At 40.2% G+C, this 253,537-nt stretch overlaps 18 protein-coding genes across 20 annotated transcripts in view; 9 read left to right on the top strand and 9 right to left on the bottom strand.

Moving 5' to 3' along the window:
• Positions 1-5,386, bottom strand: part of srebf2 (sterol regulatory element binding transcription factor 2) — a 16,722-nt gene extending 11,336 nt beyond the window's left edge. The window contains 2 exon segments of the mRNA XM_062438495.1: positions 1-242; positions 5,088-5,386. The exon segment at positions 1-242 is cut by the window's left edge and continues 174 nt beyond it. Of these exon segments, the coding sequence (XP_062294479.1) occupies positions 1-242; positions 5,088-5,178 (333 nt within the window). The 5' untranslated portion in view covers positions 5,179-5,386.
• An 8,788-nt stretch (positions 5,387-14,174) lies between these two features.
• Positions 14,175-51,047, bottom strand: LOC133999300 (interferon-induced very large GTPase 1-like). Its single transcript, XM_062438490.1, has 13 exons — positions 50,894-51,047; positions 50,468-50,566; positions 50,313-50,347; positions 49,915-50,029; positions 49,666-49,788; positions 48,974-49,573; positions 48,586-48,723; positions 48,212-48,475; positions 47,877-47,917; positions 46,006-46,120; positions 43,731-43,768; positions 37,867-43,632; positions 14,175-14,218 (listed from the first exon to the last, which is right to left on the bottom strand). The coding sequence occupies exons 2-12, from the start codon at positions 50,547-50,549 to the stop codon at positions 38,785-38,787; spliced, it is 6,399 nt and encodes a 2,132-aa protein (XP_062294474.1). The 5' UTR covers positions 50,550-50,566; positions 50,894-51,047; the 3' UTR covers positions 14,175-14,218; positions 37,867-38,784.
• On the bottom strand, positions 14,738-35,327 carry LOC133999301 (interferon-induced very large GTPase 1-like). The gene is given in 10 exon segments (XM_062438491.1): positions 14,738-20,287; positions 20,378-20,415; positions 27,707-27,821; positions 28,695-28,732; positions 29,205-29,804; positions 29,897-30,025; positions 34,133-34,247; positions 34,735-34,769; positions 34,890-34,991; positions 35,307-35,327. Coding segments are annotated over 9 exon segments (6,000 nt in total). The 5' UTR covers positions 34,975-34,991; positions 35,307-35,327; the 3' UTR covers positions 14,738-15,442.
• Positions 51,048-53,484: 2,437 nt separating the features above from the next.
• cdc42ep1b (CDC42 effector protein (Rho GTPase binding) 1b) lies at positions 53,485-64,771 on the bottom strand. The gene is made up of 4 exons (XM_062439068.1): positions 64,689-64,771; positions 59,594-60,143; positions 57,761-58,311; positions 53,485-54,655 (listed from the first exon to the last, which is right to left on the bottom strand). Exons 3-4 carry the CDS (start codon positions 58,212-58,214, stop codon positions 54,057-54,059), a joined length of 1,053 nt encoding a protein of 350 aa, XP_062295052.1. The 5' UTR covers positions 58,215-58,311; positions 59,594-60,143; positions 64,689-64,771; the 3' UTR covers positions 53,485-54,056.
• Positions 64,772-71,202: 6,431 nt separating this feature from the next.
• zmp:0000000896 (caspase recruitment domain-containing protein 11) lies at positions 71,203-86,378 on the top strand. Its single transcript, XM_062439344.1, has 24 exons — positions 71,203-71,396; positions 76,251-76,540; positions 77,655-77,792; positions 78,429-78,615; positions 78,876-79,014; positions 79,739-79,954; positions 80,114-80,233; positions 80,422-80,547; positions 80,709-80,888; positions 80,994-81,098; positions 82,302-82,338; positions 82,472-82,513; positions 82,608-82,692; positions 82,787-82,833; positions 83,024-83,144; positions 83,689-83,866; positions 84,079-84,202; positions 84,335-84,575; positions 84,737-84,806; positions 84,963-85,065; positions 85,185-85,343; positions 85,478-85,590; positions 85,751-85,866; positions 86,171-86,378. Exons 1-24 carry the CDS (start codon positions 71,203-71,205, stop codon positions 86,376-86,378), a joined length of 3,339 nt encoding a protein of 1,112 aa, XP_062295328.1.
• A 2,265-nt stretch (positions 86,379-88,643) lies between these two features.
• On the top strand, positions 88,644-105,457 carry LOC133999178 (trinucleotide repeat-containing gene 6B protein-like). The gene is made up of 22 exons (XM_062438363.1): positions 88,644-88,936; positions 90,390-90,477; positions 90,703-90,724; positions 91,155-91,592; positions 91,955-94,036; positions 94,100-94,975; positions 95,224-95,373; positions 95,533-95,723; positions 95,989-96,051; positions 96,314-96,472; positions 96,624-96,761; positions 97,413-97,688; positions 97,816-97,932; positions 98,661-98,859; positions 99,333-99,485; positions 99,678-99,845; positions 100,259-100,405; positions 101,277-101,369; positions 101,640-101,855; positions 102,089-102,159; positions 103,133-103,272; positions 103,369-105,457. The coding sequence occupies exons 2-22, from the start codon at positions 90,421-90,423 to the stop codon at positions 103,940-103,942; spliced, it is 6,330 nt and encodes a 2,109-aa protein (XP_062294347.1). The 5' UTR covers positions 88,644-88,936; positions 90,390-90,420; the 3' UTR covers positions 103,943-105,457.
• Positions 105,458-106,244: 787 nt separating this feature from the next.
• On the top strand, positions 106,245-117,717 carry LOC133999369 (casein kinase I). 2 transcript variants are annotated; one of them, XM_062438584.1, is made up of 11 exons: positions 106,245-106,435; positions 109,339-109,429; positions 109,686-109,796; positions 110,128-110,276; positions 110,920-111,148; positions 113,533-113,703; positions 113,921-114,069; positions 114,191-114,383; positions 114,541-114,680; positions 115,649-115,716; positions 115,807-117,717. In XM_062438584.1, the coding sequence occupies exons 2-10, from the start codon at positions 109,354-109,356 to the stop codon at positions 115,679-115,681; spliced, it is 1,251 nt and encodes a 416-aa protein (XP_062294568.1). In that variant the 5' UTR covers positions 106,245-106,435; positions 109,339-109,353; the 3' UTR covers positions 115,682-115,716; positions 115,807-117,717. The 2 variants fall into 2 exon arrangements, with proteins under 2 accessions (XP_062294568.1, XP_062294567.1); XM_062438583.1 differs by having other exon boundaries at positions 113,921-114,075.
• A 185-nt stretch (positions 117,718-117,902) lies between these two features.
• LOC133999659 (transmembrane protein 184B-like) lies at positions 117,903-132,941 on the top strand. The gene is made up of 9 exons (XM_062438916.1): positions 117,903-118,389; positions 121,135-121,368; positions 124,872-125,037; positions 127,699-127,789; positions 127,909-127,984; positions 128,367-128,458; positions 128,611-128,780; positions 128,892-129,086; positions 130,365-132,941. Exons 2-9 carry the CDS (start codon positions 121,135-121,137, stop codon positions 130,592-130,594), a joined length of 1,254 nt encoding a protein of 417 aa, XP_062294900.1. The 5' UTR covers positions 117,903-118,389; the 3' UTR covers positions 130,595-132,941.
• Positions 132,942-134,042: 1,101 nt separating this feature from the next.
• Positions 134,043-142,971, top strand: LOC134000252 (probable ATP-dependent RNA helicase DDX17). Of its 2 annotated transcripts, none has more exons than XM_062439603.1 (13): positions 134,043-134,433; positions 134,595-134,751; positions 134,876-134,972; positions 135,086-135,219; positions 135,751-135,816; positions 135,978-136,119; positions 136,297-136,457; positions 136,645-136,817; positions 136,949-137,059; positions 137,216-137,277; positions 137,389-137,448; positions 140,499-140,726; positions 141,604-142,971. In XM_062439603.1, exons 1-13 carry the CDS (start codon positions 134,378-134,380, stop codon positions 142,080-142,082), a joined length of 1,926 nt encoding a protein of 641 aa, XP_062295587.1. In that variant the 5' UTR covers positions 134,043-134,377; the 3' UTR covers positions 142,083-142,971. The 2 variants fall into 2 exon arrangements, with proteins under 2 accessions (XP_062295587.1, XP_062295586.1); XM_062439602.1 differs by having other exon boundaries at positions 134,592-134,751; positions 141,604-142,970.
• Positions 142,972-143,152: 181 nt separating this feature from the next.
• Positions 143,153-151,689, bottom strand: LOC134000251 (ADP-ribosylation factor-binding protein GGA1-like). Its single transcript, XM_062439601.1, has 17 exons — positions 151,647-151,689; positions 150,112-150,196; positions 149,567-149,642; positions 149,372-149,470; positions 149,159-149,282; positions 148,914-149,014; positions 148,675-148,755; positions 147,974-148,111; positions 147,747-147,828; positions 147,004-147,117; positions 146,707-146,856; positions 146,368-146,441; positions 146,032-146,219; positions 145,335-145,585; positions 145,051-145,220; positions 144,851-144,961; positions 143,153-144,505 (listed from the first exon to the last, which is right to left on the bottom strand). The coding sequence occupies exons 1-17, from the start codon at positions 151,687-151,689 to the stop codon at positions 144,395-144,397; spliced, it is 1,998 nt and encodes a 665-aa protein (XP_062295585.1). The 3' UTR covers positions 143,153-144,394.
• Positions 151,690-153,241: 1,552 nt separating this feature from the next.
• LOC134000035 (MICAL-like protein 1) lies at positions 153,242-160,295 on the top strand. Its single transcript, XM_062439343.1, has 15 exons — positions 153,242-153,407; positions 154,122-154,170; positions 154,345-154,486; positions 154,876-154,964; positions 155,058-155,197; positions 156,073-156,683; positions 156,818-156,863; positions 157,289-157,904; positions 158,141-158,260; positions 158,472-158,598; positions 158,707-158,797; positions 158,908-158,981; positions 159,532-159,646; positions 159,758-159,804; positions 159,935-160,295. Exons 1-15 carry the CDS (start codon positions 153,265-153,267, stop codon positions 160,057-160,059), a joined length of 2,535 nt encoding a protein of 844 aa, XP_062295327.1. The 5' UTR covers positions 153,242-153,264; the 3' UTR covers positions 160,060-160,295.
• A 929-nt stretch (positions 160,296-161,224) lies between these two features.
• polr2f (RNA polymerase II, I and III subunit F) lies at positions 161,225-164,495 on the top strand. The gene is made up of 5 exons (XM_062438602.1): positions 161,225-161,361; positions 161,537-161,606; positions 162,552-162,682; positions 163,755-163,826; positions 163,956-164,495. Exons 1-5 carry the CDS (start codon positions 161,342-161,344, stop codon positions 164,044-164,046), a joined length of 384 nt encoding a protein of 127 aa, XP_062294586.1. The 5' UTR covers positions 161,225-161,341; the 3' UTR covers positions 164,047-164,495.
• Positions 164,496-169,517: 5,022 nt separating this feature from the next.
• Positions 169,518-176,053, bottom strand: sox10 (SRY-box transcription factor 10). The gene is made up of 4 exons (XM_062438431.1): positions 175,935-176,053; positions 172,359-173,191; positions 170,548-170,810; positions 169,518-170,409 (listed from the first exon to the last, which is right to left on the bottom strand). Exons 2-4 carry the CDS (start codon positions 172,781-172,783, stop codon positions 169,619-169,621), a joined length of 1,479 nt encoding a protein of 492 aa, XP_062294415.1. The 5' UTR covers positions 172,784-173,191; positions 175,935-176,053; the 3' UTR covers positions 169,518-169,618.
• Positions 176,054-192,770: 16,717 nt separating this feature from the next.
• LOC133999081 (ATP-sensitive inward rectifier potassium channel 12-like) lies at positions 192,771-196,304 on the bottom strand. Its single transcript, XM_062438211.1, has 2 exons — positions 196,282-196,304; positions 192,771-194,397 (listed from the first exon to the last, which is right to left on the bottom strand). Exons 1-2 carry the CDS (start codon positions 196,302-196,304, stop codon positions 192,771-192,773), a joined length of 1,650 nt encoding a protein of 549 aa, XP_062294195.1.
• An 11,608-nt stretch (positions 196,305-207,912) lies between these two features.
• On the top strand, positions 207,913-211,656 carry kdelr3 (KDEL endoplasmic reticulum protein retention receptor 3). Its single transcript, XM_062439513.1, has 5 exons — positions 207,913-208,275; positions 208,750-208,850; positions 209,269-209,427; positions 209,689-209,941; positions 210,513-211,656. The coding sequence occupies exons 1-5, from the start codon at positions 208,185-208,187 to the stop codon at positions 210,554-210,556; spliced, it is 648 nt and encodes a 215-aa protein (XP_062295497.1). The 5' UTR covers positions 207,913-208,184; the 3' UTR covers positions 210,557-211,656.
• Positions 211,657-211,768: 112 nt separating this feature from the next.
• Positions 211,769-214,089, bottom strand: LOC134000188 (GTPase IMAP family member 7-like). The gene is made up of 2 exons (XM_062439524.1): positions 214,056-214,089; positions 211,769-212,817 (listed from the first exon to the last, which is right to left on the bottom strand). The coding sequence occupies exons 1-2, from the start codon at positions 214,087-214,089 to the stop codon at positions 211,769-211,771; spliced, it is 1,083 nt and encodes a 360-aa protein (XP_062295508.1).
• Positions 214,090-217,755: 3,666 nt separating this feature from the next.
• On the bottom strand, positions 217,756-229,391 carry LOC134000034 (ankyrin repeat and fibronectin type-III domain-containing protein 1-like). The gene is made up of 18 exons (XM_062439342.1): positions 229,125-229,391; positions 228,537-228,810; positions 228,093-228,299; positions 226,119-226,232; positions 225,639-225,736; positions 224,732-224,822; positions 223,958-224,065; positions 223,750-223,849; positions 222,789-222,918; positions 222,472-222,591; positions 222,130-222,236; positions 221,656-221,770; positions 221,182-221,348; positions 220,695-220,872; positions 220,359-220,521; positions 219,596-219,762; positions 219,061-219,265; positions 217,756-218,519 (listed from the first exon to the last, which is right to left on the bottom strand). The coding sequence occupies exons 1-18, from the start codon at positions 229,284-229,286 to the stop codon at positions 217,756-217,758; spliced, it is 3,270 nt and encodes a 1,089-aa protein (XP_062295326.1). The 5' UTR covers positions 229,287-229,391.
• Positions 229,392-234,285: 4,894 nt separating this feature from the next.
• Positions 234,286-253,537, top strand: part of LOC134000033 (meiosis inhibitor protein 1) — a 58,614-nt gene continuing 39,362 nt past the window's right edge. The window contains 7 exon segments of the mRNA XM_062439341.1: positions 234,286-234,474; positions 234,731-234,854; positions 237,226-237,276; positions 238,758-238,831; positions 239,519-239,624; positions 245,349-245,558; positions 252,828-252,997. Of these exon segments, the coding sequence (XP_062295325.1) occupies positions 234,286-234,474; positions 234,731-234,854; positions 237,226-237,276; positions 238,758-238,831; positions 239,519-239,624; positions 245,349-245,558; positions 252,828-252,997 (924 nt within the window).

The following is a 253,537-nucleotide window of genomic DNA, read 5'->3' as shown; positions in this document are numbered from 1 at the left end:
GGACACAGCGGTTGGGGAGGGGGTCTGGGCTGGAGTGAGGGGAGGTGTGAGGGGTAAGGACTGGGGTGACAGGGTCTGGAAGGGGGTTGCCGGGGTCGATGTCTGGGGAGTTTGGGGGGTTTGAAGGGTTTGAATGGCAGGCCGCGGGGTGGTGCCGCTCTGTAGGGAGCTCGCTGAGGTCATCTGGTCCTCAAACAAGTCTGGGAAGTCCCCCACCTGGTTGCTGACAAACTGCAGCATCTCTGAGGAGACGAAGAAACAGAACATACATTACAACAAGTCTGGATTTAACTGAGTCATCAAAATAATACATTAATATAATATAATAAGCTCTATCATTGATTACAACAATATGAAACATGAAAATAGACCAATCTTTTTAGTATATCTTAACTAGAAATGCAGCAGTTAGTGGATTCATTGATTGGTCAATCAAGAGAAAATGAATTGGCAACTATAATTTGCTCATGAAATCAATACTCAAAGTCATTTTTCAAGCATAATGACAAAGATTTGATAGTTCAGGTTCTTAAATGTGAGAATTTGCTGCTTTTCTTGGTCTTATATTCTGGTTTGGGCTTTGAACTGTTTGTTGAACAAAATAACACATTCAATGACATCACTTTCTGAAAAATTGGTATTTAAAATGATTGTTAATTGAAATCCTTATCTTAACGTTTTTATAATACTACACTCAAGGTCATTTTACTCATAAAAGATGATTGTTATCTATTTTGTATTTTGGGTTCACAGCAGCACTCTGTAGCACAGCTGCGTCACTAACTGTGAGAGAATCACGTGATGACACCTGTAGATCAGCACATTGTGACATACTCTGAATGCCATGACGATGACAATTACTTTATGCCTTTAAAACCCCGCCTTTGCTAACACCCAGCATTACTGTAACACAGTAAGTCTAGCTATTGCTTCCCCATATATCATTGAGTGAGAAGTGTCCAACTGAAACTAAACAAAAGGTGGTAAAGTGTACCTTCTGTGGATGTGTCTATAGTGTGTGAATTCTTTATGGTTTGCTGAGAGCAGATAAGACGAGACAAGTGCAGAGACCTTCACGGGCTGGCCTTGAATCAGCACATGAAAACAGCTACTGTTCAGATCATAAACCCAGAGAACAGGCTGTGCACGAAGCAGAAAGCCTTCAAACAGTCAGCCTTGAAGAAGTATGATGTAATCTTACTGATGGCACAGGGAGATGGGAGCAGCAGAGGTAAAAGAGCACTTAACTTAGAAAACCTGTTATTTTAGACACTGTAGTTATGTTTTAAATGGAGAGGTGCATCTAATATTTAGTCTATACTGACTGATGTAACTAAAGGTGGATTTTGCATTCATATCATTAAATTCAAACTTCATTTTATGACTAAATCACCGTATTTGTCATCAGCACTTCTTATTGGCTTCACTTTTTGACAGTTATGGGAAGATACCAGTTTGTCAAAGAACACAAGCCTGTGGTTCACTACTGTCGCAAACACCATTCATGCCTTTCGTGATCCTGCGGGACTTCGGAACGACAAGACTTTCGACGACTGCCGTGATTGATCTTTATCGCCGACTGAGTTCAGCTATTTAGGTCAGTGAAGTGTCAGCGAGCAGAGTCTGCAGCCTTGAACTTAGTCTTACTGAACGACAGAGCGAGACCGGACGATCCGACGGATCACGCTCATTCACTATTTCAGAGTGATATGAAGTCACTAAGCACTTCCTGACTGATGATGATATCATTCATTATATTCTGAATGGGTGAACTGATCGCAGATTAACATCAGTGCTGAGAGCCGGAGTCGCCAGATAATACTCAGAATAAACAGCCCGGTATTATTATAATCAAGCTACAGTGCAGACAATGAGTTTGCTGTGCGTTACATGCAATTCATCTTATCAATCAATCGTAATGACCGACTGCATTCATCGTTTCATTTACTTTGAAAGGCTTCAGCTGTAAGGAGTGCCACTCTGTAATACAGTCTCATAATAACAGCTCTATACAATATTATGCTATTACAGTATGAAATGTAGAGATGCACCAATCGACCGGCCACTGCTCCAAACTGGCTAGTTTTCAGCTGATCGGCCATTCACGGACAATCAGTCTCATATAAGCCGATTTTTTTTTTTGTTGCCAAAATCAAATTAACACCCATGCCACATGATAGTTTACAAACAGTAATGTCACAGTCACACACACACACAACATGTCAGGGGTTCTTTAGCGTGAGTGAAGAAGACACAAAGCTCACAATTTGTAATATCTGTAAGTCCACAAAAAAGCTGTGGAGGAACAAATAACTTAATCAGACACTTAAAAAAACATCACCCTGTTGAACATGATTTATAGGAACATACAGTTGAATTTCAACTTTCCAAAATCTTTTTGTATAGTTTTCAATTATAGCTCTAGAAAATCGGAATTGCCCAAAAAAAAATCTAAATCAGCAGGTCTCTTGCTTGTTTAATGAATTGGTTCTTACAGTTCAGCTAGGTAGCTTTATATTGTATGTTAGAGCTGTAGGATGTATTGTACTTTTATTGTCACAGTGACATAACACATACACACAACACAAATGGGAAAGAGTACCAGAATAGATGTATGACGCTGGAGAGTTGAGACGAAAGAGAAATAAAAAAAACTCCTCTGTCACTAACATTATAAACACCACAGGTTCTCAGAAAAAGCAGCCGAACTTCCTGTCACCTCTGACTGTCATCACTCACACTGCATTACAAGATGATGCATTCAATAATAGCTTAGAAATAACTTTAAAAAGTGATTGATCAACTGCCACAAAACGTGACCTGACTAACCAAAGATGGTGGTTGCGACATCTGTTAACCCTGTAGGGTCTAGAGAGTTCAAGGACACTGGAGTAACCATAACAGTTATGTTTTGTTTTTTCTATATTCTGACCTTAACCTGTATCCATAACAATAAAAACTAAAGACAATCAGGTTAAAAATATACAGCCCTGAAACCATATGAAGTGAAGGACAGTTTCATGGGAACATAAACTGGCCTTTCTGCTCAGGCGCATTTTACCAGCCTGTCGTATCACATATACATGCACACATTATGTAGGCAGACACTCTAAACCATGCACTTGTGCACCTCTGTGTGTGTGGGGGGGGGGCAGACTGTTCATGACAGACGGGACAAAGCAGCTCTGAGCCCCCGGAGCTTCAGACAATCTGACACAAAGGGTAAATCCATCAAAGGAGGGGGGGGGGACAGTTTCCTAGGCTGCTTAGAGCAAAGAAAATAGGTTATATAACCAGAGCTGCGGTTGCTACGGGAATAATTGGGAGAGGGGGAATGTTCTAGATGAATATAGGGTCAAGTGCATGAGCCCTTACAGGGGCCCCTGATAACTTACACTCCATGAAATGCACGTGGCTCACCTGCACAACAAAGGTTAATTATCTCTCAGGATCTACAGTGCTGCACGACAATCGTCACCTATCAATATCTTAAAATTTAGTGCAGCCTGCTTTGTTTGAAATAAACTGAAATTCTACATCATATTATTCAGGAGCTGGTGATCAGGGTAATTTTTCCTCCAGTTGGCTGCTCTGCCTGAAAAGGAAATTGGTACACTATTAGCTGCAGGCCAAATGGAGATTGGGTGAAGCCAAACTCAGGTGTAGACAGTCTTTGCAGCAGCTTGCCTGAAAATTCATTTAGTCAACTGTCAGTTGTAATTTTTTCTCTCTCTCACTCACAATCTGTACATTCCTCTCTTTTGACACAATGATTAAGTGGGATTACATGGCTGTGACCCGGGCTGGGCTGTCTGCTCATTCTGTCCAAGAGACCCCCTTTGAAAGGAGAATTAACAAATGACACCAAATGCAGGTAGACTTTCACTAATGTTGCATAAGCCTGTGTGCGCTGTTGTCAATGGTGACCATGTATCTTTGTTCCATCAGCTTAAAAACAAATATCCACTATCCAACACAGGCAGGAGATAGATAGTAGATAGAGATCTATCCCAAAACCCAATTTTTATCCTATACTGTCAGACACCAAACACACACACGCACACACTGACACACACAGTTGCCCATCAGTCCGGTCTGGTGACTTAGCATTCAGTAAAATTCCACCCTAATGGAAATCTGGTGACTCTGCGCAGGCCAGCGTTATACCAGAAGCCCAGTCCTTTCACTGTGTGCCAAAGGGTGAAACCTGTTTTGATAGGAGGCAGATGGGATGAGGAATGCTGTATGTTCACTGAGTGCCTTGCTGCACAGTACAGAACTGATCTGTACTGAGATGTTGTACCACTATGTTTGCTCAACAGTCCACAAAAAGCAGCTTGGGAAGATGCTGAAGAGAGTAGGTTTTTATCATTATTCTATAAAATAAAACTAGACATGAACGTTTTAATTATGTGGTTTAACTGGTCTAAATATCTGCTTCTATGGAAGGCTCACTTTATGACGCAGATTAATTACACAGACAAGCTTGAGCAAGTTGCACTTTTGTTTTTCCCCTTCGCTGACCACATACACAGCTTCCTGATGCATGACACCTGCATCATGGAAAATAACACTGCCTCCAGAGTGGCTCTTTATAGAAACAAACAACATTGAAGGGGACTTAAAGGGTGTAAAAAAAAAACTTGAATCCTAAACTTGCATCCCAAATGTACAGATAATTGATGGAGAGCGCTGTGTGACATGGCAGCTGTAAAAAGTCAGCATTTACAAAGGAGGTGATGTGCATGTTTGCAAGGTGCACATTTTGTCTGTGTAGACTAAATTTAACTGACTGATGATACAACATATAGCTAAAATAAATATATATATATATATATATATATATATATATATATATATATATATATATATATATATATATATACAAGCACTGTGACATGTGATCCCCCTTTTCTCCCATCAGCTGTTTGGTGAAAAGTAAACTTAATGTCTTGTGTACAGTCGCATAAATGATAGAGAGACCTGCTGAGCCGGATGAGCATCTGGCAGAGCAGTCAGACTGAGCGGAAACACTGACTCGAGTAACAACAACATTTCACACTTTTGGCAGTGACACTACTACTCACCGTCGATGTCTCCCAAGGTGAATTCGTCTCCTAATTCCGCTAAAGTCGGGTCCATGTTCTCCATGGTGGAGATGTACTCTCCGCCGTCCATCCTGTCTGTCAGCGGCTCGCCTCCCCGGCTGTCACCGGAGGCTCGCAGGGAGAAAGGGGAGTTCAGCAACACCTACAGCACTCTTACCTAACGGGGAAGATTATTATTCTCCGGAACAACCGTAAAATTACACCAGAGCCTCTAGAGAGGCGGACTTCTACACCGAAAAACTCATTCCTACCGATTTATGCTTAAGTCGACGCCATCTTGTTTTACGCTCATTACGTCATTCACAAACAGACACTGTGGGACAAAGCGCTCCCTGATTGGTCCAAACCTAGGTGTTGTTGTCATGAGACCAGTCATCACCGTCCAATCAGCAGGTCGTATTTGCCGTGGTCTGATAGTACGTCAACCATCAGAAGCTTCTGTGTCATTTGAATAAACCGCGCCCCCTACCTTCTTCTAAAGAGTGGACCCCATGAGACAAAAACAGCATCTCAGAAATACTGACAGTAAATAAACAAATACTGTTCACAACATGTAAAGGAGATTTATCTACTTCTTCCTGCTGTCACCACACATTTGTTTGTGTCCACAAGTGCGTTACATGCATTACATTAATTACTTATTAAAAGTAATAGTAGTTTTTAAGTTACTTACTTAAAAACTATTTTTGATGATCAATTAAGCGTTTTGCCAAACATTTGCTTTGCAGTTCCTGCTTTTTTTCTGTTGCAAATGAAATATTTTTAGGTGTCTATTCTTGGACTTTTGCTCAGACAAAACAACAGATTTGATGACGTCACTACGACCACCCCCTCACTACTTCATCGTTTGTGTTTGGACCAACAGTTTTAGGACTCTAAACCCGTTAGGCTACATGAATATGTTTCTTTTCCGCTCTGGGAAACTGTGATGAGTATTTCTTCCAATTTTCTTCCATTTTATAGACAATGTATCTATAACAAGGCACTAAAACTGAAACATTGATTACATTCATTTAGATTCTGGCAAATTTTCAATAACACTTAACAATAGCCTATGTGTATATTCTGGTTGGTAAAAAATTGGTGATAGTGGAAAGTCAATGAATCCGTTTGTTTGTGTATTCATGAGTGTGAAGGAGTCATAATTGTAATAATGTAAAAACAAACAAATCTAAATCAAATTATCCATATTAAAAATGTATTTTTGAATCCTTTGCATAAGCTGTGGTAGTGTGCTCTGACGTCTGGCAAACAGCTGGACTAGTGACAAACCAAAGAGCAGAGAACAAAGGAGCCTGGTGCTTCATCTTCTCCTCATGACCATAACCTCCCCTGGCCTCGTGCTTTTCACAAAATCTGTTTTTTCCGAAGCAGTGGGCACTGAACTCTGACACAATCATTTGCACAGTGAAACACAAGCACTCCAAATGTAAAGATCTCTTAAACCACTCCTCCCTTACCCCCCACCTTTCAGCCTGTTGCTATGGCTCCAACTTGATTTTAAACCTAATTCAGTGTCAGCTCAGTAACAGACATCAACCCCGTCTTACACACTAAGCCATAAGCACTGATTTACATGACACTAAATAGTGACTGGTATATCAACTCCAAGGGGCAGAAGTTTCTGATTTTTGTCAGTGACATGATTTTCTTTTATTTAATTGCCGATTTGACCCCTATGCACAAAAAAACATATGCAGAAAAACATGCACTAGCGAGACCTTGCAGGATTGTTGAGTGAGAATCAGTTGATTTGCTGCTATCAGTTCCTGGGAGTTGATTTTTAAGTATTCTAGATACTCTTATGTAGCGGAAAATCTTGTAAATCCCCAGTAATCACTACACAGATCAAAGTTAATGTATTAAAGAAAAGACAAACATTGACTCACTCATTCACAATTTGTTGTAAGTTGTATATCATGAACACCATTGAAAGACTTACTTTATTCAGTGTCTTCTGGATGCAGGAGAGTTGTTGTGCTTTACAGAGATGAATAAAGTTAAAACACCAACCAACTTTAAGTAAGTAATACTTTTTTTTAATGACATAACATTTTCAAGATCTTTCAAGCTGTTTGAGACAGTTTGAATGTGGAATTCAAATTACATGCAGTTTATATTTTTTGTAATCTGATGATGCCTGAAATGAACAGCTCATATGTTGCAGTTTCTAAAGATGTGAGATGGAAAAGGGTAACAAACTGTGCTTTGTAAAAACAGAGTCATACACACATAGCTTCCTGGTCAGACTTTAATGAAAACTCAGGTTACTGTGTGATGATTAAATTCAGTAAAAAAACCTCGGAAAATAAATTACGGGGAATGTAATGCCACAAAAGAAATTAAATAAAAAAGTTCACGATTTATTATATCAAAGCTGCAGTCTAAGTTGAAGAAACACAAAGAAGACAGGCAGCGGAGGAGAATGCCATGGAAACCAGGTCCTTACAGATGAACCACTCACTTGAGTTGTTGGCTCCAACACGCTTCACAATGAGGGAAGAGATTGGGGCTGCTATCAACCACAGACTTCAATCGCATCTCAACGCTTTAAAGGTAGAACTTGACGCCTGTTGTCAGGAGCTCAGGGAGATGGAGGAAGGTCTAGTAAGCATGAACTGTTACTACACTTAAAGCAACAAACGGAAATACAATAAAGGAAAACAAAGATAAAGACAAAATAGGGTAGAAATACACAGCAGAAAGGTCAATCTACATATATTTGGACTGAAAATCGAAATTTAGAGTGATCACATTTCCTTTATGACAAACTTTTTTAAGGTGGTGTTTCAAGGGGAGCTCACATGAGAAGCAGTTTAAGTTGCACACAGGATTGGTCCAGTGCTCAGGTTGAGACCAGGACTATGATTATAAGAATGCAGAAATATCAGGTGAAAGAAACGACAGGGACTTGAACTAAGACTGTCAGATATACACTCACTGGCCCTCTGTGCACTCCTGCCCTCTAGTGGCTTAAATCTGCAGATGCTGAGATAATTTTCACTCTCATCCATCAATACACTGACATTAAAACAATATGGTCAAACTTTAGATGTAAAGCCTTCTAAAGCTCGTTCCATGGTTATGAAGTGATTAAAGCTCCAGCTCCCTGTTGAAGAAATGAAATATCACTAATATCACTGCTACTACTGTAATGACTGCTAATGTTTCTTCCAGTGCTACAATGGTTGGCAATTGAACTTCATGTTTATTAGAGAGAAGAAAGAAGCGATGAAGAGAGAGAGTCTGGCTCAGTCAGTTAAACCTCTGATCAGTCTCCCCTTGCTCTCTCTGATCACCTACAGTATACTGTGGTGTTCCTGTTATTATAGTTTAAAATGGTGATGTGATCCCACCTCATGTTCTACCTGCTAACCAGCAGTCACCCTCAATCTGCTTGTCTGTTTCAGTCTTGCTGTTGCTACTATGCTATTACCTTATTATTAGAGCTGCTACAAATAACACAATTACTGCTGCTCACTGTGAATGAAATGTTCCGTTTAAACTTGTTGTTATAGCGAGTTCACCTGTGTTGAACTCTTTGTTACAGAAGAAAGGCTTTGTAGGAGGTGTGTCCCACCCTGATCCTTTGACAATGTTACATCCAAATATGTTTCTACCTGTTATGTTGTAATGTCATGAAGACACTTGTTTAATAAGCTATCGGACATAGACCTTTTCTGGCAAAGCTCATCATTCAATATATTGACACATAAACAAAAAGTATTTATTATATATACAAAGTCATTATGTTAGTTCACCACAAGACAGAACATAGACAAAACACTGTAAGTGCTACTGCTGTACTAGTCCATTTATTAATTGTTAGTAATGTTATCACTACTGATTGAGAGGAGACATCCATCACAGCTACTAATACTGTTTACAGTCGGTCACTACTACAGAGAGGACAGCTGAAATGTCTTAATAATACTACTGATACAACTGCTGCTACTGACTCTATCACCACTCTCATACATGGATCTTTTGTTTAATTGGAGTACTGCTACTCATTGGTCAAATATATGTTTCTATTTTTAAGCTGTATCAACTTACATTCACTTGAGGGAATTAGTTAGACTTTGCACAGATCCCTCTGGAGCCACAAAAGGCTTTATACAACTTTTTAAAACAAATGCAGTAGAACAATTTAATTGATTTAAATGATTAGTTTTTTAATGTAATTTCAGCATAATTGAAAATGAGGGTCAACGTTCAATGTATCCTTGACAAAATATATAAAGATTGATGATTAATGATGATTAATGATGATTTGTCTTCTTCATTAACTACTGACATGTGCGACAGTAAAAGGGATGTGAATCAAACATTGTCTTAAGACCCTCTTGAAACCCTTTCCTTCTTTTACAAAGTCATTATAAGATATGTTCAACTTAACTGATCCCATCCACACATATTTCTTCTGTCCAGAAAGAATTTCAAATGAAATTTAAATAATACAATAATACAATTATAATAGTTAGAATTAGTTAGATGAAACATCTGTCATACTAATCACTGCTAATATGACTACATATGGCAGAAACAGAAGGAAAGATCTTTAGGAGGGTCTAACCCTCCCTAACCCAAACCCTTAGAAAATGTTAGATCCAAATCTATGTTTCTTTTCTTCATGTAGTGATGTTATAGTTGTCACAGCCCCAGCTGTGACCTGAGTTTCCTTGTCTGTCTTGTCCCCTCTCCTTTGTGTTTTGTCTCTCTGTGTGTGTGTGTGTGTGGCCTCCTGGTTCCTCCCCTGCCTGTGCTTCTCCACACCTGGCCTAAATCTCATCATCATTGATCTCCACACCTGACCTCAATCACCTCAACAAGCTGCTGCAGTATTTAGGACCGGTTCTTCTTCCCATTCATTGCCAGATAGTTCCGCTACGCATGTGGTAACGCTGGGCCGTACTTCTTGTGTTTTCTTGTGGTTTTTTGCCTAGTGAAGAGTATTTGTTGTAACCCCTCTCTCCTGTCCCCTCCACAATGTTGGCCTTCCCCACCTGCTGGTACCCTGCCTCTGTCCCCTGGATCCCTCTCCTCGTGTACTGCCTTCCTCTCCAACCTTCCCTGGAACCCTACCTCAGACCTAGCCACTGCTCCCTCACTACCCCCACTCTGCCTATTATTAAAACCCCTTTTTTGTTACCTACAGTTCGTTTCTCTTGTCTCTGGTCTGCTCTGGGGTCCTGTTGTTTCTGGACGTGACAATAGTGATGATATAACAAGACACCAGATTAACCATTTTTTTTCAAAAATACAAATTATCTATTCTTACCTTCAGCTTAAAAGAAAGTGAAAGAGTTCAAACGTACCTATATCCTAAAAAGTGAAAAAGTTTAAATTGACCTATATCCTATAAGGAAATAAAAAAGTTCAAACTTACCTGTATACTAAAAGGAAGTGAAAATGTCAAACTTGCCTGTATACTAAAAGGAAGTGAAAAAGGTGAAATGTACTTATATTCTATAAGGAAGTGAAAAAGGTAAAATGTACCATATCCTAAAAGGAAGTGAAAAGGTTGAAATTTACTAAGGAAGTGAAAAAGTTCAAACTTATATCCTAGAACTAGCTACTTGGTTTGCACATTTGGATGCTAAAACGTTATATTAGCTTCAGATAAACATTTAAATATATTTTTGCACAGAAAGAGGACTGTGGATTTTGTCCCCCATCACTTACATTTTAAGTGCATTATAAAGAGATCTTCTAATGGTCGGTATGAACAGGAGGAAAGATTAGAACAAGAAACACCTGTTTCAATGTTAATTTGGGCTCCTAACTGTTGTTTTAAAACAGACTTCAAAATCATTTAAACAAGCTATTTTCTACTCAGCATATAAATATGTATAAGCTTTGTGTTTCCTGCAATATCACATTTAAGTTGACATTACTACAAGAAAATATTGATCATTTATGAATTGTTTAATAAAGTGATTAAGTGTAGCTTATATAATATTAGGCTGAAAGTAGAAGCTTTGGCATCTTTAAACCAACAATTTCATATTTTTAGGGACAGTTAGGCTAACCTGCTACAAACGGTGTCCATTTGCTGTTAAATAAGCAGTCAGCTTGGGATTTTGCAGTTAGGCTACTTCTGTCTTTACCATAGACTGTATATAAAATGGACGTAACATCCGTGACGTCACCCATTGGTTTGTGGACTGCTGCTTGGAAGCGAATAGTTTCGGATCTGGACAGCGCCATCTTGAAAATTTCCGGTGCATGCCGGGTAAAAGAAAAACACGGATTCTACTTATATGGGCATCAGGAGGAGCAAGAGGCGCCCTCCTGAACCTGTGAACCAATCAACCTGTCAATCACGACGTAGCCACGCCCTAATGCATACCCTGCTTTATCGTCAAATATAAAATCAGGGAGGCCAAAATTTCACAAATGAACATCATACTGCATTGAAGAAGGCTTTAAACTAGCGATTGAGACCATAAACACATTTTGAAAACGTTTACTGAGGTTATAAATCAAGTGAGAAGTTGGTGAATTCTCCATTGACTTGTATAGAGACGGAAGTCCTTTTGACACCAAAACAGTCGCCCCCTAGTGGCCTTTTGATAGAATGCAGTTTTAAGTTACTTCCGCGTTGGCATCATTTCAGAGGTCCGGAACTCCCCGCCTGGTCTTTACATGCCAGCGATGTACACACTTAAGATTTTACTTAAGCATATTTCATTTCAGTAATAGTCACTTGTATCAAAGTCATTTGCTACTGCCTCCAGACTGAAATGAAGCTGAGGCGTCGAATAAAACGACTTGAAAACAGTTTTTCAATTATTTCAGACTAGAATTCTTACATTTTCCATGATGTATCAGTCAGTGAGGTCACTTGTGGTCGGTGTAGGTCCATATGTCGCTGCTCACTTGCTCAGTTTTTCTGAAATAGTCGAGCAAACTTTTCCCTCCAGTGTCTCAAAGTGGAATGACGAATTTAGAACGGTTTTCTTAAATAAAGACGCTCCACTACGTCATAGAACATACACCACTGTTCAGATAGCATTCGTTTCATTAGCTATAGCCTACACAGCAACATTTTGGCTATTTCGGTTTATTATATGTTCATTTAAGCTCCAGGTGAATTATAGAAGAGTCAATAAACGTGGTTAATAATGTTATTGAAAGTCCAGCAACAAAAAAGTCTCTGTCACTGGTTGAATGATTAAAAGGCATCTGAAAATCAAATTAAATCCTTAAACTTTAAATAGCCTTAAAGGTTAGCTGTAGTGTTGTGTGTTATTGCTGTGTTTATTAACCATATTTAAATATTTGCCAGTCAGTATTTATCCTGGTGAGACTGGGAATATGTTGTAGTCACCTGCTTAGCTAATTAAATGAAAGGAAACAGTGTCCAACCTACTTCACAAACGTCATGCAGCCTTCTCTGTAATTTAAACACCCAATTCGTCTCTTTAAAGGAGATGAAACTTCACAAGGTTTAAAAATCATTTATGAACTATGGTTACAACATCACGTGGTCGACCCTTGTGTGCAGCATATCTTCATCCATTTTGCTGTTGTAACTTGTAGCTCTTGAAGCAGAAAAAGCTGTTACTCCATACATCTGGATAAAGCTGGATGCGCATCACTTGACAGGGTCAGCATTGCTGAGTCGGCCTCAGCAGTTGTCAACCTGAATTTTAATAAAGCTACTTCATGAGAACCAATTTACTCAGTGTTTATACAATTACTAATGCCAATACATCAACTGGTGCAAGTAATATTGAATAGTTATCAATAATCATCATATCAACAGGCCTAATATCATTGATCAACTTCCGATTTGTTGATGAAAGTTTATAGTTTACAGGGAGTTTCCTAATAGAGTAAGGACAGAGCAACAGAAAATGAAGACAATCAATTTTACTGAAAAAGTAAACTATTTGGATTCTTCAGATATCTTTTAATCCAAATGATTTTTACAATTTGGTTCAGCTAAATACTTAAAAAGGATCCTATTCAGTTTAGACCTTATATATTTGGAGATATCTAATGACAAGAACATACAGTATAAGATGCTCTTGACATCCCTTTTGCTTTGCTTAACAAAACACTGAACACTGGTTTGGTGAGTTCAGAATAACACATGAACTATGGTTACAACATCACGTGGTCGACCCTTGAGTGCAGCACATCTTCGTCCCCGCACATCTGTAAACAGTTTGCTGTTGAAACAAGTTGCATGAAGTTTGTGAGGTAGGTTGGACACCGTTTCCTTTCATTTAATTAGCTAAGCAGGTGACTACAACATATTATCAGTCTAACCAGGAGAAATACTAACTGGAAACTATTTAAATACGGTTAACAAACACAACAATAACACTACACAACACTCTAGCTAACCTTTAATGCTAATTATAGTTTAAGGATTTAACAAAACTCACTGAATACCAGTTCACATGGGGAAGAACCTAAAAACTAACCTGGCTGAGACCAGGATGAAAGCAAAGGAAGTCATTCTGTTTGATGCAGGAAGCTTTCAGTGTTATACAAAACCCTCAAATGTATCCACTTTATAAATAATTACTAAATATATATTTTTGTCAATGTCAAATTACAGTACCTATATTTTAGAATTTAGTGCTTACTGGTTAAAACAATATTCATAGGTAGGTAATACACAGTAAAGCACCATATTAGCTGAGGTTTAACAGGTTTTTAGAAAACACATCATCTAATGATACTATACAATACCTGAATGTGAAAAGATACACTCATGTTTTTACTGAGTCTTTGTCATTTCAGAAACACTAAACAATAAGAAACTCAGTATTTCAGTAAAGTATTAATTTTTATCATGACTAATTATGCACATAAAAACACAAGTTAAATTCAACAGATGTTCATGTGTTGTCAATGAAAGGCCATTTAAAAAGATTTTCCTTACAAACACAACATTAATTCTTTATGTGATCATATTTAGGACAGAGGTCTAATAATAAAAAACAGCATAACTCATTCATACATGGATACAATAACAAATTGGATAAAATAAGATTAACATAAAAAAAATTCAAATGAACAATTCAAATGTTTTTGAAATATAAAGCATCCTTCATCATTTACATTTGATATGTTCTTTAACATACCTTCAACTTAAAAGAAAGTTACAAGATAAGCAGTTAAAAACAACATTTGTTTTACATTATTTTCAGATGTAATATTTAGAAATGTGTATAAGAAAACATCTGGTTTCCATACCTTGTTGTATAAAAAGTCCATCATTTCAGAAATGTCTCTAACAACTCTGTCCATATTGATTGAAGCTCAGAACTTCAAATGTTTCATCAATTATCTCACAATGCTGCAATAACTTTCTGATTTCTGAGTTCAAATAATAAAAATGGTCAAATGTATCCACATATCACCATTCAGGATGTTTCAGCTCAGACATCTTGCACATTTCTTTGCATTTTATGCATATTGTTAAAACAACAACAACAACAGCAGCAAAAAACAAGCAAAAAAACAAAACAAGACAAAAACAAACAACTAATGATTAAACTGAAAACCAAAATATCTCTTCTAGGATTGAGGCCAGGTGGGGAGTTCCGGTCCTCTGAAATGAGGCCAACGCGGAAGTAACTTAAAACTGCATTCTATCAAAAGGCCACCAGGGGGCGACCGTTTTGGCGTCAAAAGGACTTCCGTCTCTATACAAGTAAATGGAGAATTCACCAACTTCTCACTTGATTTCTAACCTCAGTAAACGTCTTATATACAGTCTATGATTGAGGCCCATATCAGCATAAAACCAATAAACAATTGAAATATTTAAAAAAAGAAGTTGAAATATATAAATGGAAAATGGTTGTGGTAATGTCAATCATGACTCCTTGATCAGATTTTTATATTGCAAACATTTTTAAAAAGTAATATTACATAATTACTGACAATGTTGTGTTGATAACATTTAAACACATTTGTGCATCCTGTAAATCAATAATGCAACAATACTGTCTTATTTCCCCTTTAACCCGTTATTGCTCCGAAACACATCTTCTAAATGCCCTTTCTTTGCATGGAAACAACTGTCATTTCCACATTTCTCACTAAAGATGTAACCAACCTTGTAGATGTGAATTATGACTATTGTGTTTTTGTACCCTTTTTGTTTATGTGTTTACTTCAAGCCTGTATCAATGTCTGTATAAAAGTCAAGTCAACATCTTCTTTGTCACTGTCAGTTTCACCTTTCAGTTACAAAAATCTGCATAAATCTGAAAACACTGTTTTGTATTACGTTGGTTGATGAAAAAAAAACATTATCATAATTTTCAGCAGGGTTGTAGTTGTGTTGTGTTGGCTCACTGGCACAATTAATCCAGACTTTTAATAGCTTCTTCTTTGGAGTACATTTTCCACTCACTGGGAATTTCACCTCTGCCCTCAAATTTTAAGTTATAGTGGTCTTCCAGCTGCTTTTGAAATTGACACACAAACCATTTCCAGTACGACAGCTTAGACTCATCAGGGGTAATACTCCAGTTAGCATAATTTGGGCCACCAGTTCGGTACTTTTTAAAGGGAATGGTCTCATCTGGATCAAGGCGAATGTAAAAAAACATATCACTTGCAACCTGGGTTGTGCAGAAATCAATGCCCATCTCATCTGTGTGTCTGTAGTGCATACCATTGACTGCACCTGATCGGTGAAAAGGCACACTGTGATCTTCAGGACTGTGATTTTCCAGGGTGTTTGTACAAACAGCTGCACAAAATGGACATGTTACCCAGCAGCAGTTACACAGCTGATCAATGAGGATTTGATCTGGCTTCAGCCTGAATTCCTTCATCTTATCCAATGAGAGGCTGTTCAACTCTTTAATGATGGATGGAAGTCCTTTCTCAATCTCTTCCTTAAGAAAGTCAAATTCACTTATGTCACTGAAATTTTCAGAACAAATGGTGTCAAATGTTAGCGTATCATTTTCTTTTAGTAAATTGGAAAATTCCTTCAGCCACATGTCTGTGTTTCCTCTCCAAGTTTTGACTTTCTCTGTTGCAGTGAACAAAGCTTTATTCACAAGGTTATTGACGTCTTCAACATTTTTCTTGAGTATTTTCTTTGCTTTAGCTTTGTTGTCAGTGAAGATGTATTTCTCTACTTCCTCTTTTATGAAACACTCTACTTGGTCCCTTGGGCAATGGATGTAGTTGATGAAACCATCAAAATCTTCTTTCTCTGCCAGTGACTTCAACACATGTTTCTCCAAGAGCGACCTGTTCCCATTGAATACTGGGAAACTGCACTTCATTTCTCCAGCGAGATCAATGGCAGTTCTGTTACAGACAGCTTCAACAGTGGAAACCTTCAGTTTTTCACAGATCAGTTCTCCAAGCACAGCAGCAGATGAGTTTCCTTTGCAGAAACTTCTGAAAATGTTGTAATATTGTGTTTTTTTGCTTTTTACAAAAGTTACAGCATCATTGTTCACTTTAAATTTATTGTGGGACTTTGAAATCCAACTTCCTGCCTTGTCAAACACATACAGTAACAGATCAACTGTAAACTCCTTCTTCAGAGCATATTTCCTCTCTAATTCAAACTCTGTCACTTTTTCTTTAACATTTTTTGCAACTTCTTGCAAGTAAGTTGGACTGTAGCCTCTTGTAACTACAGGTTTGCTCTTAATGTTAAGAAGAGACTGTTTTTCAACATCATCAATGAGGGATCTGATTAGTTTTTGTTCTTCAACTGGAAAATTTTCTCTTGATTTCAGTGTTTCTTTTTGTTGTGTTGACCCAAATACCCAAAAGTTCTTAAAAGACACCCATGCAGTTGTCAGGCTTCCTTGACCTTTTGTGTTCCTGTTTTGCCTCTTATTGTCTTGGGGTTGTTGGCTTTTGTTGCAGAGCTCTTGGTGCTTGTTCAGGGTTACATACTCATAATAATCCCCAATCTTTGATATGTCTTTGTAGTTTTCACAGCTCTTTGAATCATCAATAAGAGACCAATCAATACCAAGCTCCTGAAGGATGGACATTTGTTCCTCTTCCAACTTGATATCCTCAATAGGTTTTGTGTCTCCAGTTAATTCAGTAACCCAGACACTCCAAACACTGTTGAACTGCTTTTGGAGTTCCTCTTCATCTTTGGCCTTGTCTTTTAACTGATGAGCGAGCTCTTTGCTCTTTTGTAGCAGCTTGTTTTCAAACTCTGTCTTCTTGTCATCCATCTTTTTACGAGCATTCTTCTGCTGGATGACCTCATCCAGTTTTATTTTAACTCCTCTCACCTGTTCATCATGAAACTCTTTGATTTTGCTTTCAAATCGGCCTCGCCACTGAACCAACATTTCTTTGTGTTTTTCATCATCGAAGTACTCCGTCATATCTTTTTGTAATTCTCCATATGTTTTGCTCATTTCTTTAAAAAGATAATTAAGCTTAACATTGTCAAGTTTTCTATTTTCAATTTTGGTATGAAGCTGGTTCTCAATGGTCAACATGTGGCTCCTCAGGGCCCAGGTCCAGTTCCCATATTGGACCTCAAGTTTTCTGTACACTGCAATTTCAAGTGTGTTTTTGAAACTGAAAACAAAGTTTTCATTCAGTAGAGCATTCCACAGGTCCTTTATTTTGCTTTTGAACTGTGAGAGAGTCGTCCCAGTAGACTGTGAAGCTTTAGAGAGGATGATGTTCTTTAAATCCTGGACACTCTCACTATAACCTGGATTTGGAGGAGCCATGGGTGGACTTCCCTCCCACAGTTGGGCAAAGTATTTTACATCTTTCTGCACATCAAATGAAATGACATCATTGAAGCATTAAGCATCATAAACCTCCTCTTTGGCAGCCAGTTTGGCCATCTTGTCCAGTTTTTCTTGCAGTCGTCTCTTTCCATCCATGTTTTTCTCTGCAGCTCCAATATCTGAAACATTCTGGTGAACAAACACACAACTTGGAGAAAGTTTAACTTTCTTCATCCTCATGAAAGCCTGAACAACAATCTGCAGTACATCTTGCATGTCAGCTGGATTCTCTCCAAAGATGTTGATCAATGTCATGTTTCCCAGACCAACGACAAATGTTGCCAGTTCATTGTCGTGGTGAAGAGTGGCGTTACCTGCCAGCTCAAGAGCACGCAGTCCTTCAGTGTCCACCACTAGAACATAGTCAAACTCAAAGTCTTTCTTTTTCTCCTCTGACACTTTGACCAGCTGCATGAAGGCACCCTTGGTGCACCTGCCAGCACTTACTGCAAACTGTAATCCAAACATGGCATTCAGCATGGTGGATTTTCCACTGCTTTGTACGCCCAAAACTGACAGAACAAAAACTCTCTTGTTGCCCAGTTTCTTGATGACTTCATCTAAAAGACTAGAGATCCACGTTAAAGGCACATGACCTGCATCACCATCCATCAGCTCCATTGGGTGTCCTGATATCATCAGCTCTGCAGCCAGCTCAGGGTATTTAGACCAGTCAGTCTCTTCCATCTCTGTTTGTTCCTGCAGAGATTTATGGGCTTCATAGATCTGTCCAATTTCTCTAAAGATGTGCTCTAAGCCAAAAGTAGCTGACTGCAGTTTTTCTGATATTTCCTCAAGCTCAGTTTGCTTACTTATTAGCTGATCAGATTTATCATGCTTCTTCTTCAAAGTCAAGACTTCAGACCACTTCTCATCATAGTTTTGGAGAATTGAGGACAGATCATCTGTGGAGAGTGCATCCAGTAAGATCTGAATCCATTTCAGACAATATTCTTTTTGTTTTGATGGCAGAGATGAGAGGCTTTCAATGAACAACTTCATTAGTTCACTACAGGAAGCAGAACATTGTTCTTGACGTATTTTCTCCAATTTCTGTTGTTTTTTACATTTCTCCTTCTCAATGTTCCCTTTGAGGTGATACTGTTCCTTGTTTATTTTGCACCAGTCATGCCACAGTTGGCCTTGACAAGGGAGATATTTATCTTTGATCTTTGAAACATCCATTCCTTTAAGTAAATCCACTATTTTCATAGCAGCATTTTTTCCGTTTCGGCAGACTGTGTCATCTTCATCCACTCTGATTCCAGAAACCTCAGCCATGGTTTCTAGCTGGAAGGATGTATGTGGTCCAGACAAGATTTTTCCAATGATTCCTTTCAGTTCTTCACAAACATCTGACTGGCTTTTGTCTTTCAGACCCATTTTGTATTTTCCCTCTTTCATCTCAACTGCACCACGATCATTATCAATAATAAGGCAAATGAAAGGTTTCGGAGAGTTAAGAAGGGCTGAGACAACTGTCCAACTTTTGTCACCTCTCTCTAGAGTTGGTAACAGAACAACATTGACTGAAGATTTTTCCATCAGTATTTCACGCTGTTTTTCAATCGTCAGAGCGTCACCATGAAGATTACAGAAGGCAATGCAGTCAGTGAAGGCATCATTGGGTTTTCCAGCAGGGCAGTACCAGGTAATCTCTGCCACACCGTCCATCAAATGGCGAGATTTGGTGCTTCCTGGACAGTTTCTGTGGAAGAAGGTGCTGTGACGGTCGTTGATCAAAGTGTTCATCAGCTGAGATTTAGACAGTGACAGTGAACCAAGACGGAAAAATGACACCATGGGCGTCTCAGCTTTGTAAATGGGCATACTCTTCATGGTGACAATGTTTGAATCCTCTTTGGTTTGTGTTATCTTCCAGCTTTTTCTTATTTGTCTGAATGTCCACAGAGGACACTCAATGTCCATTGTGACTGGGTCAGGAACAAGCAAAGGTAAGGCGTACTGACACTGGGAGAGCTTTGTAATCATGTTCTGCTTCAGAGAGCTGTCTGAGCAGTGAAATACTGCCATTTGAACATCCATTGGATGAACATGAGACCGTTTTGGCTGATCAGACTCTACACTGGTACTAAAAATAACATCAAAGTCATCTTCTTCTGTTATTGTATTCTGTGGCTCTGAGTGTCTCCCCTCAGGACTGTCTTGTTTTACAGGAATATATCTGGCTCTGTAGTCTAACATCATCAACCTCTGAAGAAAAGTGTGAGCTAAATCTTTCTCGGATGTATCATGTTGCTGTTTTACAGATCGATTTATTCTAAGAAAATCAGCTGGTGTAAGCTTTTGTTCATATTTGTCTTGAAGATGAAGTCTGCTGAGCAGTGTTTCACTTTCTCTTTGATATTGCTCCTTCATGTTGATCTCTTCAAAAGTCTTCTCTGACATCTGTAAATAATAAGTAAACAATTATATACGGTATGATAAGATTAAAGACTAAGTTATGATGTAAATAGGCTTTTATTTTGAATTACTTACCTCATCCTTGTTTCCATCCACATCTGTATGTAAGGTACCTACAGTAAAACAATGAAAAGCATTACCAGAGGAATGGAGGATTGCACTACTGAATCAATGTACTATGGTTTTTATAATTAATTCTCAATTATTAATTTTTTTTTTTAGTCAATGTTTTTTTATTGTAATTTCAGACAAATACACAAATACAGTTAACACTTAAGACAAAAAACTCCACAAACAAACAAACAACAACAAAAATAATAATAATAATAAAAATAAAAATAAAATCATACATTACACAGAAAAAGTCCACATAGTAGTAGTCATCTTGTACAACCGCTATTCAGAGCCAAGGTGCATTGTAAGTTGTTCCACATGTGAGATAAAAGGTTGCCATACAACATCAAACTTCCTCATTGATCCATTCAGTGTGTATCTGATTTTTTCTACTTTAAGAAAAAACATGACATCACAGATCCATCTGCCAAAAGAAGGGGGCTTGTCATTCTTCCAATTTAAAAGAATGAGTCGCCGAGCTAAAAGGGAGGAATAGGCTATACAGTTTAGTTGTGACTTTTGCAACAGTAAGTCCTCTGATGGAATGCCAAAAAGTCCAATGAAAGGACAGGGGTCAACAGTTAAACCTGAAATTGCAGAGTATACTTCAAATATTGAGGACCAAAAAGCTGTTAAACTAGAACATGACCAAAATGTATGGTACAAAGTGGCAGGTGCCTGCTTACATCTGTTACAATTAGGGTCAACCCCTGGAAATATTTTAGATAGTTTAACCTTGGACATATGAAGCCTATGTACAATCTTAAACTGAATAAGACTATGCCTTGCACAAATGGAGGAAGAGTGAATTCTTTGAATGATGTCAGACCATTGACTTTCAGTTATGTCGGCATCCATATCCTTTTCCCAGTTTTCTTTTATTATAGATAATGAGCAACCTTCCATTTCAAATATCGCTGCATATAACCTTGACACTGTTCCCTTCGCCTCAGGTGGGATTTCAAGGACAGAATCAAGTGAAGAATTTGGTGGGAGTGAGGGAAATGGAGTGATGTGATTCTGTATAAAATGTCTGACTTGTAGGTATCTGAAAAAGTTACTAGTCGGTAAGGAAAACTCCTGTCTAACCTGATCAAATGACATGAAAACACCATCCTTATATAGCATCTTGATATTTAAGACTCCATTTTTAACCCACCTTGTAAAGGTATTATCTAAAGAGGCTGGGAATAGGTGGTTGGCTGTAATAGGAGAATAAACTGACATAGAAACTAGCCCATAACGTTTTCGGAACCGAGACCAGATTTTTAAGGAGTGAAGAACTACTGGGTTCTGACAAGACCGGGGCGAAGGTAGGGGAAGAGATGAACACAAAAGAGCTGAAAGTGAGATTGGACTGCAAGAACTAGACTCAATTTGTAACCAACCAGGCAGATCCAGGGTTGATATATCCCACCGCCAGCACAATAAGCTTTTGATATTAGCAGCCCAGTAATATATTTGAAAATTTGGTAGAGCCATCCCGCCCTGTATTTTAGGTCTTTGTAAAAACAATTTCCTGATCCTAGGTGTTTTGTTATTCCAAATAAAAGATGAAATAAGACTATCAAGCTTTGTAAAGAAAGTTTTTGTAAGGAAATATGGGATGCACTGAAACAAAAACAAGAATTTGGGAAGGATATTCATTTTAATTATACTGATTCGCCCAGCCAAAGACAAGGGCATTGTGGACCAGCGGGTGAGATCCTGTTTGGTACGCTCTATGAGTGGGGTAAAATTGGCCTTCAGAAGCTGAGAGTGTGACTTTGTTACACACACACCAAGATAATTAAATCTATTATTAGTCACTTTGAAAGGTAATGAATGAAGTGAAGTCTGAGTGGCAACTGTAGTAATTGGTAAGAGCTCACTTTTTCCAAGGTTGAGCTTGTACCCTGAAAAACTGCCAAAGTCTTTAAGGATATTGATAATATGTGGAATAGATACAAGTGGGTCAGATATATAAAGAAGGACATCGTCAGCATACAGTGAAATTTTGTGTTCCTGATTTGCTCTGAAAATCCCTTTGATTTCTGTACACTGCTGATGAAGGTTGCAAGAGGCTCCATTACCAGAGCAAAAAGTAGAGGAGAGAGCGGACAACCCTGTCTAGTCCCGCGCTGAAGAGGAAAGTATGGGGAATAGGTGTCATTAGTTCTGACAGAAGCCAGAGGTGAAGTGTACAACAATCTGACCCAAGAAATAAAAGTTTCTCCAAACCCAAACCGCTTAAGAACATAAAACAAATAATTCCACTCAACGCGGTCAAAAGCTTTCTCGGCGTCCAAAGCTAGAAGTGCTTCTTGGTGCTGAGAGGTGGATGACGTGTAAAGGATATTGAATACACGCCTGACATTAAAAAATAAATGTCTGTTTTTTATAAATCCACTTTGGTCAGATGACACAATGGTGGGCAAAACCGATTCAAGACGGAGAGCCAGCACTTTAGCCAGTATCTTCACATCTACATTGAGAAGGCTTATTGGGCGGTAAGAGGAACAATCGTGGGGGTTCTTGTCTTTCTTAAGAAGAAGGGATATAGATGCCTGGCGTAGAGTTGGTGGAAGACATTGAGAATCTAGACTATCATCAAACACAGCTTTGAGTAAGGGGGCTAACTTTGCTGAGCACTTCTTATAAAATTCTGTAGGAAAGCCATCAGGGCCTGGACATTTCCCACTCTGCATACATGCAATGGCTTTGGTTATCTCTTCTAAAGAAACAGGGCTATCCAAAGATTCCCTTAGCTTTTCATCCACAGTAGGGATAGCCAGGTCTCTGAAAAAAGTATCCATTAGACTCAGATCAGTGGGAGGTTCAGATGTATACAAATTAGAGTAAAAGTTACAAAACTGTTGATTGATGTCTGTTGGGTCCGATAATAATCCTGACTCAGAGTCAATTTGATCAATGACATGACTAGTGGAAGTATGTCGCAGACTATAAGCAAGGCCTCTGCTGGGTTTCTCTCCATATTCATATGACATATGTCTAGATTTTAACATAGCCCGTTCTGCCTGTCCAGTTGAAAGCATGTCAAATTCAGCCTGGTGCAACATTCTTTGTTTATAAAGCTCTGGGGTTGGGGCGGAAGCATACGCTTTGTCCACCTCAGAGATGAGTTCAGAAAGTTCTGTTTGTCTGGCTATTCGTGCTTTGTGGATACTGCCATTGAAGGAGATGATCATCCCCCTCAGGTAGGCCTTAAGGGTCTCCCAGAGCAATGAAGGGGAGGTCTCATCATTTGAGTTGGTTTCTAAGAATATGTCTATGTAAGTATCAACAAAGGCAATAAATGACTCGTCAGACAAAAGGAGTGGGTTGAGCCTCCATCTGAATCTGTTAGGTCTATGGATGGGGAGAGTCAAAACTAATGTAACAGGGGCATGATCAGATATCACTATACTATTATAATCACAGGCATTTACCAGGGGCAGTAGGGTTTTATGTATGAAGAAATAATCTATGCGTGAATAGGTGTGGTGCACAGGTGAGAAAAAAGAAAATTCCTTCTTTGTAGGGTAAAGGTATCTCCATGGGTCAGACATTGCAAAACATTGTAAAAAGTCCTCTATGCATTCTGCCGTTTTTGATCTAGTGACTATGCGAGTGGAAGATCTATCCAATAAGGGATTGATTACACAGTTACAATCACCAGCTAATATGAGTTGATGAGTGTCTAAGTACGGTATACTTGACAGGAAGTTACTCATAAATTTAGAATCATCCCAATTTGGGGCATAAACACAAGCTAATGTCACAGGCAGACTATGGAGTTTACCAACCACAATAACAAAACGGCCATTAGGGTCTGATTTGGTTTCAGACAATACGAATGGTACTGATTTATTAATCAGAATCCCAGCGCCTCTGGCCTTACCCTGAAATGTGGAATGGTATACCTGTCCCACCCAGCCTCTTTTCAGGCCAATATAGCCAGACCCACATAAATGAGTCTCAGTGAGGAAAGCTATGTCAGTTTTCAAGAGTTTAAGGTGAGCAAGGACTTTGGTGCGTTTAATAGGATGGTTAAGTCCTTTCACGTTCCAATTGGTAAACTTTATTGGCTGCCCACTCCCCCTATAGGGTGTATTTGAATTAGCCATATTTGGAAATGTAGATATTGAAGTATGGCAATCTATGTTGTAACAGATGACATCTATGACTCAGGGAACAGTAATAATCAAAGTTAAGTGCAACCACAAGTGGACAAAGTGAAAAGAAAAATAACAGAGAAAAAACAAAAAAGACACTTACCCCCCACCCCCCAGCACTATCCCAAACAAAGTGCATAAGCCCCAAGAGAAACATGCTCAACATCACTAGCTTGGGTCTTAACCTAAACAGACCCAAAGCTCAGCAAGCAATCAAATAAAAATATAGCAGTGCAAAATACCATGCACACAGCATAATCAAATGGGTAAAAAAAAAAAAAAAAAACTCAGGTAGTGTAATAACAGCTAAGCTGTGCAATAGGCTACAGTTACCCCCAAGTCCAATGTTTAGACTACAAAGTGCAGCCTTGCATTTTTATCTTCCTTTTACGCTCAAAACAAATAAAAACATTTTTAGGAAAAAAATAAAATAAAAATGAACCCGAATAACTCAAAGTCGAGTTGACTCACTATTATGTGTTATGTCCACAATGTACCTGATCATGATGATGGGAGGATGTTATCCTTTATATAGGATACTGCCAGTTCGGGATTAGTGAAAGATTTCTCCTCACCTTTGAACGTGACACGAAATATGGCTGGAAAACGAAGACCAAACTTGACATCCTTGTTACCTTTAAGGAGCTGCTTCGCCTCGGCAAACGCAGCTCGCTTCTTGGCTACTTCTGGTGCAAAATCGGGAAAGATGTGCACACGCTTCTCCTTGTAGAACAGCTGCTTCTTTTGACTTGAAATGCGGAGGATGCGATCCTTCACGTCCCCATGGTGTACTCGAATTATGAACGGCCTTGGCCTCTCACCGTCTCGAGGTTTTGGTGCCAGCGAACGATGGCCACGGTCAAGGCGTGGTGTGTCTTCCAGGTCCAATATCTCCTCTATTCCAATTAGGCGTATATTCTGACGACGGCTACGGCTTTCCAAGTCCAAACACTTCTCTGTCAAGCCACACACTTCTGACTGCAATCTTTTCACTGTAGTTTCGAGGGTCATGACAGTTGAGCTCCACTCTGTTGCAGACTGCTCCAGGTCATCAATGCGTTTGGTGTTCTGAGAGTTAGCAGACTGTAGAGAGCTGACGGTGGTATGTAACTCTTGGCGAATGGAAGCTATTTCTTGACTAAGGGCAGCCGTCTGAGTATCCATTTTTGTTCCCAGCAATTCAATCGCCGACATAATTTTCTCGACAGATTCCGAAGAATTTAGTGGTGCTGCATCATCTTCAGTGGGAGGGCTAGCACCCTTCTTGCTAGTCGAGGACTTGTGCGTGCGATTAGCCATTGTTTTTAAACTGAACAAAATGACCTGCAGAAGCGTTATATCTTCGTGTAAGTGACTCGACTAACGTTATAAGAGTTTAGGAAGATGAATTTCTATATTTATTTGTATTCTGCACGCTAAAAAAATGATTAAATTAAAAGTTGCATGCAGAGCTCAGGACCTCGCAGCCTCACATGTCGAACGTCAGCCGGAAGTTCCTCCTCAATTATTAATTTGATTAATTTTCCTTTTTCTTGACAGGGACAAATAAGACTGAGAGCTATGGAAAGTTCCAGTTAAAGGGGACTTATTAGGGCTGGGTATCGGTACTCCATACCTTTATGGTATTGACCGAAATAAATCGATAACATGTAGTCACCCATCAAACCATACCTGCAATCAATCCTTTTTGCACCCAGAACTAGAAAATATGACTATTTGTAGGGACTTGCTCACAGCCAATCAACGCAAGCATTTTTTCGATTTAATGCCACATGATTGGCCCACTGCAACTGCAGCTACAACCTTTCTGTGGTGGCATTTATTTAATTTAATGCTTCTATTCACATGATGGGTATCGGATGAAGTACTCTGTTGGTATCAGTATCACTTTAAGGGTACTTGGATTGGTACTGGTATCACAATTTTTTAAACAATACCCAGCCTTAGGACTTATTATGCTTTTCCTCATTTTCAAAGTGTTGGCTGTTGATGTTAAAAGTGGCCAATGTGTCAAATTACAATGTATGTAGAAGTAATCACTGTGAGTTAAAAGCACCGGCTTGAGACCACTCTGAACAAAGAAGAAGTTTCCAATGTTTTTTTCCCACCAGTTTTTAGCGCTGCTAATTCAGTGAGGAACACATTGTCTTTCCTGTAAATTCATCATAATAAAAGCCTCTCATTGTTTAGCAGTTTAAAAGCTCTTAATTTGGCACAAATAGGAAATGTTTTGTTTGCATCTGTAGTTACTTTACACGATGCTGTTACCTAAAGCTGGACAATCAGAACAGAGTGGGCACGTCAAGAATGGGGCCTTAAAGAGGAAGGAGCTCAAATGGAATGTAAACAGTTGTAAAGAGACATGATGTATGCTGAGGGGCTACATAAGGGCAAGTACAAGATAAACTGATTTGAGCTGTGAATCATGCAAAGCTACTCTAGTGGAGTCCAATAGATCCTCTTTAAAAAAGTGTGCATATCGTGTTATTCTGCTTGGTTCCTCCCTTTAAATTGTCACTCAGTGTGACATTTCAAACTGAGAGCAGATCACAATCTTGCAAAGTCCCTTATCACTCCTTATGATCTTCTTTTAAACTGATTTTTTTTTCCTGATGACATTCGTACAACCCTCTTTGTATATGATATATGCTATATCTTTAATTTGGCTTGGAAGCCACACTCAGTATTGTAGGATCACATGATGCCCACTGGCCCAGAAATATTTTTCCTCATTTAAATCTATACAAAAGGAACAATTTTTAAACAATATATATATATTTTCCTCCATCCATCCATCCATCCATCCATCCATCCATGAATGGATGGATGGATGGATGGATATATTTTCCTGAGTATCACAAACATCCTAAAATTATTTGTTGTACTATCAGAATGTGAAACAATAAAATTGGGAAAGTCTAAAGGAGCTCTACCAGTAAATTATTTTACTCCAGGGCTGGGTTTGTTCAGACAAATGTTAGTACTGCCTTAAAAAAGTACAGCGCCCAGTAAAGTGAATTATCCCTGAATAGTTGTACTCAACTTGCTTAATTGTTGACAAAATTACTGGTATTGTTTTCATCTTTCAGAGTCAAGACATCATTTAAAGTTTGGTACTCAAAAAACCCATGTTTACCTTTATCATCTGCAGATGCTGTTAGAGACTTGATGTGAAGGTATCCACCTGATGTTGTGCTGTCATCCTTCTTCTCTGAGTGTTCAATATCATCTGGTTCATTTAGTGGATCACACTGAGAAAACAGGCAATTTTATTTATTCTTTTTTTTTACCAGGTTACCACAGCAGAGAAGCTTCTGATGTAACAGATTTAAGACTAAACATGTTTCTGGACAATATATGAGAACAGAGCAATCATTCATATCCAACAATAACATTGAGCTGTCATGTCTGTCAAATTATGACCTTAACCTTGTCTTAAACCAGCTTAAAACTCCAGGGTAGACACAGTAAAGTAGAAGGTCTTAAATGCTTACTGTATATGGGTGATCTGCTGTATGTTAATTATTATTTATTGTATTTTTTGATTAAATAGTTCTGTTAAATGCCAGGATGAACGTATTAGATTCATATGGGAATGTCAGCTACAGGAATTGTGGAATAAGGTTTATTGAATCATGTATAAACTCTTTAACTGGTGAAGCATTTTCTCTGCAAGGCAAACTCTGTGTGGTTGGAATTGCCCCAAAGACTTGTCACTTTACAGTAATCATGGCTTATTTACTTTGGACTTCTGTGGGCCAGAAAGATTTCACTGCTCTAGAACACGGACATACCCTCTACAGAAAAATGGACAAAGAAACTTGAAGCCTGTCTTGCATTGGAGTGTTTTACTTACATAAAAGGACAAATAAACTTAACTTGTTTGTAACTTTTTGGAATGTCTATCTTTTGAATAACTTTGCTATTTTCAGCTTCTTTTTTTTCTTTTTGCCTTTGGAGAGTGAATGTGTAGCGAGTGTTTAAATGTACAATTTCTCTATGTTAAAACTCAAATTAAAATATCTTTTTATAAATGGTATTATTGTTAATTACTTAAATTAACTGTGCTGAAGTTACTTTCTATAGTGTCTAATTTGGTTGTAAATTAAAGTGTAAAAGCTCACCTTTATCTTGATTTCAGATTCATTCTTATCCAACTCATCTGCTGGGGGAAATGTGTAAAAAGCAGATTGCACATTGAACATTTTTTGTTGATTTTTTGCTTTTTTTTAGTGCTACAGGATGTTATAATACCTATAATTTGACAATGGCCAAACTTTATCTATCTATCCAATTAATCTGTACAGAGTATCTAGATCCCTTTATCCAGTGAAAGGCAGATTTATGTGTTTACCTTGTGAACACATATGAGTATAAATGTTACATAAAACGTACAATTTTAACCTGCTTTATCAAAACCTGTTGACAAGTTTACAGTAACACATCTTGAAAACAATCACTATAATTGATATAATTGAATACAAAACAATGACTGTAACAAATTTAATCTACAGTATTTGTAGTTGTCTGTTTGTACAATAACAATCTCAGAAATAATTTAGTTGTGAGTTCAGTGTTTTCAAACTTACAAAAATGAAACCCAAGTAATCAAGCAGTTTTCCTTTAAATCTCACCTGTTGGATTTTGCTGAGACTCAGAGGAATCAATGCTTTCTTCTTCCTGGTATTTGTGATCCAGCTGGTCTTTCTGCTCTTTAGTGTCATCACACATCAGTCCACTGTAGCAGTGTGGATCATTTTCAGAGACCATCACATCTATTTTTTCCAACAGAGCTATTATCTCATTTCCATCCATCATGCTGTTTTGACATGTGTGGTATCTTTTTTCAGTGAAACTGCTGTTGGCTTTCAGGTCTGTCACTGCACTTTCACATGTTTCATCTGACTTATGAGTCACAACTGTCATTAAATAAGCAAGTGATTCTTTCCCAAAAGCTTTTTCTAACCACTGCACTCCTGAACTGTACTGGCTGCTATGCAGACCATTTGGTAACAGTAAGAGAAAGGCATGGATTCCTCTGTTTAATGAGAATTTGTCAATGCTTTGAAGACCAAGCATGTTAATGACAGATATGTGCCGACCACACAAATCATACAGTTTGGATGAAAACTGTTCAACATTTGTTTGCTCGTCATGGTCAAATAAGATGTTTTTTGATCCAATCTCAATGGAATTTGTTTCACCAACTAACACAAGTGTGAGCTCGGGCGTCACTGAAACAAAATAAATAAGATCAATATGTTGCAATCACTTTTCACATTTCTCTGAAATACAAAAAAAGGGAATGAATGAAAGTATTTCTTACTTTCACTTTCATCACTCTGACTTGTGCACTCCAGTGTGTTGCTCTCTTCTGCAGTCTGATCACTGTCACTGCTGCTTTCATTGTGGACTTCTTTAACTTCATCAACCTCTCCTGCTGAATGGTCATATCCTCCAAATAAGAGAATAATTCATTGAGTTTTAATAAATATTCACAGTGTTTGAAACTTGATTGAAATATAATCTGACAAACCTTTTACTATACAATCAAATTCATGATGTTCATAAAGTTCAAAAGTCAGTTTCAGAAATTTAATTTCCAGTATGTTATTTTTTCGATATTATTATTATTATGATATTATATTAGTATATAATATTCCACACATTCAATGAACAATATTCAAATTCAGTGAGCTCAATTCAGATCTAAAACTTCAGATCAAGTTACTGAGACAGAAAAAAATCTGTGTTCCACAATATCACTGTATTCTGCCCTTTAGGCAGTTATATTTGTTAACATGGGCTTTTGTTACGTCTTTATCGCCCTCTGCTGGTTGGGAGTGTAACTGCGCCACTATATTGTTGACTCACACACATGCTAAGGATGACAGCAGTGGAAAGACACTCTTGCGCCCTAGGAAGCATTGTCCTTGTAAGTTTATACATGTTTTATGAAGATTTTTTGTAGATAAGAAGGATAATTTGGACAACTGACGTTGCTTTAGTTTAAAGGTTATTGCTTTTTGCTTCATGCTAGTGTTTAATGCATAGACTGTATATAAAATGGACGTAACATCCGTGACGTCACCCATTGGTTTGTGGACTGCTGCTTGGAAGCGAATAGTATCGGATCTGAGTAGCGCCATCTTGAAAATTTCAGGTGCATGCTGGGTAAAAAAAACAACACGGATTCTACTTATATGGGCATCAGGAGGAGCATGAGGCGCCCTCCTGAACCTGTGAACCAATCAACCTGTCAATCACAACGTAGCCACGCCCATACCCTGCTTTATCGTCAAATATAAAATCAGGGAGGCCAAAATTTCCCAAATGAACATCTTACTGCATTGAAGAAGGCTTTAAACTAGCGATTGAGACCATAAACACATTTTGAAAACGTTTACTGAGGTTATAAATCAAGTGAGAAGTTGGTGAAATCTCCATTGACTTGTATAGAGACGGAAGTCCTTTTGACACCAAAACGGTCGCCCCCTGGTGGCCTTTTGATAGAATGCAGTTTTAAGTTACTTCTGCGTTGGCATCATTTCAGAGGACCAGAACTCCCCGCCTGGTTTAATGTAATGCTAAAGTTATTTTCTGTTGATCATGATGACATTTCTCTGAGTAGCAGTGAAGAATATTACGCGTATTTCTGCCTATGTTGTGTGTTTATTGTTGAAATACATTATATATTTTTTTGTGTTCTAGTCATGTTCACATCTGCAATGCATAAAGAAAATAAATGAGTTAAAACGAGCATCCTGACTCTTCAGTGAATAAGGAGTTTGGCTAACTGTCGAATTGGGTTGTTACACCTAAGGAGGACAGTATACACTGCATTCACCTTCACCTTCACCTGAGCATATACATTGAAAAAGGGTCCAACCCAAAATCCACACTTATAGTATTTCAGAGTAGTCAATTATCTACTTGTGTGACATATTTACTGTAACTGTCAACAGTGTCAAAGTGCTCGTTCAGACAACAGGTGTGTGTTGGAGGTTTAACAGAGCTCACTGAGCAGGGCTCTAAACTAACTTTTGTCAGTGGATGCACTGGTGCGCCTAACTTTTTTTCTTAGATGCACCAGCACAAAAGTTAGGTGCACCCAAATTTTCGACCATATCGCATTCAACACCGCAGTTTTGCAGGTTCACGTTTTTTAAATAGCTGTCCATATAGGCAATATTGACTTGTAAATGATTAACTAATAATCTGGTCAACATTAAGTTCTTTATTTGAACAATTCCACAAGGTGTTGCCGTCTGACCGGGGGGGGGGGGGGGGGGGGGGGGGGTCTTGTCAAAAGTAGGCTATAAGACAGCCACGTGTAAACAGTAAACGCAACTAGCCTTGACAATAAAAAATAACGCCTATCATAATAATTTCAGATAGCCTACTACGAGCGAACAGTTGACAGGTTATTGTAGTATTTATAGAATTTAGGCCTGAAATTCATTTTTTAAAATAGGGGGGAAGTCTTTCCTTAAACGTCCTATTCATACCGCAGATTGTATTTTGTCACTTTCCTTCAATTTAAGTTATTCTCTGAACCATATTATATAGTAATTAGTTAATTAGTATACACTTTAGTAGTTTTATTCTCTGAACTACAGTCACCTGCAACTTCATTAGGAACACATGTGCAATATAATTCAATCAAATACAACAGCTCTGCTATAAATTCTGCTTTTTTTGAAGTTAATACATTTTCAGTTTTTGTTGACTTTGTCAAAAAAGTGATAATTCTACTTTGTTTATTACTGAGGTTGTACTAAGTGGTGGTGGTGTACTTGGGTGCATTACATTGAATGGTGTTCTTATATTTTGCCCTACTCATGTATGTTAATGGAGTGGACAAAATATTAGGAACACCTTACAATATAATGCATCCTAGTACACCACAATCACTCAATAATGAACATAAAGCAGAATTTTCACCTTCTTGTCAAACAATGTATAAGCTTCATAAATGTAGAATGCTGCTGTATTGGATTAAATGAGATTGCACAGGTTAAGCCATTGAGTCTATTTTATATAGTTAACTTATTCTATGAACTATATTTTATAGTAATTACAAGTTATATAGTATTATACAGTTATGTAGTGATATTCAGTAGCATCACGTGTTTGTTGAATCTGCCTCACTCTAAGTCAGACAGTCGGACACAGCGGTTCCGACCAGTCGTCCTGCAATAAACACCGCTGCAGACGTTGGTTGAACATTAATATACATCGCTGTAAATATGTGCGGGAAATATAAGTGTTGGATTTGCGGGAATCAATTAAAATGTGCGCGTTTTTTTTTTTTTTTGAAGACGTGGCATGCATGTGTTGCTTAGGCGGCCGCCTACGCTGTAAAGTGTTGTGGGAAACCCTGACTCTATATACACTCTCTCTGTCTGACTGCAGCACACGCATTACACACAGGAATATCTGGACCACGGCCAATCAGAGGGGGGGTCTCGCCCTTCACTATCTCTGATTGGTTTAGACCACGATATGGGCCTAATGTGTGTCTGTTGTTGAAGGTTGAACCACAGGCAGACTTTTTTTTTAACAGCTGGTCGCACCAGTGCGACCTCAGATATTTTTTAGTCGCACGATTGAGAAATTAGGTCGCATGCTCTCGCCCTTCACTATCTCTGATTGGTTTAGACCACGATATGGGCCTAATGTGTGTCTGTTGTTGAAGGTTGAACCACAGGCAGACTTTCGGAGTCACAGAGATTTTTTTTTATTTTTTATTAACAACTGGTCGCACCAGTGCGACCTCAGATTTATTTTAGTTGCACCATTGAGAAATTAGGTCGCATGCTCTCGCCCTTCACTATCTCTGATTGGTTTAGACCACGATATGGGCCTAATGTGTGTCTGTTGTTGAAGGTTGAACCACAGGCAGACTTTCGGAGTCACAGAGTTTGTTTGTTTTTAAACAGCTGGTCGAACCAGTGCGACCTCAGATTTTGCGACCTAATTTCTCAATGGTGCGACTATAAAAAATCTGACAGATCAATAAGGACGTCATTTGACTTTAACTGGCACAGAATACAATACAGCTCAGTTGAGCTGTTGGTTTTTATTTAATTTCACTTAATAAATAAATAAATGAGTAGGATTAACTGTACAGTAGGCCTATTCAATGACAAGGACCTGAAGGAGTCGTACAACTTGAAACACATTGTAGATGTTATCTAGAGGCATGTAGGCCCACTGAATACAAAGATTCTGTCTGATAACTTTTTTAAGGTAGGAACATATTTCTTACAATGACTGATTAAGGGATAGCCTGTGATACTGACAATGTAAGAAATGTGATGGTATTCTTAGCATTGTGTCCATTCTTAATTACAAATCAGTCTGTATTGTTGTGCTTTATTGTTACAGAACCACACAAACATAAGTAGATAAACTGTGATACCTGAATATTTAAATAGTGTCCTGATACCCTGAAGTGATTGCTGCCTAACCTATCTATCACATTCTATCAAACATTCAACATTAAACATTCAGTTGCTTATAAATTACAGTCTGTATTGCTGTTCTCTTAAATATGTACCTTTCTCATCTGATGCAGATGCTTCTTCAGATGTGATTTCAGACTCTTCTATCGTTGTTCTTTCATCTTTTCTCTCTGAGTGTTCAGCTTCACTGAGTTCATTCACTGGACCACACTGCAAAAACAGATGGTTTTATTTTACAATCAATTTCTCAGGTTAGACACAATGAGATAAATAAAGATAATATAAGATAACAAGCTGAAGATTAATAAAAGTAGTGGTGTCACAATTAAGAGAGCAACACATACAATATAAAATGAATGACAGCAAGGTAAAAAATAAAAAAACAGACATTACAAGATGCCAGTAGGATTGTATCAAAGTCAAAATAAAGTGAAGATGTCATGGAATCAAACTTCTTCAGTTCAGGATGAAAACAAAAATAAAATAGCTCAGATGATCTTTCTGGAAAGTTGGACAGATGTTTGTGCAACAGTACCAACATTTTTTATTTGAAATTAAAATTTGGGGAAAATAGAATTTAAGAGTTAAGGAACCAGTTCTGTCTGGAACAGATTAAACTATCAACAGATTAATTTAAGAAAAACAGGATACTGTTAGAAAATAAATGAATCTATGATGATAACAATAATGTCTTTACCTTTGTTTCAGCTGCACTGTCCTCTAACTCCTCAGCTGCAGTGCAGGATAATGTAGGAAAAAAACAGAACACACATGATGAGCGTCAAAAACATAATGTTTGGTTAGCTAGCTGTCCTAGCTTTATTAAGACTTATTTTCAAACCTTTAAATTACCTTTGTCATTTGTTACAGATGGAAATACAGACGCAACTTCAGTCTGTCCTCCAGCTGCTGTGTCGTCATCGTCTTCTGCCTCCATCTTATCTGCTCCTCATGCTTTACAGAGTGACAGGACAAAGTCACATAGACAAATACTAAACTAAAATATTACTGCAAGTGTGAATCGCCTTTCAAGCTGACTGGAATATTAGACAAAGACAAGAACTATATATAACAGATGGCTCATATTGGTGAACATCCTGAACATTTCACTGCAAGGAAAAAGTTGCAAATTTTAAAATGTGGAAAAATGCCAAACAGGTTTTTTTCATTTGATCCTTTTTATAGCCAAATGTGTCTGCTTGCAAATATATATTTCACAGCCACTGCATGTTTTTCAGCTGATAAATAATATAAAGAAAGTAAACTTACCTTTGTTTTGGTGTTTTCATAGCTCTGCCTGTTCTGTCTAGATGTGACTGCTTTGTCAGAAATGCTTCCTGTTACCAGAATCAGAATATATCATTCAGTTGTGGGTGTGTCCCTCATAAACAGCCTATCCCTGCTTTCCTCAGATTTGATGTAATGTGTAGTCTTAAGAAACAGAAAGTAGAGCAGCATAGACTCATGATTTCCCCTGAAACCTTGTGACTTCGGAGGAAAACAAAACCTAAAGCACTAAATTTATCATTAACCAAACACAGTAGCACACGCCTCTTTGAACACTGAACTTGCCATATGCAAAGCTGTAGCCTCTTTAAGGGTTCATGTTTCTTTACAAAGGTGATTTTATGAATAATGTTGACTATAATGTAAAGTGGTTTGCCAGTAGTGATGAACCCACTGAGAATTTTATTTTTGACTTTATATTCTTCATTTTATCACTGTCATCAACCGATCTCCTAACTGAAAAATTAGTTCAAGTCAACATTTCACCTGCACTATACTGCTCTCTCTACTTAAAAAAGCTCGTAAGCTAAACTCTACTACGTAAAAGCTAAACTCACAGGAGTGGGAATTAGTGACCTTTCTATACACAAAGTAGATCAATTACACTGAATTTGTACAATAAAAAAAAAGATAGATCATATTTCATCATTCAAGTTCTTCTGTTGTGTTGTACAATATGTGATGCTGATTCACTTATAATGTATTATATAAATGTTGTGACTCAAGTTCTGCTGCCTGAAAGTGGCAAAATAAAAATCCACTTATGCAGTTTTAAGTAATTCATGTGATAAATCCCAGTTTTAAGCACTGGTTCCTTTACTTGTGATTCATGTGATTCACATACTGTATGTCTGCTGCTGAGCTGACTGTTGTTGTTGTTTTTTTTATAGGTGTAGTATAAGTGATACATTTACATGGTCTTGTCCTACATACTGTCTTCTCTGACATTTATATGGGCACAAAAAGATAAGAAAAGTAAATAATCACAGTTAATGGAGCAACTGTAATAAAGGTTTGGTTTTATGGGGGGTTAATCATTATGAAGCTTAGTGAAAGTTCAGACAGGAAGACAATCTTTTTGTATGCTCCAGTGATAGTTTTATTTCTCATTCTTCAGTCATTTTGATCCTTCTCACAGCTCATACTGATCTCTGTCAAAATTTCCTTGCTGTCATTTTTGGGGCATCAATTGAGATGTCAGCTGTTCACATCACCTGGTCACATCTAACCAATAGGAGGAAAGTCACTCCGCTGCCATTGATTTTATCAACAAGAAAGGCATCTGTAAATCTATGGTTAAAACATCTGTATTGATCTGTTAATGAATGTGGGTGATTCTGTCTGTTATCCACAGCTGTTTATACTGTATGAAAAGTTTCTCCTCCAGTTCATGAAATCTGACGGCAGCATAACTGATATGTTGTTAAACCTTCAGCTTCTGAGATGCAGCACACTGTTTATCAAATCAGCTAATGACACCAGGCTACTGCAGTATAACCACACACACCTGTGCACACATCAGACTGGTCGGCTATAACTCCATATTCTTCCTTTTAATGAATTACATGTCAGATTAGCAAAAAATGTAACTCATGTTTTATACTTGAAACACATTGCTTAGCAAACGTGTCATTATAATGGGAATGGAATGGGAGATGACACCCTAATTGGTTTAACATATGTTATGCCCAAAACACTAAAGTAACCCTTTCTAACCATTTGCCTGGCAGCAAGACATTTTTTCCGACCATTAAAATAGCTAACGTGGATTTGGACACGCCTTAAATGCACTATGGCTATAGATCGTTAAAACAGGGCCCATTGTATTTTCTTAACCAGATAACTGTAATATTGAATAGTCATCAATAATCATCATATCAACAGGCCTAATATCCATCAACTTCTGATTTGTTGATGAAAGTTTATAGTTTACAAAAAAAAAATTAAGACCATGAATTTTACTGAAAAAGTAGTTGGTAAAAACAACTACTATTTGAATTTGTTAGATATCTTTAATCCAACTGATATTCACAATTTGGTTATGCTAAATACTGTTAGAGTCAAAATGTTAAGTCTCCTTCTAAGGAGTTAGAAAGAACTGACGCTTTATGTTCATGGGGCTTATTTTTTCCATAGGCCTATAAATTTAAAAAGGATCTTATTCAGTTTAGACCATATATACGTGGAGATATCTAATGACAATGAACATGCAGTATAAGAGGCTCTTGACATCCCTTCTGCTTTGCTAAACACAACTCACCTGTAACACTGGTTCACAGGGGGAAGAACCTAAAAAATCATCTGACTTTGACCAGGCTGAAACCAAAGGAAGTCATTCTGTTTGATGCAGGAAGCTTTCAGTGTTTTACAAAACCCCCAAATGTATCCACTTTATAAATAGTTACTTCTGCATTTATTATGCAGAGAAGAAAGGCACTGAGTCTTTGTCATTTAAAAACACTAATCAAGAAGAAACTTGGTATATCAGTATAGTATTTATTTTTTATCGTGACTAATTATGCACATAAAAATTACACATTACACATTAAAAGAAAATTACAAGAGAAGCAGTTAAAAACATAACATCTGTTTGACATTATTTTCATATGTAATATTTAGAAATGTGTATAAGAAAAAATATGGTTTCCATGCCTTATTGTATAAAAAAGTCCCTCATTTGATATTGATTGAAGCTCAGAACTTCAAATTTTATGTTTTTTGATGTAATATTTAACAGTTTCATCAATTATCAGGTTGCAATAACTTTCTGATGAGTTCAACATAATAAAAATGTTTCAGCTCAGACATCTTGCAAATTTCTTTGCATTTCATGCATATTGTAAAACAAACAAACAAAAACAACTAATGATTAAACTAAAAAAACTATTTATCCATTTTAGGATTAAGGCCCATAATACACAACAATACAACACAACTGAAATATAAAACAAAAAAAGAGTTGAAATACATAAATCGAAAATGGTTGTGGTCATGTTAATTATGACTCCTTGACAAGATGTTTATACTGCAAACATTTAATAAGGTAATATGTACATGATTTCTGAAAATATTGTGCTGATTACTTTTTTCAGTTTTTGTGCATCCTGTGAATCAATAATGCAATAGGATGCTTTGTTTTATCTTATTTCCCTTACAACCCATTATTGCTCAGAAACACAAATCTAAATTTCCTCTTTTGCATGGAAATAGTTGTCATTTACAGATGTAACCAACCTTGTAGATATGAATAATGACTATTGCTCTTCTGCGTTCTTTTGTTTATGTTCACTTCAAGCAAGAAATCAAGTGTCTGTATAAGTGTCAAATCACCTTCTATATTCTTTGTAACAGACAAATTCCCCTGTCAATTATAAAATCAGCAAAAATCAGAAAATGCTGTCTTGTAGCAAACAAAACAGTGTCATAATTTTCAGAAGGGTTGTAGTTGTGTTGTGTCGGTTCACTGACACATTTCATCTAGACTTTTAATAGCTTCTTTTTTAGAGTACCTTTTCCACTCGGTGGGAATGTCCCCTCTGCCCTGGAATTTATAGTTATAGTGGTTTTCCAGCTGCTTTTGAAATTGACATACAAACCATTTCCAATACGCCAGCTTAGACTCATCAGGAGTAATTCTCCAGTTAGCATATTCTGGGCCACCAGTGCGGTACACTTTATAGGGAATGGACTTGTCTGAATCATGACGAGGGTAAAACCTGCGATCACTTGCAACATTAGTTGTACAAAAATCAATGCACATCTCCACCGTGTTTCTAAAGTGCCATCCATTGATCCCAGAGGGTCGATGAAAAGGCACGCTGTGATCATCAGGACTGTGATCTTTCAGGGTGTTTGTACAAACAGCTGCACAGAATGGACACTTTACCCAGCAGCAGTTACACAGCTGATCAATGAGGATTTGATCTGGTTTCAGCCTGAATTCCTTCATCTTATCCAATGAGAGGCTGCTCAACTCTTTAATGATGGATGTAAGTCCTTTCTCTATCTCTTCTTTAAGAAAGTCAAATTTGTTTATTTCATTGAAATTTTTAGAACTAATGGTGTCAAATGTCAGCACATCTTTTAGCAAACTGGAAAATTCCTTCAGCCACATGTCTGTGTTTCCTCCCTGAGTTTTGACTTTCTCTGTTGTATCAAACAAAGCTTGACTCACAAGTTTATTGATGTCTTCAACATTTTTCTTGAGTATTTTCTTTGCTTTAGCTTTGTGTTTTGGGTAGATGTATCTCTCTACTTCCTCCTTTATGAAACTCTTAACTTGGCTCCTTGGGTGTCGGATGTAGTTGATGAAACCATCAAAGTCTTCTTTTTCTGCCAGTGATATCAACACATGTTTCTCCAAGTTCAACCTGTTCCCATTGAATGCTGGGAAACTGCACCTAATCTCTCCAGCGAGATCTATGGCAGTTCTGTTACAGACAGCTTTAACAGTGGAAACTTTCAGTTTTTCACAGATCAATTCTCCAAGCACAACAGCAGATGAGTTTCCTTTACAGAAACTTCTAAAAATGTTGTAATACTGCATTTTCTTGCTTTCTACAAAAGTTACAGCATCATTGTTCATTTTGAATTTGTTGTGGGACTCTGATATCCAAATTCCTGCCTTGTCAAAAACATACAGTAACAGATCAACTGTAAACTCCTTCTTCAGAGCGTATTTCCTCTCTGATTCAAATTCTGTCACTTTCTCTTTGACATTTTTGGCCACTTCTTGCAAGTAAGTTGGACTGTAGCCTCTTGTTGCTACAGGTTTGCTCTTAATTGTGTCAATAGACTGTTGTTCAACATAATCAATGAGGGATCTGATCAGATCTTGTTCTTCATATGGAAAATCTTCTCTTGATTTCAGTGGTTCTTTTTGTCCTGTTGACCCATATCCCAAAAAATTCTTCAAGGACACCCATGCAGTTGTCAATCTTCCTTGCCCTTTTGTGTTCCTGTTTTGCCTCTTATCATCTTGGTATTGTTGGCTTTTGTTGCAGAGCTCTTGGTTCTTGTTCATGGTTACATACTCATAATAATCCCCAATCGTTGATATGTCTTTGTAGTTTTCACAGCTCTTTAAATCATCAATAAGAGACCACTCAATACCGAACTCCTGAAGAATGGACATTTGTTCTTCTTCCAGGTTGATGTCCTCAATAGGTTTTGTGTCTCCTGTGAATTCGGTAACCCAGCCACTCCAAACACTGTTGAACTGCTTTTGGAGTTCCTCTTCATCTTTGGCCTTGTCTTTTAACTGCTGAGCAAGCTCTTTGCTCTTTTGTAGCAGCTTGTTCTCAAACTCTGTCTTCTTGTCATCCATCTTTTTACGAGCATTCTTCTGTTGGATGACCTCATCCAGTTTTCTTTTAACTCCTCTCACCTGTTCATCATGAAACTCTTTGATTTTGCTTTCAAATCGGCCTCGCCACTGAACCAACATTTCTTTGTCTCTGTCATCATCAAAGTACACCTTCATGCCTTTCTCAATTTCTTCGTATGTTTTGCTCATTTCTTTAAAAAGATAGTTGAGGTCAACATTGCCAAGTTTTCCATTTTCAATCCTGGTATGAAGCTGGTTCTCAATGATCAACATGTTGCTCCTCAGGGCCCAGGTCCAGTTTCCATATTGGACCTCAAGTTTTCTGTACACTGCAATTTCAAGTGTGTTTTTGAAACTGAAAACAAAGTTTTCTTTCAGTAGAGCATCCCACAGGTCCTTTATTTTGCTTTTGAACTGTGAAAGAGTTGTACCAGCAGACTGTGAAGCTTTAGAGAGGATGATGTTCTTTAAATCCTGGATGCTCTCACTATAACCTGGATTTGGAGGAGCCATTGGTGGACTTCCCTCCCACAGTTGAGCAAAGTATTTCACGTCTTTCTGCACATCAAATTTAATGATGTCATTGAAGCATTCAGCATCACAAACCTCCTCTTTGGCAGCTAGTTTTGCCATCTGGTCCAGTTTTTCTTGAAGTCGTCTCTTTCCATCCATGTTTTTCTCTGCAGCTCCAATATCTGAAACATTCTGGTGAACAAACACACAAGTTGGAGAAAGTTTAACTTTCTTCATCCTCATGAAAGCCTGAACAACAATCTGCAGTACATCTTGCATCTCAGCTGGATTCTCTCCAAAGATGTTGATCAACGTCATGTTTCCCAGACCAACGACAAATGTTGCCAGTTCATTGTCGTGGTGAAGAGTGGCGTTACCTGCCAGCTCAAGAGCACGCAGTCCTTCAGTGTCCACCACTAGAACATAGTCAAACTCAAAGTCTTTCTTTTTCTCCTCTGACACTTTGACCAGCTGCATGAAGGCACCCTTGGTGCACCTGCCAGCACTTACTGCAAACTCTAATCCAAACATGGCATTCAGCATGGTGGATTTTCCACTGCTTTGTACACCCAAAACTGACAGAACAAAAAATCTCTTGTTGCCCAGTTTCTTGATGACTTCATCTAAAAGACTAGAGATCCATGTTAAAGGCACATGACCTGCATCACCATCCATCAGCTCCATTGGGTGTCCTGATATCATCAGCTCTGCAGCCAGCTCAGGGTATTTGGACCAGTCAGTCTCTTCCATCTCTGTTTGTTCCTGCAGAGATTTATGGGCTTCATAGATCTGTCCAATTTCTCTAAAGATGTGCTCTAAGCCAAAAGTAGCTGACTGCAGTTTTTCTGATATATCCTCAAGCTCAGTTTGCTTACTTATTAGCTGTTTGGATTTATCATGCTTCTTCTTCAAAGTCAACACCTCAGACCACTTCTCATCATACTTTTGGAGAATTGAGGACAGATCATCTGTGGAGAGTGCATCCAGTAAGATCTGAGTCCATTTCAGGAAATATTCTTTTTCTTTTGATGGCAGAGACGAGAGGCTTTCAATGAACAACTTCATCAGTTCACTACAGGAAGCCGAACATTGTCCTTGACGTATTTTCTCCAATTTCTGCTGCTTTTTACATTTCTCCATCTCAATGTTCCCTTTGAGGTGATACTGTTCCTTGTTTATTTTGCACCAATCATGCCACAGTTGGCCTTGACAAGGGAGATATTTATCTTTGATCTTTGAAACATCCATCCCTCGAAGTAAATCCACTATTTTCATAGCAGCAGTTTTTCCTTTTCGGCAGACTGCGTCATCTTCATCCACTCTGATTCCAGAGACCTCAGCCATGGTTTCTAGCTGGAAGGATGTATGTGGTCCAGACAAGATTTTTCCAATGATTCCTTTTAGTTCTTCAGAAACATCTGACCAGCTTCTGTCTTTCAGACCCATTTTGTATTTTCCCTCTTTCATCTCAACTGCACCACAATCATTATCAACAATGAGACAAATCAGAGGTTCTGGAGACTTGAGAAGGGCTGAGACAACTGTCCAACTTCTGTCACCTCTCTCCAGAGTTGGTAACAAAACAACATTGACTGAAGATTTTTCCATCAGTATTTCACGCTGTTTTTCAATCATCAGAGCATCACCATGAAGATTACAGAAGGCAATGCAGTCAGTGAAGGCATCATTGGGTTTCCCAGCAGGGCAGTACCAGGCAATCTCTGCCACACCGTCCATCAAATGGCGAGATTTGGTACTTCCTGGACAGTTTCTGTGGAAGAAGGTGCTGTGACGGTCGTTGATCAAAGTGTTCATCAGCTGAGATTTAGACAGTGACAGTGAACCAAGACGGAAAAATGACACCATGGGCGTCTCAGCTTTGTAAATGGGCATACTCTTCATGGTGACAATGTTTGAATCATCTTTGGTTTGTGTTATCTTCCAGCTTTTCATTATTTGTCTGAATGTCCACAGAGGACACTCAATGTCCATTGTGACTGGGTCAGGAACAAGCAAAGGTAAGGCGTACTGACACTGGGATAGCTTTGTAATCATGTTCTGCTTCAGAAAGCTGTCTGAGCAGTGAAATACTGCCATTTGAACATCCATTGGATGTACATGAGATTGTTTTGGCTGATCAGACTCTACACTGGTACTAAAAAGAACTTCAAAGTCATCGTCTGTTTTTGTATGCTGTTGCTTTGGGTTGCTCCCCTCAAGACTGTCTTGTTTTACAGGTATATATCTGGCTCTGTAGTCTAACATCATCAACCTCTGAAGAAAAGTGTGAGCTAGATCTTTCTCTGATGTGTCATGTTGCTGTTTTACAAATCTATTTATTCTAAGAAAATCAGCTGGTGTAAGCTTTTGTTCATATTTGTCTTGAAGATGAAGTCTGCTGAGCAGTGTTTCACTTTCTCTTTGATATTGCTCCTTCATGTTGATCTCTTCAAAAGTCTTCTCTGACATCTGTAAATAATAAGTAAACAATTATATACGGTATAATAAGATTAAAGACTAAGTTATAGGTAGGCTAAGTAAATAGGCTTTCATTTTTAATTCCTTACCTCATCCTTGTTTCCATCCACATCTGTATGTAAGGTACCTACAGTATAACAATGAAAAGCATTACCAAGGCGACAGAGCAATGTACTATTGAATCAATGTAATGTGGTTACTGTTATTAATGTTCAAGTATAAGATTCATTGTTTTTTTTCTTTACAGGGTTCAAATAAGACTGAAACGTCCCCTTTAACTGAAAAATTCCAGTTAAAGGGGACCTTGTATGGAGTCATACCAAGAATGGTGATAAATTAAATCTCAATAACTATCGACCAATTTCCAAATCACCCTGTCTTCCAAATGTCAAAGAATCTGGTTAATAACCAGCTCAAATAATTCATCTCACATAATGATGTGTTGAGTCCTCACCAGTCTGGTTTCCAAAACAAACATAGCACTACTACGGCAATTACATCAATAACAAACAACATCATATTGCTATGGACAAGGGTAAATACTGTGCTGCTCTATTCGTTGACCTAACTAAAGCATTTGACACTGTTGACATGCACTGCTCCTACAAAGACTAAAGGATATTGGATTTGACTTCAATTCCCTCAAATGGTTTCATAATTACCATAATTAGCAATGCATAACTCTAGGAAACAATCACTCTGCTTTCTTACCATTAACAAAGGGAGTTCCACAAGGCTCAATACTGGGTCCTGTCCTGTTCACCATTTATATCAATGACATTACATCCTCCATAACAGATTGTAACGCCCATCTCTACGCAGATGACACAGTTCTGTATCGCACTCCCAACACCCCACACTCAGTCATTAAAATCCTCCAGCAAGCCTTTGACATATTACAACTGTCACTTCTCAACCTGAAATCGGTCTTTAATGCAGATAGGTTATATCTCAGAATAGGTATAACGTGCGCACGAAATACTAAATTGTGGCCACACAATAGGTATAAAGTATCAATGATGCCAGCGGACAAAGCTGTGCAGTAACAGTAGCGCTCACTGTATATATCACGTTGCCAAGGGAATCTATAGCCTATCAGTGATCAGAATCTAGTTTGTATTGATTTGCAGGTTGTTGTTGCTCTGACTGAACTACTGAATGTGTCCGTAGTGTTCTCCGGACATTTGTCCTTCAATAAAATCACAGAAGATTAAAAGTTCACTATATTATTGATCAGTCTGATGAAATGTGCTATAATTCCTTTAAACCATTATGTTAACACTTTGATGATGTTTTATGCTTGGTCCTAATTTACTGAAGTCCGTTTTACACTGCTATATTACCGCTAATAGAACCCTGATTAGAAAATTGTGCAATCCTTTATTACCACAGATAATATCTGATCAATAAAAATCATTACACTTCGATTTGCCAAAGACTAAAGGGATTTCATATTTCATTTCATTTTGTGCGCACGTAATATCTATTTAATGGCCACCAATTAGTATTTTGTGCGCACGTTATACTTATTTCGTGGCCACAAATTAGTATTTCATGCGCACGTTATACTTATTTCGTGGCCACGAATTAGTATTTCGTGCGCACGTTATAGCTATATTGTGGCCACAATTTAATTTTTTTTTTGACCATGTCACCAGAGGGGCTCCGTAGCTCTATGCACACTGCGTGAGTTCACTGCTCCACTCTGCTGACATCATGGTGTTTTTTCATTATTTTGGGTAGTCACTCTGTCCCACTACACAGCACAGCAAACTAAAATAAGTTATTTACCTGCCGGAGGTGTGATGGTTGTCTAAAGCTCTTTATCAAACATGATCATCACTGTGTTTCTGTTTGTACTGTTCCTCCCTGCATTATTTCTAACTGATCTACCGAACACATAGCTTTATATATCTCCATAATGTTGTTGTTTTGACTGTTTTTTTTTTAGCATTGCTAAATTAAGCTTTGCTAATATAGTGAGGAACACATTGTACTTCCTGTAAATTCTTCACAATAAAAACCTCCCATTATTTAGTCATTTAAAAGCTTTTAATTAGAGACACAATAAAGCAGGAAATGTTCAGTGAAACAGGAAATGTTTGCAATGGGTTTGCATCTTCTGTAACTTTAAACAACCTCTTAAGATGTTTTTGAATTGCTCATCTTGCCAACTCTTATTTGTCATTGACCCAAATACTTCAGCTTGTATTTCATTTAATTATGAACAAAATAACTAATGTTGTTTTATTGCGGTCAAGACATAACTCAAATAAAGGTGTAGTACTCAAAAGACATTTTAGGGTGACGTTACTCTTTAAAATATGAATAAAACCCATGTTTAAAACTTGATTAAATGTTTACCTTTCTCATCTGCAGATGCTGTTAGAGACTTGATGTGAGGCTCTCCACCTGATGTTGTGCTGTCATCCTTCTTCTTGGAGTGTTCAACATCATCTGGTTCATTCAGCGGATCACACTGAGAAAACAGGTGAATTTATTTACCCTTTATTTCACCAGGCTATTACTACAGAAAAGCTTCTGATACAACAGATTATAGATTATATTGTTTAGAAACATGTTTATAGACAATATTATAGAAGAACAGTGTAATCACTCATATCCAACCATAACATCTGACAACTGTCATATCTGTCAAATTATGACCATAACCTTTTCTGTACCAAGGCAAGTTCTAGTTTAAAATGTTTAAAAACACTATAATTGTCACTCCAGGGTAGATACAGTGAAGCACCTCATCTTTACTGTCTTAAATGATCATTATATAACAATGATCTAATGCAAAAATAGAGCAACTTTTTTTTAAATTATAGTTTTTAAAAGGCGTTGGGCAAATTTCAGATTATACATAGAGGATAATCAGTTGTGTGGTTAATGTCAACTATATTCAAGTAAGGATTCGTCCTTCAGAAAATATGATGCATTTAGAGGCCCAGACAGAGACAATAAATACAAACTTTAAATTATTATTACATTCCAAATGTTTATTTCATACCAGTCAGACAACAGTAAATCACATGTTGCAGGTAACTGTGTTAAATTCCTGGATGAAAATACTAGATTTATTTGAGAATGTCGGCTACAGAAATTCTGGAAGAAGGTTTACTGAATACCATGTAACTGGTAAAGCTTTTATTTTATTAGAGCCACACACTGTGTAGTTGAAATTTGTCTCATTGTCATTTTATAGCAATGGCTTATTGACTTCTGTTGGCCAGAACGATTGTACTCCCCTGGAGAAACATGGACATACCTCCCATAGAAAAGTAGACAAAGTAACTTGAAGCCTGTCTTGCTTGAGAGTGATTCACTTATTGTTAACAGGACAAACAAACTTTACTTGTTTATGTAGCCTGACTTTTTGGAAAATCCAGCTTTTGAATGACCTTGATATGTTTAGCTTCTTTTTTTCCTTTTTGCTTTGGAAGGGTCAATGTTTAAGTGTTAAAGTGAATTCAGACATTTTCTTCTAAACAAATTAAATAGGTCATAAATGTATTACTAAAAAAGGTGTAAAAAGCATTTCAACCATTTAGATTTGAATTGTGGAGCTAGGCTTCACAAACTGTGTTTCAAGATTTCTGTGTCTGGATTTAATGGGCGGGTCTGAAAATCACCACCGCGTTACGTAACCCAGTGGTTTTTAGCATAAACCCACCCCTGCTGCTGTAGAGGTATAAATACATTTAGCGCACACTACTACAGTCTACAGTTAGCCAGTTAGCTGAGTTAGCCGCCGAGTTAGCCACCGAGTTAGCCACCGAGCTAGCGGCTGAGCTAGCAGCAGAAAGCTCTCAGACCTAGCGTCCATGTTTCTGGAAGAGGTGGTGACTTTGATTGACAGGTGACACTTGGTAGGGGGCGGGGTTTCAGCGAACTCGGCGGGCACTCCCATAGCGTTTGGGAGCAGAGAAAAAGGTTGATTTTTACACAAATTTGAAGCCTAATTTCATATATTTGGCGATTTTTTTAATCATTCAAATTTGGCAGGGTGGTTAACAACACACTTTTCAGTGGTATGTCAAACTCAGAACACATATTTATTCTTACTTTACACAGACTTTAAGTATTAAATGTACATGTTCTACATGTTAAATCTAAACAAAAAAACTACTTATAAATGTTATTATTGTATAAATTAACTGTGCTGAAGTTACTTTCCATCTATTTCGGAAATATCTAATTTGGTTTTATATTAAGGTGAAAGAGTTTACCTTTAACTTGACTTCAGATTCATTCTTCTCGAACTCATCTTCTGGAAGAAATGTGGAAAAGATTGAAACGGAAATACAGTTTAAGCAGCTTTATTAAGACCTGTCAATATGCTTACAGTGACAGATAAAAAACATCTTAGAGACAATCTAGAAAATCATGTTTGAGAACAAATAAAACTATAGTGTGTTACTGAAACAATAATTTTTTCACATCAACAACTATAACTCTCAGTCTGTTTGTAAAATCACAATCTCAGCAATAATTTTGTTATGAGTTCAGTGTTTTAAAACTCACAAAAAATCCAAGTTGTGATCAAGCACCTTTTTAATCTCACCTGTGGGATTTTGCTGAGACTCAGAGGAATCGATCCTTTCTTCTTCCTGGTATTTGTGGTCCAGCAGGTCTTTCTGCTCTTTAGTGTCATCACACATCAGTCCACTGTAGCAGTGTGGATCGTTTTCAGAGACCATCACATCTATTTTGTTCAATAACCCTATTACCTCATTTCCATCCATCATACTGTCAAGTAAGATGTTTTTTGATTCAATCTCAGTTGAATTTGTGTCACCAACTAACACAAGTGTGAGCTCAGGCGTCACTGAAACAAAATAAAGACCACCAATATGTTGCAATCAGTAAAACAGCATGCTTTTGGACATTTCTCTGAAATACAATACAAAAAAGGGAATGAATGGAAGTATTTCTTACATTTGTTGATTTCTCTTTCATCACTCTGACTTGTGCACTCCAGTGTGTTGCTCTCCTCTGCAGTCTGATCACTGTCACTGCTGCTTTCATTGTGAACTTCTTTAGCTTCATCAACCTCTGCTGCTGAATTGTTAAAGCCTCCAAATATAATAGAATCATTTATTGAGTTTTAATAATTCTACACACTGTTTGAACTTAACTAAAACATAATTTACAATCTGATTATTGGTTAAAGTTAAAAATAATAATAAAAATCCACGGATACAGATTTGAATTTCATATGAAACTGAATGCCTAATTGTGTAATCATTTTGTTATTTGTTTGGTGTTTTCAAACTTAAAAAATGAAACCCAAGTTGTAATCAAGCAGTTTTCCTTTAAATCTCACCTGTTGGGTGTTGCTGAGACTCAGAGGAATCGATCCTTTCTGCTTTGTTGGATTTGTGGTCCAGCAGGTCTTTCTGCTCTTTAGTGTCATCACACATCAGTCCACGGTAGCAGTGTGGATCATTCTCAGAGACCATCACATCTATTTTTTCCAACAGAGCTATTATCTCATTTTCATCCATCATGCTGTTTTTAAATGTGTGACACCTTTTTTCAGTGAAACTGCTGTTGGCTTTCAGGTCTGCCACTGCACTTTCACATGTTTCATCTGACTTATGAGTCACAACTGTCATTAAATAAGCAAGTGATTCTTTCCCAAAAGCTTTTTCTAACCACTGCACTCCTGAACTGTACTGGCTGCTATGCAGACCATTTGGTAACAGTAAGAGAAAGGCATGGATTCCTCTGTTTAATGAGAATTTGTCAATGCTTTGAAGACCAAGCATGTTAATGACAGATATGTGCCGACCACACAAATCATACAGTTTGGATGAAAACTGTTCAACATTTGTTTGCTCGTCATGGTCAAATAAGATGTTTTTTGATCCAATCTCAATGGAATTTGTTTCACCAACTAACACAAGTGTGAGCTCGGGCGTCACTGAAACAAAATAAATAAGATCAATATGTTGCAATCACTTTTCACATTTCTCTGAAATACAAAAAAAGGGAATGAATGAAAGTATTTCTTACATTTGTTGATTTCTCTTTCATCACTCTGACTTGTGCACTCCAGTCTGTTGCTCTCCTCTGCAGTGTGCTCATTGTCACTGCTGCTTTCATTGTGGACTTCTTTAACTTCATCAAGCTCTCCTGCTGAATGGTGAAACTTGAAACTTTGAAACTTGACTCATATATACTCTGAAAAACCTGTCACTGTACAATCAAACTCCTGATGTTCAAAGTTCAAAAGTCAAATTCAGAAACCTTTCACCTATTTACCTTTCTCATCTGATGCAGCTGCTTCTTCAAATGTGATTTCAGACTCTTCTATCGTTGTTCTTTCATCTTTTCTCTCTGAGTGTTCAGCTTCACTGAGTTCATTCACTGGACCACACTGCAAAAACAGATGGTTTTATTTTAAAAGATGTATAAAGATACTATATATATATATATATATATACTCACACTCATGAATATGTATGTATATATATAGCAAAATGCAAGTATGGTTATATCAAAGTGGAAATAAAATGAAGAGTCATTACAATAGCTCAGATGATCTTTCTGAAAACACAGACACAGATGTTTGTGCAACAGTACCAAAAGTTTCTATTTGAAATTAAAATTCTGGAGAAACGAAACTTACAGTGGTATGATGATAACAATAATGTCTTTACCTTTGTTTCAGCTGCACTCTCCTCTACCTCCTCAGCTGCAGTGCAGGATAATGTAGGAAAAAAACAGAACACACATGATGAGCATCAAAAACATAATGTTTGGTTAGCTAGCTGTCCTAATGTTATTAAACCTTATTTTCAAACCTTTACATTACCTTTGTCATTTGTTACAGCTGGAAATACAGATGTGACAGTCTGTCCTCCAGCTGCTGTGTTGTCATCGTCTTCTGCCTCCATCTTATCTGCTCCTCATGCTTTACAGAGTGACAGGACAAAGTCATATAGACAAATACTAAACTAAAATATTACTGCAAGTGTGAATCGCATTTCAAGCTGACTGGAGTATTAGACAAAGACAAGTACTACGTATAACACATAGCTCATATTGGTGAACATCCTGAACATTTCACTGCATGGAAAAAGTTGCAAAAATGTTTTAAAAGGTGGAAAAATGCCAAACAGGTTTTTTCATTTTATCCTTTTTATAGCTAAATGTGTCTGCTTACTTTGCCAACAAATATATGTTTCACAGCTGCTGCTTGTTTTTCAGCTGATGAATAATATAAAGAAAGTAAACTTACCTTTGTTTTGTGGTTTCATAGCTCTGCCTGTGACTGCTTTATCAGAAATGTTTCCTGTTACCAGGATCAGAATATATCATTCAGTTGTGGGTGTGTCCCTCATAAACAGCCCTTCCCTGCTTTCCTCAGATGTGATGTAATGTGTAGTCTTAAGAAGCAGTGAGGTTTACTATCCTTGTCAGAAATGCTTCCTCTTCCCTCCCTCACAAACAGCTCCTTCCTGATTTTTGCAGATTTGATGTAACATGATAGTTAAAAGGAGCAGAGATGTGTACTATCCACATTGCTTTTAAATCAGTGATGACATTGTCGATTGAAAGATAAACAGTGGTGACTCATGATTTCCCGGAAACCTTGTGACTTCAGAGGAAAACAAAACCTAAAGCACTAAATTTAACATGGACTAAACACCGTGGCACACCACACTTTGAACACTGAACTTGCAGTTTGCAAAGCTGTAACCTCTTTAAGGGTTCATGTTGCATTCATATTTGTATTATTTATATTTGTATTAATAATGTTGACTATAATGTAAAGTGGGTTGACAGTAGTGATGAGAATTATTATCCATCTCTGCAGTAACTCTGTGCTCTTTGTGACTTATTTTGGCTTTAGTCGAAAACTTTTTGTTCATTTTCATCACACTCATCGACCCAACGAACTGAGAAATGAATTTAAACTTCTCTAAACTTTTCATCTGTCCTTTACTGTTCTCTCTACATTTTTCTAACCAATTTAAGAAGAAGGTGGACCTGTGCAAAACTAGGGAAAAAAGATAAAATACACCCATCCGTTTTAGAAATGCTCTGACTCATTCATGTAGTCATCACAATTTTTCCCTTGTCAAAGTCATTCAGATCCTTATGCTTGCCCATTTTCCCTGCTTCCAACACATCAGCTTCAGGAACTGACTGTTCACGTGATGCCTAATATAGCCCACCCCTTGACAGGGGCCATTTTAATGAGATAATCTTCATTATTCACTTCGGCTGTCAGTGATTTTAATGTTTTGGCTGATCGGTGTAGATCAGATTTCATAATTCAGGTTCTTTTGTTGTGTTGTATGATAAATGATGCTAATGGGTTGGGACACATCTGAAGTGATGTACCTGGTGTCATCAGGTGTTTTGAGGGCTGAAATCATACACCCTCTCCCACTGTGTCAGCTGGAGTTGATCAGGCCCCGACTTGAGTCCCAGCAGTGTTCAACCACAGATTGGCCCTCTTCATCCAGAGCCACCTTCAGTTTTGCCCCTGCACCCTACGTCTATGGGCTTACAGGAAGTCGTCCACTCTTGCCTCCAGCACTGCTCCACCAGCTCCTGGTACTTGGCCTGTTTCCGCTCATTCCTAAATTCTCACTTCACATGTCTTTGAACCATATTACAGGGTTAGGGTTAGGGTTAGGGTTAGGGTTAGGGTTAGGGTTACCCAAACACTGTTCTTGTTAATGGTTTACAACTGATCTATAAATCAAGTAAATTATTTATTAACCACTAATAAAGCAACTAATTACAGCTGATAAAGACCTATGAATGGTGTCTTTTCAGAAAGTGTTACTGGACCGGGACTTAATTTCACTTGTTATCAATGTGTTTGTTGTGACAGCTTTGTGAGATGTACAGTATATCAATGTTGTCTCTCAATTTGTTCTGCAGCCTCTAAGTGGCAATATAAAAATCCACTAATGCAGTTTTAAACAATTAATGTAATAAATCCCAGTTTGAAGCGCTGCTTCCTTTACTCAAGGGATTCATATGTTGTTTGTCCACCGCTGAGTCCAGGAAATGGCAGACAGTTTTTTTTCCAGATGTGGTTATAAGTAATTTATTAACAGTGTATTGGCCTTCAAACTGAAATTATATGTGGAGTTTGGGTTTAGCCGAACAGAAAGACAAGAAAAGGCAATAATCACAGTTAATGGAGCTAATAAAGGTCTGGTTTTGTGGGGTTTAATCATTCTTAGACAAGATTGTTAAAACCTTGTAAGTTTCATGTGTATTACCACTGTGATAGCTGTAAAGGTTGTTTGGTTGAATACAAATACAAATACTCAGATATCTCATATACATACTTTATTGTATTGTATATGTTTGTAGGAACAAGGCTTGTTAATGCTTATTTTAAGACAATGCAAAACATAAAAAAGAGGGAGGAATAATTCCAAATTCAGAGTTTGGATTGAAATGTTTAACTCTGGACCATTTCCACTCAAACAAACTCGGTTTTGGGCCAGATTGTTTGTTTATGCTACCTATCAGCTGTGGATATTATAGTGGACTTACTGACCTATTATGACTAACAGCAATTGAATACCAACTTCGGGCATAATATTGTGCTCGTAAGTAAAATCGTACTCATTACTGTCCACCAATGGTTAGATAATGGACTACTGTGGGTTACAGCAAAACATGTAAGAAGAGATTTCTGTCTGTTGTAAATCAGTTTTATTACATAGAAAATATTTAAATGTTAAATAAATCATGCTACATACATGTAACATGTAACAGCTGCAGTCATCACGACTTCAGATGAATATCACAACAGTACGACTGTCTTAGTATTTATTTTATTTCCTAATGACTGTTAATTTATTTACAAAGTACGTAGGGTTTATAACATTTATTTACATGAAAATATAGTCCAAATGTTGTGTTCTTCAAATTTCCAGATCAGCTGACACTTCAGACCTTTGAACCACACATCCTATTGTTCAATATCATGATGATATAGAGTGTTAAGTTTCTATATACTGAAATAAAAGACAATTCAAAATTCTTCTTCAGCGTTCTCCAGTCAGTTCAACAGTTTTTTGGACTAAGTTTCATTCAGTGACTTATACTGTATAAGAGAATAGTTGTGTTATAAATAATCTGTATAAAACCATGGCAACGATGTAGTGCAGAGGGAGAAGCAGGTCTAGGTTCCAGTCCAACATCATACTGTGCATCCATCTTGCAGAAACTAACCACAGAGCAGGTTTTGGTGATTGATCAATGAGGAGTCCATGTAGATGCATGTGAGGAGAAGATAAATGTTTTTATGGAGGAAACATCAAATATCACCCATCAATCATTATCAGCTTTTCTGACTTGTAAAGAGCCCAGAGCTCAGGTCACTGAATGGTTTCTATTAGTTTATTTGACCAATAAAATGTTTATATCTAAACTTTGATCTCTTCATCCTCTTCAGTGAAGGCGCATGATGCTTTGCGGCTGCAGGAAAAATCTGGAGATTGGGTGCTGTTGTTCATCTTTGTGAAGGACCGTCCACCGTAATGACGGGACAACACATCGGCTGCCCTCTGAAACCTTTCTGCCTCCATTACAAGTTCCACTCTAGAACTACTGGTACCATCTGGTGTCCTCAGAGACAACCTCTCCTCCTCTTGGTCTGTCCAGTTAGGGCTACAAGAGTTCCCTCTGTTGTTAATGCTCCCGCAGAATGACCCACTCCCCACAGAAAGGTTGGGTGAAGTCACCCCAGGGCTCTGGACGGGTGTCTCTGTTAGAGAGATGTCATCCTCTTCTTTCTCACCCTCTTCTTCCTGTTCCTCACCCGCTGCCTGGCTGTAAATGGACATCTGAAGGCTGCTGGGGTTGTCAATCAAGCTCAGCACCTCACTCATAAGGGAAGGGCCGAGGTCTACGGTGAACGAGGTGAGGGAGTCTGAGCGTGTCAGCGTGGTGCTGACGCCTCCATCTTGAAACTGTCTATCAAGGCGAGAGTGGCGGGGCAGAGTGACAAATCCAGACTGCAGACCTGCATAGACACAGAGGAAGAAAGTACACTGACGTCACTAAAATGACCTGAACTCATGAAGACAACGTGAAGAAAACCTCCCAGCAACACTTGAAAATTGTAGTTTACACCAAATATTTTATAGGAATTATCTCCATGTCAGTATATTACTACTAATATTTAACTGGCATGTTGATGTAGTTGCATTTTGGGGTTGAATGGTTGGATTTAAAGTTGTTAATATTATATTACAACCTACAGACACAGGAATGCAATCCTCTGCCAACACGTAAAGGTAAATCCACCCAAAAATAGAATGATAATAATTTATATTGTGCTATTTCGCTGATTTGGGAAGTTAACTAACTGTATGAGCTCACAGAAATCCACTTAAAGAAGAGATTAGTTACATCCTAAACAAATTTATTGGAGGGAAAGTCCCCATATCCCTGACATCCTATATATGTGTGTATGTGATTGTTATTGGAACAGCCCACAACAGTCTTTTTTTGTCTTTCTTGGTCAGCATAGATGGAAGTTCAAAAGTCAAAAATTAAACCTGAGCTGGGCAGAGTTATTGACAAATATGTTGTTGGAATTCACATTGATGCTTCTCAAAATGCAACATTCATGTTTCTTGCAGTCCAATCTGCAGCTTTTGCAGATTTTGAAGATTCGACTGTTTGCCAATAGTACACCACCAAAAAAGTGTTACTTAACCATCCTGTTGTCCTCTGGTCGAATTTGACTCATTTAAAATGGCTTTTATATTAGAAATATGGATTTATTAGATCTATAATTGTCTGAAAAATTACATGGATGGTTCCATACTAGTTTTTTTTTCTTGCAAGTAAGACCATATACTTTCAATGCATCATAATTTGTTATTTAATATTATTCTAATTTAATTTGTAATTTAATAAATGTATGCTTTACAAAAAAGTCAAACCAGACCAGATCGATTTTGACCCAGGAGGACAACAGGTGCTAAATTTAGTTAAAATAATTCATAATTCTCAAAAATGAGGTATAATTTCATTTAAATGAGGCATCTTTAACATGACTTCCAAAAATAAGTGTAAAACTTGTGGTAATAAGTTGTAATGAAGTTGGCTAAAGAGGTCTACGATAGTTTATACTTTATGGTTTTATTGACTGTCAAACCTGTCAAAACCGACCCGGGAGGACAAAATGTGCACAGTTGACAGGAAGACCAACAGGAAGGTTAAATAACATAGTCTTAACCAGAGACATAGTACATTTAAATGATGATGGATGAAAATGAATAAAGGGATATGGGGCCTTTGAGTCTACAGTATGATCTGCTAACAGTTTAGCAATTCAACCCCTTCACCACAGGGTGGCAGTATTTAACATCCCAAAAGTCATTTTAGGTTTTTCACAGTGTCATCCCAACCAACACTATAACCACATACTGCAACTACCTCAAAAGGACAGACTGAATTTTCTGTCTCCTGAACACTGTATGCTACAACTGTCAGACAGTAGGAGGAGGAGATGTAAGCGGGCACTGTGCTGCTGAAAGGGATGAGAACGAGAAAGACAGAGACGCAAATGTGAAGCGAGTGTATTGCTGTGGTTTTTTATCATGAGAGTTTGGAGAAGAGTGAGTGACATGAAGTTGTTAAAAGGGTTGAAATTGAGAGAAAAGCTCTTTACTTTACTTAGCTTTACTAAAAAACTCACAGGATTTAGTTAGCCATAGACTTGGCTTACTTGCGTATTTTCCTTTGTAGTATTATATATGTATTTATAATAATTTTTTAATATATTACTTCTCTATTTTTTAGCTGTTCTTTATTTTCCAGACTGAAATCTATAAAGCAGTGGGACTTAGTAGAAGATGTAAAAAAATTAAAAAAATAAAAAAATAAAAAAAACCTCCTGTAAAAAACAACTGGGAGAAGTGAAAAGATGGATTAAAATAAAGTAATGAACTGAAAAACTCACTGACAAGAGAGCTCATATCACTGACACAGTATGCCACCTCCACATCACTCAGTTTCGGAAAAATTCCTCATGAGCTGGGTAAGAAACTTGGAAACGGAAAGGGGCTTTCCAGTCCCGACTGCCTGATAAGCTCTGATTGGTTAGCAGATATAGTGATTGGCGTGTTTATAATGTGTGCATTCAGGCAGAAACACACGTATAGAGATGACAGGTAATGCCTGCTAAGTATCTTTCTTTGTTACAAACCAGCTGTGTGTGTTTGTGTTTATAGACCTAACTGTGTACAGGTGTTACCTAGGTGATTCCACATGACTCAAAAGAAGCCCGGTTGTCTTGGAGGAATGTGGGAAAGGAGGACAACCTCAGTCTCTCTCTGTGTTCACTGACATTTATGGTCCTGTTTGCACCGAGTCAGCTAAGCAGTTCTTTATACTGTTCGGACTGTTGAAGAGTGAATAGTGAAAACAGCAACTGTAATGATATATGACTCTAAAACACCAGATTTTTTTCTACTTCATGGTGACTAATGCAGTGCTGGTCTACCATTAGACTGCAGGCCATAAGTAGGTCACTCTGTTTGGGTTGGACCTTTTTGCCTGCTGTTGTGTACATTGCTTGTGAGTTTACTGTAATCTAAATCTGATAAATTAATATTGTAAAGGTGTTCCTCTTTCAGGATCTTAACATTTCAAATCAGTATGTTTTCAACCACTGAATTATGAATGATTGTTACAAGATTGCATCCGATTTTTTTATTTATGTCAAATATTTGATATAAACACCCAGAAAACAATTGTTTGAATTGTCGTGTTATATATGTTTTCTCAATTTCAGTATATTGTGTGATTCAGTAATTTGGAATTTTACAAATGAAATAGGTAAAATTAAGGCTGTGATAAAATGACTTGAGGACCACTTGAGCAAACTGTAAACTTACACATTCACTTTGCTCTAGCCCTCTCCTGCTCATATTGCCTACTTAATAAACCAATATACTTGAGTAGAATCCTGCTTTGTTTCATTTTCCTCATTAGTTTCACCAGTTTCACTCTCCAGTCAGGTTTTCCTCTGCTCACTTTTAATCATGCTGCTAAGATGCTTTACAAAATCCCCCATTCCATTCTAGGATAATAGTGATTATCTATATTATCTCACCATATGTACAGAGGGAGTCATCTGTTGCGCTGATAGAGCTGGGGAACAACATCCTTCCTAGGCACCCATTGGGAGAGTCAATGTTCAGCTGTGGCAGGGAGATGGCGTTCTTGATGATGGGTGAGACGTCTGGCGGCGGGGATGACAAGTCACGGGAATACGCTTTCTGCCACGCCTCGGAGTTCTTCCGCACGTGCCGAAAGGTGCGCATGAAGAATCCGGTTGACTTGGAGCTGTTTGCTGAGTCGGGGCTTCCCGGCTCCTTGGTACCACCATAGTTGCTAAGGAAGGAAGTGTCACCAAAAACGTCACCGCCACGGCCAACATGCATAGTATGTCGGAAGTCCCCGAGTGGTGGGCTGATCATGTCAACAGAGAGGTCGCTCTTGAAACGGCGTTTCCCTTGAGAGCCAGGCACAAGGCCCTTCACCACTGGCATCTTTCCCAGACTCATGGTGGTCGAAAACTTCAGTAATTTCCGTTTAATTTGAAAGCAAGTGTCTGAGCTCTTATTACAGGTCAGTCAAGATTGAATTCCAGTTCAGGGTCCACTGTAAAACCAGAGAGAGAAAAAAAAAATTAAATGCCAGGACAGTAAAGACAGAAAACACAAATATGTGGTGGTTCAGTCTGCAGAGAATGTGTGTATAATCCATTCTCCACACGGCTAGAGCCAACTATTCATCCACCGTCGGCCCACGGTTTCCCTTTTGGAACTACGCTAAAAGATGACAGTATGGAAGGAGAGTCAAGTCCCTGTCTACATCCCTTGCCTCCTCCTCCTTGTCTCCCTTCTTCATGCCCAGCTATTCCTGCATGTCTGTCTAAAACGACCAAGCACTCAGCCTCTACTGCACTGCAGCAGCTTTCAATCAAGACAAAATAACAAAGACAATGAATTACAAGGTCACAACTCGTTTCCTCTGGTTACTGCCGCTTATGTGGTCAAAGAGTTTTGGAATGAGTGGGTGTTTTCAGATTTGACTCAGTGAATGACAGTGTAGGAATAGAAAATACAGACACAACTGCAAATACATCAAACGCTGGGATTTCACATCAGCTGGTTTGGGTGAAATAAATAAAATTAACCAGCCACACGCAACCTCTAACTGCTTGATTTTTAATATGTTTAACACTCAGTACATCCCTTCTTTAAAAAGGAAAAACTGCCCTACCACCCATCTAAACACTAATCACGGAAGCTTGTAAAACCAAAACCTTTTTAATTTGCCTTTGGCCCAAACCAAGTAACGCCTTCTGACGCCTTCATGTGGTAGGTAGAACAGTAAAGACAATGTGAGACTGGACTGTATATTGTACCAGCAAACTTGTTGAAGTATATAAATAAGTCTGTTACGGAAATGTAATAGGATTGAGTCACTTTATAGGTCAATTTCTCCTAGACTGTGGTTTCCTATCTTTGGCCTACATGTATTAGTGCTTCAGTTTTTTTAACCTGTCTTAATCTTACTTTCGCAAACATGCCCACCCTGCATTCACAGCCCCTTGTGGGTCAGCTGTATTTGTGAGATCACAACATCATAATATCTTGCAAGAATCCATCTCATCAGGCTTCAAATGATGCATCGTGAATCGAGCTGCCTTGCAAGGTAAGACAGTGATAGACAGTGATAGACAGATGGTTCGTCCAATCACCTGCCAAGTTTTTTTTTTGAGAGTGCCTGCCCTTTTCAAAACTGTTTCCAAGGACGACTTCTAAGAAGGGTCCGTGTAACAAACCATCGGGCACATCAGGTTAGCAGTCACTGATGAAACACACGCATGAACAATCATTGATTGGAAAATTTGCAGTATCTCCACTCTGTTGCTTACTGGCAATGGGTCCTTTGTGTGTATGTGTTCAAAAGACTTCAATTTCTGAGAGGATCTTGAGTGTCTCATCCGATAAATTGTCCTGTCTTCTTTAAGTCCAAGAAGAGAGAGCAGGGGGGTCCACCGCCATGCACCGTCTCCCCACTAAAGAGGTTTATCCATGTGTGGCACCACACTGGCCGTGGGACTTCCTGTCATCAGGCCTGCCGCCGCCAAGCTTTGTCCTCTGTTCCCCTTCTTCAACCAAGACGCCGGACCCTTGAGAGGCAATGAAAACAGTCAGAGTGAAGGGAAAAGGGGCCTGACTATGTCTTAAAAAGAGCAATCAAGTAAAGTGTTGTAATCCAGCAACTGTTTTGTCTGCATCCTCCTGGTAAAAAGATAAGACTCCTCTGGGATTGTCCGTGCACTGGATTAGCTCCTAATCCCTTCTGTTTTTCCTCCCTCTCTGACTCCCTCACTTGCTCTCTGCCTTCTTCAATCCACTTAGTTCTTCTGTGGTTTCCAGGCAGGGGGTTTCTCTGTTTTCATTCAGTTCACTTCAGGCCAGCTAAAGAAACAGACAAGAGATAAATGAGAGTTACAAACTGGACCAAAGACTAGAACAGGAGCATTAAGGCACGCATAAATGTGTCAGGCAACTAAAACTCTCGACTGACTGATGCTGGGAAAGTTTTCTCTCCCTTGGTGTTGTCTGAGCAGTCAGCAGGTTCTCAAGAATTTGTTCAGGGACTCAACTTGTCAAATAAACCTGACTTCACAAGAAACTTCGAAGAGTCTTTTGTGTATTGTCAAAGTCTGACTCATGATTAATTTTCATTTTGGTGCAAGCACTAAGTCGAAAGCAGTTTGCTGCAGTTATACACTTTATAATCGTGTGTATTTTGGTGCTGAAAAGATTAGACAGTCGATCTACAGAAAATCACCAACTGCTCTCATAATTTATCTTTCATTTAATAGTTATAGTAGTTTAGTTTTTTTTAGATCAAAGACAGATGCCAAACTTTGCTGGTTGCACCTTTTTTTGATTTTGTTGCTTTACTTGTTTTTACTGCTGGTTGGACAGACAATGATATTAGAGATATTATCTTGAGCTCTGAAAAAATGTGCTTTTTCTCATTTTATAAGCTGTATGTAACAATGTTTGTGAAGTGAAGTGATGTGAGCCCCTGTCTTCATGTGTTCCACCACACAGAGCTGCCAGGTCTACTATATCTTACTAAATTAAAACCTTTTAGGAGGTAGAAATGTTTCCAGCTACCTCCAGAGGCCCTGTTTATCATTGTTTGTTTTTTTTCTTTTCCTCTGGATACGCTATGAGCATGTTCTTCCAGTCTGCTGAAAAAATGACTCCAGGGCAAAGTGAGCACTGTAAGCTCCAAACACGTGATCTCTCCAGGCTGCAGTCAGTGTTGGATTAATGGGGGCAGGCTGCTGAAGTTACTAGTGGAGACGACTGCTGGGTCAATCTGGACGTGTGATATAAGCACTTGATTGAGGCGATGATGCCACTCTTGCTGGGCAGTGGCTACGGCTCAGATTACCTTCCCTAAATCGTCAATCTTCTAATCCCACTTTTTCAACCGCTCCAAGAAAAATACAGCGGTGGCTGTCATTCACAGTTACTAACTTCAAGGGAAGGGTGGGAAACAGGAAGGGGAAGCAGATATGATAAATGCACAGACATTAAGATGTATCAGTTTAGGAGAGTGACCATTCATAAAGAGGATGAGGGGAGGCAGGGTGGATTTTAGCTATTGCCTGACCACTACTGATCCCTCAGTAACGTTTAGCTTAAGGGAGTGATTAGAGCCTGTGGGGCAACAGAAGGTGAGTGGCAGATAAACATTAGCAAGGGAGACAAACAACCACTGTCAGCGAGTTTGAAAAAAACAATATCAGGAACTACTTTGTGTTATCTGAGATTAACATTAGTACTTTACCTTCCTCGTAACATCAAGAGTTTCATCTAAAATGAGATTCCCAGCTGGAAAATGCAACCAAATGGTGCTTTTATATACTTTTTATAGACTTTAAGTTATAGTGAGTATATTTACTGTTGATCTAAGAGCATGAACTTACACAAAGCTTTGATAAATAAACATAACTATTACGCATAAGGTGTTTTTTTCCTAGATGGATGAAAATCATCTAAAATGTCCATTTCAATCTCTACCAGGCATTTCTTTCTCTTTCATCTCGGTGGTGCTTCATTTCAGTCTAATTCTCAGCTTTTCTTAGTGTGGTTAACATGTTTATCCCTGCTTTTATAGCTGCCAATTTCTTTAACCCTGTATCAGTATTTTATTTGGTTTTCCTCTTCCTTCATGGCTTGGTGAGCAGTAAATGCAGTTCAACTCATATACCTTCATGTACAATAAAGTTTAACACCAGCACAGAAATTCACTTTGGGCACTTAAGATGGAAAATTGGCCTCGTTAGGAACTCAGAGAGGAATTTAAATCTGCAAAACATGTTATTTATATGTAAATTGTACCTGCAGACATCCATAAACAAGCCTGTCTGTCCCTGTAAGACTGATTGCAGAGACAGGGACAGACAGGGGGGGTTGGCAAGTGTAATGGGAACAGCATGCAATGGGGAGAGCAGACCGGACGCCATCTATTATGGCCATCAAATAAAGGATCTGAGGATGCTGATGAGAAACACATTTTTACCTCCTTGTTTTTTAACATGTCTTTTCCCAGACTTCTATTTTAGCCTCTTCCTTCAATCAATCTTACTGTCTGTTATCCTGTCATCCTCATGTTTTCTTCCTGATTCCCACTCTGTCACACACACACACACACACACACACACACACACACACACACACACACACACACACACACACACACACACACACACACACACACACACACACACCATCATACATGCTTACCTTCCTCACTCTCCTTCCTGCAAGCAGATTTACTGTGTTAGTCAAACATCTGGTACCACAGAGCCACAAATTGCAGAACCTGGATTTGATTACATTTGAGGGAAATGCTAAATCACAGTGGCTCAGAAACGGAGAAACAGAAACAGAGTTGTGTCGCAGCGGGTCAACTCTGAGGCTGCTTCCTCCATTGGACCGGAGGGCCACGGTCCTTTTACAGCACGGCACCAGCAAACTGTGGTTGAGGTCAGAACGCCCTGACCATTACACATGGCTCCAAAATACAACATGCACTCAGTTTACAAGGATCCACTGTTGCAACGTGGCAATACACTTCATGGCCTGCCTGGTCCTTATGTTGTGTGTGTATGTGACCACAATGATTTATGAATGCATATCATTTGGATCTGAAAGTGATGACACGGTTACATGATGGCGTCTGATGTGTGTCAGGCTGTGAACGAAGATATATATGTGATATGAGATAAGTGTGACGTGTGAGCACTATGACTTGTAAATGAACTTCCTGTTCACACTTTTCAAAATGTTCTGCAGAGTCAACAGAACATCTGACGAGAAGAAACGTTCTTTGCACATCAGGCCTCAACAGCTAGTTCAATGACTTCTTTTACAAGACTTTAAAGAAAAACATTGCGAAACAACAGCAGGCAAAGGGACCAAATCAATCTCAATGGTCAGTTTAAACCCTTGCCTTCATTCACTGGTTTCATAAATTCTTCTTTTTTGTATGTATGGGACTTCTGTCAACACAGTGCAGGGGAAATGAGGCCAAGCAACAGTGAAGTGCAAACACATCTCATTCCCTTTCAATAGATCTGCTTAACAAAGGCTATAAGGAAATGTTGCCTCTCCAAACTTCCACCTAGCAAACATACACAGAGAGGTGCAGTTAGTGAAACATAAAAGTGGCCGTTTGAAAGTCTCAATAAGTCTTTGTAATAAATGCACAGCAGGGTAGAGTAGACTCCACGCCCTGAGCCTCAATGACCTTTAAAATATACAATCAAATTAAATATAAAACCTATCCTTACTTTAAATCACCCCCATATTCATGTGAGTATACATTTAGTTTAATGTATTGGTCCCTGTCCACTACAGACCTGCAACCTACCCCTGAGACCGACCAAATGAGTCATGCTGCAGGACATTTCAGCAGGCCAGATGTTTGGATTTTAAGGATGCCATCTCCTTGACTGGCATGCCAGCCCACTTATCTGAGATCTGGCAGGACTCTAGGACAGCTGTTGTGTGGTTTCACTAGAAGAGCACAGTGACTAACTGATCTTGATTGTTTCCACCAAGTACTGAGTTAGAATAGTTAGAATCAAGCTGTAGTTGATGGGACTCAGTAGGGAAGTAGTCTGAACTTAACACAGAAACTATTAAAGTATGAGCTAAAGTTACTGATCACCACTGAATTAATGAGAAGTGATGTTGCAGAAGAGGATGTGCAGAAGGTAAAATGTTGTAAGTACTTCAAACACAACGCTTGATACAAGGGTGGGCCATATTAAACTAAAAGCCAAATGAAGCATGAAAAGTTTTCCTTTGCAGTTTGTTTTCTACATGTTATCAGGATTTTTGAAACTCTTCCTCTTGACATATATTTGCTAAATAAGGATGCAGTTTGATGCACCTGCAGATGATCTAGCCTCTTTGTATCTCTGTCTCCAGCTTGCACTGCCAGATATCTTTTAAACAATGACAAATATCAGCAATTTGCACTCAGGCTAATGAGTCACACTTCGCAGTAACAGTGCATAATTGACTTTAAAAAATCCTTCCGTGACGAGGTGTAAAAACCACAACAATGCCTAAAAGAGACGATTCAACATCTGACTGTGATGCCGCAAAAACTTTTTCAATTCCAATCAGCTCATATGTAGGTTATTTGTGATGATGATTATTATAGAGACGTGAGTTTGAGACCGTGTGAGTGCGCAGGTGAAGATTTACATGCGCCAACCATCCCCGTGTCTGCTCACATTGCGCTCGTATTTTAAGCGCAGAGATGCACTGTAGTTGATTTTCTGCAGAGCCGATGAGACTGTAAAAGCTTCACTGTGTATAGTCAGTTGAATTAACTTCGCATAAGTATAAGCGCTTTTCAATATTCGGAATGCAAATGTGTATCAAACATTCATTTTCAAATACCGCTTCACTTAGTGTTCTTACCTTAGAATAAAGGTAAACCGCAGTCCCTTTGCAGAGAAACACTCATCCTCCTCGGTTTGTGGTCCGGTTGGACATGAACTTTGTAGCAGTGCTGAGGCTCTTTGCTGCTGCTGCTGCTGCTGCTGCTGTCAAGTGGACTGAAGGGGATGCAGAGGAGGAGTAAGAGGAGGAGGGGTTGGTTGGACTCCAGAAGCGTAAATGACTAAATAATAATGACTACAAATGATAATGATGATAAGTGAAGTGAGATAAACTGAGAAGCACATGACCAAAAGTTTTGATGTCAAACTAAAAATGAATGGCTGCTTGGAGTGTGCTGTACTGTGTGTGTGTGTGTGTGTGTGTGTGTGTGTGTGTGTGTGTGTGTGTGTGTGTGTGTGTGTGTGTGTGTGTGTGTGTGTGTGTGTCTATGTCCCATTTTAAGTCTTTCAAAGTTATTTTTTGGGGGTTCCTAACAGGTTTGTTGAAAACAGGAGCCGTCACTCTCAGCAAGTATGCATCCTGTAAACTTTCAATTTGAGCAAACCCATAAAAACATGTGTAAAGGACATTCGTTATGAGAAGGAGAAAGAATGAAGCAACAAAGCACAAAAACCAGATCAATCTGAGGTGATTAAAGCAGCTGCTGTGATGTGGATAGACACTGAGAGCGTTGTCATGTGTGCAATAAGTTTATGATCTTTATATTTTATGTGTGTGAGTGTGTGTGTGTATGTGTGTGTGTGTGTGTGAGGAGCCTCCAGGTGTCTGAACGCATCAGGTCTTGACCTCAGATCCTCTCTGCCTCAGACAAATGTACAGCATGTGAACCAGGTTCAGATTGGTACATAGGCAGCACTGACTTGGATATGTGCAGCAAACGCAATGAAACATGCACACAGATATCATCTCTGACGTTTACTCAGTTCTGTAAACGTAATCTCTTGAGAGCTCCCGTGGGTGTTGTTAACCGTTCTTCCCTCTGTCACCTATTGGCTTAACTCATGACACAAATGCACTCATAACCAACTTTCAATCTGGCATGCAGCAGTAGTGTGTGTGTGTGTGTGTGTGTGTGTGTGTGTGTGTGTGTGTGTGTGTGTGTGTGTGTGTGTGTGTGTGAGAGCAGGATTAGATGTTTTCAAAGGGAACTTTTTGAGTATTTGATCCCGTTTTCAGAGGTATTTTCAAAGTTTGGGGATAACCACTGATCTTGCACTGTGGAAAGCTCACAGCCCCTTCCACCCTTTACAATTGTATCAATAATATTGGTTGTTTAATTTTTAATATCAGAGTCATTTGAATGCTGCAGCAGTTTGACATTTTCTTCTGGTTGCATGGTATCAGTGTATTCTTCTGCATCATTGTGTGTATTTGGTGTTTGCTGATCTAAAACAGAAATACAAACTTATAGGCACATGCTGGTTATGTATGCATCACCACACATCTTTATGTGTACATGTACATAAACATATACATCTATAAGGACATCAGACCATGAGTCTTATAGCAAAAAAGGCCAGTTAATGTAGTGGAAGCCCACTATAAGTCACTTTCATTGCACCCTCTAAAGTAAAGGAATGAAAAATGTGACACAGGCATGTTCCCATGATTATGTCTGGCCTCCCAGTGAGTACCAGGGGTTTAGAGATGTATGCAGTTTCACTTACATGCCTAATGGAGGTAGGGAGGGGTTAGTGCTGGCAGCAGCTGCTGCCCCCTGAGAAACAAAAAAAATCAGTCAAGAGATTCCTCAGCATGAACAAAAGACAGCGATCCTTCAGACTGGAGCCCAGAAGTTCAAACTGAGAGGTTATGATGTATATTTGATCAGAAATCCATTTATTTCCAAGGCCAAAAATGAATTTACCATGACAGATGAAGAGAGAGTGGAAACACAGGAGAGACTGAATCGACTGAGGGATGAGATGAAAGAAAAAAGAGCGCAGGGCTGTCGACCCCGAGCAAAGGAAAAAAGGGGAGGTGGGTGAAGAGAAGGAGACATGAGGGGAAGAGGAGACGGCCTTGAGAACAGACATGAGAAATGGAGGGATCAACGTCGCTGTGAATCTGGGTGGGTGGGGGTGGGGGGGGGGGGGGGTTTGAACACTGCAGCTCCTGTTGAAAACAGCTGCAAAATATCAGACACTCTCTGATGAGCAGTGATTGTGATGGCGAGGAAAAGAAAACCGAGAGGACAAAGAGAGGGATAAAAAGAGGGAGAGAGTGATGGCGAGTGATCAGGATGAAATGTTGTTGTCTCTGTCAAGGATTGTTCAAATTATATAAGAGTTTACAGCAACTGCATGACTGAACGTCCCTTTAATCAAACTGTACATTTGAGTTCTGGAAGGAGGGCAGTTTTATACATGACAGAGAGATATAAACAGAAAAACAGAGATTCGACATGGATAAAAGAGGAAAAACGGACCAAAACCTGAAGCTCATGGGCATAAGAGGAGGAAAGAGAGGGAGGCAGAGAGGAAGGTGTTTGAGTCAAACAGGATGAAAGGCCTCTGACACAGAAAAAGGTTTTCTTCACAGGAAATGTCTCACAAATCAGAGAGCCAGACAAGAAGCTTTGACTCCTTTCAGACGCTAAAACCCATTTAGTGTTCAACAGCTACTGCCATCATTACTGTCCCTCAGACCGGAGAGGTTCATCCAATAAAAACATATTTAGCAGAGTCATGTATGAAGATGATCATCCTTCGTCGTGGGTGTCCATCAGTCTGGATGTATTTTCTTTCTTTCTGGCTTTGTGACTCTGGTTCCTGCTCTGGAGAACAGATCTAGGTTAGACTCTTGTTCTCGTGAAACCTAGATGTGCGTTTGGAGAATTTTGAGGTATAGATGTGTGGACAGTTGAGTTCAGGGGTAGATGAAAGAAGCCAACCCCTGTGTCTTTGTTTGGACTACCGACTGTTTCCGTGAATTAGGACCAGCCAGGAAGCTGAGTGTTGGCCCAGAAACAATAGAGCATTGTAAAGTCAGTCCTCAGTGCTTTCTATGCTGCAATACAATGGAAAAAAAATAACCATACAGATACAAAGTACTTATTCCTGAAAGTCATTTTCACCTTTGTTTTTAGAAACTCTGTCTAAATTTAGGGGTCAGATGTTTTTTAGAAAAGTGAAATGGTCCAAAACAGGACACAGCTGACTGTTGACTAGTTCTCATAAGTCATAAATTATAAATCTATCTATGAAGTATCAAATAGTCATTTCCTGTATCATATCAAAACACCCATAGAGAAACATCTCAAACCATTGTTGGAACAAAATCTACCTCTATGCTGTTGAACTAGATCATTTCACATGTGCCTGGTTAGGTTTTATTTGATTGTAACATAACATAATCATAAAAATTAAAACATTTTAAAAAAGTTTTTAAAAAAAGTATGTTCATAAGTATGTTCCAAAACACTTACATGTTCTAAAACTCTGTCTAACTCAGTTTATCATTGTTATTTATTTATATTGCTGAACAATCTACTGTAAATATGGAACAATGCATTGTGTTTCAAATCTTCAGTGTGACACACCTGCTATTCTTCGCAGATAAGCAACGCCTCACCCAAGGGTTTCACTATGTTGGACTGACAGGACTTTGTGTGCAGTGTATTGTACGCGTATTGACATTAAAGCTGAGCTGAAGTGATTTCGGACAAAGCCGTACAGTCACCCAGATGACTCAGATCACTTGGGATTTAACCTGCTACCTCCCCATCTCTTCTCTAGTTCTTGAGCTAAAATTCTTAACACATCTCTCCTTTATAACTTACATTATATCAACCTGAAAAATATCATAATTGTTGAGATCTGTGCATGTATGACTGAGGCTGTGAGTAGATTTGACTTTACTTTAAGGGTTCACCAGTCAAAAACATTGCACAGTTCATTACAGTAACGCTTAAGATGTTCTCTGCTCATATTGTTCAGTCTCTTGACAGCAGATCAGTGAAAGCGAGAGAAGCTGGGGGAGTTCAATAGCTTTGAGTGAGTCACAGATGCCCGGTAAGGATTAATCCCCGGTTCCTGTATGTCTGCTGGGTGGGCATGCCGATGGTGATGTCTGAGAGAACACTGACACCAGTCTTTGTGTTTCCAGACACACTGTACTCATGGTCTGAGCACGCACACAAATGCTGGACATGGAAATAGGCTCCAGTGTTTATAACTAAATGGCTTCCTATAACTCACATCTTCTCTATCCTGTAATGAACTTAAAATACTCTTGTTAAAATCTGCGCTGGATGAAAAAAGTTTGTGGGACTTCAGACATAAACATTGTTGTGTAGAGCTCAAAATAGACATACCCTAACATACCCTGACACCCTCTTGCTTTATTGTTGTCATTCCCAGGAGAAGTGGTGGTTTCCTGCTTGTGTTTGTTTGGTTGTTGCCAATAAGAAGGGAACCCCTAAATCAAGGGGAATATGATCCAGCAGCAGGTGAAGCTTGTGGCAAACATGACCCCTTGACTGAGCACAGCGGCCTCTGGATGTCATCTCCTAGTTTGTCATTTTAAGCATGTTTTTTTAAAAGAAAGCCAGAAACAGAACCACCTACAATACATGCGCTGAAATATGAGCATAAATACACACACATGCATAAATACTCATTCACACACATTTATGCTGACTGATCTATCACTATACAGTATGTGACCTTTTTCCTGTTTTTCGAGGCAACTTTTACTATGTGGTTAGCAATAGATGCATTTTTAAAACTGTTTGTGTATCTGGAAAATTGATGTGAAGCGGTCGGTGAAGTTGTCCATGTCTGCAGTTCGAATGTGTGGTGGGACTCAGATTTAGACAGCTATGTTACACCCTGTAATTCAAACGTCGACTCAAACCTCACTGCTCTGGAAGGAGAGTGACAGGAAGGGAAGCAAGCCTGGGCATCAGTTTTCTCTGGCACCACAAAGTCGTGTGTGTGTGTTTGTGTGTGTGTACATTTCTGCATGTCTGTAGGCATATAGCAATGTAAAAAAAAACACAGAGCAGTATAATCAATCATTTGGATGCCATACCCTGAGTGTCATTGTGTGGGGAACAAGAGTACTTATTGGCTGACTACTGTAAGCCTTGAGCTGAGCAGCTTGAGCCTTTTTGTACACCTACAGTGTACATTCATGGTTTATATTTTTCCTTATTTTTTCCTATAATACTTCAAAAGTAGCTGTATTATGTAGGCACAGCTCTTAACTGAGCGCACAACCACAGTTCCTTCTTGTGTGTAGTATACGATCAGCGGCATTGTCTCCATTATATATGACGTGTCATTTGATTTGAAGGATGTCAGGGAAAATTAACAATCTTCTTGCATGACTACTAAAATGTTTCAACCCCAAAAAGTTCATTCAACGATAAATAAACACCCCCTAAAAGTGTCCTTTAGTTTATTTGCTTTAATATTTCTGTCCCACTCATTGTTTTTCTAAGCTTTTTGTTTGCTTCAATATGAATTCCTTCACTCTGACCCTCTGGTGTTACTGATGTTGATTCCATGTTAAACAGGAAATTGCATGTCATCCACATCGCTGCAGGGATAAGATGGATAAGAACTCATCAAGCTACACTGGCGCTGCCATATAGGACACAGTTTCAGAATGACAGGACGTATTAACTGCATGCCTGTATCACTATCAGAGCAGAACATCAGGGCAGAACGTCTGGAAATAAATCTTCATTTACAACATCAGTTTTATTGGTGCCTGATGTTCATTTCTTACTTATAATCTCAATTTTATCATAAAGCATTAAGGGTATCTTCATGACAGCCTGCCTGATCAATACTGAAAGCTACTGTCACAGTGTCCTGCCTACAAAGGAAACATAAATCACATGTGGAGATCTAAATCTGTCTCAATTACTCATGTCCTCGACTATCTCTGTGCCTCTGCTTTTCAAAAAAAAAAGTCAAAAAAGACACATTCTTCAAAGACACAAAGGGGCGATTATGTGCAGCAGCCAGGCTTGAGTCACAGATGGAGCCATGGGGGGTCAGCTACTGGGTGAAGAGCCAGGCCTGTTGTGTGCTGTGCAAGAGTGGAGTGCAACGAACATAGAAATGAAACCCACAGACTGCTGGTGCTGTTGGAGCTGTACATTGTTGAATGTGTGAAGGCGTATATTTAAATGAATTCAGATAACTGATTTGGTCCTGTGTTGTGCATTTGGGGCAGGGAAGCATGTTGTCTAAAATGCATTTATAATATAATTTAATATAATAATCACACACATATTACACAAATCTAACTTAAGAAACCTACTTATTCTACAACCTGCAGCAGTGATGGTTATATCAGGCTCTACTTTTGAGTTCCTGTTGGGTGAAGGTGCACGTCAAACAAAATAGCATAGAGGAAGTGATGAATCAAAACTGTTTTCTGCAATGTGTTCTTTGGAACAAACCCTTTAGCTCTTTGCATGTGGTTTACTGCTCATACCTAAAAGTTCACAACAGAAAATGAAAAGCAAAAAACTGCATTTTAGGAATTCTGCAGCATCTATTTCTGTGTGACTGAGATGTCACAATATCACACATTCCAGCATGAGCAAACTGTGGGGTCCAGCGCTGCTGTCAATAGCTCCTCTGTGCCGCCGTCACCTCAGAAACAACAGGAATGCTCATCCACTGCGGCGCTCCCTCCCCTCCCTGCACCACGGCCTGGACACGCTGCCCGAGGATGGATTGATCTGTTTGAGGAGAAAGGCAAAAAGTAAAAGGTCACAGACAGTAACACTAAGAGAAATTAAACAGAGGAGCGAGAGAGAATAATGAAGATAGATATAAGATGTGAGTTTGTGAAAAGAGGGGCCGACAAAGATGATACAGCTCAAAATAAGATAAAAACAGAATGAGGAAATCGAGCTATTCAAATGACCTCCCCTATTTCCTGTTTGTAATTTCTCACCAGATTCACAGATAAAAGTTAATGAAACCATGTGAAATCCCAATACAAGGTTACATTATATGATATTAGTCAAGATTGCTCAGCAAGCTTTGCAAAACTTTGAGACAAGTATACAACCACTGATGCAATAGCGAGTGTGCGTGAGTTGAAGATGCTCACTCTGTAAATGAATAAACTGGCTGGGTATGTGTGTGGTTGTGTGGTTAGTATGGAAATAAAAATAGCTATACAAACCAAACAACCACACACTTCCCAGTTTATTCATATACAGAGTGAGCTTCTTCACCTAACTGTACTTCCTGTTGCATCTTTATTTGCTTTATATTTTATAGCCCCAAGCTATGTTTCAGTAGCAACACTACTGAGACCCCAAACAGAAACCCTGTTTATTCAGGGGAGAGCCCACAGATGGAGGGCAGCGTGACATTTCCTGCACAGATGCCAAGAAAAAGACACATTCTTCTGCCGGGCACCCCGTATTTCCTGTCTCGTTCACATTTCACACGTTTCACACCACCCCCTCCATCCCTTCTACCCCACACTCATAAGTTATACGCTGCAGCTGTTTATGTACAGACGGGTGACAAGTTCAAGGAAAAGTCTTAATAAATGAGTGGAGAAATGTAACAAATGCAGATGCTTTCACACAAGTGCGCTGCGTGGTACTATAAGGCAATTAATTAAGCAATCAACATCCAGTCATTATCCGAGGTATATATAAAAATGCTGAGCAGGCCACCCAGCTGATTCTGATTTTGAATCAAGATGTCAAGAGGAAAAGATGGGAGCGACTTTGAAAGAGGATTGATTGTTGTGGCGCGAATGGCAGGAGCTTCAATCACAATGACTGCTCAACTGGCTACTGTTTCAATAGGAACAGTGACTGAAGTGACATCTGCATTTATATGTATGGGAAAGACTATGGGAGATTTTGGATTTTTCCACCATCATCATCAAAACACCAAATGAGGGAATATATTTTAGAAGAATGGTGTTCATCCCTTTAGTAGATTTTAGAGAGTTTAGAAAATCATTTTTAAAGCTCAATGAAGCTGGTGGCACGGTTTGGCCCAACACCTTACTAAGAGAGTTTATGTTGTTTTTTCCTTTAATTTGTCACCGTCTGTATGTTATTTTATAGATTGATTTTTGTTGCAACATACAGTAGCAATCAAATATACCTCCAAAATTTCAAACTGTCAGTTTTCTCCGAAAAATCTCCTCATCAAATGCTCTGAAAAGCTTCTATCCTCTGCCATTATTTCTTCAAGTATTTATTGCCCTGTCATTATGATTCTTCTTTTTTTTCTTTTTCAGTTGACACACTTGTTTCTACTTGTTTTAAACTTTGCATTACTCCCTCGTTTCACTTCCAGGGTAAATCCCTAATCTACTGATGTGTAAACTGGTAGTATTTTAATATAACCATTGTATGAGTCAGCTGTTCCCCCTCGTTCAATACTACATTAACAATAGTCATTATGTAGGAAACGAATGAGCCAGCATTAAAAAACAGTGAGGATGAAACTGTGTGTCATGGTGTTTAGGTGTGACAGCTGGTTCAGGTTTCCTGGGCAGTGCTGGTGACTAACCTGCTCACCTCTAGGCGACGAAGCCCAATGATACAAAGTGTTTAATAGCCTACTTTTAAAATTGCAAAAAGTTATTTTCTGCCCCTGGTGGCAACGAATCAGTTGGAAAGTGAGTCACAGTGTTAGTGAGTCACACACTCTCTTAAAGGTACTTGCCACAAATTTCTGTGGAAAGCCTTTATTACAAAACTCGCAGCTTAACGAAGCCTTCTGTAAATCCTGGATAAACACACACTTTTTCCTCACTTCACTGCACATTCAGAAACAGTGTTGATGCTACAGCCTAAAGATCTTCATTATTAGACAATAGTTGGTTGAAAGCGCCATCTAGCGAAGGATTGTATTAAAACAAACTTTGGTCCTTATTTGCTTTCCACAGAGGCAATCCGCTGCGATGATTAATGGGGACTTTTTGCGTTATTCTTGACTGCCCATTGGCCGGTTGTGGTAGACTGAGGGTGGCGGAGTTTAGCGCACCAAGGTGTGCGTAAATGATCTGTGCGCTCCGCAGCAGTCAGGTGGCGCCCAGCCGCCCACACACTCTGACCTCACTGTTTCTCGCTTTACTCCCCTCTGGACTTGAATGGGATGTCGAAAACGTGATTTATACGTTAGTCTACACATAAAGCCAGATTCAAGCAGGTCGAAAACATGAGTGGTAAGTCTGCATTTAAGATTTCAACACTTAATGGGATGTTTACTCTTTTGATGTGTCACCGGGGAATGATTGACGGACTGTGCAGTCCACATATAGGCTTACATTACGCGTAATGTGGCACACGGACTGCATTACTGCTGGTATATTCATTCATTTAAGATGCAGTGAAGATTCAGGTATGGGTTCCAGTTTGCGTCAAGGAAATGAAATAGACTACACTGGCATATTTATCTTTAACTTCATGCAATAATCTAAATCCTCATATACGTGTAGATATGTAATTCTGGCATGTAGCCAATATAAGATACTTTACATTAAATTAAAAAAAATAAAAAAGTAAAATAGTGCAGTCTGTGGAAAGTATCAAGTCACTTCAATTCAATTTAAATTTTGCATAATTTCTCACTTGACACATTTAACATAAAACATCTCTCTTCTCAAAGCAGCAATTATTTTAAAACCTGGTAATTTAGCAAAAACATTTTTTTATTATACTACTATAATTTATTACCATACTTTCACACGAAGTATAAACATGTTAACGTTATAAGTAAGAAAACTCAGAACTAACATTTTAGATGTCAGATCCCCACATGTGAACCTGTGAAGTTATTCATGTTATAATATTCCTGAAGGCATTAAGAAAAGATATTTTGCCTACAATATGCAAATTTTAAACAACACATTTCATTTAATAAAAGTCAGATATAGAGATGCACTATGGAAGCCCAACATTGTGTCAGGATTTGGGTTTTTAAATGATGTTCGGGGAATGGAAAGCTTTTTGGATTCCAGGCGCCTGTGGTTGTTTCAGAAAGATCACATTGCCAGATAGTAGTCCAATGTGGGTGAGTGTTTTCTACTACTCTAGGTGCCCGGAGGAGGAGTTTAGCGGTAATCACTGCAGGACAGTGTCTCAATAGTCTGTTTATGTGTAATGGCAGAGATTCCAGAGCATCTAGACAAGCCTCGGCCTGCCTGTTAGCTCAAACAGCTGCAGATCAGCTGCACAGGGCAGCGCGTACTTCACTCTCATTATTGGTAAAGAAGAAAAAAAAAAGAGAGATTTAAGTGATTCATAATATAAGAATGTCTTCAATAAAGAAAAATGCCCTTCACAAGTTATCAGAGCATGGAGTGATGCCTTAACATTTCCTTCTTAAGCTTATCAGCAGCCAAAATGATCTAAAGCAATATAAAATAAAGTGAAATTCATGCATCACATCTCAGACTGCAGTGAGAGGAGAGAGAAAGTGGTGACTTGGGCCTCCGTGTGATTACAGCGGACTCATTACATTTGTTAAACCAACTAAAACGAGATGTGTGATTCTGCCTGTAAATCAACACATCTTTGGAAGGCTTGTGTTGTTGTAGTGTGGCTTGTTCAGCGATTTCTTGCTCGATTGGGAGACCTAGTAAAAGATTTATCTCCTTTGCATGAGCGATAAGGGAATCAACCCCTTCCGTTGAACGTTTACTTGTAGGTAGTTTGTAATACAACTCACGGTTAGCTTAAGTTTAAAAAAAAAAAAATCTCTACTTCTACTCCATTCACTTTCCTCGTCTCTCCCTCACAGTGTGAAGTGAATGGGCCTAAGAAAGCTTTTGTCTGTGGGCCCCTGGTGTGTTAGGTGTGCAATATGAGTCACGCCAGTATTTTCATTCCAGCGCTCTGAGACACTGACCCACAAATTGTCCTCCCCACTATACTTTATGACCCTCTTACAGAACCTATGCTCTACAAAAGTTAAATAGTGTCTAAAACCACTGCTCTAGTTATATTAACTCACAGGCTGCAAGTTCTCCTTCATCCATGCAACAAATTTTGGCTTTCACTCACTCGAGTTGCCCTCTTATGTGAGACACAGAGTATTTCAAAGGGAGTAAGTCCATCCTCTGCATTCCTTGGCTGATTTCCAGTAAAGAGCTCCAATTCATTCCCTCACTATGCAGCAGCAGACCAATAATTCTTTATTCATCTATAAGAATGATTTTTATCAGTGTTGGACATGGACGATTCATGTTAATTAAGGCTTGAAAATGGAGGAATTTAAACATATTTCAAAGGGGTTCCTTAAATGTTTGCTTCTGTTGTCTTATCTTTGTGTTGAAAAGTAGGCAGACTGTAATTGTTTAGAAATCATAACAGCAGGCATACTGTAATGATCTACTTGGTACAGATAAGCATAGTCAGACAGTAACAAATGCCATTGGAATTCTCCATCAGAGAAAATATTTTGTCTAGGACTTCATATAAGATAAGTCTGCAAACTTGCCCCCCAGGGTTAAATTGTCCCAGTGGAGGAGACATGACCTGCTGACAAAACATATCTGCCGTCAATCAATTAATGCAAAACAATGAAAGCATGCACAATATTTCTGTCTTCTTGTGCACAATCCTTCTTACAGTAGATCCCAGTCATTTTTCCTGACTGTGTTGTTTCGTTCTCTTGCAGGTGTGACAGATTGGGAGCAGGAGGGTGACATGGCTCAAGAGGAGGCTCGATCGCATCCGCTCTGGTCAGAGGATCGCTGTGAGGAGATGTGGGATCGCGTGGAGGGAGTGCGACACAAGCTCACGCGCATCCTCAATCCGGCCAAACTGACCCCGTATCTGCGGCAGTGTAAAGTCATCGATGAACAGGATGAAGATGAGGTGCTTAACTCTACACAGTACCCTCTGCGCATCAGCAAGGCCGGTGAGAAAAACCAGGATTCATTTTAAAAAACGTCAATAAATCAAAACACAGTAACACGAGCCAGGCAGCACAATTGAACACCTCAAGCAAGATTATCCGGTTTATTCATTTTTATTCAACATGACATAAGAGATCATGCGATTAGTCATGCATATGTTCGCCAGTCAGCTACATTTCTTACTGTAATATACTTTTTAAACATAGTTTCAGATCATAAAACCATCAGCTTTCAATTTTACCTCACAGATTACATTTGTCACATTTTTAATGACAAGAAACATGTGAGGAAACGGAGATTCAGATTAGAAGATTAACTTTTGTAAATGTTTGCCTAGAAGACAGGAAACTGCTCTGCAAGCTGATAATAAAGGAGTGTTACAGTGAGTTGGCATTGCATCTCCTTGAAGCTGGGGAACAAAAAGAGATACAGTATCTTCACTTTTCAAACCTAGTGTCGGTCCAGCTCCTACAACACTGTATCCTACATTTCCCAAAGTGCATCTTTCATTACACTTCACTGACTGGTGCATATAAATGCCCGTAACTTTCAAAACCCCACTGTCATGAAGACAGGTCAACTGGTTTTCATGTGAATAATACCTGAACTGCTCTTTTAATGTTGTAAAACACACAAAACCACAAGGGTGTCTCTTTTTTAGAAAATCCCGATAAGAAACATTACGTGTGCGTTATCGGACAGCAGGTTGTCAGAAACGAACAGATGGTAAAGATAAATGTTGCAGTGAGAGAACGCGGCTGGAACTAAAGAGAGAGCAAGATGAAAGACTTCACTAAGTAAAGGGGAATGTACAGCAGACAGGGAAGAATGAGGAGTAAAGGAAGGTAAAGATAAAGGAAAGATGTTGCAAGTAAAGATGGGAGGAAGACAAACATCTGGTCTGATACCAAATCCATATTATTGTTGTGTCATTGCCAGTAAGTGAGCTGATGATTGTGCCAGTCATTGATTATGTGTGAAGTACGTGACTACAGGTGTAAGTGACACTCACATCAAAGAGGTAACATTTTTTGGGGTTTTACATTTACTGTACCTGGGATGATGTATTACTCCACATGATTCTAGCTTTCAGACTTTATCCATTTTGTTGAACAGGCCGGTTGCTGGATATTCTGCGTGGTCAGGGCCAGCGAGGTCTTCAGGCCTTCATGGAATCACTGGAGTTTTATCACCCAGAGCAGTACACACAGCTGACTGGAGAGCAACCAACGCAGCGCTGCTCCCTTATACTGGGTAAGCATGGGGTTTGTAGTTTGTTTGCTGTCCTGTCTGCTGATCCACGTGCAGATCAATAGACGGGAAGATGACAGAGGTGTGAACACTAGTCACGAGGCACAGACTTGAGAGTGACTCAAATCTCAAATTGACTTCAGGATTAAAAAACAACCTTGTCCATTGTGAGGAAGAATGAATGAATGCCCTTCAATAAAAAGACACTTCACTTCATCGGAAATAGAGAAATATCTACTCATGCAGGCAAGACTATCTATGTGGTACAGCTGACTAATGGCTTTTGTACATCACCAGTAATCTGATTCATCAGAAAAATGTCCCTAACTGTCTTGTGTGAGTGATTTCATTTGAGGAAACAACATTAGCCTCTGGACTTGATTGGGACTTTATGGAAAGGCTTTTTGAGTTGGGGAAAAAATGACTTTGCATAGAATACACAAAGACAGTTTCAAAGCTTGTAGAGCCAATGTGGGAATTTTAAAAACAGTTAAATTCACAAAAGTTGCTTTCTCTCTGTTTATCCAGATATATAGGTGCTGTATATGACAAGTAGTAATGCACGCTACTCATTCAGGAGCTGGACATATAATAATACACTTCCTTTTCAACACCTATCCACCTGTCTTTAATCCCCAGATGAGGAAGGTCCGGAGGGTTTGACTCAGTTCCTGCTGCTGGAGGTGCGTAAACTGAGGGAGCAGCTTCGTAACAGCCGTATGTGCGAACGACGTCTGTCTCAACGCTGCCGGATGGCGGAGGAGGAACGCAGCCGTGCTGAACGTAAAGCTCAGGACTTACGTCACGAAAGACTGCAACTAGAGAGGTTTGTCTGAGATTTTTAGGTAGCTTAGTTTACCTCCTGCTATTCGCATGAAATCGTGGCTGTGCACAGAAAATCCTGCCTCGGAGAATAATTAATGACAACTTTTTGATTTAAAGCCATTTTTGAGGTCAACTGATAATAACTGTAATGCCACACAAAGCACATCATGTTTTCTTCCACTATCTACGCTATGTTGCACAAAAATGAATCAAAGAGAAACAGTAAGAGAATGTTTGCACTGGATGGTTTGTGATCTCAAGGCTGCGTCAAGACTGCGAGGTGGCCAGTCGAGAGCTGGGCAAGCTGAAAGACAGAAACCTGGAGCAGGCTGTGAAGTATTCCAGAGCCCTGGAGGAGCAAGGCAAGGCCTCCACCCGTGAGAGAGAACTACTGATGCAGGTGAGTTGTTGGAGCTTCTGTAGTAGGCCTAATTTTAACCTCATTGGCCACATATTATTAGATACTGATATCCGGGAGTTGTCTTGCACTGAGAAACTGCACTCAATCAGTCAGAGGCAAATCAGTCATTTCCACTCTACACGACCACATTTTCTCAACTGATCCACAATGTTTAAGAGCAGCTACTGTATACGTGCTGCACAAACATATTTTTGTGAATCTGCTAATAATGGTAAGTCCCGGGTCTCTCAGCTTGTTCTCTAATCTTGCTGGTGAACATCTGGTTGCCAGTGATACAGTTTCAATCACAAAATCATGTCAAGTTTGGCAGAGGCTTAGAAAAAAAACCCACGCGTTCTGCTTGATGGCATGATAAGAGAGCAAATAATATTGCCCGAGGCAGTCATGGTGAAGCTGAGACCTGAAGTTCAGTTCAGACCAACAGAGATTTCATCAGTCTCCCTGTTGTTTAGTTTGAGTGCTGCCACAACATGTTTACTGAACCACTTGAGGTATAAATTGCGAATACCATTGAATATCTGTGGTTTCATTTTCTCCTAAACCACAGTGTAATATAGATACAAAGCCTTTTAGCCATGTTGTTCCATTTTAAAACATGTTTTACAGCAGAACAAGAAATGCCTGGTGTAGAAAAGGAAATGTGTACATGTTAAAAATGTCAGGGTATGTTTTTTTATGGCTGTGGTGCTCTGTCTCCATACAGGTAGAGGAGCTTAAGTCCAGGTTGACAGAGGCAGAGAAACAAACAATCAACCCTCCAGGAAATACTACGCCAGTCAAAAAAAACAGTTCGCTGTCCAATGGAGGACACGGTTCACCACCTGTTTTACCAGAAAAGCCGCTGCACCGTATAGAGGTCCAGAAAGCTGAGACTACGGGAATTCAGACAAAGGACTCAGTTCCTACGAATGGAGTCATAGTATGTTTTTAAATAGAGTTTATGATCTGAAAGCATCTTAAAAAAGTCTCTTTTCATGTCTAAATCAGCTAGGGTGCTTTTTTTTAGATGTACCTGGCGATGTCTCGAGTAGTTGTACTGATTCATGTTCTAAAAATGTTGTTGTGTTGTTTACCCCAGGCCCTGATGGATATCCTGCAGCAGGACCGCATGGAGGCTGCAGAGCAGAGGCAGGAGCTCTGCGACATCATCACCAGAATACAGGGCGAGCTACAGTGTGCCGAGGAGCACAGGGACAAGGTGAACACTTTTCACCACCTGATACATATTAATACCTTATACATTGTAGTTTTTCACTTTTTAAAAAGCAGTTTTCAAATGAATTTGCTGGAAAAACCAGTGATTCATTTCTTATTATCGATTGTTCCACTGTAAAAATGACCTTTCTGCCTTTGAATAGAGGTTGTAATGGTGAACTATGTTTGCAGATGGAGTCGCAGTGTGAGCAGCTACGGCTGAAGGTGAGGACTCTCCAGCTGGACTGGGAGACCGAGCAGAAGAGGAGCATGTCCTATTTCAACCAGATCATGGAGCTGGAAAAGGAGAGGGATCAGGTCAGTGTGTGTACAATCTCTGAATGGAGCCTAGACTGTCATAGTTCTCGTGTCCCAAACAATCTGTATTTAGTTGTCTTGCAGTTGAGTCTGGCAGTGTGTAGTCCTAACATTTCTTACACCAGGCAAACTTCTTTTCTCTGTCTTTTTGTCCTCATCAGGCCCTGCGTAGTCGGGACAGCCTGCAGTTGGAGTACACTGACTGTCTCCTGGACAAGAATCGTCTGCGTAAACGCATAGCAGAGCTGCAGGCCAACCTGGAGCAGCAGCAGAGGGAGCTGGAGAGAGAGAGAGAGAAGAGCCAGGAGAAAATGGAGCAAAGCAGCTCTTGTCTGCACTGCGTGAGTTTGCACAGGAATACAGAAAGCTAGAAGTGCAGCACTGTCTTTTCACTGCAACCACAGAACATTTAACACATTATGTAACTTCCTGTATCTGCTCCCCAGTCCCACCTGTCTCTGTGCAGCGAGGACCAGTGCTACGGCCCCTGCTGTTCCCTTGGCCTGGATCTGAGCCCCCAGACCAAAAGCACTGACAAGCTGCTTAGAAAGGTCAGATTAGTGGTTACCATCATTATAATTTGACTCAAATTCACAATAACAGAAGAATCACTACTGCCCTGCAATTTACATCAGTATCAGTGGTTTTCATTGTGGTTCTGCTGTCAGTCATAGGAGTCGCAGCTGCTGTGAATATGTCTTTGTGTGGTGTGTGAGGGATAATTTCCAACTGTTCTGAGGGCTGCAACAACATGTTTTCTCAAGTTGTTATTATGCTATGTGTGGAATGTAGCTTTTGGACCGAAAAGTAAATTTCGTCAGCCAGACAAGGATTGTAGTATTGTCTGAGAGTATCAAACCCTTTTCCTGAGTCTTTGAACCATCAATCACTCAGGTCATTACACCAGGACCGCCTCAGCTTCACGACACATGCACTCAGAAAGTTAGACCTAACCAAATTATGATGAAAGAAAGAGAAAAATACAGAAAGAACAAAATCTCAGAACAAAATGGAAACATATGTAGCCCTAAACAGACAGTGGCAGCCTACTTTATCTGATACAAAACTGAGGAGAATGCTGACTAAGTACAGACAGAGTCAGCACAACCTGGCAGTGGAAGTAGGTCAGTTCAAACAGGCCTGGCCGCTCCAAGAGGAGAGGTTGTGTTCTTAATCTGACCAAGGAACAGTAGAGACAGAGTTGCACTTGTTAGCTCACTGCAACCAGTATCAAAATCTTGGAGACCAAAATTTTGCAAAAATAATAAGTAATATTCGCAAAGTTCATCATCTAAGTGACTCAGAGAAACGTTCAGTCCTCTCAGGAGAGAGGGAGGATTGCTGTAGACTGGTGACAAGATATGGAACAACCTGCAATGGTCTCTACAGCTCTGTGAGCCCTCCCTCACAGCCAATAATTCATGTTTATTAATTAATAATACATTTGTTGTATGTTTATAGCTTATGTTACTCTTACTTACCTTCGATAGCCCCTCTTGTTCCCAATGCCTTTTTGTATTTTTGTTGTTAATTTTATTTATCTATGTTTATTATGATTGTATGGTTTGTGTTAATATGCTTTGGCAATGTTGTATTGTATGAAGTCATGCAAATGAAGTAAAAGCCTTTAAATTGAACTGAATTGTATGAGACATTGCAGATTCTTATGCAAACCTTTGCATGTTATAACTTGCAGGATTCCTCTTACTAACTGTGAGGTCATATTATATTTACATGTTTTTTCTGTGCCACAGACACCCTCTGGAGGCCAAGCCAATGACAACTCAGAGGGTAGGTATTCATTAACTAACTTGATTCTGAAGTTTGTGCAGAACAATACTTATTTAATTTTTTTTTTTAAACTTATATTTACATTGTATAGGTATACTTTATTCACTTGAATATACTTTCTGCCCTTTCACAGATTTTCGTTCCAACTCAGAGGAGAATCTGCTGTCGTCGGTGAGTATCACAGCTCAGACCATTAAGAGAGAGAAATAATGAAAGACATGAAAGACATGGTCAGGATTGGTGGTATTTATCCCTCTACTCTCAGGCAGAAGACAATGAAAAGGAAATAAATCGTCTCTCCATATTCCCCTTTCCTCCTTGTATGAACTCCATCAACCGACGATTCAACACAGAGTAAGTTTATCAGCCTTAAATCACCCTATTATTATATGTTTTCAGCCTAAATAATTTATTCACCAATAACATCCCTTTTTTGTTTCTCACAAAGGTTTGACTTGGACTCTTGGGGCAGTGATGAGAATGATAACATAACAGGTATATTTGATTCTGTCATGTTTTGCATGAACGACCATCACAGTCTCAAATAGCTTTCAAACAATTCTCTGATTGTTTCAGTTATTTGGTATTCAAATACACCTAAAAACAAACTATAAGAAAGCATTCATTCCAGTGCTGCGTGTAGCACATTGCAAGTGTAAGGTATGAGGCTCTCTGGTGTTTTCAGGTGAACAGAGTGAACCTTCCTTGCGGGATTCCTGGAACTCCCTGCACTCTCATGCCTTCCCCCCTGACCTGGTCAACCTTCCCACAGTCTCTACACACAACTCCAATCCCAGCGTTCCCAGGTACAGTCCTACTGTTTTCATGCCTATCAATGAAAGCCACTAAACGCAATGTTAAAGCATTAACTTATGTAATCTAACACCTTCATAGATAAGATTGATGAGGATGCAGCTAAAAGGACAAACTGCAGTATAAAGAAGTTTTAGAGGGTTTATTTTACAAAGGTCGTGACAGTCATAATAGTGGATGGACCTTTAATGACTATTACACAGTTGCATGATCATAATTAGTTTCTTGAAGCTTCATTATGCAACCATAGATGCATTTCTAGCAGATTCAGATTAATGAAACTTAATGATGTTTAATTAAATGTTGATAATAATGTAATAACATTTTTTTCAAAGCATAACAACTGTCAGTACAAACGTAATCTAATCTAATAAAATTGATTCTTAGAGCACAAAAAAGAAACCATAGAAAGGTTAAGCTTTATAAATGAATGCACTCTTGAAGTTGTACAGCTCTTTGTACGGTTAGGATTAGCTTTGCTTAATGTACATATCACACCGTCTTTATCTATTGCTGCCCAACCATGTCATCTTTCAGGATACCCCCGATTTCCCCGTCTTCAAGTCCCCCTACCTCACCAAAGCATGGAAGAGCCACTCTAGCCGATGATATTACGATAGTCGGGGGAAACCGAACAGGGATCTTTATCAGCCATGTGAGAGCTGGTTCCACAGCGGAACAATGTGGACTGAAGGAGGGCAGTGAGCTGCTGGAGGTGTGTGACTGTGTGTGTCGGTGTGTGACGAGGGTACACTTCAAAAAGAGCATGTGTGCTTCAGCTCATGTGCCCATTTGTAGTTTTGGGACAAATGCAGGAGATTCTTCATTGCAAAAAGTGCACATGTAATCAAACATAAAACAGATTAAAAGATGATCATAAAGCCATGACTGTAACGTAACAATTAGTTTTTTCTTTATGTTGTCAAGCTGGAGCGTGTTCTGTTTGGTGGAGGAAGTGTCCTGCTGGGCCAGTGCACTGCTGAGGTTGCCCACTTTTCTTTGCAGTGGTGGACTGAGCTTTCATCACTCAAACACCAGAGCAACCCAGAGGGTGAGTCCGTTATCTCAGAGCCGAGATCTGAAATGTTCATGTAAAACAGTTATACCATATTCTGGAAACCTTTTCCCGTGAAACACATAGCTATGTTCATTCACTGATGTAAGCTCTGCTTCCTGTCCTCAGCATACACTGAGCTGTGCTCCCAGATCTCGTCACCTACTTTCATGGGTGCTGACTCCTTCTATGTGCGTGTCAATCTCAGCATTGAGCCTCTCGATGACCCACCGTCTCTGGGTGTGTCCTGTGATGACATCATACATGTTACAGACACAAGGTACAATGGGAAATACCACTGGTGCTGTTCGCTGGTGGACCCGCGCACAGCCAAACACCTGCAGGCAGGAACCATGCCCAACTATAACAGGTACGCCAATTAGACCCTGAGTTGGCTGCTATACTACATTAGACCTTATTGTGGCCAGTTTGGATTTCTTACAGTATCTCTGAAAAACAATAAGCCTGGTTTTGAACCATTCACAGTATTTGGAGTGTAAATAACTTATTTTACACTGTTTTTTATTCAAGGGCGCAGCAGTTGTTACTTGTAAGGCTACGGAAAATGGCCATGGAGCAAAAGGACTTCAAGAAAAAGGTAGTAAGTCTGCTCATATTCAAATGACATACAGTAAGCAACAAGCTGAGTTTCAATCACTACCCAAACTATTACAGAACCCATAGCCTACTATTACTACTACTACTATTACTATATAAGTATTGGATGTTTATTTTTCTTCATTTTTTATACATAAAGTTCTCGAAGAAAACATCAGGCAGTGTTCGATTGGTCAAGGCAGTGGACCCCAGTTGCCGTGGGATTGGTTCCACACAGCAAGTCCTTTATACACTCAGCAAACGTAAGAACCACCCACAATGCTCCCAGAATACAACACCCAGTGTTTGTTCTTTTTGCATAAAGGTATACGTGCATTTTGCATTAATATGGGCATACCTGCATGTATACCTGTCCTCTCAGGTCACGATGAGCACTTGATCCCGTACAGTTTAGTGCAGCCGGTGCAGGTTCAGACGAAGCGACCGGTCATCTTCTCCCCCTCTCTTCTCTCCCGCGGTCTCATAGAGAGACTGCTGCAACCTGCAGCGTCTGGGTTGAACTTCAACACCTGCCCACCAGGTATGCACGCAGCATACACGCTTATTCAAAACATGTGATTTACAAACATTTTCCAACTCAATGAACAACGATGTTGAGAATTCCTAATTTCACCACCATAATATCATCTTTTCTCTGTTTTCTGGTGTCTGCAGAGCCTATTCAGCCTTCAGAGAGACAAGACAAAAGAGTATTCTTGTTGGATTCTTGCACTCCAGAGCAGGCTCTGGGCATACGGCTGCAGTCAATACAGGATGTCATCGGCCAGGTGATGAATAAACACATCATGTAGTCAATAAGCAATTACAGCTTTTACCTGTAACGGCCATTTCATTCCATTTTATGGAAAGGGAAAGATGTCCATGTTAACAATGATGAAAGCTCTTTGTCACACATTATCCAATTATCCCACTTTGTCTCTGTTTCAGGACAAGCACTGTCTGCTAGAGCTGGGGCTGCACAGTGTTGAAGGCTTGTTGAGACAGGGGATTTACCCCATCGTCATACACATCCACCCTAAGAACAAAAAACACAAGAAGCTGAGGTAAATGCACTTTTATTTGCTGTTCAAGAAAGTTACGTGCATACACTAACATTATTCACATTTTAGGATAAAGAGTTTCAGACATTTACTATTTATTTACAACATCCCTAGTCTGAGTCTGGAGTTGTAACTCCCCATTATAACTCCCTCTCCATTCATTTTTGATCACCTCTCTGTTGTTTGTATCACATAAACATCATATATTTTTTATATTCTATTTCATCTACAGACACATAAACCACTCACATGCAAAAAAAGGATGCTATTTTTTCTGCTGCTTATCACCTTCCCACTGTTGAAACAGGAAGTTTTTTCCACGGTGTGGGGACGAAGGTGTGATGGAAGAAGTGTGCCAGGCTGAGGAGTTGCAGCTTGAGACACTGCCCTTGCTCTACTACACCCTGGAGCCCAGCAGCTGGAGCTGCACTGAAGAGTTGCTGGCAGCCATACGCAATGCCATCATCAGCCAGCAGAGTGCAGTAGCATGGGTTGAACTGGATAGGCTGCAGTAGAAGAGAGAACATACAGATAGTAAAATGTGTATATTGTTATCTGCAGCATGAACTAGATTCTGTTGTCTGTGAGTAGTTGATCTGGCAGCTGGTTTCACAGCCAGGTTTCTAAAGAGGCCAGTTTACGACCATTGTATAATGCATACAACCAAGAATTTCAGATTTTTCATTGATATAGCCAAGCAGGACTGGCTACAAATGTGAAATGTTTAAACAAAACAAAACAAAACAGAAAAGACACGACACAACCTAGACAAATAAGGCCAAGTACATGTTGATACAGACATACCTGTAATAAGCTTCTTTTATCAACATGAATAATGTCATGATAGTAGACTTTTCCATCCAAACTGCTTACTGCATTTACATTTTTATTATGTAACTGTACTTTGGCCACAGGTTCACACAAAGTGCTCTTTTTAAAGGCATTTGAATCACTGGTCATTCACTGGAAAGTAAAGCTGTGAGGGAGACACAAAGAGATTCAAAGGTATGAGTGAAGAGGATATTTGTATGTATAATGTACAATGACATAACCTTTGGTGTAGATCACACTTAACGGTACAAAAGTGATATTTAATGTAGCTATATGAATATGTATGACTGAAGGTGACCAGGTGCCTTTTTACTGACACTACATTACTCAGCAGAAGATGTAGTTCCAAATGGTTCTGTTTGTTCACTGCCAAATCTTTTTTCTTTTGTAACCAGTTTAAAAATAAATTAATACAAAAATAATTGATTTTTGCATTACTTTTGAGCTCACATACACAACACACTTGATCTAATTGATTTTTATATTGAAATAAGGCTACATTCAGACATCAAAACAGTATCCAGGAGCTACATCAATAATCTGAAAGATGGAAAACCCTATACGGTAATGGAAAACAAAATCAAAGTGATTTAATATGAATTTAGTGGATCTACTCAACTAAACTTCAAACTTTAAATTCCACACTGCATAACCATCAAAGCTCATCTGCCTCTTTGCAAGTTTTTATGCTCTTTCACCATCACTCACACTATAAAAATACTATATATTCTCATTAAAAGTGACAAAAATGCTGTGGTCCACCAATAAAATCTTGCAAAACTCTTGAATAGCTGTGCATGATAAGTTTGCACAGTTTCTCACAGACAGTAGAGAAATAACATATTGATTGGGTTTTACATGAGCTGTGTGTTTATTTTGTTATCTACAGTAGTTTGTTAAAACTGTATGTAAAAGTTTGCAATGCAAATTATTTAAATCAAAACTTCAGCTTTTGTCAGCGGGCCAAATATATTTTTCTGGATTTGACCCACAGGCTTATTTTTCTCCTGCCACTGCCCCCCACTTTCTTCTTCATCTTTATTGACATAAAAAACAGTTACAATTTCCTCTTCCACAATGTGATCCTATACAAAATGTCCAAATGTTCATCTTATGGTTTGCAGAAGAAAAGTAAAAAAAAAAAAAAAAGACAAACAAACTGAGCTAATGATTTCAAACAAAAAAACAGCATTCATAGTTTTTACCGCCTTTGGATTACAGGGAAATTGAGTTGAGTCGATGTACTGTTTAACTTCCTTTGTGATAATCAAGAAATCTGGCTTTTTAACTGTAAATTTGCTTTTAAGAATTTTAAATTTAGCCAATATGAAATTGATCTAACATGTAATAATAATTAATACTTGCTTAGTTTCGCTTAATTCCGGGATACCTATGGGATCATGATTATGTTATTTGATAACATAGACACAACAAATGAGCCAAGATAGCCTAATATTGCTATTAGGCACACTTCAGAATACACCAAATACATAAAAAGTCTTCTCCAAGGCATTTTTTTGTTTCTGATTGTGGGAAAGTGGGACAAACATTACACTTCCCTAAAACTACTACATCTCTGAACTATCTCTTTAACCAAATCACAAACATTTAGGCTATTTTACATGATCTCTTTTTGATAACTAATATAATAACTAATGTAATATTTGTTCACTTCCAGTCACTGAACATCCCTTGTTTGGAGCCCCCCAGTGGAGACTCTCCTCTTACTATAAATACCTTTGACTTAAAGACTGCATGAGACCCACATTTATCTCCTTTTATTTACTTATTTATTTAACTGATCTGCCTTTCAGTATACATATGACGTCATGTATCCAGCGCTCTTACGCCCCCCCGTGGTCGGTGCCGGTGCTCCTTGCTCCTCCTCCCCTCTCTGATCAACAACCAGCCTGGTGATATCATATGCTGGCTAAACCTCCACACAGAAGCAAAATGGCCGATAGTAAACTAACCGATCATACAGCGTCTGACAGTCATCAAGGGTTTATGCATGTTTTGTTTACAGCTTGAGAATTACAGCCGCGCAAAAAGGACACTCGCCTTTACGCGTTTTTTTTCTACAATTAACTTTTCGCCTTTCGGTGATGTCATTTCTTATTCAACTTAGCCTTGAAAGCCTCGAAGAACTAGCTCGCTAAGCTAGCTACCTTGCTAGCCTGCTAGCGGTAGGTCTGCAAGAATTTTTGCACAGAAGCACTTTATGTCCTTTGTGATTCCCGAGGTGAGTATTAAACATATACGTGTTACTCTTCTGTGGCTTTCGTTGTGTGTGTGTGTGTGTGTGTGTGTGTGTTGGCTAGCAACGTTAATTTTTTTCCGAGTTAACGTAGATAAAAACATTTGGGGCTCTGAGTTTAGAGGAGCTTCGCTTGTAGTGCGTTGCAATGCTGAGGAAACGTCACTGAAGTTGGTCGTTTAATTAGGCCCCGACGAGCCTTACTGATGAACTAGCCTGCTTGCACTATCTCCGCTGACTTCTTCTAACTGTTTCTGTGCACACGTATAAGTTCCTTAAGTTATATTAATGAAATGTGGTATTTGAAATTAACGAGGCTATCGGTAGCTAATATAACGCGCCTGCGGTGTGCAAACAACTGCGTACAGGTTAGAGCCGTCGAGCCAAGCGACGGAGACACCTTGCTCCGGGACAGCCTGCCACCGTGAGCCCCGGCTCTTCAGCTCACTGCTCAGCAGCTGCTTTAAAGTCGGCTAACCTTAGCTAGTTGCTCACTCAGGTCAAGCTTTTCTGATGGTCCAATGTCTGCACAGCTATTCTTTGCCGATTATTTAGACGAAAAACCAGGTCGTTTGCTCGGTGTGGAGCTCCAGACATCTGGCTAGTAGGAATTCTGGTGCATTATATCAACTGAATATCAAAGGTAATGTCAGCTGGCCTATTTTACATAGGATACAGTGAGAGGTTATGCCATACCATGTCAAGGCAGCGTACACTAGCTCTCTGTGACATGTAGCTAATTATGTGCAGCTTAGCCAACAGAAACACCGGGCCCAGTCGTATTTACAGCTCTCTGCTAAGATCCCTTTACGTTCCCACAGATAACCATGTCCCTCTCAGCCCCCAGTGCTATGTTCTGCTTTCAATTAAAACTGGCTCACGTGACTTGACTACAAGTTGTGTATTGCATTCAGTGTGTTAACTTTTGGTAGGTGTGTGAGGTCAGTGAGAGCATGTCCTTCATGACACTGGATGGGTCCCATCATGCACTGGCATTAAAGCTAGTGTCCTCCCCCCCGGATAATGCTGTCATTCCACTTACTGCAATACAAAAAAGAATGATTGTTGTAGAGTTTGAAGTCACTGGTTTGTTTGGCTACTGGCTGTGTTGTCTGCTGGTTGGGATTGCAATCGTTTGCTGGTTAATGAATTATGCAGTGAGAAGCTAGGCTACCAAGGGCTGCTGTCATGCTGTCTGCCCCTGGTTAACATTACACTCTTTACAACATTCACTGTGTAGGAGTATACTTGGCAAGGATCTGATCGAATGCATATTATTCATGTTTAGTTAAGGTTCAAGCTCTGTGTGTGTGTGTGTGTGTGTGTGTGTGTGTGTGTGTGTGAGAGAGAGAAAGGAATGTTTTGCAAGCATTAAATTACTTTCAGCGTTGCTTGATGTGTATCATAAATAATTGAATGTGTACATTTCTGTCCACAGACAGGAGAATCAGGAAAGGGAACAGCAGTTCATGGAAGACAAGAAAAAGAAGAAAGAAGATAAAAAGAAAAGGGAAACCTCTCAGAAGGTAAACGCAGTTGCTGAAATCACACTTTGCATATATATCTTGAGGATAATCTGTGTGGTATTCCTGCTTTCCGTATCATTTTCGCTTATTAGTGAATGAACTTGTCATTTTCACTGTTTTATTATTTCAGAGAAGTTTTAGAATGTAATTTTTCATGTTGGTCTAAACCATGCCTTGATGATAATTGTCTTCTGCCTTTCATCTGACTCACTCTTTGTGTTTTAGGTGCCAGAACCGAAAATCAAAGGTATGTTTTTTTCCCTTTGCTTTTGTCATTATCACACTCTTCTTCCTTTTTACCAATCACCATTTCATATGATAGTGTCAGTGGTATGGCTTGTATTTCTCATTGTTAAATATGCTGTAATCAGCAGTACAGAGTTCTTATGAGAACTTCAATGTATTGTGATTACAGAGCGATTTATTGTACAAGGTTATGCACATACAACACTAGTCAAAAGGTTTTGACACACTTTCTCATTCAAGGGAATAAGAAAAGTTGTCCAACCGTTTGACTGGTACTATATGTGCTCATATTTCAGACAATTAACAAACACATTTTCTTTGACTGTTAGCGACTTGATAGCTTGCCCTATCTGTAACCCTCATCAATTTAGTCTTTTTATTATACTAAAGTCTACTGGCGTTGCACAATTTTTATTATTCGTTTATTACAGTGCCAGAATCAGCCAAGCCCTCCTGTACCCAGCCGCTCGCCACCCCAGGCTCAGTGTCCCCCAGCCCTGGCCCTATTGCCCCCTCATCCCCCAGTCCTGGTGCAGCTGGGGTTTCTGCACAAGTTCCTCCTGGTGGTGGGAACAATGCAAAGCAGCGGACTGCTGTGGCCAACGGACAGCCCTCCTCCCCCTCTGGAAGCCAGACCTCCCAGCAGCAGCGATACATGTCCAGAGAGGTACCACCAAGATTTCGCTGCCAGCAGGACCACAAAGTGCTACTGAAGAGGGGCCAGCCACCGCTGTCCTCCATGCTGCTGGGGGGAGGAGGAGGGGAAGGGGGTGCAGGAGGGGTTGGAGTAGGCAGTGGCTGGGGAGCCGCCTCACCTCTTTCCTCACAGGGATCAGATAACCCCAATGCAAACACAGCTGGAGCCACAGGTAGGTTGAGATATAGTCAAGTACCACATGCCACATGCTGAGTGATCTTCTATCTTAAAGTAGTAGCTGTCCAGTCACTTGCTTTTGTTAAAAAACAACACTGCATTTTACAGTTTTTACTACAGCCATTAAATTGACTTTTAAAGCAACATATAATCCTTCAATTGACATTACCACACAAAATCCACTTAAAGGCATCTTATCGTATATTACTTCAATTGTAGTTGTGAAGTTGAACAGGACAACAGTGATATGTTATTTCTCATGGCACAACTAGTTAGTCAATTCTACAAGTCATTAGTTAATATAATTTGTCTTTTAAATTGTCAATGAAATGAATGGTCTCAATTTTTTCCATCCAGATTCCAACCTGGGTTCATCCTCTCCTTCACCCCCCACCTCCTCGTCATCCTCATTATGTGTCGCTGGTCTGTCACCGTCTTCTACTACTACTACTACTTCAACTTATGCAAATTCCACATGGGGGGCAGGCTCTGTCAGCCAGTCCTCCTCTCAGGGCTGTGGGAAGGTGATTGTGGATGGGACTGACCTGGAGGATTGGCCTAGCATCCTAGGCGGGGCCAAATTGAATTCTGATGGGGCTGCGGGAGGAGCGCAGGAGCAAGACTGCCCCGGTAACAACAACAACAGTAGTGCCTCATGGAGCGAGAGAAACATCCAGCAGAAAGGAGGAGCAGCAGTAGGAGGAGGAGGAGCAGGGAACATGGACAATCCCTCCCCGCCTCGTTCTTCTCCCCTATCCTCCTCGTCTTCGCTTAATGAATGTGTTCAGTCAAGTGGTGGTGTGTGGGGTTCCTCCACCTCCTCTCAGGTGGAGGCAGGGCTGGGATCAGCAGCATTTTACAATTCCAAAGTCTCCCATCTTCTTCCTGGGCCTCAGGAGAGCCCTGTAGGTGGTAACAGCAGCGTCCCTGGTGCCAATTTCAACCCCAACGTGAACCCCTCCGCCTGGCCCGCCCTAGTACAGGGCGGGACACCAACTTCGGCTAGCGACGGCCTTCCTCTACACGCGTCCATTACATCAGCTTCCTCGTTCTCTGCCAGCACCACCCTCATCACCACTCACTCTCTTTCATCTGTGAATCAAACTGGCCTCCATAGGCAGCACACTGACACAGCTGTGGTAACCAGGAGTGGAGAACAGCAGCAGCAGCACTTGGGTAACCCAGGACTGGAGCTCGGTTCAGACGGAGGTGCGGGAGGAGTAGGGACAGGACCAGGACCAAATCAAGAGGGTGGCAGTGAGAGGGAGAGTGTCACTGGTGTCGAAGAAGGGAGTGGGAATCTCTCTGGCTCTTCATCCTCTTCCTCTGCTGCCTCTTCGTCTTGGAGATCCATGCCTCCAGTGTCCTCTGACCTCAGTGCAGGTGTCTCACAGGCAGATGGGTGGAGGGGAGGAGGGACTGGAGCTCAAGGGCAGGAAGGGAATGTATGGGGCTTTGGTAGCCAGGCTGACAAGGCAGGGTGGGGTGGGGGAAATGACGGTGGCTCAAATACCCCAGTGGTATCTCAGGGAGCGTGGGAAGACGGGAGTTCGGAAGCAGAGTGGGGCGGCACAGCGGGAGGTGTAAGTTCAAGTAACTTAGCAATAGGAAGTGGTAGAGGAGGAGACGGAAGCAGCAACAGCAGCAGTAGTGGAGGCAGCGCGGGTGTCAGCGGCGGCAGCGTTTTGCCGGACTCTGCCTCACCAAAGTTTGCAACTATAACAAAAGCTTGGGACAATCAGAAAGGGATGGAGAGTGGGGATAGGGCAGTCGGGGAGTGGGATGGAGCAGGAGGAGGGGGACAGGGTGGAGGCACTGGAGGTGGAGGACCTTCATCCTCTAGTGGAGGAGGGTCCATAGCTGGAAGCAGTGGAGGAGGGAGTGGTAGCGGACCGAAGCAGGAGCAAGCCTCGTCTGTGCACAACCACTCCCAGCAGACCTCCAATGCTGAAGTGGCCTTACTGAGCATGCTCAATCGATCTGACTTGGATCCCAGGGTTCTGTCTAACACAGGCTGGGGGCAGACCCAGATTCGACAGAATGTGGCCTGGGACCTGGACACCAAGGCGGGAGCAGCCAAAAGAAATGAAAGAAGTACTTCTTCTTCTTCCTCTGCATTCTCTTCAGGAACCATGAACACTACCACTAGTCGCGGTCCTGGGTACCCGTCTAACACCAGTTCAATAACTAATGATCCATCTGCTGGCAGTCACTCGACCAGCATGAACTCTGGCCCCGCTTCAGTGAGGGATGGTTGGGAGGGCGGTGCTCCACAGTCCACTTGTGGTTCTCACATGCCTGGCAGCACTATAAAGAAGCCAGGAACACCAGAAGATGATATGGAGGGCAACCAGGCAAAGGCAGCTCGAGGATGGGGTGAACTCCCACCTGAAAACCAGGGCAAAGGATGGGGGACTGAAGAACAACAATGGGGGGATCGCAGAAGAGGAGGAGGAGGAGGAGGTGGTGGTGGAGGAGGTGGTGGTGGTGGTGGTGGTGGAGGAGGAGGAGGGGGAGGGAACTGGAGAGACTGTGGAGAACAGGGTAGTGGGTGGGGTGATGGTCCAGAGGAAAAAGGGACAGGGGGATGGAAGGGGACAGGAAGAGGAGAAGTAAGTGGTTGGGGAGGGAAAAGTGGAGGAGGAGGAGGAGGAGGAGGAGACTGGGGACAAAGAGACTTTAAAGAGACACCTGGAGGTGGGTGGGGAGACGGGCGTAACAGAGGTGGAAGCAACTCTGATGAGGGATCTTCCTGGGGTAATTTGGACGAAGGGGGATCTCAGCGTGGAGGATGGGGAGGGGGAGATGTGGGTGGAGGCAAATCCCACCAGGACTGGGGGAGCGCCAAGCCCCACGCAGCAGCAGCAGCAGCAGCAGCAGCAGCAGCAGCAGCAGCAGCAGCAGCAGCACAGATACCAAACAGCCAAGTGGCAACAATGAAAGCCCCAAATCAACAGCAGCACCAATCACAGGGCCAGCAGCCACCAGGAGGACCCACACAAGGAGGGTGGAACAGCCGGCCTAGCGTCGGAGGTGGAGGCACACCATCCAAGAATCAGAACCAAAGTTCGGGCTGGACCTCCGGCCCTATCCCCCAAATCTCCGGTGGCGGGGCTGACACCCTGGAGTCAAGCGGCTGGGAAGAGCCGTCTCCCCAGTCCATCAGCCGCAAAATGGAAATCGACGACGGCACTTCAGCCTGGGGGGACCCAACCCGCTACAACAGCAAGAATGTGAACCTGTGGGACAAAAAAAGCGCTACGCCTGGCCAAAGTCACAGTCAGCAGGCCCCACCACCGTCCATGCAGCAACAGCCACCTAGAAGGCAGCAGGCGATGCAGCACAGCAGGGACACAAACCCTAGCAACTCAGCAGTCGGTATGCAGACATATTACCATTTTAAATATGTGTGCATTAGACAAGCAAACTTGAATTATCATCAGCATTTAAAGTATTCTTAAAGTATTGATAGTTTTCTTTACTCACTCATCAGTTTATATAAGCATTAGCGAAGTCTTTTTATTCTTTCTCATTGACCTCACTCTTGCCATCTCCATCACACATTTAACTGCTATTTATGCTTTGACGCATTGTAAAGCAGATTGTTCACTGTCTTCATTCTCCAGGCCCGGGTATGTGGGGAGGTGCACAATCTGTTGATAATGGTACCACTGCTTGGGGCCAGACATCGGAAACAGCAATAGGGTGGAGTGAACCAGATGAACCCGGAAAAACTTCTGGCTGGGGGAACCCATCACCTAACCCTGGTAAACCTGGTGAGAATAGTTATGTTTTGTGTAATTTAAAGTATAATATATGAGGTGCCGATGCTCAGTTTTAAATCAACATCTTTTAACTAGAATTTTTAAAGAGAGAAAATCAAGAGAGATGACCGTGGACATTATCATAAACTTTTTTTTCTTTTTTCGCTGCAGTCACAAAGTCGATGGAAGGCTGGGGCGGGAAGGGAGAGGGATCTGTGGCCGCCTCCCGACACCCCAGCTGGGACGAGGAAGATGATGGTAGCGGAGGGGTCTGGAACAGCACTGGCTCCCAGGGAAGCAGCTCTTCCTTTAACTCCGGAGGCTGGGGTCAGACTCACGGAGGAAAGAGAGGCAACATGAAGGTTTGGACAAATGAAATCCCAGGACACTCAAGCTTATGTGGGCCTGTCTTGACTCATTGCATTAAATATTAAAAACCAAAAGCTACTTTTTAGTAGAGGAAAGTCATGTTATGGTTATATTTTGTGACTATCAGGAAAAAAAAGTCAGACAAAGCAGTTCTTACTTTGTTTTGTACCTTTCCTCAATTTTCTATTGATTTTTAATAATTTATTCATTCTTGTCTTTTTGTTGACTGTGATTAATGTTTGAATTTCTTCCCTCAAGGGTGGAGGAGGCGAAAGCTGGATGAACCCAGTGTCACGTCAGTTTTCAAACATGGGTCTCCTGGTAAGATTCATTAATAAATTCATTTGAGAAAAAAAATGGTTCTAGCTATTTGAAAAAGCAACTATAATGTGTCATGGATGTTTTTATGTGGGTTCTTGATTGTTACACTGTTAATTTTTCTCTACAAAGATAGTAAAGCTCAAAAAATCTAAACTTCACTGTTACGAATACTGATATTGTCGTAATGGAATGTAAAGGATGGATTATCAGTGATGTCTCTGTCAAAGTTCTCTATTGCTAAATTACTTTTATTGTTCTTTAGGGTGACGACCCAAGTGTTGATAAGAAGATGGAAGGAGACAAGAGAGGAATAACTGACTATAATGGAGAGATGAGGAGGGGAGGACGAGGTGGAGGAGGTTACCGGATGCCTAGTTCCAAAGACATGGGTCCTGCTGAAATGGGGCCCTATGGTGAAAAAGTATGTTTCCTTTACAGCAGGTGCTCTTTAAACTGCTTAACTGCCATTTCACATTCACTGTCACTGAACTCTGCTTGAAAAAAACAACAATCAGATGGGAAATATTCAACTACAACTTCATTGTTATTGTTGTATGCTTTCTATTGTACAGATGGGTGGCCACGGAGTATATGTTGGCAGTGGTGGAGGGATGCCTCAGCCTCGAGGGATGCACCAGCCTGGCATGCATCCCATGAACCCTTCCCCAGGGTTACGTGCTCAAGTGCCTCATCAGTACCTGTCTGCTCAGGTCTGTTGTCTTCTTTGTCTGATATTACTGGTCACAGTGAGTTAGTTACATGTGATTTCTGTATTCAATTATAATTGCCTATATGGCTGATGCTGCATGTAAATAGTTGGAGAGGGTGAGGGAGAGATATACAATAAACACACAATACTCTGATCTGTAGGTTAGTTGGCTACAATTACTTTATATTCTTTGTTTCTCATGTTCTGTAACTGGATTATTTATTCGGGTGTTTTTCCAGCACACATATAACAACATGTTTAGCTCTCTGTCACACATTTTTGATCAGACATCTTTTAAAATGACCAAATTGGAGATGACGCCTTAGTTATCTAATTCATCTCACCTTACAAACTAGTGCAGGTCCACACGCATCTTAAAGTCTCTCTGTGTCTGGAAATTGCAGCCATGTTGTTAGGAACAGCTGCTCAAAATTACAAGCAGAATATACTGTCTGTCCCCTTACATACAAATTGAGTCCCACAACAATAAATAAACTGTATTACACACCTGCTTGGTAGATTAGAAATATCTCTCTTTGAGTTAAAGATAATAACTACATCCATAGCTTTGTAATGAATGTAGTTTAATCAGAATTTCTCATTACTGGTGTGTATCAATAGCTGTATAAAAATGAATCCTTGTGACATGCAGGTGCCGGGTCCTATGCTGAAGCAGATGCCCTCTCCTGGCGGCAGCGTGGGTGGAGTGGTTGGAGGAGTAGGAGGAGTAGGAGGAGTAGGAGGAGTAGGAGGAGGAGTAGGAGGAGTAGGAGGAGTAGGAGGTGTGGGAGGTGTCAGTGGCGTTGGAAGTGTCGGTGGGGTCGGCGGTGTTGGCGGTGCTGGCGGAGGAATGTTCCCTCCTCAGATATCCCCACAGCAGCTAGCAATGCTCAGCAACATTTACCCCCACATGCAGCAGTTTCATCTGGTATGTGACTTAATGTCAGATCGTTTATTTGACGTATCGATCCATCTCTGTGAAATATTTCAGAGTTGACATTTTTGTACAACAGCCTGTGTTTGTGTAACTCTATTTCTGCACTCCGGACTAACAGGCTTGTCAACTCCTGCTACAACAGCAGCAACAGCAGCAGCAGCAGCAGCAGCTCCTGCAGAACCAGAGGAAGTTCCCTCAACCTCAGCCTCTCAGGCAGCAGCCAGACCCACAGCAGGTGACTATTATTGTTTTCTACACAGCACAGTACCATGCAAAGTCATCAGAACCTCAACCATTACAACACCCAAATTGTTTTGAGTCATTGACGAGCGCATCAAATCTCAGAATTCTCCCTCTCTTCATTCTCCAAATGACATCTATATGAAATGTATAGTTTTAACAGTAGCGTAGCTCCTTTTTAAGGAATGTGTGTGGTTGAGTGGCAGAAAAGTAACGGTGAATGCGTGCAGAGCAGAGGAAAAGGTTAGCGATAAGTTGTCAACCTGGCAGTAAAATTTACAGTACAGACTACAGTGTGTCCGTTAATAACTGCTGCAGCTTCTCCAGACTAAAAAGTCTCGTTTGTTGCTTCCACAACTGCTGGAAAAGTGAAGGGGGGGCGTTTGGCCGGCCAGCTGCCACCACAAATAGAATCTAATGCTGCAGGAAACACTGAATACTAAGTGTGAGACTAATTACTAAAGATTTACTGCCTTTGGGTAATGCCAGGAAAAAGTCTCAGTCACACAGAACTACACTAAATAAAAAGACTTAACATACTGTCCATGATCTTCTGGAAGTCCATTAATGGGACTGTAGTGTGCCCCTGTGCAGTGTAGGCTGGAATCTGTGTATTTTTATATGCTGGTAAAAAAGTCTTGACTCACCAACTTTTATTTGAGGCCATTCAGTGTAGTTAACAGTTATTCTGATTTATTTTCTTGATTTTTTTGTCGTGCTCAGCTGGCAAGGATTATGGCTATTCTGCAGCAGCAAAGACAGCATGGAGGAGTTGGAGGAGGAGCAGCAGCAGGAGGGGGCTCCAAACTCTCTCCGTCTCACCTGGGCCTATCTAAACAGCCCATGGTAGACCCCCTTCCGCATCCCGGGATGGGCGGCCCCTTATCAGACCTTCATGCCAAAACCCAAGGGATGTACTCTGGTGAGTCCGAAGAGCAAATTATCTGCGGGTTAGACTGCATTGGTTAGATATGATGCAGTCAGCTCTGTAAGCAACTGATTAAACTGGTATATCTAATTGAGATTTAAAGTTTTATGCTAATACGTTTAGTAGTATTAGGCTGCCAACGGGACATGAAGTTCATGCAAATCCACATAGATTGAGGAGATTTAGAATCAAGTGTGCACCAGGCATCTATAATATTCAGAGTATCTGTTTGTTTACATGGGCCAATAAGAACCATCCAGTCATATCCAACTAATTTGTGTCAACACAGGCACATATCATGGTTGCTCCAACAACAGTCCTCCATTTTAAACAGCTTGTGGCCTACATTACTCTGTGTTCAGCGTCAGTTTGATTGCACACATTTTTTTACCAGTTCAGCCAAAGTATTAATTGAACTGAAAATGAGTCAAATGCAATATGAACATTTGTGTTTTTCCTCTTGTTAGGGCTCGCCCCTGGCAGTAACCTGGCAGGATTGGAGCTCAGTCCCATGATGGGAGGGATGAAGGACACAGGAGGACAGCAGTCCCGCTTCAAATGGATGATGGAGGGACATTCTCCAGCTCCATCTCCACCTGACACGAACCTTCACAAAAATGGTGGGTTAACAGATGGTTCCTAACATGTTTTTATGCATGGGCAAGATTCATAACCTCCCAGACTGTTATTCTGGTTATAATTTGCCTTCATTCACAGTGTATATGAATGAAAAGCATTGTTAATCAGTGGTATGAAACATCATAATGTCAATCTGTTTGACCCTTATTTCTCAATTGCATGCCATTCCCAAGGCCCTTTACCCAGCGCTATAAAAGTGAGAGGAGGATCCCCTTACTCCCAGTATGACATGCTGGGCAGTGAAGGTTTAGGTATTCCCCCTCAAAGCTCAGCAGACAACTGGCACCGGACCCCCGGGAGTAAAATGGGGAACAAACCTGCCACATCGAGCTGGCCTCCAGGTGAGTCTGTCTTTCTCTGCGTCTTGTTCCGATACGATGAATTGTGATTAGGGAAGGTAGAGACAATAGGTAATTATATGCAGGGGGCTGTATGTTTATTAGGCAGGTGGCAGTCTGTCTGGTGTTTGTGTGTGTCTTAAGCATATGTTTGCAAAAAATAACAAACTAATTTAACTCCTTTGCTACTATTTTTAAAGCACTGCAATACAGACAAGTGTTAGATTAAACATAAGAGGAGGTTTGGTCAAATTATCCACAAATAAAAACACAATAGAAAAAAAATAGTGGGTTCAGCACATCTACAACTACCACATTTTGGTTCTGTAATTTTTGTGTTTGGTTTTAAAAATTTGCAGTAGCATCATAGCTTTTCATTTCAATCATTCAATATGTTTTCTGTTCTCTGATAATAGAGTTCCAGCCTGGTGTGCCCTGGAAGGGAATCCAGAGTAGTGGAGACCCAGAGTCTGACCCCTACATGACTCCCGGTAGTGTTCTTGGTTCCCCAGGACCCCAAACCCTTAACGACTCTGACCACCAGTTACTGCGAGACAACATAGGTATTTGACTCAATGTTTTGATGAGCTGTTGATAACTGTTAGTTTAAAAGTATAACATACAGATTTCAAAAATCATGACATTTGTGGTAGTAGTGATCTATACTTGTTCTTCTTCCTAAAAGTAAAACCAAAGCATAGATTACATGGACTTACTGTTGTAATGGAATTTAGTTCAGTTTTGATTAGATATAGGTTTTGATAGATAGATTTGATAGAGCTTTAAGCCAAAGACTGAATCAAAATTGAAATATTTCTATCTTAAATGTGTAAAGATAAAGTTGTTAATAAGAGTGCATTACATTCACCATTTGAAGCCAAAACTATTCTCTATAAGGATTAGATCTGAGCACTAAATATATTTACCGCTAACTGTTATCACTATAGAATGATACACATTTTATATGGATAATGATACAGAATTATGTTGAATTATTACTAGAAAACAATACATGAAAGTAATGAAAGTAATATTCAGCATTTTGCTGCGTTTGATCAAGAATGAATATTTTCCATTCACTGACTCATCGTTAAAGCTCCCATGCACAAAGTGAGGCATGCAGCTGGATGCAAATGCAGCCAAGTTTGACTTTTTTGTTTTAAATCACTAGTTTATTTAATACTTAGAGATGAATCATCCACACTGCATCCATACATGCATTATACGGTATGTTTCCTTACTTCTCTTAGTGACATTCAGAAAGGAAGAGAGAGACGTTTTGAAAAACCCTGAAAACAGGCACCAGTGCCATTAATTGGTATAAAGTCTTTGGTCAAAGGTTTGACAAACAGGCTCTATCTGCAGTCCAGCTGAACTGTAGTTGCCTTTTCTTGTTTATCAGGATGTGTTTTATAACCTTGTAATGTTTTGCAGGGCCAAACCCCTCCCTCAACACCTCGCTGCCTTCACCTGGTGCCTGGCCCTACAGTGCCTCAGACAGCCCCCTCAGCAATGCACACAGCACAGGTATGTTTTGATCAGTTGAACCTCTTTTTTCTATTACATTTTGACTTTGGAATCTCCTCCGTGGCTCAGTTGTTATTTGCTTCTCAGTTTCTTTCTTTCAGTCACTATAATTCTTTTCACTCTCTTTTTGCTAGTGTGCAATGCCTTTTCTACAAATACGCCAAAGGAGTGGGCGATACTGTGTCCTATCCACTCCAATTTCTGTGGTTTTTGTTTGTCAAAACACATTTTTCCCCTCTTTTTCCCCCCACCGCCCCGTTTCCTCTTCAGGAAAGTACTCGGAGTACAAACCCAGCTGGCCCCCAGAGCCCATCGGACAAAACAAGTTGTGGAAGACCAATCGCACCAGCTCACAGCTGCCACGCCCCCCTCCTGGCTTAACCAATCAGAAGCAGGCATCACCATCCCCATGGGGTAGTGGAGGCCCGCGGTTAGCCCGGGGCTGGGGAGGGGGTGGGATTAACCAAGAGTCAAGATTTGGGCCAGGTACTGTTTACAGGGGAAATATGGAATTACTTAACCATTTGTCTACTTATAACTTCAGTATAAACAATAACAATGAAGTCTCACATCTGACTACAGAAACAGAGAAGCTATGATAAAAGTTGTCTTTATTTAAGTAAAGTCCTCTTCAGTGTCATCTTTGTGTTTGTCTTCAACGATGATGTCCTAACTAATTGGTTCGTCCTCTTTCTGTGTGTCTTTTCTTGGCTTTACAGGCTCAGCTTGGAGCGACGGTGTGGCCTCCAGAGGCAGTTGCTGGTTGCTGCTGAGCAACCTGACCCCTCAGGTAAGGAGTGTGAAAAAGAAGAAAGGACACATTAAGGGAGATGGAAACCCTGAGTGGAGACTTCAAGGTTCAGGGATGTTGCAGCATGAGTGACACAAGGAAAATGTTTTACGATAGTGACATTGTAGAGAAGAGACAGGAAATGAGAAGAGGGAAATGGGGGGGGGGGGTCAGACATGCAACAAAGGTCCACTGCTGGATTGGATTGTGGCATTCCTCCTAACCAGTAAGCTACCGGGGCGTTACTTGAGTAAGCTGTGCCAGCAATTTTAAAATGTGAACTTTCTTTATAACCGTTCATCACAGCAGAATTTATCACAGCTATAAAATAAAAACAACCCAGAAAGATATGCCGGGGGTTTGAATTTGAAAGCAATAAACCCGTTGTGGTCATTCATCTGTATTCTCCTTCAGTCTGTCTTATGCAAATGAGACTGAATGATGCGTGACCCAGCCATAATTGGATTGTGAAGTTGGATGAGCCATTTAATCAATTAGAGTTTGCGCAAATGACACTAGTATGACACTGTTCTGGGAAAGGTGTAGAAATTAAAGCATTTAATTATAAGTCTAGTTAGAGAATTTTTTTATTTTTTTCAACTGTAATCCATGTGGCCTTGCTCAGTGCTCATGTGACATACTTGTATACTTTGCTCCTGTAGTTAACTGACAGAATTACAGACATGGGTAAAGCCACAGGGTGCATTATCATGACATAATCTATTAATGTTGATTTTCATACACATAACCATTGTTGCGTAACCTCAGAGATGCCCTGACCTTCTTCTGTCCATATAATTGATGACTCCAGATTGTGGACAATTACTGTAACACACACACACACACACACACACACACACACACACACACACACACACACACACACACACACACACACACACACACACACACACACACACACACACACACACACAATCTCTGAGCCTTAACCTTTCTTCTTCTTTCCCTGTAGATCGATGGCTCCACACTGAGGACTATCTGCATGCAGCACGGCCCCCTGCTGACCTTCCACCTCGGCCTGACCCAGGGCAGCGCTCTGATTCGCTACAGCAGCCGGCAGGAAGCAGCCAAGGCCCAGGGTGCACTGCACATGTAGGTTAACCTGTAAACAGTCCTTAATACACACGCACTTGACACCGAACATGCTCCTGTTAATCTAAAGAGTGTTATCTTTCACCCCTCTCACAGGTGTGTACTGGGCAACACCACAATCCTGGCGGAGTTTGTGAGTGAGGAAGAAGTTGCTCGCTATTTTGCACATTCCCAGGCCGGAGGGGCAGAGGGGGCCAGCTCAGGAGGGGCAGCTGCTGGCGGGACACAGGGCTCATCTGGAACAGGCACAGCCGTGGCCAGCAGCGGAGGTAGCTCCCCGGGAAGTGAGCGGGCGGCAGCGGGCACAACTTCAGGTGGAAACGGAAACGGTGGTGGAGGAGGGGAAAGCGGAGGCGCAGGTTTAGGTAGTGTAAGGTCCCCCGGCTCCGGCTGGCAGAGTCTCGATGGTACAGGCAGTTCTTCTGAAACGTCTTCAGCCCAAGGACCAGGGCTGGGGATATTTTCCCAGTGGAGCACTAACGGGGCAGGGGAGGGAGGAGGTGTCGGGGGAGTAGAGTCCGGGAGGTCCGGACTGTGGGGGGGCATGACTGCGGGATATCCCAGCAGCAGTCTGTGGGGGGCACCGCAAATTGAGGAAAGGCACCAAATGGACAGCCCTGCCGCTTTGTTGCCCGGCGATCTGCTGGGAGGAGGAGCTGATTCCATCTGAAGAGCCCCACCCCCCATCCCCACCCCCACCCCTCTCCAATTTGTACGTGTAGGTTTGGACACTGATACGACATACACTGGGATACATATGTACTTACTATAGCACACACACACATTTACATGGTATGCATATTAATGTACTACACATTTACACACATGTGCATACATATACATGGTATGCATATTAATGTGCACACACACATAAAGCAGAAATGTGAGACATGCTTACACACATTCTCGTGGCCAGACTTAAGCTATTATATAAACAAATGCAGGGACTGTTAGATGTGTATACAGCCTTTTTCCACAGATGAAGATTTCAACTGCTTAGACTTGAAACCTGAAAGAAAAAAAAAAGAATGAAAAGTCAGTTGGTCTGAAAGACTTGACTGGATTGCAATGTGCTTAGTAAATAGGGGACTTTTCAACAGATTTACATACACATGCACACACCAAAAACAGACAAGCCTTCAGACAGATGGGCACTGTAAACAGCATTACCTTCATCGTATAAGAGATCTTAAAACTACTACATGATGTGAGGTTTAAAGTGCAGTTTGTATTCACGTCTCCTTAAAAACAAAAAGGAAGAAAAAAAAAAAGGAGACCGAATCCAAACACATGCAAACAGCTCTGATTGACAACAAAACTGTATCTTACTGTGTATGTTGAGTTTGGGGTTGTTTTTTTTCAGTTTGTTTGTATGTATGGTTTTAATTTTTTGAACAGTGAAAATATTGAAAAATGTCATTGTTTTGTTTTCAAAATGCTGACCTCCTACTGTTGTATCTTGCGCACTCTTTCTCTGTTATTCTCTCTTGAACATGTTTGTTACTGTTGCAGTGATAAATGTTAAAAATTGCTGGCAGTTTGAGGCTATGTTGCATTTCTCCATGTGTGGATACTGCGCACGGTGTCACACACACTATGTGGACATGAGTATGAGTGAGACTGAGACCAAGTAAGTGGATTAAACCACCACAGTTTTGTGCGTGTGTGTGAATGTGAGGACAATGTGTGTGTGCATGTTACTGCCTGTCATTAATGTGGGCAAGGCTGCTTTCTATACAGAAGGTCTATACAAAATGTTTTGAGTGCATTCGGTATACTGCTGACTGTGTGTTAAGAAATATTGGCACTAATGCTTTTTCTCTCATTTGAAGTTGTTTGTTTTTCTTTTTTTTTTTAGCAGACTCGTCTTTTTTATTGTCCGACCTGCAATAATAAAAAAAAAAGAACATTTTAATGACACAAAGAGCTGAAGGCATACGCGTTGAGAAAATGGACATGCCAAATCTTATCAAACTGTGTGGAACGGGAGGGAGGGGTGGGACGGGTTGTTTACAGATGCAGAGTAAGAGTTACCGTACGTTTTTAATGTTTTGTTGTTGTGTATTTGTTTTAAATTAAGACAGGCTTTAACACTCCTGTTCAGTGTTTTCGTTTTGAGATTTTACAAAGGAAAAATTTATTTAAACAAATGAGAACAAGATTAATAAAGATGAAAGTATTGGCTTCTAAATGTGTCTTTTGGTCATTTTTCTAGATGTTTTTTGTGATTTTTTTTACATTTAGATTCTTCTACATTAAAGCATTCCTAGCTTTAAATGGTCCCTTATCTGTTAATTATAATGTCTTGTGCGTGTTTCATTGATGACTACGACAAAGACGTGACATTAAAGACAAGACGGGGGAAACAGGCGAGGATGTCCATCTGTCACCCTCTCATTACTATCCACAAACCAATCCTATTTAATACCCACGTCATTCTACAGTAAGCCACTGCTTACTGTATGAAATGATTTACTCCTGTGATGCAATTATGAGTGTGTTAACTGGATGTACTGTTACACACAAACTTAATTATAGATCAATAATTGTATTGATGAGTTCAAGGAATTATAATATTTCTCAAAGGGACATAATAAGCAGGTTGAGCACATTGATCATAACAGATTTACGTATGTCCAGTAATTTCCAGCATGATGGATGGACTTAATTGATAACAAGTGGGAAAATACTATTATTATTTATCATTATTGTTATTTACTTATATTGTTGCATTATGTTACTGTTGGCATGATAAGCACAACCAATATAACAAGCGTCACTCTCAACACATAACAGTGTGAAAATCAACAACTGTGAGAAAAGTAATAATTAATGAATGGGTCAAATTTATGGAGGAAGGGGCTGTGTTGTGTGACGTACGCCCTGACATCCAGAGGATGACATCATCGACGTTGTGAACAGGCACGTTGTTAAGTAACGAGAGGGGGAGACAGACTCGAGTGGAGGACGGCCGCTCAGCCCGTGCCGCTGAAGCTTCTCAGGGACTATCAACAGGGAGTGCTACCGACGACAGAGCAAAGAGCTGGGGGTATGAACGTCGCTAGAATCCGCTCCCATCCTCCTCTGCCCAGGCCCCTGTCCGACTGACAACCACCAGAACAGAATCTCCACCGAACCAGCTCTCATACGAACCTTATATCGGGTGAGTGGCGGGTCGGGGAACCGGAGAAACCAAGGGGGAAAAGGGGCCTGATTCGGCCGAATCAGAGTCTCGTAGTCACGGCTTAACAGGAGAGGGGGAGGGGGTGAGTAGTAAAGGATAGCTATCTACACAGGCTAGTCCAGCACATACATGGGTGCGGTTACAAGTAATTTAGAAAATGTGGCGAAGTATGATAACATTTAGAGCTTGTTTCAATTTCTATAATATTAGTGGTGCAGTAAGGTTACGTATCACCGTTTGGTGAACGTAATTCTACTAGCTTACTCTTAGTAGCTAACACTTCACTACCGTCAATGCCTGCGGTTCGTATTTTCACTAACGTTACTTAAAGCGTCTGCAAATTACATTCACGGTTATTTTTACGTGTCATTTCTAGCTGTTTTGTAGATTTTATTCAGTTTGATATTTTAGCTAATGTGTTGCCCTTGTAACGTTAATCACAACTGACTTGCTTCTCGTCAAATTCGCTACCAGAAAACTGACATGTAGCCTGACATCTGCTATCGTCGTTAAAAAAAAACAGATTATCGGGGTATAGTTGAGCAAGTTGGGTTTATTCGAACTATGTTTGGAGTCTGTAACACACGAGTTAACTGTGAAGTGACAGCTGCATGAGTGTAAGAGGCGTAGCACTGCTCTGTTTTTCATGTGATTGTGAAATCTTCTGGCTTTGGGTCCTGACATTTTTTTCATTGCTGCACAGAGGAGTTATTTTCTCTTTTCCATGCAGAGATACTTTTTACAATGTTACTTAATACATACTGAGGAATTCAAAACTATTTGGCACTTGGGATTTTTTTTTTTTTGGGGGGGGGGGGGAGTTTAACAGTGATGTACAGATAATTTAATCAAAATACACCACCTTCTCAGGACACTCCCACCTCCACAACGACCACTACCACTCCCCTAACCAGCAGATATGTACTGCACCATATTAACCAATCCACTGTCCTGCAGAAGATTACTACCATAATAGCACATGATACTTATCCAAGTGCAATGTGATGGGCTAATTCCACTTGCTTCACACACACACCATCTTTGGAAACGTTAAATAATGCTTTCCTGTCACTGCTCAATGTACTTTGGTGTAAGTTGGAAAGTTTTAGAGTGAACACATGAAGGTTTATGCAAAGGAGAACTACACGGACGCGGTCTTCGACATGCAGTGAAACCAACGTGCAGGTTTAATACTGCGTGTCACTGATCCTGTACCAAGTAATTAATCAATAGCTCTTACTGGGTAGCCTTGTGATTAATGTGGGTCCCTGGCTGCATCGCATGAGACGCCCTTTTGGTGTGATGAAGCCTAACCCTTTATTAACCCAAAACCATCTGACTACGGCACCTCGTCCTCTCATCGGCTAACGGTTGAAGAGGAGGTCCCGGGGCCGGCGTCTTGTATGTAGCACGTTGGGTCAGTTGATGTCTTCACTCGAAATTGGGACAGATTCGGTTTCGAGTTTCAATCATTTAACGAGGCTCCTATGATCCAAGATGATAGTATGCCAGCCATCATCACTGTTTAACTAGTGTTGGAACAGGATTAGTGTGTCTGCACCTCCTCTTTTTTTTTGGTTGCAATCAAAGTAACATCAAATGTAACCTCTGGGATCTTTTCGGTTGCGGTCCAGGAGGATCTGGGTGTGGAGCGCTGAATGCAGAGTACTGGTCCTGCAGAATTGATGATGACTGCTTGACTTGGCAAAGCCTGTGAAACTGAGGTCGTCTGGGAATGCTTTGTCATGCAATTTCTTCGAGTTGTCATGAGAGCATTTCATGTTTTTTTTTTTCTATAGGGGAATCTGGATTAAGGCCGTTCCTCGTAGTCCAACAGAGGAATCAAGTAAAGATGATACGGTCTATTTCATGTGTTGCCTTGTTGGATTGTGGAAAGGGCAAATGACATGAACTCATTTGAAAGCTCTGAGCCTGACTCAAAGTTTTTTTTTCTTTTCTTTGAATGTGCAGCAGTGCCACATTTAGAACGATGGTCCACAGTTGCTATAAAGGGCACAGTTTGTTTACATGATGTTCCCAAATTGGTGGTGAGGAAGCAAATCTCTTTGATAAATTATGCTTGCCACTTTTTTTTTTTTTGCTTTCTGAAGTTTTATTGCACAGAATCGTCTGAGGGCCTTGACACAGATATAGCCGGCCAGCGCTCCTCGGCTGCTCGTGTCTTCCCTCCCTCGGTGGCGTCGGCACAGAGCGGCCGAGAGCTCGGTCTTGCTTTCGCAGTGGCTGCACAATATGGCGTGGTTGAGGGAGTGCTAAATAAATGATGATCTCGGTGCAGCGTCACGTGCAGTTCAGCTCAGCACAGCTCAGAGAGCGCACTTCATTTCCTCATGTGTGCCAAATCTTTGGTACTCATGCAGCAGATACCGTTCCACTTCTTGTCTGAGTGGCAACTGGCATTACTAGTCTAGCCCTCATTTTGCTATATTTCTTTCTCCTCCCTACCCTGCTTTTGCTGATCTCACTGAAACACCCCCCCCCCCCCCCCTCTCTCTCTCTCTCTCCCAACCACCCTAAAAAATCTAATCATGTGTTGCTGGAGGCCAGACAGCTGTTTGCTGATCAACTAGTCCCGCTCATGCCACATTCTCACACAAAACTGCACACAAACATCAGGTCAACGCGTCCGGGATTGACGATCATCATCATGTGAGAAGCTGATGATACTTCCCCCTCGTTCTAGAACTCTGAGGGGAAAGAGGAGGAAAATATATGTGATACTCAGCTCAGATGTACAGTAGAGGTGGTGGTGAAGGAGCAGAGAGGTGCAGCGCACACACACACACACACACACAGGCCGGCCCGGTGTCATGTGTCCTTTATGGCTTTCTAATCATCTCTGTGTTGTCTTTCGATGACAGTGACGACTCGCAACCATGGAGCTGAGAGTGGGGAACAAGTACCGGCTCGGGCGAAAGATAGGGAGCGGTTCCTTCGGAGACATTTACCTCGGTAAGTGGTGACGGACACTGTTTTGTTTTTCAATTACACGCCTTACCCAACTTTCCATGTGTCTCCTCTGTTATAAGGTTCTTTCCACATGTGGTCTCCCTTTTTCATTCTGTGCCATTAACCCCCACCACCACCCTCTCATCTGGGCACCAAACTTGATTTTCCTTAACATTCATCCATCACTGGCCTGGTGCTGGTTCGATTGCCACGGCTCTTACAGTTGTATTTTTTTGCGTCCTCTCTCTCTCTCTTTCAGGTGCCAACATTGCCACCAGTGAGGAGGTCGCCATCAAGCTGGAATGCGTGAAGACCAAACACCCACAGTTGCACATTGAAAGCAAGTTTTACAAGATGATGCAAGGAGGAGGTAAGGAGCAAACGCAGCTTTGACACGCTAGGCAAGACATTCTTTACACATTCTTTATCTTTTTTTTTGGTCTGAACTTAATATTACAGATGCAAATGCCTTACTAAGCCTGCTGGAAAGATGTATAATGAATTATTTTAATAAAAAAAAATATATATATATATATATATGAATGACTGACTTATGATTTTCACATTGTTATGATAGAAAGCTAGAGACATGAACCAACAGAGATGTTAAAGTTTAAAAACATGGCAATTATCTTTGTCGGTGTGCCAGTAAAAACAGGTTGAACAAACTTCATGCTGACTGGTGTGTTTGTGTATTTTAGTGGGTATCCCATCGATAAAATGGTGTGGCGCGGAGGGAGACTACAACGTGATGGTAATGGAGCTGCTCGGTCCCAGTCTGGAGGACCTCTTCAACTTCTGCTCCCGGAAGTTCAGCCTAAAGACCGTCCTGCTCCTGGCAGACCAAATGGTACACATCTAAACCCTCACGTTCCAAACAAAGTGTTTCTCATTCCTCTCAGATAAGATCTCGCTATGTGAAACAAATCTGTTTACTAATAGAATCGAGAGAAGAAAGATTTATGATCCCACTAGGTCATCTGCATGACCTACTTGACTTTTATTTGTTTGTGCACGCTCTATTTATAAACATTGCACATGATTCCCCCAAGGCTACTTTAAAGGATTATACATGTTTTGGTCTTCGCTACTCTAGTGCATCCACTGTACTTTTTAATTCTGGCCTGTTCTTAGACTGTGCTGGCCTAGATATTTCATTTCATTAGATGGCTGTCTCGAACGCACCTCGTCTCACCTTTTGTTCTATCTGTGGCCAAGTTGCTGTGTCAGTCGTCGATGTAGGTGTTTGACTCTCCACCTAAAGCCAGGAGTTATCACCTTCCTCTGTCCTGTCTCCGTATATCTTGTTGTGTCCTCCCTCGTTCTCCTTTTTACACCTTTTTAGTTTTATCTTGATATTGATGTTTTGAGTGCACCTACTTCTGAACAGTGACTGAAGCTTTATTTCTATCAAAGTGTTTTCTGTCATGTGCTGCAGAGCCTGACAGGTTCACCACTCTTTGTCTCACCTGTCCTTTCTTTTTTTTAAATAGATAAGTCGTATTGAGTACATCCACTCCAAGAATTTCATCCATCGGGATGTGAAGCCTGACAACTTCCTCATGGGGCTCGGCAAGAAGGGGAACCTGGTGTACATCATTGACTTCGGCCTGGCCAAAAAGTACCGCGATGCCCGCACACACCAGCACATCCCTTACAGGGAGAACAAGAACCTGACCGGCACAGCGCGCTACGCCTCCATCAACACACATCTTGGAATTGGTAAGATGCTCAGAGGACTTGATTTTATTCCTTTTTTTTTTTTTATAAGGCTATTGTGTATGAGTCTCAAGACGGCTGCCCACCTAAAAACAGGTTCTGCTTGAGGTGTCTTCCCATTAAAGAGGAATTTTTCCTCGCTCATGGGGAATGTTGGTTGTCTGTAAATGAATACAGTCTAGACCTGCTCTATGTGAACAGTGCCCTGAGATGACTTCTGTAGTCAATTTGCTGCTTTGTGTTTTCTAGAAAGCCTCTATTATAGTTGATGTGAGTAATGTATGTTTCCATTCTATATATTACTGCTATGGCAGGAAAGTCCAGGTGTTTGAAAGTGTGGATAATCCTGACTAAAGCAAGATGAATTGTATTCATTCCAGTTCAAGCCTGCCTTGCCTCGTTGCCCTGTAAAACTGTCCGTAACAAATGTAATATTTTCATTCCATGGTTGTGTATAAGGCATAATTCAGACTCTTTAGTTAACGCTGTGCCCGGTTTGATGTCAAAAAGAAAATCATACATGTTTTCATAAGCAGTAGCAGTAAAAATTTGAGTAGTTTTAAAATTATGCAGCATCACTACCATTGTGTCTCATTTGTCATTAAAGTAAAACTTCACTGTAAAATTTTAAGAGTGGTCCTAAACAGTAGGCAGACATAGTGGGGATGTAAAACAACTCAGGGGATTAAGTTGGTGGGGGTATGTTGCTTAATGTATCAACATGGCATATCATCCAGGAAGTCCAGTTTAGTAACAGATCTGTGAATTTGACTTATCATATGTTAACACTCTATATAAGCTAACGCTGCAGCAACTATTTTATATTTTAGAGTTAAGCAGTTGAAATACTTAGAGACGTGCATTATAAAGTAATCACCAGGATTATGTTCTAGCATGTTTATGATTGGCCAACCCAGTGCCTTGTCAGATGATGTCATATTGCGTTGCAGGAAAAGTTGAGTCTGGTACTTTCTCCTGGATGAGTCTGCGTTTTCAATTTTCATTCAGAGGAATGATGGGTCTGAACGCAGCCTTAGTCCGGTTTAGGAACATTCAGCGTAATCCTGCCTCTAATTACCATGTTAAGCGTGATTCATCAGAGCCGGCTTATAATATCATCTCCTCTCTATGACACTCGTGCTTTGCCTGAAGGTGTAATGCACTTCATTGTATGGCATATTTTCCTGTCATAAGTTGTCTTTGGAATTGCTCACGTGCCTTTTCTCTGCCTTTTTAGAGTCAGAACATAATAATACCCTGAGTTCTTACTGACGCCTAACTTTTCCTTGAACCAGGAAGCTTGCCGACTCTGGCTAAACATTCCATAAACTGATGTTCATCATTGACACCCAGCTTCCCCTCCCTTTGTCCCTCTGATTCATTTTGGATGTTTCCTCCAATCTGTATCAGTCATTCTGTTTATACCCACCCTATCAGATCATACAGAGGATGTGAGGGAAAAGAGAGAGAGAGAGAGAGAGGGGGGGGGGATGCCGCTTGGGATGGAAAATGTGTCATTTTTAGTGTAATTCGCTCAAATACATTCAGCAGAACACTTTTTATGTAACCACTAGCTGAACAGTTGCAGCCCCGATTGGTGATTTATTTCTGATGTATTTTGCTTGGATGTAATTGACTTGGATGTAATTGACTTGGATATCGACTGGAGGTACAAACAAAAATGGAGATGTACAGATATGGAATTTTCAGGGCTGATAACAAAAGACAATCATTTCTTTGTTTGTTGTGGTCGATACGATAGAGTAAACAATAATATTGATCTCACAAAAGGACAATAAAAGCCATGTTTTGAGTGTGAAGCTTAACCAACCAGTATTGTTCCTTACCCTGCTTCCACTTTATAAAGTTCAGGAAGTCATCTTGTTTACTCTCCAAAAATGAGAGCACCACACTTTCAATTGTTGTCAGATTTCTCAGTAAGAAGTTTCCCATGATCACTTTATTTTGTTGGGTTATCATATGAGAGAAATCAGCTGTCTGGATGTAACAGGGATTTGCTGAATCTTGCCGTCCTAACATTATATTATCAATTATCTTCTACACATTCTGTATCAGTAACAGACCCACAGATACTCAATAAAATAGATAAGCACCTGCAGACACTTTGACCCAACCAGTTACCTTGAGCTTTCTCTCCACTTTCCAACTATAGTCATGGTGAAATTAGTTGTTTGGCCGAGTTGTGACATATTCCCAATTTGAAGTTGATGTTTTAAAAATAATAACAACAGACTGAATTAGTCAGAAGTTTCTTATGTCAAAACTGTAAACGGCGCCATGATTTAAAAAAATAGTATGAGTATGAGGCAGACATCCCCTCAGCTTTCTCACTCAATCTAAAATGCCCTCTAACACTCCGTCCACAGAGCAGTCCAGACGTGACGACCTGGAGTCTCTCGGCTACGTCCTCATGTACTTCAACCTGGGATCCTTACCGTGGCAGGGCCTCAAGGCTGCTACCAAAAGACAGAAGTATGAAAGAATCAGCGAGAAGAAAATGTCCACACCCATCGAGGTCCTTTGCAAAGGATACCCTTGTAAGTGATGTTTCTGTGTGTCTCTCTGTGTTTCTGTATTTCTGGAATTACTTGCAATGATTTAATTGGAACACCAACAATGCAAATGTTATCTAATCAGAAAAATCAAAGGTCATCACTCAACCACATTCAATGGTTGCGTTATGCTTTATGACAGAGTTGTGTGCATTTTGAGTCGCCCCTTGCTTAACTGTGTCTCTTGTTTATTCCCCTGCAGCTGAATTCTCCACATACCTGAATTTTTGCCGTTCGCTCCGTTTCGACGACAAGCCGGACTACTCTTACCTACGACAGCTCTTCAGAAATCTTTTCCACCGACAGGGTTTCTCTTATGATTACGTCTTCGACTGGAACATGCTCAAATTTGTAAGTGTACGTGAAGTGTCTCTAACTGATGTAGTCAACTCTTACTTAACTATTTCATCACAGTGCTCAAAAATCTTGCTTTTAATACAGTATAGCTAATGTAAAGATCTCGTCTTATCAGGGTGCGAGTCGAACAGCTGAAGACGGGGATCGGGAGAGGAGGGCAGGAGATGAGAGGGATGAGCGGATTGGTGGAGCCCCCAGGGGATCTGCAACACGCATCCCCGCAGGTCCCAACCCTGGGCCTGCCAACAGAGTCAGGAACGGGCCAGAGCAGGCCATCTCCAACCCTGCCTCACGGGTCCAACAGTCTGGTAAGAGTTGTGCTAAATTGCTAAAGTGTAGATTAGAAGCTGAGATATAGTCAAATTAGTTCCCCTCACAAACTTGAAATAAAACCATACTGATGCTAAAATAATTTTTATATCCAAATGAATTGTGGTCGGTTCTCAATTTTCGACATCATTTCAGGGAACACGTCGCCTCGTGCAATTTCTCGTGCGGAAAGGGAGAGGAAGGTGAGCATGCGGCTCCACCGTGGAGCTCCTGCCAACGTATCGTCCTCTGACCTCACAGCCCGTCACGACCAATCCAGAATTTCCACATCACAGGTGAGGAAACACACACCTACTTTGGTCAGCCTGGGCACACACACTGCATTAGTGGGGGAAAAATGGAAATCTGTGACAATGCAAATGTTATGTTATAGCACAATGATCCATTTTCCTTACAGCAGGATATCTAAATAACCATTCATATTTAAAGGGGAACTCCACCAAGTTTACACATCCTAGTCTGCTTACATGTTTTGGGGAGTACTACTGCATATTATCAGCATCTTAAGTTGTGTCAGTTGAGTTGGTGTCAGTTGAGGCTAAACACCTTAAGTCTGAATTTAAAAAAAAAAAGTAGTAGGAGTACAGGGCTGAATTGGTGGAGCACTCATCTAAGTAACTGTAACTGTAAAAAATGTTCTACATTCAAAAGTTTGACCTCCAGTAAAAGCACAGAAGTATTAACAAAGAAAACCACTTAAATTTACTTCAGGTCTCTTCAAGATGTGCCCGAGTAGTTCAATCTATAATAAAGCCATATTTTAATATTGCTCATATATTTTGGGCGTTTAAAATCGGAATCTGCAGAGTACCTCATAATTAGACACAAAGTAATTAAACACAATATTTTAGTGAATGCACTTGCATACTTTCCACTACTGGTATTAAGCATGTTGCAAAAATCTCATCGTATACAAATTAGTTGATGCAACAAGAAAACATGAGCTGTTTTATCTTTGGGAGTTTTGCAATGAATGTGTTACTTTCCCTCTTGTTTTTCTGTAGGATAACTCAGTTGGAGTGTTTTGATGTGTTTATTTGATTGTTACCTTCAGGCCTAAACACCACAGATTCAGCATCCTAAACAACATGTTTGTGATTTGCCATCAGAGCTGTCAGAACAAAGTTATTATTAAGGAACCATCTTTTCAGGGCTCAAAATTAGCACCAGAGGGATGGACCCAGCTCTGTGTGTGTGACTAGTAATCTGCTCATTCTGATTCGCTATTCTGGTTCTTTTGCAGGTCAGTGTGCCATTTGAGCACATGGGGAAGTAGAAGACTTTGGCTCTGCATGCACATGAAAATGACAGGTGAGGTCTGGTTTCATTCACAGGTCGACTGCAGAAATACATTACTCACACTGCCTTCTCTAATGACTAAAAATCCATTTGTCGTTACAGGGCTGCAAGGTATATCCATCGCTCCAGTTTATTTTCCTTAATTTTTACCTTGTCTTATGAAAAGATCATTGCCAATGGACTCATGGATCTTTGGAACAGTACAGTCAATCCCAAAAAGGATCCAGGGACTATACATGACTGTATCCAGCATCCACTCTCTCATGAACCCTCTTTGCTAAACCCTGGATCAGCACCACTTCACTGCAAAAGCAAATAAAGGACAGTTCTACACCATTATTACCCCCATGGTTGCTTCTAACGGCCCCCCCCCCTCCTCCTCCTCCTCCTCCTCCTCCTAAAAACATTCCCACAATAACTCTGTCTGACAAATGTGAAGAACTGTTTGCATCAAAGAAGCAAAAAGGTATCTGAGGCACACGCATGTTTCTCGTCGAAGCTCAACTTGCTTTTTGATTTAGGCTTAGTAAATATTTATCTTTCCGTTTTTAACACTTGCAGAACAACTTTCTTCCGTGAATGTCGTCTTTTCAGTCTTTTAATTGGCGCTTTTTTTGAGAGCGAGAGATAACGGCTAAACAATGAAGAAATGGGGAGAGGTAGGTGAGGGGTTGAGAGCAAAAAGAAAGGTAAGGTTGAAAGGATGAGTAAGTTATGTTTTAGCTGTTTTTCTTCTTTTTTTTTTTTTTTTTTTTAGAGTAATGTTTCTGTTGAAGTAACAGTCGGTGCTTGCTTGCCCTTCACCCATGTTGTGATGATTTACTGTCCCTCAAAAACGTAGCCACCAAAAACATCCAGCACCCCGTTTCTTTGCCTGTTCTGATTCGCTTGTTTTCTCTGGTTTTTAGTGTTAAGTGGGTAAGGTGAAGAATGACCATAGATATTGCAAAGACACACTCCAAGTCTTGAGGGAAGCTCCTCAGGAAATTATCAGTGTATTTGACCAGAGACCATAGCTGCCCGTTTTGATTAACAAATGGTGGCTGCAATTTTTATGATAGTTCTTAATGTTACCTTTTTTATTCTTTTTGTTATTGGAGGTCATAGGGGAATGGGCAGGCTCTGTTAGGGATGGGTCTTAGGGGGATGGGGCATCCAATTTTTTTCTTTTTCTTTTTTTTTAATGTTTACTTCACTGTAAATATTTTTTATTTCGATGTAAAGCCAAATGTGGTTATTTGTTTTAAGGTGTAAAGTAGAAAAATGCATACTAATGACATAAACTGGGGCTGGGTTCAGAATTTTAGGTATTTAAAGTACTAAATAGTGGGATGGGCTGCTGTTGCTTTGCCAGCTGGGTCATCCAACATTGTGTGTGTGTGTGTGTGTGTGTGTGTGTGTATGTATGTGAGAGAGACAGAGCGTGTGTGATACAGTGAATCCCTGCTAAGAATAAAAGATTAATTTTTAGTTTGTATGCAGATTGTTTTTCTGTTCTATTTATGTAAAACTAACTTTTATTTGTCTGAAATAACTTTGTGTTCTTAATCCTCTTATGTTGAATTCTTCTTCCTGTAACTTATTAGAAGTAGCTTGTTTGTGAAGTTTTTTTCTGTCCATTTCTTCCCTTCTTACACTTTAAAAGGCTGTCTGACCACCTCATATAATACATAGGGCTCCCTCTGCAAAAACGATATGCTAATAGTTTGATGTCACCTTTGGTTTTTAACCTCCAGCAACCTTGATGATGTCATTCAGAAGAAAACATAACAGATTTAATTGCAGGGATGTGTAAATAGTGGTGTACTGTGTGTAATTACCTTTGTACAGGCCACCATGACCCAGTGGCATAGTAACTCTTGTGTTGGGGATGCTATAGAAGAGTTTGAGGTGATGGGAATTTCACTTTATGTATTGTGTACTGATATCTTGTACAGTTCTTTAACACACTTTATTTACAACAGTATTTGTGTATATTTTATGAAGTAATAAAAACGAATAACGTTGCTCACACCTTTTTGCTGACCTTGTTATTGCGCATGTTATGCTGTGTTTGTTTTTAATAGGAGGTTCAGGACATCACATCACACGCAGTGCAGTCTTACCTGTGCAGAATTACATAATGTTTAATGGCAGAGACTCAAAGATGTAAAAAGGTGTCATTACGCATGCGCCAGCAGCGGAGTTTGCTGGCAGCTGCTTCTGTTGCTACAGTGAACTGCTGCTGGTGATGTGGAGGAAATAACGGTGCCTACTTCATCAGCTCTGGATGGGGGAAATGGCAAGAGAATAGAAGTTATTTTATACGGACGTTGTAATACCCTGACTGAGTATTTCGCGTGTTTAAAAGCCTATTATATTGCTTTGCTTTGTTTTGACTTTACAAGAAGAAGCAACAACAAGCTAGCGCCAGGCTAGGAAGACGAGCTAACATTAGCCTAGCAGCGCTCGGCGTAGTTAACGCTCAGCTGCAGACACTTGCCAGCTTTACAAAAAAAGGGAGAAGTTTCCGGGTGTCGGAGAATGGTGCAGTGATTAGATAAGGGGCTAGCCTTTTTCTGAATGTTACCGTTTAGCCAATTAACTTTTTATACTCCGAAAGGTTTGTAGTCGACTTGAGATGATGAGCTAAATTGATGCTTGGACTGAAACCAGCGCCGCACATCAAACAACTGCAGAGAGGAGGTAAGTAAAAGCAGCAGAAGAGGGTAGGGTCATGAGCACTTAACGATAGCCACTATTCTTTTCAGTTTAGAGTTGTTTTTCTGAACCAGCAAACGATTTCAACACAAACTCAGAATTGACAGTGCTAAAGTAAATATTGCAATTGCTGAATTTATCTGAAATAGGATGTCATCCTTTCTCTTAAATGCAGTGCGGTCATGTGTGTGTACTGGGGGTTGAAAGCTGGGAAACCTGCACCCTCGTCCTTTGTGGGATTTGTTATAGCTACACTTAGCACCATTAAAATGACTTGTGGTCACTGTTAAGTAGCCCTGATGTCTTCAGTGCCTCTGGACACAGCCTCGGTGGTCTGATGCGTTACAATATAGCAGCTCACCTAGCCTGAGGACTTATTATGATGGCCTGTCACAAAGACTGCTGATTCGATTGAGGTCACAGTACAATGCATGTTTTGAAACCGACTCGCGGGTGCAGTCAGCAGGATTGATGCCCCTCTCTCTCTCTCTTGTCTGTGGCCCACTGGGAAGCACCGAGCTCTGTTATTGTAGCTGCAAGCTGGTGTTTGTGATCATTGCCAGTGTGTACTGAACACAGACCTCATGTATTCATTTTTCTACAGACATGGGGTGATATGTAGGTTATATTTTTAATTATTTATACTATGATACATTTAGATTGATTTATATTCATCCAATGGTGGTTGGTTAACAAATAAGAAAAAGCACTTTTAGATTACAAGTCCTAATTATCAAGATAGACAAAATGGCAACAAGATAGATAAGTGGGAAGACTCTCTTCCGGTATCAGTACTTGATCAGTACTGATTGGGCACAGAAAGTCAGCTGTTAAATAGTCTAGTTGATGGTGGTCACATTGAAATGCAAAGTCAAACTGGAACTGTCTGCTTCATCAGAAATGATTGTACAAGAAGGTTGACCTTATACTTTATCTGCAATGAATAAAATAATAAGTAATACGACTGATATATTGCCTTTATAGCCTTTAAACATGGTCAGTAAAAAACAACAGTGAACTCACATTCTGACTGCTACTTTTTTAGCAGCCCAGACATCACTCTGTAAAAATGGGTTGGATTTTCTGTGCCACCCTAAATTGACTTCCTTGCAGTTTCTATGCATAAATACTTAAAAACATATCCCGGTGTGTGTGTGTGGTGCGCCGATGTGCTCCAATTTACTGCATCGCCACCAGCTGATTGAGGCTTTGGCAAAAGCACAGTGAGTCATCCATGACCACATCAAGAGCCGGCTTATATTAGCTGGTGCACAGACTGATACTGAAATGAGTTTTCACTGCAAATGATTAGATTATCACCTTTCCCGGAATCCACACCGAGGCACTGACGTCACCAGAGAGAAGATTGTACTCAGAGATCCTCTGTAATTTGATCGTGAGGGTACATGTAGTATCTCTGCGGACGCTTGTGGTGTTGATACCTCCAGTTTGGGCTTGTCTTGTTCTCGTTTGACCAAATTGACGCTGTGTAATTATGTGACAGATACACCACCAGTCTTATTTTCACTTCTTATGAATCATTATTGTAATTTCAAGGTGTGGAGATGAATGCAGTGTAAGCATTAAGGTTGATAGAGTACAAACCTAAATACCTAATAAACAGAGGCAGCAGGTTTGGAGCTGTCCAGTGCTGCACAGTCGGCTTAGTATAAATGTGATGCTTAAAGCCACTTAACAAGTTAATCATTCATTTCTATATCCAACTCAATGTCTCTCATCTTCCCCAGCTGCAGCTCTCGTCATTTAACATTCACCTTTTCATGAAACACAATGATCACATGTATCCATTTTGAGGTTTATGGTTTTATAGTTTTACTCTATTTCAGCTTCACGCCAAGAGTCTCACCTACAGTACACGAGGGGCACAGGCCCAGTACGTCTGCGCAGCCCGAACTTTGGTTGCAGATGTGTAGAGAGGTTTCTTTTTTATTGTTATTTTTGAATACTCTGAAGAAATTCATTTGTGTTTAGCGCTATTTTCAGCACCCACACACTCCTTCCTGCCCTCCGAAAAAGCACAGAGCCAAAAAGAAGGGGAGAAATTGGGTCAGCAGCCCTCAGCTCATCGCTGTCACACTGATTCGCTGTGTTCAAAAGATTCAGGCTCTGCTTCAGCCCCCTTCACACACACACACACACACACACACACACACACACACACACACACACACACACACACACACACCTTCTAATGTGTTGGTTTGTGTGATTTATTTATTTTTTACACTCTTTATCAGCGTTTCCTCACACACCTACCTTATGCCTCCTCTTTTACTCCCTCTGGTTTGATCTTGCTTCATCCGTCTATCCACACAATCTCTCTTTTTTTGCAGTGCAGGTCTGTGCGCTGCCCTACTTTGCTCTGCTCTGTGTCTATTCTGTTTTCTCACCCTAACATCAGCAGATGTTTGCTTGAGATTGAGGTCTAAGAATGTTACAATATGTGTTTCCTTATTATGTGTTTCATTCAGGCGTTACGCTGCGTAGTGTTTTCTAACGTAAGCTCATATACATGCATACACACAGACATAATACAATCATCTGTCCATGTACATTATAAGTCATAAACTACCCAAAAAGAGTTCTCCTTTGCTCCTCTAGTCTGTAAAATCTCCCCTCCCTTTCTGTCTTTTTCTCCTTTTTATTATTTTAAAATGATGAAGCCCCTAAATTTCTCTATTTTATTCCCCCCCCTTTTTTTAAATACAGATGAGTCAACTTTGGCGGCGAGATATACCCCTGTCAGAGAAGTTGGGGAATGTCTCTCCCGTCGGTCTCGCCCCGGGGGCCCCGGCCACTGTGGCCCCGCAAGGGTCCAACTCTTCCTGGGTGCCGGAGGCCCCAGTGTTCACGCAGGAACAGCCGATTTTCCTCATGACCTCCACTGCCCAAACTATATCAGGCTTCTTCGTTTGGACGGCTCTTCTGATCACGTGTCACCAGGTAAGGAGAACCTGAGGTGTGAATCTTCACCGGCCGCCTGTCAACAATACTAATGCACAATGCGTTTCAATGTATCATATCCTCAGTTTTAATGACTGCACATAACTACTTCGTCATCAGTTAATACAAGCAGTGAGATAAACCTGAACTCTCTGTTTATTTAGAAAGTACTTTCAAAGATCAGATTACAGTTTATAATACAAACAGCTGCATCTTTTCAATACCATTATCTGTGGGACCCACGTTAGTACATAAACATTACAAAAACACACACACACTCAACTAGCTTTACTCATATTCTTCATTACCTAGGCTTTAGTTTCGCTGTAGAGTAAAAACTGTAGTTAGTTATTTTCTTCACCTCAGAGTTGGTTTAAGTTGTTTAATGCTGCAGTTTGTGTTATTTAGCTGGTCTGGTTTGTTACTGCTGGAGTTCGCCACTTTGCTCTGCTAATGTTAGCCTCAAAATATACTTCATGCTCATCTCACAAAGGTAATTATTTAGGCAGTAAATAAAAAATGCTCGCAACTGCTGCCTTTTTCTGTCGGTCAACATCATGTTATTAACTAACATTTAAAAAATAGATTTTTGACATTTGACATCTTAGAATTGAGAAATATCCGCACCTCTGATTGTCAGAGGGATAAAACTAAACTTCTAACTCCAAGATTGCAGGTCCAGTTTCCACAACTATCATCATCTTATTCAACAGCAATGTTTATTGGTTAAGTACCAGTGTGAAGGTAAAATATGTCCAGAGTTGAAATAAAAGATCAATGAGTTTTAAAGTTCAGCACATGCAAAAACACTACATGGTGTTCTATAATACTGGAAGGATTTATTATCTCCTACTTCTCAATGATTCCTAGGTAAGCAGAACAATGATGTCCCCCATGTTACAAATAAACTGAAATATGCACATGCTCATATTTGATCAGCCAAAAAACAAATTGAGCCAGGTTCAAAGTTTTTAGCTGGACCCTTTGCTGTGGGATACACTGTTGCCAACACTGTGGTCTCATTGGAGTAAGTGAGGAGGCAAGTTTTTTTAGTTTTTTTTTACACTGCACTATTATCAGTCTGAAAGCAGCATGAGTGTTGTAAAAAAGCCCTATGTGGTGAATTATTGTGAATTGTTAAGTGTGTCATCTGGGACAAAAACCTAAATCTTGTTCATGATCTTTCAAGTCCACCCACCTCTCTCCCTCCTTCTCTTTAAACCTCATGTACTGAAGGTTGGTTCAATCGGCCCAAACACTTCCTTTTTTAGCAACCCCCCCCCCTCTCCCCGAAAAAAACAGTTTAATTTTACGAGCCCCCTGTTAACCTAAGGTCTTTTTATGTGCACGTACACACACCAAATGCACCTCGTTGATTTCACATCCTGCGGGAGAAAAGGCGTTTTCCAAATGTTGAGTCATTTTTTCCCGTAGCTTGTTGCACACTGTGTCGTAGCTTAACCGTGCTTGTGTTTGATAGCTGACAGTAAGGAGACAGGAAATGAGGGGGGAGAGAGAGAGAGAGAGAGAGAACGAATGAAATGCAACAAACATCCCCGGCAGCTCTCAAACTGGAGACGTTGCAGTCCCAAAGCTGAGCTGTGCCAAGTCTGATAGAGTGATTGACTGAGGTTAACAATGCAGCCTGAAACACACTCAGCATGGGGCACAAGTACTGAGGGTGATGATGTGATGAAAAGCCATGAAAAAACAATGCAGCTTATAATGGGTTCAGCACTGTGTCGCAGTATAAGCGCCCTGTTGATGTCAGTTTATTGGCTGTCGTGTTACAGTGAAAATTTAACTAAGTGTCCCTTTTTTATGTAAGCAGGATCTATTGTGCCCAGAGGCTCAGGTTAATGTTTTGTCTCCCATTGTTTGCCTCTGCGCTTCATGTAAAGGGTTAAAGGAGAGCCCTCCGTCACTCTGGCAACAGGTTCTCCCGGCTCGAATACAACATCATCAAAGAGCAGGGGGACTGGTGCGGGAGGAGGGTCATTTAGCAATAAACCCCGCCTGTGACTGTGAGCGGAGGGCATTGTCTCGCTTGGCTTGTTGTCACCCACTGTTTGTTATTTTACCAAAGGTGTGTGTGTGTGTGTGTGTGTGTGTGTGTGTGTGTGTTTACCGGCCAGGAAAGGTGATAGGTGCGGACATTGTGTAAGTGGAAAGGAGCCGGTGACAAAGGGGCCCACCCTGTTCTTTCTGCCGTCTGCCTCTGTGAATAGGAGCGATGAAAGCTCGGTATCAGTTACCCCAAACAACCCCCCTACCACACACACACACATCAGCTCACAGACACAACACACGCCTCGCAGACACACTGCGCTTCGGTATACTAACTAATGCAAATGTTTACTGGCTTTATTCGAACCTGTGCAGAGAAAAACACACATACAGGTTTCATGTGGCAGCTCTTAGTTTCAGCTAACCCATTCATCCACCTGATGAATATTCCCTTCACATTATCTCATTTTTTTAGTGTTGTAAATATATTTGTTGTGCATCTTCCAATCTGCTGCCCAGGTTAATACATCACAGTTAGTGGTGACAATTGAAATAAGTTGGACAGTTGATGTGCTGTTGATAAAATGTAGTTTCCTTCTTTACTCTTTACTTTACTCCATATACAGTATATCAGCTACATGGTTTTTCATCTGTGTGTTTGTGTAACTACAGATGTTTTAAAGTCAGAGTCCAAATGATATGTCAAACATACGGCTCGTGGGCCAGATCCGGCCCACTGGATAACTGCAAAGTATGGAAATTGCAGAATACTAAGTCCAATTTTTCAATAAAACGCGCCGCTGTTCTCACTTAAGTTCGCTCATCGCTCACAAAGTCTTGAGATAATTGATTTGCAATGTGATTCAGATTTTAAGGACACATTTTATCAGTATCTCTTACCAGGGTAACCCCAAACTGAAAGCCCTGTCTGCAAAAAATGTGTGCATTTGGGACAGTTTATCTAATCTTTCTTAAGGTATCTCAGGGTTAGGGTTAGGGTTATGGGTCGTTCATGTGATTTGTGAATAGATGGTTTATTATAGTAAAGTTAAAAATATATATTATATATATATTATGTGTTATTCATAGGTTATTATGCAGTGGATTGTAATGGTCCGGCCCTCATGAGATCAAATATGGCTGTATGTGGCCCTTAAACTAAAAAGAGTTTGATACCCCTGAAATATGCCGTTAAAATTGTTCTTTATCCTAAAGAACAACATCCACACACATAAGCATACGATTATTACCAACTGGGACATTGGAAGGTGACTGAATTTATAATTCTCAATTTCTAAGAGTCATGCAAAGATAAGAAGAATAATCCTACTACTTACTAGCTAAAGTGTATAAGTGGAACTCGTGTCATGTATAAATTCTTGCTCAAATACTGGTGTCTTTCATGGGAGCATGCAGAGTGTCTTATATATCTGACTTCATCACTTTAATGGAACCTTCACATTTTTCTCACCTCTTTCTCCCTCCTTTTTTTTTAGATCTACATGCACCTACGTTACTACAGCTCTCCAAATGAACAGAGGCACATAGTGAGGATCCTCTTCATAGTCCCCATCTACGCCTTCGACTCCTGGCTCAGCCTTCTCTTCTTCACCAATGAGGAGTATTACGTGTACTTTGACACAGTACGAGACTGCTACGAAGGTGAGCGGATAAAGAAACGCTGCGCACTAAGCTGGCACACTAGTATTTTATCCGCCGCAGGCTACATGAAATGCTGCCATATTTGGCATGCACGCTGCAGGCCAATATTCACCACAGTGACCAGCGAGTGTTTTGTGTTCTTCTGTGTGCATTTTGACTCCCAGTAGAAAATAAGGGCGTGAAAATGAATGTGTTGTGATACCCCAGTGGCAGATGGCCTTTGCAGTGTCTTCGTTTGCAAAGGTTGCCATCTTTGTTCTCATGTCTACACGGCCTGTTGGGGATTCAGGGGAGGGGAAAGCTGTCTCCTAGCAACTGTATGAAAACCAGCAAAGCCTAGAGAAGACTTTGAAAAGGCATCTCACTTGTGAGCAGATAAATCGTAAAGCTTCTTCTTTATCCTGACAGCCTGCAGTGCATCTTTTTTTTCACGGGAATGTTTATGCAGAATTTGACAGTAAAACAAGCAATTACATGACATTCTGTCCATGGCAATTTACTTATGTTACTACATCATCACATATGCATACATACATACATTTGCTGAAAATTTGTTCAACAGGAAAGCAAAAATAAAAAACACTAGTTGATTTTAGCCTCTGTGAGGATTTGCTGCTTAATATCATTGCAACTTGAACTGCTGGTTGAATAATTCATTTGAATAATTTGTGAATTGATTCAGAATGAATTCCGAATTTTTTGACACTCTGTAGATTAAAAAAACAATTAATCAAAAACATTATTGACAGATTAGTTGATCATTGAAGTGCACCTGTGGCCTCAGGGCATTGTATTATATATAATAATCACAGTGAGTGCTATCTACTGCAGGTAAAATGGGCCCATAGTACAGTTAGCTCACAGTATGAGAAACAGGCACTTTAAACCTTTTTTTCATGCAGTCTGTCTTCACACACACACACACACACACACACACACACACACACACACACACACACACACACACACACACACGCACACACACACGCACACGCACACGCTACATAAGCTCACTCAGTAGAAGAGTGTGTGTTTCTCCACCAGGCTGTGTATTTAATTCAGGTTGAACTGCAACACATTTGCACAAAAACCCACCATGTGCCTGTTATGGAAATCCCGCTTTTCATTACAAAACCTCCTTTTGTCTCTCTGTTTATCAACCCGCAGTACATATTACATAATGAGTAAACGGTATCACAGTCATATGATATTAGTTAAAATAGAAGTGATGGACAATTAGCTTCATTTCGGCAAAGTAAAGACACAGAGGTTGTTGGATGAGATAGCTCATTTTAAGGTGAAGAAACAACAGTGTCTGTGTAATTGTGCAACAGTAACAAACCCAGCACAGTGCTGATTTGTGCTCTGGCAGCTGTCATCAATCAAAGGCTTATTCCCTTTTAAACTCAGCCACCAAAAAAAAAAAAAAAGACAGCAGAGAGAGCTAAGCTGCGGGGAGCTAGTATCTGTGGGTTACCCTTAAATTAGCCTGACAACACCTGGGGCGACAGAGGAAAACACTCACTCAGGGGCACCAATTACTGGGATCAGTATGCAGTCCAGTTAGTCTTTTCTCAATCATATGTTACCTCTCAACAGGAAGTAAATGATCAGTGTCTGCAGGATAACCAGTACATTATTGACTAGTACACAAGATATGATGACAGTTTCTGTTAGCCTGTATGTAAAAGAGAGTGTGGGTGTTACAGGTAAAAGCAGTTATGTCAGCGTTGTTAAATATTTATCACGCCATCCGTCACAGATGTGTCAGTGAATCACGCTCAGTATAAGCAGGTGATCTCTTTTCGGGTTAATGGTGGGGAACAAATATTCTAACAAACTCATGAGCATCTGTTGTTTTCTGTCATGAAACCATAACTGCAAATCAGTCACATAGTTTTAAGTTTAAGTTAGTTTTTATTGTGACTATGATAGTTTTTGAAATGAGAATAAAGTAAATTCAGTAGTACTAAATGGCTGAATAGGTTTAAAATGCTGAGCCACGGATGCATTCTCTGTCTGAATACTAAATAAACAGAATAAATGTGTTCGAGCTCCGTCCCCATCGCTGATCTGTCAGGTTACAGCTAAAGCAACCAGTGTAGCTTGGTCATTGGTCAGATCTGACATATCAGATCTGACCAATGGATTGAATAGAAAGGGATTAGAGACGCACCTGGTGTAGCTTTGCATTTAGGCCCATGATGCTGGAAGAATAATACAAAAGCTCTCATGGTTGAATACGATTTTGATCTTTATTAACAGAAGTTATGCAACACATTACGTAACTGAATATCATAACCTTAAACGTGTGTAGAGAACACATTTTCTCTGAACCCTTTCTATTATGTGACCGTTGTTTCTGTGTCATTATCAACTGCTCCACACTGCTAGAGAGCTATACCTTTTTATAATTATGCTTAAGCTTGAACCTCACCTGCAACTTTATCCAATCATTTGTAAACCTGCTGATAGCCATTATGCAACTTTCCACCTGGAAATGGCGAGCTCAGCAGTTCAGAAACAGAACAAGCAAAACGTAACTGTAATTACAAAATATGTATTGTTAGTAGATGCTTAATAGGACGTGAGGATATTCTTACAGATGCCAATGGTCACCCTTAAAATGCTATAACTCTTTTTTTATGTCACTCTCTGCAGCCTTTGTCATCTACAACTTCCTGAGTCTGTGTTATGAGTATCTGGGAGGAGAGAGCGCCATCATGGCTGAGATCAGAGGGAAACCTATTGAGTAAGTCTCTTTTTTTAGTGTATTACTCATCCTATTGTTACCACTACCTTGAATGGTAAAATATAGCCTGTATATGCACGTGTATGTGTTGACCTGAATGAACCTGTGCTTCACTTAAGGTCGAGCTGCATGTATGGGACCTGTTGCCTGTGGGGCAAAACCTACTCCATTGGATTCCTCAGGTTTTGCAAACAGGTACTAATCACTCTGTTGGCTTTTACATTGTACATTGTGTGTTTTAATGTTACAGATAGAGTAACTCTCTCCAATGGCACGTTATCTCCTACAAATGTACTACAAATCAAATATAGATCACTTTGCTGTACACCATAGGGAGCCATTCTGTTTTTATTCATTTCCATGCAGTATGAAAAACGTCTTGCAAAGAATTAAAGCTTGTTTGAAGTACTGCAGGCAACCATGAATGTGTAGATACTGTAAATTCTTCATGTCTTTTCTAGCTATTCAGATACACTTTACATAACACAACGATGCATAGTGTTTGTACTGTATGACATATTAATTAACCTGGTATGACATATTAATTCTCTTTTTTTCCTCCCTCTTTCTTCCTCAGGCAACTCTCCAGTTCTGTGTGGTGAAACCTCTGATGGCAATGATCACTGTCATTCTTCAGGCCTTTGGGAAATACAGAGACGGAGACTTTAAGTATGTTTCCACAACAGATGTCTTTTCCGATCATTATATCTGAATGCAGTTAATTAATTTGTGTAATGAGTAATAATTAATAAATATGTCTCTGAAGATTTGAGTGTCAGAACTAAAGCCTGTCCTTTTTCCTCTGCGTCCCTCTCTTCCAGCGTTGCCAGCGGTTACCTCTATGTGACCATTATCTACAACATCTCCGTCAGCCTGTCGCTCTACGCTCTCTTCCTCTTCTACTTCGCTACACGTGACCTGCTCGTCCCATACAGCCCTGTGCTCAAGTTCTTCATGGTCAAGTCCGTCATCTTCCTCTCCTTCTGGCAGGGTAAGAAAAACAGTCAGTTTCCTCATGCACAGATTCACATTGCACATGTAGCAAATGTATGAAAACTCACTTTATGACTCCCCTCTGTTTATGATTCTTTGTACATTTTAGGGATGCTCCTGGCCATCCTGGAGAAGTGTGGAGCCATCCCTCAGATCACCTCTGCCGACTTCTCCGTGGGCGAGGGAACAGTTGCCGCCGGTTACCAAAACTTTATTATCTGCATCGAGATGTTCTTTGCTGCTGTTGCTCTGCGGCACGCCTTTACTTACAAGGTTTACATGGACAAAAGACTTGACTCATATGGTAAGGGATACGTGTGTGTGTGTGTGTGTGTGTGTGTTTGAAAGAGTAAAGCAAACTGTGTAAACATAGAGCCTGCATGTTACTGTGTGTATCATAATCTGCCTGATATGGAAGTTCTGAATTGGTTTTTGACACAGTTGGATTTCTGCGGTCTTTCAGGACTGATCTGACCTCGCTCTTTGTCTCCCACCTTTCTTTCTTTGATTCCTATCTTTAATCCCTCCTTTTTACAATCTAATTATTTTTAAGTCCGTTCTTCATTTTTCCTGCTTTCTTCTTTTCCATCTCGACTTTCTTGTGTTCAATGTCTCTCTTTGTGCCCCTTTTTTTCTCTCTTCTTCACTCTGCTGCTCTGAAAGGCTCATTTCCTATCTATGGACAGTACGGTAGGTCTGATGTTCACTGTGTCTTTCTCTTTATCTGCCACAGTTCTGTATGACATTGTACTTTTTTGTTTGCTTCTTTGTGTTTGAATGTGGCTAAACGTCCATTACTTTAACATCACCAGTGTTAGAATTTTCTGTTCGGCATGAATTCTGTATTTTTTTTCCTAATCATTGGTATACTGCTGTATTGTTTTTTTTCATTGTGTTCATTTTGCATTTGGTGAATTCATCCAATTTTCATTTCTCCTGGAACGTTTGAAATGTGTTAAGTCTGTTCTACCTACGCTCAGTCCCCTCATACTCTCCCTCTCACTACTTATCAAACATGCCCCTGCTTGCTAGAAGCAGAAAAACATTTGTGCTGACAAAAAAATGTAGACGATTCGACCTCCAGAAATGTAAATGAGTAAAGGAAACTGATGTTAAAGCAGCGATGTGGTTTTATTTAGTTATAAAATGTTATAATATCAACCACGTTGATCATCCACGTATCTGTATTTGTGGCATTCAGGGAACAGATTAATTTCTTCCATCCTGCTAATTAAATTCACTATTATAGATTTGCTGGCATTAAAGTTAGTTTTTATGTGTTTTGGCTTTTTTTTTGCCTTTTATTTGATAGTTAAAACTGCAGAGAGACAGCAAACACATGTAGAGAGACATGCAACACTGTGTAATCTAAGTGCACATGTTGTGGTTATGTGGTATCCAGCTTAACCATTAGACTACCAGGACACTCTTGTCACTAAAGACTTATTTGGTAAATTCACTTGACAATTGGATGGAAACATAGTGTCAGTCTTTCTTCACTCATCTACCACTTTCCCTCACCCATCCATCCTAATTAGTGTCTCTTTATTGATTTATTCCACTTCTCCACCCCCACCTCCAGGCCGCTGTGCCCCAATGAAGAGCATCTCCAGCAGCCTGAAGGAGACCATGAATCCAGGGGACATGGTCCAGGATGCCATCCACAACTTCTCCCCGGCTTATCAGCAGTACACGCAACAGTCCACACTGGAGCGGACGGGGGGGCCAGCTCTCTCCCGCAGCCACAGTAACCTCAGCACCCGCGGGGACAACGAAAAGACCCTGCTACTCAGCTCCGACGACGAGTTCTGAGACTCAAACTCAGACGCTCAGAGGCTCACTTTTACTCTCGTAGCCTGTATTTAATTATCAGCCATGTAAGACAAATCAGATCTTTTGTCGCTATCTTAACAGGGAAAATCAGATCCTGCTTTTTTTTCTCCACATTTAGACAATATAAAGATCAGATTTATGTCAGACTCATGAATTGGTGGTTAACAGACTGCATGAAAAGACGGAGTGTACGAAAGAAAAAGAGGAAACGAAGGGGTAAATTGGTGCAGTAGGAAAAGGAGGGAGCTTTAATAGGACGGAGAGGTTGCTGCAAATATAGTTAGGGAGAAGAATAGTGTTTACACGTTAGGTTCTTTAACTGCTCAAGTTGTCATTTGTGTTGATGTCATAGAGGCCATAACTGACAGAAATACAATATCTATATTCATCCACTGAGTATGATATATATGCTGCACTTTAACCATTACGGCAAAAAAAGATATGACACATATAAAATGTATTCTACTACAGACAACTGCCATCTTCACGTAACTGTTCATGGCCTCCTTCACGTTTGAATTCATACTCCTCCACCAACTCTGCCTCTTACCGAAACATTGCCAAATAGAGGGAGCGGTAACCTGCGCTCCAGTTACTGAGACGCACTGTCTTAATATTTGATTTATATTCAAGCAAAACTGAGGAGCCTTTGAATTGCGGGGCTTTATTTTAATATATAAGAATTTCAACACGGATACTACTTTCATTTAAATGTTAGATGACCGTGAAGGTGTAACTCATTTTAAAGACTGGTTTGTTGGGAAATTGTTATTCCAGAAATGTTATAAATACTTTGTGTTTGTTTCCATTTTGTTGTGGGTTTATAGGAACAAGTGTGACGGTAACTCTCAGCTGGTGGCCTGACGAGGGCTTCTCCCATAGTGTTGTTGTTGTTTGTGGAGCAGCTGTAGGGAGAGATTTTAGCGTTGGCAGGGAGACCGATGGAAGGACAACACCCACGCAGATTACAGATTACTGAAGAAGCAACACTTCCCTGCAGAGCCGGACCAGCTGTGGTGTGCTGTGGATTGTAATCCCATAATTAAGGGCATTGCATGTAGCACAGATCAGGCCTGCCTCTGCTGGCACTGTTTATAATGGCGGCACTGCTATAGTCACAGTGTGTGAAGCTGGTTTATACAGACAGATAAAGGTTGTGCATGTAGATGTCAATGCAAACAAGGTTTCAAATCTGACTGTATCCGAAATAGAAATATCTGAACATTTAAAAGTTGTGTTCAGGTACTGTAAGAAAGTACAGTATCTGTACAGTGACACACTGTAGCAGCACAGAGATGCTTTATAAAGGAAAGAGGGGGAAAAGACTCAAGTGAGCCAAAACCTGCAGGCAAAGCGAGCCGACCACTGGTGTTCCTTTTTATCTATTTTCTAAAGATAACAGGGACTGTGTTTGAGTTAATTGTTCATACTGTTACCAGGTGATGTTTAATTTGCCTTTTAGCAGCGGCCAGTACAGACGTTGCTTGTGGTTGTGATCTTAAATGTTTGCTGCACAGGTGACTTTAGGCCCAATGCTGCCTCTAAATGTGTTTTTTCTCTCATGTTGTGTGCAGAACGCAAACAGATTTTACAGACTGACTCAAGTTTATAGACTGCAGGTAAACATGCAGTTACTCACAGTTCAATGAGTAAGTAAGTAAGTTAGCAATGAGCGTCCTCGACAATACGCAAGACCAACTTTCTAATGAGAAGATTGCTTTCAATTGGCAGTGTAATTTAAGTGTTTAATTGTGGAATTCAGCACTAGTGGATTCCACAGTTGGTTTGCGGCTGTGACTGCGAACTCCTATCTCTTTCAACCGCCTCCTACACACAATAATTAACGCATCACTTTTGTATCCATCTCTGCACTGAATCTTTAGTGCTTCAGTTTAAGCCGAGGTTGAGTGAAGCTGTTGTATTAATGTTAAATTAACTTAGCGGTATTGAAAAAGAGAAATTCACTGCATAATACTTTGCCCCTAGGTGACAGCATATAAAGCTCAACAATCTTGATTTAAAGAACACTATGAAACATGTTTTAAATGCTGTGTGATTTCAAAGTTGGATGTTGATTTCAAAGCTGGATATATTTAAACCAGGAAATATTATACCAGAAAGGAAAGAATGTTGAAGAATTAATGGCATTGCTTTGTATAGTGCTTTGTTTTAATATTTTTGTGTCTTAATATTTTTAATTTTCATATATTCTTCTGTTTTATTTCTGTTGTATACATTTCAATTTGTATATTGGTAATATGATCTCATGTTTTTATTCTATATTGGTTTATGTTGGTGTTGAAAAGGAAATAAAAGACAATAGACAAATGGAGGAAGACATTTCTCTCATGGTTTTACTCAAGAACTGCACTTAAACTTACTGAAGTACTTCAGTTTCATGCTACTTACTAAATATACTGTGCTTTTACTCAAAAATATTTAACATTTCTAGCTACTGGTTACTTTGCAGACCAAGATTTTGGAAACCTATGGTGAGCATATAAAATATCAAAAAAAAGCTCCACCTTCACTGAATGTTCATCATTGTTCACATAATAGTAACCATCATTTTCCCATCATATATAAAAACAGGACTATTCTGTCTGTAATAAGTACTTCTTGTACTTTTGCTGATGACACTTTTACTAGTAATGGAGTATCTGTACTTGTATGAAAGGGTCTGGAAACTTTTTACACAACTGGTACTCAGTAATGCAACCCAGTAGAAGCCTGCCAACCAGAATAAAGAACAAAGTTTATTGTGATTGTATAAGGTGTTGACGAAATATTAGAAACGCCTCTCAATATTGTTAGTGATTCAATATATTCAATATGACCCGTTTACAAATAGCTGTCAGTATTTTATTTTCATCTGGTGAGCAGCAACTGCAATTTAGTATTAAAAAGTGATTAAAAATGTATATTTTCAAAATAGTGCAGCTCAGATTTAAAGGGAAAAATGTTGTCAATAAAACTGAGGGCGGGGCTTTGCCAGCAGCCAGCCAATGACTGGCTTTTGCTCGCCGGCTGAGCAGTGAAATAGGGTTGCCAGGTAAGAGCTTTTCCCGGGACAGTGGGCAACTTTTAAAGTGTTGCCGCAGGTTGAATATTTTGTCCACTGATTGTGTACACTTATTTTGCATGCAAATTCAAGGATGATACCTTAAATTAATATCCATATTTTGAATGCAGTGATTTATTGATACCCACATCCTACCAAACTCACATTAGATCAGCACGTACAAATACGCCAACATGGTGTTACTTTGTTGATATTACAATACAATTGGCAATGATAGCAATGCTTTTGGGGTTAAAAAGCAGTGTGTTTGGTTTGGCAGAGGCGTATTTTGAGCTCTGGTATGGGGCTGGTTTTGATTGGCCATTGTGCTGCTTTGCCACACGGACCTGGCAACCCTGAGTTTGAGCACTAAACGCTAACAACAACATAGCGGTACTGCCAGGCCTTGTTGTTATGCCCACTGAACTCACGTTTACATTTTTTACACCAGAAACACTGCTCGGTGTGATATTTGACTTTTCAATAAGCCTCTAAAAAAACGTCAATTTCTTCCTCCAGTCAGCCTCCAGGTTAACGTCGAGTATAACAACAGCTAAAGTGCTTTTCAAGCGAGGCCTGAGACGGTAATTTAGCAATAACTAAAAAGCCAGGTTACCTCTCCGGGGGGAAAAAAGCTCTCCTCACCTGACAGCAACATTAATTAATTACTTGACCCAACACAGAGAGCGTGTGTCTTCAAAATGAGAGGCTCGTACGGAGACAGAGACCGAGACCGAGACCGTGGTCGTGACAGAGGGTAAGCTAGGCCAATCAATTAGCATGAGATCTAACGGTAAATGTCATATTAAAATACTTTCACTTGTTTGCTACCATAAACAGAGGAGACTTTAACACTGCAGCCTAGGAAATGTCATATAGATAGAACTAATGCCTGTGTGTCTCTTCATGTTGCAGCAGCCCTCGTTTCGGGTCAAGCAGAGGCGGCCAACCCACGGGTAAGAAGTTTGGGAACCCCGGGGACCGTTTACGAAATAAGAGATGGGACCTGGAAGAGCTCCCCAAATTTGAGAAGAACTTTTATAGTGAACACCTGGAAGTGCAGCGCATGAGCCAGGTATTTCTCTCATAAGACAGTCTAATCCTCTGATGAAAACATATGTTTGTTTAAGCATAAAAGACACTTCAGCAAAGTAAAAAACACACTGATGTTTACTGTTACTGTTGTCTTGTACTTTCAGTATGAAATTGAGGAGTATCGCAGGAAGAAAGAAATCACTGTTCGTGGTTCAGGCTGCCCAAAACCCATCACCAACTTCCATCAGGCACAGTTTCCTCGTAAGTACACACACACTTGGATGTCCGAACATACACAACATAATGCCACTAAAACAACTCCACTAAATCTGCAGACCACTAACAAATTATGTTATTTCTGCCTCTCCGTTTAGAATATGTAATGGATATCCTGATGCAGCAAAACTTTAAGGAGCCCACAGCCATTCAGGCACAAGGTTTCCCTCTGGCCCTCAGCGGGAGAGACATGGTGGGCATCGCTCAGACGGGTTCTGGGAAGACTCTATCGGTGAGACTTGGTCTTCCTCTACCTCTGTACTAAAAGATATGGAAACATCACATCCTGGTAGATTACAAAGCAGTATAGACATCTCCTAGTGTAAAAACACAAAGAGTCTAGTTTAGAGAATGTTTTTAACATTGAATTCAAGATAACAGATTTATTGTGCACATATGCAGATAGAAACAGGTGCTACCTGATGTATGTGCATATGCAACTTGTTGATATCTGTCAGTTACAATACAACTATTTCAACATTCACACTGAGTCCTGCTTATGCCAAAAGATCTACAGTGTATTGAGATTATGGCTACTATCCGATTGGTATTATATACAGATGAATAAAAATACATTCTCTACAAGACACATTAACTAGCCTTCTTTTATCTCATCATTTGACCCTCTGAGCAGAGTCCTGGCCCCTCTGGGCTTTGTGTAATACAAACGCTCTCCATCATGCTTATTGTTTCTGTTGTTTGATTTTCCTGATGCCGCACAACAAACACAACCCACTGACCTTTCTCTTTTGTCTGTCCTCAGTATCTCCTGCCTGCCATTGTACACATTAACCATCAGCCCTACTTGGAGCGTGGAGACGGACCCATTGTACGTGAAGGACAACACACTAATACACCGATCACTGAGAGTAGTCTGCCGTGGAAAAGCAGATTTTACAGAAATTAGATTTAAAGCCATTACATCACAATTTAATAATGTCTAATACACCAAACAGTGGATTGTTATGGTATTATATGTTTGCTCTGCAGTGTCTGGTTCTGGCCCCCACAAGAGAACTGGCGCAGCAGGTCCAGCAGGTGGCATACGACTATGGAAAGTCATCCCGCATCAAAAGCACTTGTGTGTACGGGGGTGCTCCCAAGGGACCCCAAATCCGAGATCTGGAGAGAGGTTAGGATTATGTTATGCATTATTAACACATGACTCACTCTTTTTGATTGTTCAAGTCAACTTGAGCAATTGTGTCACAGTGAAATCCACATCAGATTAGTCTGTAACTTGTTATTTAATATTGTGTGAGTTAGATCAATTTATATAACAGAGAAAAACTGAATCTGTTCTTCCTAGGTGTTGAGATCTGCATTGCCACTCCAGGTCGCTTGATTGACTTCCTTGAGGCGGGAAAGACCAACCTGCGGCGCTGCACATACTTAGTTCTAGATGAAGCTGACCGCATGCTGGACATGGGATTTGAACCACAGATTCGCAAAATTGTGGACCAGATCAGGGTAAAGCTAATGAGAGATGACCTGGATCAAAATATTTAATTTGTTTCTTTTATGTTTGACTTACAGCAGCAGAGAAGTTAATATGACCTATGTTTTAGTATGTTACAATCTAGGTTTGCTTATTAAGATTTTATTTTTTTCAGTATCAGTGATTACTTGTTGTTTATTTAATGTGCTCTTTGCCTAGCCGGACAGACAGACCCTGATGTGGAGTGCTACCTGGCCTAAAGAGGTTCGCCAGCTGGCCGAGGACTTTCTGAAGGACTACGTGCAGATCAATGTTGGAGCCCTGGAGCTCAGCGCCAACCACAACATCCTTCAGATAGTTGACGTCTGTATGGAGAGTGAGAAGGACAACAAGTAAGAGGCTGATCACAAAGAAGATTTTTACAGTTATACTTTGATTGGTTTGTATCGTAATGGGTACAAAATGTGCAGCCAAACTACAAGTTTCCTTTTTTTCTCTCTCTCTCTAATCGCCTTGTCCTCAGGTTGATCCAGCTAATGGAGGAAATTATGGCGGAGAAAGAGAACAAGACCATCATCTTTGTGGAGACCAAGAAACGGTGTGATGACCTCACGCGCAGGATGAGACGCGATGGGTGAGCACATCGAGCAAGAACACACTACTGCTCTTTTATGCAAATCTAAGTAATCTCAGATTGTTTTTAAACAGTTTATAGTTAGTTTATAGTACTGCATTCTGTAGCAGAGTGTCTTAACACTTAAAGTTGAAATGCTGCTGGTTTGTCTTCTAGTTGGCCAGCGATGTGTATTCATGGCGACAAGAGCCAACCAGAGAGAGACTGGGTGTTGACAGGTAACTCCTGTGATTTAGACTTTTCCTTTTTTTCTTTTCTTTTTTTTTTACTTTGTCTCTTTGAAGAGAATGTTCTTCTTCTAATATTCCGTTCTTTGCCTCGTGTTACAGAGTTCCGCAGCGGCAAAGCTCCCATCCTCATCGCTACTGATGTGGCCTCGCGTGGTTTGGGTATGTCTTGTGTGTCCCAAAGCAAATTATTTCCTCAGTATAACTACACACTGATAGGGTACACACACACACAGACACACAAGATATTTGACCATTCAATATGTAGAATAAAATTACTAATAGTGATATAGTGGTATATAGTGATCAGACTCTTTACTGCATGTGGTTTAACAGTAGAATTTTAGGGTCAAAAGTAAACCACAAACATACAGATTTGCTTTTTCTTTTACAGAGCACATTATGCTTCTCTTCTGAAGTGTATCATACTTGAAGTAGGATTTCCTATGAGGATTTAAGCCACTGTGCTCTATTGAGTAACACTGAAAAACACTGAACATAGGCATGATGTTGAATGAAGTGTGAAGATGTAAGGGGTGAGGCTAAGTGAAGCAGCCCCTTACAGGATGGCAGTCAACCTTTTTAACCTAATTCTATGTTCATTTGTTTTTCTTTTCATTTTTTCTTTTTGTTTGGTTTTTTTGTTTCCAAGTCTCTCTTCCGGCAACTAGAAGCACACAGGCCCTCGGGAGCCTGCAGCCGGACCTAGGCATGACAAATCGAAAGCTGACTCGGGGAGAGAGACGGCCTGATTAATCAGTCCCAGACACAGCCATCTCCAGTGAAAACCTAGAACAGAGCCCGCAAACAAAACTCTTCCCCCCTTCCAGGACACTGGCTGCCTGGGAGACAGTAGGGGGGCGAGCACGGGGTGCTGCTGGGCTTCCAAATTTGATCCTAGAGTCGGGGGTGGCTGTCAGGTGAGAGGGCGAAGAGGGGGGTATGGAGGAGGGTGGGCTCCCCTCAGCTATGCCATCAACCACAGTAACGCACCACACCAGTTGCTGATTAAATTAACTCAGAGACTTTTTTTAATCTGATGGGATATGGATCAAGAAACCTTTTCTACATCGACCTTTAGGAGACACATTCCTATTAACAAACCATGATCACAAACTTTGGAAAGCAAAACATTTTTTTAACCAAAGTTAGTCCCACAGATAATACACTTAAACAGATGATACTTCAGTTCTAGGAAGCTGAGACACAGTGGTGCGTTACAAGAAGACAGAAAGAGAGACAACTGCCAGGAAGTGAGGGTGGAAAAGCAAGCCAAAAGCCGGGCATGGACGGCTTTGCTGGAGGCTCCCCTCTGAACTGCCCCCTGATGCCAGCCCCTGACACCCCCCACCTCTGGCTGTGCCGGCCGGCCTCTCCCTCTGCGGACGTCATGTCTGGTCCTGGCTGGCAGGAGTCCTGGCCTGGAGGAGCCACCTCTCTATAATCGATTTCCCTCCCGTTCACCCTGTTTCCTCTCTGTCCTTTCTTTCACGCTTCTCTGTTTCTCTACCTCTCTCACACATCACCTTTTTTTTTTTCTTACTGTTATTATCTGTCCTGGTCGTCACCCCTCCATCTATTGCTCAATTCCTTCTTTTATTTACCTCCTTACTCTACGTTCTTCTACCACCATTCCTCTCCAACCTCTTATCTAAGTGTCCTGTTATCTCCTTGTTGTTTTCTTTAAGCCATTTCTGACCTCTGTCCTTTTGCCCCTTTTCCTCCACCTCCACTGTGTGTCCTGTTTTCAACACCCCCACCCCCACCCCTCTTTCGTCTCTAACACTTTGGCCATTTTTCTTTGTATACGTCATACCAGACCACCAGTCAAGTCTGTTAATAAGTCACCAGCACTTAACAACTTGCTGAATTCCCCATCAGGGCTCCAGTAGCACAAATGTCAGGACTCAGATTCCCTGGCAGAGCCTACTCTGAGATCCCTCTCACAAAAAATGTTCTCACGTCTTGTCCGTAGTGTCTGTTTCTTGTTACTAAACTTGAAAAGCTGGGCTCTATGATATCACTGCCTTTTGGATGTGACCTGGGAGGCATTTGGCACCGATCAAAGACCACCCAGCCCCTAAGAAATCCTACCACTCCCCCTGCCCCAGATCTTGATGTTACAGCCACCCACTAATATATGAAATATCAGTGCAAGTCTCTCTAACAAGGAATTTATATCTTTGAAGTAAACATGAAAGTATCCAGTAAATACTCCATCCATTACCCAATAATGTCTCCAGGTCGCAAAATGCTGGGGGACATGGAGAGGCCCAGATAAGAATAGAGTAGGACTGCATCCAAGCACAGTCCCGCTGGAGCTCCGGCCCAGGCAGTTTCCAGCGTTGGGAGTGTTGTTGAGGAGTGGCGAGGTGGGAGAAGGGACTGCTTTTTGTCCTGTGCGCTCTCCTCGTACCCCTGCAGACCTCCCTGGACTGGTGAGGGGTAGGGGGGCAGAGGGGTAACTTTGTAAGTCATCACTAAATCTCTGATACAGGGTAAGTACCATAACCGCCCTTCCCCATATTCTCCTCCTCCAGCCTTCATGATTAAGCTTCCAAAACAAGACTTGTTTTTTTCCCCTCTAATCAGCAGTGTTTTCTGAGCCCTCTCTCAACTGTAATGAGAAACAGACCTCTAATTTGTTTTAAACTTAAATTTTTTTTTCTCCCTAAAAAGAAACTTTCTCTGTTGATTCTTACACTTTTACAATTAATCAGCAATTACAAATTCTATATGTAGGATCACTTGCCTCTAAAAATTAGTTTCTCTCCTTTTTGTCCCTATTCTCAAGTAGACTACTAACTTTTTTTCATGGCCTAATTAAGTTAATCTATAGCTTTGCCTTCACCTATTTCTACAAGTATTACACTAGATTATTGAGCCCTGTTTTGTAATTGGCATGGTAAGTATCTTCATTTTCTAATTGTGTATTGTACAAATAGTTGATCTTTCGACAGGTAAGTGATGCTTTCAGAGGATGATTGGTGTCTCGGAGGTATTGTCTGTCTGAATGTTCCCAGTTCCAAAAGCACAAAACTTAAAATTTCAATGGAGTGAATTGATTGATTGATTGATTGATTGATTGATTGATTGATTGAGTTCTCAACCAGGATTACTTTTGTTCTCACTTATGTTTTTGTCTTTTCCCTCCCTACAACTGGTCCCAACACACCACCCCTTCTCAACCCTTTACTGCCTCATATGTCAAGATGTGGAGGATGTCAAGTTTGTTATCAATTATGACTATCCCAACTCATCGGAGGACTACATCCACCGTATTGGCCGTACGGCCCGCAGCAACAACAAAGGCACTGCATACACTTTCTTCACTCCGGGGAACCTCCGGCAGGCCCGCGAGCTGATCCGGGTGCTAGAGGAGGCCCGACAGGCCATCAATCCCAAACTGCTGCAGCTGGTTGACACTGGACGTGGAGGAGGTGAGGGATGCTTCTTAATCTGCCATTCCCCCCTTTCTGTCCCCTTGGCAGATGGGGTTGTTTAGTTTAATGTGTTAGTCTAGTGTGCCTGATTTATTAATTTGTTATGTGACTGAAGTTTAAGCTAGAATCTATGGCTCCAACCGTTGCGCTGAAATATCAGCAGCCTGACTGTGCTGTGTATTGATAAATCTATGATGCTGTCCATGGTGCTGAAGTTGCAGGTGGATTTTTAATTGCACCTTTTTTCTCTTATTCCTTATCTTCTGTCTGTTTGGTCCTGGATCTATAATATTCACTAAACTATATACATAAATACTCAATTCTAAACTATATTTTAGCCTATATACTTTATCTGAGTGTGGCTGTGTAGTGGCTGTGCTGCTAAAAATGCACCCCCAGCTATTTAGCAAACTAAATATTTTAGGGGAGACATGACTGCAGATACAGATAAATATATATACTTAGCCTATTAGCAGTTCTATTAAATTGAAATTATAATCACGATTATGATATCAAGAACTTGGCTAGGTATATGATAATCCTGCAGTCCTATGGTTAGAGTTAATTTAACCCTGCCATTGGACCTTCACCTTGTTTTAGCCAAATTTAACAAATCTCCTACTGCTTTACATGATGGTTAAATCATTTGGCTGTTGTCGGTAACTGAGAGGAATCAGTTTTGACTTGGTACAAAGATAATCTGGTTTATGGAAATCTAGTTTTGTCTTTAGTATGACAATATGGTGGAAGATGGGATAAACAACCTCATTTGAAATGCACCTAACTGTATTTTCCCAAAAAGTGGTTGCTAGCCTGATGGTCAGTGTAGCAGTTTGATGGTAAATTGTCCTCCTTCATTCATTTTCATTTCCAGGTGGCCGTCCTCGTTTCCGTGCCGGCTCTAATTCTAAAAATCCCAACCTAATGTACCAGGACGAGTGTGACAGGAGAATGCGTTCCGTAGAAGGGGGCAGCAGCACCAAAGAAAGCCGTAGCAGCTACAGCCGCAGCAGCCGAGATAGCCGTGGAGGAAGTACCCGGGACGGGGACCGCTCCTCCTCCTCCTCTTCCTCCTCTTACAGAGATCGCAGCAGCAGGGACGGAGGGCGCAGCTATAGCTCCAGCTCCAACTCATACAACCAGTACCAGAATAACAGCAGCAGCAGCCAGTACAGCAGCTCCAGGGGAGGGTCAGGGAGTGGTGGAGTAGGCCAGGCCCCGTCTTCCTCATCAGCCCCCCAGCCTCTAATGGCTCAGCAGTTCAACCCTCCCCAGCCCATGATGGGCCTGATGGGGCATTCCCCATTTCAGTTTGCTCCTCCACCTCCACCTGCTCCCTCTAGCAGGAAGTAATGGGATCTGTGCACCACAGTCACACACAGCACAAAGTACACTGCAGCCATTCTCAGAGGCTTGTTTTAGTCTCAGAAGCAGTCAGACATGTTATGACTGCGAGAATTTCGTCCTTGGATGTTGACCTCTGTATCATCAACATTCCAGTTATGAACTTGGGTTTGAAGACGCCAGAGCACTCTGCTTTAAAGTTCCAAATTTCAACTTCAGCATAGTTTTGACACATTTAGACTGGTTCCCAGTTAAAGTGGTCAGCTGTTTTTGACTTTCCTTTAAAGTCAAATAAGTCGGCAGTAACTATTTGGTTTGACAAAATCTCGTTATTCAAGATCGTCTTGGAAACAAATCTTATGACAAATGTGCTGTTTTTGTGTTATGAGCTTCTGTGATTTTTCTCTCAAGGTGTAACAAAGGTAGGTGCTGAAAGTTACTTGTTAAATAAGCTATGTTTTTTTTTTTTTAGATTCAATATCTTTAACTTTGTGTTTAAAACTTTGTAAGCCACAAGATCATTTTGTATTGATTTAAAGAAAATCACACGTCATCCAGATGTAGTCTGAGCTAAATTAGGATTAAAAATGATCGGGGCTTTTTTGATAATGGGATTTTCTTCTTTCTTTTTAACTTCATCTTGACGGCCATTTCAGAGCAATTTTTTATTTCCTTACATTGATATTAATTCAGGCCTCATAGAAGCAGCTCTACAGGAGTTTTGTGTAGCCGTGGCACCAGTCGACAAGCTTTTCTTTCACATTTGTAGTTATTAACAAATCTCCTGAGAGCCACTTTAGGTTAGCTTATTCAGTTAATCAGCAATGTGGTCTTTGAGCATTTCCTAGTTAACAAGAAGTCCCTTTTTAGTTTGTTTTTCATGTTTAATAAAGCACTTCAATGTATCCTCGTGTGCACTCTTGAAATCCTTGATGAAGAAAACGTATCTACAACACAATAAACATGCCTTCAGGTCACCAAGAAAAAAAAACTTTATTACCCATTTGGAATATTTTACCAGTGTTATGCTCTTGGACAAGTCAAATGTACATAAGAGAACTGCCATCATTGGTATTTACAGAGCAGTCTTATTTGGAGATTTAGTGCAGTGGAATGTGAATTGAGAGCCTGTGAGGAGGAGGAGTAGGAGGAAGAAGAGGTGTTGGGCGTGGCCGACATGCATTGCAGACTGTAGAAACAAGTTGAACGTGTTTGAGACAGACACTCGGCTCAGAGCACCTGGGTGCAGCTCAAAAGTTTGCATATGCTCAAGTTTTTGATCGTAACTTTGACCCAATAGATGTCGAAATATTAACTTATATTACAAGCTTAAGAAAAAATTTGCCAAAATGTAACTTATACCCCTACTAAAAATGCTATTAATATATTAAGAATTTAATGTAAATGAAGTGTTTATCAGACAAATTGCAGACTTAATATGACTGATGAGAAAAACATCCGTTATATGAAATAATGTTAGAACTGCAAAATAGGCACAAATGGCAGATAATAATAATAATAATACACAACTCTTAATACAGTGAATTTTGTTCTTTACACAAGATAGGAAAACTACTATCAAGAAATCGTTCCTCTGTGCAAATCCAAAAAAAAAAGACTCAGTCGTAGGGAAAGAAATCTTAAGTGATAATTCACTCGTCACAAAAACAAACAGACACCACAAAAAAAGTTGATTGAGTACAGCTTTTTGTTTTATAACCTAAGATGAATCTGTGATGTTTATTTCCTTTTTTCTTTTGGTGTGCTGGATTTTATTTTTTTCTTTTAAAACACTATGCACCATGTTGGCAGAGCATGCAGAAGTGAAAGTAAATGCAACTTATGATGAATTTAAACTCCACAAAAAAAACAAAAAAAAGCTGAGTTTGTGCTCTAGGTGAATAAATCAAGCAGAGCAAATAAGCACATATTTGAAGTCGTTTTCTTCCTTAGTAGCACTATCCGTTATAAACAAGATGATATGAACTGCAACGGCTGCTGGGGGGAGCAGTTGCATGGGATTTTTTTGTTTCAGAGCAGCCACATACAGCGGACCGGACCAGGACACAACTCATTGAGAGCAAAAGCATACACACAAAGGTTTACACTGACTGAGCATGAGCGTAGTCCAAGGAAAATCAATCAATACCAATCAAAGAAAGCACAGAGCGATTTTTTAAAAGGACAAGGTTAATGCAGTGTTGAGTTTGGACAGTTGGTTTCTGGGCGAGAAGAAGGGAGGAAGGAAGCCGAGTCTGGAAAGCAGAGAGTCTGTCGGGTTGTGGCCGTGTTTTTTTTGTGTGTGTGTGTTTTTTTTAATGCTATAGGTTCCCCCACGTCTCCGGAGGAGGAAACTGTTCTAGACTGCCGCTCTCACTGTGGTCCTGCTCGCCCATAGTGAAGGTTAGTCTGTACTGCAGCTGCACTTTTTCCTGAAGCAGACACACACAAGACAAGAGAGGCTGATAGAAGGAAGGTTAAACATTCAGAGAAGTTTGGCTGGACAAACATCCTCTGTGCCAAATGTCATTGTTAAAAGCAAGAGGAACTTCTCAGTGATAACTACACTCTTATCACAGTCTAAACAATCTACTTGCAGGCAGGAACGGAATTTGAACACTTTAGTCTCTCCACAGTCATTTAAGTTCAAATTGTTCTTACTTTATCACTTTTAAGACTGTGTGTTAACAGTGAATGGTTTCTCTTGCTTAAAACAATTCAAGCCTAACTTAAATTAACTTTTCCACACTTTAAACCTGACTTGATAGTTGGCTTACCTTGTTGGGGTTTGCAAGTAGCAGGATCTGTGTGACAGCAGTAGGGGGAAGGATGGGGTTGAAAGCTGGTAGCTCTGTTCCTGATGGAGGCTGCAGCTTCACTACCATAGACTGCAGTTGATAAATGAAAAGAAACAGTTCATGAACTAACAGTACTACTTATCTATCCACAAGAGCCTTAAAACCTTCTTACTGCTGACCTTTGGAGCGGTGGTTTGGAAGTCGATGTTGGTGACGGGGACAGGGGCGGAGGAAAGCATGGAGATGATCACCACCAGCACATCGGGACGAGATGGAGGCGAATCACGAGCGAAGTGGAAGAGAACCCGCAGACTGTGTCCGTCGAATACAGTCACAGGTAACAAACTACCTGCAGGAGAAAAGAGAGAGTGGAGGAGAGGAGCAAAGGATGTAATAAATCTGTACAATTGCACTTCCAGGTGGGCAGAAGCATCCAGCTGTCAAGTGATGTCAGTTTACTTACTGGGCTTAATGGATTCTAGCGGTACAAAAACATCAGTCAGAGTGACTTCAGGAGTAGCAGCAGGAGGAGGAGGAGGAGGAAGAGTCTCTGTGTGAGTCGGGGACATGTCCAGCAACGTAGGTGCAAGGCTGGGCTGAGAGTTGAGGAGAGGCGCAGGTTCAGAGGTGAAGACTGGGATGGGGTTCGGGGTAATGTTGGAGCTGGCCTTGCTCTGGAGATCTCTCAGAGTTGGTTTGGACTGCTGCTTGTCCCTAAAAGCAGAAAAATGAATGACTTGTCTCTGTGCACGTGACCTTTACAAAGGAATGGCATTTTTAAAACCAGCCTTATACTGACTCAGACTTTGTTTTAATTGACTTCCTCTCTAAATATTATAAAATGGCCCCAATCAGGTAGTTTTACAGCTTTTAAAAGGAAAGCAGACACTTTTGAAATATTCTTTAGCTGGATCTTTTTAATTAATTTGGAGTGCTTATGCCAACATAAACCTTTATGAGGAACATTTTGCGTCATGTGGGCAACCAAGAGTTAACAAAACACAACTGAGAAGATGAAGTGAGAAGATTAAAGGTAGACAGCAGATAGTAGATGTTAATCTTATGTTAAACCATACTTCCATTACTCTAAAGCATATCAACCTGGGCTGTTTCCTTTAGTTTAAGCATGTGACAGTGTTAGAACAGTGTTGCTTAGATACCATTTGACCTGCAGGCCCTCTGGAGGCAGAGACTGCTGGAGCAGCGTCTTTCCCAGTAGGTCAAGCTCGTCTAGGGCAGAGTTCCCAGGGGTGGAGCCAGACGACAGGGTCTGCGAGTGGGAGGGTGGGTCGGGACTCAGGAGGAGACTGGGTGCTGCTGGGATGTCTGCATCTATGCTGTCAGAGGACTGGGAAGTAGAAAGGGAGAGGTGACAAATGTGTGGGAAAAAAAACATGAATTTGTGGAGGCATTAACATGAATTTATGAATTCACATGAAACAGGTTGTGTGTGTTTGATCAATGATGTCAATGAACATCATAGAAACTTTGCTCACCTGGAAGGAGTCCCAGGCTGTGGAGTCCTCAGGTTGGGAGGGGGGATTGGAGGTGTGTGTTCCTTCACTTAAACCTGTGTGTAATAGTATTTAGGACAAAAAACATACACTTTCAGAGTGTTATTTTACTTTCATGTTTACTTTCCCTCCATTTCACACCTGGACTGTGTGGTTTAACTCCACTACATTATTGCCCAGCATACAACATGTCCTTATATTCATCTTTAGCTATTCTTTAATAATTACATTACCTTAAATGCCCTTCAATAACTAACTGATCACAAAAAAACAGTAACCACTTATGTGTGTGTGTTTGTGTGCTCTCTGACACGCCGTTACCGAGTGACATGAGCTCGTCGTCGAGGAGACTGATCCCCGTCTCCTGCGAGGGGGCGTTGAGGCTGTCTGTCGGGGTGGGGAATTCTGGGAAGGAGGGGGGCGACTGGGGTGACGTGTCCAATCCTGTGAGATCGAGCAGCGCCGTGCCTCCTGTGAGAAATGGAGATTTCAGACGCTGAATTTCAAACTGCGACGCTTAAAATAAAAACTAAGGAGGAGTGAATCTACAGAGCTTTTTGTAGACTATTATCCATGATGCGCTCTGTATTATTTGTATGTGCTCCATTCTTCACTCACCTGTTTGTTTCTGTGCATTTAATGTGTTGTTGCCATTTACGATCTCCCCTTTAACCTGCTGTTTGTACAGGTTGATAACGTGAGTCAGGCTGTCGTTGGCCTGCAGGATTTCCGCTGTGGAAAGACAACAGAAAATTCTCCTTACTGTTTTTCACAATGTTGATATACACATGTCTCTGCTGCTGCTGCTGCTGCTGGCCGGCTAGACTGGGTGGACTAGAGGTCTGAATACTGTTCATAAACTGGTGAATCAGAGTTCGAATAAGTGACAGCAAACGCTCCAGTTGTGAGGGAGCTGTATTGGACACAGTTAAAAAAAGGATACTGGAGCAAGACAGTGAATCATAGCAGCTCCGGGGACTGAGGTGACAAGTAATAGAACATCTTTCACTGCTTTAATTGGTAAGTCAAGTTCATTATCTGTATTAGTGTCCATGTATCTTTTTATATTTGACAGTGTATTGTAAATGGCTCCAGCAATGAAATTACACTAAGATAAACTACTTTTCCATCATTATCTGTGCTGTTTACATTCTGGGCGTGTCTCTGGTTCTTTCATCATGTGAGACTGAAAGAACGAGGAAGCCTGAGTTCAGCGTCCTGTTGTGGGATTGTGTTTAACTCGCTGTGATGAGTCATAGAGCACTTAAGAATATTAAAGCAAGTAAACAAGGAGGGTCTGCTTCTTTTCTTCTCATTTACATGATATACAAAATGTCAGATGAAGCAAAAATAACTCTCACCCAGAGCCTCGTCGTTATCCTCTGTATCACTCGCCAGTCTGAACAGCGTAGGTCTCATTTTCTCACAGCGCTGGTACAGATCCTGTCCATGCACACACACACGCACACACACACCACGTTAAATATTTACAATCACCTTTCCTGATTTAGAACTCTCGGCTTTAGTCGTGTATGAACGCTGAACTGTCCGAATCTTTCCCGATTTTGAACATCTGTATTTAATTCACCTGTATGAGCTCGCCGTTGCTCTGGTTGCTGGCCGTGCTGTCGTAGTCCTGTAGAAGCTGAGTCAGCAGGGTGACGCTCTCCTTCACTTCCTGGATGGCGTTCACCCGCTTTGACACCTTCTCCGCTCGTTTCTGATCCTAAAAATAAAACGAGGCACATTCAGTAAAGGCACCCGCAGCATAATCACATGCATGAGTACGTAAAGATCATACATGAAGGAACATATAATGAAACACAGCCAGAGAGAGAGGGGCCATTAGAGAAGTGTAGGCAGGAGAGCAAAGCTTCTATTATCCCTGATATCAGGACAAATTCTCTCTCAACTCCTGCTGAATCACTCTGCCAGCGACACACAAAACCCCTCCAGGGCAACCAACCCATTTTCCCATTCAGTCGTGAATGAGGATGCGTGTGCAACACACACACACACACACACACACACACACACACACACACACACACACACACACACACACACACACACACACACACACACACACACACACACACACACACACACACACACACACACACACACACACACACACACACACACACACACACACACACACACACACACACACACACACACACACACACACACACGACTAGATCTGCAGCACTAAAAAAAAGTGGCAGTGGAGTTAATGTATAACAGAAAAGTGTGTTTTTTTTAAGAAGGAGTGTGGAAGGAGTTTACCTCTTGGACCATTTCCTTGATGAGTTTGTTGGCTGCTTTCAAGTCCTCGGGGTGCGAGCTGTTCAACAGGCGAGACAGCATCTGTCAAAGCCGAAAGTCACACACAAGAGTTCACGTGGTGCTGACTAAGTGAGCATTCAAAAGGGGGAGACGTGACCAAAAGACAGTGTTTAAGAAGCTGGCTCAAGGCACAGTTATTCTCACATCTTTTTTTCTTTTTTTGTTACACAAGCTCTTACTTTTGACTTCTCCTCATCCTCAAAAATGGCATTCTTGGGTCTTGGTGGAGGAAGGTTCAGTAGTTTGTCAGGTGGCAGCTCCGGGTCTTGTTTAATAATACCTGATTTACACACACATAATAATAGGAACAAGTGCTTATCATTATTATTTATCACTGTAATCATTAGCTGTTATTAGACTTTTATCAAGTTCATCTAAAACTTGGACTCAGGCTTCACCTTTATACCTTCTGACAGTCTCTCACCTTGTTTCTTCAGCATCAGATAAGCATCTGAGATCTTGGCCTCATCCGGCAGCCCCAAAGTCCAGCTATAAATCAACTCCAAAACCTTCTTTTTTACCGGCTCTGGCGACCGTGCACCCAGGTACTGAGTGGAGAATTCAAAAATTGATTATTAAAAGAAAAATAACGTAAATAATGAGTGAATTAGACACACATGTGAAAATAAGGTCTTACCTTTGGAGAAACTACTTTGATGAGTTCATTGAGAAAGCGGAACTTGCCCACTTCACTGTGAAACCGCTTCCCGCAGGTTTTCATACATGTCTCCAGAACCTAGAAAAAGAAACAAACAGGGGAAAAAAGACTAGGACTGTCACTCCTGAGGCAGCTCATTGTGACTGACAGATGCTGTTTAAGATCTGAACTCACCAACAGAGCCTGCATGGCCTCCCACTCCTGTGGAGACTGGATCTTGTGGGCCAGGAGCCTGGTGGCCAGCTGAGGTCTGGAACAATACTCAATGTCACCACAAGGCACTTAAAATTATTATTATTTTTTTTTAATCAGTGTGGGATTTTATAAAACACTTTAATATTAAACTAATATAAAACAATACAAATGACTAAATCGGTTTAACTCCGAGGTGATAAAACAACTGATACTAACTGCTGAAAGGTCTCAGGTCTAACTATGAGTCAGAAAAACCTGTGATGTATTCTGAGGTAAGTAGGATTTGTGTTGAGCAATAGATGTCTACAGCTGTGCCACGCAGCTGAATACACGTCTTCCTTATGCATTCACGGTTCAGTCTAGTCAACAGAGGTGAATGAGTTCATTATTAATACGATTCAACAAGGACGGCAGCCCAGCGGAGGGGCGATGACCTTTATCTGCAAACGGGGATCTCCAGGATTAATTAACATGAATCAGACCATAATTAATTAAGGAAGGAAGCAGAAATGACGTCCTCTTACCCCTCCAGATCATTGTTGAGCTGGTCACAAAAGCCGTGGATGCTGCTCCAGTCTGTATCTTTGTTCAGCGGGTTTGTGGCTCTGTCTGAAATGTTAACCAGAGGTGACAGATGTTACGTGGGCGTTACCGCTCCTATCAATATTGCTATTCTGATATTAGAAAACATTTGTCATTTTGGTTACAGAACGGTTGTGACATTAAACAGCACATTGTCCAGATGTGAAAAGCTTTACTACAATACAATTACTGACCTTTCTCAACTGAAATACTGAACATTTACACCTGTCAGCTACTGCTTTAACACTCAGCTGCCAGTTTATTAGATACAACCATATAAACCTAATGGAGACTAGTCAAATCAGTGTGGGTACATTAAATATTGCAAACATCTTCAATTCAATAGCCTCCAGTCACCTTAACCTTTTATTACAATTCTCTGCAAAACAGTTAAAAGAAAGACTGAACATTACAAGCTTTATGAAAGGGGGAACATTCCCTAGTGGTAAAACTACTACTACTGCTGCTACATTATTCTCTTGCACTACAGTCTCGGATTGACCATGAAAAAAGTCTGAGTCTGATTTACTGCAGGGATGTTTTATTAGACTGTGCTAGTTTTTGCAAGTTGTATCTAATGAACTGGCAACAGAGTGCTGACTGTTCATTGTTTTTCTTCTTCTTCCCTCGCTTGGATGTTTGCAGAATGATGTGTGAGCTGAAGGTGGAAAGTTTCTCTGAGCTCATTGAAATTCAGATTTTTAAAGAGGCATGATTTATGACATCACAAATAGTTAAGAGCCAATCCTGGTCCAATATTCAACTTCCACAAATGTGATGTAGAAACTTGAATCCTCCAGTGCACAGACACTGAGGATGAACTTTACAGTGAAGTAGGAGACATCTTGTATACAGCTGTTAAACTTTTTTAAGTGCTATATGTTTGCATGTTCATACATTCTGGACCTTTAAATGAAGAAGGAGGAATAGATGTAATGTCACGGCTTATAACGAGATAATTGAACGTTTATCATATCGGACACACATTATTATTGAATGTATAGTATTTAATAAACATATATGTAGGGGTTCTTTAACTAATCAAGCCAGATATTCCCCGCAAGGCCTACAGCTTCCTGAGTGAGTGCATGACAAGTGTTGGTTCACATAAGTCCAGCATGTCACCGTGCAGAGACAAACACGCAGAGCAGCTCGACAGTCGCACCGTGTCACCGTCTGGAAGTTTCCAACGAGTTCAAAGTGTTGACTCAATCGTAAACTAACCTGTGTGACTGAAAATAAAGCCCTTTATATCTTAACACCCACTACTTGGTGGAGCTATCTGTCCGTTCATGCTAAAGCTACACCGGGGTTGTGTTGTGTTGACAGCTGCGGAGCTCGGCTAGCATCCTGGATGTGACGGCGGGGTGTCTGTACCTGGCTGTCAGCTCATCCGCAAACACTCCCGGATAGCTGTGTGTATGCGCCGCGGTATCCAGGCAGCAAAGGGCCGGTAAAATAAGTTAGAAATACTCACTGATACGAGACTCCAAGCTCTCCGTATCGGGCGGCGCAGCCATCACTGCGAGATTTATGTCGCGCGTCGGTCTCGCGATGCTCGTACAGGAAGGTAGAGTCAGGAGAGGTGTAGAGCTAGAGCGGCTAGATTGAACATTTACACATTTATTTTCATTTATATCTTTAAAGACATTTATATAACATATGACTGTGTAAACGATATGCATTTTTAGTAAATCTGAAATGGATTTAAAGGGCAAAGGATTATTTAAAAAAATTAAGAACGTTTTGGCGTACGAATAAATGATTAAAAATCGCGTTTTGTGATTGAACGACTTCACTATAGCTTCCATTAAAATGTTTAATAGTTTTTCCAAATCAACAATATCATCAATCAAAATATTAATACATTTTACCTTTTTAAAACGTAAATTGGATTTAAATGTGTAATTAGGAGTTGGTATGGCCATTCTAGCAGCAAATTCTATGATCAAGATCTACGTCAATTCACAGAAGTATACAAAATACCGGAAGCACTTTACCCCCCCAAATTAAAAGCACTAAGAATTAAAAGCACTAAGAATAAAAAAACATATTGGTATAGCTACTACGATAGTTACGTTTTGATATGACATTCATTTTATTTAGTTTTAACCTTAACTTTGCTTCTTTTGGTCGATTACTACCAACTTTTCGAGTGTTACTGATGTTGTAGAATGCCAATTAAGTTTTTTTTTTTTTTTAATATTTGAGCGGAACTACTTTTTTTAACACTTGCGCTTAACAGATAATTAATCAAAGCTTCCTCACATGACTCATGTGCTGTCCACAGATTATAGAATATCTCGTTATATATCCACAGCTACATAGAAAGAGTTTATCTATGAGAGAATGACGTTGTAGCATCAAGTATTTAAGTTTTAGATTGTTTTTGTTTTTACTTCAAGACGTCAGTATTATGTCAAAAAAAACACATGAAGTGGGAGGCAGTAGTGAAAACAATGCATGGCCAGTTTTAATGAATGTATGTTGCAATACAAGTCTTGTTTGTTTGTTTTTTTTTTAAGAAAAAAAACAACAAACAAAACAAATCAACTTGTAACCAGAAACCAACTCTACCTAATTATAGAGACAACTCTGCGTCTCCCTCCAGCGGAGGCTATTGTGCACTTCACTGCAAATTGGACACAGTGAAATGCACAACAAGAAGGACTCCGGCCAGTGACGAGATTTTGAACAGATTTGCACCTGCTAACAAATCGACCAGTGATCGATGGATCGATGTTTGGACCACAGTTCTCCACTTTAGAAGCCGGCTAGTGGTTTGTGGTGACTGCTTGCCGTGAGTGAGAGAGGAGCCATTACAGACTTAAGTTGTGGAAAGAGTGAAGCAATGTGAGATCGATTCATATGCGCGGACACACTTGCTTTTGTTTGATAAAAGAATACAACAGACTTCCTTCCTGCAGCTCCTTGCGCACGTCTGACCGCAGGTTTCTGTAACGAAAGAAGTTGAAGTAGTAGATGCACGTTTCCTGTTTCCTCCACCAAGCCAAACCTGCCCATCTTTACTTGATCTCTACCAAACTAGATATTGCCATGATCACACAGCCCTCGAGTCAAACCACACTCAAGAAATGGCATCCCCGAAGGCTTTAAGAGAGTGGTGCCGCATCACATGCGCCAAATACCCCAATGTGGAGATAAAGAACATGTCCACCTCATTCAGAGATGGACTCGCATTTTGCGCCATCATCCACAAACACCGACCGGACTTGATGTAAGTAGACTCGTTTCCTGTAGCTGTGTTGACTGTGCAAACTCATCCTCGGCCAGATGGACAGGGACAGTGAGGCTTTATCTCCTGAGTGCCCCAGGCCTGATGTGCAGGTGTGCTGCATGATTAGGACTTTTTGTGTGTAAAATGTGTAAGAAATAGAAACACAGTGGTTGCTTTTGACTGTTGTTTGGGGTCCTTTCCTGAAATTGAATTCTCCTCTTGGGTGGGACCGCTCCAGATTTGACTAACATGCTGTTTAATCTGGGGCAGAGCAGGACCTGCACACGGTGCCTGGGAATAATCTGCTCTCTACTTAATCTCACTCTGTCTCTCTCCTTAACCTTTTCTTACCCTCATTTAATGGGATTAGTTTGGTTTGTTTTTAACTTCTCTAACTTTTTCATGCCAAGGAGCCCTGAACTGACACAAATTAGATCCACATTTAAAAAAGATTTTGTCCTAGGATCCCCCACCTGATAAGATTTTTGCTTTTAGATATTTTATAACAGAACGTGTATGAAACCCATGACCGAACAGTCATACATTCAGTCATTGTGTTACTTATGGATGGAGTCATAGTGAAAATAGATAATTCCCCTTTATGCTGCAGACCTCCGCATTTTACTTTAAAGAGTGTTCTACAAGTTCGTTCTGTGTCCTTGGTTAGTTTTTTGATTTTGTCTTCTTCTTTCCATTTTCCTCACTTTGCTCCAGAGATTTCAACTCCCTCTCCAAAGATAATGTTTATCAAAATAACAAACTGGTGAGTCTTTTCCATCTACGTTTGCACACAAACCACAATGCATGCATGCACCTCTGTGTTTGGTGTTTATTTACATTACTAATCCAAAAAAACCTCTTAGTAATGCTGTATTTCTGCAGCTTCACTTTTCCAGCTGTCTACCTTCATTCTCTATGCATCTCTCTTGGTCTGCAGGCATTTGAAGTTGCAGAGACAAAGCTGGGCATCCCCGCTTTGCTCGACCCACAGGACATGGTTTCCACTAAGGTGCCTGATAGTTTGAGCGTCATCACCTATCTTTTCCAGTACTACTATTTCTTCAGCAGGAAGTCCGATGGTGCGTTGAGTATGACCTCTCTTTGCTGTTTTACTGCCGTCTATGTACTGATACTTACAGCAAATCAGCAAGCAGATGTTTATTGTGTAGCTCAAAGGCATTTCATCAAGGTTCATGGTTGTAAAAGGAGACTTACTGGTTCCTTGGATCATATCTGCGATGCTTGAGGCTCTTCACAAGATCTACAAATTCCTGCCCCTCAGGGAATTACCTTTTACCAGATTTATAAACAGTATTTTACATCTATCCCTCACTCTTGACATGTGAATTAATCCTTCTTACAGCTCAGGCCTTTCCTCTACTCAAAGCAATACAGCACAGCACTTTTCTATCTAAAAACTCTAATTTGTCAACTTTTGTTCCATTTGCATGTCTTCTTGCCTTTGCAGCAGGTCTTGCCAGTTTGAGGTCATCACACGTCACTGTTTTAGACAATCTCACAAAGATTAAAGCTCCTGATGGTCTGAAACTCCTGAAGGTAACTGCTCACCGTCATTTTTAACACACCTGTTTATTCGTCACCTATGCCGCTAGGTTAGCAATCTAAGTTGCTTGTTTCTCTTCTTTTCAGAGCTCAACCAATCTGTCCAGTGGAGAAGATAATTCATCAAGCAGAAGACCCCACACGGTGTGTCATTTGTGTTTCAAACCTGTCCACCTTATTCAGAGACATCTGATCGATGGAAAGGTCTACCATCGCAGCTGTTTCAGGTAACACCGCGGCTCACACGGTAACAGCTGCTTCTGCATCTGCTTCTATGAGTGTTTGGATCCAGATGCAGCCAAACTTCCTCTGAAACAGATGGCGGTACTTTAATCTTTAATCATCTTTATTGTCCACTAATGTGGAAATTTGCCTTTGGCGTCAGAGGTTGATTTAAAAGACATCATAGTAAATCACAATGCATATAATAATAAATAACACAACATGCACAGCACAGACAACAATAACACATGCTTTCAGTGTGAAACATGTTTACGAATTTAGCAAAGATATTGCATTTGATATGAAACCTTTTTGCTGAGGGCAGTTTTATGAATTCATTAAAAAGCAGATGAACAGAATCACACACAATTTCTCTCACCTGTGTTTTATATATGCATCCCAGTTGTTTCTGCTCTGGTGGCCATAACATGTACACATATTAAAAATGTAAACACTTTCAACAAGACCCCTGATTATATCGTATGAATCTAATTTCCTGATAAGATACACATTCTGCTTTTTTTTTTTTTTTAAACATGTACTCTATGTTCTACTGTATGTAAATATGAGGCACTGGGTCAGCAGTCACACAGCGCCCCAGAAAAGTTCTACAAAAGGAACTTCAAATGTGTCTCAAGCGAACATTTGAGATCGTATGTGACATCCCAGCTCACATTTGATTATGTCTGCTTCAAAAAGAAAATCTACACAACTGTGATGGGTCACACAGCTAGAGAGAATGACTGTGGTAGCTGTTTTCTCTTTTATTTTTTAAATAATTGAATTTCTTTCATTATAGGATTATAGATTAATTATGTAACTACCTTCTTACTGTTAATAGTGATTATGTTAAACATGTTTTCACTGTGTCATTTTTCAGATGCAAAGTGTGCCACAGCGCTCTTTTACCAGAGTCTTACACACAGGGGAGGGATGCTGCCTCCTTGATCTGCTCTCACCATACTCCTGTTGACCTGCATCAATGTATTGGATCTACGGGTAATTCACCCAAATGTAAGTTTGAGGCAGGATATTTATCTCTGAGTGGATTGGCTATCACCAGCGTCCCTCATTACCCTGAGAAAACCCAGGACAGGTTGATTCATAGGACGGTGGAGGCAGAGCGAAGAGAAAAAGCGGAGAGGAGCAGAGAAGTGAAGGACGGTAAAAACAGAGATTCACAGGTTGTACTTAAGAGCACGGTAAAGCCAGCACGTCCTAATCCTCCCCCACCCGGAGGTAAACACGAGACCGAGGACGGAGCTGGAAAAACTGGACCTGCGTCTATTCTGGCAGACGGTAAAGTACAGCAGGAAGTGACGAAGACCGAAGAGCCCTCTGAGCTCTCTTCAGCGTGCGTACAAGTGACAGAGGGAAGTAGTCGACCGCTTGCTGCACCCAGACACATGTCGGACTCTTCTTCTGCCCCTGTTCCTGCACCCAGGACCAAAACATTGCAGACCACCAGCACCAGCAGCTCCCCTACTGCAGGTAAACAGACACTATATTATTTTATCTCTCGGGACTTCGGGGTCTCTTATTTTTAATCATATGTTGATGGTAGCTTCATGTCTCTTCTCTTTCATGACTTTTTGACTGAAGCCTTTTTTTGTTTATATCTGCAGGCAATTCCTCCAATCATAGTAAATCTTCAACTATTTCATCTCATGTGTAAGTGTAAAGAAACTGTTGGTTTTGTGGCTTCTAATTTATTAAATCTCGACAATAATAACAACAATTGTATAAACATGTAATAAATCCTATATGCAGAATTCACAAATAGGAATACAAATGATTAAAAAAGTTTAAAAATCAAAATCTAACAAATAATATAGGATTTAAATGTTGACCAAATCTTAAACATGCCATTAAAGACTCTTTATAAAATAGTGTGTTTTATTGTAATGATACTAAATTAGGTGTCCTGCCTCTTCCTAACAGGAGTGTCCTCAGTTTAGGGGTCCTGATGGCAAAAAAAGACAATATAGAGTTATATTAGTGTAATTAAAATGAAATAAAATAATAACAGAACTGCTTTCTCACTTGTGAAGTCAACTCACTCTTAACCACATTGTCTTTCCTCTTCCTCTTTGTAGCACCAGCTCAAGTAGTTGTAGCCCTGTAGTGAAAACCAATCATCCCTGGATGGCCATCGTCCATCCTGGCCCCTGGACACAGCTGCCTCCGGCTCCAGCTCCGATACCTTCTCCTCGATCCAAATCCGTCTGTGACCAGCAGGGGTTGTGGTACCGACCCAAACTCCCTCCTCCCAACCCATTCGAAGAGGAGACGGATGAGGACGCTCACGAAGAGGCCGAAGATCAATCTAAGCCATCGGCGGCAGGTGGCCAATCAGAGAGCTGTGATAATCTGGCAAATGTATCGCTGAACACTGATGCTTCTGTTAGCTCAAATGACGCTGAAAATACTGCGGATAAATCTACACCTGATGATAATGTGATGGATAAAGTCATTCCACAAAAGGCACCAGATCTCAAAGATGCTGGTGGAGGTGGAGTAAGTGACGCAGCAGAGGAGAGAGACTCGGGAGGCTCCTCACCAGAGCCAAATACCACTCCAGAGGTCGCGCAGTGTCACTTTTTACCCAGGAGCCTTTCTGTGCCCGTTATCACATCTGCCCACTCTCAAAGTCCTTCCATGCCTTCTGAGCTGACAGAGGTGAATGATTCTGTCACATCATCTCATAGTAAGGTATGAATATAGATTCAATTGAAACACACAATACTAATGAAATCTAATATGAACACAGTGGCACACAACAACAAGGATGTTTTGTGAAATGCTAATGCTATGTAAACATATCAGGTTAGGCAGGTTTCAAATGCTACAAGGGTTTATTCTCACTGTTATGATTTTAACTCAACAAGACAATCATATACAGTATAAACTCGCCTAAAATTCAATTTTTCTATCGATTTTTTTAGCAGGTCTGCAAAGAGAATCCTTTTGATCGAAAACCTGCAATGTCTAGGTCCAAGACTTTTCAGGGACTCTCATCTAGACGTGCTCCTGCCCCTGGACATGGCTTCCCACTCATCAAAAGGAAGGTATTACAGCTGGATTTACACATCAAATGGCAACTAAAATTTATACTCATTTATATGGTTATTATACTAAATGTTGACACACTGCGGTCCAAAAAAACTTTAGGGATTTCATGTTCTGGTGTGAAGTCGTCCTTGGTTTTGCTGAAATGATGAGTAGTATTAATATTCATGAGATATTCCTTAGTTCTAGTCTTATTTGTGGTGTTTGCAGGTGCAGGCAGACCAATATGTTTCTACAGAGGACCTGCAGGTGGAGATGGGACAGCTGGATAAACATCTGGAGGCGCTGGAACAGAAAGGAGTCGAACTGGAGAGGAATCTGAGAGACTGCAAGAATGGTGCGTCAAATTGTTTCTGCTGGTTCAAGATGATGATAGCGCATAAATACTAACAATGTAATACAGATTATTATATTTCTGTTTAACTGCACTTTCTTTTGATTTCAGACAAAGAGGAAGAACAGATGCTGATGGACTGGTTCGCTCTCATCCATGAGAGACATAATCTGGTGCGCAGAGATACAGAACTGGTTTATCTGTAAGTAGACTCAAAATGTACTCTGGTGATGTGTTTAATGTCTCTTTTTTTATTATTCATTTCCTGATCATTGCAATTGGAAGTTTGTTTTTTGATGTGCATTTTCTCAGGACAAAGCAGCAGAGGTTAGAGGAGAGACAGGCAGATGTGGAGTATGAGCTGAGATGTCTCCTTAATAAACCAGGTCTGTGTTACAGTGTGTATCACTTTTTTCAGCTTGCATATCTGACTGTAATACTAATAATTTATGATGTGAGCCTATGATGATAGTAAATAATTCAGGGTTCCATCATCCTTAAATGTGGAACATACAGTATATGATCATAAAATAAATGGGTCAGGTGGCCCAAAATGTCTACTTTTTCCCCAGACCACTCCACTTTCCTGATGTGGAAACACACAATATATGACATTTATAGAAAAAAAATGGCAGGGTGCATTAAATAAAATGTACAGACAGAGAAAACAAGCAGATAATAAAACAAAAATATTTCTGTACCTAAATACAAGAGAACTTTTATTTGTTTTTTGAAGACATAAAGATAAATGTTTCTAAAAAAAAAATTGTTCCAAAAGGTTTCAGTTGTTCAGTTTGGTGAGTTTTGCCTGCTGACTTGAGGCTGGCTCTCTACATTAAGAGATAATAAATCTGTGGTGACTGTGCAGCAGTGCCAATAAGCGCTTTGCATCGCTGCGTTTTGTTAAATGCTCCACGCTGTCGTCTTCACATTCAGAGAGCGACTGGAGTGAAGAGGATCGAAGTCAAGAACAGCAGCTGATGGGCGAGCTGGTCTCCATCATCGAACAGAGGAACCAGATCATCAGCAGCTTGGATCAGGACAGGCAGAGGTGCACAGGAAGAACACAACACACAACACACAACAAACAGTGCTTTCATATTTGTACATTTCTGTTTCTGTTTCCGTTTCTGTAGAAATGCAACTTTGTTTTTCTATATAGGGAAAGAGAAGAAGATGAGCTTTGGGAAGTCACGATAAAGAACAAAGGTGAGAACTTTTTTTTATTTCTTTCAAAACATGTTTTGTGTGTTAATACTCTACAAAACTTGCTTACCTCACTTTTTGAAAATTATGACTTGTACTTTATTCCAATTCTTTGCCACATCTCTCTTTTCAGACCTCCAGAAAGATGGACTGAAAGAGATAAAGAAGTCAAAAGGAAAGTTCAAGTCCACAAAAGTGTTTAAGATGCTGAACCACAAAGCATCGAGCAGCAGAGAGTCCATGGATAAAAAGAGCTGAAGTATTATCATGACTGAGGACTAGAAGATACACACATAGATACAAAGACTCACACAGATAACAAACTCAGTTACACATCTCTTTGATAAAAGTAATTAACCACAGAATATGATCTTAATATGGGCTATAAGTTAATAATATGAGTTTATGTTCATGTTAAAGAGTAACTCACTAACATAGATAAGTATTTAGTGTATTAATGTATTTTTTTCTCCTGTACATTTCCTTACTTGTTCTTTTACACACATTTAATATGTTTGTTTTATTACATACTTTTTTAGTATGGAATAAATATTTATTTAGGAAAATGTAATGTCTTGTCTTGAGTTGTTTTTATTATCATTTGTTAATATAAATGAGTACTTTTACAAGTGTAGTCAGCATATTATTCTCATTTTCTTATAGCATCATCTTTACTCTTATGGTTTCAAGTCCAGAGAAACTAAACAGTGTTTTAAATGTGTTGGATATACTTGATCATTTGGAGGCTCTGATTTGATCTTATATTTACCAGAAAGTTTCAAGTCATTCTTTATTTATTTATTCTCAAATAAACTATTATTCAACTAGACAAGTCAATAACCTGTACCTACCAATGTATCATACAGCTCGAGGACAGTATTAAATAAGATAAAGTGGAGCACAATTATGGTCTTTGCCCAGATACAAAATGAAACTCAAAAATCTTTGATGACAATAGATTCTACTACATAATCCAGATTTTGTATGTTTGCGAGTTTTTTCTCTCTTTTTTATAACTTGATGATTTTTGTTGTTTTTGCTTTATTGTATTTTGTATGTTTGTATGTAATATTGATGATTTAATGCTTATTTTGACATTTTACTTTGCATTGTTATTATGTTTTATCTGTTATAGGTGAGGTTTTAAGATAAGCCCATAGTGGGTTTCTACATCACCCACACGGTTTATTTTTATTATACTATTTTTCTCTGACTTTTATTTTACAAATGAGCAAATAAACTAAACCAATTTAACTCCACTAAGAAACTGACACTTAAAACCATATCATACAAAATAGTATTATAGCAAAGAACACAATGTTTTCCATTTGTCTAAATCCTCTCTGACGAAGCTGCAGGAGAAGCGGAACGAAAGAAGATGTTTGTCTCTTGAGCACCCGGAACATTTTCCATCGCGCGCCAAGACACCGGAAGCTGAATGCTCAGCGTTCATGTGTCTTGTTGGTGATAACATAAAATAAGTCTGAGAGAAAAGTCATTTATAGACTTCACGGGACATTTACAAACTTAACAACACAATATGTCGGACAACGAGGACAAGTAAGTGATAGCACACATATTTAAGATATAATGTTACGATACATTAACGATTATTCAGCCACAACACAACACAACGTGTGTTAGCTAACTAACGTGTAGCCACCACAGCTGCTGCTTATATTCTTTATTCTGCTGCTGTAGTCTTTGTGATAACTGGTTTATTTTACATCTGTAGCTTCGATGACGGAGATTTTGATGATGCCGAGGAGGATGAAGGATTAGATGACCTGGAAAACGCTGAAGATGTAAGTGAAACGTTAAATATGAACTATAAGGCAAGAAGTTAGCTTCCCATTCAGGGATAAATGAAAATATTGATATGTAGCGCCTAATTCTACATTTTCACCACTTAATGTTACAATTAGGACATAGTTACAGCGTCGTAGCAAAAGCTTTAACGCTGTTTAAACCCACTTTGTGATTGATTTTTGTGGGACCTTTTTTTGCTTATGAAAACAGAAAATTGCCGATTCCACTGCTTTCCCCCCATCCAGACTCCATATCAAAATCCATAGGATTTAAACTCGTCCAACCTTTATATTAACAATTTATTATCCTTGTTAATCTAGCCCAGATTTGGCAAGTTTTAAGTACAGTTGTTTTTGTTATGGTCTGGTCTAATGTGTTCTAGATGGTGAAATATCAGTGAAGTTGATCCTTTTTCAGTTTTCAAAAATAAAATAAAAGTTTCTCGAAGCTGAAACTGTTTTAATAACCCTGTAGAGTCTCTGTGGCAATCTAGTCCAGATTTAAGAAGTGTTTTATTATGTAGACAGTCTAATGTTGGTTGATGCAAACAATCAAACAAACAAAAAACAGTTAAATTACCCTTTTATCTGTTATAAGTTATTTAAAGGTGTCTGAAATTTGAAATAAGCCTCAAACAGCATCAAGGTTTTTGCTATGATGTTTAAATCTTTTTCATGAGTGTAGGTGATGAAAAAATGGAGAATCAGACATTAATTATCCATATTCATATAAATTGGAAGCTAACTTCAGCATCATAACTACAAGACTGTTGGCTCACTTCATGTTGACTGAATAAAACCGACTTTTAGCAAGACACACGGGCTAAATGTAACTCATCCATTCATGCTCATTTTGTTTTTTTTAGAGGTCTCCACCACCACTGTGTGATAATGTAGCATGGTTCACATGACTAAGCCTGTTTGTTTTGCTGTTGTGAACAGGAAGATCAGGAGAACGTACAGATCCTACCTGCGGGAGAAGGCCAGCAAGCCAACCAGAAGAGGATCACAACACCGTACATGACCAAATATGAGAGAGCCAGAGTGCTGGGTACACGAGCTCTCCAGATAGCGTGAGTGTTTCCATGAGCTTAATATACTGCACGCACCTAAAAAAAAACCAACCCCACGTCAATCAAATATGACTGACTCTTATCAGGCCTGGTATAGCATAAAACATGATGTGCATACGTGTGCTATTTGAACACTAACATTTAATAAATATACTTTCATCTTTAGAACTGTGTAAATTTATGTGTAAATAATACATTTACAAACTATAATAAGTACATTATTCTATTACTGTTCATCCAGTTCATCTGCCAGGACCTAATGTGTAATTGCATTCATACATAATTGTTCAAAGGCACATGTGCACAACAAAAATGTGGAGCGTCTGAGCGAAAGGAGAGAGTATCACATGGAGCTGTGTGTCCTCAAATTTTGAGAACTGTGTGCCGAAGTCTGAGTCAAACTGAGACTAACACATAGTGCCCTTTAAAAGACAAATAACTCTTCAGCATTTGACTACTAAAGACTCCGACATTCACACAGGAAGGAAGAGCGCCACTCTGTCTGTCACCTCTGCACCAACACAAAACCCCCAAAATCATCCTGTGTGAATGCAATTAAAATATAGTCAATGTAGGAAAGAAATCTGGTTACTGATCTGCATGTTTGCAGATTTACAGTAACTACAGTGCATGTAAACCCACTTTTTTAACCTGGTTTCTCTCACTAACCTGGTTAATTTAGTGTACATAAACACTCAATAGAAAAAATGTAATACTCAGTGTATGTCAGTATCATGCAGCATACATTTATATAAAAAATGTGCATTAAAGCTCTTAGAAAAGCTTAATAAAAAGGGGGATGACAAACAACGCGGCACCAGTTTGTTTGATGAGAAGTAAGAAATGAACCAAAACTTGTTCCTCTCACAGGAGTTTGGAAACAGCTCGAGCTTATCATGTGGTTGATTGGCACAAGTCAATATCTGAAATGTAATTAGTACCCAGTCTGAAATTCATCGTAGGATGTTTTGGAGGTTTGGAGGCAACTTAATTAGTGCAACTTTGCCACAAGCAAATTGACTGTAATTCAGTGTTTACTGTACCTGTCTGTGTGCTGACGTGTTTCCAACAGGATGTGCGCTCCAGTCATGGTGGAGCTGGAGGGAGAAACAGACCCTTTGCAAATAGCAATGAAAGAGCTCAAGTAAGTGATAAATATGTAGTTTGAATTATCAGTGTTTCTTTGTAGATTTATATCATGCCTGAAATTTTAGTGTCATTCTGCCAGTGCGTCTCGGTGTCTTATTGTCTATTTGTTTGTGTCCTTCAACAGAGGCAGAAAGATCCCCATCATCATTCGCAGATACCTTCCTGACGGCAGTTATGAGGACTGGGGCTGCGACGAGCTCATCATAACTGATTAATCAATTTCCCCGGTCTGCACTGACAAAGCAGTGTACGCTACTTCACACCCACTTATCTCAGCAGGTCAGTCGGGTACATAAAAACGGTGCAGTTATCCTCCCACCTGTTCATACCTCAGTTCAATGCACAAAATCATCAGGTGACTCTGTGAGCCAGTGAGATATGAACACGTGAAATGTACAGAACAGACACTTTTGAAGATCCCGGAAATATATGGTCCTCTCATTATGTTGTTGGAGCTTTTCACGCCACTCGAGTGAAATTCAAAGTTAGAATCAACTTTAAGTCCGATATGAACACCTGCATTATAAATAACAGCCACAAGGGGGAAACGTAACTTAGGTTGAACATTTGTGTTGTTTTACTAAAGAATCTTGTGTAGTAATTATTATTCCATTTGTTGTTTTGTAGAAGAAAACTGTTTTATTGGTTTGAATAAACTGTTTTGTATAAATGACCTTGTATCATTCACATTACTCACACTAAAAGCTCTCACAGGATTGTAATGAGTTTGAAGTCGCTCTTAAGTCGCTGGGTTAATAATCATATAAAAGGAAGTGGACAGTATAATTATACTATAATGTGCTGCAATGTCAGTCAATTGCACTGAACCTCCGTCGATCATTATTAAAGCTTAAAATGAAACTAGTTCTTCCACTCTCTACAACACAAAGCATTAGCCTGTTATAAATACCAGTGTGATGGAGCTTAGTGTTCAGTTTTTGTGTTGCCTATCATTGGTGATTTTTGCACTGTAGTTTCAGAGTGTTAATAATAACTTTATTTATTTGTGTAACATTTTTAAAAATCCTATTTACAAAGTGCTTCGTGTTTGCCTTCCAGGTGTTGGTGAGAGATAGCATATGAGAACTTGTTCCATCTTTCTTCTGTCTGACAGATGTTATCAGGACTTTTCAGACGGCCGCATGAAATCATTTCCTGTTTTTCAGTTTCCAACCCTGACGCTCGAGCATCAACGACTGTAAATCACAAATTCACAGGCTGTTACATTTGTCAGTCGTATCGTGTTGAATGCCGGCAGCATGTGTTGGCTTGAAATGTCAAAATTTTATCGGTGAGATTTGGCACAAAATTTCACATTTCTGGCACGTTTGTCACATCGAACTGCAAAATAATGTAATCACACAGCTTAAAAATGATCGCTTACTTTAAAACAGAGCTTAATCAGCTGTTTTTAAGTGTCATTGATAACTAGTATATAAGCGTGACATTCTTATTCTCAACGCGTCCACCTTTATTATAACTGTCTAAAGAGATGGAGCAGGTTTACTCTTCCAGCTGTTGAAATAGTGTTGTAATTGTCATGATGCTCTGTCTCTCTGCCATTTTCCTCCCCCATGCAAACACGTGCACACACACACACAAAGCAGCCAGACAGTCGCTGTATTGTTTCGGGGGAAAATGGGTTGTTGATGCTCCACAGTTGGCGAACTGGGCCAAGTGTGTGCTGGAAGTTTGTGAGGATGAGCGTGTTGGTGGCTTTGTTGTGTAGAAAAAGCTGTGTGATGATACTCAAGCCTCTGATAGATAGATGGATGATACGCTCAGTTTGTGTGTGGTGAAGGTAAACCGTGTATTCTCTGTTATCTCACTTGCTTGAACGTCATCAAGAATAAGCCAGTTGTGTTCTGCTTGTCTGTAATTGTGTGTGTGTGTGTTATTATTACTTCCTGACTGACCCCTGAAACTGTTTTAATCTGTGAGTCTTTTGATTGGAGGAGACAGTGCCTCGGGGGTGACTGCGCTCTTTTCACGGGGAAGAGAGGGATGCCCATGTGACACTCACCAGCCACGGCGAGGGGGCCGCCATCAGTCGGCCCCTCACACTGTTTTTACTTTCTACCCTCGGGTCCACTTGTCTTCTTGCCTCATCCGTCATTCTGCCATTTTTTCCCCCACACATTATCTCTTTCTTTTGTTCTGTTGTTCTCTTATCTCTCCGTTTTTGGAGATTTATTCACTCCTGTTCACTCAGTTTTGGAACATTGATCGTCACACAGCTGTATCACTGGAGTCTGATCTGTCGGGCTACGTTTGCGCCAGTTTCATGGACTTCCGATGATGATTCAGTCTCAATAATCCATATTGTTTAACAGAATGTGCTTAATCGAGTGATCTGCAATATTCATATTATATTTTCGCAACAAAAAGCAAAACTTTGGGTTCCATTTCTGTCAGTTACAGCCTGTGAAAGCCACATATCAGCCACACATCCTACCTCTACCTGTCTCTGGGTCTCTACACTCATTTTACACCTGCATTGAAAGCCCCTGCTACTCCAAAGTCATTTAAACAAAGCAATAATTGTACCTATGTCTTCTCTCTGGTTAACCCTATTCACTTTTGGAATGTTTTAATCCCATTACAGCTCCAACCTGAAACGAAAGGGAGAGGGGTGGGGATTTTTTTCCTTTTTTTTTTTCAGTGGATGGAGTGAGTGTTGAGGGGATGAGATGAGGAGTGGAGGGGGGGGGAGGGGGGGGGGGGGGGGGTTGCAGGGTCTATGTGCAGAGAGTATGAGAGTCCCTTTTGTATCCCGATGAAGCTACAGGCCAGGCAGTTATGGGCAAGGCTCCCCCTCATTGCCCTGTTTCCCTCCCCCTCCTCCTCCCCCCTCAAGCTCCCCTTCAATGGCCCTCTTTGTCTTTCCAAAGTATCACACAGCCGATTAAAGCGAGGGAATTAGGAGTCAGGCTTAACAGAAACACACACACACACGCACTATAACAAACTTGAAATATGCATATAGGAACACATAACCAGCCGTACCCCTGTCTGGGGCTGGATTAGTTAAAACTTTCAGTAGTTCACCTGCAAACAGTGCACGCATGTGGATTTGGTGACACTGCTGCTGTTGTGTATTGTGGTGCATCACAAACTCAGTCTCATTCCCAGCCTGCACATACTCACGTCCTCCACACCGTGCTAGTGGTCAGTCGTGGATTGTTGTAGATGTGTGCTGAGTTTCTAGCCAACAGAAGTGAATTATCCATTAGCTGAACCGATTATGTTGAGAATGTGAGCAGCGGTTGAGTCACTACATGTCATGAAGACATGTGCTTTTGTTGTTTTGTCTAATTTACAATGAGAAAATGAGTGTTTGTCAGCTTCATAATAATAGGATCATTTATATAATCTGCGGTCGTCCACAAAAATGATGTTGTCATAGTTATTCAGATCGAGATTTCTTGTGTTTTATTATTTTCATCATCACGTGTAAAGATGTTTCAAGAGGCGGATTTGTATGAAAGCAGAAATAATAGAGCTTTATTTCAAGTGAGTAAAAGATCATTAGTCATCATCACATGTTTAGGCTTTTCGCTCCTGCTGTTGCTTAGAAGTTGCGCTGCCGTTGACAACAGTTACACAAGACTGGAAAATATCAAATACTAAAAATGGCAGTAACAGTCCAAAGTCTCTTCTTCATAACCAAGAGGGACAAATAACAGCGCACGAAGAAAAAAAAAACATAGAACAAATATAAATAAGAAATGTAAAATTCACAACAGATATTTCACACACGGCGATAGATGTACGATGAACTGGGGCGGGAGGTGAAGGGTTAAATGATAGGGACCACAAAGTAAAAGCAGTGATGCATGCAAATGGATCAGATTTGTGATAAAGGAATATTTGAGTGATATACATAAGAACAAAGCAAATAAAATGTGTTTTTTCCACCACTGCAGATGGACAATAAACAGTTTGTAATACAGGTATATTTAGGAGATGAGGGAAAGATATTATATGGTGAAACATAGTAGAACATATAGACCAAAAACAGATAAGAAATGACAAATAACATGAAAAAAAAGATAGTTAATAGATATTTAAAAATGGGAAAAAAGAAACAGAACATAAAGTACAGATTGTTGCTTCTGTGTTTAATGTGTGAGTAGCTGGTATTAAGGATAAGGCACGTTTAGTATTAGGCTCTGTTAAAAGGTATTATCTCTTACATGGAAGCTTTACATGCTCAATATATGGCAACTGTTTCTTAATATTGGCATCTGCCACATTTCAACTGTCAAAAGATGTGACGTTTCACATTGAATACTGTCCTATATACACAGTTTGAATGACACACGAATGAAAAGGAAAGGCAGTGTTGCAGACTCTCAGTGGAGATAATAATAATAATAATAATAATAATAATAATAAGGCAAACTACATTTTACAGTAACGATGCAGTAAATTGTTAAAACGATGATAAAGCTTCTATTGTGTATCCTATGAAATATTGAGACCATGGTCAATGGAAATTGGAATTATTAAGTATAAATAGATTTTTTTTTTTTTTATCACTGAGGTTCTTCTTGAATACCTCGAATACTAACTGAAGTCATCACACTCATCAGTGCCATTGTGAAAACTGGAAAAAGTAACATTTGCCACCGATGCATTTTTTAAGTAATTTTCAACAAGCAATGATACTAAAACTAATAAGCTACATAATAAAAGGTAGTTTTGAGTGTCACATTGGGAGAAACTTCTATAAAATCAGTCTCTTCTTTTATATATATAAAGTTTTGGTCTCAAAACTTTGGTCATTTAACAAACATCTCATATCTGTGTAATTTCAAGTACATTGAATAAGCTATCCTGATAATAGTCAGCATGATCATTTGTTTGACTAAATATACACTTAACAACAACTAAACATGGTGTTATGGCATTTTTCTTCCACGCACGTTAATTGTGTGTACAAAAGGCATTTTTAAAAGAACACAGCACAATCATTTGAATGAAATAGGGACACATGTGCCTCTGAAACCAACAGAATGTTATCAATTATTGTATCGATTAGAACAGAGCAATACAAAACTAACATCTGTTTGATAAAAGGTTCATCTTGCCTGAGAAGTGAACGGGCCACAGCCAAAGACTTTGGCGCTCCATTCTTCTGGTACAAAAAAACCCCCCAAAACATTTCATACAGAATGAATTTGGCTCCCTCTCAGTCTCACCTTCATTAATACCGATCAAGGTATTGATCTTGAAGTAATACATTACCAATTTAGATGTTCCTAATTCACAGTGTGTGACATGGTCCCTGTTGCTGCTGATCCCTCTTTCGGCTTTCTGAAGAGGGGTGTGGACTATGATGTGCCTCCTCTGATACGCATTGAGTCACCAAACTGTCAAGGACGTGATCCCTTACCACCCACGATCCACCCATTGTGTTGTTTGGAGCGTCAGAGGCTTTGCTGCTGTGAATCTAACCCGGGACTCTGCGGTGGTGGGTGGTTGTTTTTTGCCTTTACGCCACCAAAGTAAAACATTCTCTGACTACTACACTGTGTGCCTCAAAAAATCAACCGTGCTTCAAAAGCACCACGCTCCAAACTCATCCTTGGGCTGTGACAGCATTTCTGCATCTGAGAAAGAACAGAACAGGGTTTCTCTCCTGCTGCTTCCCCAGCTGCCTCCCCCAGTGCCTGCCCACTCCCCCCGGCCCAGACCACTTTCACCACTGATGCTACCAACACTGTTGTTGCTGCTCCTCCTTGGGTCTGGACCTGCACCAGTGCCCTCTGGTCTAGTTGTCTGTCATGGCCGCGACAGTGTTGTGTAGACGGGCTGTTCCCAGTGTGTAGGGCTGTGTGACTGCGGTACGCTGGTTGGGTCAGTGATGGCAGTGTACAGGGGCCTCTGTGAGGGCCCCATATAAGAGAAGGCAGAGTATAACCCCGAGGCCTGACTGGAGTGAGCGTAGTATGACCCCGAGGCCTGGTGGTCAGCATATTCAGCAAACTGAGCCCTGGTAGCCAGTGAGGGAAAGGCTGAACTGTAGTGAGGAAGGCTGAGGGGGGTGTAGGTGACATGGGAACCTGCTGAGGCTGCCTCTGCAAAGTGACTACCTGCACCTCCAGCCTCGCTCTTGATTGGGGCCTTGGAAGGGTCCGAGCCCAGAGAGGAGCCGTGATGTTGCTGCGGCTGCTGCTGCTTGGAGAGCCAGGCTGCTGAATGTCCACTGGCCGCTGCCAGAGCTGAGGAGATGCCGTAGGTGTACGGAGAGGCTGGAGAAGCTGTTGCAGCTACTCCTGCCCCAACACTCGGCCCGACCCCCGGGTGCCCATTGGGAGGAAGGTACTGGTCAAACTCGTTGACATCAAAAGGCTCCAGGTTGGCCATCACATCGTGGCTCATCTCACCGATGTCCACATTACCAAAGTCGATGTGAGGTTTCCCAGATCCTGGAGCACCTGAACTCCCCTCTGCTCCCATTGTGCCACGGGAACCCCCGTTCCCAGCCCCCTCCCTCTTTCCATCTCCTGCCTTCCCAGACTGAGGCTCAGTCTTGGGAGTGGTGGGAGGAGTGGGAGGACTGTGGCTCTGACCTGTGGAAGTACAAGAGAATATCTAGTTACAACCCTTTTTCTTTGTACGCTAACAAACATTTATCCATCTGTTCACTTGTATCCAGACTAATCTAACACAGTATCAGTGGGGGTGGTGGGACGAAGGCTGCAGCCCACCTGCAGCATGAGGGTGGTGCCCATCTGCCAGAGGGGACCTGCCCCCAGCGCTGAGGGACACATCCAGGTGGAGACCCTTGTAGAGGCCTTGGCCGACCTCACCCTCCGAATGGCCGTCGGCTTCACTTCCTGACCCAGAACCATTCTTTCCGTTCTTGCGGCGTCGTGGCTGGTATTTGTAGTCAGGATAGTCCTTCTTATGTTGCTTCCTCAGCCTCTCTGCCTCCTCGATGAAGGGTCGCTTGTCGCTCTCATTAAGAAGCCTTGGATGACAGGAAAATAAGTTGGTAGATAGGTTTGTTTGAGGTATGAAGAAGGGGGTCAAAATGTTGATGCTCAGTCAGAATAAGGCCACTGTGTTGGTTTTATGCTGCAGTATGTATTCAACGTGATAATGCAAAAAATGTGACTATGTGGTGATAGTAACATTAATACTAAAAACACATTAAGATGAGGTCTTTAAGGCTCATACCATCCTCAATGAACATTAATAATTATGCAGGAAGTCAACATTCCTTTTTTTTTTACTTTCCAGGTAGCTCACTTCCAGACATCTGCACAGCTGCATCTAATGTCATGCCTGCCGGGGGCTTTTGACTGCTGAACAGTAATGAAATAATACAAGCCAAAGATGCATCCTGTCTGCAAACATGAAACTGAGCTCCTTGTTACTCCTACTGGCAGGAATGGCATGAGAAACCCCTGACCTTCCTCAGCCTTCCACTTCATCTTGTTTCGGGGCAAATTAACCAATCAAGCCAGAGCCCAAGGTCAAGTCTTCATCTAATTAATGTTCCATCTCTATAAGGTTAATGAATTTAACCTTTCTGACCTGGACAGAAAATAGTCAGTGTTCTGTATGAGAAAGCAGCAGAGAAGGAGGGACTTGGTAAAATACAAAGTTAATGTACTTTAAACGACTACTACGGTACTTTGACCCAAGCATACAAGCAATTTCAAAAGCAATGTAGTAAGTTCAGTAAAAGAAGCAGTAGAGTGGTAACATTTTTGCAATACTATTACATATACTATTTACTCCAGCTATGGCCAGCAGTAATTAAACCGTGTATGAAATTTGCCTGGATTCAGGGACATGTGACAACTCACAGCACACTCATAGTGGATAAACAGATACAAGTGCTTCTCTGCCAGTGAGCTGTGACCAAATGTGGGCTGTGAGACGGTGTGGCAGAGTCTCAGTTAAAATGCATATGCATCTTGTAGAAAACATAATGCGTTACTACATTTCCTCATCCAAAATGATCCTAAATAAAAAGTTGAGATAATGTCAACCTGTAGTTTCATCTGTAAAATCTAATTACTCAACATCATCTACATCTATGTGAACCTGGGTAGATGTCAGTTGATGAAGTTGATTCAAACCTTAGAAATAGCAACAGAACATTATTCAGCATATTCAGAACAGCAACAGGATTGTTTTACCTACCTGTGTTTATTCTTGAAACTCTCAAGCCTGACCATGACCAAGGCCTTTCCTATCCAAATTTGAAACTATTTCCACTAACCCACACCCTAAAAATAAACTCTGACCCTGAATGTGTTTCTTCAAGCTGAATGTCACGGTATTTATCTCGAAATTGTATGTAAGGTGCTACTTTTATGAATAGAGTAAAATTACAGTAGATAGTTTTTTTTTCTTGAAATGTTAAACATCCTATCTCAAGGCTCACTATAGGGCTATCCCTGCTATCACATCTCATGCCTATAATGAGCATCATGACAAAACATTACATTGAGTCTTTTGACAGTAGGTGAACTAATCAGCACTGAACATGAATCTGCCTCCTCACCTCCAGAGCTTCCCCAGCGTCTTGCTGAGCTCCGCGTTGTGCAGGTGCGGGTGTTGGTCGGCCAGTTTCCTCCTCGCCGCCTGGGCCCACACCATGAAGGCGTTCATGGGCCTCTTCACGTGCGGTTTGGACTTGCTTCCGCTGGTCACGCGCACTGGCATAGGCACGAGGGTCCAATCGTAGCAGTTGAGCACTTGACTCACCGCATCACGGATCCCTGCGGGGAAGCGTTCGTCCTCATCCTCTGATTTAATTGAGGAACCGGCCGCTGCATCGTCCAAACCCGCTAAATGCTGCTGCCCGTGGAGAGGTGAGTCACCCCCGCCGGGCACACCGGAGGACTGACCCGGTGATAGGGAGCGGCTGTCGTCCGACACCCCGGGACTGAGCTCAACCTCCGATAAGCTCTGCTCCTCTCTGGACATCTTCCTACACACAGAAGCCTCCAGGTGCGCAGAGGATGCAAGACCTATTCCTATAAAGTGTAGCTGACCTGCCTGGGTCCCTGTTCCTGTTTCTACCCTACAGTGGTGCACGAAGTGTCGGCTGGTCTGCTGTCTGATCTGTCCCTCTGGCCTCGTTTAAGTTATAATATAAACTGCCAGTCTGTCTCTACTCTTAGCCTCCGTTGCAAAACTCTGTGAGGGTTCCACATTAAAGTTCTTTCCATCCGTGTTGTTGGTATCATAGGCGGCTCAGTGCGCACCTTGGACCCCAGTTTACCTGTTAATGCACAACTCTGTGCGCCAAACGCACCCAGTCTCACTTCCCTCCTGACTTCCCCTTCTCTCTCTCCTCCGTTTGTCCCGCGGTTGAAATCCCTCAGCACGGACCTGAAACAGCAGAGGGGTGAGGAGTGTCAATCCCTTTCATGGGGTCACAAGTAGCGTCCTTCACCAACACCTGTGCGCCTACTGACTGTGTATTTCTAGGGAGGGAATGCTATACATTTCTGATATTGTGTTATTAATTGTTAGATATGTGATAACCACATTGCAACAGCGAGTACTGTTGGAGCTTCAAAATCATTTCATACTGAATTTGTGCATTTAAGACTCCTAATTTAACATTGGTGGCTCCTCTCAAGCCATTTCCCCATATTGTCTCCACCTCTAGCAGCAACCTCTATGAGAAAAGTTTGATTTCTTTTAATTGCATGAGTTTTGGAGACATTTACATAAAATCACCCCATATGTGTATATTAGAAACAAAAATAGCGTGACTAGGGCGTCTGATGTCAAAATTCAAAGTGGAATCACTGGAGTTGTTTAATCCTTTAAGTGGGCATTGGTCTGCAAATTCACTCAGTTTTAAGTGATGTATAACTGTAAAGTTTATGTGCATGTCCCAGCTCCTGTATAAAGCAGTGCCTCTCTCTGCAAACCCCGCCTCCCCCCCTCCTCCCAAACAAGCTACCGTTAAAGGTTTTGCAGTTATTCCAAGTTCCCCGGAGAGAAAGTGTTGGGTTGATATGAGGCCGCAGTAGCACAGACCTTGGATTTATACTCTGCAGGTCTTGGATAAACATGGCCAGGCGCTGGAAATATAAACCTCGTGTGCGTGCGTTTCAGTACGCGTGCGTAAAGTGACACAGTCTAGTTGTTAAACGGGGGCAGGTCTGTCGATGGGAGCAAAATGTGTCCTTGTTTTGTCCATTAAATCAACACCCTTCCCCCGAACTTAACGTGCTAAATCTGCGAACTTCCTGTGAACCAGCAACTCACAGTCCGCTGGTTTGTTTTCTACTTCGGCAGGTTATCATGTAGCAGCAAAATGAGAGAACTCGCCCACGTTTGCGTGATATTATGAGCTAGGCTGTCACTTTAACAGTCTGTTTTCATGATTGAGTGGAACATTTCTACTCACACACAGGTTTACCCACCTTTAGATTTGAGCACAAGCTTCCCCAGCTTTCTGTCGTTAACATAATATTTAAAATAAAGGTGCCAAATAAGCATATGTATGGATAATGTTTCCCCGATAATGTTATATGATTCTAATTCAGGTTTATCAGTGCGTACTGGCAATTTCTGGTCACCCACTTATCTCAGTAACCAGTATACTTTTTTTAAATGCCATTTGGCTGTGTTTGCAGACTTAAATTACAAGCTGCGTGTCGTGTGGCTCTTAACAAAAGTTTGAGGTGTTTCGAAAACCAGTTTAATTAACATCAGATCAATTTCCAGCAGAGGGGCACGTAGAGCTTCACCATCTGGCCGAGGCGCATTAATAAAATATTCGCCTACCACCTGGTCTGTAAAGCCACTTTACATACTGTCATCAAAAGCGTCCCTGCTACAGACACTATGCGTAAACGTCGCGCGTAACTCACCAAATGCCTCTTTGCGCACGTGTCTGTTATCACACTACTTGCTGCTTTTTTTTATAATGTCACTGCTATAAAAGAAGAATGATGATCGAGAATCACTTGACTGAGTGGCAATAATCCCCTTCCGTCACTGACCATATTGATTAGAGCGTAAAGTGTGGTGTGTGTGTTCAGCAGATTGCGCCTCAAATTGAGAACAAACAAGCAAATAATCAACAAAACATAGAGCATACCCATCATCCTGAAGCACACAATGTCATTTAATACATTTTCTGATCATATATATAAACTGTTTTTGACATACTCGTCAAATAATGCTTGTTATTCATTCACATTTTAAGCACTGTGCGTAATGAATTTCGGGTATGTGAACTCATTATCGACGCTTGACTTGCCAATGAGTTGGCCTTAATTTGGTTGTTTGTTAGTGTTTTCTGTTTTGTGAGATTTTTTTTTCCCCCAATTAGATTTTCAATTAGCTCGTATTTATGGGGTTATCTAGTCCACACGGCTCCAAAATAACTGTAAATAGCAGGGCATTGTAACCCTGCAGTATCAAGATGCAGTTCAACCAATTATGCATGTAGTCAGTCTTTTTGCAATGTCACAAAACTTCTCCTTATAAACTTTTTGATCAATTTCCCTTTCTTCTTATGATTTATCTTTCTTTCTTCTTCGCTTTACTTCCTCCTCAATTCATTGAACACAAAAAGCACAAAGCTTCACAGAAAAAATCTGTGTCAAAGTTAATTAAAAGACCAAACCAATGACGATCAACTTAAAAATGAAATAATCTCAGAAAACAAACATCAGCATTAAAACTGTAGCACCTGTTGCACGGAACTATTATTATAAGGAATTATTATGTTAATGATGATCAACTTTATCCAAAAGTATCAAAAATGTTACCGTTTAAACTGTGTTACTATTTGTAGCAGCTATATTCTCAGATGGTTCTACAGAAAGACCTAGAAGGCTGAAATGTCCCAAATATTATATTATTGAAGTATCAAGATGAACAAATTTCCGATCAATAGGCTATCTATAGAACCAACTTCCTAGCTCAGGAAAAGCTGTTAATGATGATCAGGGCCAATGTTAACAAAGTTTAGAGGCAGGATTACATCTCTAAATTCTGAGTCGGGCTTTCTTCTCTGTGATTCCGACGAGAAGAAACGATCAAATCGCAGAGTCAGAGTGGCCACCAGCAGCAGAGAGGAAAAAGTAGGAAATGCTAAGCGCCTTACTTCAGTAATGAGAAAAAGAGGTCGCCGGTTCAGCACGAGAATCCGTGAGTTCCCGAGTTTCCAGAGTGACGCTCGCTCCCCAGCCCCCTCGCTCGCGCTGCCCGAGTATGAATGCCTGCTCTGTGTGTCTGTACCGGGGCTTAAAGAGCTCCTTGTATGAGGCAGAGAGAAAAAAAATAAAAAATAAAATATACTGGGGAGGACAAGTCTTAAAGGAGCAGCAAAAATTGCGCGGATGGATGGATGAAGATCTCTGATTGGCCGCTCTCTCTCTCTCTCTCTCTCTCTCTCTCTCTCTCTCTCTCTCTCTCTCTCTCTCTCTCTCTCTCTCTCTCTCTCTCTCTATTATCTTTTTTTTTATAGTCGGAGGTTGAATTCAGTCGAATACGTGCGTGCGTAAATTGTGAGCGCAAAATTTTACGCAGAGAGCACATCCAATATTTTCATTTCGTGCATGATTTTACATATGGATGTGTATCGTTCCACACATAAGAAATGATGCAGGCCTTGTCTGGGTGCAACAACCATCTCATTCACAGCACAGCAACCTGACCTACTGAATATATGTCCAAATCATCACTATAAATGGTTGCATGCATTTTAAAGTTAAAGCGTGCAGCATCAGGGGTTTTGTGGATAAGCGATGTTACACGAACTCCTTCAACTGTGAATGTGTCTGACGTTAAATCAGCTGAGACAAAAATGTGTGTAGGCCTGTGATATTTGATTAAACAGACAAAAGCTTAATTTCAGATTTCGGAACATGCTCGCGGGCAAAACAGTTCAGATGACAGATCCACTAATTATAAAAATAAATCTCATGAGAGGTCTGATCACTTCTGGAGAAGAGAGGAAAGGAAGTGGAAGAGGTTCACTAAACATGTTTCATGCTTTTGGATTGGGACTCGAAGATGAGAAAAATGTGCCTCTAAATACAAAAAACGGTCTGTTGACTAAAGGCAACACAAACCCAAAATCATAATATAATCAGTCAGGAATAATATTTTAATAGTAAAATCATACATTTGTGCACCACTATGGATTGAGTCGTGTTTATATCTGTGTATCTATTTTTATATTCACCACCACATCGCAGGTGTGAACTAAATTCAAAGGCCCTTACAGAGATTGTGTGGCAGGCGACAGAGCGCCTCTTCATGACCGTGTGTGACTTTTATATGAGAGCCACAGAGCGCGTTTAAAACCAAACAGTCCTGCTAGAAAATACAGAAAGGAGAGACGAGGGACGCCACGGATACAAACACAAGCGCTGTTCTTCCCAACAATGACCCCCTGTATCCCCGCCATGCGACACACTGGCCCCCAATCCAAAAATCACCACTTTTTTTTCCACTATCCGTGAACTGTGATAAGGGAATCCTAACCATGAGTGCATCTCTCTGTCTGATTCTTTTCCCCTCTCCCTCTTTCATTCCTCCTCTGCCCTCCTGTCTTTGCGCCCTTTGTTTTATCTCAGGTGAATTGTGATCATGTGATCAAAACGATCACCCCCTTCCCCCTTAAATGAAAAAAGGGAACAAAAAGCAGTTCTGTGCATATGAAAAAAGAAAAGAGAAAAGAAGGAAAAAGGCTTGTGTCTTCCTTTCTGTCGCCACTCTTTGTCCACGTCTCATAAAGTAAAAAATGCTTCAGGACCGCGGCGACTCAGGCCCGGGGAGCCGTGGTAGGAGTGTCCGGCTCCTGGAGCTTTGAAACCGGGGAGAGTCAGGGAGCCACTGCGGGGATTTTTGTCTTCTGCCGTCGTGCTGCTGAGGATTTGTGGCCCGGCCTCGGTTTGACGTGAGTGTTCGTTTTGGCAAATGTTCTTACACAAGTGATGAAGGTGGGCAGAAACTGAGGGGAAATGAACATGCCTAACAAAGTTACCTAATTGAGCTGATGACGTATATGTGAGACCAAAAAAAAAAAAGGCAATTAATGTAGCCTAACTTTCTGTGGTCACACTATGCTGCTAATTAGGCTAATTAGGCACTTAGGCGCATTTCCTGTTTTGGCAACCGTGTAAATATCTGGTGCTGCATGTGACAAAATACTTCAAAAATATACTTCAGTGTTGAAACTGTCAGTGAAGCTATCTGCTCCATAGTTTTCTCATTCTCTGTCTGAAAAATGTTGCTCTCATAGTCATGATGGATGACCGCACAGGCTTTATCCAAAATGAGAGAAAATTAAATTAGAGAGGTAGATGAAACCATTTATTATAATATTTCAGAGCTACAAATACTGATAGCAAAGTGTTTTATATAATCTAAAATACAAAATAAAATAAAAAACGACTTGTGAATTCATTAAGTGCCAAAACATTATGAATGCCTGCGTTTGTTTGTTTGTTTCTCTCTGCCATTTTTCTTTGAGGCCCATTCATTACATTTTAAACGTATTAGCGTTCAGATCATTCAGATTTGAATGAGTGTATTTTGAGAGAGGCCCTGCAGCACACAAAGTTCACCTTCAATAAATGGAAACTACTTTCACTCAATTTTAAAAGCCTTGTAAGCTGATTAAAAGTAGACTATTCATTATCATTTGGACAGTTGTACTAAAAAAAATACAATTAAATTCCACTGAGGTAGCTGTGCATTTTTTTTAAAGCATAAATACCTACATTAAAAGCAACTTTCAAATATCCTGAACGTTACATAATTAAATATGGTCAACTTTAAACTTGGTCCCCAGTGAAATGAGACTTTAGGCTTCAGGCCTTCTGGTAGATAAAAACATTGAGTCAGTGATTTATTGTAACCTAAACTTCCAGTGAAAAGCAGTTAGAAGTTTTAGATTCTTGGAATAAGTGAACTTTGATAGAAATAATGTTGCGTTTAGTAAAAGTATTTTTGGCTGTTATGTAATTGATTTAACATCATTATCACAGTGTATTTATGTTTTAAAGCAATAAAAAAACAATTAATATGGAAAATAATGGCTCACTAAATAGTGATTTAATTTCCCTGAACACTACTCTACAACCCAGGTAACTGTTGGTGTTATTGAGGCTCACTCTACAATTTAGAAGAGTTATTATTTAAGTAAATACCTTGCTGCACTGAGACAAAGAAGAAGAAAGAAATAGAAAACTGGCGATGCTGCGACAAGAGAACAAAATGATACAAGCTTGTTGTCATGTGACACAGATGATGTAGTTTGTTGTTTACACATGGACGTACGTACACAGAGCACATAGGGTGACACTTAAAGTAGAAGCGTAACACAGGCCAACGTAAAGCCGGGACACCCCCCCCCCGTCTGCCTCAGCCAGGCCAGAATCACACAAACACCATCATCCACTCTACCGTCCAGCTAAATATCATGTAGTCTCTTTGTTAATAAGGATCAGGACTCAAATTTTACAGATTCTAAGACAAACCAGCTAAAACGTATAAATAGTAACAAAACCGTAAACCCAAACCTGTGTGAAATCAGTCATTTATTGGTGTAAAGCAGGTACTGGTGATACAACTCACGAACATACAACAAATGTACACATTTGTGATAAATGGCTGAAACTGGCTTTAAAGGAAATTACGATTGTTCAGCTGGCTTGCTATTTATTCTTAAATGATGTGCTGTGATTTATTTCCCTACTCATTTTGCAGCCAAATCAAATATGATCAAATCTTGCATGTTTAAATAGCCCTTATTGTAATTACTTGGTGCATGTTTTCTGTGGACTAGATGCACATCATATCTAATTATGTGGTTGTAGTAATGTAATTAAGTTTAAGAGAATTAAATTGAGTGTCAGCAAATGTGTAAACCAATTTCTTTTTCACCCAAAATGGGAGCATCACCCATTTTGCCTGTTTTCACACTTATACGGACACACTCACCAAGTATTTCCTGCTGACTCACAACAAGCAGGAATTTGGTCAAATGATGTGTGAGTCACATTAAGGGTGCGAAGAGATGGAAATGAAAACCTCAACATATAACACATAACAGATCGTGTCACACACAAGCCCAATAATCTCTCTATTTCTTTTTCTTTTTTTTTTTCAAACTCACAGACAAGCTCTACCTCCCTTCTGTCATTCACCCCTCCTCTCCCTTCTCCCCGAATGCACCTGTGCGGGGCAGAGCAGGTGTGTCTCCATTTTCTCGTTGAAGTGGATCAGTCAACCTTGCAGTAGATTCCGCTGGGCTGCTGTTATTGCACTTATTACAAATGTAATCAACTATGTCTGTTATTTTGCGATAAAAGCAGCATTCAAGCTTCGGTTTCTCTGCCATAATGCCAGTAATAACGTGATATTGATGGATTCCTATTTATTTTACTACCCCACAGGGAGGTCAAAGGTCAGTGTCAGTCACAAAAAAACCCAACTGCATCTGGTAGGGATTCACAGTCTTTAAGCATTACACCACCCTTCCATTAAAAAAGTAGTGTTCTGTAACCCCAAATGAAAGACGATTACTGTGAGTAACTGAGCTTCCATAAATGATAGATTCTTCCACATAGTGATAAACATCAGTTACATCCCCAATTAAAATGTCAAGGAAACTTCAAACAGACAATAAAAATAATTCAGCCTTCTGTAAAACGTCCTCTTTTTTTCTCGGTTTCCATCTTTCTAAATAAATTCATGCAGCTGTGTTACGTTTAAATAGGTCCCCCTCTTGAACGTCTGTGAATCCCGCCTTTGTGCTCATATCACCATAGTTCCTATGCGTTTTTTGTTCGTCTTGTCTTTCTCTGAGTTACTGGTTGGTTGGGGAGGAGGAGGTGTGTGTGTGTGTGTGTGTGTGTGTGTGTGTGTGTGTGTGTGTGTGTGTGTGTGTGTGTGTGTGTGTGTGTGTGTGTGTGTGTGTGTGTGTGTGTGTGTGTGTGTGTGTGTGTGTGTGTGTGTGTGTGTGTGTGTGTCAGAGAGAGAGAGGGATTGGCAAGAGCTTGGATGGGCTTTCACTGCAGCTGGGCAGTGAGATGGGATGATGTGTGTCCTATATGTGGGTATATGAATGTGTTTAAATGTACTTCTGTGCGTGTGTGTGTTTGCATGCTTGCATGCCCACATGTGCATGCATGTATGTTACAGAGGGACACGATCATTAAATATGTATGTGTGGGCTTTAGAGTCGGACGATGCTACTGCTTTGCTGGTTGGAGGACAAGTGGGGGTGAAACGTGTGTGTGTGTGTGTGTCTTGCTACCTTAATGAATAGCCCATTGTGTGTTCTGCTTCATATCTACGCTCACCAGCCAAAGGAAAGAATCTAGTTACTTCAATTGTGTGAGGGGGAACATCTAAAGGAAATTGATATATGGGGGTTAAGGTGGGAGTGGTTGGAGGAGGGTGTGGGGGTATTGGGGTAAGGGTCCCAGGTGAGACTGAGCGAGAAGGAGACTTTAGTTACCCGTGGCTGATCTCTACTGCTATTCAGTAATCATCCCTCGACTTCTTTTTGAGCTCATATTTCCTGTTTTTCACTCTCTTGGTAGTGGTTATATGTGCTGAGAGTTGTGTTACGTGTGTTTTGATGGAGATGCATGTTTGTATATGCAGAAATCCAAACGTTAAAGAGCTGATTTCTACACTGCTGCTTGTTTGGGAGAAATGATAACCTAAGAATCCATCAGCTAGTCAGTTTTAAAACCTCTGCTGACAGCTCGAAACACTTTGATGCAACTTGGTTCAATGTGACTCATGAGTTTCAGCAGGTTCATTAGTCACCCCTTGTGGTGAAGTGGAAAATTGCACGCATTTTAGTTACATTGAGTTTAAGCAACAACCCAAAATGTGCTATCATGTCATCTGACTTTCAGATGAGTACAACCACAACCGAGTGACACTACTACTGCAGCTGATATAGTGTAAACAACAACAATGAACTGCAAAAACTGGCACATACAGTTCATACATTTAACATATATTAGCTGGTGTTGGTTTGACAAATTAGATTATACTATAATCTGCTGTATCATGCTGTAAAATAACATTGGGCTGGGTATGAATGCTCAGAAAACATGCTACACATGACCTTTGACCTTTTGCGCAGTTAATTCAAGTTTGCATTGATTACTTTCTTAATGGACGTAGACACTTAACAAGCCACAGATGCACCGAGCAGCCAGTAACTGAACTGAAAAGCATCACAGCCTTTTGCATCAAGATGTGGGGGGTGCTCAGCCCTGCTGCAGCTGCAAAAAGCGGCAAAAGAAATGCAGGAGGAATAAGAGAATCCTCAATGGTGCCTTGTATTGCTCGCAACTGTCCCCTGTCTCCCATTGGAGCAAAATCACACATTCACATTATTCTTTTATGTCTCTCCCTCTCTCTCTCTGTGTGTGCTTGTTGTGTTTTTTTGGCATTTAAACCCCCTCGCACGTCTCGACACATATATGCAAATTTCATGGTAAGATTTTGGAAAATCCCAAACAAGCCATCTCTGTAGGATGAAGGGACATGCTTGAAAAATGATAATTGAGTGGAATAAGAAGGCGAGGGACGTGGAGATTGAGTCATTTGCAGGAAAATGCAGAAAATGATGTTCAAGAATTTAGCCGGGAACAAGGGTGTCCTTTGTTAGGATGTTTCTGCAGCGTGTCTGGCTGGTTGCTGTTTAGGACATCATCAGCACACAGTGATGATCTGCCTCTCTAAAAATGTTCGATTTTAATGATTCTCTCACAGACTGTTTCTGCCCCTGGACACAAAGTACAATTTTTGGTATATTTCAAATTGAGCCTTACATCCTGGTGGCTGAGTGACAACAATATGCATCTCAGATACTTGCAGAAAGTGGTGTAAAATAACTCACACATTTAGTCAAGTATTGTACTTAAATACAGTTTTGTACTTTACTTGAGCATTTCTACATTATACTACTTTGTATTTCTACTCTTTTACCATATTCCTGCAGTTACAAGCTACTTCGGTTAGAGAAGATTCTTCATAGAAAATGTATAGTGCGATTATAAAATATGATGCATTGTTATAAATCAATGCACAAGTAATAATAATAATCCAATATCCAATATAAATACAATGTAATATACCTATAGATACTGTATATAAATAATTTACATCTTCTTATAGAATATGATGCACTCTTATTAACTACCTGACAATATGTATAATTGTAATTAGAAGTAGCTTAACATTGATTGAAGTCATATGCTGCTAACACAATATTATCAATCGATAGCCTAATAATGTAATATTATGATGGGGGCCATATTGCAAGATTATTAGTTTTACTGTTGCTACTTAATCTACGTCTTGCTGATAACATTTATGTACTTTTATTGAGTAAAATCTTCAATGCAGGACTTGTAATGGAGTATATTGTATGTTTAGTGTGGTTTTGCTACTTTTACTTACGTAAAGGAGCTGAATACTTTTTCCCACCCTTTCTTGCAACTGCATGAGCTTAAATACGTGCCTATCCAAGAAATGCATATCTGTCTGTAAAGATAATGGCGTTTTTTAAACATTTGAATTCATTCAGTTTCAGGTTGATTTTGCACTGTCTGCATGTCTGTGTCACTCAAGGGAGGGAGAGATTGCAGTTTTTAGAATTTTTTGTATCAATATGAGTGAATGTTCTGCTCTATGGCCCTTTAAAAGACACAAAACTTGCATTCATATTGTATTATATTAAGTATTGTACCATAAGTTCAGTGCCAGTTATATAAAGTTCCAGCATCTAAGTCACTGATTGCTCATTTAAAGTAAGTGTGTGTAGTGGATTGACCTGGGCGTTACTTCCTTTGTGTTTACAGGACAGAAGCTGTTTTGATGTTAAAAGGGAAAAACAGAGTAAGGCAGAACAGGAAGGAGGGTGATGCTCCTTAGGAAGAGATATGGAAAAGGGGGGAGGATAAAAAAGTCACTTTCCAATCATGAGTTTTTCTCGGAACATTGAATTAAGCAGCGTGAACGGGTGGGGGCCTCGAGGGTCTGGGGGCGGCTGGCCGCAAAGATGCCTGAATGAAAGAGTTTGTTGTTTGATGCTCGGAGACCGAGATGAAAGGGGAGAGGGAGATGGCGAATTTGTCGGGCATCAGTCCCCTCTCCCATCGCCTTCTCACCCTGAGGCCCTCCCTCACTCTGCCCATGTGAGCTAGAGTTCAAATGCAGGGCCCACAGCTGCTTCCATAGACTCACACACACACACACACACACACACACACGCACACATGCACACACACACGCACAAACACACACACACACAAACACACACACACACAGACACACACACACAGACACACACACACACACACACACACACACACACACACACACACACACACACACACAGATATACGTACCTGGATAAGCACACAGGTGTCCACACAAAAGTAGAGTGGTAGTGTGATTGCATGTAAAATATGCAATCTCATCCCTAAAGTGAGTGTATACATCAAACACCAGTCAATGTCTGAAAATTCAACAAAACCTGCTCAAACTAATATGATTTCAATGCACAGACTCTGCAATAAGTCTCACCTCTGCATTGCCCCCGATGTTTTTGTAGTCACCGTGTTGGCAAGGTGTTGCTGAAAACTTAAAGGCCGTTCTTTAGATATTGTTGAATTTCTTGTGGTGTTTCTGTTATTGTGTCCACCTTCTGTATCTTCAGTTTCTGTTGATTTAGGGTTATCGATGCGTCCAAGGTATGTCAGATTCACTACCCGCCTGCTGGAAAAACCTGTTTAAGTTGCCCCATATACCTCGTAGTTGTTTGCAAAAAACTACTACAGCAGAGCTCGTATGTATCTTGATGGACAAGGTGCAAAAATACAGTTACAATAGTTGTCAGATCAGCTTGACTGAAGGGCAGCATCTGTGACCTCATAACTCACACCCAGTGTAGAGTATCCAGATCAGAAATAACAATCTTTGTAAGGCTTCAAATAATTAGGCCCATCAAACAATGATGTGCTTCTCATGGTCAGAGAGAGATGTTTATCCTTTACATTACAGCCTGCTGTACATGGATGCCATGAATATTACTTATCATTCACCTTATTGTGATGTGCGTATGCAAGGGTGTAACTTGAATCTCATTTCCTGTATTTTATACATAGATTTAGGGACTATGGTGATACAAAATCCAGGACATAATGAAATTGGTCATAATTATATATTCTGTCAGAAAGTACAGTACCGCTTACCTAGACTGGTCAAATATGGACTGGATCATCTCAGAGAGGCCAAAGTTTCTTTAAAACACAGTTTCAAAATTGTGAAAGTTTTATTCTATTTGTGAAAAAGCAATAAAGGCAGATTTCACTGTTTTTGTTTCATATGTAGACCACTTCAGACCATGCAGGAATAGATGAAAAAACAGTAATCGTCCATGGAGATGATGCTGTGTGTGTGGGGGGGTGTTGTGACTTGTCTGCCAGTACAGAACAGAATAAATGATTTTTTTGTTCATACTTAGTAAAATGCAAGAAACTATACATAGCTTACAAGTGAAAAGCTTTCATTTGATGCCCTAAAGCTTAATTCTCACCATTATTTTTTTTGGTAAGGATAGAAGGAGTAAGGCTTACGCAACACGTTATAGGAGACTTTGACGATCATGAGAGTGAGACTTGTTAAATGCTTGGTAATGCAAATTTAAGGTTTAGTCTGGCATGAACTTAACTGTGCATTTTTTCCTTTATTTGCATTTCTGCCTGTCTACCTGTCTACTATTCAAGCTTACAGTTATTCAACATCAGCAGGTTGCCAGCCTCATTCTTCTCCCTTCTTGGATTGTTCTCTTTGGCCAAAAATATTTTGGGAATCTGTAATCGTACACCCCTAATTCAGCAACGGGCAGACAGGTGAAGAAAAAGCACAGCCTCAAGATGGCTGAACAGTTTTGCAGGAGGAGTCACTGTCACTGATGAAAGAGGGGCATGTCTGAAATGATCTTTTCCATAGCAAAATGTGTGGATAATGCCCTACACTGACTGTGAGAGAGGCTCAATGTTTAAACATTGGAGTGAAAGCGAAACTGATCCAAGCATAGCAGAATCAGAAGCAGCTGATTAATACAAAAAAAGAAAAGGAGAGAGAGAACAGATAAGACAGTGGGGGCACACAGATTGGGGAATAAAGACAAAATGGTGAACAACAGGAAGGAGCTTGAGAAAAGGTCATGGCAGTAACGCAGAGATCAGTGGTGCATTAGAAAAGAAGTGACAGAGGAAGAGGAATTGGAGGAGTGTAAATCCCAGGAGAGCGATGGAGGGATGGAAAGGACGGGAAGATGATAGACGCACACTGGCACACACAGACACACACACATCCCATAATTAGCATGCTAACAGGCAGTTAAATGTCCCACACAAAGGCTCACTGTTGTGCCTCTGTTGGTCACTTCGGAGACAATGCACAATAGGAGTCAGTGGGAGCCCCCAAATCACCCTAATAGCTGATGTGGCCCAGCACGGCTTCTCCTGTTTTGCCATTCCGCCGATCACACTCATTCACTCACTCACTGACTAGCTAATGAAAAGCCGATAGCCTCGAGGCCTGCGGTTTCGAAGCAGCTTGCCCCTTCCTCCTCATTTCCCTCCTTTCATCCTTTTCACCCACCGACAGAAATGCCTCGCAAATTCTCCTGAGGTTCAGAGGTCCCACTTGTGAAACGTCAGGGGTGCTTGTACATGGCACCAGCATCAGACAGCTGACAGAGAGATGGAGGATATATAATTAAAGGAAGATCAAGACAGGACAACCATGAGAACTGAAAGGGGAAGTTTCTAGTTAGTCCAACACAGGGTGATTTTAATTTGATTAAAATCTGGGCAGATAAAGGAGAGGAAGGAAAATGATTTAATTATAGGATAGGAACATGTAATGACTGAAAAATGAAGATACTTTACACATTGATATAAAGTAAGTCAAATCTTGCAAAAGCTGCTGTGAGTGCTTTATGTCAAAGTGCAGTCCTGTAACTAATAGCCTTACCATGTCAGACTTCGAGACGTGCAGTGAGTTGTATTCAATCCTCACAAGCACCTCTGTACGTTGCTGCATGTTCTTCATTGCACATTTCAAAGAAGCTGATAGAGTATCAATGCAGGTGATGAGTGTCGGTCCGCTGTCTGCGTTGAGATTTAGCCTCACTGAACCCAACCCCCCCCCCCCAGTCAAATTCCTCAGTGGTAAAAAACAGTTTACTTTAAGGATTCTTTATTTCCAGGAATTATAATGTAATTACTGCACAGAGTGGCCAAACACCCATGGGCCACGAGCAACTACAGCAACCTATAAGGGGACATTGACACTAATCAGACAAATGGTAGCACAATCTTGTATTCAACATTTGACAGTGACTTGAAATCCAACGTCTTTTTGTTTTGTCAATGTTTTTTTTCTTTTTCGGGTCAAGCCAACTCCCTTCCACATACTATACAACTTTTCATCTTAGGTTTTCTGCTATTTCAATTTATCTGCAAAACTCTTCTTTGGATACTTCGATAAGACGATCTTGCTCAGAAATGTGTCAACATTTGGACACACCTGGCTGCTCCATGCCATTTGGGTTTCATAAGCCAATCAGTTTTCGAACTTGTCTTCTTCATCAACAGATTAATGGGTAACTGTAGTTGGAGATTCTGATGTTGTTCAAATCTTTTAGTACTGCTTATTGGCATCTACTGTATGTGTTAGAGCTATTCAAGAACATTTTCTTATGATTGGCCAGCAGGGGGCACTACTTTACTACTATTACTACTACTACTGCTACTACTACTACTTTGCTTCATTACTAGTTGGCTGTGTTTAGCAGTTTTAAGCAGAGTAAATAGTTACCTAGAAAATAGTTGCCTCAAAATTTGATACATTGAGTCTGATAACATTTGAAAAGTCTAGAAGAGCAGCATTCAATAATTTTATCTAGGGCTGAACTGTAAGTTAGCCAGCGGTGTCTGGTGCTCATGCTCTATGGGAAACCTTCAGTTCTGGCAAACCAATCATTGCTGGTTGACGTAAAAGGCATTACCTGTGCACCAGCTTGGGAATGTTGCCACAGACACCAGATTAAAAACTCCAGTACACTGTGAAAAACGGAGAGATTTACCTGGCAGTGATAGGCTTATACTGTGAAATTGCTTGGCAAGAGCTTGAATGTAACGGACGTTCATTTAAAGTCCCAAAATGGAAGTTTAATGCCCAATTTATCATTAAGTATTTTGCAAGTTATAAATCAAATTACAAATTAATTTTGAAATCTGCCCCATGAGTAGGATTAATAGCTAAATGAATTTGTGCTGCAGTGAGAATCTTCACAGTTCAATGTTTTTTAGCCAAACTCCCCTGAATTCTCACCAACATCTGTCCAGATGACCTTGAATTTTACTTGCTCTGCACTCACACTACAGAGCTAGAATTTATTTTAAAAAATATATTTAAATAAGTAACACTGTTAGTCTGAGACTGAATAACCTTTACAGAAGGAAAAAGACTGAAAAACAGACAGAATAGTCAAAGTTCTTCAAAGAGTTCTTGTGTTGTCTTGAGTTCACTGAAGTCTTAGTTCATATATAAAGGTAATCATTAGACTAGTTTGACATTTAGTATTTTTTTTATGAATATCTAAATAACATCAATCACAATGTCTGCCAATGTTCCCCTGGCTCTCTTTCTTCTGTCTTGCACAGATGATCCATCACAGTGACAAACTAGAACGCTGTGAATCATTGCACACATTAGAGGCCTTTGAACATTCATCAGTCACACTGACATTACGATATGTCGTATTTATGGCACTTTCTTAATGGTCATTAAATGTAAACATGTGATATACAGCTGTTGAGCACTTTATTAGGAACACCTGTGCAATCTAATGCGTTGCAAAACAACAGCTCTGCAGTAAATATTACTTTTACGAAGCTTTTACATTTTCTTTTTAACATAAAGTAGAATTATCACCTTTCGGACAATGTCAACAAAAACTCAAAAAGTATAAACTTCGTAAAAGAAGAATTTATTGCAGAGCTGTTGTATTGAATTGCTTTAGATTGCACAGGTGTTCCTAATAAAGTGTTCAGTGAGTGTAGATGCAATATTCATTAGTTCTGCATTGTATGTTCGTTGCTTGTGATTAATGTTACTTCAAACATTCCTTGTTTTGTCAAACATTCTTGATGCACCTTTACTAAAGGATATGATGCGGATTGCAATGCATGTTAACCTGTATCTCAATAGAGTTCAGATTGCAAAACATGCAAACATGCCAAACATAACCAACCAAACATAACGTGGTTCCTCTCTTCAGTACAAATTCAGAAAACAGTCTTCTTCAGTATCCTCTGTACTCCGTCAGCACAGTCAGATGCAGTTTTTTTCATGGCTTGACCTGAAATAAAGTTCAAGCCCCCTTTAAGAATATACTGGATAGCAGATGAGATCAACATCAGCCATATGCAGTATTTGAATTTATTAGAGCTGGTCATGGTTTACAAGATGGTTTACAGGACTTGTGAAGTGAAATGTCATGTGACGATGTCTTGAGCTCTCTGGCACCACCATGTTGTCTCATGTGAGATGCCACACCCACTGCAATGCCCTCAAGAGTCAAACAAAAAAAACAGTTTGCCCTTCCTCCTAACTCAGCCAAACACACATTACTAGTGGAGGCCAAAACTCATTGTGCCTATTTAAATAAAAGTCTTATTGTCTTTATCTCCAAACCTTCATAAATTTAGATTCAGCATTGTGATTCAAAGTTCATGATCCAGGTTTGGCTCTCTAGAGCTCCTACAGCACGACACTACAGGGAATTCGTGGCTCAGTGTTTTCAGCTGAGGCCCTTTACGATTGAAACGTCTGCAGAGGCATCTAGTGGCTGTAAATGGGCACAGCACACTGCAGTAGCTTTAACATCTGCACAGAGCTTCATTAGAGAAAAGACAGCTTCCCTGAAGTTTGGAAAATGACAAACAACCAAAATTATATAAATATTTATTTGCAACATCAAAAGGTATACAAGGAAGAATAAAGTGCTTTGTACTTAAGATTTCTTTTCAGCTTATTTGAATAAGAACAGTAGTTTTATAGTGCATGTTTATCTCCTAGCAGGGGTTGGAAAATCATCAGGTTTATACAAAGCAGGAAGACTTAGCAGCGAAGGAAACAAAATACTTTGTCTGAATCACAAAATGGCATTAACATGTTTTCTGTGCGCAAGTTGACTCTCCTTTAATAAAAAAACAAGATAAAACCTCCATCCACTGCCAGTCAAAACCTTTAAAGCATTGCATATTTTCACATTTGTTGATTAATATTTAGTCATTTGATAATAAATTAAGTATACATTTAAATAAGCTTGTATATTAAAATGTCTTTTTTCCTTCTTTTGGAATCAATCCTGGAGCAAACTACTATACTGTGTATGTGTTGATTTTGGTTTGAGGTCAACAGGACTCAGTTGTAAAAAGGTGATGTCACCTCTGTCTGTGCACCAATCAAAAAATAAACCACACCAAAAGCAAACACCAAACCAGTCATAATGAAGCAGATAGGTTGCATTTTTAGTTGAACTATTAATAAATATAACCTACCGATGTTTTGGGGTTTCTTTTTTTCTTTTTCTTTTTCTTTTTTTTATTACAAACTTTAACTTTGAATATTGTAACCAAGTCAGAAATATTTAATTTCTTATAGTTTAATACAACATTTTAAAATACTTTTAGAGTCATATTAGTCTTTGAGGCAACCCAGACACTGAGAAATGAAGACAAAATACCAATAAACTTAAAGTAAAGCATCTTTACACAGTTTTGCACCTAGAAACTGTGAAGGACTCTAATTGATAAAAACAAATGTATCCATACATTACAGCAGCATTTGTTTGTTATGGATCAAAATCTGGGTTATTTATAAGTCACAGTTATTTATAATACATACATGCATAGAAGTTTTCTTTTGGCTGGCAGTGTGTGTTTGTCAATAAAACTGTTTACCTGCACTTAATATCTTTCAGGATAATTAGCAGATTGCGCAGTGAATATTTATACAATTTAAATTTTAAAATCTGCTTGTTGTTCCGATGCACACATAGTCTCTACAGTCAGTCTTTCTTCACAGAGCCACGTTGACACAAAAAACACATTGCTCAAGCAATATAATCAGCAAAAACAAATTCACAAAAAATGAACAATAAAATAAACATGTAAGAATGAGAGTTGCAGTATCATCAGAAACAGCAGGAACACTGTTCTGACGGCCTGTACTGTATGACCAAAGGGTTTAAAATTAGAAAATACATTCATTTAATGTTTGTTGGTTTCAGTCCTTTGACAATGCCATCATTATGGTAATTACATGTATTTCATAATCAATTAGATGTATTCTCTCTGTGAATGACACTTATTATTACTTTGTATCATCTGCTTCTTCCAGCATGCTGAAACCAGCTGTTTTGATGCTCCCACATGAAGAAAGGTAACTCTTTTGTTTAATTTAATCTATTACATAACCATCATAAACAACTCACATGACATACAGTACAGTTTCACTAGACGTAATCTTCTTGGTCCCAATCCTGTGACTTATTGCACATTTCCAGAGGCCGTACTCCTCAACCTTCATCCCTTTGTTTCCTGTTGTGCTTTACACTGGCTTCACAGCTTTCTGCTATCAAAACAGTGAGTACACTTAGGCTGCATGCACCTTAGTTTCCAAATAATAAGTCAGAGGCGCTCTGTGTTTCACTTTCCAACTCCAGACCTTTGGCGAAGAACAACAGCACAAACATTCATTAAAGCCACCTCTCAGTATTGTTTCTGTTATCAATGGCTGCAACCTCCACAAGAAACAAACCGAGAAAAAAGTGACCCATAAAGTTAAAAAAAAAAGTCTAATCACTCTGCTTTATATTGATAATACTAAAAGACAAAAATTAATTAAACTGTTTTCACTAAACCTCAGGGGTAGTGCTAAGTTAAATACTCTGTTTTGCTTTCAATATAGTCATGTAAAAATAGATTTTTAACAACAGATTTAAAATGCAGTAATGCCTCACTAAGCCCTAAATTGCAGTAAATCAAGACATTTGTCAAAAAAGTAATTTTCTTAAGGAATCTGAATATCACATTCAGAAAAATACTCTTTCTGCTACACTCAGTCACTGCACTTGGAATGGTCTTATTGGTATACTGCACAGCAAAACCAATAATCTCTCACTGATGCATACTAAAACACCTGGGTAAAGGGAGGTTTTCAGGAAAAGATTCAAAAAAGCAGCAAAAGTGCAAATAGCAGACTTTGCTGGGAACTACCGCAGGCATGACGAGCAATTATATCTATGAAAAACATGGAGATTATCCAGCATAAATCGGCCACTCCTTTATAAAACAGTGCATCAAACTCAGTGCTCTTCAAAAAGGAAGAGAATCACATCAAAACTGATATTGCTTTCAGAAAATGTCTTGTTTACAGTCACAGAAACCTTAAATAAAGTTAATTTTCAGCTAAAATGTACATAGTCTAAAACATGACTCAAGTATCTAGGCTTTTTCTGCCGTTGTGCTTTTCTTTGTTGTGCTTTTCTTTGTATATGAAATCAAATTTAAAAGGGAGTGAAATGCCTGTCAGTGCATTTTTTAGCGATCCTTTGTCCTCCTGCAGTATCTGTCTGGTTGGTTGTTATGGCTCTTCAAGGAATGCAACTGAATTAGAGAAAAGTTATTTAGGAAAACAATTTCTTCTTTTACTCAATTTATAATCTCCATGAGAAGAAAATACAAACAAATATAAATGTAAAACACATAACACTGGCAAGGCAAAAGGGGTTTGAATTTCTGTACATTGAATCCAAAACAACACATCACCAAGAAATCTGTGAAACATGAAACCGAACCCTCCCCTCAGCTCTTTAGATCTCTTGCTCGCTCTTGTAGGTCACTGGATCGAGAGGAATGGCAGTCTGTAGGATATCAAACTCCATCTGGTTATTGTCCATGTCCAGAACACACATGACGCTGTGACTGCCAGATGTCACGGTCGCAGTGTCCTGGAACATATTTTGAAAGTCTACAGAAACTGAGGTCCTCCTCTCCTCTGCCCTCTCCTTCCCTACAATCTGATTAGAGTCAAAGATGTCATCCTCTTCCTCTCCACCACTCAATGCTATCTCGTTCTCATAGCAGAAGGCGCCCACCGACCGCGGCATCAAGTCCTTCATGGATCTACACGTAGAGGCGGGGGTAGCAGGAGAAGAGGCCCGGCTTGCAGCCTCATCGAGCTCTTTGGCGCTGAGGTGGGGTGTCGACGGCACCTCATAAGTGTTGTGGAAGCGACTATAGTCTACCTTGTAGCAGTTCTTGTCCTCGTAAATCACGGGCTCAAACCTGTGGCCCCAGAAGATCTCTCTGGCAAGATAAGAGCTACGGAACTGGGTGGTCATAGCCGTCGCCTCTACCATCCCTTCCAAGATCACAGCAATCTCAAAGTCATCAGACTCCAGATCAGCTCGGCTTAAAGCGTACAAGGGGCTATCTTTATCTATCTCATGGATTATAACTATTGGTGACACAAGAAAGAGTCTGTCTGTGCCCTCATCGTAACCCACATTGAGGTCCATCTGCTCCAAAGGGATAAACTCACCTTCAGCTGTGACGTATGACCGTATGAGCTGGGCACGGACATGAGCCTCCACAATGTGGCTCCTCCGTAGGTTACCCACCCTCCACATGAGGCACAGCTTGCCATCACGCATGGCGATGACAGCATTTTTGGAGAAAATAAGGGTCTGGTTCCTCTTCTTTGGCCTCGCCATCTTGGCCATGATGGTGCCAATCATGAAGGAGTCAATGATGCAGCCCACAATTGACTGGATAACCACTGTGATCACGGCAATAGGGCACTCCTCTGTAACGCAGCGCCAACCGTAACCAATGGTGGTCTGGGTCTCCATGGAGAACAGGAGTGCCCCAAGAAAGCCCTGGACATGAAGTATGCAGGGCATTCTTTGTGTTGGCCCTCCAACTGCGTGTCCAGAGGTGGGTCCATGCAGCCCTGCCACCGCCAGCCCATCATTCTTCACCATAGTTTGCTCCTCAAAGTCCCCATGTGCCAGGGAGACAGTGTAAAAGATGATGCCAAAGAAGAGCCAGGAGATCAAGAAGCTGGTGCAGAATAAAAGCAGCAGGTATCTCCAGCGGATGTCCACGCAGGTGGTGAAGAAGTCAGCTAGGTACCGCTGCCTCTGGTCTTCCATGTTGGTGAATACAACATTACATTGTCCATTTTTCTTTACAAATCGGCTCCGTATGTGATTGGAGCCCCTAGTCAGAATCTTCCCGTTGTAGTTGCTCATCCCTCCTTGTCCCTTTGTGCTGGGCACGGCAGTGGAGGATCCCGACCTCCTCCTACGGTCCTCTGATTCTGTCTCACAGGCTGAGTGCAGTTGAATTTTGGGGGATCTATGGCCGTTATGGAGTCCTAAGTTAGAGATCTTCTGGCGTTCGTCCTCTGGTAAAATGTCTGACACAATACTGTACCTGTCAGTCAACAGAGAGGAGAAGATTAGAATTCAAATGTTCAACATACAATTGTAAATAATTTAGTGGCATTATATTGAGCCAAATACATTTAGTTAACTCTATGGGATTTAACAACATTTAAGGAATGAATGTGGTACTGTCAAGTATGCACTGGGTTAAGGTTGATATCTGCCTTTTATTAGACATCTACCAGCCACTGTACATACGTTCGGTTCTAACACATAAATCCGGGCTATTAAATTAACACAAATGTTTATCTGCAAATTTGACTTTGAAATCATCAACATGGCTCTCTCTCATTTCCAGGAAGAAAATCTATAACAGACTTTCAACTTCACTGTTCACTGAGGACTTTGATTGGCTCCAAATTAGTTGAGAGGTCACCTCTAGTTACCACCCATAAGCTAAAATTTGAGATGAGCGCAGAGAAACGTTTGCTCTTCAGCAGATGAATGTGAGAACAAACTCTGTACAGTGAAGCTCAATCATTCAGCTAAACAAACAAGAAGAAAAACCCATTTTGAATGGAGGGGGACTGCAGGTTTATATATCACTCAAACCGCAGTGTATACAACATGGGAAACAAGAAGGAAGAACAGGAAGACAGTTTATAGAGCCAGTAATCCTCTTGTTGCTTGTGTACCTTCCGCGACAACATTTGAGGCACTCAAAGGCCCTCATCTCAAAGGCAAAGAGTCGGTGAATACAGTGGTTAAACATATATTGTTATCTCTAAATCACTAGAAACATACTAAAATTGACCAAACATCTAGTCACCTGAGTAACCCTAACCTGTCTCTCTCCTTAACACGGATTACCAGCTGGGAAGGTGAATTTACTTACTTACTATGTGAGAAGGATGATAGCTGTCATCACAGATTATAGGATTATATCTGAGTCAATGTCAGTCAGACAACCCATTTTGAGTTGGACAAATGTTTATGTGGCTTATTGTATGTAGCCTAAATGAATGTTAACACTCTTTTAATATTTGATTAACCAACAATCAAATGGATGAGAGATCAGATGTTTAAAGATAGGAATTTCTCCTTTTAATCTAATGTGTAATTATTCTATTTTTCTTGCTCTCGCAGAACATTTTACCCATCAAGTTAACTTTTATTGTGCCAAGAGGGGATATTTAATGTGCTGCCAGACTAAGGAACACCACACTAACATAAAAGACTGTATGGCAGTTGGGACAAATACATAAAACTGTAATACAAAAAGATAAACAACCACGAGAAATTCAAATCATAACAAGATTATGCCAGAAGCGAGGCGTTAGGAAGTGCAAACATATGTCAATAAGCCAGTCTATTAACTGAAAAATGGTAACCATTCATCCAACAAGGAAACCCTCAGTCCTCTTGTTCTTGTAGTAGGTGACCTGTTGCTGTTGCCTGAAGAAAAGAACTGTGCGTGCACCTGGTCAGGACAGTGTAGAATGGCCTTGGCCTTTCTAAGGATCTGCTTGCCGTAAATATCCCTGAGCTGGGCCTGACTCACCCCTACCAGGTGCCATTTAACACCTGGCCATGTCAATATTTCTGGACCAGACCACAAAACAAAATGATGCATTTGTCTACTGGCACTGTTATAAATGTGTACTTTTCAAATTACATTGATCAATAGTTCAAATTATTTCAAAGTACAACCAGAGCAATTATTTAATCCATTGTGTTTCCCAAATGATTTCAGTGATGCAAAATGATCTGTGATGCAAAGGAGTACACACGCACATGAATGCTGAAATCTAGGGGTAGATTCTGGCCTTTACAAATCTAATCAGGACCACATAATAAAATAAAAAATCAATTGCACAACTGCAATTTAAGTGCAGTCCTGCACAGAAAGCTGTGTCCAGATTAAACCTCTCACCTGTTGACTCTACTTGTTCCCATGACACCAAGAGTCACTCATTTGGGGTCTTGGTGGGAGGTCAAACTCTGCCCTGCTCCCAAAGATCAGATGTCCACCATGTAGACCACTGACAAGAGCACTGCAGGGAGAAAGGGACATGAATAGAAACAGCCCAGCTTTGCTGATCATGATTCAGATTGTGAATACACAAATCCTGACCTCTCTTAAGCTTTTGTGAAACCTAATCTGACTTTGTTTCATCACATTTCATCTCTTTATGTTTAAACATTACTGTGGGCCTTCTTTCTAATCTGGCTGTTTTGTGTTGTTTTATCTCTTTAAAAAGGTGGATTTAGACTTAATCTGGATTTGATTCTGTGATATATCTCGAGGGGCTTTGGCCCTTGAGAATACATACAGCTATGAAAGGATTATCCACTGTGGACCTTAAATCTTATTGTGTAATTCCACAGACTTATGCATTTTCTTTTAAAGATTTATTTTTGGGCTTTTTTTCCATTTATATAGTAACTGGCAGAGAGGCTGACAGGAAACATGGAGAGACAGAGGGGAACGATCTGCAGCATAGGTTCCTGGCCTGATTTGAACCGGGGACACTGTGATTATGGGCATTTGCTCTAACCACTCGACCACCAGGGCGCTCCAATTTATGCATTTTTTAAAGTTGAAATGACGTATGTAGGTACCTTTAAATCTCCATGATGGACACATTATTTTAGATAAGGCAAAGTGTTATTTTGACTTTAACTGTCGGTACTTTGGTTACACAGTTAAGTAACATTTTCTTTGTCAGCCAATCATGAACAGCATGGTAGCATGTACCCCACCCCCCGCCCCCCACTCACACATACACTGTAAACAATACACTGCACTATTCTACAAAGTATGCCAGATACAAACCTCCTGACTAAGATTTCCACTTTACACAGTTTAATACATTGTTTTGGTGCACAAACCTGTCAGCTAATCATTTTACAACAATTAAAATGTAAGACTGTATTTCCAGTTTATATTGAATTCTAACTGTATTTCTTTCTCTCTGTGTCTTTGAGTGATGGGTATTGAATCAATTAAGTGAATCAGTTTGACTTAAAATTCAAGTGATTGAATTTTTGGTGTGACAGGAAGTTAATTGAACTGATTGCCATCAGGCTGGATAACGTTGGATTTAAAATTAATATGGGATAGGAGACCTCAGATGACAGGCTTTTGAGGACAACACTGTATAGCAGCACAAACTGTTTTTTTGTAACAAAGTGTAAGCTTAAAAAACCCTGCTTTGGGCCAATGTTGAGTCTTAAATGACGTGAACCAAGCTCATGTTTTTTCCTTATTACATAAAACTGTCCAGAAATAAAAAAGCAAAGATAATCCTGTCATATATGCTTTCCATCATAATACCTGTATTGTAAAGCTGATATTTAATCCAAGCTGAACATTGCAGTAGGCTGTGGTAGCCATTTATTTTTTACATTCTTTTATAGAGTATAATATTAGAGGATTTCTGCATTACAGTTTTGACATTTTCTTGACTGTATGTCCCTTTAGGTAAAAACATGGTTTACTAGATGTACTTGTCCAGTTATTCAAAACATAAACCATGTACTTTTCTCTTTAACCCACTGCTCTGAAACATTTCCTTTAACACATCTAACTGAACATGTCAAGAATAAAATTATCTGACTCATGCTGAAAAATCAAATCAGATTTTTTAAGATTCCTCCTGCTATGATGTCACTGATGCTGCATTTACTAACTTTAAGATCAGGTCACATAATCAAGAGGAGAAAATCTGTATATCTTTGGAAGACAATGTTGCTTTACAATGACAATCATACAGGCATATCTGTATATACTTTAAATAAGAATTATATTTTTAATTATATTATATGTGATCTGTCTCCACACAGGTGTCTTTCTATCCAACAACACAGCTGTAAAATAACTTCTTCCACCTCTGAGGCGCATCTATAAAAGGAAGAAGCAATCAGCCAACAGTCCATCATCAGTGATGTTATATTTTAGGAGCAAAACTTATATAGCCTCTAATGTAAAGGACGCCTGTAGCAGCAGAGTGTCTGCACTGATGTGTTACAGCAGAGATGAGATATGCAGTGTACAAACCAGTTAATGGTCACCAGGTAAAACTGGGGACTTTTACTGAAGCCAGTTTCCATAGGAACACGTCTCTTGTGGCATTTGGGGGATGGAGTAAAGTGGAGAGAGTCACCAGAGACACAGTGGTTTAGAGGAGCTACTATATTGTATTAAGTGCTCTTATAAGATGAGTCAGATGGGGGTGGGGGCAAGGGGGGTGAGAGATGGGGTGTAAGGGCAGCAATGCAACATGTACATTTGATTTTAAGTAGACAGTGACAGCAGAGACTTTTCTGATCCATGTTACTGAGTCGGAACATAAATTAAAGTTAGAATTTAAAATTTAAATTGCAATGTTTAGCTTTATTTGATTTTCCTAATGATTTGCCCTTATGACTATTCAATGGGCTCAAGATGATTTCATAGAAATATATGAAAATATCCATAACATATATTTTTGGTTGTTAATCTAGTCTAGATTTTTAATTTTATTTAGTTTTTCTATTTAAGGTTTTGCTTCTTTTCTTGGTTTTCATAAGCGTTAATTTAATATATTGTGATTTTGAACTGTTGGTCAGACAAAATGAGCTATTTGAAGATGCCACCTTGTATCCTCCTAGAGTAAACAATACATTTGTTGATTGAGGAAAAGATGTCCGATTAGTTGATAATAAAAATAATCATGGAATGCAGCCCTATTGTACCCGTGTATGAACTGTACATATGTATGCATATATTTGCACATCCTCTATCTGTGCAGTCATGTTGTGTTCAGTTGTGTAAGACTTTGCACTGCTGTTGAAGTCTTCCACTGGATATCACTAACTCCTCCCTAATCTCCTCAATCACAGTGAGTCAGTCATAATCTTGCACACTGAAATAAGAAAGGTGGAGTCATCCTGTAACCAGCGACTTTCTGGAGATTTCCTGACTGTTAATCCCAAAAGTGGGACAGAGAAAGAAATATAAAGACAAGCAGGATGGGTGGAGAGAGTTGAGATTAAGATGCAGTAGTGTGTCCACTTCCTCTGAAGCTTTTGGTAATCACCTCTGATGAGACACATTCTGACATCTGTCACAAAAAGAAATGATACATCCAGTGAGAGTACCACAGCTTTATGCCCAGATATAGCCCAGTGGATGCGACATCTAATGGAGCAATTATGCAAAGTGGGCTGAGTCATTTTCTATCATATGGTCATAACTGGTAATTAAAAGAGGAAATTGGCTCTACTGTCTATAAAAGGATTGTATGACCTGATGCATTCACAGCCAAATTATGCAGCCTAAATATGTGTTTGGTTTCCTTTTTAAATTATATTAACCACAAATCTGACTGTTAAGATGATTGTTTAAAACCACTGGCATAAAAAGCACAGAATAACATTGTTAGGTACATTTAGTCTACTAAGAGAAACACATATTTGCTAAATATTTGTGATGTAATACACTCACAAAAATGATTCATGCTACAAGCCTTTGTGTTGAGATAATGGGACTGCAGCCAACAGCAAACAGCAAGTAAACTTCTGTTTAGTGTGCTTTTTTCATATTCAATTATTAATAGTAACATTAATACTCTCATGTTCATCTGATTCTAATTAAAATGATTTCTGATTCAGTCATTCCACTGAGCAGGTTCACTTTCCTTGTTCAAATTTGCTTGTACTATGTGAAAATGAATCAATAATGTTTCACCTCTGCTTGTCACGAGCCAACCCACAGAGAGGGTGCAGAGAATTATTCCCATGCTATCATCACATCCCAGACAACCTCCATACTGGCTTCAATTCAAATGTTTTTTTTCTCCATATTGTTTTATTCTCATCTTTGCAAAACATATTCCTTTTCCCAGTTCATGTGATAAATGCATGATCATTTTGTAATATGTCCAGTATATCATTTTGTATATGTATTAGCTATAAATGAATAATGACTTTCTTCCTTAGGAATTTTGTTGTAGTTCCACATCTGCGGACCTGAATGATCCGACCCTGAACGTGACCCTGAATGTTTGTTTGTTCCTGGATAGATGGACAGAGAGAAGCCACAACAATTACAGCTGATTGTATATTGACTGTTTACAGCTGGTCATCCAATATCATACCCATCACCCCTGCAGCTACACAGCACAGCAACTGGTTTGTCAAAGCATTACTGGTCAGTTTTTTGAATAAGTATTACTGGTTAATGCTGTTTTCCTAACTGTAATGTAGTTAAAGCAAAAATAGATCAATAATTTCTGGGTCAAATCACATTTGTTTTAAGTTGATCAGCAGGTGCACAACTAATATAACATCTGCAACATTGCCTTGAAGTTGACTTTATATGTCTGCTTTGTCTTAATAGGTTTCCAGGTGATGCCTTAGTTTGAGCCTCATTTGTGCCATAGAGATTTACATGTGACGAAGTACTGTGACTGTTAGCTTGATCATACACGACTTAGCATTTTCCATGATGCCCGAGCTATAGCCTGTCTGACGCAGTGCTTATTTTGGAAGGTAGTACAGTCTGTAAGAAACAGTAGAGCTGCTTTTGATGTCTATCATCTGCAGTGTGGTGCTGTCAAATGACTTTATTTAACAAATAATAAACTTGCTATATTAAATCATCATTGTGCACGTGTCCTGATACTGACACACAATAAGATAAAGGATTATAAATGATACTCACCCTGCAAGTTAGTGGTTGTTTTCTGCCACTTTTGTTGTAATTTGAACTCCTTGTGTGCCACCACTTCACTTCTCCGAATCCCACTTTCACTGTCCAGGGCAAAGGTGCCACATCTTCAGATTTCTGTGGTATAGGGTCCTTTCTTTCATTCTTACACTCTTTTAGTTTCTTCTTTTAGTTTCTTCCTCATCACTTATTCGTTGTTTTATCCTCGTTGCTTGTTCCTTTTAATCCTATATTGTCCTCCGCTGCCTCCTTCACTGACTGTAATCCTGTCTGTGTACTCTCTCCTGTGTGTACTCACACACCCCGGGCTGAAAATGCTGTGTCAAACTCCCCCTCTGCAGAGCATGGGTTCGGAAGGGAGGGAGAGAGAGAGCGAGGGAGAGAGGGAAGGATGGATGGAGAGGGGAAGGGAGGGGAGGAGAGGAGAGAATACGAGAAGAGAGTAGAGTAAAAAAGAAGAGAAACAAAAAGAGATAAGACTAAATGGGGGGCTGCCACTTTGTCTGTGCACGCTAAGCATGTGTAGGTGTTGAATAATGCCTGATGGGTCCATGTAAGCGAGCGAGAACTGGTTTGAGTCATGATTTCTAGGCTAACTCTCCTCAGGGAACAACAGAGATGATACAGTAGAAGGTGGGAGATGAGGAAAACATGGAGGCTTGAAAATAACGTGGTTGAGTTTCCATCATAGTTGAAAACTGTGCATCACCATGATGAATACAATAACAGGGCTGTCAATTAGCCTGTAAACCCTTTTACTTTTACTCCCTCACAACTGTGCTGTGGATGGTTTCCAGCCTCTAATTGCTGGTTGTCAATGCATTTTATAATCACAATCCAAACTTGAGAGCTCTGTTATGTTAAAGGCTACATCGACACACACAGGGTAGAAAAATGCTGGTTTGAAGGGTTTTTCTGCCCTGTGAATGACTTTGGTGGTCGGACTTAATGGATAGGATTTTAGCTGCGGCATAGGGATGACAGGAAATGAAGGGAGAGAAAGAGATGTAACAATGATCCCCAGCCAGATGAAAACCAGAGATGTTGTAGTTCATGACTTGTAGTGATCAGTGATGTCACACCAAAGGTCGTAGTCTAAAAGAAAGAAATGTAATCACTAGTGTGTCTTATTATTTATTATGTTAATGTGTAAGATGATTGTAGTGATGTTGTAATGTTGCAACACGGTGCCTTTAACCCTTACATACTGTATATATTCTGACCCTCATAATTAGTCTCTATACCAAACCCACAGATAAATGGGTGATTCATTCTTAATGAAGCTTTCAGATAGCAAAGTTTATTCTTTAGTTTTTTGTGTTTGGTTATTTGTTACATAAAATAGGAGAACAAAATTATTTCAATGAATTATATTAAATGTAAAGATAATGTTTGAATGTTGATTTCTTTAATGTTCTTTAAGGTCAAACAGTCTCTACAAAAATGTTTTTAAAGTATAAAAGTACTCCTACTTTACTATTTTTGTATATACTGACGGCAAATGAATACTAAGAGACTTTTGCTATAGTATAATTTAGAGTTCCTTCATGCAGCATCCAGATGACTCCATGAAATATGAACTGATAAAAACAGTTTCTAAGGTAACCAACCCCCCTCCTCACCTCCCCCCTCCTCCTCCCCTCACCCCCCCATTAGGCCTGTCATCACTCCTTCCTTATTGCTCTCCTTCGTTCCCTCTCCCTTCTAGTTGTAAATTATAGAGGTTTGGGGGGGGGGGGAGTGAGGAGTGAGGAGTGAGGAGTGAGGAGTGAGGAGGACCCTAACCTTAGAGGGTTCTTCTTTTCAAAACCTCTTCCTCTGAATAGGGATGTGGGTGTACATCTGCCCATATGCCAATTTCACAGAGGAGGAACGCGGGGGTAGATGGAGACACAGCACTGTAAATAGCAGCAACAGTGAGGTAAACAGAAAAAAAAAATAAAAAAAATTGGGAAACAGATTCACCAAGTAATGAAATAAGTCTGTTCGAGTTCTGTGGCATGACAAGAACTGTTCATTGGTCAATCAAACATGACCAGGACTGTGTGAGTAGTACACATGGTGCCTGATTCAGTGCAGCTTTAATCTTACACACAAACACACAAATGAAGAAAGAAAGTATAAATCAAGGATTGCAGCCGCAGGTCAGGCGGCCAAAAGTGGCGCAAAGATGAATGATGGCTACAGCAGAGAGATGTGGTGATGTCATTGACCATTTGAGTGGAGAAGTGGAGTGGAGAAAACTCTTCTGGGACATGCTATGATGGAGAGAGAGAGATTTTTGCACTCAATCCGAAATGGAATATTCACTGTCTTCCATTGAATATGGTCTTTTTTGTCATCTTTCAGTCGATAAATGGGTTTATGGGTTATTCAACACTGTTTTAAAGCTTTTAAATATTACTTACATTGTAGTCATAAGACAGATCTCGAGCTGAAGACTGCTGTGAAGATTTCATCTATTCTTACAGAACGCAGGCTTAGAAAATTGGAGCAGTGCACAAGCTTTAAAATGTAGCTCCAGGTGGTTAATTTGAACGCTGTATGACTGAGAAAATGATAACTATTAATTATCTTGAGTCACATTTTAAAGATAATCACAGCCTTCAGTGTCTCTGCTCACACAGCTGAGGTGCGCGTTGGCCACAGAGCATTGGGTTTGAGCTGAGTCAGACGCTAACTAGGGTACCATTAAACTGTCTGTGTGTGACGGGAGAGACGGGAGGAGACTGAGGGTCGCAGACAGAGGGTCGCAGACAGACTGATCAGACAAACTGAAAGACGGTCCAGAATCTGAGAAGAGGAGGAGATGACCAGGCAGACACACTCCTCAGGGCAGACCCGACTGTGTGTGCTTATAAATAGATACTAATCAGGCCTGGGTGTCAGATTAGTTCCCATAACCTTTTGCTTAGCACACACTCATTACAGTAACCCACAGGTCAGCTCTGTCCAGAGGATGTCCTCTATGGGTCTATGCAGAACATTTGCTGCTTTCTGTCTGCTGGTCCGACCTCATCCACATGCTTGTCTGGAATAAACCACACATTAAGGAATGAGAAAAGCATAATTTTACAGTGCACATTGTATATTATTGTCCAAGTATGTCACACCATCGCACCTTTTACCATTATTTTTGTTCCCCTCTCTGTCTGATCTATCCATTTGTTATCCAGAGAAGATGAACATATGTGTTTGAGAATAATGAACCGTAGGACAGAAAAAAGGAAGCAGGGACTGCAATGGATGCGTCAGGGGTGCATGAAAGAGGTGTGTGCGCTTCATTGGTGTTTGGTGCCCCCTCAGTTCTCTAGTCTAAGAAGGCTGAAAGCATTTCCTCTGTCATCTCAGCTGATTTTACCACATCAAACATAAGAGTAGGATGCTGGGGAACAGGATGTGTGTGTGTGTGTGTGTGTGTGTGTGTGTGTGTGTGTGTGTGTGTGTGTGTGTGTGTGTGTGTGTGTGTGTGTGTGTGTGTGTGTGTGTGTGTGTGTGTGTGTGTGTGTGTGTGTGTGTGTGTGTGTGTGTGTGTGTGTGTGTGTGTGTGTGGGGTGCCAGAATTCTGCTGAAATGTGTGGATTTGGAGGGAGGACGGAGGAGGAGGTGGAGAAGGAGGGATCCGATAGGAAGGGAGAAATCGAAAGAAGAGAAACGAAGGGCGAATGGTTTTAGGTTTTGACAGTGATTCAGATAGCAGAATTAGGAGGAAAGGGAGGTAGGTGGAGGGGAAGTGTCATAAGACGGTTGAGGACAGAGAGGGTGGAGAGTATTTTAAAACTCTGGAAAGCATACATACAATGCTACAAGTCTTTATTGGATCTAGGTTCCTGAAGGTTTTGCTGTGGGATACAGATTCTTCTTAGCATCACAGATCAAGGTTGCCTGACTGTATGACTGACTTTTTTTCTTTCTTTTTTAAAGTAGCAGTTAAATTCAACAAAAGCTTGTATGTTCAAAGACTCATCTCATTTCTCATTTATACTAGAAGAAGACAGACTGAAAGAGTTCATCACACAGCTGGAGGAGACTCAGAACATCCCTCCCTGTGTGGGATATTTTCAATCTACAATCTGTCACAGATCTCCTGTGAAATGTGATTACCAATGCAATCCACTAATTTCATCAGCTTGGATTATTTCAAGATAATCTGACTGCTTAACAGCAATTTTGCATTTAATTTACATTTAATTAAGTCTGTATTCATTTAATGCGATCTTAGCCTAAAGATATATTGGTTAATGATTCATGCAGAACATCTGCTAAGGTTGATAAAGGAGATAAGAATGGTAAAGGAGATTATTTGTAAAGCATATTTTATACTGAGTGCAATAAAACTGGTAAACAGGAAATACAAAATAAAATATTTAAACAGGTATAATGATGAGTTTCATTTGTGTAAAAGTTTTATCTGGATTTATATGTGCTCAGATGTATAGGTAAATAGATACATAGGATATATTTCTTCCTCACAATGTTATTTCTGGCAGCATGGACACAGCATTTAGACCTTTATATTGGGAAATAAAATACTAAAGCTTAATTCTACAGGTTTGTAATTTTGTCACAGTGCTAGAACAAACTACCGGAATTTGATAGTAACTACACGGACAAAAAAATACTTTACAAAGTCCCGTTTTCTGCCTTTTAGTGATAACAGCCCAATTTAAAAAAACAACAACACACAACTTGCAGGAAATACAATTAAACAGGGGTGGGCTCATGACATCAGTTTATCTTAATCCCTGATCCTGACTTCTGTCCAGAGATCCAGGACAAGGTGTTATGGGGACAGGGTCTTCTCTGTATCTACCCTAAAACTGTGGAATTCTCTTTCTCCCACCAACTAATTCTCCCCCACTACTGAGATCTTCAAGAGTCATCTTAAAACACACCACTACTCATTACCTTTCAACCGTGCCTCACTTAACCTGCTCAGGAATTTCCCCTGAAGTCTCTGTAGGTGTGTGTTGTCATTATGGGCTCTGTGTGACCACATGCCTTTCCTATTATTCTTATTATCATCATTTTCTATCAATCATCGCTATGATGTTTTGCACTGTAAAGCACTTTAGATTAACTGTATTGCAGGTAAAGTGCTATATATATATACAGCAAATACTGAGTCAATAAGCACTCTCAGTCCTATCAAGTGTAGGTCCATGCAGGATTTCCAGGTCCTCACTGCCAGCAGCATGTCGCCATCTGCTGTTTCATTGAGGGAGTACTTCTTGAGGATGGCCTACAAGTGACACATTAAGCCATTCTTCCAATTTACATCAAGTTAACTGAAGCAAGTCAAACAAAAACAAAACAATGACATGTATTTGCCTCTCAAATAAAACTTTTGCATCTTTCAAAACAACAAATCCCCCGACAGTTTCACATGGAGAGTATTCAGTGTTGAACCTGTGGTGAAAAATAACTGTGAAACAGGTGAAACTTGCATTTCATCAGGTTAAACTCAGTGGATGTGTGTGTAATGAACTCATGAGTTTAAACAAAAAACAACAACAAGGTTCTTGTGCACATGGGCATTATGGGTAATAAGAGAGTGGACAAACTGGCCAAACGAGCTGTTAAATAAGAAGCCATAGACATCACAATTAACTTTCAGAATCTGAGGGGGAAGGTACTGCATGGAAGAAAATCAATAAAGAGTGGCATTAGCACTGGGATCTGGAGATAAGAGGAAGACAACTACATGTAGTACAAAATAGAGCAGGTGTTGAGAGAAAGAGGAGGTAGAATAGGACCCAGTAAAGTGAACAAGACTCGACACGTTATAGGGAAGTAAGTGGGAGTTAGTGAACATACATAAACAGTAGAATGTGTACATATTAAACGGAAGAAAATAAACTTCAGAAAGAAAAGATAAGATCAGGACTGACAGGGGCAGGTTTGAAGGGCCCACTGGAATGTGGTGGAAGTGGACAAGGCAGGAACTGTCTTGTCAGCTTTTTTAATAGAACAGGATTGATAGGGAAAACTCTGACAAACCGGATACTGTTCAAGTTAACTCTCCAGTGGATGGCAGCAATTCAACACCAAGGATGTAAGCTGCCGTCAAACCCCAAAGAGGAAGAAGAAGAAAAGAAGAAGAAAGTAAAAAAAAGAAGAAGGAAGGTTGTTTTTTAAATTCTTTATCTTACTTGTACACGTGTATATTAAAAGAAGGAACACTCAAAACTGACCACACCTGTGTTGTGTAAGTTAGAAGAACAAAAAAAGGAAAGAGAAAGTAATAGAAATTCTAAAATAATTATATCAGTAACCCATGAGAAATGTATTAAAAACACTTTTTAAAAAAAAAATTCTTCTTAATGCCTCTCATTTTTGTGCCATTCTGATTCAGTTCATTGATGCAGTTTTTTTTGTCCAAAATCAAATGAGTTTTCACTTTGAAAGTACTTTTAATGACTTAAAACTTAGAATCTGCAGAACAGTATTTTTTTTTTTTTATATTGCATATCACTTATTTTTCATGTTGTATAAGATATCTCTTCTTTTATATGTTGCATATCTATTCTTTTTCATGTTGCAAGCTCTTAAAGCATTACATTTGTTCCTCCAGATGAATTGAAATAAAATCTTTCCAATGGTCAAGACACACAGACAGATGTGGATATTCCCTCAGCTTTGGACAGCAGAACACTATCATTCAGGGAAATATCTCCCATCGCCAGCCACGTATTGCCATCTTATTAGTTCAATTACAGGGTAGCAGCTTACAGGAAGTGTGCGTGTGTTGATTCATGCAGGTTTTACTATGAACCGGATATTTGTTTAATGCTGTGTAACTTGACGCTTGTTCCTGGTATGAGCTGACAGCCACGTCACCTCCTCTCAACTAACTTTGCTCCCAGACCTGTATAGATCCAGCTGAGCCTGAGAGAGCGGACACAGACACTTTTCATCTGTTTACCTTCATGCATTAAGATAACGAACCAAGTGGCAGTCTGGACTTCACCTTACAGCTCTTTGTTCCGTTTTATTTATTTATGTATTTGTAGTGTTTGGACGTTGAACAGGTCTGTCCCGTCGCCTGAGGACGTGTCAGGATTTTTTGAGGAGTCGCGTTAAAGTTTTTTGTTTTTAATTTTTTTTGTCGAACATTGAACAACATGAACGTCTTTCGTCTGGCGGGTGACGTGTCACATCTGGTGGCTATCATCATCCTCTTAATGAAGATGTGGAGTACCAGATCCTGTGCTGGTAGGCAGATTTTGGGCTTCTGGCTGTGTTTACTGTTAGGATTGTGCAGCCTCATAATAATGATATGCATGCAGTTCTGTAGATGGAGCATCGACGCAGTGCGCAAATAGGCAATGTGGCGCATAACTATAGATGTTAGTGGAGTACATTAAAGGAAGGTTTTTTGCGTGATGCTGATAGTTCTACAGGAGTGGAAGCTACGTGGCAATGTTAACAAAGCAATCTGCTGCCAGCCCCACCTACTATACAGCACCCTGCATCTTTAAATCAAACTAAATCTACACTACAGCTGTCTTTTTGGATACTTTTTCTGTTAATTCATAAGAATTAGGGGGAAATAACCTCTTTTGCACATTTTCTGTAAACAAAAAGTGATTAACATGTCTTCTGGGATCATGTACTTTCACTACACATTTAAATGAAGCCATTTACATCACTTTCATTAAATGTGTTGTAACTTTTATGTCTCTGTAGGCATCTCTGGGAAGTCTCAGGTGCTGTTTGCACTTGTCTTCACCACCAGATACCTTGACTTGTTCACTGTCTTCATTTCTCCTTACAACACAATCATGAAGGTAAGTGTCTAAATCCTGACTCACTCACACACATGGTTTCACACACGTAACCAAGGGACTTCGGATGGAAATGAGCTGTTAACTAAATCAGAGCATCTATTCTCTTTTTTTTTTTAGATTGTTTTTTTTTTTTTTTTTTTAACTTTACATGGTCCCTGATGTAAAAACTAAATAAAAGAAAAAAGAAAAAAAGGAAAAAAACTGCAGTGGCACCAAACTACAGCAAAAACAGGCAACATTTTGTTCTCAGTTGTATCGTGTGTCACACTGTGTCACTGTCAGGCTCACTCACACGTGTTACAACTATGCAATGCAGGTAGTATCCAGTTTGACCTGCAAAACAACCGCTGATGGGTTAGATGTCTTACTAATAGTGTTTCAGTGGATGTTCATAGTCAGTATTGCAATCTTTTCTCAGGTGGTGTTCCTGGCTCTGTCCTATGCCACCGTCTACATGATCTACATGCGCTTCAGGAACACATACGACTCGGAGAATGACTCGTTCCGTGTGGAGTTCCTGTTGGTGCCAGTCATCGGCCTGTCCTTCCTGGAACACTACGCTTTCACCCCAATGGAGGTAAACAAGCAGGATGGGATTCAAAATGGTCTGCTCGCCTACTTTTGATGGTCTCTGTAGCCAAGAGTACAAAAACATGATTCAGTTAAATTTCATACATTTAGGTGCAAGTATAGAAAAACTTAAAGTACTTATAAGATCATTGAGGGTTACATATGTAGATCACCTAAACACAACCTCGTTTTCATGTCCTTTTAACACCTTATCTGACAAGTTTCAGTTCAACAAAACTTACTTATTTCCTTCTCTGATTCCGTACAGATCCTGTGGACCTTCTCCATCTTCCTGGAGGCAGTGGCCATAATGCCGCAGCTCTTCATGATCACCAAGACCGGCGAGGCAGAGTCCATCACGACCCACTACCTGTTCTTCCTCGGCCTATACCGAGCCCTCTACATAGCCAACTGGGTGTGGCGTTACCACACCGAGGGCTTCTTTGACCAGATCGCTGTGGTGTCTGGTGTTGTGCAGACCATATTCTACTGCGACTTCTTCTACCTTTACTTCACAAGGGGTGAGTTGAAACTATTGGCTGAGGAGATTTCATTTGTCTAACTGTCATTGTTGTTATGTTATAGTCTTTATCCATAGATCTGTAACTAACATCTACCTTAACTTTTCTTGAATTATCACTTAATCTATGGAGGATTAAAAAGCATGACAAATTCATGACTTGCTTATTACAAGTTATTAGAGCCCAAACTTTTGTCCCTCACAGTCTTAAAGACCTAATTATTTTGAATGATACACAATCAGTGAAGTGAAGATACATCTAGTATACAAGCATGTGTGGTGGAATGTGTTTGGTATTTTTCCATGATAAGTATACAGTATAACTGAATATATATTATCACTGTGATAGTCAGACAACTGAACTGTATATTGTGGTTAAAAGAAAGAATAATTGTATTCTGTAAAGAGCATTGTCTATTGTGAGATTCAGTCCTACTCGGATGTCCTTCTTGGCTGCAGAGTGCGAGTTTGGTTTGGTGTTATGTCACTTGGTAAACATAGGAGACAAATTTGACTCTCCCTCAAACTCGTCTGATGCCTGTTTTGTTTCTTTGTCCTCCGCCTGTCTGCAGTCCTTCGAGGGAGTGCAAAGATGAGCCTGCCGATGCCTGTTTAAAATGCCTCCTCTCCACTGTGCCTGCTACAGTTCAGCATCTGAACACAGACCCTGCCCTTCAACTGTACATGTCTTTAGCAATGGGACTTATGGTCTGACATCGCTACGTTGACCGAAAACTAGCGCACCTCTAAAAATTGAATATCTGTGTGATTGTTTTTTGTGTGTGAGTCTGTGTTTTCTCAAGTGTGTGTGTATGCATGTGTGTGTTCATACATGCTGTTGTGGTTGAAAGTCTGTAATGTATGTTCAGGGTTTTGTTTTGTTTTTTTCTGTACGAAGCAAATGTGACACAGGAAATGTGTCCCTGATGCGCATGTGGAGCTTTAATTTGTGCGACCTTGCAACACTTTTTGTCTTTACTTTTCTTTTAATGTGCGGAGAGAGACTGTGGAGACAATTGAATGCAGTTTGTGACATTTATTAAGTTTGATACAAGCTGTTAGAATGTCAAATCCACAGAAATGTAAATGAGGTTAGCTGTACAGCTCTCAGGTAGATTGTAGCTTTAGTTTCCACACAGTATAGTTTGAGATACAGTGTCCACTCCAGTTTCATGTCAAAGCTTCTTACACTTTATCCAATCACCATTGTGTCTTTGAGTCTTGCCTGAGGACAAATACTGTAGTATTTGTATATTTCTAATTTCTAATCTTCCACAAAGTTGCTTCCTCTCTGGTTCTGTAGTGTCAGACAGTCCTTAGATAGTGCATTGTATTATGTGCAAACATTTTCCCCCTTATTGCCAAGTATATTACTTTTATCTATTCCTCTTCATTTGTAGTTTTTTGTATTTCAATGTATTTCTGTTTAATGGGAGAAAAAAGGGCTAAACATTTTGTTGTGTGATAAATGAAGCCAAAGATAGAATAACTGTAAACAAATATGTTCATCTTTATGAAGTTGTTCCCTTGACCGAACTGTCTCGTTTTTTAAAGGATAAAGTATGAAAATATCAATATAGAAAGTTGACTTTCTGTTACAGAGTAACTTGTCTCCACCGTTGCTCCACCGTCATTTGAGTTGCACACAACTTTTATGATATTATCTTTATTACAACATGTGAATTATCACAAGTCAAAGGTGTGGTCATGTTCTCTGTCAACAATACACATGCATGAAAGACACCAGGATGTTTACTTTTCTTTGGAGCCTTTCCTCATCACCTCTATGAATCATAAATATCACAGAACCCACTATGCCAAGTATCTCTTAGTGCAGTAATGTTTTGCGATGTTTGTATAGCACCTTACTTCCTTCTCTCACAGCCCCTCCCACCGCTTTTGCAGCTGAAGTGATGGAGAGCGGCGAGGCTGCCAGAGCTGCTGCCTTCTCCACCACCTTTACCTTCGTCACAGCTTTCCCTTTCCCTTTATCTTTCCCCATGATCCCTGCCCCCTCTGCAGCACCTTTTCCCAACGCAGTCAGAAGCTCGCACAAGAACAGCTTCTGTGCCCCCTTACTAGCCTCTTCTTCCTCCCTCCTCTTCTCCTCTTCTTCTCTCCTCTTCCTCCTCTCTAACTCTGGTCCCGGCTCCTCTTTGTCTTCGGCCTCCCTCTGAAGGGACTCCCCCTTATGTTCTTGTTGTCCCAGCATCCTCTGTTGTGCCTCCTTGATGGCCCTCTCAGCCTTCTTGAACATGTCATTGCTATAGCAACCGCCTCCATTGTCCTCTACTATCTTGTCTACCTTTTTCATAAGTTGTACAACTTGTTCTGCACACCCCGTTGTCCTGTCCTGTCCGCTATTATCAAAGACGTGATACCCTCCATGGCAACCGTTGACAAAATCTGATAGCTCATCGCTTTCCTCCAGGAAGTCTTCGATACGTTTGCCATGCAGCTGGTCACCCCAGGTGAACAGCACCATGGTAAACTTGGTGACTCCAGGCCCAAACGTAGCCTTGATCCATTCCAAAGTGTCCCTCTCCTCCTGGGTGAACCTGCCAAGCTGTAGGGTCACCAAGAAGATGTAAGGTCCAGGAGAGGACAGGACAACACACCGTCCCACCTCTGCCATGACCTCTTGAGGGGACAGCTGTGTGTTGAAGAGCCCCGGAGTGTCGATCACAGAGATACTCCGCCCGTCCACTGTCCCAGTCTGTCTCTTGCACTGTGTGGTGACCGAGCAGGGGGACACATCCACCCAGAAGGCGGACCGGCCGAGGATGGTGTTGCCTGATGAACTTCTGCCTGTTCCTGTCCTTCCCACCAAAACAATTCTCAGTTCAGCCACTGATGTAGAAGGTGATGCTTCACAGACTGGGGAGAAATCACAGTCATAGTACAGGTATACATGTATCATTTTTCTAATGATCTGGCACACTGGCAGTAGTTTTGATTATAATACACAGCATATTAGAAGCAGATATTTCTAAATAGTTATTTCAATACTTTTTTTCTTTTTCTGAACATTATCGTTATTGGTTTTGTAACTAACAGCCCTCAAGCTGAATAATGCAAGAGTGTATAAAAATACCATCACATAGATGCCTCCTTCTGTCCCACCCCCACATTACCCACTCACACACAACCATCCTACCCATCCACCCCTTCAGGTACGACCACTAATTTCTTCAGAATTTGTACCTATTCAAAGAAAAAGGAATACGTTAATATATAGCAGAATATTAATCATAATATTAATACAAATAAAGATGAAAGAAAAAAGCAGAGAGGGAATAGATACCAGCTCATGTGTAACAGTTTAGCTGAAAGAGTGGCATAAAACAGACAAAAGAAAAGAAAGATTGATCAAACAAACATGTATGACTCACTCATGACAGTTGGGTTCAATACTTATTTGAATATAAAAGGAGTGCTGTGTTGTGGACTCCAGAAATATTAGAAAACAACCCCAGAGTTTTTTAAACTCTCCAGGCTTTCCCTTTAGGTCATACATCACCTTTCCATCTGATATACATGACACAAATTCATTAATCCCTCTAAAAAATGTTGTTGATTGCTCATACATTTGTCGGGTTTGATGTCCGCAAGTCTGATTAATATTTGTTTTTTATTGACTTGTACCATAGATGTGTCACCCAGTGTGGTTACTCTTGGTTCTGTGGGAATGTTTTTCCTATGATGTCATTAACCCTCATATACAATTCATATTCTGACCTTTCACCCATAATTAACCTCTATACCAAATGTCTGAACCACATATCCTTCATATTACCTCTTCAGCCACAGACCAATGTGTGATTAACTACTCTTAAATGTTAAATTGGGGGTTATGGACATAAAATATAGAGGTCCAATATAAATACAGACATGGGCAGGCACAGAACATAGGTATCACAGTGCTTCATTTTCAAGAGAAATGTAAGATTTAAGATTTGTTTTTTGTTTTTTTAATTCTAGATTAGGTTGTTTTGGTTTTTGGATAGCATCAATAATATCTTAAAAGACTATTTTTGTCTACATGATAGACTGAGGTGTAAAAGCACGATGCTGTCCTGCTCACCGACACGATGTGATAAGTTTAATCGACATACCTTCATGTGACGCAGCACTTTCTGATGAAGACATTTTAAGGAAACTACGCCTTTAAGCTGTGACCCAAAAATACAGGAGACGGATTCCGTATGTTAGAGCTTCTGCTTGGACTGAAATGTCCTCTTGCAGCCGCAGTCCATGAAAATCTGCTGCTCCACACTGCCACCGTGACGTAGCTAGATTAAACCCTGACTATAAATATTAATAACGGTGAAGAATTTTTATCACACACGCACACATACACACACACTGTCTCCATGCCAGAGAACTGTGGGACCACCGTAATAATCTCACTACTGAAAATGTGCACATAATTGAATATTATGATGGAGGCAGCTGAGGGCTACTTTGCTGTCTTTCTTAAAATAAGTAATATTTTTTGTGCATATTTTAAAGTCTATACTGTTCTATCGTTTGTTCTATGATTATTGGCCATAGTATTTCAATTTGACCGAAATCTTATATAGTGAGCCAATAAACCCAAATTAATGAACAGATTGATCATTAATTAAATCCAATGCATTGCAAAAATAAAGCACTATTACAGAACAGAAGCAATGAAGGGTGGCGTCTGGTTGACCACCAGAGAGCAATTACTATAATTTCTGTCAAATAATCTCTAATTGCTTCTGAATTTGTTCACATTAATTAGAAAGTTGTGCATCACGAGTTATATTGCAGTTCCACATTATGGCCCCTGGAGAGATAGATAGATCCTCCCTGAGTCTCCACAGCATAGTAAACTGCTATGAAAACTACTCTTCATCAGTATAATTATAATCCATACGAATACTATTGTGGTTACTGGTAATATAAACACAATAATGTTTTGTAAATATTGAGGTTAGCCAAGGATTCAACGCTGTGTTGCAGCACCTCACTGTGACCACTAGATGGTGGTGAATAGTCATGGTTCTAAACAGCTGCTATTAAAACAGCTGCTGAAGTTGATTGTATCTGATAAGACTGCTTGTGTGTATATAATTGTCTATTTATTTATTTATTTTAACATGAGCTGGAGAGCAGTTGGATGGCCACAACTGGATTAACTGAATTGTATAAATAGTATTTTTTGATTTTCCCATGTATATATATATATATATATATATATATATATATATATATATATATATATATATATATATATATATATATATATATATATATATATATATATAGTTTTTTAATTTTTTGATGATTTTGATTACTTGTTCTATTCTATCAGTTATAAACAAACATTTGTGCCATCTCGCACTTTGATTATATGAGAAGCTGATGAAAAAAAGTAGCACAAAAAATATTTACTGTAATTATGCTAAATATTTTAAAATTATTACCACACATTGATTTGACAGTTGCAGTTCTTCTCTGTGACTGTAGAGGGCAGTTAACACCCATCAGTCAAATGTGAGCCACACAAAGCGTCAAAACAGACACAATGCTGCACCACCACTTCTGGTACAATCTTTCAAAATGAAACTATTATTTTCTAGTTAACAATTGAATGTATTCCTACCTGTAGAATAACAGAGAACTGAAGCTGAATCAGCTCAGTTTCACTTGTGGGATTTACCTACCTTGGTTTTTACATGCTGTGTGAAATTGATCCAACACAATTTCATCTGTTCAGTGATAGTTGGGTACCCACACAGGTTGACCCAAAACAACTAAAACCGATAAATGATCAGTGATGTTCAAACATTTCAGTTTAACATCATCTTTAATGACTAAACCACAGTGTGTCAACCACAGTGTTTGCAGTCATTCTGGCTAATTAGACTCTTGAAATTACACAGAGCTATGATGAGGTCAGCAAACTGAAAGCGCCAATAAGGGTGACTAATATGTTAATTTTCCCACCTTAACAGGTGCAACAGGAGAGTTAGGGGATGTCAATCAAGCATAGCCTGTGCATGCACACAGCCCTGAGAAGAGGTCTAATTATGGAAAATATTGAGCTGAAAAACTGAAGGCATCAATTTATTCTTCTAACACAAAAGTACAAGAAATATAGGGAATGGTGCTCAAAAAGGTGGCAAACAGGCAGTATTTAATGAGATTTTTAACATCAGTTAAGGTTTAATACATGATGACCTTATGCAAACGTGATTACCAACATGTTCATGATGTTTGAATGTTACATTACCACAGTCCCATGTTGAAGGGGTGGCATGTTGATTTGGCTCACCCACTTTAGTATTTATTATTCTTACCAAACATCTCCCTAATAATAATATGAACTATGAAATCCAGTGAATAAAAATATAAAAAAGTTCCGTGAAAATAGCCATATATTGCTCTTTGTTGAAAGGCACTGTGCTGAAAGACAAACATAGTTTATTCTAATTTAGCATTTGAACCTATTATATTCTGATCATGTATTTTCAGTACATCATTTCATTATGTAGCTTTGTAGAGAATAAACTATAGCAGGATTTAAAGCAGGAAAACCATCACACTCTGCCACTTCTCATACATACCCATTATTTCTCCACAGCCTTTTCCCCCCTCTACACTGCTCCTGTTGTTACTCCCTTTGATGAATTCCTCTCCCGAACTCTTTATTCAATCAGCACAATTCTCTCTCTCTCTCTCTGGTTATTAGTCCCAAAACATTAAACGGTTCTGCTTGTTTGCTTTGCTCCAGTTCCATGTCTGGCTGGCTCAGGTTGTTTGTGCTACACAGGTGGAGGTAAAGATATAGTAAATACAAACAAAATAAAGTGAATATAAATGACTTGCATGCTCCTTAATATTAATTAATATTAATTAATTGAGACTCAGAAAACAGTTTTTGTGCTGTACATTCTACCAAGTAAGTAAATGCAGGCAAATAAATTATAACTTTGGAGTAGTTTTGAAAAACTTTCATTAGGCCTTTATAGTGAGGGGTCATTTGTGAAAGAAACTGAGGAACAACTCATTTTCTTCTTCATTCTCACAACACTAAGTTGACATCTTGAGGGTTTTTAGGGGGTTACCACACTTTGGGTGCCGTATAAAAACCAAAAAAACTACACACTACTTTGGTGTTTGTGGTAAAGTGATGTTTCAGACAAAATAAATATGTTCTAAAGAGAAAAGATAGTTAGATCAAGATATCTAGGTTTTAGCTGAGGTGGAACTTGGATACCTTACTTATTAAACCAAACAGTAACACAACTATTTAATTATATATATGTACAGTATAACAGCTTTTCTGCAAAGCAAATGCTTCCATTGTATTGGATTATATGCATTTAACGAGTTTGTTTACTAGCTTCAACAAGCAGCAATGCTGTTTATTTATTGTAGTAACTGTTGGACTTTCAAGTCATTAAAAATACCACTATGGCTTAGTTTTTTGACTCAAGAAATTCTAACGGACTGAAGATCAAAAAAGATAAACTACAGGCCCACAAATGTGCAAACGAAATAAATCAGTCTATTTATGGTGTCTTGTTAGAAAATTCTTCACATCAATCATGATGAAATTGCATCTAGTTATCTTGTTTGAATTTTTCTCTGCCACATTTAATATTAACTGGGCTGGTGGTCACTGATTGACAGTCAGGTATAAGATTCAAGTGGTTTACAAGCCAAAAACATCTAACTCGGTTAGAGTGATGTACAAATCTGTCTGTAAATCAACTGTGCTGCAGCCTACTAATCAGTCTTAAATGGACACAAGTTTGAAGTAGTCTGATACTTGAGTTGATATCAGGATGAGCTGTTAGATGGTCTGTCCCACTCCACCTGGTTCCTCATTGGAAAGCATGTTCCCTTGCTGGACTCCTGCTGAGTTTCTGTTGCTTCTGGAGGAAAATCCCAGCTCAACACAGGCATGTCACCACCTGTATCACTCACGGTATGAGAGGCAGACGTGGCTTCTCCATGTGACACCGTCTTCTCACAGTGTGTCTCCTTCACACTGCTGCTGTTGTTACAGTGCAGGTTGGGCTGAGACAGACTTCCAGCTTCGTTCTTCAAGTCTGAATTCTGTAAGTCAAAGAAGGTGTTGTTTTCCCCGATTCCTAGTCCAAAGCTCTCTAGCATATCCATCATTGACGGTGTGGATGGGCCACTGGGGATCTCTTCCTCAATAAGACTCAGCGTGGGCAAAATATCCACCAGCTCCGCCATCTCCATCGGCTGGATTACGTCAGTGATGCTGGAAGGGAAGTCTTGTTGTCCGCTGTAGGTCTCCTGTGCATTCAAAACTGTATATGACACCTCCAACTCCAACTGTCCAACAGCAGCAGGATCCAGTCCAGATTCGATTAAAGTGCTTGCACATTCTAATTCTGATTGGCCAACGCTCGTTAGATCCATAGTTGATTGGGCGCTGATGTCAACAGGGTACCCTCCCTTGGCGACGCCTTCCATTAACTCCAGTTCTGTCTCCTCAGGGATGACCACAATTCCTGCTGGAGCGGGGACCTCGGTGGTGACAACATTTGGTGGAGTCACACTGGCTAAACTTTCTGAGATGGAAACCATAAAGCAAACAGAAGTTAGGAGAAGTTAAAATCTGAATTAATCTCATAACAGAGGCATTCAAGTTCAGCAAGTTAATGTAGTGTTGCATATTACAACAGCAATTACTCTGACTGCAGACATTAAGAGGGCAGAACAAGAGTAACATAGTTTCTCATGGCGCTCTCTACATTTGCCTTCACTTTTGGCTCAAGCAGCTTCAATATTAGACATATTTTCTGCGTTGTTGTTAAATATGTATTTAACATCTGCTTCTTAATGCTTCGGTGGAGATATATCATTGGCAAGTTTGAGGTGCCTTCTTTTATTACAACAGTGTTATCTCAAATGGGACATTTTATATATTTTCAGTATTTTACATTCAGAATATCTTCCTGTAGTGTCATATTTAATGTCTATAGAAAACATGGGACGCTGAATTTAAGAACTGAAGAGTTAATTATTTTTTTATTTTTTTATTTTCTTCTCAATCATGAAACTAGAGTATAATCAGAGGCATGCCCATCTGCTTCCAAATCATAATTTTACCTGCGATGGCTCTCTGAGATTGCATCCGATGTGGCCATGTCAGTCTGGCAGTCAAACTCTCCTCTTCCTCCTCACCATCAGGACGTGGTGGTGGGTCTCCTCCCATTACCAGGCCTAGAGGCACCGCCCCCACCCACTGTTTAGACCGAACACACTGTAAACAGTCCATAATCCAGCGGGCATCCCGCCACATCCCATCCAGACGCTAAAGTAAGAGGAAAAACGCAAAAGCAGACAGGGTTTAGAGGGTTTATAAGAACGAACAACAGGAGGAACTGAAACACTGAAATTAATTAATACTAGTGATTCGTCTTTACATGAAATATTAAAAATACAAATCAAATACACTGATGGGTGAGTACAAGTAAAAGCTTTCATCTCTTATTCATTTCCCTCATTAAACTCATATTAGTCACAGGGGAAGAGGCATTTTTTTTTTAAAAAATGCAGAGAAGAGAATCATTATATTAATAAGTTGTATAAGTTCATCTTTACATACTCCGCTTTCTTTTTGATACTGTCTTCAGGATCTTACTTGGGCAAGCTCAGTGACGTGGTTCAGGCGCTCTCGGCCTTCCTGCACTTCCTTGGTGTCCAGCGCCTCCCGCAGAGCCTGCTGGGCCAGATGAGTGTCCAGTTCCAGCCTCACCCAGGCCTGACAATACTGAGACAGGAAGTCCCGATCGTATGTCCAGAAGTGAACTGGTGAAGAGACGGAATCGAGAGGAAAATCAAATTGGTACATCAAAGGTTAGAAAAGAAGCCTCAGAACTCATTAGCAGACTTTAGTGTAGCTTCAGCGTGGGAATTTTCAAGAAGGGTCAAAAAGAAAGATGGATTTGAATTAGAATCAGAACAGATCCTAAAGTGGGGATGGAGAGCAGGATCAAAGGACTAATTAGATAAGATAAAAACAACAAAAGTAACCCATCTTCAAACGACCTTAAGCATATTACACTTTCCAACCAAACTGGCAACGGTTGAAATACATTTCAAGGGTTGCCATTTTTCTAAAGGTTCAAGGCTCTTTCCTGTAGTTCCTTTGAAGATGAGCCACATTTATTGATCTTAATGAGATGCATGACATATAAAATGACTTCTTTCACTTTGTTCTTATGTAATTTTCTTATTTTTTAACATCACAGGGCCTCAGGACACAATGCTGTTATTAGTAAGGGAAGATTACCCAGCCAGGTAGTTTATCTTAACCTCCAGGTTCACAGTAGGCCCAACATGAAGGACTATTGCGAGACAGATCTAGGAATTGTGGGCTTGTGTAACAACAGTTCTCCACCTACCCAGCTCAAAGATCTGCAGGGGCATGGTGAGGCCAGGCTCCTTGGTTCCCACCAGAGGCCAGAAGCTAGAGCTGAAGTCCTCACTGGGGGGCAGCAGCAGCAGCATGGACAGCTTGTCTCCAAACTGCACCAGCTCCCGGGTGTACACACCATACTGATATGCCTGTCAGGGACACAGTCATACATCAGATACAATTACAGAAATATATCCTAATTTTAATAAAAATCTGTGAAATCAAGCACGATGATAAATTAGCATAAATGCAGGCAAACACGAATGGTCTTCTCATTTTGAAATAAATGAAAACATAACTGTCTGTTTCAAACATTTTTTACCCTGTAGAGGGGGATGTTGAGCTTCGTCAGGAGATGAGTGACTGCGGCTCTCAGAGACCTGACAAAGTCCACCAACCCGCTGCTCTCCATCAAGCTCTCGTCCTCACCACTCAACAGGTTCTGAGCACTGCCATTGACCGTGGTGTAAACATGACTCTGGAGCCATTCCCACTCCTCTCTGTCACACAATGACAATGCAGTACAAAAAAATTAAAGTAAGTAAGGGCAGATGTCTCTCCTGAGACAATTTAGGTATACAAACCTATAAGGATGAGTGCATTTAAATGCAGAAGCTGACTGTTAAATCTTACTAATTGGTTTTCTGCAACACCTAAAGGCAGCAAATGTGGTGCAGTGTGTTTTTATAAATACTCAGCACTAATGTGAAGTACATATCATTTGTTGCTGATGAGCTGACTAAACTTATCAGTTGGCATATTGTATTTTATGCTGAGCCTGCCACAGTATAATGGTTGAACTGTGTTACCTGGACACATGGGCATTGTGTCGGATTCGTGTGTGGCAGAGCAGATTGGGCAGCCTCTGTGGAACCAGGACCCTGATCTGTTCCACTGAGCTGCACAGTTTCAGGATGCCCACGTACAGACCCGGCTGCGTCCACTGAATGCTGTGCCTGTGGAAATACATCTTCTCCTGGGGAACAGAGACAAATAAGTATGATGTTAAGAATTTTAACAGGTGTTAATGATAAAAGGTTTAGAGGCCTTTCATTTGCAGCGTCTCATTTTGTATTAAATTCAGTTAGCTAATTTGGTTAACACTTGCCAAATGAATTTAATGTGAATTTGAGTTGCACAGGAGAGAAAAATATGGCTCTGTAATAGTCAGGAAAGTCAATACACAGTCACTATGCACTCAGTGCTCTATGCATACAGCTGCTGCTCTGTGTATCAATGACTGTGTTTGTGTCTCTTTCACACAAATACAAATCCAGGTTCACCTTGAGCTGCTCATAGAGCATGTCCATGGCAGTGGGCTCAGGCAGTCGAGGGGTTCTGCTGCGGTTCTTTTCCAGACGAGACAGGGCCATCCAATGGAGCGGAGGGTCAGGAGGGCTTGGAGTGGAGAAGACAAGTCAGTGTCAAAGTAATAAATAACCATGTAGAACTACTTATGAGTTGTTTGATTCATACTCTCTGCCATAATACAGCTTAATATCCTGAAGAAGCAACGCCTGATGCCTGATTAGGTTTTTATAATATTTCCTTTGGGCAAGGTTGATTTGGATCAGTCTAAATCTTGTAGATTTTGAAAATGTTAATTTCATTGGGAGAGAAACTGAGTGACACATTGGAGACTGACCTTCAAAGAGAAGGCAGAGGTTAAACCTCTTTTGATGCTGTATGCTCTTTGTGAGAGGGAGAAAAATGGTCTGACAGGGATTAACATAATTCAACAAAAGAGTCTTTCTCACCTGGGAGGGTTTGGGAACTCCTTCAGAGTCACAAGTAGTACATTGCCCTGCCGGTCTTTCAGAGGTTCATAATACACCTGGCCTAGGTCCACTGTTCCCAGGGAGGACTGAAGGCAGAGAAATGTGAGGATGTAAAATAGAAACATGAGTATGAATACATTTGAGGATATAAGGGATTAATACATTGAAACAGGTTCTGGGATTACATGGAGGTAGCCTGAGATAAAGTGAGGCAAAAGCAAGAAAAGTGGGGAGAAGAAGAGATGTAAAAAGGTAATTAAAATAGCAATTAACTGCTTTTGATGCTTCTTATCAGTTAGGGTAAGCTGCTTAATTTCTTACCTGCAGCTGGGAAACAGCCTTTAAAATGTTGTGCCTGTTCTGAAGGAGGGAGGAGGGAGATGAATGAGCTGAGGAAAGGGCCTGCTGGAGCCATGGCACTTGTTGCCATGCACAGGACAACTAGCAGAAAACAATAACATACAATTTTAAACTGCAGTTCACACAGAAAACGAAATATATTTCATTCAGAATAATTTAATTAGTAGAAAAGCAAATTAAATAATTAAAGACTACATGTGTAATGCAATTACTGTATTCTAAATGGATTTACAAAGCCCCAACAGTGTATTTGTATAAAGGATTCTACTGATGTTCACCTTGGCAAACCAAAGGAAGTCATGGGTGATGGAGGTGGAGCAGCACTGGATTTCCACCAGTGGGAGTTGATCTTCAGCTGTCAACAGGATGTTTTCCTTGTGGTAGAACACCGTCGCCAAGTACACTCCCCTAATGAGATACAAGACACACAGAACAAAGATAAAGAACAGGTAAAATCAACAACAGTCACACTACTTTCACTTATGCTAGGTCATTTTTGACTGATCAGCCAGTGAATTTTTTCTTTTGTCTCATCAGACAAAAATCTGAGGATTTTCTCATCTTACAAAACAGCCTATAATAACTAACTGTTCTATTATTCACCTTAGTCGCTGATTATTATTCACTTAGTCATTATATCCTTATTACTGATGATTATTTATCAAAAATCTCATTGTGTAAATATTTGGTACAAGCACCAAAGGTCAATATTGTCTCAACATTGATACTGAGGTAATTGATACAAATATGATATTTGATTTTGTCCATATCGCCCAGCCCTAGTTGGAAATAATAAACATTTCTATTAATACATGTTTGTGTCTATAGTAAAAAAGTCTTTAATTTAAGTCACCATGTTTTGAATAATCTATGCAGTGGTTTCAAAGTGCAGTTCTTTCCCATATTTATACCGTTACTCAGGAACTGTGTTGTTTATCCCCTGCGAGCTACTGTGGTGAGTGTCATTCACTGAATTCTTGTGGCAGGAGGAGGCATTTATCAGCCCCTTTCCACAGTCCAGCCATTTCAACCAAGCATCATCCTGTTCAAAGGACCTCTTCACTAATCTTGAGGCTACATCAGCTTTAATGTGACTACAGCTCTTTATCAATAACTGTAACAGGTAAGAGTTTAGACTTGCACTTTGTAGTCTACACTGCTGTAATCACATCACATTTAATCTGTCACTCCCCATACCCTCAAGGCACAGTGGGACAGGTAAGACAGATGGAGCGCTACCTCTGTAGAAGACGAACAAACTTGGTGGCGGACTGGAACAGTTGTTTGATGCCTCGAGACATAGATATACGCTTGCTGGGACTCTGGGGCTTAGATCTCTCTGTGGAGTGGAGAGGAAGAGGATCAGAAGGGATGAGAATCACTTTATCTACCAAAGTACATTCACTTTGCACGCATGAGATATTTGACTGGGTAATGGTAGCGTTACCTATGCAGAATCCTCTATAATGTGGTTCTCTTGCATCTTCCAGCAGTTTCCTCACTAGGCCTTCCTGGTTTCTGAGCTGTGACTTTACACCGATGCACTCTCTCCAACCTGTGAGGGAAGAATGAGAGTTATGCAATTAGGGAAAATCATTTAAGACATCAAGAACTCAATTTCAGGTGAGTCCTGAGTGCTGCTTTTTCGTATCCTTGTGATAAGGAGTCAAGTGTGATTGCATGAGAAGACCATCTGTGTGCTGTGACTCTAAAAGTTACAATGCTGATTCATTATGAGCTGAAGAAACTAGCTGAATCTGAATTTCACAGTTTCTCAATTTCTCTGCTTCAATTTCTCATGCTGAACATCACTAATATCACCAATGTGACGTTAGTCAGTTATGATTTTATATGAATATTTTTTGCCTCTTTTCTCTATTTAAAAAACATTGTGTGTAATTTTTTGCTCCATTGCACAGTATAAAGTGGAAAGTTACAGCGAGTAATGCAGCGAGATAGAGGGGAAGGCAGTCAAGAAAGATCATGAGCTGAATTGAAACTCGCTGCAGGTACAAGGCCCATTGACTCACCGTGACATCTTTAATTCTCCACATTTTAATAATTCATTAATCTACCAACCATGAGTGGATTCTATTCCTTTCACATTAAGCTTGATGTCAGCTGAGTAATTTCATTACACAGAGACAGAGAGAAAAAGAATGGAGCCATTTCAAAGTGGTAAGTCCACATTTATCACAGTTTTGCAATTCAGTATACTCACTGGAGGGGGCAGCGCTGACTGGAGTAGAGCACTGAGGCGGGCCCCATCCTTTCACATTGTAGGCACTCACTCTCACAAAGTACTGGACTCCCTGCATTTGAGGAAGCACCAGACCTCCAAATTATCACCATGCAATAACCTTATGAATATGAATCGTCCATTTCTGGGATCAAGAAATCACATACCGCACTCATCTTTTTATAGGTATATTATGCAGGATTTTCCTAAATAACTATGCATAGACTCATACAAAAGTAATCCCGCTCAATCGCTGATGACCCACTAAAAGTGTGTGGTGGTGTATGTATCTACAGAGATGCTGCCCTCTGCCTGCATCTTCTCATTATTTCGATGTGTTCAGGACGTTTCTGAGCGTCAACCTATGAGCAGTGGATGTGTAGCCCCCTGCCAATAACAGCAGACAGGTGTGAGGTAGGAACTCACAGCATAGCGACTAGGTTACATCACTGTCTCTGCGTGGCTCCTCTGCTCTGCTCTCTGTCTGTGTGTCTGTTTGAGCGAGGGCGGAGCTGCACTACACATGCAGAGCAGAGAGGCCACAGCAAACAGGATGAAGCTCTGCATTTACACCAAATCTGGCATTATGGTACTTTCACGGTTGTGCGGAGGTATAGGCGTGTCTATTTGCACTCGACAACCACTGCTCTCTCGCTGTCTTGAGGTGGTTCAGCACAGTAGATGATGAAGGCTAGCTATGTCTGGGTCAAGAGCTATTGATTGTGTATTATAGTGTGCATGGTTACGTGCCCATGGATGTGTATTTGTGTATATCTTTGTATGTGTTTGTAATTAGCATCTATGGATGTCCTGATGTGTGTGTGTGTGTGTGTGTGTGTGTGTGTGTGTGTGTGTGTGTGTGTGTGTGTGTGGGTAGAGAATATCTTACTGCTGTGAGTCCCTTGATGCTATAGGAGGGGTTCTTGGTCTCTGTAACTTGGGCTTCGCAAAGGATGCGTTTGAAGCTGGATGAGGTGCTCCATTCCACTGTGAACACAAAACAATCTCCCTGACGGATGATCTTCTGGCTTTACTCAAAACTATCACTGGGGACAACTAAGGATTTAAATGTTTAGAGTTGTAGGAACTCGCTGTACATGGGATTAATCTACCCTTGGACATTTGTACAGTTTTAAAACTATGTAGCATGGCTAGAAGCCAAACAAGATGCATAAATATAGAGCTTCTCTACCTGTCAGCTTACATGATATGTGCGACTTAGGTTATACTGGACCAATTCTCCACAAATTCCTTTATCTATCCATTGTCCCTCTGGCCATGCTCTTATTAACGCAAATATTGATTCACCACCCCATCCATCTGTACATCCATAATCTATTAAATGAAAGATCTGTCATGCAACACTTACCTCTGTAGCGGGTGATGAGCCCTATGGTGTCACTCTCTGGTTCTTTGATCACCACAAACAGAGAGGATGTGCTGGTCACCAGTATGGAAACATGACTGGGAGGTCCAGGGATCTCTGTGAAATGTGAAAAACAGACCAATGTTAAAAATGAGCACCACTCAATTCTGATAAATGTTACAGTACAACTACAACAACAATAGAAGTACTGTACTATATTGGTCTTATCAAACTCCATCCTGTTCAGATATTGGTAATCTTTATTATTCATTGATTATAAATCCATACTTCTTAACTCAAGTCCTAATATTGCTCAGCCTCACACACTCAGGCTTGCTTAGTCATCTCTCCCTGGACCACTGGTTCTCAAAGTGGGGTCCAGTAGGATTCTAGGGGGTCTCTCGCAAGAGGGGAATCATTTATTTTCACAATATTCCATCCATAAGTAACACAATAACAGAATATAGGACTATTTTGGTCATAGATTTCATTCACTTTGTGTAGTAAAACTAACCTGATGCGCCAAATGATTTGTTATACTGTACAACACCATCTGAGAAGTCTTCCCTTGGAAACTGTTTGGAAAAGTTCAGGCACTTTCACAAAATACTTTTTGATTACACAGGTGATCGGATGAACCATCTATCTATCATCGTCTATAACCATCTTACTTTGTGAGACAGCTGCATTCATGAGATCACGCAAGAATCCGACACAAATGCATAACTTGAAACCCGACAAGATGGAGTCTTGCATGATTTCATGATGTCGTGCTTAGGGGTCCTTGACATGAAAATGTTTGAGAACCACTGCCTTGTACAACTGCAGGCCAACACATTAGTAAGAATCTAGCTCTCCTACCAAACCCAACCTAACTGGAGCAGCAGGTTTGCTGGTAAAGTTTCGAGGTACGTCTTTTTGAAATCTGCTTCCTCAAGACAGTGAATATCCATCAGCTCTGTGGGGTAGCTGATCCTACAGTCTGGCCTGTCTGCATGTGAATAGAGCTAATGAAAAGAGTTTCCTTAAAGGAGTCAGTAAACTATCAAAATATTATTAATACATGAGTAACCTCACAACTGTCCCAATAAAAAATTAATTTTTACATTGTGTTCTGCTCTTTCACTGTAGCCAAAGGGGTTTTTATAGTTTGCGCACATGAAGTTGTTACTCTAAGAGAATAGATTTAATCATAGACCTCAGACAAAAACACATTCATATTTTACATTTAAGCATTTAGCCGACCACCCAGAGAGATGTTTTAATGATAGAAAACCTTTTGTACCCCCAAAACAGCTGGGGCCTTATTGCCCTTACAATAACAGTGTGATAATAAAACAGTCAGAGAAGAGAAATGCTTGAAAAATCAATGAAATTAGAGCTAAGGAGAGTCGTTTATACAGAGCAATTACAATAAGTACAGTGGGGACATCATTGCACTACTTCTGAGAAGCCAGAAGGGAGAAGACTTGACACTGCACAAGGATCAACTTGGTGCAGGGAGAGGAAAACTAAGAGGCCCGAAATGTCTGAACACAGGTTCCGACAAGGCCTTGAAGATAATCGTAGGTGTGGATCTCAATGTATATATATCCACCAGCACCAAGGCTTTGAATTAGATAAAAGCAGCCACTGGCAGCAGGTGGAGGAATCGATGATGTGGGAGAATTTGGAAAGCTTGATGATAAGATAGTCTGCTGAATTTTGGATAAGTTGAACAGAGCTGGAGGGAGACTTTCAAAAGTCAGCTTCTGTAGGAGTTGCAAGAACCCAGATGAGAAATTGGTAAAACTTAAGCAAGTTGGGTTGCATACCTGATCACTGTGGTCTTGTCAGCAGTGATGGAGGGGCTTTGTAGAGGATAGTTCTACAATACTAGCAACTAAGAACTGAAGCAAGACAAGCCTGTGATCTAATTTGTGTCCTAAGCAGTTTACCAGTTTAAGAAATGCCATAAGCTGACCCAAGAGCACTGACCTGTCTTTTGGAAGTTATGCTTCATCCGGCAGTACAGTTGCAGCCTGAGGCTCCAGAGGCGGATCTGTCTGTGAACATCAGCCTGTGCCTGTGCCTGAGGCCCTGCCCCTGCCTTCCTCAATAACTCCTTCTTCCTCTCCTCCACACGTTTACTTGCCAGTTCCACCAGAGCATCCAGCTTGAATGCCCACTCTGCTGGTCGGCACACTAAGAGGAAATACAGTCGAGAAAGACGGAGAGAGGGAAAACAAAAAGGACAGAACCTGAATATGATTTGCATTTAATTAAAGTCAAGCCTTACAACAGAATTTTAAAACCATCCAGTCCCAAAAGACTAATGCTTTTACTGGAGCAAATTCAGTTTTAATGCAATTGCATTAATGTATTATGCACATTTCTACACAGCTCACAACACAGTGATATTTATTTAAAGATAACACTCACAAACAGGGTTATGTCTGGCTCCCGCCTTTGTCAGCACATGGAGCAGAGGGGAGTTGTGGGTAAGGGCAGCTACATCCAGGGGGACCAGGCCCTGGTCGCTCACCCTGTTCACCCCCTTCTCCCTCTCTCTCTCCCAGTCCTTCTCTTTCTTCTCTCCTCTCTCCCACAAGCTTGCTCCTCCTGCCCCTCCTCCACAGTTGGTGTGGTCTCTGGACAGCAGGCTTTGTACAGCCAAAGTGTCTTCATTTTCCACTGCCTCCCACAGGGTCTTATACTAATGGGGACCAGGGCCCAGGGATCAGGGCCAGGGGTGGTGGTAGGGTTGGGAGAAAGACAGAGGAAGAGGGTTCATACTATTTTTCATACTATTTTTATGAGGTAGAGGGAAGGGAGATGCTGTACAAGGAAATGCATAGGACGAGATAAAAATGCAGGACATGTAAATCAAACCATAAATCTGAGCAGCAGTTTAGCCTGGGATAAAGCATTCACAATAACACAGAGTCAGCGTGTACCGCCAAAGAAAGATCTCATAATTTCAGTCTCAATAACTAGACCTGCTCTCAAAATGACATCCAAATATCTTACAGCTTCTGCGGACTTCCCAAGGTGTTTGGGCGCATCCGTTTCCCCGCCGACCGATGACTCTCCACCCCTCAGTCTGACGGACAGGTTTCTATAGATACGTTTGGGTGAGACGGGACCCAGAGAGCGCCGGCGCTGGACTGGGTTCCTCACGGATACAGACATGGCGAGAGAGGAAAGGACAGGAGAAGAGAGGAGGGGAGAGTAGTATGAGCGGAGAGAGAGCACAGAGGAAGATAAAGGGTGGCTGAAGAGGTAGAAATTGCAGCAGGTGTGATGAATTGGTTAGCTCATGGACAGAGTGATTAGGGCCCCCAACCTAAGAGCCACAAAGAGGGATGAAGGGATGAGAAAAGAGGCATTGGAAATAAAGAAACGAGAACTTTGGGGAGAATGTGGAGAGTGTGAGCAAAGTCATTAGAAACCTGCAGTAATGTATAGTGGAGGGAATAAGAAGAGAAATACAAAGAGGGGAAGTAAAAAAAAAAACAGAATATACAGTCAGACTCAAACAGATTCTTCTACAGTAAAGGCAATTTTCTGCCGACTTGAACAGTGAGTATTAGGCTGAGCTGAGTAGTGCTGTTGTGTGGGTGGATAAATGGATAGAAGTTACAATGGCTGTACACAGTATAGATGAAAAATGCCTTAAAGCATTTATTTTTGTTCCTTCTACTACTCTCCCTTCTGTTCCTCTTTTAAGTGACACAGGTTTTATTAGCTCTGAATAGTCTCTCAGTGCACAAAGTGACTGACCCATCAATCTAATTTACTAAAGAAAAGCAATCTCATATAAATGAGCCAGAATTCTGTCCTCATAACAAATATGAATCTTCTCATATCATCAGCTCGAAGATAAAAATTCATCATCATTGGTACAGTGATGACGGTTCATTATCGATTCCATCATCATTACAATCAGTTACTTTTGTGCCTGAAAATCCGACTTATTGTTTTTCTTTTCAACACCTGGAGCAAAATGCAGTTTGGCAGAGTTGTTTCTCCCTTCCTCATCAGTCAGCAAGTCTTTTCTTTCATTTGTCACTGTCTTTCTTCTCTTTTCCCTCTTTCTCTCCTCTCTGTTTCACAGCCCTACAGTTTGGAGTGATTTTCACGTCGCTTGGGTTTACATCACGCCCCTAGCATTCAGATCTGAAAGCATCTTTGGAAAAAACTGGGTACTCAAACTCTATCATCTCTGTCATCGCTCCCCCTCTCGTCACCGCTTCCCCATCTAAAGGAAAGCCTCAAATTTCAGTGTCTTTTTATTTTTAATTTTATTTAATCTCTATCAAGTCAATTCCTGGTTAACTGAGTAGTCCTCTGTCCTCGTGTGAAAGTGAATACTCCCCTGGTTGGCACTAGTTGAGGACAGAATATGAGGGCCCTGGCCACAATGACGCCACATCTCAGTGAAACATTAGCATTGTAACTGCTACCGCAAAGTACCTGCACCTGCACCTGCACCTGTCTGTATGTGGCGATGTGGAGGTATAGGGGTATTACCAACCATTGTTATCGGTAAAGTTTCCCCCTGTTTGTTTATTATGTCTTACATAGGCTGTGAAAAGTGCTGATGAGACAGCTGAGGCAGATTAGCCTGTTTGCTTTTTTTTGAAGGCATCACAAATATAAGACAAGGCAAAACACCTGGGAGGAGAAGGAGAAAACAAGTGTTTTCAAAGTGTGCTAGTATTGCAACTGAGAATATAAGAGTCATATGAGCAGAGTTGAATTACGCATGTAAAAAGACACTATGAATTCACTGTGGTTGCAATGCGCGTCAGTATCTGCTGCACTTTGTGGTGATCTTGTGTTTTTTTTTATCTCAATACTGTGGCCTACATGGCGAGACTCATTCTGCATATGTGCACATAGGCTGTTTCTGCGGAGTGCTGTCGCTCAAAGGTTCAACAGTGCATGGAAACATCTGATGACTAATATTTCTAATTCCTCAGGAAGTGATACATTGCATTCTTTAGTGTAAATAATGCACTGAGAGCATCACCTTCATGGGTTACAGCAGTGTCAAATATCTTATAGCACTTTATTTCCACCAAAAAGCATTTTGCACATTGCAGTTATGTGTCGTTTATATTATTAAGTGACACAAATTACAACAGGCAACATAGAAGTGCATGTACCTATATTTTCTACATTAAACCAAAGGCAGGCAAGTACATGTTAGCCCAACTAATCTCAAAAGTTTTTTTTTTTTTTTTGTTTTTTTTAAATTAAAGTTGTACACAAAGCAAAAACATAAACAACTCATAACTTATAACATACCAAACATATAACCTATAACATAAAGCATAAGTCTCATAATTAGCTACAATTTTGAATGCTTTTTTCATTTTAGATGTATTGTAATCCTATTAATGGGATACATAACTTGTTTGCTTGACTCTAGCCATCGTAGGAAAATACAATTAAGTATGATACGACCAAAAGTAAAGACACCTAAATGGAGTGAGATGACCTGCAGTATACATGTAGTGCAACAAGTGCAAAGAGTTTTTCATGTTCTTACCGTCGCTCGACACTTTAACTTCAATCGGACTTTTTCCCGATGCTGAAACCATGTATCCACGTCATCTTTTTTTTCTCGAAATATATAAATGACAGTCTGTTGATCATCTATAATCCATCGTATCGACTTCAGAAGTTTTCACCTCTGAGGGTGAGGCGCACCTGAACTGAACATGACACCAGAGCGAGAGACAAGCGCTTCTCCTACACGCGCACGCGGACACACGCACCCGTCTTCCTTGTTCCGCCCTCTTCCTACTTTATCTCAACATCAGTATGTTTACAGTAGTCTACAAGTAACGTTGTCTAATACAAACCTTAATTAAGATTTCAACAACCTATAGCCTATATGCGCACAGTATTGATTAAGCCTTAAAATATACGATAGGCTATTTATAGGTTTATAGCACTATCTATTGCTTCTGATGAGTGAAGTAGTTTTATGTTACCAATTAGTCAACACAACACTGCTTTTTCCAGTCTCAATTTCTGTGGAATATATGCAGGCTAGTTGGCATTCTTATTTATCATCATTACCTTTAATAACAAAATACAGCTGTTTCTAAAATGACCTGTAAATGCTGTTACCAGATAATGTTACAATAATGTGAGCAGAGTGATGTGGTGAGGAAGTGTGGGCTGAAGTGACTGAAAAAGGTAGTCTATCCGGTTATATTTAGTTTAGGGTGGCTGAACACCTCCAGAGACGCCTGCTGTAAATAGCTGAGTGACAGAAATCAGTGGAAAATGATTCTTATGTAATCGATGTAAGCATTTCACACCATGCACTCTAGTCTGTGTGTGTATAGAAAGTGAGTATAAGAAGTGTTGGTGTGTGGGAGAGTTACACACAGGAAGTGGTTCAACGATAGTTAAGCCAAATCAGAGAAGAAAAAGACACTGCAATGATGTGAAAAATGTTTGCATGTTAAGTCTCCACTTTCTCTTGGACAGAAGCTGAATCCATTTGTTTTTATGGTTTATTGGCCCCTGGAGAAAATGTCTAGGTGTCAAATAGCTGACAGATATGCATTGGCTCCCACCTGAACAGTGAAAAGGGCTCTCTCTCTCTCTCTCTCTCTCTCTCTCTCTATCTCTCTCTCTCTCTCTCTCTCTCTCTCTCTCTCTCTCTCTCTCTCTCTCTCTCTCTCTCAGGGGCCAATAAAACTCACAGACTGATGGATTTAGCTCCTCCTCAAGTACAAATGGAGACTTTAGAAACAAATATTTTCCAGAGTTCTGCTACTCTTCTTAGTCAACCAAACAAGGCTTTGGCTACTTCCTGCACACACAGTCCTCACACAGCACACTTAGCCCCCAGTATGTTTGCTGGAGCACAGCAGACTTGTCAAAAGCTATACTGTAGACTAAGAAACTGCAAGAGATTAGCCCACAGCACACACTTGCACACACTCATGCACTGTCACACAGACACCGACACACACACACACACACACACACACATTGATGCAGAGCTGAGCTGGCTACACTTTTATACTCATTTTTCTATCATACCCTACAGTTAATGTGCACTGAACTCTGTTTAAGTAGATATAGAGAGACATCATAAATCGACATCTTGGTAGTGGCTCATACTCGCCCCCACACTCCTATCATCAGATAGTGACTCAGTCGCTGAGAGGCTTTAGTTGTCATGGCAATAATAGAATTGTGGCCTTCGCAAACCCATGCATCCAGGTACACCCTGCCAGTTTATTATTCATCAGTGACATTCCTCGTAGGATAAATTGATGTGGATACATCATTTAGAGGGTGATCATGTAATAACTTGAAGAAAAATATCTTATCATCTTACCCTTGACCTTTACAGACTTTTGATACAAACTTTGATAGCACTAGTGTGTAAATAATTCTGATCTGATATGGAGCAACAAGCACTTGAGAAGAGATGTACCTAAAAAGCTGTTCAGGTAATACAAGTTTTAAAAAAAAGTGTAGCCTAAATGTGATGGAATGACAAAGATTTGGACGATAAGGCATATAAAGTAGTGTCGTGTACAGCATATGCCCAAATGAAATTGAGATCTCTCTTTCATTTTACCTTTCTCATAATTACATGCCTCCTGTTACTCTATTTTAGTTTTATCAGCCATCTCCTATTGACTGGACATTATGCTTTGTTCCCAACACCTAAAATATTAGGGCTCTCCGTGGAAGGGGACTTGAAGAGGACCTGCTCCATATGTTGACAGACCTGTAAAGGGCTCGTATTAAGGTAAGGATAACACAAACATTTTTAAAAGGGGAGGATAAAAATGCGTCACACCCTGTCGAGCTTACCAAGCATTTATTTTCATCAGCTAACCTTACACAAGTTATTAGTTTAGTAGCAACCCAGCTGGATAAAGGTATGTAATGTAAGCATGCTCAATAGTTAACTTGGGCATTTTGTAGAGGCATTTTAATATAAGAACAATAAACAGAGTCACTTAACGTTTTTTTTTTATGAGCAAGTTAATGTTAGTCAAGTTGTGTGTTAACAGTATAGCTAATGTTAGCTAACGCTAGCTAGCTAGCGAACTATTTAATTCACTTGCCTCGGTTGCGGTTTTTTAAATAGCATATTAATAGGCCATTGTCTGCATTTATGCTCAATAAGGGGGAAACGACCAAAATGACAAGTGTGGATATAATTTATGACAAGACCCACTTCAGACATGACCCAAAATGGAGCGGCCGCCTGGGGCCTGCAGAGGGGGGCGGACTGCTCCTCTGTGTCGCCTGTGTCATTGAAATGCTGGAGAGTGACGATATTGCAGTGAGTAATATTTGATATACTTGTTACACCTTGTTTTCATATAAAGTTTTCCTCCAACCAGAATGTATCATTCTACTGCTAAGTGTTTACTTAGGCGCTATATAAATAAAGATTGATTGATTAATTGACTTAACTGGGTGGTGTATATCAAGCTTTATGTGTGTTTAATTCTGTAGCATTTCCTGTTTCTATTAATTTCCCGTCATGTGCAGGCTGTATTTCAGTCCCATCTCTCTCTCTCTCTCTCTCTCTCTCTCTCTCTCTCTCTCTCTCTCTCTCTGCTTCTGTCTCTGTTTAACAGTCAGTGAGGAAGTCTTTTGCCTTATCTGGTATCAGTGGGCTGCTGAAGTGCTCTCCAGGGGCCTTGAGAGAGCTGCTCCGTCAGGACCATAGAGTCTCTCTGCGTTTCACAGCCTCTCTATTGGGTGAGAAACTGTCACTTACAGCATGAGACTAGAATGTGAATAAAGGACTAGTAAGAAATGGCAAGGGAGAATAGACCGTGTATGCAGTCTATATACAGTATCTCAAATCTAGAGTCGCTGACCTGGAGCCGACAGCTGCATTAAAACCTGAGGTGAAAGTCTCTTAATCGTTAAATTATTCAACTACTCAACCCAATAGCAATCATTAGCATAATTTATATTCTTTTAATTGCTCCTTCATGGTGAAGTTATAGAACAGTGGTTCAAAATATCAGCTATTGGCCCCTTTCTATCTAAAAAATACAAAGGTCATCCTTGGGACTGAATTGCAGGAAAACACATGACTATCATCGTTTTTGCTTGTTGTGTATGTAGCTGACTTATTTATTAATGGTAATGTTATCAGCGAGGGAATTAATTGGTACCACACTCATCCCTCTGTCATGGACTAACATAAAGTCATCAAAATTGTGACAAGCACCTAGAGAAGCCAGTGACCCTGTGAAGTCATGTTCATGTCCATGGAAAGTAGCTACATTAGCCCTGTATGGTGGTTGATGCTTTTTTGTCATGGCATGTCAATATGCTATTTACACCACAATGATTTATTGTGGCTTTTAAGGATGATGCTGTGAAAGGGCAGGTAAACAGCACTGGCGAGTCAGTTTATAACATTTTTACACTCTCCCATGGCCATAATTTGACCATAGTGTGTATTTATGGTACCACATCATCAGCAAATACTTCCTCCTCACTGGATGAATTTCATTGGGTTATTGCAGCATAAAATGTCAGGCCTACACCATTAGAGCTCTAATCAAATTAGTGCAATAAGAGGGTACGTGTTAAAATGGTAAGCCGGTAAAAGCTCTGCCATTAAAAGAGCCATTACAGAGCTTGTGGGATGGTCTGTTGAAATGAAATTTACTATGTGCCAATGAGGGGGAAATACAATATAAAATATGTCCTTTCATCCTCCTGATACATATTGGGCCTCATGCAAGAACCACTCGTATGTGCAGATTAGTTTTTTGCATTGCACATACAAATGATTTAAGAGACTGTTTGCCATTCACAGATTTTCTCGCTTTTAAAATTCTCTCTTAGGTATGAATGAAATTCACGAGTAGTCATAATGCTTTAATCGAAACATTTTTTCACTGTTGAAGGGTTCTTAAGGGAGTTTTTCCTTATTTGAATCAAGGGTCTAAGGGTAGAGGATGTGTATTGTTGTATTACAGTCTGTAAGGCCCCCTGGGGCAAATATGTGGTTTGTGATATTGAGCTATATAAATAAAATTGGCTTGAATTGAAATATGATACCAAAATTAGCTGACATAAAATATATAATAAAGAAACATTCATTTAAAATGAATATTACTTTCACCTATTCATCATGGTTATAGTTTTCCAATTCACAGGAGTTTTCTTTTTTAGATTTTATGATTATTTTATTACCATATTACAGAAGTTATAGGAATATTCTGTCACTTTGACAGTTGCTCCAGGATCTTTATGCAGTTCCCTGTCCAGTATCATCCTCTGTTGCACCTGGCAGTGTAACATCACCTGCTGTGGGCTTTGACATTCCCTCATCTTGTATCTCTGTGACTGTTACATCCCCCTTGACTGCCACTCATATTAGTCATGGCCCACTTTAGCATTAGACTGCGTATTCCATCTTTATTCCTGTCAGAGCACAGCACTGCAGCTGTCTTAATATTTTCTATTTGTTTCAGGTCCTCTGATACGACTACTCGCACATCTAAATTAGCTTACTGATTTCTGACAGCCTGACTTGAAGCTCTACAATGTGAGATTCTTCTTGTCACTCTTCAGTAATGTTTTAGGGGATGATTACACTAAGGATGATATCTCAGAAATATGCAGATCTTTGTGAACAGATGGCATTCATCAGGCTGAAATGAGCAATTTACAACAAGTTTTTCTGTTATGAGTTTGACTTTGACTTTGAACACTTGTTCAGGCAAACCACACAAGGATAAGGTCATGAAAATGTTTTTGCATGAGGCACATTGTGTTTTTGTACGTGTTTCAACAATAGTTTTTATGGATACAGCCACAGAATCTGTGTCATTTCTTACAAAGTTTCTTCAGGACACGGTGTCTCCATTTAAGTACAACTTGTACACTGTGATCAATTTGACTTAAACACATAACAACATAAATCCCCATTTTAAATCTTTCTACCTTTTATCCTCTACTAAGCAAGCGCACTTTGAAACCTACTTTCTCCCCTTTTCATGTTTGAATATTCATTGTCTGTCTTTCTTTTTCTTTCATCCCTTGCAATGGCGTTGTGAAGTACGTTTTTTAAAATGCGGCCTGTCATTACTGTTCATGTCCCCAGGCATGCTTCAGACTGTGGAGGACCCAGCCACTCTGGAAAAGGTTGACCAAGGTGAGAGATGCCTCTTTGTTCTTTGGATTGTGTGTGTGTGTGTGTGTGTGTGTGTGTGTGTGTGTGTGTGTGTGTGTGTGTGTGTGTGTGTGTGTGTGTGTGTGTGTGTGTGTGTGTGTGTGTGTGTGTGTGTGTGCATATGTACACTCTCACACCCTGCTCACATTAAACTAACTCTGACTCCTACTTTCCAGGTAGTTGTTATCATGCAGACTGTGTGAGAGTGCACACACACACAGACAGACACAGACACACACACACACACACACACACACACACACACACACACACACACACACACACACACACACACACACACACACACAGGCTATGATTCAGTCTTTTCTCAGAGACACTTGGACAGAAACTCTCAATGTGACTCTGCTGTTGCTGGTAACTACAGTAACTACAGTGACCCTGCATTGATGCCACTGCACCGCTTTCTAAATTTAACAGTGTTTTTAATCTTTGATCCCATTTCACATGTTGATATTCTTTCACTGCTACACCCAAGTACCACTTTCTCTTTGTATTTAAAGGTAATTTTAGACTGCTACACATAGGTTTTTTCCAAATCATCCTGTCGGCTTCTCAACGAAAGAACAATTTTTAGTGCTCAGACAGATTTGTCTCGCATCAACAGTTTCTTTTAATATGCAGAATGTTTTGGTAAATGCAAATGACAGTGATTTTATGGTAGCTGTCTTAAAATGCCGTAGGGACCACTTTGCTGTAACAGTTGGTAGAGTGCTTTGAATTTGACACTGCTATTGCTCTTTGCACAGAGAATGTGTGGAGATCACAATTTGAAACTCATTTGAGCCCTATAAATAATGCAGTCATAATATTGTGTGTGTGTGAGGAGAAAGAAAGCCAAGAGTGTCCCAGAATTTTTCTCACATCAACAAAGCAGTCATATAAAGCAGCCAACGATGAATGAGAGCTTTGGCTGTAGCTGGGATGTATAGTTGCATAGTCATTGTAGGGCTGCAACTAATGATTACTCTCACTATCGATGAATCTTATCTTGATTCTTATCGTTTGGTCACACTAAATGTCAGTGAAATGTTCAACACAGTTGCCCTGATTTACAAACTGAAATATTCAGATTGCTTCTTTACGATTAATTGTAATTAAGAAAGCCAAATTCAAATATTTGGCTTTTATACCTAACTGATTAATCAATCAAGATGTCAGTTGACTAAATGATTCATTGACTAATCATTTTGGCCCTAATTGGTAGCATACCTTGATATGCATATTAATAACATACAATGGTATTAGATCAAGAATCATTAAGGTACCTCATGCAATCACTGTCACTCACAAGATACAAAAAGTTACAACTTTAAACCATCAATATTGGATTAATAAAAACCCTGAACTGTTGGTGGGAAACTGTACTTTTCTGTTATGTCTATTTAATGAATGTTTCTCCATGTTTTCTGTTTGGTATGTGTGTGCCTGTGTGTGTGTGTCAGTACTGGTTCAGCTGCTTTTAGAGCTTCAGAGCGAGCTGTCATTTCGCTTTGTTTTGGACGAGATTCACAAACAGGTGAGACAAACACACTTACAGACATATACAGAGACACATCTGCTCATTTACGCATGCAAGCACAGGAACATGCTCAACATCTTACAATATTTAACAGCGCTTGTATAACCAACAGCATATCCTCCCGCACTTGTTTGGTAAACACACTGTGTGCTCATCTCCCTCTTTCTGCTGTTGTTTCACCTTTGGAGGGTGGGGGGTAGGCAGTAGTGGAAAAGCCTCATTCAGCAGCCGGCGCTGCAGGTGGAAAATGGTAGAGCTGTTTGTACTGATGATGACAGAAAGGTAGAACATCAAGTAGTGGTGCAGACAGGTTTCATTTAAATGACTAGAATACAACCTGATTAGACGTCTTTCAAAGAAAAGGTGTTTAAAAACAACCTGTTGAGAATACAGAGATTTATTGCAGTTTGAATGAGTGCTGGAAAAAGAATGAATTATATAAGAGGCTCTGGAGTATTAGTTAGTGTAGTCTATTTTATATTTTGTCTTACAGTTTTCTTCATTTATTACTTTCTAATTACTGCCTACATTATCATAGACTTAATCTTTATAGTGTATCTGAAATCTTCTTGATCTTGTGCCATGGAGGGATGGGACCTAAAGCTTTTGATTCAGCGACTTTTTCCTCCAGACATGTTTTATTTCATTGTTTATTGATGTCAATGTTGTGCATTCTCTGTCTAGCTGAGTGACCAGCTTAGTGTGAAGGGTTCCCTGCCCACATTCAACTTCTTGGGGAGCCTGGTGGAAGCAGTCCCCAACGTGGCCCATATCCTGGTGACTCAGTTCGGTGAGACCCTGCAACAGACACCAAGTCACATCTCACACCTACAGTCCATAACAACATATGATGCACCAATAACCGCTGTTTTAAAAGACAAGATTCAACTTTGGTGTCATTATTGCTTTGTAGGAGCGCAGGTAATATCTCTCCTGTTAGCTTTCATCTGTTTTTAATTTCTTTTTTTTTAAATGGAAAAAAACAGGGCAGTCCTCAACAGAAGTGATAGGATTGTGGTTCACTGAAGAAAGAGTCCATGTAAGCTAATGGTGCTTTGTGCTACTCCAGCAATAAGACAGTTGCAAGTAATGGCGAATTGGGTTTGTACACTTCATAAGTAGGCTATGAGAGTTGACTCCAAATTAGCCTCTTTTTAGCCGTGCTAGCAGCAATTCTCTGTTGATCGGTTGGCTGGTCGGTCCAGGATGAAACAACTCACGATCTATCAGTCAGATTACCATAAGATTTTACACATTCATGTTAGAGAAGCTGAAATTAAATATCTTAACAACTATGGGATAGAGTGTCATTAAATTTGCTACAGTATGAATTGTCATATTTTTGATCCTTTCACTTTTCATTTGGGCCATCATCACATAATACCATTTAGTTTTTACCAGATACTTTAGTTTGTGACTACATATCTACAGAACTAATGACATTCTCATCACCCCCAACTGTACTTTGTGTTTTAGTACAAACATGTTAAATTAAGAGGATGCCAGCATTGCTCATTGTGAGAATGTTAGCATGCTGTTGTTAGCAGTTAGCTGAGCTTAATTAGCCATCACTGAGCCTCTATCATGGCTGTAGACTCTTAGCCTTGCTCAACTCTCTGGTCTTGCACACATGCAGAAAATGCACTTGCATAAAACATTTTTAATACTGATTAAAAAGGGGATGAATTAAATGGGGAGATTGACTGTGAACTGAAGACTTAGGTCCAAACCACTGTTTCCTGCTGAAGTGTCTTCTTATTAGCAGTAAGATTGTTGTTCCATAGCAGCACCTGACCTCTGACCTTCAGGCAAAGTGATAGATTCTCCTTTGGGAGTGAATAGAGTATCCACAAAAAGAGTGAGACAGGATCAGGTCAGATCTCAGATGGCTCATCTTGCCGCCACATCTCCCATGTCTGTTTTGATTGTGCCATCTGAAAAAAAAACAACCCTGAATAATAAATTAAAGCGATACAGACTCAGAGACAGTTCATCTCGGAAGCTGAGATCCAGGAATATACTCGCAATTTTAAAGCTCACCTCAAATGAAAAAGAATGATGAAAAAATAATTATCAGCCTTGCCTGTTCACAGCCTATTATGACCTTTTTCATTTATGTCCTGAATGTGTAGAAATAGTTGCACCGCGTCCACTTTTGAAATAATCTTCCAAGCGCTGTACCCTATTCCACTCTCACTCCTTAGAGAAATATGAAAAAGTCACAAAACTGTATTTTCCATATCCATTCCTCTGAACTTTCTAAATCCAATCTCTGTCGCCGTTACGACCTTTTCAATTATGCTCCAGCTGCACTGAGATAAACATGCCTCGTCCATACTTGAAATTCTCTCTGCGAGGCCAATTCTCTGCCAGATCATGCTGAAAATAAACAGCCTTTCCCCCTGTAAAACCCCATTTAGGTAGATATACTGTATACTGTATTGTATACAATTCTGCAGATGTGGTGTTGTGTAGCAGAACGATAATGCACCTCACCACCCCCTCCCAGACAAACTGCACAGATATAATCTCTGCTACAACCCACTGTATGATGTCTGTACTCACTGAACCATTACTCCCCTCTGTTTAATGGGCACTGTTAATCAGCATAAAGCATTTGTGTGTGTGTTGTACTACGTTTGTGTAACGCCTGAGTGCTTTGCTTTACAGGCAAGAGTGAATGTGAGCCTTTTGTCATATATACGGACTTCATCGTTATTTTACTATGCTTGGTGTGTTCACCTCCCATGTATTTTCTATGCTTGGTGTGTTCACCTCCCATGTATTTTCATGAGTTTTACAAGGTCCCCTGAGCAGCTGCAGGTAGTGGTGGGTGGTTGCGATGCTGATGCAAGGTGCGGGCTGCCACTATTGACGGTGTGTGCCTGTCTGCGGCCTGTCACTCAACATGTCTCTGTGGGGTTGTTTGGACTAACGACAACAGCACCGCAATGACAACATGAGCCCAGAGCACCCGACACATTTCACTCTCTCTCTCTCTCTCTCTCTCTCTCTCTCTCTCTCTCTCTCTCTCTCTCTCTCTCTCTCTCTCTCTCTCTCTCTCACTCTCTCTCTGTCTCTCTCTCTCTCGCTGTCTGCCTATCTAACTGATTAACCACTGTTTTTTTCACCGCTTCACTTTTCTCTGCTTGAATATCTCTCTCTCTGTCTCTCTGTCTCTCTGTCTCTCTCTCTCTCTCTCTCTCTCTCTCTGTCTCTCTCTCTCTCTCTCTCTCTCTCTTTCTCTCTGTCTTTCTCTTAATCTCTCCGTTTCTGTCTGTGCCTGCCTCTCTTTTCACGCTCCCTCCTATCATTTTTGCACTGCTGGTGTTGTACTCCCTTAGGTCCTAACTGAGGAGTGGATACAGGATTTTAAAAAAGGAAGCAAGGAGGGAAGATGAAGCATTAATGAGATAGGAAAATAGCGAGACAGGCAAAGATAAAGACGATAAGGAAAGGACAATGGTGCAAGCTGCAGTGTCTCTTACAGGTTGAGAATTTGAAGCTGGCATTAAGAGTGATTAAGGATGTAATTTCTAATATCACTACACATTAATTCACCATTTCAAGGTTTAGTCTGCACTTGTAGAATGCAATTTCTGCAGACATTTAAAATGAAGTTACATATATTTATTTATACACAGATATTTTTGGGTTGGGTGGGATTTATTTGCCTGGCTCAAACAAGTACATTTTTGTATGTGGGAGCAATGGAAGCTGGGAGCGTAAAAAAAGCGTTTGAGCTAAGTAGAGAAGGGTAGTTAAGCAGGGTGAAACAACGGGTGCAAAACAACAGAGGAATAGTGTAAAAAAGATCACAAAGCAAACAGAGAGTCGGAGTTCAGAGTGCACAGCATCACAGCAGGGTGCAAAACCATAAACAAGGCAAACAGAAATGAACCTTTGGTTTTCTCTGTCAAAGAAAAAAACAGTTGACTCCTTTTTTTGTCAGTTCTCTGTGTGTCTGACTCTGTGTTGGTTTGTGTACATCATAAAACATTTTGTTAAACAACAATAAAGCTTTTTATTTCCCACCCATCCTTCCGCACTCATAAATTGCAAACTCCCCATCCCCTTCTCTCTTTTTTCTTCCTTGTGTTCTTTTCATTTCCCTCCTCTGTCTGCGGAGGTCTTATCTCCCTCCTCCCTCCTCCTTTTTCACTCTCTTCCTCCCTCTTTATGCCTGGCTCTCATCTTGGCCGCCTCATATATTTTGGTTTAATCAAACATGTCTGGGAGCCTCTCCTACCTCACATGGGTTTTGATCTGCTTCACAGAGCAGCTGAGCTTGGGCTCGGCTCTCCTACTCTGTCATATCTTTTCCTCTTCTGTACTCGCTGGGTCTCTGTTCCTCTGTCTCCTTCCACCTCCAGCACTGCCCTGCACTTTTCACACTGTTTATCCCTCTGTTCTCAAATTCGCTCTTTTATAGCTTATTTCTCTGCTTCTCTTTGCTGTCTTTGTTGGTTCTCCCTCTCTCTGTCTCGCTCACCTGTGTACCCTATTGTTTTAGTCTACTTGATCATACGTAACCTGATTTTTTAAATACCTTTTGCCCTCTACTGTGCCAGTATATCTATCCTTGTATGAAACTATCACTACAGGCCTTTCCTTTGACTTTTTCTATTTCTCATGGTCAATCATTTGAGATGGTCTGTATTGTGTGGGCAGAAAAGTGCTCTACCAGTACATACACACTCATACACATAGTTTTGCCACTCCATGTTATTTGGCTATTTATTTACATTTACACGTATTTGCAACAGCATTATTTTATAATCTTGATTTGCTGTAAGGTCCTCTGTAAATGTAGCTGTGAAGAGTTAGTGGGTATTCACGAAGTGGCAAATGTGTCTGAATATATTAAGCCAATGGGAAGAGCTACAGTTCTACTAATGGCAAAGCCTCTTTGTAACACCAAATTTCCTCAAAAAAGTCCCCACATATTTCCACATTTCACCTCTTTTTTGTCTTGGAGATTCACTACATACATTTAATTAGTACAGCGTTTGGGCATTTGAAGGGATGCCACACAGACTAATTCTATGTTTTCACTGGTGTATGATGGAGCAGTTTAAAGGCACAGAAATACCATATGCAATTTATGTCACTCTGTGTACGTATCTGTAATTCATCTCTCTACTCATCTTTTTCTGCTTCTGACTCTGTCTCCTTCCCTCTGTGACTCTTAGTATGTGCATGGCTCTCCCTGCCTGTATCTTTCTTTTACCCTCTCACCCTCTGGCTTTCCCTTTTTCACTAACTCAGCTTTTCTACCTCTACCTGTCGGTTTTTATTTCTCTCTTTAGCACTATCACACTCTCCATGTGTGTCTTTCTGTCTTTTCCCCTGCCTGTGAATCTGTATCATATTCTCTCTTGTCAGACAGCCTGCCTGGGAGTTTCTAGCTCCTGCCTGATGACTTCCGTCCTACTCCTACTGTATATGTTTTTTTTCTTTTTTTAAATCTCCTGAAGTCTCTCTCCTGCCTGCCATTTTAATGTGCTCTTTCCACAATAACACATCTCTAAACCTTTCATCTTCGTGATGACATTTCCTCTAGTGGTGTCTGTCATATCTTAAGAGGTTGTTATGGTAAAACATAGCTGTACTTTGTTCCCAGTGGTTTGCTTCTCTTCCATGTTGACATCTCGCTGCCCGCATTGTTGTCTGTTTATCTATGCTTCTCTTGCAATATATACATATATAACCTCAACCTCTCCTCTGAGTATCTTTGTCTATGTCAAGTGTCATTTTTATCTCAGGAGCTCTTTGTTGAAAATGTGATCATATGGGTATATATCTTAAGACTCATGGTTAGATCAAATAAACTTCAATTCACATGTAGAAGATATTAAATGGTTGTGGTTGCATCTACCCATTTCCCTACACGATCATGTCTAGTCAGATTAATTTATATAGAGCACATTTAAAAACAACAGGAAGTTGACAGTGCTTTATAGAAAAATGTAAAATACAGTTAAACATACACAACATTCAATCATACATATGTATACATGAATTGTAATAGACAAAATGAACCTTTTTAATATGCTATAAAGCAATAGGTTCTTTAGCTGGGATTTCAAAGTTGTGATAAATGGGGAAGATCTGACAGTGAGGGGCGAACAGTTCCACAGTCAGGGAGCAGCAATGGAAAAAGAAATCACCCTCTGGTTTTTACGAGGAATGTGGAACAGAGAGAAGTAACGGATTAGAGGATCTGACGGGTTTGGATGTAGATTATGGACGGAGGAGATCAGAGATGTAGGCTGGTGCCAAACCATTCAGACCTTTGAAAACAAATAAAAGAACCATAAAATCAGTCCTATTTTTCACGGGTAACCAGCGGAGGGAGGCCAGTACAAGATGGATGTGTGGTCTCTATTTATGGTGCCAGTGAGAAGTCTCGCTGTTGCATGTACTGTACTGTATGTATCCTCGTCTTCTAATCTGTCTCAATCCTCTGTTTGTACATGTGTTTATTCATCTGTCTCTCATCCCTGTCCACCAGCGCCCTTGCTGGAGCACCTATGCTCAGCCCTGCTGTACCCAGATGAAGGGCTGAAGGCTTCAATCCTCTCTGTGTGGCTCAAGCTGTTCAGGGCAGCTGGGGGATCGGCAGTCCAGTCCCTGCCCGGTGCCATCAGGGACAGAGTGTGTATCCTGTTGCTGCAGACCTTGTCCAAAGCCAGCTCCCCCCCGCTCATCAGCAGCTGTGTCGGTGAGAGAAACACCTATAGTTTATTTTACTCTTCTTCTAGGTAAAGGTAACTTTACTGTAACTTTCATAAAAACAGCCCCTCCCCTCATCATAACAAGCAGTGGGAAACACACAATACATTTAGATAGAAATGAAGAGAGAATAGTGACATGCCTGTGTGTCGAGTGACTTCAGTGACATTTCAGTCTGCTTTGTCACTCTGGAGAAAGTGTCTTTTTTCAAAAAAGCTGTAGATAAGTATTCTTTATAGCTCCATTAGTCGTCTGGATGAAAAATTGCATCTATTATCGGCCCCATTTAGATTTATTCATCTCTAGATAGACTAAGTGAGATTGAGCTGCTATCATCTAAAGGTTTGAAGTTGCTGGGTACAGTAGGCTTAGCTAAGGCAAAGTATGAGAAATACAATTAGCTGGCACAGATAAGGCGAGGGCGCTATTAAAATTGAGCACAAAAACAACTGTATTGGTCACAGTCTGAGTACAATTAGAGTGTGGGCTCAAAAGATGAGTAAAATACTTTGTAGCGTGGCCGGCAAATATTCACTTTAAGAAATTGTCAGAACAATGTAATTTTGCCACTGTCTCATCACAAGAAGCCTGCACTAGTTGGTAGAGGTTATAAATGATGAAATAGAGCAGTACTAATATTTACATCATCATCTTTCTCAATGAAGATCCAAAATCTACTCAAGGGTGAAGAGAAGGGATTATACTGAGATGAAAGACTGTTGCTATCTTGCAGAAGTTTGGAGTTATGCGGATAATATGCTTGCCAGCGTGCGCCGTGGTGATAACCACAACACAGAAATAAGGAAATGGGGTCATTATCTTCTAGAAATGTGAAATTGTTACATCAGTATATTGACTTCTCTTTCTGTGCTTGGTAGAGAAGTGGGATGCAGTGCGGAATAGAGGTGCAAGGTTGGTTTACGTCAATTTAGAGTAGTTGCATTTGAGCTGTTGTGTAATTCTGAATTGATAAAATCTTAACAGTCAGGTGTCCATATGAGGTTTTCCTTGCTAAAATCATTCCTCTTGTTCATACTGTCTATTAAAAGATCCCCTTTAAATAGTCTTTCAGTGTAAGTGATGGGGGCTAAAATCTACATTGTGTCCACACATTCATTTAAAAGTTGATGTGAAGCTTATATGAGGCTTCAGCAGTCTGAGTTAGTCATATTGAGTGGATATCTCCCACATTTACAGTCTTTTTAGCATCAAATTCCCTCTTTGTTTTTCCTTGTTGAGCTGCGGTAGAAGTATACTAACAAAAAGAGCAAAGACTGTAACGCAGGCACTGTGCCAGAATTTGAATTTTGCATGGGAAAGTCATTTTGGCTTGGCCTTTTAATTACAGATGTTTATACTGTTTGTCTCCCTTTTATGGTTTCCAGCTGGTAGTCTCGCTACAACAGAAATGACTCAAATCATGCTGTGTAATGTGACTAGCGTGTGTGATTGATTATGATACTCTTTAAATCTTTTTCGATAACAGATTTCCAATGCTGATACAGTGCATTGTTTACCTGCAACAGTTTGTATTTATTACAAGCAGCAAACGTGGGTATATTTTCAAATCGTGCAAAAATAAAAGCCTAGCATCTTATCTATCATGTTTATTTTTTGCCGTGGATTGTGACCAGTACATTCATTTAGACACTGACATTTTAATTCTATTTAAGGAAAAATCATCTTGGATATCTTGGATGATCTGGCTGGATTGTTATTTGTTTAATTTGATCGCACACAGAGAAAGAGAGAGAGAGAGAGAGAGACTAAGAGGACTGCCGGGTGAGCTAGACTGACTTTTAGCCAGAGAGAGAGCATTTCACTGTCAATTCACGAGCTTGCCTCAACACAAGCAGTCTATACTTCCATGGCAATATAAAGACAATCGAATTAGGCAGGAATTTTCAGCTCTACCTCTCGTCTTGCCTACATAGTTTTCTAAGTTTCTTCTAGTCTCAATAGGAAATGCATTTGCATTGAAATTAGACTGCATCCACGCTCTAAACTGCTGATACATGCATTTCACACAGCTGGAAACTGACGTGTTACAATAAGCAACATAGAACGCAGAGCAAAAGCCTGAATAACAAGGCATGAAAAACCAAATCCTTTAATTACAGGTGACGTATTTATTCACAGTTCTCATAAACACATTGATTTTTTTTCTTTGACTTATGTTTTGTTTTTTGTTTTTTTATATAAGATATCTCATAAACAACAGGAGAAATCCAGGCTCAGTATAGACTAACAAACCATGAACCACACTCACATGCTCTGAACACCCATCCACCAGCTCTCCTCCTACACACACACACGCAACCTCACTAACTGATACCCCAAAGTTAAAATAAGTCACACGCTGCAACACATGGCATCCATCAGTATTTACATCACAAAAAAAACATTGAATAGTTTGAAAATCATTTCAGTAGCAGAACATTAAAACATTTTCTTTAGAGTTTTGTAAAATCATTTCTGTCAAGGCTTTGCCGTGTTTTAAGCTAACATTAATAACATCCCGGGTCACAAAAACAACAGAGGAAGAAGGTTGCAAGGACTAAAAGAGAGAAAAAAAATCATGTTTTTTTTACTATGTCATTAGTGTTGTCAACAAGTCTTATCTGTGTTTCTCATCTCGCATCTGTGTTTGTGCCTACAGAAATAGTTGGAAGGGTTTGCTTTTGGATATGTTAATAATTTCTTAGTCGAGAGTTGCTGTAAGATCTCTCAAACGTTAACAGACAGGATGAGATGAGGTGAGTGGTGAGCACAGAAAAGTTTTTTAAAATTCCCTTTAAGCTGGAGAAGACACGCTGTACGCTGTAGCCTACATGATGTCATTGGTAGAGGGTGCAGTCAGTGCTTTTAAGATGCAAGGAACATGAAGGAAGACGTCCTCATTGCATATGTCACATTAAGACTTTTAGGTTTTGAAGCTCTGACTCTGTCCTGCTGTCGGTCAAGCTGACCAGCAATTCCAGCAAGAAACTTTCCATGGGAATTAACGGGAATAAACGGGAATAAATGGGAATTAACAGAAATCAGTGTTGGGCACATTACTTTGAAAAAGTAATTAATTATAGTAACTCATTACTTCTCCAAAAAAGTAACTGAGTTAGTAACTGAGTTACATCAATGTCAAAGTAATTAATTACCAGGAAAAGTAAGTTACTTTTTAAGAAATTGTTCAAATACGTCAAATTACTTGGCTGCCCCAATCAACAACAACTGGCCCAAAACACATTCAAAATTATATTGAATTTTATTCCTCAAAAAAGCTATCAGGAACGTTTTGCTCTCACACGCGCTGCATTGATAGTCACACACACACACACACACACATACACGCAGTCACTCTCTACAGCGCACTCTTGCTCACTCGATCCAGATTCCAGGAGATTGTGTCTCATTTGCGTCCTACTCTGTCTTTGGTTTTGCCTCTAAGTGCAGCCACTCTTTGGCAGGGAGACAGAGAGACGGAGAGCGGAGAGCGCCTGTTCGGGTGAAAACCGCTTCAGTGAGGTCTGAAGAAGTAACGTCACATTTTTGGGGGGCAGTAACGGTAACGGATTGTAACGGGGGGAACAGTGATTAATTTGATTACTCGTTACTTAAAAAAAGTAACGCCGTTAGTAACGCCGTTTATTTATAACGCCGTTATTCCCATCACTGACAGAAATAAACTGAGAATTTACAAAATTGCATGTTAGCCCATAACAGGGAACTTAAATGTAGTTAGTAAAAAACATCTGGTAGCATAATCTTGGTTAAAAACAACCAGATTTAATGCAAATACAGTTGAATATATACCCTATTCCTCAATCACATGCACATTGCACAATACTTACTGCAGGGCCACACCCCCTACATGCACAGTGCATTCCTCCATCACATGCACACATGATTTCTAGAACCCTGGACTATTGAAGCCACACATTTGAACCCAAGGACTACATAAAGTCAAGTAAGTTTTGATGATATTAGTGGGGTAAATATATTTGATCTATGTTATTATGTTTAACTTGCAAATATTAAATCAAAATGTGTTTAATCAGATATGCTAAATGTATGGGGTTCATAGGGAATATGTTTCTTTTGCTCCACCTTCATGTTTTTGTTGTTCAATGAAAGAATTGATTAAAGTTCCAAATCACACAACAGTCAAAATATCGTTTTTTAAAGTATAAGTTTTCATGCATGTCTGCTTATGACAAAACAAAATGTTTATATTTATGTTTGTGTACAGTTGATATAGTTTTAGAGGATTTTTAAAAACATTTTAGAGGATTTATTTATTGGAATTTATTTATGAGATTTTATCTATCAGATTATTTTATTGATTGTCCATATGTCTCTTAACATTTTCCATATTTCCATATTTTCCCCAGCTTAACTTCTCATTGAAAGTTTCCGGAAATTCTTCGGAAATTTTCTGCCCCTTTGCAACCTCCGGTCTGGGTACATTTCTCTTTGTGCATCGAGGGAATGAGTGTGCCATTCAATACCACATGATCAAAGAGAGGTGATGCATCAGCTGATGTCCATGCCACAACTGTCAGAACTGGGTTCAGTCTATGAGAGTGACAGTGCATGTAGATTACATTGATAAAGTTGCTCCTGTGTCCAGCAATAACAGACGCACCATCAAATCTGAATCCAACAGATTTTAGTGGGTTCAACTTGGATTTTTGTTTTTTTGACAGTGGCCTTACACTTATCTTAAACAGCCAGCTGTCAGTTAGTACTGCATGGAAAGTCCCTTGTGATTCATGTAGTTCTTTTTTTGTACATCATAGCAACAGAGTGGATGCAGCATTTAGCAAGTATCTTTGAATGTATCGGCATTTTAGCATTTCTCAGAATAACATCTAGTCTTTTTGTCTAGATTAGGCTTGCAAATGACTTTAAGCAAATGACTTTAAACAACTCAATGATACTATCTGTGTTTGCCTCTTCATTTTGTCAGCAACAGAACACACATTATGATTACACATGTGTGTTACAGTGAATTAATGTAGCTCTAGCCTACATTATCAGATAGACTTTTCAAGTTTGGCCGTCATCTGCTGCTGAACCACATCTGTACCGTGACATGCATAATGAACAGATCTTCAAATGGTCAGTATGAACAGGGGGGATTATTATGGCAAGAAAAACTTATTTCAATGTTCATTTGGTTACCTTGATACTGTTTTCAGAGAGATTTAAAAAATTGTGAACGTGTCCTTCAATAAGCTTACCCTGACCATCATGGGAGAGAGCAGCAACATTATCATTCTTCTTCTTGAGTGATGAATTGTTTACAGGGTGTTTTATATTTTATATTTTTCCATGAAAAGAAAATATTCTTAACCTCATGTTTAAAAATGATTTCTTGTATTTGTGTTTTACTGGTGCAGTGCCCGTTCAAAACATGCCTGTTCAGACTGGCCTGATAGTTTATTGTTTCTCTAGAACTGCCCATGTATCTACTAATTGACACATATCAATTAAAACGATAAAGAATTAATAAATGAAATGGTTTAAATCCAGACAGAATCTTCACCAGTGAAAGGAAACAGAGGTTGAACCGTAAAAGCAGTTTATGGCCTTCCATTGGTTGATTCTGCTGCCAATCAAACGTGTCTGTGCTCTTTTTGGCTAGTTTTACTGCCTCCACCACTGTTTTTTTTCCTCACGTGTCCACTCGCTCTTCTCTGTAAGGCAACCGTGCGGGGTGTGTGCCTTTGTCCCGCTCAGCAAGTCAGAGCCCAGAAGCCCGCTGTGATGTGTTGGTGTTAATATCAAACAGCCCCCGCTGCACTCAGACACAGAGCTGAGTGGCTCACTGTTTGCCTGTTTATTCAAAGTTTATTAATATTCAACGTGTCCCGTAGTGGCACTCCACAATCGCCACAGTCTCTGAACATAAAAGACAAACTGGTTTTGAATTGCCTGGAAATGGAAGTCTTTGCTCCTTTTTACTACAGTCATTGTTGGTTTGGCTCCGAGAACTTCCAAAACGCGGGTGACCTACACTGAACAATGTACATGAATGCCTCCTGTGTAGACACTGCTGCTGCTGATTAGGCCTGTCGAAATTATTACAATAACGTTATTATCAACATCATCATGTTTATATATAGACATAACATATGATACATGGACATGACCTTAATCATTTTTTTGACCTCAATATTACCACACTTCACATTTGCAGCTAAGAGGATATTCAGGTCATATTGGTTAATAGAGTAGTGTCCTCCATTCCTCACTGTGTACGTCCTGAGTGGAGACTGTAGAAACGAGTGGCACCGCTAATATGGAATTAAAGGTAAATAACTCTGTCCTGGCCCATAATGGCAGTCTGTGTTTTTACAGAAGTTTAGTGCCCACTCTCTAATCCCACCCCCTGGCCCCCTTGTATTATTATGCTATTATATTATCATTATATCAGTGGTATAAAATGATCTTTCAAGTGACAATAATATTGTTTATCGCGATTATTACAATTATATACATACAATATATCATCTAACAAAGTAGTTGTTGTGACAGGCCTACTGCTGATCTGCTAAATGTGCTGCAAACACTACACTTCCTGTTAAGACACTGGGAAAGAGTGATTATTCTTGATTAAAAGCTCTGTATACTTTTCTCCCTTTTAGAGCATTTTTATCTCACTCGTGTCACACCTCGTCTTGTTTGTGGTCTCACCCTGACATGCACGAGTCCACAGAGTGGAGCCACTCACTGATCAACATTCAAAGTGTGTTTATTTTAAACGTATCAGGTGTGCACCTAATTCGGCACTATACTCCCATGGCTCCCCAGCCATAAACCCATTAAGTGTGGAGTTGATCAGATGAATGGTTCAAGAGATAAGTGATGGACACGCATGCATACAGAGATTCCTTCGTTTAGTGGAGCAAATACTTTGTTGCCAGGATGGCTGCAAAGGATGAGAAAATACATGCAACTCTTTAGCATTTAATTCCTAATTACATAACCGTTAATCGCATTGTGTTTGACTTCTCATCTATGTATGTCTTTGTCTTAATATGTTTGTGTTAACTTACATCAGCTGGAGGGCTTTAGTTGACTCGTGTTTCCATGCTCATCTGAGTGGTAGCATGAGTTTTGAGACCTTATTATTGATGTTTGTTACATGTTCAGTGTCTCAAGCTTTTCGTCTAAAACCTTGTGGTTAACATGTTAGGATGTTAATGTTTGATTTGTGGGATGTTTCACAGTATAAGTATCTGTCTTTGTCTGTCAGGCCTGCTGTGGCTGCTGGTGCAACTGGGAGAGGCAGTGTCAGTTCTGATGAACAGCCCAGGCAATCAGATCCTGTGCGATGAGAACCAGATCAACAACAGTCAGATCCTCAGCCAAAACCAAGAGCAACAGTCCCCTGACCACTGCCCTCTGCCTCTCATTTTGAAAAAGGTCTCTGTCCAAACATCCTGCTCCCACCCCCAAGACCCACATTCTGACACTGAGGATAATCATAACACAACGTTCTAATCCTGGATTAATGTGTCTTTGAATAGGGATTCAGAGGGGTTTTACCCTGGGCAAATATTTGTGCTTCATGTCTGGGAAATCAATGTGTAGATTATAGCTAGTTAGATTTTCTCAGTGATGACTCACACTACAGCACAGCTCATGACGTTAGTGCCTTTCTTTTTTTGTAGATCACCAGTGTGTGTTGAGTCTCCATCTAACCAAATAATCATTCAAATCTGATAAATGCTCTACCAAAACACAATTTACGTGCTATTATTATGATTCATCCTCACAAATATTTTTGTTTTTAATCACGCATAACAGTATGAAAACTGCAGAGTACTTGGAGGGCAAAATGAGACAAAAAAACATGACACAAGTTTTGTTGGAATTGAAAAGCCAAAATAGCATCAACAGAGCTACTAAGACTAAATAAGGAAACAAATCAGACAAACTCTAATTGCTTTAATCTGATTCACA

Source organism: Scomber scombrus, chromosome 18 (genome assembly GCF_963691925.1).
Source record: "Scomber scombrus chromosome 18, fScoSco1.1, whole genome shotgun sequence".
Taxonomy (NCBI): domain Eukaryota; kingdom Metazoa; phylum Chordata; class Actinopteri; order Scombriformes; family Scombridae; genus Scomber; species Scomber scombrus.
The sequence above is the reverse complement of the archived record's forward strand: the minus strand, read 5'-3'. Positions and strand labels throughout refer to the sequence as shown.

Bases quoted from the DNA above. Each gene is read 5' to 3' on its own strand.
- LOC133999300 (XM_062438490.1), bottom strand. From the start codon at position 50,549: ATGGAGGCAGAAGACGATGACAACACAGCAGCTGGAGGACAGACTGTC. The intron at 50,030-50,312 runs GTAAAGACATTA...CTGTTTTTGCAG, and splicing joins AGAGTGCAGCTGAAACAAAG to TGTGGTCCAGTGAATGAACT. The intron at 48,476-48,585 runs GTAAGAAATACT...ATTTTGTTTCAG, and splicing joins TGAAAGAGAAATCAACAAAT to TGACGCCTGAGCTCACACTT.
- cdc42ep1b (XM_062439068.1), bottom strand. From the start codon at position 58,214: ATGAGTCTGGGAAAGATGCCAGTGGTGAAGGGCCTTGTGCCTGGCTCT. The intron at 54,656-57,760 runs GTGAGATAATAT...GTGTCTATGCAG, and splicing joins TGACTCCCTCTGTACATATG to GTCTGCAGTCTGGATTTGTC.
- zmp:0000000896 (XM_062439344.1), top strand. From the start codon at position 71,203: ATGTCACAATATCACACATTCCAGCATGAGCAAACTGTGGGGTCCAGC. The intron at 71,397-76,250 runs GTAAAAGGTCAC...TCCTTCTTACAG, and splicing joins TTTGAGGAGAAAGGCAAAAA to TAGATCCCAGTCATTTTTCC. The intron at 79,015-79,738 runs GTGAGTTGTTGG...GTCTCCATACAG, and splicing joins AGAGAGAACTACTGATGCAG to GTAGAGGAGCTTAAGTCCAG.
- LOC133999178 (XM_062438363.1), top strand. From the start codon at position 90,421: ATGGAAGACAAGAAAAAGAAGAAAGAAGATAAAAAGAAAAGGGAAACC. The intron at 99,486-99,677 runs GTGGGTTAACAG...GCCATTCCCAAG, and splicing joins CACGAACCTTCACAAAAATG to GCCCTTTACCCAGCGCTATA. The intron at 101,856-102,088 runs GTACTGTTTACA...TTGGCTTTACAG, and splicing joins AGAGTCAAGATTTGGGCCAG to GCTCAGCTTGGAGCGACGGT.
- LOC133999369 (XM_062438583.1), top strand. From the start codon at position 109,354: ATGGAGCTGAGAGTGGGGAACAAGTACCGGCTCGGGCGAAAGATAGGG. The intron at 109,797-110,127 runs GTAAGGAGCAAA...TGTGTATTTTAG, and splicing joins CAAGATGATGCAAGGAGGAG to TGGGTATCCCATCGATAAAA. The intron at 110,277-110,919 runs GTACACATCTAA...TTTTTTAAATAG, and splicing joins TGCTCCTGGCAGACCAAATG to ATAAGTCGTATTGAGTACAT.
- LOC133999659 (XM_062438916.1), top strand. From the start codon at position 121,135: ATGAGTCAACTTTGGCGGCGAGATATACCCCTGTCAGAGAAGTTGGGG. The intron at 128,459-128,610 runs GTATGTTTCCAC...CCTCTCTTCCAG, and splicing joins TACAGAGACGGAGACTTTAA to CGTTGCCAGCGGTTACCTCT. The intron at 128,781-128,891 runs GTAAGAAAAACA...TGTACATTTTAG, and splicing joins CTTCCTCTCCTTCTGGCAGG to GGATGCTCCTGGCCATCCTG.
- LOC134000252 (XM_062439602.1), top strand. From the start codon at position 134,378: ATGAGAGGCTCGTACGGAGACAGAGACCGAGACCGAGACCGTGGTCGT. The intron at 134,434-134,591 runs GTAAGCTAGGCC...TTCATGTTGCAG, and splicing joins GACCGTGGTCGTGACAGAGG to CAGCCCTCGTTTCGGGTCAA. The intron at 135,817-135,977 runs GTACGTGAAGGA...TTTGCTCTGCAG, and splicing joins AGCGTGGAGACGGACCCATT to TGTCTGGTTCTGGCCCCCAC.
- LOC134000251 (XM_062439601.1), bottom strand. From the start codon at position 151,689: ATGGCTGCGCCGCCCGATACGGAGAGCTTGGAGTCTCGTATCA. The intron at 146,442-146,706 runs GTAACGGCGTGT...TATTACACACAG, and splicing joins CGACGAGCTCATGTCACTCG to GTTTAAGTGAAGGAACACAC. The intron at 144,506-144,850 runs GTAAGCCAACTA...TGTCTGCTTCAG, and splicing joins TACTTGCAAACCCCAACAAG to GAAAAAGTGCAGCTGCAGTA.
- LOC134000035 (XM_062439343.1), top strand. From the start codon at position 153,265: ATGGCATCCCCGAAGGCTTTAAGAGAGTGGTGCCGCATCACATGCGCC. The intron at 154,965-155,057 runs GTAACTGCTCAC...TCTTCTTTTCAG, and splicing joins ATGGTCTGAAACTCCTGAAG to AGCTCAACCAATCTGTCCAG. The intron at 158,982-159,531 runs GTCTGTGTTACA...CTTCACATTCAG, and splicing joins ATGTCTCCTTAATAAACCAG to AGAGCGACTGGAGTGAAGAG.
- polr2f (XM_062438602.1), top strand. From the start codon at position 161,342: ATGTCGGACAACGAGGACAA. The intron at 161,362-161,536 runs GTAAGTGATAGC...TTACATCTGTAG, and splicing joins ATGTCGGACAACGAGGACAA to CTTCGATGACGGAGATTTTG. The intron at 162,683-163,754 runs GTGAGTGTTTCC...TGTTTCCAACAG, and splicing joins ACACGAGCTCTCCAGATAGC to GATGTGCGCTCCAGTCATGG.
- sox10 (XM_062438431.1), bottom strand. From the start codon at position 172,783: ATGTCCAGAGAGGAGCAGAGCTTATCGGAGGTTGAGCTCAGTCCCGGG. The intron at 170,811-172,358 runs GTGAGGAGGCAG...CTGTCATCCAAG, and splicing joins ACGCTGGGGAAGCTCTGGAG to GCTTCTTAATGAGAGCGACA. The intron at 170,410-170,547 runs GTGGGCTGCAGC...GTACTTCCACAG, and splicing joins GCACCACCCTCATGCTGCAG to GTCAGAGCCACAGTCCTCCC.
- LOC133999081 (XM_062438211.1), bottom strand. From the start codon at position 196,304: ATGGGAACAAGTAGAGTCAACAG. The intron at 194,398-196,281 runs GTGAGAGGTTTA...GTTGACTGACAG, and splicing joins GGAACAAGTAGAGTCAACAG to GTACAGTATTGTGTCAGACA.
- kdelr3 (XM_062439513.1), top strand. From the start codon at position 208,185: ATGAACGTCTTTCGTCTGGCGGGTGACGTGTCACATCTGGTGGCTATC. The intron at 208,276-208,749 runs GTAGGCAGATTT...ATGTCTCTGTAG, and splicing joins GAGTACCAGATCCTGTGCTG to GCATCTCTGGGAAGTCTCAG. The intron at 209,428-209,688 runs GTAAACAAGCAG...GATTCCGTACAG, and splicing joins ACGCTTTCACCCCAATGGAG to ATCCTGTGGACCTTCTCCAT.
- LOC134000188 (XM_062439524.1), bottom strand. From the start codon at position 214,089: ATGTCTTCATCAGAAAGTGCTGCGTCACATGAAG. The intron at 212,818-214,055 runs GTATGTCGATTA...ATTTCTCCCCAG, and splicing joins AAGTGCTGCGTCACATGAAG to TCTGTGAAGCATCACCTTCT.
- LOC134000034 (XM_062439342.1), bottom strand. From the start codon at position 229,286: ATGTCTGTATCCGTGAGGAACCCAGTCCAGCGCCGGCGCTCTCTGGGT. The intron at 225,737-226,118 runs GTAAGTGTTGCA...TTGTGTTCACAG, and splicing joins GCTCATCACCCGCTACAGAG to TGGAATGGAGCACCTCATCC. The intron at 222,592-222,788 runs GTGAACATCAGT...GTTTTCTGCTAG, and splicing joins ACTTCCTTTGGTTTGCCAAG to TTGTCCTGTGCATGGCAACA.